The 288,358-nt window shown below is 36.6% G+C and overlaps 17 protein-coding genes, 3 long non-coding RNA genes and 1 pseudogene across 27 annotated transcripts; 12 read left to right on the forward strand and 9 right to left on the reverse strand.

Moving 5' to 3' along the window:
- The first annotated feature begins 7,337 nt into the window (after positions 1-7,337).
- Positions 7,338-18,152, forward strand: LOC124443003. The gene is made up of 3 exons (XR_006947453.1): positions 7,338-7,348; positions 14,721-14,726; positions 18,106-18,152. It is a non-coding gene; the product is annotated as an uncharacterized LOC124443003 (long non-coding RNA).
- Positions 12,273-14,843, reverse strand: LOC124442957 (phospholipase D1-like). The gene has a single exon (XM_046993482.1). The coding sequence runs from the start codon at positions 14,704-14,706 to the stop codon at positions 12,706-12,708; it is 2,001 nt and encodes a 666-aa protein (XP_046849438.1). The 5' UTR covers positions 14,707-14,843; the 3' UTR covers positions 12,273-12,705.
- LOC124442978 lies at positions 14,597-19,781 on the forward strand. The gene is made up of 8 exons (XM_046993504.1): positions 14,597-14,634; positions 15,083-15,241; positions 15,322-15,481; positions 15,924-16,089; positions 16,551-16,695; positions 17,002-17,060; positions 17,750-17,841; positions 19,180-19,781. Exons 3-7 carry the CDS (start codon positions 15,446-15,448, stop codon positions 17,809-17,811), a joined length of 468 nt encoding a protein of 155 aa, XP_046849460.1. The 5' UTR covers positions 14,597-14,634; positions 15,083-15,241; positions 15,322-15,445; the 3' UTR covers positions 17,812-17,841; positions 19,180-19,781.
- Positions 19,782-23,785: 4,004 nt separating this feature from the next.
- LOC124438803 (phospholipase D1-like) lies at positions 23,786-25,862 on the reverse strand. The gene has a single exon (XM_046989014.1). It carries the CDS (start codon positions 25,769-25,771, stop codon positions 23,786-23,788), a length of 1,986 nt encoding a protein of 661 aa, XP_046844970.1. The 5' UTR covers positions 25,772-25,862.
- An 857-nt stretch (positions 25,863-26,719) lies between these two features.
- On the forward strand, positions 26,720-31,417 carry LOC124442996. The gene is made up of 4 exons (XR_006947452.1): positions 26,720-26,881; positions 28,862-28,920; positions 29,613-29,704; positions 31,197-31,417. It is a non-coding gene; the product is annotated as an uncharacterized LOC124442996 (long non-coding RNA).
- Positions 31,418-32,791: 1,374 nt separating this feature from the next.
- On the reverse strand, positions 32,792-34,708 carry LOC124438811 (phospholipase D1-like). Its single transcript, XM_046989028.1, has one exon. The coding sequence runs from the start codon at positions 34,706-34,708 to the stop codon at positions 32,792-32,794; it is 1,917 nt and encodes a 638-aa protein (XP_046844984.1).
- An 802-nt stretch (positions 34,709-35,510) lies between these two features.
- LOC124438819 lies at positions 35,511-37,785 on the reverse strand (annotated as a pseudogene).
- Positions 37,786-38,138: 353 nt separating this feature from the next.
- Positions 38,139-43,555, forward strand: LOC124438830. The gene is made up of 6 exons (XM_046989047.1): positions 38,139-38,315; positions 38,395-38,555; positions 39,310-39,749; positions 40,211-40,355; positions 42,658-42,716; positions 43,411-43,555. The coding sequence occupies exons 1-6, from the start codon at positions 38,139-38,141 to the stop codon at positions 43,470-43,472; spliced, it is 1,044 nt and encodes a 347-aa protein (XP_046845003.1). The 3' UTR covers positions 43,473-43,555.
- Positions 43,556-47,643: 4,088 nt separating this feature from the next.
- On the forward strand, positions 47,644-86,306 carry LOC124444220 (collagen alpha-1(I) chain-like). Of its 2 annotated transcripts, none has more exons than XM_046994809.1 (62): positions 47,644-47,890; positions 52,422-52,556; positions 59,771-59,823; positions 60,553-60,606; positions 61,148-61,247; positions 61,926-61,973; positions 62,179-62,223; positions 62,603-62,656; positions 63,057-63,110; positions 63,319-63,372; positions 63,843-63,896; positions 64,404-64,457; positions 64,553-64,597; positions 65,539-65,592; positions 65,717-65,761; positions 66,128-66,325; positions 66,527-66,580; positions 66,909-66,953; positions 67,587-67,640; positions 67,923-67,976; positions 68,054-68,107; positions 68,513-68,566; positions 68,856-68,909; positions 69,070-69,114; positions 69,475-69,528; positions 69,642-69,740; positions 70,473-70,526; positions 70,598-70,651; positions 70,996-71,049; positions 71,183-71,236; positions 71,585-71,629; positions 71,796-71,840; positions 71,975-72,028; positions 72,408-72,515; positions 72,793-72,846; positions 72,988-73,041; positions 73,295-73,348; positions 74,077-74,130; positions 74,366-74,419; positions 74,924-74,977; positions 75,092-75,145; positions 76,092-76,145; positions 76,238-76,291; positions 77,093-77,200; positions 77,342-77,395; positions 77,523-77,576; positions 78,203-78,256; positions 78,648-78,701; positions 78,801-78,854; positions 79,260-79,367; positions 80,074-80,127; positions 80,671-80,778; positions 81,056-81,109; positions 81,411-81,464; positions 81,722-81,793; positions 82,165-82,200; positions 83,067-83,090; positions 83,391-83,444; positions 83,554-83,692; positions 84,251-84,357; positions 84,919-85,128; positions 85,794-86,306. In XM_046994809.1, exons 2-62 carry the CDS (start codon positions 52,503-52,505, stop codon positions 85,935-85,937), a joined length of 4,029 nt encoding a protein of 1,342 aa, XP_046850765.1. In that variant the 5' UTR covers positions 47,644-47,890; positions 52,422-52,502; the 3' UTR covers positions 85,938-86,306. The 2 variants fall into 2 exon arrangements, with proteins under 2 accessions (XP_046850765.1, XP_046850768.1); XM_046994812.1 differs by lacking the exons at positions 47,644-47,890; positions 52,422-52,556 and adding exons at positions 55,885-56,130; positions 57,671-57,805.
- Positions 86,307-87,309: 1,003 nt separating this feature from the next.
- LOC124440070 (probable glycosyltransferase STELLO2) lies at positions 87,310-92,923 on the forward strand. 3 transcript variants are annotated; one of them, XM_046990416.1, is made up of 4 exons: positions 87,310-87,464; positions 88,580-88,696; positions 90,429-90,811; positions 91,575-92,923. In XM_046990416.1, exons 3-4 carry the CDS (start codon positions 90,706-90,708, stop codon positions 92,480-92,482), a joined length of 1,014 nt encoding a protein of 337 aa, XP_046846372.1. In that variant the 5' UTR covers positions 87,310-87,464; positions 88,580-88,696; positions 90,429-90,705; the 3' UTR covers positions 92,483-92,923. The 3 variants fall into 3 exon arrangements, with proteins under 3 accessions (XP_046846372.1, XP_046846366.1, XP_046846358.1); XM_046990410.1 differs by lacking the exon at positions 88,580-88,696; XM_046990402.1 differs by lacking the exons at positions 87,310-87,464; positions 88,580-88,696 and having other exon boundaries at positions 90,315-90,811.
- Positions 92,924-94,277: 1,354 nt separating this feature from the next.
- On the forward strand, positions 94,278-149,531 carry LOC124434060 (unconventional myosin-X-like). 2 transcript variants are annotated; one of them, XM_046983964.1, is made up of 60 exons: positions 94,278-94,448; positions 94,589-94,687; positions 96,827-96,985; positions 98,858-99,045; positions 100,135-100,269; positions 100,580-100,704; positions 101,990-102,003; positions 102,615-102,699; positions 103,654-103,757; positions 104,600-104,729; positions 105,783-105,901; positions 106,250-106,396; positions 106,975-107,075; positions 108,172-108,238; positions 108,887-108,979; positions 110,198-110,266; positions 110,353-110,390; positions 111,198-111,242; positions 111,475-111,574; positions 112,730-112,810; positions 113,246-113,370; positions 113,776-113,890; positions 114,420-114,581; positions 115,112-115,171; positions 115,899-116,011; positions 120,934-120,994; positions 121,832-121,990; positions 122,499-122,536; positions 123,116-123,197; positions 123,891-124,014; positions 124,559-124,635; positions 125,066-125,124; positions 125,487-125,597; positions 126,052-126,147; positions 126,501-126,594; positions 127,450-127,505; positions 127,973-128,058; positions 128,527-128,629; positions 129,518-129,604; positions 130,214-130,260; positions 130,823-130,920; positions 131,443-131,502; positions 131,946-132,066; positions 132,425-132,528; positions 133,684-133,728; positions 134,489-134,563; positions 135,184-135,257; positions 135,558-135,638; positions 136,628-136,667; positions 137,988-138,077; positions 139,210-139,346; positions 140,484-140,607; positions 141,264-141,376; positions 142,692-142,800; positions 143,379-143,418; positions 146,651-146,754; positions 147,790-147,876; positions 148,101-148,210; positions 148,777-148,861; positions 149,127-149,531. In XM_046983964.1, exons 1-60 carry the CDS (start codon positions 94,428-94,430, stop codon positions 149,193-149,195), a joined length of 5,541 nt encoding a protein of 1,846 aa, XP_046839920.1. In that variant the 5' UTR covers positions 94,278-94,427; the 3' UTR covers positions 149,196-149,531. The 2 variants fall into 2 exon arrangements, with proteins under 2 accessions (XP_046839920.1, XP_046839992.1); XM_046984036.1 differs by lacking the exons at positions 141,264-141,376; positions 143,379-143,418; positions 146,651-146,754; ... (2 more) ...; positions 148,777-148,861; positions 149,127-149,531 and having other exon boundaries at positions 142,692-142,770.
- Positions 144,965-146,309, forward strand: LOC124434224. Its single transcript, XM_046984136.1, has 2 exons — positions 144,965-145,438; positions 145,692-146,309. Exons 1-2 carry the CDS (start codon positions 144,980-144,982, stop codon positions 145,977-145,979), a joined length of 747 nt encoding a protein of 248 aa, XP_046840092.1. The 5' UTR covers positions 144,965-144,979; the 3' UTR covers positions 145,980-146,309.
- A 1,636-nt stretch (positions 149,532-151,167) lies between the features above and the next one.
- LOC124438842 (ATP-binding cassette sub-family B member 6-like) lies at positions 151,168-181,299 on the forward strand. The gene is given in 25 exon segments (XM_046989057.1): positions 151,168-151,286; positions 153,079-153,499; positions 154,947-155,328; positions 155,467-155,497; positions 156,195-156,277; positions 157,211-157,302; positions 157,947-158,051; positions 158,759-158,861; positions 159,632-159,654; positions 159,657-159,720; positions 160,103-160,224; positions 161,294-161,403; positions 162,939-163,004; positions 164,978-165,103; positions 165,216-165,292; positions 165,952-166,015; positions 167,804-167,889; positions 168,760-168,817; positions 170,537-170,641; positions 171,547-171,620; positions 172,712-172,812; positions 175,070-175,182; positions 177,580-177,674; positions 178,222-178,290; positions 180,334-181,299. Coding segments are annotated over 24 exon segments (2,628 nt in total). The 5' UTR covers positions 151,168-151,286; positions 153,079-153,099; the 3' UTR covers positions 180,413-181,299.
- Positions 181,300-191,254: 9,955 nt separating this feature from the next.
- Positions 191,255-195,932, forward strand: LOC124441265 (growth/differentiation factor 8-like). The gene is made up of 2 exons (XM_046991720.1): positions 191,255-191,715; positions 194,343-195,932. Exons 1-2 carry the CDS (start codon positions 191,385-191,387, stop codon positions 195,026-195,028), a joined length of 1,017 nt encoding a protein of 338 aa, XP_046847676.1. The 5' UTR covers positions 191,255-191,384; the 3' UTR covers positions 195,029-195,932.
- Positions 195,933-203,451: 7,519 nt separating this feature from the next.
- On the reverse strand, positions 203,452-231,231 carry LOC124436285 (ribosome biogenesis protein BMS1 homolog). Of its 2 annotated transcripts, XM_046986204.1 has the most exons (25): positions 230,867-231,231; positions 229,784-229,863; positions 229,240-229,428; positions 226,326-226,468; positions 225,663-225,784; positions 224,889-225,034; positions 224,622-224,690; positions 223,956-224,054; positions 223,725-223,759; positions 222,427-222,685; positions 220,999-221,305; positions 220,007-220,108; positions 218,691-218,945; positions 217,376-217,544; positions 216,993-217,059; positions 216,837-216,923; positions 216,201-216,302; positions 215,416-215,596; positions 207,279-207,337; positions 206,679-206,801; positions 206,064-206,159; positions 205,933-205,984; positions 205,095-205,261; positions 204,627-204,785; positions 203,452-203,968 (listed from the first exon to the last, which is right to left on the reverse strand). In XM_046986204.1, the coding sequence occupies exons 1-25, from the start codon at positions 231,222-231,224 to the stop codon at positions 203,762-203,764; spliced, it is 3,633 nt and encodes a 1,210-aa protein (XP_046842160.1). In that variant the 5' UTR covers positions 231,225-231,231; the 3' UTR covers positions 203,452-203,761. The 2 variants fall into 2 exon arrangements, 1 of the variants encoding a protein (XP_046842160.1); XR_006945285.1 differs by lacking the exon at positions 205,933-205,984 and having other exon boundaries at positions 203,835-203,968.
- A 4,244-nt stretch (positions 231,232-235,475) lies between these two features.
- LOC124436181 lies at positions 235,476-237,132 on the reverse strand. Its single transcript, XM_046986131.1, has 2 exons — positions 236,948-237,132; positions 235,476-236,757 (listed from the first exon to the last, which is right to left on the reverse strand). The coding sequence occupies exons 1-2, from the start codon at positions 237,061-237,063 to the stop codon at positions 236,424-236,426; spliced, it is 450 nt and encodes a 149-aa protein (XP_046842087.1). The 5' UTR covers positions 237,064-237,132; the 3' UTR covers positions 235,476-236,423.
- Positions 237,133-237,778: 646 nt separating this feature from the next.
- LOC124436278 lies at positions 237,779-238,749 on the reverse strand. The gene is made up of 2 exons (XR_006945281.1): positions 238,272-238,749; positions 237,779-238,015 (listed from the first exon to the last, which is right to left on the reverse strand). It is a non-coding gene; the product is annotated as an uncharacterized LOC124436278 (long non-coding RNA).
- A 1,669-nt stretch (positions 238,750-240,418) lies between these two features.
- On the forward strand, positions 240,419-248,142 carry LOC124437452. Of its 2 annotated transcripts, none has more exons than XM_046987439.1 (5): positions 240,419-240,830; positions 240,960-241,352; positions 243,538-243,825; positions 244,244-244,510; positions 248,052-248,142. In XM_046987439.1, exons 1-5 carry the CDS (start codon positions 240,605-240,607, stop codon positions 248,126-248,128), a joined length of 1,251 nt encoding a protein of 416 aa, XP_046843395.1. In that variant the 5' UTR covers positions 240,419-240,604; the 3' UTR covers positions 248,129-248,142. The 2 variants fall into 2 exon arrangements, with proteins under 2 accessions (XP_046843395.1, XP_046843386.1); XM_046987430.1 differs by lacking the exon at positions 248,052-248,142 and adding an exon at positions 245,382-245,632 and having other exon boundaries at positions 240,424-240,830.
- Positions 247,570-252,223, reverse strand: LOC124437473 (uncharacterized protein C7orf31-like). 2 transcript variants are annotated; one of them, XM_046987446.1, is made up of 7 exons: positions 251,717-252,223; positions 250,633-250,815; positions 249,656-249,727; positions 249,514-249,576; positions 249,082-249,111; positions 248,693-248,975; positions 247,570-248,286 (listed from the first exon to the last, which is right to left on the reverse strand). In XM_046987446.1, exons 1-7 carry the CDS (start codon positions 251,851-251,853, stop codon positions 248,146-248,148), a joined length of 909 nt encoding a protein of 302 aa, XP_046843402.1. In that variant the 5' UTR covers positions 251,854-252,223; the 3' UTR covers positions 247,570-248,145. The 2 variants fall into 2 exon arrangements, with proteins under 2 accessions (XP_046843402.1, XP_046843406.1); XM_046987450.1 differs by lacking the exon at positions 249,514-249,576.
- A 4-nt stretch (positions 252,224-252,227) lies between these two features.
- Positions 252,228-257,041, forward strand: LOC124437463 (protein YIPF1-like). The gene is made up of 12 exons (XM_046987445.1): positions 252,228-252,451; positions 253,663-253,693; positions 253,974-254,045; positions 254,481-254,515; positions 254,636-254,716; positions 255,000-255,087; positions 255,342-255,452; positions 255,551-255,705; positions 255,856-255,922; positions 256,032-256,084; positions 256,159-256,221; positions 256,490-257,041. Exons 1-12 carry the CDS (start codon positions 252,419-252,421, stop codon positions 256,703-256,705), a joined length of 1,005 nt encoding a protein of 334 aa, XP_046843401.1. The 5' UTR covers positions 252,228-252,418; the 3' UTR covers positions 256,706-257,041.
- Positions 257,042-264,737: 7,696 nt separating this feature from the next.
- LOC124438360 (histone-arginine methyltransferase CARMER-like) lies at positions 264,738-281,987 on the reverse strand. The gene is made up of 17 exons (XM_046988457.1): positions 281,787-281,987; positions 281,545-281,667; positions 280,282-280,385; positions 279,219-279,257; positions 278,902-278,967; positions 277,667-277,694; positions 277,502-277,584; positions 276,781-276,843; positions 275,366-275,480; positions 274,136-274,226; positions 273,681-273,762; positions 273,252-273,337; positions 272,783-272,872; positions 271,332-271,386; positions 268,311-268,393; positions 266,352-266,638; positions 264,738-265,161 (listed from the first exon to the last, which is right to left on the reverse strand). Exons 1-17 carry the CDS (start codon positions 281,959-281,961, stop codon positions 265,079-265,081), a joined length of 1,653 nt encoding a protein of 550 aa, XP_046844413.1. The 5' UTR covers positions 281,962-281,987; the 3' UTR covers positions 264,738-265,078.
- Positions 281,988-288,358: the final 6,371 nt, after the last annotated feature.

A 288,358-nucleotide genomic window follows, 5' to 3' on the forward strand; every position in this document is an offset into this window, starting at 1 on the left:
ATATAGCTTTAACTTTACCAGTAATAACAATTCAGTCGTTATTTGGTACTGTATACGAATACAACGATATTGAATCTAAAGTTACAATTATAAAAGGAGCCTTTAACGAGCTAATATTTAATATATTAGATCAAAATGGCGCCCCTGCGAATGTGGGCAGTATTCTCCTTGAATGTTATCTTGAGTAAGTTAAATGGATGAAGACATTAAAATTGAGCAAAGTTTAAGAGATATTTATTATGATCCGAAAACAGGGTATCAATCAGCAGAACGGCTTTATCAGAAAGCATTAGAAGAAGGTATAGATGTTAGTAGAAAACAGGTTAAAAAATGGTTAATATCTCAAGATACATACACTAGATATAAACCTATTATTAGGAGACATAAATTCAGACAAACAAGGGTAAACTATCTTGGTGAACAAATACTGATGGATTTAGTTGATATGGGTTCTTATAAGTATAAAAACAATGGTTATTATTGGATATTAACAGCTATTGAAATATTAAGTAGATATGCATTTGCTATCCCTGTTTATAGGAAAGACACAAATAATATGACAAAAGCTGTTGCAAAACTATTAAGTCAATTTAAAGATAGATTTAATGATTACCCGAAACTAGCGCAATTTGATGATGGTAAAGAATTTTATAATGTAGGTGTCAAATCATTATTAGAGAAACATAAAATTAAGTACTTCTCTACTAAAAATGATAAAAAGGCTGCGATTGTTGAACGATTTAACACAACGCTAAAAACATCTATGTGGAAATATTTTTACAGTAAAGGAACATATAAATGGATTGATATATTGGATGATTTAGTATATAATTATAACAATACAAAACACAGTACAATCTTGATGAAGCCTAAAGATGTTAATAAAAATAATGAAGATGAAGTATGGAATACATTATACGGTTATGAAGTTGCTGATTTACCATTACCTAAGATTAAAATTGATGATATGGTTAGAATATCAAAGTATAAATCTATATTTACGAAAGGCTATGAAGCAAATTTTACAGAAGAGTTGTTTAAAGTGACTAAAGTTATTAGAGGAGATCCGAATTTATATGAGATAGAAGATGTAGAAGGAGAGCCTATAATCGGTAAATTTTATGAAGAGGAACTATCAATTATGAATAAAAAAGATGATGTTTATAGAGTTGAAAAGATATTAAAACGTAAGAAGGTTAAAGGTAAAAAGATGGTTTTAGTTAAATGGCTAGGTTATGATAATAAACATAACAGTTGGATTCCTGAAAGTGAAATACAAAATATAGAGTAATCTATATAATGGCTGAAGGTTTTGATTATATTGAATTAGAAGATAAGAAGCAAGAAGATAATAAGAAAGAAGATAATAACGATGATAATGAAAATCAAGAAGATTGGCAAAATTTTCAATTTATTGATGAAACACCATTTAATGATGATAATTTTGGTGTAACAATAAGAAGACCGACAAATAAAAATAATACTCTTCCTGATATTCCTACTTCTACTCCTGTTTATACAGATATTATTAGACCTGAAAATGAAGTTTCTTTTGCTGTTGAATCTTTTATTAAAAAAAATTATAAAAAAGAGTTTAGATTTAATCACCTAAAAGGTATGGCAGCTTCTGAAGGTATAGATTTTAGATTAAATTTATCTAAAACTAAGTCGAATCATATTACTTACAGACCATTAAATGCAAAAAATAATCGAGGTAATAGTATAATTGTTTTAAAACGTAATAGTAATGGAATACTACAATATAATAAAAATACAAATGCTAAAGAAGCTGTTAAACAATTTAAAAACGAAATTAAAAGAATTATTAATTTGCAATATGAATATATAAAAACTGAAGAGAGTATGCCTATGGTTGATTTAAATAATCAATATACAGAAAATTTCAATCAAATAACTAATGAAGAACTTAGAGAACATAAAGGTGTGAGGACTCCATCTGGAACTATTGATAAAAGAACACGCCCACAATTCATAGAAGCACAAATAAATCACTTTGCTGAAGAGTTAAACAAAACTATAGCTAGAATAGATGAAATAGAAAATGAAAATGGTATTGACAACAATATTGATGAATTAACTAATTTGCACGAAAGAGCTGCGGAATTAGAAATTATAATTAGAGAAGAAGAAGAGCAATTAGAGAAAGAGGATGTACGAGAGGAACAAGAAGAAGACATTACTAGATTACAGCGGTTTAAAGAATTTGTTAAGGAAAATATTCCAGGATTATCAGCTTTAGCTATATCTGTAGCTGGTATAATTACAACCATTGTCATTGGTGCAAGAAAAGCAATCCTACAAGGTGCTCAAGCTACTAGTAAATTTTCTAAGGCTTTAGCAAATATAGGTAAAAAATTATGGCCAGTATTAGGACCATTATTGAATATTATCGCTCAGGCTATATCTTGGGGAGCTAAAGGTCTAGCATGGGTAGCTTCTAATCTTTGGGTTTTAGCTATTGCTGCTGCTTTGTTAATATATGACCAGTATAAACAAAGAAAAAAATAAAAAAAGTTTTAATATATATATGAACAGATTACAAGAAGAGCTTTTACCCGGTTATAAAAGGAGTACTATGACAAAAATTAAAGGTAACCGTACTTTTTATAGTATAACCTTTAACCCTAATAATGTTAAACCGAATGAACAAATTTATGTTAATATACCAAAATTAAAACCAAATAGTTGTTTAGTCCCTGGTTCAGTTAATCTATCGTTTGATCTTAAAATCAGTAATACAAAAAGCCACTTTCTAAATAATCTCAGTCAGATTTTACAAAATAGACTACAAATTAAAGTTGCTGGTGAGACATTATACAACTGTAATAATCATGATATTATAAGTATATACAAAGACTTGTGGTTGCCGAAAAGTGATCGACAAAGTCTTATTGAATATGGTATAGCCAACCAAAATCTAAGAAAACTCATTTCCAAGGATGATAGTGGTGAAACAAGTGGAGATTCTCAAAAAGTGTCAGACAAATTAATGTATGATATTTATGGTACAAGACAGAAAATTAATATTGATAATATTATTAAGGATCATGGGCTTTATTGTCCTTTCAATATGAATAATAACCCTCAATACATAATTACATTACCCCCGAGTGATCAAGTTCTTATCGCTCAAAGCGGTCAAACTATCGGTGATTATGAATTAGAAAATATTCAGCTAGAATATGAAACTATTGAAAATCAAGAAATTGCTGATGAGGTGACAAATCTATATTCTATAGGAAGGAGTCTATTTTATGAAGATATAACCCTCTTAAAAAAGGAAAAATGGGATAAATCAAGTACATTACAGAATGTTAACGTCAATGTGCCTCGTAAAAGTATGAAAGGCATTGTACTACTATTTACAGAAAATTCAGTTAGTGATAGTGAAAAATTTCCTTACCCACTCATCGATGAAGTGAAAATAACGGTCGAGGGGGTGCCTAATGTGATTTTCGCCCAAGGTATGAATAAAAAACAATTTTATGAAGAAACAAGAAAATTTTTTGATAGAACTATTCCGATAGATTGCTTCATGACAATTGAAAAATTTTATAAGGATAAATTTTCACTGGTTATCGATCTACGCACCTTTCAAGAAAAAAATATTGCTGGTAACGGTAAACGAATCGTTAATACTCAAAATGGTGTTTTACTAGAGATTAAAAAAAGAGCATATACAAAAGATTTAAACTGTTACATCTATGTTGTTAGTGATGCTCTTGTTCAATTTGTTAATAATGATTTACAAAGTATTCAATACTAAAATAACCAGTAATATATAAATGAATACACCTTTTAATATGATTATTTTAGGCATGACAAATTGTGGTAAAAGTTATTACCTTCTCAAAATGTTAGAAGAAAACTTTAATAGACATTTTGATTATATTATTTTATTATGTCCAACGCTATCATATAATAAAACCTATCAAGAATGGAAATATATAAATGATTCTGATTTAATTAAGGTAGAATGTGACCAAGATCAGGTAGATATTGTTTTAAAATATGTTAGTGATGTATATAAAGGCACCAATAGTCTTATTATACTTGATGACTGTGCAAGTTGCTTAGATGTTAAAAATAGGACATCGCAATTAATAAAATTAGGGTTTAGTGCTCGTCATTATGGGCTTTCTACTATTGTGGTTACACAGCAATTGACTAGTATTTCTAAACCTTATCGCGAAAATATAAGTTATTTAGTTACATTTTATAATACAAACCGCAATGATATGAAAACCATATTTGATGATTATCTTTATGGTGTTGAAAAAGATGATATAGAAGAAATAATCAAAAAATTGAAAAATAATAAGTATGCATATTTAAAAGTTCAATGTGTATACCCATACCAATGGAAAATAGTTATTCCGCAATAAAACATGTGTTAATATATATATGCCAAAGCGTAAAGAGCCTGAAACAATTGATGATATAATTAATGAGATTGATTCCACAAATGATATTATCAAAGACGCGGTATGTGATGAAAATATACAAGATAAACCGCAAGAGGGTTTTAATAAAAGAGATCAACTACTTAAACTAGCTGAAGAGGGTGATTTAGACAAGTCAGTTGCTTACATTAAAAAAGCTAGTCAAAAAATTATTGATAAATTATACACTGAATACGAGAAAAACGATTACAAAAAGCTAATGAGTTTTAACTGATTTAGTTATATCAAAATTTTCAGATATATTAAAAGGGTTTGATGCTATTGAAGATCCTAAAGAATTAACAAAACAGCTTAAATCAGACGACCTTTTAAAACGAGATGTGTACAGTTTAGTAGAAAAGTATCACCATTATTACCCTTTTAGGGTTTTATCTGGTGGTATAACAACCGTTAAACATGTTTACGAACATAAAAATAATAAACAGGATATAAAATCTGAGGAATAATATAAATGAGCTTATTTTATGGGCATGATAAAACAGATATTAATTTAAATATACAAGGATTTGTAGATAAAACACATCTATCAGATAATTATTATACTAAAACTCAAGCTGATGGTAAATTTAATGACTACTATACTAAAACACAAGCTGATGGTAAGTATGCTTTGACTTCTAATTTACTAAAATATTATACTAAAATGCAAGCTGATAATAAATATGTTTTTGTTTCAAGATTAGCCAACTATTATACAAAGAATGAAACAAATGGTAAGTATGCTTTAAGTTCTAATTTAAATAAATATTATACAAAGAGTGAAACAGATGGTAAGTATGCTTTGACTTCTAATTTAAATAACTATTATACTAAAACACAAGCTGATGGTAAGTATGCTTTGACTTCTAATTTAAATAACTATTATACTAAAACACAAGCTGATGGTAAGTATGCTTTGACTTCTAATTTAAATAACTATTATACTAAAACACAAGCTGATGGTAAGTATGCTTTGACTTCTAATTTAACTAACTATTATACTAAAACACAAGCTGATGGTAAGTATGCTTTAACTTCTAATTTAACTAACTATTATACAAAGAATGAGATTGATAGCAGAGTAAATGGTAAAGTAGTATACCATAGCAATCAATTAAATTATACAAATTTTAATAGCCGACAAGATACTATCAGAATTATTTTTAATAATATTAAATTTATTGAATTTACACTTTTATTAATAAATCCGTCTGATAACTCTAAAACAATTGAATTAGATATGATGGCAGATAAGATTAAAAAAAAATTTATCATTAAACTAACAAATGATAATGAAAAAAAGATAGTTAATGCATTACTAGATTTATATCACGTATACTGTGTTGATGATGATTTAAACTATATTTATATTATTATTGAACCAAAAAAATCTACAGTTTCAATTGATTATGACGAATGGAAAAGAAAATGGCTGACAACATTAAATGGATTAACCAAAATGCAAGTTTATTCACAACATCAATCTACATTGATGTTAACATATAATGGTTTTTCACAAAATTTTAGGGCTACTATAGAAGATAATATTCTATCAACTAAAAAATTTGCAAATGATGAAATCGAAAAATTAAAAAAATTTATTAAAGACAACTATCAAGCTAAAACTTAAGATGAAGAATAATCCTCATGTTTGACTACATATCACATAACTGTTTGTAATAAGTAATTAATACAAAAGCGATATACAAAAAAATTCAAAATCCTTAAAACAATTAGTAAAAAACACTTTTAACAAAAATTATATAAAACATTATATTATTAAAATGCGCTGATGAAATGTACTAGCTCCATTAAGCAACCATTGTTAAACATGTACTAAGACACGCGCTTGACAGACAAATTAAAAAACATATAGATTCCATAGTTTTGTAAAACATTGTATTATTATACATGCGCTGATGAAATGTACTAGCTCCATTAAGCAACCATTGTTAAACATGTACTAAGACACGCGCTTGACAGACAAATTAAAACATATAGATTCCATAGTTTTGTAAAACATTGTATTATTATACATGCGCTGATGAAATGTACTAGCTCCATTAAGCAACCATTGTTAAACATGTACTAAGACACGCGCTTGACAGACAAATTAAAAACATATAGATTCCATAGTTTTGTAAAACATTGTATTATTATACATGCGCTGATGAAATGTACTAGCTCCATTAAGCAACCATTGTTAAACATGTACTAAGACACGCGCTTGACAGACAAATTAAAAAACATATAGATTCCATAGTTTTGTAAAACATTGTATTATTGTACATACGCTGATGAAATGTACTAGCTCCATTAAGCAACCATTGTTAAACATGTACTAAGACACGCGCTTGACGGAAAATTAATTTAAAACTATGCTTTATTAACAATTGATTTTAAAGAGCATATATTAAGCCTCTGTTATTCTCGAATTCATCGAATGCCACTTTAGACCCCGAATTTTCACTTCGTGAAAATTTTCCCCACCGGGGTCTTAGGATTCTCGGAAATTCCATTCCCCTGCTCGAGCATGGAGTAAATATTACTTCGTAATATTCACATCATGCTCTGTGCTGCCGAATTTCCTCCGAAACGATGCTTTCTTAACATTTATTTGTAAAGATAGTTTTTAAAACATATAGATTCCATATTTTGTAAAGAGCATATTTTATGTCTGTCGTCCTTCGGACACCATGGGGGCGAGCCGAAAATTCTAGCTAAAGCTAGAATTTTTTACCCACCAGGCTCGCACGATTCTCGGGGGCTCCATCCCCCTTCTCGAGGATCTGAGTAATATTACTACGTAATATTACATTATCCTCTGCGATGCCGAGCCCCCTCCGAACCGATGCTTTATTAACAAATGTTTGTAAAGACTGTTTGTAAAATTAAAACGCACCTATATATTTCAAAAACATATAGATTCCATATTTTTTAAACGATAGATTGTAAACTCTAGATTTGTACTCCCTTTAAAAACAATGACTTTTTGCGCAGTTTTGTTTACATGGCCTTTTGCGAGGGGACGCCTTTGAAAACACGGCCTTTTTCCCACTACTTTAAAACAATGACTTTTTTTGCACGGCTTTGTTAACATGACCTTTTGCGGGGGGACGCCTTTGAACCATGGTCTTATTTTGCGCCGATACCCCCATGTCTTATACTACTAAAACCATATTAAAACGTGAAATATTTAGTCACAAAGACTCACCTGTTTACGTCCGAAGCACACGGTAAAAAAGTAACATAAGCATCATGGGAAGGACGTAGCTTTAGCAATGGTACAAGATCATTTATTGCTTATTTGGTTTGCTCCACACAGAGGGTTTCCTGGTTTTGAAGCGTGGTCTGTAGCGCGGTAAAGCGAAGTCATACCACTGGTAATCTCACATATTTCTTCATTCGTTCACTCGTATGACCCCAGTTGTACCTGAGGTCATTAGCCTTTGTGTGATTGGAACATAAGAGCGCGATTTTAACTATGACTGCTTTACCAAACTTTGTATGAATGAAAAGTGCATGTATTGATCTCCTACGCCAGTGTTCTTAACCTATCGGAGAGGACCGAGGAAAAAAAGATCATTTGCCAAATCATCGTATGAACTTGCACTGTAACTTACGATGAAATCAGCCGTCCTTGTTTGCCACTAGGTTTTGTTCATAATCCTCGGGAGGACCGCGTTTTGGAAAAAGAAGGGTAAAAGTTTGATTTGATTTATTTAGGCAGGATGAATGTCGTTCAACAAGCCTGTTTGAGATGGTCATGAAGCTACTGGTCGAGATACGATATATCACTGGCGAGTCAGCCCGAGTTTTACTCCCGCTTTGAACAAGGCAATTTTTAAGCACGATTAAGAGAATCTAAGAGTATCTTTATATCTTTGTGCGGAGACAAGTTTCGGTAATTATTATTTTCGTTATTGATAAAAAACGTTGCATTGCGCGATATAATATAAAAAATCGGACTGTCTTTGCCACTTCTATACGTGCAAAAGCGCGGTTTAGTTAAAACTTGGTGTTGATCTTTCCAGTGCCGACCTTGATTTTCAATTTTCATAAAAAGCTATTTGGAACTGGAAGCGATCGTTTCCATTTGATGTATCTGGTTCGCCAGCATACTGTCAGAGTTTAAAATGGCATTCGTATCTTTTTCTGTAAAGAGAAGAGCGGAGTTTGGGCCGGACCATGATATTTTAGGATGCAGTTTGAACTCTGCCTTACTTGGGAAGAATTAGTGAGTGAATACATCACGGTTGATCTCCGTTTTCCGTATTTTATTTTACGATGATGAATTTACATTTTGAATTAAAAACCTTTCGACGTTTTGTCTTGTGTTGTTTTTAGATTTTGTAATCTTAAGAATGCTACAGCAGTAACCCCCTGTCCATTCCCCCTCCCCTCCCCCACTATACATTCGACCTCCCCACAACTTACTGGTTGGCTGGCTTAGGGGCTGTTCTCATGAGCCCGTACATAACAGCAACTATTTGTTGTGACGTACAATACTCAAGTGCAATTTCTTTTTTCAGTACTTTGTCTCGAATGAAATGATATTTTATGTCGATTTGTTTGATATTTTATGTCGTTCTTGGATGGTATTTCTGATTTTTCGACAAAATTATTGCTCCTTGATTATCCTCTTTTATGATAGTTGGTTCCTTTTGAGTGAAGTTTAAATCACGTAGTAATCGTCTTAACCATATTGCTTCTTGACATGCTTGTGAGTGTGCAACATACTCAGCTTCAGTAGATGAGAGAGCTAAAATACTTTGCTTTGCTTTTTGCTTGCCCAACTTACCAATCCACCACAAATCATGAATAGGTATTCTGAATGTGATTTTCGATTATTTGGATCACATCCCCAATCAGCATCAACAAATCCACTTAATTTGACTTCAGATTCCTTATGTCCATCAAAGCAAATGCCGTAGTTAATCGTACTTTAAATGTAACGTAAATACGTTTGGCAGCATTCCAATGGTCTTGGCTAGGGTTAGCAAAGAATTGATTAATTGTTGAAAGTGCTTGTGCATGTCTAGTCTTGTCGCTGTAACTGCATACGTTAATGCACCAGTTAATGCTTGATATTTGGTTGTGTTCATTGGATCCCCTTCATTATTCAAAAACTTGGTTCCTAGCTCAACGGGAGTTGCAACAGGTTTGCAGTCTTGCATTCCATATTTCTTCAATAAATTTGTCAAATACTTTGATTAATGAAGTCGCATCTCTTTCTTTTCCCTCTCTTGTTGAATTTGAATGCCAAGACAGAAATGAATTTCACCTCGATCTTTCATTTCAAAGCGTTTCTTTAAAATACCTTTCTCCTCTTCTAGCATTTTCTTGTTGTTACTTGAAAGAATCAAATCATCGACGTATAACGCTAAAAACATGATATTATCTCCCTTTCGTTTAATGTACAGGCACGGATCTGAATTGGATTGAACGTAACCGGATTTCTTTAAGAACTGGTCAATGGTATGGAAACAGCATCTCGAAGATAGCTTCAAGCCATATACATGCTTTTGTTTAATTTACAGACCTTCTGTTCTTGTCTTTTTTCTCATATCCTTCAGGTTGCTTAATATAAATTTCCTCTTTAAGTTCACCGTTCAGAAATGCCTTCGACACATCCATTTGGTGTACTTCCAAATCTAACTGATTAGCAATTGCCAAGAGAGAGCGAATTGTTGTATATTTTGCTACCAGAGAAAATGTTTCTTCATAATCTAAGCCATTTTCTTGTAAGTATCCTTTAGCAACTAATCGAGCTTTATGCCGTTCAATTGAGCCGTCTGCTTTGTACTTTACTTTGAATATCCATCGAGAATCTATGGCTTTACGATCTTTAGGTAAATCAACCAATGTCTACGTATTGTTTTTTATGTGGGAAGAATATTCACTGTCCATTGCTTGTTTCCATTTCGCCTTTTCTGGACTATCAAAAGCTTCATTAATATTGAGTGGTTCATCGTGACGGATAGATTCATCGTCAATGCTAGCCACATTGTTCTGCCACCAATTACCTGTGATCACCACACCATGTCTACGGGAGATTTGTGTATTCGTGCTGATCGTCGTGATTGTTGTTGTTCATCTATCTTATTGTTGTTGCAACTATCATCCATTTCTTCATTGAGTTCATGTTGATCATTGTCTTCTAATTGTTTATCATTCAGTTTTACGGTCACGGTATCTTCATTATTTCTATTTTTGACTATGGTAGATTTATTTCGTCGATCAAATGAGCTTTCGTCAAATAACACGTCTCTTGATATGTGAATTTTACCATTTGCAGCGTCGTAGAGTCGATAACCTTGACTTGATAACCTATACCTAACAAATGAGTATTTCTTGGTTTTGGGGTCACATTTCTTCCTTGTTTCCTTAGGAACGTGCATGTAAGCTGTGCAACCAAAAATTCCCAGATGCGAAACATTAGGTTTCTTAGAATGGAAACATTCGTAAGGTGTAACTCCATTTACGGATACAGTAGGATTTCGATTTCTTAAGATGACTGCAGTATGAACTGCTTCAGCCCAGAATTTCTTTTGTAGTTTTGCGTTGTTCAGCATAGATCGTGCAGCTTCTTGAATGCTTCTGTTCATTCTTTCAGAAACTCCATTCTGCTGTGGCGTTCTTAGAACACTAAGCTGATGCTGAATTCCCTTATCCTTTAGATATTTTTCAAACATGAGACAAGTGTACTCACCACCGTTGTCTGATCGAAGTACTTTAATTTTCTTGTTAGTGACATTGGTCACCATTGATGCCATATTTCTTCGCTAGTATCACTTATAGAAACATTCGCAAGATTTGAATCATCCTGTTCTTCTTTAACATCAAGAACATATAAGTTATTCATCATTCTTCCTGATCCAGATATAGTTCCGTTTTGATCAAGTATCAAGCAAGTGTGTTGATTTAATTCAACTGAGTATCGTCGTTTTGCCGTAGCACTAACTGAGAAGAGATTTTCCTAAATCTGGAACATATCAATCTTCCCATCAACCAATCTTCTTGGTTCATACTTCTTCTTAGACTTAATCTCAATGTGTACATTTCCTTTTCCCAGTACTTGAACTATTCTGTCATCTCCTAGCTTTACCTTTTCAGGGGATTTGAATGACATGAAATCAACCATGATGTCCTTATTGTATGACATATGAGATGATGCACCTGAATCAATGTACCATGCAGATTCTTTGTTATCTGTAAAAAATGATGAATTTTGAACTGTGGCTCCGTAGAATGCTTCTTCCCTTTTATTTCTATTGTCATTTTGCTGATTCTGTTTGGGTTTGAGACATTCTCTAGCCTAATGCCCGGGTAACCCACAGTTACGGCATTTACCTTTCCTTTTGAATTTGATATTCTTTACTTTGTCGTTCTTGGACTTTTGACATAATAGTGCTTTCTCACCAATATCCTTACTTTCGTTCGATTCCTTACGTTTCTGTTCTTCATAAAGAAGTCTAGCAGTAACGAATTCTAATGATAAGTCATCTGCTCTAGATTCCAATGCTGTTATTAAGCCATTGTATGACTTAACTACAAAGGGATGTCGCCACTTGATCTTCCTCAGAAACAGACGCACCCAATGCTTCTAATTGACTTGCAATATCCTTCATCTTGTTGAGATGTTCACTTAATGCTTCTAATTGACTTACAATATCCTTCATCTATTTACTAGAGATCCTTCTCTTCAATTATCATCTGCATCTTAAACTTCCAAAGGTGAAAGTTCTTGCCGTTGAACTTTTCCATCCTTGTAAACGCTTTAACATTTCCCAAAGGCCATATTCAATATTTCGCACTTATGTAAGTTATATTCTCATAAAATCGCAATATCTCATATACTTTCCTTATTTGCTATCATCAACAGAAAATCAAACGCTCCTGGGCCCATAATCTGTTAATTTATTCGTGATTCGGCAATAACATTCGGATTGTACGTGAAATTATTATGATTTTTTGTGGAACAAACAACAAGTTAAATATCGATATTACAATAACAATATCGTTGTTCGATATTGGACAACGATATATCGAACAACGATATTACAATAACAAGTACGAATATTATTTAATCTGACATATGTCATATCTATTTAATTATGCATGCAATGCTATGTTGCTTATGTCTTTTCGTTTGATGTTCATATCTTAACAGCTAGTGAATGTGCCAAGCCGGAATTGATCTGTTGTATTTTCGTGCATTTCGCTAATTTTACATGCACGTTTACTCAGCCGTTCTATAATATACTCCCGCCTTGTCAACTATTGAAGAGCTAAGTACATCTATTAAGAAAAGACCTGGGAACGTAACGATGTGTCCATGAATATTTTTCAGTTCTTCGTTAGCAAGCTTTTCATCATTGTGGACAAGACCTTTCTCCTGCATCCATTTTTTGAGGTCGTCCATATTCCTCACTTCATTTTTTGGCAATATTCTCCTGCCAAACACCTTCTCGTAAATTTCAGTGTTTGTATCAGCTTGTTGAGACATTTCTGTAATAAAAGATTGCAACAAAGGATCCTGTACTTTCTTCGAGCTATTTACTGAATTTTCCGTGTTCAAAAGCCCCAAATGCTCCTTAAGAAGACGACATCTTAAGGAATGTGAAAACTTTCCAACTTTCCATTCTTTATCCTTCATCTTTCCATCGACCATTTCTACATCCTCAACTATGACAGCCACCTCCGAATCTCGTCCACCAAGCATACTTCTGTCGTTGATGTTAGCGGAACCGATAATAGAAACTCGATCATCAACGATCATCAATTTGCTGTGCACATAAATGATTTCAGTTACCATATTCTTGCCCAGCAAGCCGTGTGTTCGTAATCCATAGATGCTAAAATAACTATTCACTGAAATATCTGGGTTCAACTCTTTCAGCCTATATGTTAATGAGTGCTTCCCCGTAAAAAGAGTGGCATAGTTCCAGTAACTTAGTCTTTTTAAACCATTTAATGGCCGGTTTGATTTCCAATCCTCGGGACCAAACTCTGGTTTCAAAGGCATAACTATCATCACGTGAAAATCCTCACCATTCTTGTAGGCACGATGAATGCGATTCGCCAAAGCCGATTGAATCTGATTCTCCACGTCTGGTTGCGATGAGATAAAAAACTGATTCTCGAGGTAAATGTATTTCTCTGCATTTTCAATTGCGTTAAGATAAGCGTTATAAATGGAGGCTTCGTGGGGTTGCCCAGCTGACCAATTGTCAACAGAACGAAGAACTTGAATGTTAACCTTTGTGAATAAGCTGTCATCAGTATCAAGCACTTTACTGTCCGATACATCAAGCTCTATTGGCAAATCTTGAAGACCCGATGTGCACCAACTGGGATTCAAAGCATAGTATCGTTGACGAAAATGCTTTACTACATCCGAGACCGCATCGCCGGTAAACGCACACGCTACATCATGCCATGGCATCCTAGGAATTTGACTTCTATTAATATATTCATAATCATCACTGGGCTTTTCCCAATTAATTTTACTTCCGTCTGACAAAAATTCGTTTTTATAATCTTTGCCAAGCCATCGGCGATATCGTTCATATGTGTTACCTGCTTTCATATCTTCACAATGTTCCTCAGTACATGGATGAAGCGGATAGTCGTCCATCAGCTCATGAGATGAAGTATCCCAACGACCATAGCAAAGATCAATACCGCCCACAAAAGCTATCTGCCTGTCAATAATAATAAGTTTTTCATGATGGCTCCATCGTATTGTAATATTGCCAATGTTTTTTAATACGTTGAAAAAGTTTGGATGACGATAAACCACTATATTGGGGTGTTTGTTTAAAGTTGAAATTGTATGATCACTGCCGAGATCAAGTGCTCGCGTCGTTTCCCAGTAAAGTAGAATATACACTTTAACGTCTTCGGTAGCTTTCCTCATCAACATCTTATCCAGTCGCCATTTAAGACTGTCGACGCCATTATCAGGCCTTTTCATAAAGATATAGGGATTCATTTGCCAATCAGTGATAAGTATTTCCTTGTGTGCAGCTTCAATGGCATCAGCAACGGCAGACATATAATCTTTGCCATCAACAAACCATCTCACTTTGCTGTCATTACGGAGTGGAGCGAATGAATTGAATCGATACCGATCAGACTCGTGATTTGTCCAATAATTCCACATCTGGTATGCAATTACGGCCATGAGCGGAATGATCAAACAGCTGAAGAATTGCTTATAAATAAATTTTGCTGGCATGGTTTTTCGGACAGTTGTTGGTTTGACAAGTACTTATAATGTGGTTTATCTGTTACAACAAACAAGCTAAATTTGTATATTTTTATCTGAGTTGGTGACTAACCTTTACTTGATTATGTCTGCAACTATTTAAAACTAACATGCATGAATAGCTTAAATTAGCATTTGCATGAATGTCGCTTTTGGTGGGCTGCATTCTTTTCATCTAATTGCCAGGTGTAATAATAATAATCTCATAATTCAGCTGACATATATTTCTATATATTAGGTTTAGAAATTGGAAGTTTCTCGCCCTAGTGAATCTCATAAAATGAGCCTTAAGTTTGTAATCGTTTCTACATGTTCGGCATGTTCGTAATGTTTCTTTTTTCAATAGACAAAGCTAAATCTCGAATCAAAGAACTTGAAGAGAAAGGTTTTTCGTCCAAAGCTGACCATTTCCTGTTAATGGAAAAGTACAGTTTGCTGGATGCGCAACTATAGCGCATGAAAGATGAGCAGCAGACAACAAATATTGACGCGGGAAAATGTCAAAGTATGGTCATAAATACTAAATCCTGTCATTAGTTCGCCTTCGTTTTTATCATACATGTTCAACTAATTTTTCGTTTGCAGAAATTCTGTAGGCATTTGCGTCCGACATTAGACAAGGCGCTTGAAAAGTTACTACAATCTTCTGAATTTCTCGACGAAGCCTACAAATCGGTGTCCCAATTCTTGCAAACAATTGATTGGAGAGATGGAGATAACCATCGAGTCTTCTCTCCGAAATACGGTACTTTCAATTTTTATTACCTTTAGTTAAATCGCATTTTTTGTGTGTGTAGTATATGGGTACCGAGTTATAAGCAAGCTCATTAATAGTGGACGGGACTATATTGAAACCTGGGGATAAATCCTACGCGGTTTGACTGAAGAGGGGTATTCTAGTTTGGATTAGCTTTAGGGGGCTACTGGTTTCTGCACCATGTCAGACTTCTTTCTCCTTCAATTCTGTTCCTTTTTTAGTACGGTAAGGAGATTTTGACGCGACTAACGTCTTAAGGTTATGCAATAGTGAAATAGCTTCGTCACACCAAGATGAAGTATACACCTGTTGCACCTCTACCCCTCTTGAAGGCTCATACGACCATCGTCGTACGATTTCGGAGCCTCTCTATACTTCATTGGCGGACGTAAGTTTTCATTTAATTTTTCACTCTCCGCCGGATAAATAGTCTGTCAGTTCCATGGACTTTTCTGGCGATACAAAAGAGACGGATATGGATGCAGATTGTTCTCTGCTCGATTCATACGACGTAAACCCGATCACAACCTCGCCAGATATCTCCGCCATCAAAGAAAAAGAATTCACCAAACATCGCTTGGAGTTAACACCAGAAGGTACACATGTGCAAAAGCATCAGGATTTAACATGCTGACACTTATAGCTGAGTTTAGTTTTATCCTCGTACTGCGTACGTTTGTTACTTTGGAACTTCACTCTGAAGATGACTACTGCTTAAGCTGTCGAAACGTCAGATACACCAATCAACACCAAGAACTCAGCAATACCAACATCAACACTAGCAGCCTTCTTGGGACCGAACTATAACTGAGCAATCAACGCTACTCCCACCGGGTTCAAAGCATTCGGCTTGCTACTTTATGTTAATCAAAAAAAATATCACAACTTACACTAAACTTTAAAGTTGTAGCCGACTTCTACAGCACCTGAAAATGTTATGATTGCCAAACTTGTCGCAGTTTTTTCTCGTGCAAACATACCTGTGTCGCGAAAGTGCGCTTAAATGTCGCATCGCAACCGTATCGAAATAAAAATCGTCGTATTGTCTTCTCTTTAGAGGGCGAAATCAAACGATTTGCGGCTGATTCTGCTGCCAGCAATACCAGTCCATCTTCTACTCTTCTGTCTGTTGGAAGGCGTACATCAAAAAGGAGAAGTACGATTGATGAATTTACCAGTTATAAAGAACAGTCAATCCACAAGTTTAAAAGTTCTCGTTCTTTATAAGAAAACATATTTATCAATTTTGCCGTATTTAAGTATATCATAAGATAAAGAAGTATTTTATTTCTGAGGAACAAGTCGCCAGAAGATTATAAATAAGTTTATCGATATACCAAATGAATATTTTTTGTTACCGTAGTGCTGCTGTGGATTCGGAGCAATATTTCCACTGTCTTCATTAAAATCGATAAAATTCATTTTGTTTCGCCTTGTTCCTTTTGATGACCACGTTATTTAATTTATTTGTATCTCTTGTTTTAAAGAATAGTTTTACTTTTTTTAAGAAAATTGAGACAAGGCGATCCATTCACCGACTGCAGTTTGTTTCAACCGTCACAGCATAGTAAGTAATTATAGTTCTAATTATTGATATGTTTTATTGACCGAGTATCTCAAACATTAGTGCTCAGTTAGCAATGGTTTCTTTTCTATTATTTTATTTATACCGACGTCTACTTCATCTGTGATTTTTTTTATGGTGGGTGGACTTAATATTGCTGCATGTAAAATCTGGGAAACTAAAATATTTGTGAAGGTGAGATCTAAGACATTAGACAGTAAGTTTTACATCGACATCTAAGAAACACTGACGTTGTTTGTCTGCATATTAAACTTTGTACATTAAACTTCTTCCTTGCATATTGAAAATCATGACATCATAGGGCGTGGCTCCTTTATCAATAGCGTGACCGAAAATTTTTTGATAGTTACTCCACTGGCTGTCCAACAGTCAACGATGTGTTTATCATTACGAAGAATTTAAGGCAAATGGTTTTCGGAAATTTATCGTAATTTGATGCTCGTCTACGTTTTAGACTAAGCTTAGCAAACTACATTTCATTTGAAAAACATCCCCTTAGGAGAAGCACAACCTATGAAGTTGATGAAAAAAAACCATTTTTAATTTTTAGCCAATCAGATCGAACGATGTCGAGAATTGTCTTGCAATTGCACGCAAACATGTATTGCTGGAGTTGTCAAACCTATAACATTACACTTGTTTTGATCACTTTATTTATTCATCTTTTACAGAATTAAACTTTGCGGGAAAACGAAAAAAAATTACGAAGAAAAATAATGGTTCATTAAAATAGGAAAATTTGACGCTGGAATTTCTTTCAAAGGTACATGTTATTTTTCTACTATAGACTTCGGAATATGGCTAATGGATTATCTAGTCCTGGTCTACTGTTGTGAGAGAGTTTTATGTCAGTCAACCCTTTCCGTGGATGTTTAGCAGATCTGCAACATTCACCTAATGAAATGGTAAACAACTTTTGAAAAAAATTCTTCACCCAAAGCATTAGAAAAACGAAGTAGTACCGAAAATATTTGTATAAGTAGTTCGTCCTGGTTAGTGCAGTTTTAACGAGGATTCTTGGTGTTAGTTTTGACTGATGTTTCGACAACCTCAGCGGTAGTTATCTTCGGAGTCTTCATGGTCCCAGTATTAGAAGGCTACCGCTACGGAAACTTCACTCAACATCAATACCAACAGTTTTTCTTGAGACTCTACTAACAAGGACGATCTACATCTACAAATGTGCAACGATAATCCCGGGCTCAAACCATTCACTAATTTATCGCTAGTGCCAAGTATTTGCCTAAACCAATAGTGCTTCACTTCTCTTCAAGACAGGTTCGTGACTTGCACTATTGATTGCTGCCAATTTTACTTTTTTTCGAATTTGTTTTTGGTGTAATGTTATGTCGTAACTCTAGTGTTGTGCATGGTGAATGCTATAATTTACATTGACTTTACATGTTATGGACGCTGATAGTTATGAACACATCATAAAAATGCTGGCATGCCGTTGATGGGATTATATTTCACGAACTCCGGTTGATATATATGAGATTACTACTAGCATGACTTCGTTTTTCTGTGCTTCGACAACCTGCAGAAAAAAACCATATGAAAACGTTAAATATTTAGTCACAAAGACTTACCTGTTTACGTCCGAAGCACACGGTAAAAAAGTCACATAAGAATCATGGGAAGGACGTAGCTTTAGCAATGGTACAAGATAATTTATTGCTTATTTGGTTTGCTCCACACAGAGGGTTTTCTGGTTTTAAAGCGTGGTCTGTAGCGCGGCAAAGCGAAGTCATACTACTGGTAATCTCACATATTTCTCCATTCGTTCACTCGTATGACCCCAGTTGTACCTGAGGTCATTAGCCCTTGTGTGATTGGAATATAAGAGCGCGATTTTAACTATGACTGCTTTACCAAACTTTGTATGAATGAAAAGTGCATGTATTCATCTCCTGCGCCAGTGTTCTTGACCTATCGGAGTGGACCGAGGAAAAAATGATCTTTTGCCAAATCATCGTATGAACTTGCACTGTAACTTACGATGAAATCAGCCGTCCTTGTTTGCCACTAGGTTTTGTTCATAATACTCGGGAGGACCGCGTTTTGGAAAAAGAAGGTAAAAGTTTGTTTTTGATTTATTTAGGCAGGATGAATGTCGTTCGCTAAGCCTGTTGAGATGGCCATGAAGCTATTGGTCGAGATACGATATATCACTGGCGAGGTCAGGCCGAGTTTTACTCCCGCTTTGAATGTGGCAATTTTTAAGCACGATTAAGAGAATCTAAGAGTATCTTTATATCTTTGTGCGGAGACAAGTTTCGGTAATTATTATTTTTGTTATTGATAAAAAAAGGTTGCATTGCACGATAAAATTGAAAAAATCGGATTGTCTTTGCCACTTCTATACGTGCAAAAGCGCGCTTGCGTTAAAACTCGGTGTTGATCTTTCCAGTGCCGACCTTGATTTTCAATTTTCATAAAAAGCTATTTGGAACTGGAAGCGATCGTTTCCATTTGATGTATCTGGTTCGCCAGCATACCGTCAGAGTTTAAAATGGCATTTGTATCTTCTTCTTCAAAGAGAAGAGCGGAGTTTGGGCCGGACCGTAATATTTAAGGATGCAGTTTGAACTCTGCCTTACTTGGGAAGAATTAGTGAGTGAATACATCACGGTTGATCTCCGTATTCCGTATTTTATTTTGCGATGATAATTTACATTTTGAATTAAAAACCTTTCGACGTTTTGTCTTGTGTTGTTTTTAGATTTTGTTATCTTAAGAATGCTACAGCAGTAACCCCTGTCCACTCCCCCTCCCCTCTCCCACTATACATTCGACCTCCCCACGACTTCAAGCTCTTTCAAACCGCGTTGGATCTATTCTTTGTTTCTATATGCTCCCGTCTATTATTGAGATTTGCCTAAAGGTAATAAAAATTACCCGTATTTCGGAGAAAAGTCTCTCAATACTTCATTGGCGGACGTAAGTTTTCATTTAATTCTTGACTCTCCGCCGGACAAACGATCTGTCAATTCCATGGACTTTTCTGGCGATACAAAGGAGACGGATATGGATGCAGATTGTTCTCTGCTTGATTCATACGACATAAACCCGATCACAACCTCGCCAGATTTCTCCGTCATCAAAGAAGAAAAATTCACCAAACATCGCTTGGAGTCAACACCAGAAGGTACGCATGAGCAAAAGCATCAGGATTTAACATGCTGATGACACTTATAGCTGAGTTTAGTTTTATCCTCGTACTGCGTACGTTTGTTACTTTGGAACTTCACTCTGAAGATGACTACTGCTTAAGCTGTCGAAACGTCAGATACACCAATTAACACCAAGAACTCAGCAATACCAACATCACCACCAACTGCCTTCTTGGGACCGAACTAAAACTGGGCAATCAACGCTACTTCCACCCGAGTTCAAAGCATTTGGCTTTTTACTTTGCGTTAATCAAAAAAATATCACAACTTACCCTCAACATTAAAGTTGTAGCCGACTTCTACAGCACCTAAAAATATTATGTTTGCCAAACTTGTCCCAGTGTTTTCTCGTGCAAACCAACCTGTGTCGCGAAAGTGCGCTTAAATGTCGCATCGCAACCGTGTCTAAATAAAAATCGTCGTATTATCTTCTCTTTACAGGGTGAAATCAAACGATTTGCGGCTGATTCTGCTGCCAGCAATACCTGTCCATCTGCCACTCTTCTGTGTGTTGGAAGACGTACATCAAAAAGGAGAAGCACGATTGATGAATTTACCAGTTATAAAGAACCGTCAATCTACAAGTATGTTTAAATTTCAGAAAAGGTGGTCATTTTAAGCATGTCATTGTAGGACTGCATCATTTGCATATTTGAACTCGTGTTTCTACAATACAACTTTGTCTTGCACCGGTCAGTGGTTTAGCCAGTCCGAAAATTTGGCCTTGCTATGTTAATTTTTCTGTGTTTACTTAATGTGAAAACAACAGATTTCTAAAGAAATGAATAATGTTAATGATCTAAAATTTACATACGAGGACCAAAACTTGCGGACTAGCTACGCCACTGGCACCGGTGATAAAATATTTCTCACTTTGAACGACATTCGACTAAATATTTTCTCCGCGTGACATCTCTACATCTCCACATGCTGATGACACTGAACTGAGATTTATGATTTATACATAAAATTTACTTGAGTTAAGGCTTCCTACAGTTCATCTGAAATTCGGGTGTTTCAGGTAGCCTTCACTTGCAACATTATTTTGTTCAAACACACTCAAACTTTAGAAATGTGACTGTGTGGGCATATCCAAGAATGCCAGTAAAGTCTATAGATCCTTAAATAGGATAACTGTTTGTGTTGTTATGGTAACCATATCTCATTTTCGTTTAGACTTTTATTGTCTAGTTTTAAAAGAATTGACCGTAGTTTTTTTACGTTTGGTGACTTTTGCGTGACAATTGTTATTCATTCAAGGAACAATATGCTTAACATTGAACGAATTCTATATATAATTTTTTCTGATATTTGAGAATTTCGGCTACATGAAATCTTATTTGTAGATTTTGGTATATTTTGCGTATGTTATAATATTTGTTGTAATGAACATCCACACAAACTTTTGACAAAATTTACTGAAGGAGAAACGAAAAAATCTTCAATAAAGTCAGCGCGGCCAGGCGTTTACGTAAAAAAATCCACTTGACATTAGCACAATATGCGCATGCGAAGCGTCACCAGTCCCCTTGCTTGGTAACTGTAGTTAGCCTCCTTAAAACCGCTTTTTATCAATAAAAACAGCATAAATTTATTTTAAAAGTTAGTAACACTTTCATTACACATATTGCGCGTTAAATTTATGAAACAATATCAATGACATACCTCCTATCAGACCTATAAATTCTTCAATCAATTCGTATAACTACAAATTAGCCAAATACCTCAGCTCTTTACTCCAACCCCTAATACCTAATGACCATTCTGCTAAAGATTCTTTTAGTTTTGTCGATGATTTTTTATCTTTTAATACTAACGCTCCACATGACAAATTCTTTATTTCTTTTGACGTTGAAAGCCTTTTTACCAATATACCACTGACCGAAACCATAGACATTGCTATGGATTTAATTTTTACCAACAACCCTACATTCAAAATGAACAGAACAGAACTAAAACTATTGTTTAACATCACTACGGCCGAGACTCATTTTTTATTTAACGGTAAGTACTACGACCAAATTGACGGGGTAAGTATGGGCTCACCCTTGGCACCCATTCTAGCCAACATTTTCATGGGTTTTCACGAACGAAACTGGTTAAATAACTACAGCAACAACAAACCTTTATTTTACCGCAGATACGTTGACGACATTTTTTGTATTTTTCATAACAAAGACGAAGCATTACTCTTTTACGAATACATCAACAAACAACATCAAAGCATAAACTTTACATACGAAACCGAACAAGACAATCAGTTACCCTTTCTTGACATCTTACTAAATCACATGAAAACTGTATGACCTCTACGTACCACAAACCAACATATACAGGACTACTGACTAACTTTTTTAGTTTCACACCATTAAATTACAAAATTGGACTGATACGAACACTGACCGACAGAGCGCGGAAACTTAACAACACAGACATCGGCTTTCAACGTGATTTAAAGAAACTAATATTCACTCTCCAACGTAATTCTTTTCCTTTTCATTTCATCAACAACACTATACAACACTATTTGGACAACAAGAAAAGCACTGACTCATCTAACTCCACAACTAACACTAACGATATACAACAACCTGACAATAAACGTTATTTCAAACTACCTTACATAGGTGATTACTCACGACACACACAACGCAAACTCACACAAATCATTAAACGCTACTGCACTGACATAGACGTTAAACTTATTTTCACACCTTTTAAAATAAAATCTTTATTTTCGTTTAAAGACCCACTTCCCGAACTTTCCAAATCTATGGTAGTTTATCAATTTTCATGTGCGGATATAATTCCCGCTATATTGGTGAAACTTCTCGCCAATTATCTACCAGGATAAAGGAACATACTCACACAGACAAAACTCCACTATCTACAAACATCTTCAAGCCTCTCCTTCATGTAAAACAAACTCTCACCTTCCTGTTTTAAAATCATCGACACTGATCAATCCACTTTCTCACTCAAAATCAAGGAAGCTCTACACATTAATAAAACTAATCCCGATTTAAATATCCAAGTTCACCACTACAACACTATATTTACTTTATAATAATATTTTTTTTTATAAGTTCTTAATACTTATTTTTCTTTTCCTTTTTTGTAAATATTTTATAATTTTATAACTAAATCATAATCCTATTCATTGTAATTAATTTATTCATATCATATTACGTATCATATTACTTAACATTAACCATTCTGCACTGAAGATGGCATTCTGATAATGTCGAAACATGTTTGCTTTCAAAAAAAATCGTCGTTTTTCTCAAGTACGTAATATCATTATGATTTTATTGTGGAACAAATAACAAGTTAAATATCAGCGAACAACGATATTACAAAAACAAGTACGAATATCATTTAATCTGACATGTGTCATATCTCCTTAATTATGCATGCAATGCTATGTTGTTTATGTCTTTTCGTTTGATGTTCATATCTTAACAGCTAGTGAATGTGCCAAGTCGGAATTGATGTGTTGAATTTTCGCGCATTTCGCTAATTTCACATGCACGTTTACTCAGCCGTTCTATATACTCTAGTCTTGTCAACTATTGAAGAGCTAAGTACATCTATTAAGAAAAGACCTGGGAACGTAACGATGTGTCCATGAATATTTTTCAGTTCTTCGTTAGCAAGCTTTTGATCAGTGTCGACGAAACCTTTCTCCTGCATCCATTTTTTGAGGTCGTCCATATTCCTTACTTCATTTTGTGGCAATATTCTCCTGCCAAACACCTTCTCGTAAATTTTATTGTTTTTATCAGCTTGTTGAGACATTTCTGTAATAAATGATTGCAACAAAGGATCTTGTACTTTCTTCGAGCTAGTTACTATATTTTCCGTGTTCAAAAGCCCCAAATGTTCCTTAAGAAGACGACATCTTAAGGAATGTGAAAACTTTCCAACTTTCCATTCTTTATCCTTCATCTTTCCCTCGACCATTTCTACATCCTCAACTATGACAGCCATCTCCGAATCTCGTCCACCAAGCATACTTCTGTCGTTGATGTTAGCTGAACCGATAATGGAAACTCTATCATCGACGATCATCAATTTGCTGTGTACATAAATGATTTCAGTTGCCATATTCTTGCCCAGCAAGCCGTGTGTTCGTAATCCATAGATGCTAAAATAACTATTCACTGAAATGTCTGGGTTCAACTCTTTCAGTCTATATGTTAATGAGTGCTTCCCCGTAAAAAGAGTGGCATAGTTCCAGTAACTTAGCCTTTTTAAACCATTTAATGGCCGGTTTGATTTCCAATCCTCGGGACCAAACTCTGTTTTCAAAGGCATAACTATCATTACGTGAAAATCCTCACCATTCTTGTAGGCACGATGAATGCGATCCGCCAAAGCCGATTGAATCTGATTCTCCACGTCTGGTTGGGATGAGATAAAAAACTGATTCTCGATGTAAATGTATTTCTCTGCATTTTCAATTGCGTTAAGATAAGCGTTATAAATGGAGGCTTCGTGGGGTTGCCCAGCTGACCAATTGTCAACAGAACGAAGAACTTGAATGTTAGCCTTTGTGAATAAGCTGTCATCAGTATCAAGCACTTTACTGTCCGATACATCAAGCTCTATTGGCAAATCTTGAAGACCCCACGTGCACCAACTGGGATTCAAAGCATAGTATCGTTGACGAAAATGCTTTACTGCATCCGAGACCGCATCGCCGGTAAACGCACACGCTACATCATGCCATGGCATTCTAGGAATTTGACTTCTATTAATATATTCATAATCATCATTGGGCTTTTCCCAATTAATTTTACTTCTGTCTGAAAGAAATTCATTTTTATAATCTTTGCCAACCCATCGACGATATCGTTCATATGTGTTACCTGCTTCCATATTTTCACAATGTTCCTCAGTACATGGATGAAGCGGATAGTCGTCCATCAGTTCATGAGATGGAGTATCCCAACGACCATTACAAAGATCAATCCCACCAACAAAAGCAATCCGCCTGTCAATAATAATAAGTTTTTCATGATGGCTCCATAGTATTTTCGTAAAAAAGTGTTTTAATACGTTGAAACGGTGTGGATGACGATAAACCACTATATTGTGGTGTTTGTTTAAAGTTGAAATTGTATGATCACTGCCGAGATCAAGTGCTACTTTCGTTTCCCAGTAAAGTAGAATATACACTTTAACGTCTTCGCTAGCTTTCCTTATCAACATCTTATCCAGTCGCCATTTCAGACTGTCGACGCCATTATCAGGCCTTTTCATAAAGATATTGGGATTCATTTGCCAATCAGTAATCAGTATTTCCTTGTGCGCAGCTTCAATGGCATCAGCAACGGCAGACATATAATCTTTGCCATCAACAAACCATTTCACTTTGCTGTCATTACGGAGTGGAGCGAATGAATTGAATCGATACCGATCAGACTCTTGATTTGTCCAATAATTCCACATCAAGACAGCCAAGAGCAAAAAGATCAAACCCCTGAAGAATTTCTTAAATAACGATTTTGCCTGCATGGTTTTTCGGACGATTGTTAGTTTGACAAGTACTTATAATGTGGTTTATCTGTTATAACAACAAGCTAGATTTGTTTATTTTTCTGCTGAGTAACCTTTACTTGATTATGTCTGCAACTATTTGAAACTAACATGCATGAATAGCTTAAATTAGCATTTGCATGAATGTCGCTTTTGGTGGGCTCCATTCTTTTCATCTAATTGCCGGGAGTAATAATAATGATCTCATAATTCAGCTGACATATATTTCTATATATTGGTTTTAGAAATTTGAAGTTCTCGCCCTAGTGAATCTCATAAAATGAGCCTTAAATTTGCAATCGTTTCTACATGTTCGTAATGTTTCTTTTTTCAATAGATAAAGACAAAAATATTTCTCACTTTGAACGATATTCAAATAAATATTTTTCTCCGCGTGACATCTCCACATCGTGAGCCTGTGTTCAGTTCAATATGTCCGCCTATTTTTGCCATGGTTATTGCTTTAACGACGCTTTCAAGCCCAATCTATGCTACTTGAACAACTAAACCGAAATGGAATTTTTATTTTCGTGCATGTTCACTGCACGATTCGAGCGAGAATCGACTGTACCAAAAAAGAATTTGGTGACCCCAGCATGTCAGCATACTTTCCAAGCAGAAGTTAAACATAAAAATTAAGCACTCTTCAGGAACACTTTTATTAGGGGGGAGCATCCCCCAGAATTTTCTAGTACCATCCAGAAAGATTTGAAAATGACATGACACTCTGAAGAGTATAATTATGAAACAATTTTAGGCTAGAAAATTGTACAGTAAGACTTTATACTACCTCATTTACATCTACCATGTGCGAAGAAAACTGTTAGTCTGTCATGTCAACTATGTTTGCCCTTTTCTGGTTTGTCTCGTCTGAACTGTTGTATTTCTGCATAATTTATGCTTTTTGGATTTTCCTGTTCTGATTGACTTCGTAATCGTTGCGTCGATGCCACAAAATTTGTCGTATTACAACACTGCCGAAAATTTTGCCGAAAAAATGGCAGTGGGGAAACATTTGCAAGTGGAGGGATGAAGTCCAAGTCTTAATACGACAAACTGCGAAATGAGTTTAACTGTTTAACTTGTTCTGTAAGTCTTGTTTCAATTTTCTTAGATGTTTGTCCTATGTATTGCTTTGAACAGTCTTTACATGGTATCATGTAGATCGCGTCAGAACACAAAAACGCCATAAAACGACGAGATCCGAACTCACTACCGGCAGAACATACCCACGGAAACAACCACACATTTGACTGGACAGAAACTAAAGTACTCGGACGCGCACAGACTAAACAGCACGCGAATTTAAAGAAGCTTGGTACAGTAAAGACAACGACACAATAAACAGACATATCGACAAACCCATCATATACTCACAACTAAAGAAAAAGGACAAAAAACTACAAACAACACCAAAACTAAAACACTACACTCTAATACTATTAACACCAATCATATTCACAATACACCAAAACCCATGGCAACGCATTTCACCCCATCCAATCACATTAATCTATCCACTAATCCAATTAGACGCTCTAAACGTCTCCAAGCTAAAAGCACGTGTTAATAAATATTCTCATTCTGATGAAGGCTCGAAGCAACAAGTCGAAAGCTCAATAAAAAATCACTTAAAATCCGGAGAAACTTTTATCTTTTATGTATTAAATGCCTGGATTACAAATTTTCAAACTTAATATATACAACGTACTTATTGCTAACTTTGTTATTATGAACCTTACAAAACTTTATTATTATTTATGTTTTATATAAAAGCTTTGTTCGTTAAAGTCCACTCCTGAAAATCCTCCTCTGATTTGTGATTTAAGATTTAGCATATGAATGACTTTGGCTTTGCGCAAAGAAGTATTTTACAGTTGTACAACTGACTGAACTGAGATTTATGGTTTATACATTAAATTTACTTGAGTTAAGCAGGCTTCCTACAGTTCATCTGAAATTCGGGTGTTTCAGGTAGCCTTCACTTGCAACATTATTTTGATCAAATACACTCAAACTTTAGAAATATGACTGTGTGAGAATATTCAAGAATACCAGTAAAGTCGATAGATCCTTAAATAGGATAACTATGGCAACCATATCTCATTTTCTTTTAGACTTTTATTGTGTAGTTTTAAAAGAATTGACCGTAGTTTTTTTTTCCTTTGGTGACTTTTTCTCATTATTTGCGTGACGATTTTTATTCATTCAAGGAATATGTTTCACATTGAAAGAATTCTATAAATATTTCTTTATGATATTTGAGAATTTCGGTTACATGAAAACTTATTTGTAGATTTTGTTCTATATTGCGTATGTTGTAATTTTTGTTGCAATGAACATCCACACGAACTTTTGACAAATTTTGCCGAAAGAAAAACGAAAAATCTTCAATAAAGTCAGCGCGGCCAGGCGTTTACGTAAAAAAATCCACTCGACATGAGCACAAAATGCGCATGCGAAGCGTCACCAGTCCCCTTGCTTCGCAACTGCAGTTAGCCACCTTAAAACGGCTTTTCATCAATAAAAACAATATAAATTTATTTTAAAAGTTAATAGCAGTTTCATTACACAAGGTTATCTCATCTTTAAGCCTAAAAATTTAAAATAGCTGGAGGTGCTATGCAACTTTAACCAGGGCACCGATGCACCCCCCTTTGAAAATTTGCACCCATCCTGTCAAATGTGCATCAACCCGCCCCTGATACTTCTCTGATTAATGGCGCTGACACCAAATTTTATTGTCGCCTAAATATATGTCATTTAAAAGTTCTCTTTTTTTATATAAGAAAACATATTTATCAATTTTGCCGTATTTAAGTATATGATTAGACAAAGAACTACTTTATTTCTGAGCAACAAGTCGCCAGAGGATTATAAATAAATTTATCGATATACCAAAGGGAGTATTTTTTGTTACCGTAGTTTTGTTGTGGATTCGGAGTAATATTTCCACTGCCTTCATTAAAATCGATAAAATTCATTTTGTTTCGTCTTGTTCCTTTTGATGACCACGTTATTTAATATTTTTGTATTTCTTGTTTTAAAGAATAGTTTTATTTTTTTAAGAAAATTGAGACAAGGCGATCCATTCACCGACTGCAGTTTGTTTCAACCGTCACAGCATAGTAAGTAATTGTAGTTCTAATTATCGATATGTTTTATTGACCGAGTTTCTCAAACATTAGTGCGCAGTTAGCAATGGTTTCTTTTATATTATTTTATTTATACCGACGTCTGCTTCATCTGTCATTTTTTTATGGTGGGTGGACTTAATATAACTGCATGTAAAATCTGGGAAACTAAAATATTTGTAAAGGTGAGATCTAAGACTAAGACAGTAAGTTTTACATCGACATCTAAGAAACATTGACGTTGTTTGTCTGCGTATTAAAGTTTGTACATTAAACTTCTTTGCATATTGAAAATCATGACGTCATAGGGCGTAGCTCCTATGACAATAGCGTGACCGAAAATTTTTTGATAGTTACTCCAGTGACTGTCCAACAGTCAACGATGTGTTTATCATTACGAAGAATTTAAGGCAAATGGTTTTCGGAAATTTATCGTAATTTGATGCTCGTCTACGTTTTAGACTAAGCTTAGCAAACTACATTTCATTTGAAAAACATCCCCTTATATTTTATTTAAGCAGGAACCTATGAAGTTGATGTGAAAAACCCATTTTTTAATTTTTAGCCAATCAGATCGAACGATGTCGAGAATTCTCTTGCAATTGCACGCAAACATGTATTGCTGCAGTCGCCAAACCTATAACATTACACTTGTTTTGATCACTTTATTTATTCATCTTTTGCAGAATTAAACTTTGCGGGAAAACGAAAAAAAATTACGAAGAAAAATAATGGTTCATTAAAATAGGAAAATTTGACGCTGGAATTTCTTTCAAAGGTACATGTTATTTTTCTACTATAGACTTCGGAATATAGCTAATGGATTATCTAGTCCGGGTCTACTGTTGTGAGAGAGTTTTATGTCAGTGAACCCTTTCCGTGGATGTTTAGCAGATCTGCAACATTCACCTAATGAAATGGTAAACAACTTTTGAAAAAAGTTCCTCGCCCAAAGAATTAGAAAAACGAAGTAGTACCGAAAATAATTGTATAAGTAGTTCGTCCTGGTTAGTGCAGTTTTAACAAAGATTGTTAGATTAAATGAAGATTGACTTTGTTGACAATTTAAGCAATTGTCTCATCCCGTTGAGTCACCTGAATTTTTCAGGTTCATGAGACAATTGCTTAAACTGTCCAGCAAAGTGCAAAGATCATATCTTCATTTAATTTCAAACACCGCACTGCATAAAACATTCTTCATAAGGATTGTTGGTGTTAGTTTTGACTGATGTTTTGACAACCTCAGCGGTAGTCATCTTCGGAGTCTTCATGGTCCCAGTTTTAGAAGGCTACCGCTACGGAAACCTCACTCAACATCAATACCAACAGTTTTTCTTGAGACTCTACTAACAAGGACGATCTACATCTACAAATGCGCAACGATAATCCCGGGCTCAAACCATTCGCTAATTTATCGCTGGTGCCAAGTATTTGCCTAAACCATTAGTGCTTCACTTCCCGTCAAGACAGGTTCGTGACTTGCACTATTGATTGCTGCCAATTTTACTTTTTTTCGAATTTGTTTTTGGTGCAATGTTATGTCGTAACTCTAGTGTTGTGCATGGTGAATGCTATAATTTACATTGGCTTTACATGTTATGGACGCTGATAGTTATGAACACATCATAATAATGCTGGCATGCTGTTGATGGGATTATATTTCAAGAACTCCGGTTGATATATATGAGATTACTACTAGCATGACTTCGTTTTTCTGTGCTTCGACAACCTGCAGAAAAAAACCATACAAAAACGTGAAATATTTAGTCACAAAGACTTACCTGTTTACGTCCGAAGCACACGGTAAAAAAGTCACGTAATTATTATGGGAAGGACGTAGCTTTAGCAATGGTACAAGCTCCACACAGAGGGTTTCCTGGTTTTAAAACGTGGTCTGTAGCGCGGTAAAGCGAAGTCATACCACTGGTAATCTCACATATTTCTCCATTCGTTCACTCGTATGACCCCAGTTGTACCTGAGGTCATTAGCCCTTGTGTGATTGGAATATAAGAGCGCGATTTTAACTATGACGGCTTTACGGAACTTTTGTATGAATGAAAAGTGCATGTATTCATCTCCTGCGCCAGTGTTCTTGACCTATCGGAGTGGACCGAGGAAAAAAAGATCATTTGCCAAATCATCGTATGAACTTGCACTGTAACTTACGATGAAATCAGCCGTCCTTGTTTGCCACTAGGTTTTGTTCATAATCCTCGGGAGGACCGCGTTTTGGAAAAAGAAGGTAAAAGTTTGTTTTTGATTTATTTAGGCAGGATGAATGTCGTTCGATAAGCCTGTTGAGATGGCCATGAAGCTACTGGTGGAGATACGATATATCACTGGCGAGGTCAGGCCGAGTTTTACTCCCGCTTTGAACAAGGCAATTTTTAAGCACGATTAAGAGAATCTAAGAGTATCTTTATATCTTTGTGCGGAGACAAGTTTCGGTAATTATTATTTTTGTTATTGATAAAAAAAGGTTGCATTGCACGATAAAATTGAAAAAATCGGATTGTCTTTGCCACTTCTATAGGTGCAAAAGCGCGGTTGCGTTAAAACTCGGTGTTGATCTTTCCAGTGCCGACCTTGATTTTCAATTTTCATAAAAAGCTATTTGGAACTGGAAGCGATCGTTTCCATTTGATGTATCTGGTTCGCCAGCATACCGTCAGAGTTTAAAATGGCATTTGTATCTTCTTCTTCAAAGAGAAGAGCAGAGTTTGGGCCGGACCGTAGTATTTTAGGATGCAGTTTGAACTCTGCCTTACTTGGGAAGAATTAGTAAGTGAATACATCACGGTTGATCTCCGTATTCTATATTTTATTTTACGATGATGAATTTACATTTTGAATTAAAAACCTTTCGACGTTTTGTATTGTGTTGTTTTTAGATTTTGTAATCTTAAGAATGCTACAGCAGTAACCCCTGTCCACTTCCCCTCCCCTCTCCCACTATACGTTCGACCTCCCCACGACTTCAAGCTCTTTCAAACCGCGTTGGATCTATTCCTTGTTTCTATATGCTCCCGTCTATTATTGAGATTTGCCTAAAGGTAATAAAAATACAAAGTACCCGTATTTCGGAGAAAAGTCTTAATGGTTATCTCCACCTCTCCAATCAATTGTTTGCAAGAATTGGGACACCGATTTGTTGGCTTCGTCGAGAAATTCGGAAGATTGCAGTAACTTTTCAAGCGCCTTGTCCAATGTCGGACGCAAATGAAGGAATTTCTGCAAACGAAAAGTTAGTTGAACATGTATGATAAAAACGAAGGCAAATTAATGACAGGATTTAGCCTTCATGACCATACTTTGAGGTTTATCACCATTAGGTTCTACCTCATCGCCGATAACTATTTGCCAGAGATCCTTCTCTTCAATTATCATCTGCATCTTAAACTTCCAAAGGTGAAAGTTCTTGCCGTTGATCTTTTCCATCCGTGTAAACGCTTCGTTATTTCCCAAAGTCCACATATTCAATATTTCGCACTTATGTATTCTTATAATATCGCGATATCTTATATACTTTCCTTATTTGCTATCATCAACAGAAACTCAAACGCTCCCGGGCCCATAACCTGTTAAATTATTCGTGATTCGGCAATAACATTCGGATTGTACGTGAAATTATTATGATTTTTTTGTGGAACAAACAACAAGTTAAATATCAGCGAACAACGATATTACAATAACAAGTACGAATATTATTTAATCTGACATGTGTCATATCTACTTAATTATGCATGCAATGCTATGTTGTTTATGACTTTTCGTTTGATGTTCATATCTTAACAGCTAGTGAATGTGCCAAGCCAGAATTGATCTGCTGAATTTTCGCGCATTTCGCTAATTTTACATGCACGTTTACTCAGCCGTTCTATATACTCCAGTCTTGTCAACTATTGAAGAGCTAAGTACATCTATTAAGAAAAGACCTGGGAACGTAACGATGTGTCCATGAATTTTTTTCAGTTCTTCGTTAGCAAGCTTTTCATCATTGTGGACAAGACCTTTCTCCTGCATCCATTTTTTGAGGTCGTCCATATTCCTCACTTCATTTTGTGGCAATATTCTCCTGCCAAACACCTTCTCGTAAATTTCAGTGTTTTTATCAGCTTGTTGAGACATTTCTGTAATAAAAGATTGCAACAAAGGATCCTGTACTTTCTTCGAGCTATTTACTATATTTTCCGTGTTCAAAAGCCCCAAATGTTCCTTGTGAAGACGACATCTTAAGGAATGTGAAAACTTTCCAACTTTCCATTCTTTATCCTTCATCTTTCCATCGACCATTTCTACATCCTCCACTATGACTGCCACCTCCGAATCTCGTCCACCAACCATACTTCTGTCGTTGATGTTAGCTGAACCGATAATAGAAACTCTATCATCGACGATCATCAGTTTGCTGTGCACATAAATAATTTCAGTTGCCATATTCTTGCCCAGCAAGCCGTGTGTACGTAATCCATAGATGCTAAAATAACTATTCACTGAAATGTCTGGGTTCAACTCTTTCAGTCTATATATTAATGAGTGCTTCCCCGTAAAAAGAGTGGCATAGTTCCAGTAACTTAGTCTTTTTAAACCATTTAATGGCCAGTTTGATTTCCAATCCTCGGGACCAAATTCTGGTTTCAAAGGCATAACTATCATCACGTGAAAATCCTCATCATTCTTGTAGGCACGATGAATGCGATTTGCCAAAGCCGATTGAATCTGATTCTCCACGTCTGGTTGGGATGAGATAAAAAACTGATTCTCGATGTAAATGTATTTCTCTGCATTTTCAATTGCGTTAAGATAAGCGTTATAAATGGAGGCTTCGTGGGGTTGCCCAGCTGACCAATTGTCGACAGAACGAAGAACTTGAATGTTAACCTTTGTAAATAAGCTGTCATCGATATCAAGCACTTTACTGTCCGATACATCAAGCTCTATTGGCAAATCTGGAAGACCCCATGTGCACCAACTGGGTTTAGCATAGTATCGTTGACGAAAATGCTTTACTGCATCCGAGACCGCATCGCCGGTAAACGCACACGCTACATCATGCCATGGCATTCTAGGAATTTGACTTCTATTAATATATTCATAATCATCACTGGGCTTTTCCCAATTAATTTTACTTCCGTCGGAAAAAAATTCGTTTTTATAATCTTTGCCAACCCATCGACGATATCGTTCATATGTGTTACCTGCTTCCATATCTTCACAATGTTCCTCAGTACATGGATGAAGCGGATAGTCGTCCATCAGCTCATGAGATGGAGTATCCCAACGACCATTACAAAGATCAATCCCACCAACAAAAGCTATCCGCCTGTCAATAATAATAAGTTTTTCATGATGGCTCCATAGTATTTTCGTAAAAAAGTGTTTTAATATGTTGAAACGGTGTGGATGACGATAAACCACTATATTGTGGTGTTTGTTTAAAGTTGAAATGGTATGATCACTGCCGACATCGAGTGCTACCTTCGTTTCCCAATACAGTAGAATATACACTTTAACGTCTTCGCTAGCTTTCCTCATCAACATCTTATCCAGTCGCCATTTCAGACTGTCGACGCCATTATCAGGCCTTTTCATAAAGATATAGGGATTCATTTGCCAATCAGTAATAAGTATTTCCTTGTGCGCAGCTTCAATGGCATCAGCAACGGCAGACATATAATCTTTGCCATCAACAAACCATTTTACTTTGCTGTCATTACGGAGTGGTGCGAATGAATCAAATCGATACCGATGAGGCTTTTGATATGTCCAAATACTCCGCATCGTGTATACAAGAATGGCTGCCAGGAGCGGCAAGACTAATGTCGTCAAGAACGGCAAGAACTGCTTTAAACATGATTGTACCAACATGGTTATACAGGCAAGTGTTATTTCGACCAGTATTTGACGTCAAGCAAATGCGGTGCATGTATCTAAAAGGTTATGGAATAAATCGTTCTGGCGACGTGGTGGCAAGTATTTATTTTGTTGTGTGTGCAAACATTTCGAACGAATGAAAAGCTTTTATTAGCATGTCTTTGTCGCTCTTGGTGGGCTCCGGTCTTTTTCAACTGCTCTGCAGGATCATGAGTAAAGACTAAAGAAGATGTGATTACTCAGCATATGAACAAAAGCTCTTTGCGATTCGTTTTATATTTTTTCCCTTTCGCCAATCGGATTTCAAGGGAGTGATACAAGTGTCCTCTGAGTTGTGGTTTTATTTTTCATTTATAGTGTCTTTGAAATTGTCACTCAAATAAAATAAGTAAGAGATCGAACTTGAATAACGTCCGTATTGTAAAAGCCTACTCACACTCACACTCACGTAGTGGTGCTTTAAAATCACCTCATAATTATTTAAAGGCGGCATTTTCATTCAATTGCTTGCTTAATTTGAAACATTTTAGAAAAACTCTAGCCTTGGTTGAAAAAAGGACTTTGCCAAAGTTTAGAGAGAGTGTGAGTTTTTTGTCGCACTCAGTGAGTGTGAGTGTGCTTTAATACAGGCATAGAAACCTTTGCAAGAAAACCAAATTACAAGACGTTACATAGGTTTGACCAAGCTAAGCCAATCAACCTCAAAATGTTTGCTTTTACCAAAAGTGTATGTGCATGAAGATTTATTTGTATTTTATAAAGCAAAGTATACGACATGCATATATTTATCATAATGTGATGATTTTTCTCCTGAGCTCCGGCCACTATATATATATATATGCTAGGGGGTAAGCTGTCTTAAAAAAAAACTCCGTAAAATCCTGGTAAAATTACATGTATTTCTTGTTTTACTTCTGCTCATATGTTTGCTGTAATTTGGATTCATTATTCCATCAAACATTTATTTCTTGATTGTTATTCGGAATTTTCCTCGTCTCTCCTTTGGTGGATACATACAGATTAAATATGTCAACAATTGATGAGTTCAGTTTATCTTTTAAAAAAAGACTTGGAAAAGTAACGATATTTCCACGAATAAATTGCAGCTCCTCCATGGCACCTTTTTGATCAATATCAATAAGACCCAGCATGTTTTTCCAGTTGTCTAGATCCTCGTAATTCCATACTTGATTGTTCGGTAATATTCTTTTACGAAATACATTCTCGTATGTTATCGTATTAAAACTAGCTTGTTCCATTATTCCTGTAATAAATGATTTCAACAAAGGATCCTTTACATTCTTCAAGCTGGTAACTTTATTTTCTGTATTCAAAAGCCCTAAATGTTCCTTGCGAAGACGACATCTTAAGGAATGTGAAAACTTTCCAACTTTCCATTTTTTATCATTCATCTTTCCCTCGACCATTTCTACATCCTCAACTATGACTGCCACCTCCGAATCTCGTTCACCAAGCATACTTCTGTCGTTGATGTTAGCTGAACCGATTATAGAAACTCGATCATCAACGATCATCAATTTGCTGTGCACATAAATAATTTCAGTTGTCATATTCTTGCCCAACAAGTCATATGTTCGCAAGCCATAGACACTAAAATAGCTATTCACCGAAATGTCTGGGTTCAATTCTTTCAGTTTATTTGCGAAAGAGTCCTTCCCTGAAAAAAGAGTAGCATAGTTTCAGTAACTTAGTCTTTTTAAACCATCTAATGGCCGGTTTGATTTCCAATCCTCGGGACCATATTCTGGTTTCAAAGGCATAACTATCATCACGTGAAAATCCTCACCCTTCTTGTAGGCACGATGAATGCGATCCGCCAAAGCCTATTGAATCTGATTCTTCACTGAATGTGGTTGGGATGAGATAAAAAACTGATTCTCGATGTAAATGTATTTCTCTGCATTTTCAATTGCGTTAAGATAAGCGTTATAAATGGAGGCTTCGTGGGGTTGCCCAGCTGACCAATTGTCAACAGAACGAAGAACTTGAATGTTAACCTTTGTGAATAAGCTGTCATCGATATCAAGCACTTTACTGTCCGATACATCAAGCTCTATTGGCAAATCTTGAAGACCCCACGTGAACCAACTGGGTTTAGCATAGTATCGTTGATGAAAATGCTTTACTGCATCCGAGACCGCATCGCCGGTAAACGCACACGCAACATCATGCCATGGCATTCTAGGAATGTTACTTCTATTAATATGTTCATAATCATCATTGGACTTTTCCCAATTAATTTTACTGTCGTTCGAATAAAAGTCGTTTTTATAATCTTTGCCAACCCATCGACGATATCGTTCATATGTGTTACCTGCTTCCATATTTTCACAATGTTCCTCAGTACATGGATGAAGCGGATAGTCGTCCATCAGTTCATGAGATGGAGTATCCCAACGACCATAGCAAAGATCAATCCCACCTACAAAAGCTATCCGCCTGTCAATAATGATAGGTTTTTCATGATGGCTCCATCGTATTGTAATATTGCCAATGTTTTTTAATACATTGAAAAAGTTTGGATGACGATAAACCACTATATTGGGGTGTTTGTTTAAAGTTGAAATTGTATGATCACTGCCGAGATCAAGTGCTACCTTCGTTTCCCATTAAAGTAGAATATACACTTTAACGTCTTCGCTAGCTTTCCTCATCAACATCTTATCCAGTCGCAATTTCAAACTGTTGACGCCATTATCAGACCTTTTCATAAAGATATAGGGATTCATTTGCCAATCAGTGATAAGTATTTCCTTGTGTGCAGCTTCAATGGCATCAGCAACGGCAGACATATAATCTTTGCCATCAACAAACCATTTCACTTTGCTGTCATTACGGAGTGGTGCGAATGAATTGAATCGATACCGATCAAACTCTTGATTTGTCGAATAATTCCACATCTGGTATGCAAGTACGGCCGCCGAGAGCGAAATGATCAAACCGCTAAAGAAGTGCGCTAGCATAGTTTTTTGAACAATTGCTGATTTGACAAGTACTTATAATGTGGTTTTTCTGCTATAACAAACAAGCTCAATTTGTATATTTTTCTGCTGAGTTGGTGACTAACCTTGTTTATATGTGCAACTATTTGAAACTAACATGCATGAACAGCTTAAATTAGCATTTGCATTAATGTTGCTTTTAGTGGGCTCCATTCTTTTCATCTAATTGCCAGGTGTGATGATAATTATCTCATAATTCAGCTGACATATATTACTATATATTAGGTTTAGAAATTTGAAGTTTCTCGCTCTAGTGAATCTCATAAAATGAGCCTTAAGTTTGCAATCGTTTCTACATGTTCGACATGTTCGTAATGTTTATTTTTTCAATAGACAAAGCTAAATCTCGAATCAAAGAGCTTGAAGAGAAAGGTTTTTCGTCCAAACCAGACCATTTCCTGTTAATGGAAAAGTACAGTTTGCTGGATGCGCAACTCCAGCGCATGAAAGATGAGCAGCAGACAACAAATATTGACGCGGGAAAACTCAAAGTATGGTCATAAAGGCTAAATCCTGTTATCGACTCGCCTTCGTTTTTATCATGTATGTTCAACTAATTTTTCGTTGCAGAAATTCTTCAGACATTTGCGTCCGACATTGGACAAGGCGCTTGAAAAGTTACTGCAATCTTCCGAATTTCTGGACGAAGCCTACAAATTGGTGTCCCAATTCTTGCAAACAATTGATTGGAGAGATGGAGATAACCATCGAGACTTCTCTCCGAAATACGGGTACTTTAAATTTTTATTACCTTTAGTTAAATCGCATTTTTTGTGTGTGTAGTATATGGGTACCGAGTTATAAGAAATCTCATTAATAGTGGACGGGACTATATTGAAACCGGGGGATAGATCCTACGAGGTTTTGACTGAAGAGGGGTATTCCAGTTTGGATTAGCTTTCGGGGGCTACTGGTTTCTGCACCATGTCAGACTTCTTTCTCGTTCAATTCTGTTCCTTTTTTAGTACGGTAAGGAGATTTTTGGAAGCGTGCTCCTTCAAAAACTAAGCACGACTGCTTTAATTTGCACTTTTGCTGAATTTTTGGTCAAAACCAAAATCAAACTGTCTGCAAAATCGAACTATCTTATACTGCATACTTCTCCAGGTTTGGTTCAATCTCTAGGTTTTAATCCGATTTAGAATTGAGTTTGTAGGGATTACAATGATCATATGTACTTCTTCCCTGTTTGTATACGTGCATGTGCTTGAAGTTTAAGCACGTGTGTAGATGAGAACAAACTCCTTGTTGTTTATTTAGCAGCTGATGACTATGCTCGAAGATTTTATTGTGCTCGAAGTGTATAAGACAATAAATTATGACCTTTAGTTGTTCATGTGCATGCATTGACCTTGAAGTAATTATCTTTAGATTCACTTTCGACATATCCGTTTTCGCGATGAACGCCATACCGCAAAAAGACTATAGTTCAATGTTCAAAAGTATCAAATCTTCTACTCCAAAATAAAGTTTTTTCTTATTAAGGGAGCCACTTAAAACACTTTGTGACAAAGACCAGTCCACGCAGTTGAGCAGGGAAGCAGCGCTATCTTTGACGCGACTAACGCCTTCACCTTCGTCGTCCTCATCATCAGACAATAGTGAAATGGCTTCGTCACACCATGATGAAGCATCCACCTGTTGCGCCTCTACCCCTCTTAAAGGCTCATACGACGATCGTCGTACGATTTCGGAGCCTCTTAATACTTCATTGGCGGACATAAGTTTTCATTTAGTTCTTGACTCTCCGCCGGACAAACGGTCTGTCAGTTCCATGGACTTTTCTGACGATACAAAGGAGACGGACATGGATGCAGATTGTTCTCTGTTCGATTCATACGACGTAAACCCGATCACAACCTCGCCAGATTTCTCCGCCATCAAAGAAGAATTCACTAAACATCGCTTGGAGTTAACACCAGAAGGTACGCATGTGCAAAAGCATCAGGATTTAACATGCTGATGACACTTATAGCTGAGTTTAGTTTTATCCTCGTACTGCGTACGTTTGTTACTTCGGAACTTCACTCTGAAGATGACTACTGCTTAAGGTGTCGATACGTCAGATACACCAATTAACACCGAGAACTCAGCAATACCAACATCAACACTAGCAGCCTTCTTGGGACCGAACTAAAACTGACAATCAACGCTACTCCCACCGGGTTCAAAGCATTTGTCTTTTACTTTACGTTAATCAAAAAAATATCACAACTTACACTCATTATTAAAGTTGTAGCCGACTTCTACAGCACCTGAAAATATTATGTTTGCCAAACTTGTCCCAGTGTTTTCTCGTGCAAACCAACCTGTGTCGCAAAAGTGTGCTTAAATGTTGCATCGCATCCGTGTCTAAATAAAAATCGTCGTATTGTCTTCTCTTTAGAGGGTGAAATCAAACGATTTGCGGCTGATTCTGCTGCCAGCAATACCAGTCCATCTTCTACTCTTCTGTGTGTTGGAAGACGTACATCAAAAAGGAGAAGTACGATTGATGAATTTACCAGTTATAAAGAACTGTCAATCCACAAGTATGTTTAAATTTCAGAAAAGGTGGTCATTTTAAGCATGACATTGTATGACTGCATTCATTTGCATATTTGAACTCGTGTTTCTATAATACAGCTTTGTTTTGCACTGGTCAGTGGTGTAGCCAGTTCGAAAATTTGGTCTTGCTATGTTAATTTTTCTGTGTTCACGCAATGAAAAATCAACAGATTTCTAAAGAAATGAATAATGTTAATGATCTAAAATATACATAGTAGGTCTTAAACTTGAGGGCTGGCTGCGTCACTGGCACCGGTGACAAAATATTTCTCACTTTCAACGACATTCGAATAAATACTTTCTCTGCGTGACATCTCCACATCGTGAGCCTGAATTCAGTTCAATATTTCCGCCTATTTTTCCCATGGTTATTGCTTTAACGACGCTTTCTAGCTCAATCTATGCTACTTGAACAACTAAACTGAAATGGGATTTTTCTTTTCGTGCATGTTCACTGCACGATTTGAGGAAGAATCGACTGTACCAAAAAAGAATTTGGTGACCCCAGCATGTCAACATACTTTCCAAGCAGAAGTTAGACATAAAAATTAAGCACTCTAGAGGAACACTTTCATTAGGGGGGTGCATCACCCAGAATTTTCTAGCACTATACAGAAAGATTTGAAAATGACATGGCACTCTGAAGAATATAATTATGAAACAATTATAGGCTAGAAAATTGTACAGTAAGACGTTATACTAATTCATTTGCATCTACCATGGGCAAAGAAAACTGTTAGTTTGTCATGTCAACTAAGTTTGCCCTTTTCTGGTTTGTCTCGTCTGAACTGTTGTATTTCTGCATAATTTATGCTTTTTGGATTTTCCTGTTCTGATTGACTTCGTAATCGTTGCGTCGATGCCAAAAATTTTGTCGTATTACAACACTGCCGAAAAATTTGCCGAAAAAACGGCAGTGGGGAAACATTTGCAATTGGAAGGATGAAGTCCAAGTCTTATAACGACAAACTGCGAAACGAGATTAACTGTACATAATATATACAACGTACTTATTGCTAAATTCGTTATTATGAACCTTAAAAAACTTTATTATTATTTATGTTTTATATAAAAGCTTTGTTCGTTAAAGTCCGCCCCTGAAAATCCTCCTCTGATTTGTGATTTAAGATTTAGCATATGAATGACTTTGGCTTTGCGCAAAGAAGTATTTTACAGTTGTACAACTGACTGAACTGAGATTTATAGTTTATACAATAAATTTGCTTGAATGTTTTATGAATGTTTTATGAATGGTCATATCTTCATTTAAGTTCATTTAAATTTGCTTGAGTTAATCAGGCTTCCTACAGTTCATCTGAAATTCGGGTGTTTCAGGTAGCCTTCACTTGCAACATTATTTTGATCAAATACACTCAAACTTTAGAAATATGACTATGCGGGAATATTCAAGAATGCCAGTAAAGTCTATAAATGCTTGAATAAGATAACTTTTTGTGTTGCTATGGTAACCACGTCTCATTTTCTTTTAGACTTTATTGTCTAGTTTTAAATGTATTGACCGTAGTTTTTTCCGTTTGGTGACTTTTTATCATTATTTGCGTGACGGTTTTTATTCATTAAAGGAACATTATGTTTAACATGGAAAGAATTCTATAAATATTTTTTTGTGATATTTGAGAATTTCGGTTACATGAAAACTTATTTGTAGATTTTGTTCTATGTTGCGTATGTTATAATTTTTGTTGTAATGAACATCCACACGAACTTCGCTTTTCATCAATAAAAACAACATAAATTTATTTTAAAAGTTAATAACAGTTTCATTACACAAGGTTAACTCATCTTAAAGCCTAAAAAAATACAATAACTGGAGGTGCTATCCAACTTTATCCAGGGCACCGATGCACCCCCCTTTGAAAATCTGCACCCATCCTGTCAAATGTGTATCAACCCGCCCCTGATACTTCTCTTATTAATGGCGTTGACACCAAATTTTATTCTCTCCTAAATATATGTCATTTACAAGTTGTCGTACTTTATAAGAAAACATATCTATCAATTTTGCCGTATTTAAGTATATCATTAGACAAAGAAGTACTTTATTTCTGAGCAACAAGTCACCAGAAGATTATAAATCAATTTATCGATATACAAAAGGGAATATTTTTTGTTACCCTAGTGCTGCTGTAGATTCGGAGCAATATTTCCACTGCCTTCATTAAAATCGATAAAATTCATTTTGTTTCATCTTGTTCCTCTTGATGACCACGTTATTTCATTTTTTTTGTGTCTCTAGTTTTAAAGAATAGCTTTACTTTTTTTCAGAAAATTGAGACAAGGCGATCCATTCACCGACGGCAGTTTGTTTCAACCGTCACAGCATAGTAAGTAATTTTAGCTCTAATTATGGATATGTTTTATTGACCGAGTTTCTCAAACATTAGTGCTCAGTTAGCAATGGTTTCTTTTCTATTATTTTATTGTTCCCGACGTCTGCTTCATCTGTGATTTTTCTATGGTGGGTGGACTTAATATAACTGCATTTAAAATCTAGGAAACTAAAATATTTGTGAAGGTGAGATCTAAGACTAAGACAGTAAGTTTTAAATCGACGTCTAAGAAACATTGACATAGTTTGTTTGCGCATTAAAGTTTGTAAGTTAAACTTCTTCCTTGCATATTGAAAATCATGACATCATAGGGCTTGGCTCCTTTGACAATAGTGTGACCAAAATTTTTTGATAGTTACTCCAATGGATGTTCAACAGTCAACGATGTGTTTATCATCACGAAGAATTTAAGGCAAATGGTTTTCGGAAGTTTATCGTAATTTGATGCTCGTCTACGTTTTAGACTAAGCTTAGCAAACTACATTTTATTTGAAAAACATCCCCTTATTTTTCATTTAAGCAGGGACCTAAGGAGTTGATGTAAAAAACCCATTTTTTAATTTTTAGCCAATCACATCGAACGATGTCGAGATTTCTTTTGCAATTCCACGCAAACATGTATAACTGGAGTTGTCAAACCTATAACATTACACTTGTTTTGATCACTTTATTCATTCATCTTTTGCAGAATTAAACTTTACGGGAAAGCGAAAAAAAATTACGAAGAAAAATAATGGTTCATTAAAATAGGAAAATTTGACGCTGGAATTTCTTTCAAAGGTACATGTTATTTTTCTACTATAGACTTCGGAATAAAGCTAATAGATTATCTAGTCCGGGTCTACTGTTGTGAGAGAGTTTTATGTCAGTCAACCCTTTCCGTGGATGTTTCGCAGATCTGCAACATTCACCTAATGAAATGGTAAACAACTTTTAAAAAAAATTCCTCACCCAAAGCATTAGAAAAACGAAGTAGTACCGAAAATGTTTGTATATGTAGTTTGTCCTGGTTAGTGCAGTTTTAACGAGGATCGTTGGTGTTTGTGTTGACTGATGTTTCGACAACCTCAGCGGTAGTCATCTTCGGAATCTTCATGATTCCAGTTTTAGAAGTCTACCGCTACGGAAACCTCACTCAACATCAATACCAACAGTTTTTCTCGAGACTCTACTAACAAGGACGATCTACAAATGTGCAACGATAATCCTGGGCTCAAACCATTCGCTAATTTATCGATAGTGCTAAGTATTTCCCTAAACAAATAGTGCTTTGCTTCCCAGTTATACCTGAGGTCATTAGCCCTTGTGTCATTGGAATATAAGAGCGCAATTTTAACTATGACGGCTTTACGGAACTTTTGTATGAATGAAAAGTGCATGTATTCATCTTCTGCGCCAGTGTTCTTAAACTATCGGAGAGGACCGAGGAAAAAAAGATCATTTACCAATGATCGTATGAACTGTCACTGTAACTAACGATGAAATTAGCCGTCCTTATTTGCCACTAGGTTTTGTTCATAATCCTCGGGAGGACCGCGTTTTGGAAAGAAGGTATAAGTTTGATTTGATTTATTTAGGCAGGATGAATGTCGTTCGACAAGCCTGTTTGAAAATGGTCATGAAGCTACTGGTCGAGATACGATATATCACTGGCGAAGTCAGCCCGAGTTTTACTCCCGCTTTGAACGTGGCAATTTTTAAGCACGATTAAGAGAATCTAAGAGTATCTTTAGAGACAAGTTTCGGTAATTATTATTTTCGTTATTGATAAAAAAGGTTGCAATAGACGATATAATTGAAAAAATCGGACTGTCTCTGCCACTTCTGTGCCAAAGCGCGGTTGCGTTAAGACTCGGTGTTGATCTTTCCAGTGCCGACCTTGATTTTCAATTTTAATAAAAAGCTATCTGGAATTGGAAGCGATCGTTTCCATTTGATGTATCTGATTCGCCATTATACCGTCAGAGTTTAAAATGGCATTCGTATCTTCTTCTTCAAAGAGAAGAGCGGAGTTTGGGCCGGACCGTAATATTTTAAGATGCAGTTTAAACTCTGCCTTACTTGGGAAGAATTAGTAAGTGAATACATCACGGTTGATCTCCGTATTCTATATTTTATTTTACGATGATGAATTTACATTTTGAATTAAAAACCTTTCGACGTTTTGCCTTGTGTTGTTTTTAGATTTTGTAATCTTAAGAATGCTACAGCAGTTACCCCCTGTCCACTCCCCTCCCCTCCCCCACTATACGTTCGACCTCCTCACGACTTCAAGCTTTTTCAAACCGCGTTGGATCTATTCCTTGTTTCTATATGGTCCCGTCCATTATTGACATTTGCCTTCAGGTAATAAAAATTTAAAGTACACGTATTTCGGAGAGAAGTCTCGATGGTTATCTCCACCTCTCCAATCAATTGTTTGCAAGAATTGGGACACCGATTTGTAGGCTTCGTCGAGAAATTCGGAAGATTGCAGTAACTTTTCAAGCTCCTTGTCCAATGTCGGACGCAAATGCTTACAGATATTCTGCAAGGAAAAATTAGTTGAACATGTATGATAAAAACGAAAGCGAATTAATAACAGGATTTAACCTTTATAACCATACTTTGAGCTCTCCCGCGTCAATATTTGTTGTCTTCTGGTCATCTCTCGTGCGCTGGAGTTGCGCATCCAGCAAACTGTACTTTTCCCTCAACAGGAAATGCTCAGCTTTGGACGAAAAACCTTTCTCTTCAAGTTCTTTGATTCGAGATTTAGCTTTGTCTATTGAAAAAAGAAACAATACGAACGTGCCGAACATGTAGAAACGATTGCAGACTTAAGGCTCATTTTATGAGATTCACTAGGACGAGAAACTTCAAATTTCTAAAACCAATACATAGAAATATATGTCAGCTGAATTACGGGATCACTATGTTTAATGTCTAAGCGTGATTGCACGAAAAATATAAATACCTTTTTTAATAGTTTGAAAGTTATTCTATCCAATGTTTAAAGCTATCCAGGCTTCGTGCGACCTGCCCCTTATCTTCAACAATTCGTCTTTTAAGCGTTTCGTGAAAAGTATGATAAGTCGTTCACACTCGACCGATAAATCGATAAGGTCAAAGCGCATTTTCAATTTCGCGTGGTAGACTTTCTTCTTTTCGTTCATGGCATTCAGTGAGCTTCCTTATATCCAATAGCCTTGCACGCTATTTGCCCAAATGCCTTTAAGCATCACGGACCGCGAAAGATGGGGAATGGGGGGGGGCTAATATTCATGTATGCATGCTATAATCAGTAGAAAACAATGGATTTTAAAGGAGCTTCAAACTGCATATCATGCATATATGAACATTAGCCCCCCCTTTTTTTGGTCGATTTTCCTGCTCAGTTCTTCCTGATTCCGAACTTGTTTTTTAGTAATTTGTTTTCCGCTTTGCTGTGTGCGTATATGAAGTTGATGTCAGCAGCGTTATCATCGTGCATCAATTCATTGCTCCCATATTCAAATCCTGCCCATCAATGCAGGTGTTCTTCTCGTTCTGCGCATGCTCTTGCCACCACCAGTACCAGCATACTGCATCCCGACAACATCCACTACATACTCTACATTCACATCACCCACTTGCCTAGCTACTATTGTTGTTTTTATGTAGGCAAAGCGAGGGACAGCGGGCACTAAGCGTCCAAGGTATGTATTTATGAGAATCGAGTGTTTATCGCGAGCATCAAATCTAATGATGTAATTTGCGGAGAAAACTTTTCGTGATTTACATGAAATAGATTGCACAAAATGACCACACGTTTTTGGCTTATGAAATTCTCAATCCTGCCCTATGTCGATTTTCTATCATTTCTGGAAGAGAGTTGTGCATTTTATCATGCTTACGTGAGGTAGCGAAATAATATAAGGCTTGCCAGTTATTAATTAGGGCAGGTTACTGGTTGGCTGACTTAGGGGCTGTTCTCATAAGCCCGGTAACTGGGATTCAGCGGGGCGTGAATTGATTTTGAGTCATTGATAGGAGTAAAAACTTTAATTTCAAAACTTACAACCTTTTCTTAAACGTCATAAATCATTTTAGTTGTAATTTTCAAATCAGGCTAAAGTATTTTTTCTTTTTAAAGGTTTTGTGAATTTGCAAAGTCAGAGCATAGAGAAATTGCTCAAATAAATTTTTTGTTGTGAAGTATTTCATTTTTTCCATTTGCCAAAAGGATTTAACGTTTCGCTGAATCCTGACTACCGCGCTCATGTGAACAACCCTTATAATAATCAAAAGGCAAGCTGCATAATAAAGTTAATGACGATATTAGATCGATCTATCTGTTGTTTTTTCCCTGTACTCGATATGTTGAGCGCGGATGAGCAGCTACGAACCTAAGGATAACTAAGAACTATAGGCTAACTCCATACTCCATAGTTCCAAAAAGTTACTCGCATTCATTTTGCGAAAGTAAGATGTCAATGTGATTTCCACCATCATGAATGAAAGTGAAATAATTATATTCGCGGAGTTATCGAATACACTTTTAGTAAAAAAACGAACATGTCGTTGTCACTCTTATTTTTGACTTTGTCTAACTACGTTGTGCTTGTACTCGGAAGTCGTTTTGCGTGTCAACTTAACCTACAGACAGAGGTCGACTTTCTCAAAGCGTGCATTATCTTCAAATCGCTGTCACTCGTATGTAATAAATGAGCCGACTGCTGTCTTCTCAACGCTATTCTTTTGAGGCACTCCTGGCACAAGCGTGAACGCGACGCCGGAATCATCGAAACTGCGGCTTGCGCGAAAAAGTAACATTTATCAATGGGTGCTTGTTTGCGTGGAACTTTCCTCGCGACGAATGTGTTTCGCTTTCTATTGATAGCCGATAATAAAGGTGTCTCTTATGACCGAACTGCCCCTCGACGTATCATGTTTCAGAGACGTTTATTATCCGAAAGAATGTACGAAATGCCAGTCACTGAATGCTGCCAGAGCAGTAATCAGGTCGGTTGTGCAAACTTATCGCGTTGGTTCAAATCTTTTATTCGCGTCTTCACTGGTATACAGCGTACTTGTATTTGACGTCTCGACTATAGAAGCGACGATGTTGACGCTTCGAAGATTGCTGAGCGTTCAATTGGTGCTTATTGGCTTCATGACTTTAAAAGTCAGTGGACAAGTTCAAAAACGTATGTATATTCGATTATATTTCGGTACAGCACTTCATTTTTAGTGAAGTGCGATAATTGCTCGGCAAAGTAAACATCGCGTCAAATAAGTTGTGCGGTAAACGCAAATTCTGTGACATGCGCGCGCCAATTCTCGTCATGTCGCTTGTCCATGGCATCAAACAAACGTTTTTTGTATATTAGTGAATTAAGCCACGTTTACACTGTACAGTTTTCGTTGCGTTCGCTTATTGTTCAAGAAATTCGTGCAGTTGATATGATTTTTCTACTCGTAAATCGAAAGGTTACGAAAGCGATCCTATGTAAACGACGTTTTGACGGAAAAATTTTGAAAGTTCAGTTATAGGCATTGCGGCTTAGATAGACGACGTGATGCAGCTTAGATAGTCGATGTGATTCACTGCATAGAGACAAAACAAAGACATGAAATACGTATTTGCTGAGGAAATTGGTCTCCAAGTTTGCTGATGACGCCCTTTCCAACAATGGTCCGCGTGCCTTTCTTGTTACATCTTATAGCCATGTTTTCGCTCGATTGTAAATTCCCATTCGCCAGGTCTCCTTTTTTTAGTATCGGGTACAATGAATAAAACCGAATGTGCAAAGTTTGCCTTACTTATTACACAAAAATACGCGATGTTTTCACATTGTTACGCCATCAATGGCTCATTGTTTTTCGCTGGTAGCTGCAAGTGATTGCGATTTGACACGGACTCGAACTCGACCTTTGCCTCGTAACGTTGATTTTACAATTTTCATTAACCCGGTTAGGATGTTCAGCTTTGGTATACAATGAAAGAAACCATTTATATAAGTGCCAAACGAGAGTGCCCCAGTGATAATAATTCTGTAAACTGGAATGCACAATTATTTTCATAGGAAGCCCAATCATTGCATGAAGCACGGTACTGTTGTTTTACCACCCACTGATCGGCAGAAACTGAAATGTCTATAGATTTCTACCAAAAGCTTGAAAACTGTTTGATTTCACGTTAAATACAAAGAATCTTGCCGAATAGGTTCGTCAAATTTTCTCGGATACTGTACTGAGGCCTTCGAAGATATAATTCAACTGTTCAATTTCTTAACAGACGATACGGTAGCGTAAGATTTTGTGGGAAAGAGTGAGCGCTCTGTATCTAATTTGTCTATACTGCAATTGTTTAAAAAATTCAATGGTTAAAAGTTCATCAGCCCGCGAGTTGAACCAACCCATCATGCTTTAAATCTCGTCGTTGCATTTTTGTGCACTTGCACGCGTGCAATTGTGAATTCTTTAAAATATCCTGATGAAGTTACAGGAGAGAAAATACATCAGCTCTTGTTAGCAAAGCTCGTGACAGCGGTAACATTTTTTATAGTATTTCGAGCATGCAAACTTAAAAAGCCTTTTTTCGAACGGAAATGTGACTAACGTAATAACGAAAGCTTTGATAAGTCTAACTATTTCAAAACGTTTGGTGACATTTGGCTCAGTTAAATCGTTCGATTGAACTGGTTGCAGATGTTTTGTATTGTTTGTCAAACAAAGCGGTGTTGTGAAACGAACTTTCTGTTTGTCCGATGTACTGTTTGAGTTGTACGCATATTGTGGCTCTGTCGTTACATTGAATATGTATGATTTTAACACTTTTTTTATGATATAATCTTAATTTAACTCGTATTGTTGAATTTTACATAGTAGTTCAGCCGTTAAAAAGCATTTGTAATAAGCATGTAATTTCACATTGTAAATTGATTACAGTACATGCTGTACTGTCAAATGTGAAATTATAGTGACTAAAGAATGAATTTTTAAACAGTTAATTTTAGCCTGTTTTGTTCAGGACCAGACAGAAATTTTCTGGCTTTATTTTTGATCGCATGAAAGTTTTCCAACGAGTGAGCTCGGAAAAAATATTACAAATAAGCTGTAACTTCGATTCATGATGTATTTCCATTTACTACAACTATGTTCCGAGAAAAAAAATCAACAACCAAACAACACGTTTACTTTTCATGAATTCTGAAAGCACACTCGCATTCACCGAGTTCGACAAGAATCGACATGGTTAAGAATTGTGCTCCCACTGAACAGTGACAAAGTCCAACGTGATTTCTCCATCATTAGCAAGATTGTTGCTAAAACATTTCATTTTAAGCAATCGATGGTGTGAAAATATCGTCTTCGAATAATCATGAGGGGATTTCGATTCGAATTTTTCCCTCGCCATGCAGTGAGGATGAGTGTGAGTTAGCTTTTAGAACACGGGCGTAAGACGTTTCTTATTAAACGAAGCGAAAAATAACACAAAATCTGTGATGCACAATGATTCAAAACACGCAATCAGAAATAGTTGGGAAATTTTTCCAAAAACATCGCTTTCACCCTGGAATATTATAGACAGAGCGATAACGCTGTTTTCGTTTTCGCTTCTGTTGAACTGCATTCAATTGAACGTGGCTCACACATCATGGAACGGCAGAATGCTAACAATTATAATGTCGTCTCTGGTGATATTTGTGTGCTTCTGCATGAAGTCGGACGAAAAAGTAGCCCTAGAGAAAATTACCGTCGATAGGTATGCAGCTCGTCAAACTTGGAGAAATGTTATGGAAACGAAAAGTCTAACGGTTGAAGAATAAGTTAAAGGGAAATGTAATTTTAACGATTAACAAGTTACACCTATATACTCTAACAGCTCACTGACACTCACTCGGCGAGGCTTCAAAATTCCCTTAAAAGTATACGAAGACGGTATTTTCACTCCAGTGATTGCTTGATATTTGAAATACGGGTGACGGAGAAAGGAGTGATGGAGAAATGAGTGATGGAGCGTGTTTCTTACGTCGACTCTGTGAGTTTGAATGTGAATGAACTTTTAGAGTACGGGCGATGACGCAATTAAAAGAATAAAACACCTTATAATAGCAGGGATGATGTTGAGTCATTCTGTTGTTGTTCAACAGGATTATGAATGACTGATTCAGCCTCTGTTCGTCTGCAAAATACAAACGTTTTCCTGCACGTATCCCAATGCTGTTGGTCAACATACAGTTCAAGAAAAGGATTAGTTTCTACTTTAAAATGCAGTTCAGGGAAAGGTTTTGTTTACTATTTTGTTAGCTATCTCATGGAATTTTAACAACTTTGCAACGACTAGAGATTTTTTCGACTTTCTTGTGTATCAGATAATCCGTTACTTCTTTCATTTGCTGGTTATTTTAATTTCATTTTTTGGTTGTCTATCTCTCGTTAAACCGGTTTGCTCTGCTCTTTTTTTAATAGTGTTCTAGACTGGTAACTAGCTACGTCACATCAACCTTTTTATTGGTTAATATGTATCAAAACATGTGAGTTGGTGATCAGTTCTGAAGGTTTTGGAGGCAAAGCGTCCCAAATTTTCGAGGATTATTTTGCCTGATCATGCTACAACTTTCGCATGCTTTTTCAAATTCCTAATTCATCTGTTTTCGAAGATTAATTCTTGGGAAATTGGGATTAATGGAGGCTGTTCTAGGGTGTATTTAACAACAAAAAGCTCGTATAAAGAAAGTAGGTTGAAGATAATTAAGTTTAGGTGTGAATTGGCCAATGAAATTGCTCACGCTGCAGAATTACCCCCACATTGTATAAATCATCACCCCAATATTGTATAGTCCAAACTAATTGCGTTGATTAGTTTGGGTGAGACTTTGCCGGGAATTCCAAGAATTGCATGAGTCGTTCCAGTGCTCCTTCCATTTGTTCTTTGCTTGTGGTCTTTCTTTCATAGTCTTTTCTTGCTTTTTTGGCCATTTCATTTTCTGTGATGTGCAAGTGCTAAAAATGCGTTGTTTCTTCCTAAAGCATGGCTCATATAGTTGTAATTGTTGTATTTCTATTGGCAATGAAGGTCTACAATACTTCAAATGTATGTGAGCCCCTTATAATGCTGTAATTTAATCGATACTTTAATATAAACGCTTAATCGGCGATCACAATTCATCTTTTTTTTCGATTTCTTTTATGATATATGATTCAAATTCTTTCACCGAACCTTTGCCATTGACAAACTTTTCACAACGCAAGCGAGTTTCATGAAATACTCGGCAATGAGAAGCCGCGCGTTCATTTGATACTGGTAAGCAAATGATATACGTCACGACCGGTGGGCTAGAAAACCCGCGCGCAAAGCATGTGGGTGCTCATACAATACTTTACGTCCTTGAAGAACCACTCAGCTTGTATGAAAAAAGGCATTTACCCTCTGGATAGGTTTTTGCTAAGTTGTTCTGTCTGCTACATTGAATGTATTTAGTAAAATTTGCATTTTTAGCAACACTATTTAAATATTGTTTTCGTGCTGGGCAGGTTACTTGTATATTTATTGCGTTTTTTATTTTCGATTGTAAAGTGGATGGTGTCTTTGCTTCTACCTATCTCCTTCTCTTTCGCCTGCCGATAGGGACGCACTTCACGAAAAAAGAAATTGGCGGGTGTCCTGTATTCTTGAAGTCGGGACCAACTTTTTTGTAATTATATTTGATAAAACGTTCTTCTTTCTTCTAGCTGGATTATGTCCAATTCCTCAAGTAAGGTCGGAATGCCCTGAAACGCAAGCGTCAACGTGTTCATTCGACACGGACTGTGATGGAAGCCAGAAGTGTTGCCCGGATGCATGTAACGAATTTTCGTGCCGAGCGGGTATGTGTGTAACATCGCTTGTTCATCACATAGTGTTGTTTTTGTTGTAGTAAAATTGTGGGTAAATAACGTTCATGTACTACAAAACTGTGATCATCAATAAATTGAAGATGCCAGCATCTACACTTTTTTTGAGCTAGACGGGTATCACTGTGCCACATCTAGCTATGTAGGCAACGAGGTTTACACGCATTGCCTCCAGCTACATTTAGCTCAGGTGGCAGCTAAATGTACGTGGCGATTGTCATCACTGTTCACGATTTGTACCTTGAACAAGCACTTGCCAGAGTCATTCAAATGACTTGCGTTTTAGCCACCGTACGTCTTGGTTGCCTATTTTATACCGGGACACGTATTACAGGCTTCACATATTTTGCTTACGAGATGATCTCTAGTAGAAATCAATTGGTGTCTCGCTGATTACCCACTTATCGCGCCTATTTTTTCCCTGCATGAAATTTTAATTCAAACTTGCCTGCTAAATGGAAGTTAGCAAAGAAAGGGAAGTCGCTTTTAAACACCAAAGTTTGACTGGGAAATGTCTTTATGTACAATTTTTTTCCAAAAATATCTTTGCCTGGCCCGGACGCACGATTATCTGTTCATATAGCTTGTCTTTTTTGGTGAGTGAGCCAAAGCTGGAAAGACATAAATACTTTTCACTCCTTTCTGAGTTTCCAACATGTCATTTATTTGCGACGAAAAAACAACTGAAAAAAATATTCAAAACATGGGATCAAAAGTACTTGTGTGTTTCAATCTTTGTGAACCTAAGACCTCGCTCATTGAGTCAGTCATGTTCATGTTTTGCGGGCTCGACCCTCACTTGTAAGCCTAAAGATCTTGGGAGTAAAATATTTACGGCTTCCCACTTCCCACAGGTATGGACGGAAGTTTTATTTTCAGCTCAAAAGCTCGGGTAATGTTCGTATTACAATCGTTCATTTCAAAATTGTCGAGCAAATTCGTATCGATCTCGTATCTTTTAAAGTACTTTTTTGAGCTCAAAAAAGCACGGTTAAAATTTGAAAAATCGCTTTCAGAAGAAAAGTTATTTTACAGTAATATGCTGCCGCCTAAGGTAATGACGGTACATGGCAGCTCAATTGTCTTCACAATATTTCAAATCGTTACCTTCGAGTCAAAGTAGACCAGCTGTGCAGGAGATGCAATTTGTCCCAGTCAGTGGTGTGCCTCCCGGCGAGAGTTGGTGTTGCTGCTGTTTCTTCTAATTTGCACCCATTCAACCCTAATTTTTCTATGGTGAATCATTGAACTTTCGTGTTTAACCCGTATCGACGTTGATTTACTGTGATGAAAGAACCCCAGAAATCTGCATGAAAGAATCACAAAACCAGCGGCGATATAAAGGGGTCATCGTGATATATCCTATATTATCCACTGCATATCAAGTCGAAAAAGCTGCGGACACAATAATCAAAGGCAAGTGCTTTTCTATGTCACTCACTTATGTAAACATTTAAGAAATCAACTTAATGTTTGATGACATTCTTGGAAATTAAGGTGTAAAGGCTCTTTTCCACTCATCGGAAAATGCTCTCGCTACGAGCTTGCGAGTCTGCTTGCGCGATCAACAAACTTTGTTCAAACAATTTAGCTATGCTGCAAGTCATGGAAAGCTCACTGCGAGTAACTCGCAGGCACTTGCAGCGAGCTTACTAGTACGTTTTGCGATGAGTGGAAAAGAGCCTTTAGACTATGCACTGATTTGTTTACACATAAATATTTGAAACTTTAAGGCGATAAATGTTCCAAAATGCTGTACATGTGAAGTGGCTATATGTCTTCAAAGGGCACTTTGACTTTGTTAGTCACTCTGGATTTGTATATATATTTGTTGCGAGAGTAAGCTCACATCTATATTTTTGCACTGGAAAACTCTAAATCGTCGTCGTCCGGTCGTTTATCGAGTTGTGTTTGTACTACGTCAGAGAACACTTGTACAAAAGCATTTCCGTTCATTTCGTTTTCATTTCGACGATGTATTTTTATGACGATGCCAATATTTTTTAAAAATGCTTTTTCGGTCGAATTTATTTTGCAATTTAAAAGAGTGCAGGCAATATTTCCTTGAAGAGTTTCTTGACAATTTTCCTTGTTCGTGCATCATTTTTTAAAGACTAATTATGCATTTGCTTGTATGTGGCCGTGTTATTCGACGTCTTTCATGAGAGATGTCACCAAGCTGCTGGCCGCTTTTAGAAATTTGTTTCAGATTGGTTTGTCGTGTTTTCATTGTTGTCTGTTGCATGCACGCAAAAGCTTGTGGTGGGCGAGGGGCGCGAAGAAAATGAAAGCTATCCGGGAAACTGTGCGGGCATTTAACTTTCTTTTTTTTAATTACAGAAAGCGAAAAAATCATCAGTAAGCCCTATCTATTTTTTATGTTTTGGCGTGATAATCAGTGAAAATTGCTTATATTCATCTTATGCATTGCATTACTTAGCTTTTAAGAAATAAAAAATGTTTTACTCGACTGTTCTCGCAAACGTCTCCGAGCTTTGCATAAGCCAGTGCTAACACAATTATTGTCACCGACGATTACTATCTGTGTTGAACGCGATTATTGGTATTTCTGTCGAAGTAAGTTTCAATTGCTTTTCGAAAAAGATTACCTTACACTTTGATTTGTTTAGTAGGCAAAATTGTTCAGGTTGTAACCACTGAACTCGAGCAACGTTTTGATATCGCGTGCGTTGAAGACCGACGCTCGAAGCTGTAAGATTTTCTTATTGCTTTCTTCCGCCAAAAAAGTCACATTTCTCTTGGTCGTTTAAGATTGATCACAGTTTTGAAAGACAGAAAGCTTTAGACAATTTTTCTTGAATGCTTGATTATAGATTATTTCCATCCGAACATCACCGATTTGTTTGCGTGCAAAACGTGTATTCATCTATTTATTAAATAATTATTTCGTGTCAATTTCTCACGCAAACCGTCGGTTACACGTGTTTTGAGACACGGTCGAAACACATTGCTCATATTATCACAGACATACACATGTTTCGTCAAGCCGTACATATAAATGATGTTCTGCGCAACACGAAAACTCTATAATAAAATCCCCATGTAAAATGCTCAAAATGTTTTAATTTTTAGCACCGCCCATTACAGCGTTGTATTGAAATAGATCAGACAACTGTGTATGGTTTTAAAATATAAACAATTAAGTTTAAATTTTCTAAAGCGTACGAACAGTACTGTCCCGCGCGCGCTGAAACTTGATCTCTCCTAGGTCATTTCCAGGTCATGCCAAAACATTCCTCAAAGAGGCTCATTGAAGGTTCGGGTGATCGTATATCAATCGTGGTCTTTGTTAATGAAGCTATTCACGAAATGCGCCGGAATCACAGACCCCTTGTGAACCCGTCTGCTCGCGACGTACACTGCTAGAATACATCATTACTTCTCTGATCAATACACGGGCGGACGGTGTGTAGTGCGTTTATACATTTTGCACCAAGTAGCTTCGCGTTGGTCATGGCTCGTCGCCTGTTGTTTAGTTTAGCTTTTCTTCTATATTTCTGCCACTTGGCTCTAGGACAAGCTAAACGTAAGTGCACTCGACATTTTCGTTTTTCCTTTGCTAGGCACGACCTCTGGTACAACTGTCAACTTTGAGGACGAAGCGCTATAAAGCATTGTCTTGTATGTAAAATGCGCAAATAAATGTTTCGGCAAGGTCAACACTCGTAGCTTGGTTTTTCGCACCTGTCGACTAATTTACGGGTACAATTTTCGCACTCTTTCTATTCAATCAAAACATGGGAGTTTTACGATTTCATTTGTTGGTAATAAGGCAATTGTTTCCAATTTTTTTATCCTCGTTCAGTCCGTGAAGAAGGGACATTTTTAATTTGTCGCAGGTTGCGCACGTAATGCAAAATAGATTCGACGATTTTTTTATTTATGTAAACGATCATCTATAATATTGAGTTATCAAAGTCGACCTAAACCAATCTCGAATTTTCTTACGTAATTAGCGCTGCGATTTAACGATATTTTTGTACATGAATACGACATTAAACTCATATTTAATTTTTGGAGAAATATTCCATAGAATGCGACTTGCAGAGAAGTGTGAGATGAGATTTTTTCACAAAAGTGGACGATGTTTTTTTAATGAAAGGAACGATTGTTCCCCGTCACTTCTGACACTCCGGTGTCAAGTGATTGTAAGAGAATATCTTGATTACAACGTACAAAGACGCAATGGATATGCGAACAATAGTTTATATGATTTGAAATAAAACGGAAAATTTTCTTGTCCAATTAAGGCTTGCTGCCGCAATTTCTATATTGAAAATCGCGACTCAAAAATCTATAGCTCAAACCGGAGAGCTGAACAAAGCAACCGATTATGTGTCGGCTAATTTAAATTCGCAACTTAAAGAGATAGTACTTGTTTGATACCGAACTGTTTCGTGCACTTTTAAAAGCTATTGACATTCTTTCGTTTATGTCTTCGGTCGTTTTACTATCCGCTCTTGCCAAATCTGAGCTGTTAAAATGACAAATCGTTGACAAATAAACTAAATATCGCTATTTGCTGGACCTAATTCTTTGTATGTGCCCGATACTATTTTGATAACAAATTGAAACTAGTGTGAACTGTATTTATACAATTGCCGAATGGCTACTCCAGTTCAAAAAGCGTATAGCTTAGCTATTTAGGTGGTATTTACTAACAGTTTGTATGCGGAAACATAAAGAAATTGATTTTTATTATTGTTCAAACCTTGCCGTCTTTAGTTCTACGAAAAGTTCTCAAACTTGAAACGAAAAAAATGATCATTGAGTTAACTTCATTGACCATATCAGCATAGGTTATCACAGAAAAACACGTGGAACAATATATAAAAAGAAAATTTATAGGAGTTTCTGGATACGAACGTAGAGAATGTACGTATTTTAAAATTAAATATATCGACAGACGATGGTATTAAAGAGTCTTCTTTTCGGATCAGTGTGTTGCTTTAATAAGTGCTACTGGGCAGGTGTGCAAATGTAATGTTACATTGTAACATTCGAGATGCCCCATTTTCTTTGTCCCTTTTATGTTCTCGTTACGATTTGAGCTTTGTTTTTGACAGCTGGAAGATGTACCGTTCTACCTGCGAGGTCAGAATGCTCTCCATCAGATGGTCTCTGTGCCGTTGATCTCGATTGTGCTGGTAACTTGAAATGCTGTGACGATGGCTGCGGCGGTCTTGAATGTAGAGCGCCAGGTACTACCTGGATTTATTGGACGCTCAACTTTGGTCTAAAGAAACGAGATATACGTGTCCGAAAGCGATTTTTTTAACTGTGCTTTTTGTGTTTGTCAATACCATGTGCGTATCCAACGGGATGCGGGGCAATCGGGCAGGGAGAGTGACAATACCCCCTGACCCGACTGTCGGGCAGAACACGTCAGTCGGGCAATGCTCGTTATAAAGTTGTGTGGATAAGTGAACACTTTCATGCGAGATTGAAAATGCATCTATTGCCCCTTTAAACATATTGACTGGTACGCCCATGATCAATACTCTAATTAATAAATGCAATAATTGCATTTTTTCAACGACAGAGAAAAAGGAATAAAATTTTATCGTTTGTTTGGAACCGTAGAGCTAAATACGTCCTCAAATGGTTACGTGGACATACCCAAAGCCCCAAATGTCTTATACGTTCTATCTCAAGCCATACACAGGGTGGGTGTGGGTCAAAGTAGGTGGGCCCCCGACTCAAATGGGATCTCAAATAAAACCAAAAAGGCAAAGAAAAATGCGTTTTCATGAATCACTGGAGAACAGCCACAGGAGTTGATCGTGTCTCAAGCGCATTAATTTCTCTGAACGGCTTTGATCACATAAACATTACTCAAAAGCTTTAGCTATAAAAACTTTTATCCCAAATCACGCACGCAAATCACATTATTGAACATTGTCGTGCGGATTATATTTCTATTTAGCACTGCGTTTCAGTTTGGTTTATGACCAGCTAATCGCATACTTATCATCCCTCCAGTGCCCCCTCCCCTAAAAAAATACTACAAGAACACGCGCGGCGCGTGTACGTCTACTATTTTTTAGTGTGGCAATGGTGGGATAAACCAGAGCCTGTATTAGGAGAGTAAAATTCCTTAGCGTCCGCTATTTTTGTTCCAAAACAAGCAAATATAAAGCATCAAATGGTGGAAAGACAGCTTTTCTGTTGTGTTTTCTTCGTCATGAATAGACAGCGATCCCTACCTTTGGAATTCAGTTGTTTATTGATGTCATGATAATAGAAAACCATTAGTTTGATGCAGTAGATGTAATTTATACGCCTTTAACACTGCTTTTGCCACAAGGGAGGGCGTGTGTTTCTATTCGTCATCGCTTTCATTGACACTATTATAACGCAACATAAAATCATTGAAAACATTTTTTATAATTTATCCCCTAGGTAAAAAATGGCTATAATTTGCGCTTTTTGAACAAAAATGGCGGCTAGATACCCACGTGACCATATTTACCCAATCACCATGATCATAATGCAAAATACAGAGAACAGTACGTGTCCCAACTCTTACAAATACAGGGCTCTGGGATAAACTACTCACGATACATCGAAAATACAGGGACGCTGGATCATCAATAATCGGGAGGGCTAATATTCATATATTCACGTTCTCTCTTATTAGCATCTATTGAAATCAATTGTGATTAAGGGTTATAAGATATGAATATATGATCCCCCACTCCGCTTGCCCTCAAATGCGTCACATCCATTTGAATTGTCGCGTAAATTATAAACTATAAAGCTGTAATTTTTCGAATTTTTCGAAAGTGAATTAATTTTATTAAAGCAGTATAATTTATGCGACAGCTTGAACGAAATCTGACGTATGCGGCGGCCAGCTTTTTTTCAATATTGCATGGGCCCCTGTGAACAGGAGTTCCAGCCGGCAACGACATATCATGGACCTTACTATTTTGAATCCGATAGTGTCGACATAACTTCGAAAGGAGTAGAGTCCGCTTTAATTAGCTTGAAGCGAATTGGACACGTCCATGATACATTCCGCAATAGCCAAATAAGTTCGCGATTCACGAAACGAGTTTTTATTAAAAATCCAACATGACTGTAAACGCTGTAGTGTGTTAGACATGATATTTGTTTGCTTCACTTTACGATGTGGTGTTTTACTTTGTTGTTTCTCCTTGCAGCTGTTCTGCCGCCGCCCCCCCAGCCGTCTGAGAAAGGTGAAAAAGGAGATCCGGTCAGTTGAGCTATTCTTATGAAATTTTTGATAGAAGGGAGGGAGATGAGGATGGACTTGGGAAAGTTGCATTAGCTTAGCTAGCCTAACTTCTTGCTTCCGCTATGCAGATATTTTCGTATTCACCGATTGTTAGAACAATAGATTTCTAAAGAAATCAAATTCACCATCAAAGATTGATGGTGATCAATCAATGATGGTGAATTTACAAAGCGGAAGTAAATTTGTATGCTGCTTGGATAGTGCATGGATAGTGCAGCATTTATGATAGTGCAGCATTTATGATACCCGAGTGATGTCTCCTCCTCATCAGGGAACCTGACTGCACGTTTTCTTCAATCGTATTTCGGCTTAGCTAGAAATCATGTCAAGTTTCGCTGCATCTTCTTTCATCGCAGTTTCAAAGACACTGCTTTTCAAAGTCATAACTCAACCTGCCTGCGCATATTTTGTTAGTTAGTATATTGGCGTCTGAGTTATGTAAACAAATGAAACATTTTTTCTGATGACCAGAACACTACTCTGGTGAAAGGCCAGATAAGGTATTTTCTACCATAAACCGCCCTTACATTAAATTCATAGATGATCGAGAATACGTTTTGAAATCAGAATATCATGCTTATAGTTACAAATTACAATCAAACTGGTCATTTAGCATGAACTGCATTTAAACCGCGCGAAAAACAATGAATTTTTCCTCTGCCATACTGACTGGAATTAATTTTTTAGGGTCCTCCCGGTAGCCCAGGTCCACAAGGACCTTCTGGTCCTAAGGGAAACATCGTAAGTACTCAAAAGAATAGGCACTTGTAGTAGTGATTATATAATATTTTGACAAGATATTATATCGTTTGTCGTAAACCAGAAGATGATTTACAAAAGATATGACATCTGTTGTCATGACGGAAGATGATTTACACAAGATGGCTATCATATATCGTGTGTCGTAAAACATTAAATGATTCACACGCAAAGTGTCCAAAATGCTTTTGTTGGGAAAATGAAACATTGATCTGCAAGTCCTTATTTACATCGAACGTAAAAAATTAGCCAAAGACAAACCAAAGTACTGAAATGTTTTTTTTTGTGCATGACGTGATATCTGTGTTCCCTTGACCACCGGTCGACCACATTTAACAGATGCACCCTGTATTCTTGTTTTATTATTCATTAATATTGTGAAAAAGTGTACATGTGTGGAAACGCACGACAACATGGTTTTGTTTAGAAAAAAGAAATTTGTCGGTCGAAAAACTTCAAATCATATTTGCCGATCATAAAAAGAGGAGAAATCCGCACTGAATTTTTTTATGTTCGTTTGCAGGGTGACCCTGGAAGTCAAGGTAATCCGGGACAACCGGAAATCGCGGTCCACGTGGTCCCCTGGACCACCTGCACCACCAGGTGGAGTACCCGGAGATGAAGTACGTAAACATGTCTTGTCCTCTCCTTTTAGTCAGGTGTTAGTTTGAGGTTTGCTCTTTAAAACTTGTGGAACTCAAGACGACCATAAAAACATAATGAAATACATTGCCATACATGGCTGAATTTAAATAAACCTTGAGAGAGTCATCCCTTTCAGCTACGAAACGGAATGAGTGGATTTTGCAAAACCTAAGTTACCCAAACACTTTTGCTCTAATGCTTTCCCCCTCGACATGCATACGGAATAGTCATTAGGTGTAATAGAGAACATTCTGATATTTTACTAAAGTATCGATAGCTAGTCGATATCTGGCATTATCATCAAAAGTATTGATAGAGCGGCCCACAACCACACAATGTGCGAATTATACTTCATCTACCCCCACCCCTCACCTCTGATATCAGAAAATGACATAAAAACAGTGACTCTCAATCAACACCATTTTTGTGAGAAAGCCGGATAATCATAAACATTAGTCGAAAATGCGCGAATTGTCTTAAAAATTTCCACTGTTGGTTTCATTTTTGCACCACGCAAATCATAAAATCGGGTATTTGACATCAGATGCCAAGAATTTTTCGTCACTAGCCCAGGCGTTCGTGTGAAGTGCATTATTAATACGCGCACTATTAAAAAGTCTTGTTGTTCATCTCTTCGTATCATCTTTATGTTTTAGAAAGGTCCTCCCAGTGGAGAGCCAAACGAAGTCATTCCTGGACCTCCTGTAAGTGTATGCACGAAGCGAAGTTTGACGAAAGAGTGCGTTTTTCGTGTGATGATACCTTACGTGTTTTGAAGTCGTATGAAATCAAGCTGAAAAGTTTCTTTCGTAACTAACAAGGCTAACATCATTGTTAATTGGTTTTGTTCAAGTGTCCTTTTAATGAAAAGTTTTCGTTGGTATAATATTTGTTGTGCACCGAATTTAGGGTCCACCCGGTCGCTATGGACGAAGAGGACCTCCAGGACAAGCTGTGAGTTTAATTGTCATGTCGACAAGGCTAATGCTTTTTTTTAAATGCGTTCGTGATGGTGTTTGTGATGTAGTTTCTCGTCACCAGTAAAGTTGTTGGGAACACCTTTGTAAGCTTAGTCAATGGCCAACACACTCACAGTTTGGAAATGTTTATTTGACGATGTCATACTCTCCAATGCTCTATATGTTTTATTTGTTAATGGTTCTTTCACATTGCTTTCTCCTATCTTAAATGCTCAAATTGAATAATAATGACTTGTGTCATTCGTCCGCAGTCTTTTTACAAAATTCACTTGACTTGACCAACGGCTAAACCATGAAAAATGCTAAATTTGATTCACGAGATTCCTCATGAAAAAGTCATCTTCTTTATTTAGGGAGAGAAAGGAGACCAAGGTCTAGCTGGTGCTGTTGGTCCTAAAGGTTATCCTGTAAGTATATGATGTCAGCGCCCCCTGCATGGAGAACATGCAAGACCCGGGGAGGGGCTTACTCGTGGCTCTATGACGTGACGGTTTTAAAATGAAAAATAAATAAAATTAACAACAAACAGTATCAATGTTGAGGATTGTCTTCATTTGGAGCCTTTGAGAAATGTTTCCTCTACTTCCCATTCTAAAAAGTTCAAATCGTCTCCATGCTAGATTACGAAGCACTTTTATAAATGATTTTTTTTGTTTGTTTGAATGAAATTGTCCACGTTTGTAATTGTGTCATGAAAAATAGCTTGCTCTCATCGTTTGAGTCATCCACTACGCAGATCATGTTTGTTTGTCGTTTGTACGTAAGCTGCAAAGTAAGATTCCTGAGCCATTAACTGTTGCATTTCAGGGTAGTGTTGGACCTCCAGGAGAGCCAGGTAGTCCTGGACAACCCGGAGCAGAGGTGAGAATTTCTTGTTTTACGCAGTCGAAGACGGTCCTTTTTCAATATAATTAAAGATCTTAGACCGACCCTGATCCCGACCAAAATGATACACAAATGATTTGCCGCTTTTTTCGACCTATTAAAGTTTATTTCGACATTGCGGCGTTCATTGTCAATGCCATGTAGAGGAATGTATGTTTGAAATTATCTGTGTTATTTAATCAAGGGTGAGCCCGGTGCACGCGGTGAAGAAGGTAGTCAAGGACCTATTGGACGACCTGTAAGTAAACTTAAGAACTTTATTATGTTATGGGGCAAGACCTGAACGTTTTTCCCCGTAAAACGTTAATGATCGATTAGGCATTGCGGTAGTTGTTTGAATCCTTTTACACGACTGCGGCGTTTATTTCAGTAAAGAGTTACACGTGCTTATTGTTACAGCATCAGAATGGGAGATGAATATTTACCTGACATTGTCTAAATCTTTAAAACATGTACGACAAAGTAACGCATCCATTTCGGTGCGGTGTAAATACTGGGTAACTATTAGCTTTCTCATTGGGTGAATCAGAAAATAGCCGTGATTACTACGTTATTCGCTCTTCGGATACATCATTTCTATTGGCTATAGTATTCTTATCATATAAAATAAATTTATTGGTATTTCTACAATGGGCAAATAACAATATAATTCCATTGATGTGATTTGCCATTCGTGTCTCTAACTCGTGTCTGCTACATTTCATTTAGGGTATTCCTGGTGAGGAAGGTGATCCTGGCGAGCCTGGACTATCTGGTAACGCAGTAAGTTTTCTCGCAGATATATTGGTCTTCCCCTTTGATTTTTGGCTTACCATTTACATTGCTGAGGAATGGGATGTGTACAGTTTCAATCCAAGATACCTGTTTCGGCGAATATCGGATTCGGAGAGAAAAGGCTTTTTTGTTGTAGTTATTTATTTCGAGCAACGCTAATTTTACCAACCGCAATCACAAAACCTTTTTCTTCTCGTGAAACTTTTTTCTGAAACAAAGCAAATTCGAAACGTCTGTCCTCCCAGCACCCCGCCTAAAATTTCACATTTGCCCAAAGTCGAGGGTTTGTACGACACCCGAAAATAGAATGCTTGACTTTTTCATGATGGTTATACAACAATTTATAAGTTAATTTTACGTATAAAACCCTACCAAAAGTCATTTCAATTTTTATTTCTCCAAACGATGCATATCAGCCTTTGTTTACGAAAACGAGCGTCAGTTTAAACCTTTCCCTTGCTCGCTGTGTTTTGAAATATTTTTCAATTTATCAAGGGTGCTGTCGGTCTGAAAGGTCCCGTAGGCCTACAAGGAGAGATAGGAGATAAGGTATGCCTCGAATAATATACACGCTTACGCCACTCCGTTACATGTTCATGCATATTTCACGTGATTCGTTTTCTCGGTTTTCTCGTTTTGTATAGGGTCAAAAAGGTGCAGCTGGAAGTAATGGCGCGGATGGAGCAGCGGTAAGTACATGCGTCCGTGCTTTTATATTTTTGTTGTACACTGCCTTGAGAAAATCGAATGTCGTGTAGTCTGATCGATCGAACAATAGTTGAACTTGATGCTACGTACGCACAAACAGTGGCGTAGTCAGCCCGCAAATTCGGTCATGCTATGTAAATTTTTCATCATTAACATTATTCATTTCATCAAACCATTATTTTTACAGTGAGTAAACACCAAAAGATGCATACAGCATGAACAAACTTGTGGGATGGCGACATCCCCGCGTACAGAGTTTAGCTATATGAGCCCTGTGTGATAACGTTTCTCACGTTTTCTTCGTTTCGATAAAAAGAACTGGCCGAATTCCAATTCAGTCGAACGCTTTTCGTATACTACTTGCAAACTTCTGAAGGGGGGAGTGGAATGTCGGGCTTATAGTCCAACAATATCCATAATGCCATTATTGCTCGTCATCTGCACATGGTTTACTCTACGCTTTGAGATTTTATTGATCGTCATGAAGGCATTTTTATTAAGTAGTTTAGGCAATCATTCGTCAACTGTGCGATTTGGGTTACGAAATTTGAAAAACCTGCACTTCGACCACAATGAGTTAACGTAAAAAAACAAATATCATAGTTTATTGGACTAATAACACATGAATAACACCCCCCCGGTTATCGATTGTACTACAGCTCAGGACTAAAATCTTCGAAGATCAAACATTTCTGTTGTTTGTTTGCTTAACAAGAAACGAACATTAAATTCTTTTCCAGTGACTACTCACTTTGTAATCTCAACTTATGCTTCAAACAATAGACCACATCGCTCTACTTTGCGACAATTCTATCGTAGTGTACTGCGCATGTGTGTAAGTGTACGTTTGACTTGCCGTGCGGCGTGCGCTATCTTACACTTATTCGACCATGCGTATTGACGTGTGTGGATGTTTTATCAGGGAAGTCCCGGAGCAACTGGTGAAAATGGTGCAGTTGGAGAGCCTGGTTTACCTGTAAGTTTAGAATTGAAAATAATAAATGGTAATCATGATTTTGCGTCCGGAGCGAATTCTTGCACCATTGTCCATCGGAATTGGAGAAATGTATTCGTCAGCCTGTTTCGCATTTTACGTGTAGGGACCGCCAGGTTTGACTGGAACTTCTGGACCACGTGGAGTGGGGGTATGTGTATATTTTCTGAATATTTCACCCTAAAATTTCATAGAAAATCTTCATACGAAATCGAAATAATTTCAAATGTGAAATCATTCCTGTTCATATGTAAAAAACCTACTGTATTTATGGGAATAATTTTATCTTTCATATTTCATACATGATAATTTTCATTTAATACATGAAATTTTACACGTGCAATTTTCGGAAGTAATTAAAGCGTTAGCTAATGTTACAGTTTCCCTCTGCGTATAAAATGATTTGATTAGCTGTACGTAGCTACTACACTTGATTTTGTCAGACATTTATCATCTTTTGAATCGGTTTTCGACAAACAGCACAACCAGCAATGATTTTTCTCGTGCAAACTCTTAGGGCAACGGTGGTGAACCTGGACCTTCTGGTGCTGAAGGTCCTTCTGGAGCAAAGGGTAAGCAAGGTGCACCTGGAAACGCTGGTCAAGCCGGTGCCAATGGCAGCCCGGGAGCCCCTGGTGAAACTGGCCGAAAGGGAGCTCCTGGTATTCGTGGAGATCAAGGACAACCCGGACCTCCAGGGCCCAAAGGGGATAAGGTGAGCGGTGAACGGAAAAGTAATTTTTGAGTTCTGGAACACGATCCTCGAGGGAAATGGAATGGATTGGAATGATGAGAACAACTTGATAGGATGTCAGACAGCATGTGTTTGATAAAAGATCACATTTTAGCCCAAAAACTTCTGTCGTTCATTTATTCATTTATTGTAAGTCTCTGACAAGGTGGTTTAACATTTCAGGGTCCTTCTGGAAAACGTGGTGAGCGTGGTTTTAAAGGTCCGCCTGGTATTCAGGTACAGGGAAATTATCGCACTAGGAAATTTAAAAAATCGAAGAAACACGGGTGCTGAATGCTCGAAAAACCCGTGTATCTATAATGCTATTGAAACACGGAAAATGTTTTCTGTTTTTTTAAATATCCCATTGAAAATAAACCAGATAAGCATACTTTCGTGAAGGTTTCGCGTAGCCTTTAGGCTAAAATGGATGTTAAAATGTGAAATTCACGTATAAAATACCTTTGAAAGATTTTTGGTTGGAATCCATGCATGGTTTTCGATCGAGCATTTATTTCTAATCTTAGGCGTCTTGTGTTCTAATTTCCCGACTCTTTTTATCTAGGGAGCACCTGGCAAGCCTGGCACGCCTGGTGAAGAGGGAAGAAAGGTGAGTACCATATTGCATTGTCAACTTTTAAGTTTGCGAGACAAACAACCAACAAACAACATCGTGCAATGATAAGATGGCGGTCTTTCGATTTTGACCCAGACGTTTCAGCACAAAGCCATACGTGCACAAGTATTAAAATGTGACTTGCGCCCTCATTTCTTTACACACGCATTCAATAATCTTTAAATAGAGACTATGCCATGTCTAATTGCGTCATGTCAGATACATGAACGTAACTCATACACTGAATTCCAAGATTGTATAATGTGTACATATTGTCGTAATTTTGATGTGTTTGTTCATCTGAATGAGTGTGCATGTTAAAAAAAGGTTCAATTTTTTTGCTCGTAATATCTTTCAAGACTGCGGAACGAGATGAATAATAATCTGGAGGAGCGGTAACATCATTGAACAATTTTTGTTTCACAAAAACACACCGTTAGCTCTGGATTCATTAAAGTTCTTGACTTTAATTTTTTATGATGTATTTGATGATTTCTCGCGTTGCTTGTGTTTTGCGTGCTATTTGCGTTCTTATTTTTCCATGAATTTTACACAACATGTCTTTGAAAGTCCTTGAAAAGTGTTTGAATGCATGCACTCCAGTGGCTAATTTATCGTCTTTTCCAGGGTTTAGACGGTGCTCCAGGACCAGCTGGTTTGCCAGGACAGAAAGGAGCTGCTGTAAGTATGACAACGGTTGAAGTTACCATTTAGTCTAGGTTTTGGATAAAAGTCAACTCACAAAACCGACTGTGGTGGTTTTTGTAGTTTTATCAGTAACTGCATATGGAATATTGCGGTTTAGAGGGGAAGAAATTACAGTCGGCATCACTTTTATAGCCTCTCCGTCGTTAAAATGTGAAAATCTTAATGTTTCAAGATTTCCTACGCGAAAATCTTAATCATTTATCGGAAACATGTTACAGTCTTATCTTCACGACATGTGCATTCTTTTCATTTCAGGGAATTCCTGGCCCTGCTGGCAAACAAGGCAGATCTGGTCAAGATGGTACAACTGTAAGTATAAAAGTATGAATAGCTATAGATAACGTTGTTCATCCTTTGAAAATGTCGTTTGTTGTGCTCACGTGTAGGGTAGACCCGGAGCAACAGGTGAACGAGGTCCACCTGGTCCAGCTGGATTAAGAGTGAGTCTTGTTGATTTTTCACAGTGGTTTGATCCTAATTTCTCGATTTCAAGAGATGTGATTATTGGTATGAAAATTTTCTCGTAAATGTCAGTTGCAGCTTATGCAACAGCGAGATGACGTCGATTTAGAAAAATTTTATAAATAATCACCATGCAATATTATATTGTACGGTCACGTTACGACAAATACCACAGCCGCATGCAGAAGAGCTTCTCTGTACGTGCCGCGGACAAAGATGAAGATCTCGTTCAAACTACAAACATAGCATTTACATAGCATGTACTCTCAAGTCATTATCACGCACGAACAATACTTCTCTCACAGTCATGTCAGGCTCTGTTGCTAGACGTCGCAGACTTGTGATATTCTGGCAACTCATGTAGCGTTATGTACTTTGTTTAGGGAGAGAAGGGTCCACCCGGTTTTGCTGGCCAGGCTGGTGATCCCGGTTACAAGGTAGAGTGTTGTCGTCTCATTTATCGTGCATTGCTTTTTACCTTCGTCTTTTATACGAGTAAAATTACAACCTGTTACCAATAAATCATCTGTTGGTGATATTTATTAAGTAGAGTATCAAAGTTTGAGGAAATATCGCTTTTTATATCGGAAGGGTTTCTCTCCATATTCAACTCGAACTATAGTCCGTTATTAGTGAAACCACTCGATTTATACAATAATGCTTTGACCAATCACAGACTAGGATACACGGACTGCATTGCGTCATCATTTGGATTCTTATTTGCAGGGTGCACAGGGTGAAATGGGCTTACGTGGTGCTCCAGGAAGAACTGGTGAAACTGTACGTATGAATTTATTTGCAGCAAGGCTCGTTTATCTCCAGACTAAATTTCGACTTTGTTTGTGGAAAAAGCAAAAACTGATTTGAAGTTGTGTCGTTTCCTTTTTTTATTGTGCATAAAAGTTTTCTATGATAGTCAATGAATCTTTTTACGTTTAAGGGGCGAGATGGTCGCGAAGGTTCACGAGGTGAAGCTGGTCCACAAGTAAGTAAAATTCGACTTTGTTCTTTAGTGATTATATATGTAGCCATTTGCGCGTTATTTTAAGTTTCATGTTTTGAATCTTCGACTGATGACGACAAGCGCTGAGACGGCGAACACGTAGGTTAAAGTCAACATCGTAGCGGGGAATATAGCATTTCACAGTTAGTCCTTCAAGTTCAGAACATGCAAATTTTCAACCGTTACCGATTTATTTAGTCGTAAATTTTGACGTCAATCCAGTGCATTTGAAATGCGTTCGAAAACGTATCCCAAAAACAAAGTTGCACATCAAAAACACGATGCTCGTGTTCATGCCAAGATGTACAAACAAACATCGTTTCAACTTTTCTATTCCTGCAGGGTTTACCAGGTTTGCCTGGCAAAGACGGTGCTGATGGTGCTGCCGGTGATCCTGTAAGTAACACTATTCAATATGTTTAGCTTGCTTGTCATAATTATGAATAAGTACGTGGAAAGGCATTTCATTTGCAGTGGGGAAGTACGATTTTCCACACCTTCCTTTTTAGGGTGTACCCGGTCGTGACGGCCCTCCTGGATCACCTGGTGAACGTGGAGAACCTGGTCCTGCTGGTGACATTGGTTATCCTGGTTTCGAAGGATTCAGAGTAAGTTCTGCGGTTGTATGATCAAGGTGTTCGTTGCTTTCATCTCCATCTCATTCTAGTTGCTGGCTCTTAAGCCTGATGTGACATGATATAGTTTTGACTGAGCACTTGAAATTGCAAACAATTATCGAAAGTAGTTTTTGTAAGGACTATTATGTAATTATTAAGTAACGACCCCATTTTTGATTTTTATTCGATTCTGTCTAATCTCGAAACATTGGTTAGCACCTTCTAAATTCTTTTTTACGTACAAAAAAACATTTCCGGAAACAATGCAGCTCAAAAACAAATCAAGGCACCCCAATTCCTTGATTCCAGGAATGCTCTTCCAACAACAACCTGGAAATTATTTTGTCAGTTGTCATACATTGTCATAGAGTTTTTACTGCAAAATATGCCTTGTTTATATATTGCAAAATAAACCTAAATAGTTTCCTCAAATGTATTCCTGGGTTCCAGTCTTCCAGGTCTCGCTGTTTTTTCAAAATCCGTATTTAAGCGCTAGTCTGTTTCAAATCTGTTAATTAGTTCTTGTGTATTTTGCCCAACAACTAATTCACAAGTTGTTAAATATATATCAGAATTAATAAAAACACAAAATGTGAACTTATGCACTTTAAGCAAAATATTTTCTAAAGCCTTTCAGCTCGAAGTTCAGCATTTTCGATGCTCTCGATAACAATTCCAGCATGGCGTCATGATACTCTCTAAAGTGTAATCCTCTTTTTTCAGGGTGAACAAGGTGAACAAGGTCCAGTTGGTGATCCTGGCGATCCAGGCCCAAAGGTAGGTGTCATTAGAACGAGGTCTGGCGACTACGTTTTCGCTACCATAATAACCGCCATACATATTCTTAGGGTTCTGTTGGTGACCCAGGCCCTCAAGGTGCCGATGGCGAGCCAGGACGTAATGTGAGTAATTCTGCATGATGTAGAGATTTTTCATGATGCTCTCGTTGATCCTTGAATGCTCCATGAAGTTCTCCGATGATCTTCGAATAGCGAGCCGGTGAATTTTAGTTTCTTACTCGCGAATCAAATCATACATTTTCTCAAACTTGGCTTTCAATCTAAATTAAAAAATAAAAATTCTGGTGGAATCAAATGCGCATGTGTGAGAAGTTCCAAATAATCGTCATGCTCTGTTATTGATGAAATGATCGAAAATGACAGGATGACGATATTGATCTCACAAGACCGATAAAAAAATGTATTCTTTTATCTATTATGCAAATTTTTGATGTGAAAAATTTTAGGGTAGACCAGGCCAGCGTGGACAACGTGGTGCTAGAGGTGAATCTGGTTTGAAGGTATCGTGTTTCATGCACGCATTTCCCAGCAATTTTAAGATTTTTCATTGTTATTGAAAAACAGCATTTGATTATTTTCTTGCCTCTCCCCCTTCGAAACTCTAATTCTCGATCATTTTTCTTCTTCACGTAGGGAGCTCGTGGTAGTAGAGGTCCACAAGGTCCTAAAGGATTACAAGGACCGCAGGTTAGAATTGCGGACGTCCATTGATTGATTTGAGAAAAAAGGAATTTCAAAATATTATAAGATATCGTTGAAGGTGCGAATGATAAATCAATACCGTATTTGCTCTTACGAGCGGTCTCATAGGAAAAGACAAAATTATAAATATCTTTCTACAGAAGCATTACAAAAGAAAAGCAAGGAGCTTAATTATTGTATGAATTACAATGCTTTGAGTTCGTGTTTTTTTCTACTTTGGCAATACGGTGCTACTGTTCGTTATGTAAATGGTCACTACATCTGTTGACATTTGCTTAAAGATTTTTTGAGTATAAAAAGGTATAGTTTTATTTAATAATTAACGTTTTTCAGGGAGCCATTGGTGTTCCTGGTGAAGATGGCAAAACTGGCCCAGTGGTAAGTCGAGCCATAAGTTACGCTTTTACCTCAAAAACATCGTCTTTTAACGTCTGTTGAGTACTTGGAATGAGCACCGAGTGCTTTAAGTTTGCTTTCAATCGAAGATCTTTTTGGATCGTATTTATTTCCCTTTCCAATGACATAATGATAATATTTGCTGTAGGGTGAACAAGGTGCACCTGGTATTCCAGGACCTCAAGGTCCGAGGGTGAGTTGCTTTGAAACCACTGCTTTATTTATTTATCGACCGCGTTTGACGTGTAGAGCAATAATAAGTATTTCATTACCTTCAATAAGTGTTTTGCTTTCACCGCGCCTTACTTCCATATTCAACGTCTACAGGGCAAAAACGGAAAGCAAGGCAGTAAGGGAGAGCGAGGACAAGATGGTGAACAGGTAAGACGATTTGATTACTAAACGTGACATTTCCCGTCAGCATTAACCTGTCCGTTAGCGGATCCACAGTAAGTTGAAAATGCATAACCATAAAGGATGTTCCAATTGAAAATACTTCACAGCTTAAATAACTTCCAACCAATAACGTTGTTCCAAAGTAGTGACAGGGGGTAAAATGTTCCTCAAAGAAGTGAAAAATTTATTTAGGGGGGGGGTGAAATCTGATGTTTGAGAGGGTATAACTCCCTTGCAGTAAATCCGTCCATGATATTTTCACCTCTAACCTACTGAGCAATTAATGTTTCACTGCTTCTTTAGGTCATTGTTTCATTTTGTTCTTTGAAACTGAGGAGTATGTGCATGATTTATTGTTTGTTAGGGTCCTGTCGGTGTTCCAGGTCCAGTAGGACCCCAGGGACCTCCAGGTCCGGTTGGCATCGCTGGTCGTGCTGGAGTTCCTGGTGCTTTAGGCAGGAAAGGTGAACAGGTACGAGAAAAAGATTTTATCGACGAAAAAAGGCAATGTACACATTCCATATCAGCCTTCGAGACGACAGCATTGTAGCCGAGTGTATTCATGTGTTCTAAAAATTATCATTTAAATCAAACACCAAATTTCAAACCGTCATCATTCATGGCGAATGAATGTCGGCGAATGCTTATCGTTATCATCTTACCATTTCGATGACAACGGCAGTACCAATTTGTATTTTGTATTTTCCCATTGTCAACAGCACAAAAAAGATTAACATCTGTTGTTGTAGGGTGCACGTGGTTATGACGGTGATAATGGTGCTGATGGGGAAGAGGGACAAAACGTAAGATATTGCTTTGATGTGCAATTTTCATCCGATAGTGGGTGTAATATATGAACATCCCCCCCTGTTGAGTACGTTCTCTTTTTATTGCGTTGTACGAAACGTTTTTAGTCATGTATGTTTTACGACATTTTCACGCAGGGTGTTGATGGTAATCCAGGTGCTGATGGACCGGCAGGTCCTCCGGGACCAAAGGTAATTGTGGAGGAAGACTGTTTGAATAATTTGTAAAAAAACAGATAAGGAGATGGTTGCGACATGTTTCGTCAAACCTATATATTTACAAACGCTCGTTGCATATCATCTTCACGTGACTGTACACAATCTTTCCGTTTGAATGATCCGAACATGGAGTTATTCTTTATCATGGAAATTGTTGTTGCGGTCACGAGCGAGTCTCGGTGCTCTCTCTTCTCGAAACTGATAATGGCGGCCTTCTTACGTTTAGGGTTACAAAGGTGCCGCTGGAGCCGCAGGAGATAACGGTGAACCAGGATTTCCGGTAAGCGCATACGCACGGTTTAGCATTGCACTTGTTTTGCAAAAATTGTTTGAAGCCAGAACTATTAAATTAGTTGATATGTCCCTACGTAAGTGCCTACGTTACGACAAATCTGCTTTGTCATGCTGTTGTTTTGTTGGGGTTTTTATAATATTTGAACTTTGCAGTTCGTTTCACGAATTCATTTATTTTTTTGATCAACACAAATATTACAAATTTCTTCTCCGTTGGTCCTTCGACGGCCACGACTGTACATCTCGTTGTTTCATGTACCGATATTTCCATATTTTAAATTTAAACTTGTCTTCATAACCTTGAATCTCTATTTTGATTGTGCACCGTAAGCTTTGACTGGATGTAAAAGTTGCTTGCAACCAACCATTATTGGCATTCATCAGTATTCACTGCTTGTGTTCACCAGGTTTAAAACACGGGTCGAATTTAGAGATCGGCAAAGGTTTCCAAACACTAAATTGTAACTGTCATAAATGTTCAAAGCTTTAAAAGCTTGTAAGCGTTGGAAAAGCGTCATAGTTCGTGATAAACAACGATGCGAACCCTGATGACAGTTAAAGGTTTCTGTATGGCGTCGAATACTTGTGATTTATTTTAACCACCAATTGTGCAAATATGTCTGCCGCTTCATTGCTTTGTTATTATTAGTAAATGATATTTTAGGTTAAATTTCAATGCGATGTACAGTTTTTAAGTTCAATATTATTTTAAAGGGTCCTGTCGGAGCGCAAGGACCTAAAGGACCTACAGGTGACCCAGGACAAGCTGTAAGTAGTTGGATCTTATGTTGGCTTGCTATGCTTAACAACGTCTTTCTAAGCTGATTACACCTCTGTGACGGCCTTGTCTCCCTATCTCACCTCATACTATTCATTCGCTCCATTTTTTTGCAAATACATTTTTCATTTAGCAAAGTGAATTTAATTCTTTACATCTTTCACTATTCGCAATTTGTTCTTATGAGTGCGTTCTTGTGATGCCATGATTCTTCTTTTCTTGCAGGGACCTGCCGGCTCACAAGGCCCCAAAGGTGCTCAGGGACCCGCTGGTGCTCAGGTAATTTTTCGTTCTTAGTGAGAATTTACGTCTCGATTCTCGGCGATTCGATAGAAAATCTACGTAGGACAGAGTAATCTCCCGAAGAGAATTCGCTACGGAGAAGCCTACATATAAAGCACTTACATATATATAATCTGCAAGTATATTTAGACCAGTAATGCTACGTATAAATATCGTAATAAATGTACATTATAAACGCTAAATATTTTATACTTTTGACTTTTTCCTTGCCAAACTGTGCAACAATCTCCGATTAATCTAGTGCTCTAATAAAGGGCTGCGAAAGGTTGATCATTGAAGAAAACGTTCGTATTCATATATTGATATGCTAGAATCCGTGATCATGATTGAATACACGAAAAACCAATATAAGAGAACATGCATATATACGAGTATTACCTATCCCCACCCTTTATTTTCAATATTTCTCTGCTTTTTTCTGTAATGGATCGAATGAAAGCCGTTTATTGCTCCGTTCACTTTATGTTTGTTATATTCCAGGGTGAACGTGGTCCTCGTGGTATTTCTGGGGATATTGGTGTCGGCGGATTAAAGGTAATGTCGTGGGACACAAAATCGATTGGACTCCGATTGGAAACGCGTGCATTTTTCTGGACTATCCAGTGCATCGACAGCAACGAAGAAATTTCTACACTTCTACTTTTCTAGGGCGCAAAAGGTAGAAAAGGAGAGAAAGGAGATAATGGCCAGAGTGGAGCGGCTGTAAGTTGTACAATGAATTTTTGCCGAAAATCTAAAGCATTTCTTGAAAAGAGCAGTTTTTGTCAAGAATACATCCTCCAAATGTGTTCGTTTTTGTTTCATTGGTGATGGTTAAACCATTAAAGTTTTCGGGCATTTTCATCCCATTACGGCTAACGGCAAACATCAACTATCCGCTTGCAGTTGAGGTTAACTGTTTTGAAAAAATTTGAGTTTTCTTTGACGTTTAGCATTTGTATTTTACAATTCGCATTGTCATGAGCTAAATTTGTCATGTTTTGTGAAAAATTTGTCGATGATATAGGCATATTCATGTTGTATACTCACATAAAATAATTACATTGGGCCACAAACGTCACTTTGTTGTATTAAAAAGCTTGCGGTACATCACCTACCGCAAGAAGGGCCTCTTGCAGTTAAAACCTGAACCGCAAACCAGCAACGGAAATTGAAAAGCCATGATCACGTGACTTTGGGCGGTTTGCCGTTAAAGCCGAACTAAAACTCTCCTTTATTGAAGCTGAACAAACGTCAATGTTGTTTAAAAGCAAGCTCCACTCGTTACAACGCATTCGTTTTAAGTCGTTTACGCTGAGTCAAATCTGTATGTGACTAGCGTATTGACGTCAAGAACAATAATCATTTTGCTCAAACGCAGTTAAAACAAGCAAGGGTTTCCTCAACACTAATATTGGATTGAATAGTTGATTGTCTAGACATTCATCAATAAAATTAGTCGGTAATGTTTTGCTTTTGAACTTCAGCTTTTACAACGCGAAAAGACAGAAATTCTACCAGTTTAATGTCTCATGTTCTTTATGCAGTGTGCAATCGACTTGCGCTTTTATTAGCGAATGTCACTAACTTATCACTGCGTTTGCTTAAAGAACCTACGCAAGACTTCCTGTTATTTAATCTTGAGCATTTGGAACTTTGTTTTTTCTAGGGTCCGCCAGGTAGATCAGGATCTCCTGGTGCTCCCGGATCTCCTGGTCCTGCAGTAAGTTTTCCGTTACTTGCCATCTGTTTGTTACGGTGGAGTAATTTGAAATAGACCTGGCATTCACTATGTAATGTTGATGATCATTTCAGGGACCAAGTGGCGACGATGGACCAAAGGGTCTTGCTGGTGGAAATGGAGCAAAGGTATTTTACTTAATTTTACAGTTTTTTATTCAACATTAACATTTGTTTAACTGCATGGTGACGACAATGTGAGCTTGTCGGTTGACATCATTTTCAAAGTTCAATACAAAGCATTTTTGACGACGATGGTTTTCCAATGATTTTATTGATACTACGAATAGCCGTGTGATCTTTGAATAAGAATTTTGAAAACCAATAGAAACTCAAAAGTTTTTAAACCCCCATAAAACTCATGAAATACATAGAAGTCCAGCTTTTTTGAGAACCTTTTGTTTTCTCCTGGGTTTTCTTCTAGATTTTCTCTTTGGTTTTTCTTTGTTTTCTCCTGTGCTTTCTCTTGGTTTTATCTTTTGATTTTTTTTTGTTTTCTTCTTAGTTTTCTCTTGGTTTTCTCCTGGGTTTTCTCTTGGCTTTCTCTTGGCTTTCTCCTGTGTTTTCTCTTGGTTTTCTCCTGGGTTTCTCTTTGATTTCTCCTGAGTTTTCTAGGTTTTCTTTGGTTTTTTTCTTTGTTTTCTCCTGGGTTTTTTGTTTTCTCCTGGGTTTTTCTTTGTTTTCTCCTAGGTTTTCACTTGGTTTTCTCCTGGGTTTTCTCTTGGTTTTCTCCTAGGTTTTCACTTGATCTTCTCCTAGGTTTTCACTTGGTTTTCTCCTAGGTTTTCACTTGGGTTTTTTCTTGGTTTTCTCCTGTGTCACTTGGTTTTCTCCTGGATTTTTTCTTTTTTTTTCTCCATGGTTTCTTGGTTAACGTTCAAATCATTACTTTGTGCAATTTTGTATTTTATCGGCAATGTATTTTCACAGGGTCCTGAGGGTCCTATTGGCTACCCTGGTGCTGATGGTGGAAGTGGTCCACCAGGACAGGATGGCTCACCTGGCAAAGATGGTCCACCTGGTAGAGATGGTGACAAGGTAATTTTTCATTGTACAACTTTGTTTATGTTGTTACATGTTATTTGCGCAGGCATTTCCGTTCGCATCCTCCCTACCTACTTTTCTATTTGGCTACACTTTATGAATTAGGTATTCCTAATTTTTCAACTGTATTTTCAGGGGGCTAAAGGTCTGCCCGGTCCGGCAGGCCCTCCAGGACCTACTGGTGAAAGGGTAAGTAGTATCATCTCGCGCTCTATTAAAGATACAGTCAATGGAAGGCGATCAGTAAATTTGTGCTTTTTCTCACGGATTTGACCACAACCATCAGCGTTTGACCACTTTACTTTATTTTTCATAGGGTATATTAGGTCCACAAGGATTGACTGGTGATATTGGCGAGCCTGGTCCTCAGGTACGTATACTTCGATGTGCAGTTTACGGAAGGAGTGTGCTCAGAGGCGTTACAAGAACGTTAACTAGGGGTGGTGTATTCATATATTCAGTTGTGCCCTACTGATTTCTTTTAAAATTCAATTCACTTTCAATTATGTTTATTCGAGCCCTACTTATTACATTACATTGTTGAAAAACACCACTTCTATCGGGAATTATATTTTTGTGAATTGCCACCTTCATAATAGCTGAAAATAACTAAGGCAAAATAGAACAGATGCGATGAGTTGTATGAGTTGTTACGGAGTATCTCCAATTACAAATGAGAAGGATGTGTGAGGGACGAGAGCTGCAATAGAAATGTTTTGAAAAAAGAAAACGTTTTATAGGACGATTGTAAGAGTATCAGTGAAGTTTATCAAGTTTAATATAAAAGGACATCATAGTGCGCATGTCAATGATGTCCTGCCATGGATTTGGTGAATGTTGCGTCCCGTAATCGGGAGCACACGCAACGAGTAACATACAGCAAATTATCATGTTGCAAACTAGTGCAGATACGGCATGCTACGATTACAGTGTAATTATTAGTTATTGTTCTCTTTCGTGACAAAAGAAGATCTTCATAGTTGTATCTATTAACAGGGTCCTAAAGGTTCTCCTGGTAAACCTGGCCAATCGGGTGCCCCAGGATTCAGGGTAAGAACGAACGACGAGAAAAATTCATACTTCCTTTCGCCCTCATGCGGTGACATGGTGTGCTTCGTTTTGTAATTTAATTGCTTATAATTGGGATCGTATGCTGAAATGTGCTGTTCTCAAGATTTGATTGTATCTTAGAGATTTGTGTCACGTTTTCACCGTTCAAAACTAAAGCATGTAAGCTCTGTACTTGTAAACGACAGATCTTTCAAATGGCAAATATAAAGAGTGTAAGATCAGTGTAGCCATTAAACTGGAACATCGTTCTAAAAGTCACGTGGGATATGACTCATGTTTATACCTCATATGCCATCAGATATTTGTTGACAACGCTTATGTTATCAGACACATGTTTACGTCTCACAAACAATTCCAATTTTCATCCCAGGGTGCTGATGGTGACAAAGGAGATACGGGAAGTCCTGGTCAGGATGGAAGTCCCGTATGTTATTCGTGAAGTTTTTTTATTCTCTTTGTCTTTTTTACCGTTGTGTGTCTTGTATATCGTGCTTTCTTAACCGATTTTCGATCATTTGCGCAGGGAACTGCCGGTACGCCAGGCGTTCGAGGGCTGCCCGGTGCCCCCGGCTCTGCGGTAAGTATGATAAAAGTTTCATATCATTTAAAAGTAAATTGCAAAAATTTGGTTGTTCTTACATTTATCCGCGATTCGAGCTAATTGTAACGAAAGATACTGTGGTACTGCATGGATATTCAAAATTGAAACTGTGTAAAGTCCATAGCAGGCCCAATGACATTACATTGCGCATATGGTCAAAGATGAAGGATGATAGAGGGAAACAAACAGTACAATTTAGAAAAACTTTTTTTCGTAACTGTCCCTCCGTGCATTTCATTGCTGTCACGTGATAGTTTATCGTGGTTTGCTGTTTAGTTTACATTACATTTATTTGCTTGACAAATTTTTTCCTAAACCGGGAAATGATCAATTTGCCAAATATGTCTTAGTGTGGTAAAATTGTGCTCTTCGCGTTTCAAGGGTCAACCTGGTACTCCAGGTCCAGCTGGTCCGCCTGGTGGCGAAGGAGGTGAAGGTAGCTCTGGCGAACCCGGTCCACAAGGACCACCCGGACCAAATGGAGCAGCGGTAAATTGTGGATTGTATTCGTTTTTCTTTTCAGGCTAACATAGAATGTCACAGGTTGAGGTTCCAAAGACATTAGCAGTAGGGTGGGCGACACTGTTGGCAGATTCGGTAATTTTCATAACCACATCCGCTCTGGTGATCTTAGAACGCCCCACCTGCTTTACATAATTGCAACATCAAAAACAGGGGGAAGCACTCAACACAGATCAATGCATTTTTGATAATAAATTATTCATAAATGTTAACACTGGTAAGCAACATGTTTTTAGAATGTAACTTTTTCAAAAAACGATTTCTCGCTTTTTTTTGTCGGAAAAGGGTAACACTTTTGCCATATGACATTTATTACAAACTTACTAAATCTTATCTGAAACAGAAAGCTTAGATGGAGAAATAGAATCACTCAACTCCATAATTTGCAAATATCGACACTTCAGCACACAGCACAGACAGATTAAAGTATGTTTATTTTCCTCCTGTGTCATACACTCTAGAAAATTCAGATTTTCTGAACCACATGGCCGAAGAGCTTAATGAAAAGAACGAACGAGTACAAAACTCGTGGGCTTCGACTTTCTTTAACCAAGGGGAAAATTTCGTTTTGAGATTTTGTTGGCTGTTGTTGTATCCCTGAAATATTCTTACCTCTACATCATTGCACTATTTAATTCGTCCGATTCACCTCAGCTTTTTATTTTATTCACAGGGTAACCCCGGACCACCCGGAAACCCCGGTCCAGTTGGCAACCCTGGAATTAAGGTGAGGTTTTTTCATGTTTTCATCAGGCATTTGTTTTGCCGGATTTAAGAAAAATCATAGGATTCCGAAAACTTATGCAAAAAATTTTCGATGGCGGTTGGGTAACTCTAGTATAAAATACAACAGTGTTTCACCGCGAAAAAAGTCCCCGTATTTTTGATGTGACTGTATTATCTGGGTGACCGTTAGGCGGTGCTTATATCAATCTAAATTTGTTGTTTATTTTTTTGATGTAGTTACGTAGATGATGATAAAATTTTGAAAGCCACGTATTCTCATTTTCGTTCTATGAACGTATGGAACTTAATTCTAGACACTGAATCTTTGGCTAAAAATGGGCCAAACCACATGTATATGATAATGTTTCCCCAATTTTATGCACCTGTCGTCTTATTGGGTGTGATTTTCATAGCATAACTTACGTTCTTTATGCCGCCAGCATTTTTTAAATTTCCTGAATGATATCTGAATAAAAAAATAGCATATCACTCGTCACTTAAAGTGCTTCATTTTTTTACAAGAACGTATTCTGTTCTCGTTCAGGGTGAAGTTGGTGAGCCAGGCGGTCCTGGACCGACCGGAAATCATGGACCTGATGGTGCAAAGGGTGACGTAGGTTTCCCGGGACTGCAAGGTGCAACTGGACCACAGGTAACTCTAATCACGTCGAAGCCTATTTCTGATGTTTGTATTCTTCTCAATCACTAATTCATAGATCAGATGAATATTCGTTGTCTTCACAGCCGAATGATTCTTTGCAAATATGTTTTACTACAAGAAATACAATAGATTAGAGTAACGGGGAAACGTCAAACTTTTGTAAATGCATTGGTGAAGCTCTTTTAAAACATCCCTACCTGATGGGAAATGTGAGAATGTTCTAACTGCAGTCGATGGACCGTACTGACCTTGCTTGTTTTTGAAATAGGGTCCAGTAGGAGAACCCGGACGTGATGGTGAACCAGGACAATCTGGAGAGCCGGTATGAAACTCATCTCCTATACATTGTATAAAACAATAAAAAATACTTACATAAATTAAAAAAAACTGAACCAAATATCGACCAATACCTTAAAAATGATTATCAAAACAATATACCCTACCGCTCTATCTATCGAAGATATTATTAGAAGGAAAATCGTCTTTACAATAGTTTTAATATTATCTGCGCTAATGACACGCACATAGGTATCTACCAGAAGGAATCTTGGCATCTAAAGCCCGTCAACCTAAATGAGCTCGATTACGGATTGTTCTTAATCTCTTTTTTATTTCCATTAAAGGGCGACCCAGGTCCTGTTGGTGATGATGGTCCGCCAGGTGTACAAGGTCGACAGGTATATGCGCTATTTTTATAACAAACCAAAAAACTCATGCTTTGAATTGCTCGAATTATACATTCCAGATATTTTTTTGAAAAAACTGTTCATTGGAAATTTTTAAGAAGTTCAAATGCTTTGTCGAACGCCCTATATAATTTAAATATGTCCTGACAGTGCTTTAAACAAGTCAAGAAATAATCTAGTGTTCCCAAGCGTCTTTTCCTTTAGAGTTGTGTCACGTTAGCCAACTGTCTTAAACATTTTATTCACAGGGTGGAGTTGGACAAGTTGGCGCACAGGGTCCACAAGGATCGCCTGGACGAGATGGACGACCCGGTCCACAGGTATGTGTGAGAAGATGAAATACTGAAAAGATCAATGTTTTCCCTTCTCAAGTCTATCATAAACATAATGACTTGTCGTTGGTCAAAGTGACCTGGTTGGTATCTGTCTGAAGTGCATGTTTTAATGTAAATGCTTTTTTTGCTGTTTGGTGTTGTGTCTGACGAGACAAGAAGTTTTTGCAGGATTTGATCATGTGAATGCTCCTCTTCATCCGACTCCCTTTAAAGTAGTTTGTTTCCCCGATATATGTTAAAACAGTTTGTTTACCGGATATATATTTGCAGTTGTGAGTTTCATGTAATGGTATGAAAATAAAAATGTACACCACAGTCCCACCCTTTTTCTAATGCTTACATGTTCTTGTTTGTAGGGACCCATTGGACCACCAGGACCCCCGGGACCACCAGTAAGTTGGAAATTAATTCCACGTACTTAGCTAAAAGTATATTTGTCTTTACAAACGAGATAAATTTTTTCATCGCGTCATTTCATCTTCTTCGAATTTATAAGTTTGAAATTTCTTGAATGCATTCGCTCAAAAAAGCGACGGCTATTTATGTTGTAAAAATTTACCGGTTGATTATCAAGTCTCCCCTCGGTACGCCCCTGAAAAACAAAACGTCCCTAATAGTACACATTGCAACGCCAGAGACTGTGCATGATCCAATAAGTTCGTATTTACGGCATGTTTACAGAAAGTTTTCTGCATGTCTTTGAGGTATATTATGCATTAAATGTTTGCTCCCGAGGTAAATACTACGTTTTGTTTCCCTTGAGTCAATCCCAATTTCTCCCGAGACGACGTCGAACCTCTTCAAAAAAACGTTTTTCGGGAGAGATTTTCCGCGAAATTTCGTTGCAAAATGCTTTAAGGATAACCACAGCATTTAATCGGCTAATTCTGAGTGTTTTCTGAATTCTTTTATTTGTATTAAAAGTTGAATTTTGTCGGTTTTTAGTTTTCGGCTCCATAGCTGTTTCGTTTGTTTTTACATGAAAATGATTTGGCAACAATTTTCCACTTGTTTCTTCCCTGGTGGTAAACATTAAGTTTATTTTAAGACGTGTGACCGCGAGTGAACCAATCACAGTTAACATCCACAGCACCTATATATCAAAAAAGTTATTTCTGTGTGGCGTGAACGATGTCATCATTATATCGCCCATTTGCCGATATAGTTAAAATTCGTCATAAACATTTTCGAGTGTTGGCTATATCTATTTTTTCGTTGTTGAAAGTTGTATTAACTTTTTTATAAATGAATTTTATAGGGTCCTCCTGGACAAAACCTTGTGGTAAGTGGTGCTTATTGATGCACTTAAAATGTTTAAACTTAAAAAAACAATCAAAGGAAATTCATCCATTTTCGATAATGCAAACTAAAAGTCAAATCTATAGGAAATATTTTGCTCTTTAAAAAAAGGGGAAATCCTTGAAATGATGCAAAAACATGACAGCCTTTTGCAAGTCATTCCTACAACTTTATCACGTATTCACTGTGCTCCTTTTCTCTATTTTTTTTATTTTCTTTCACTTGCTTTTGACGAAAATTCGATAAAAGGGAAAAGTACACGAAGCGCTTCTTTTCAATTTAGATCTTCCCCAACTCACGAAAAGGACCGAGATATTACCGTGGAACACAAGTAGAGGTACGAGAGTCAAATATTTGGTTTTATCTTATCACCGTTGAAGTATAGACTTTGGAGCTATTTAATAACAAACTTTTTTACATGAAGCAACCTCTTCGTATTTCAATAGGGCGCAGAAGAGGAAGAAGGCAGCCTCGTTGGCTTCGTACACAATCGTTTCTTAAAGAATTGGAAACCGACTGGTACCCGAGAGAATCCCGCAAGATGTTGTAAAGATTTGATACTAGACCATCCTGAGCTAACCAGTGGTATGTATTACGATGAAAATGTGCATTTCTGAATATATGAATACCCTCCCTAGTTATTGAAATGGCTACGGCCCTGGTTTGTTTTTGAAGATGTGGTGATTGGAAGACTCCTCATTTGTAGAAAGCTCGGTTGCAAATCGGAAGTGTACTGATATGTATATTTTCATGCAAGGCTTTCTGCAACGCATTTTGTGTTGTATGAACTGCTGCAGTTTGAGAGCTTGTCACGCATTAAAATAAGTGTGTTTTCTACGCACTCTATGTCGTTGTAGATGGGAAATGGGTGCTTGTAAATGAAAATATTTGTCCTTTAAAAATAAACAAACTATATTCTATTTTATCGCATGATGGCAGAATGCCAAACTGAAATTCATTGGGAAAAATTTAAGGGGTTAATGTGAGTTTCCGTGAAAAAATTCTTGTTATTATCCTTTTAATCCTCATCCTAAAGCGTATTATCATTTTTTTATATTTTGATATTTTATATTTTATGTATTGTAATATTTTCGTGTTTTCGTTTGAGTGAACTTTGTGTTTTGTATTTTTGCGTTCGAACAGATTTCTACTGGATTGATCCTGACATGGGCTGTCACCAGAACGCTTTCCTTGCCAAATGTGACTTCGTCAACAAACAAACATGCGTTCACTCCGTACAAAACCAACCGGTATGTATATAAACTTTATGCAACTTTTCTAGATCAGTCTTAATGTACGGCAGTTGTATATATCGTGGGTGATATAATCTCAGGCTGTTATTTGCCAGTAAGCTCTAGCCGATGTTTTGCAGATTTCACCGGGTGAGCTTATGCACTCTCCCTGTTCTAAAATTTGCAACTATATAAAGCAGGGGGGGCGTCTAAGCTCTTCAGACTAAATTTAGTAAAACAATCGCACCCTTTCTTGATAAAACTTGTGTTAACGAGACAGTGCGTTTGGTCTTTTTCGGAAAGAATTGTGCATTTGCTGCAGTTAAATTTTTAAGTAGAACTGGAGAAAATTTGAATTCTTATATACGACTGAAGTACAGTTGAATTTTTACTCGCACACCCTAACCCTCCCTTTGCATTGGCCGCAGCTTCTACCGCACTGTAACTATCACTTAGTCCTAGCTCGACCCAACGATACCTTATTTCCGTCCATTGAAATTATAAATTTAACCTTGTGCTCCGTTAACAAACATTCGTTCTTCAACTTGCCGTTAAGCTTTGCGTTTGTCTCCGTTTCAGTTCACGTACAAGTTCAGTCATCCTCAACTCATGAATCTGAGATTGTTGAGTAAACGTGTCGAGCAGAACATCACCTATCTGTGTAAGAACTCACCTGCGTGGAACGAAGATACGAAACAGTCACTCAACTTGATCGGCCATGACGGAGAAATGATAAACATTGCGAGCTCGAAGTTCTATAAACCAAGAGTATTTGAAAACGAATGTAACGTAAGTACATAACAGTTGATAATTAAGAAAGGAAAAATGTTTACTGCGTTTGCTCAGGCTTATGCTAACCGAGGAGATCTTTGGGAGAACTCGAGAGCAGATCAGTGCAAGTTCGAGACCAAAGGTCGAGAGGTCTCACAAACGTCTCCGAGCTTTGCATATTATAAGCCAGTGTAAACGAGAAACCATATTTTAATTCTTTTATAAAATAACAATGATGCAGAACAGAAAAATTTAAAAACAAACGCTTACATTTTTCTTGTAAAATGTATTCGTGATTGAATTTTAAATTTTCTTTGATTGATAGATTGATTTAATTGGTTGAGCTCACATTTGTTTTGCACAGGCTAATGCAAACACTGCTATAGACCAATCAGGGCACGCTTTATTTTGTTTAAATTGTCGAATGTCGAACCACCTCTTACGGAAGATTTTCTCAACTTTCTTGCTTCAAAGACTCTCAATTCTCGAGAGTTTCTGCGAAGGATCAACTGCAAATTTTAAAAAATTCTATGATAATTTTAGTAACGATCATAATTTTTGGAATATCGATAAAGAAGCAATAGTTCATACGAGTTACAATTCACAAAACCAGAAATTAACGAGACATTTATCCGACATGCGTTTTTGAATGGTCTGAATTTGTTTTTGTTATATTTTTGCAGAATATGGACGGGGAATGGCACAAAACGCAATTGGGAATAACAACCAAACGAAAGCTTCGCCTTCCGATCACCGGCGTTAATCCAATCTCCTTGGAATCCGGCGAATTCAACATCGAAGACGGCCCAATATGCTTTCATCACTAGCTGACTTTTGTCCGGGCCACAAATTCCGCGATATTAAGACGGGAATAAAATAACGAATTATCATAAGGTTTTGGATAACATTCTCTTTAGTCTGCAAAGCGATGGTCCTGAAATTTAGGATGGTAGAAAATTTTTTGAATTTTAATTATTGATACGTACCGTAGCCAACCGTGCATTAATATAGTAACATGTATTTTGTATGATCGTAATTCTTGTATTGGCTCTGACGAAAATCCTTGTCTTATTAAATAGTATAAACAGCTAGTAGACGGTTTGCATATTTTGTTCTTGTTTCAACACAGGCATCATCGTGGAGGCCGATGAAGAGTTGTGTAAATTATGCAATAAATAAATAGTTTACTTTTCCAATTATACAGTATACATTCATATTTTGAAATTTTTGTCAAGGATACAGCTGAACACGTTGTTTTGTGATATCAAGTGTCGTCATCGTCATGGGTGCCCGTCCGCCCCAAAAGAACTGGGAAGTGGGGTGTATTCCAGGACCGTCATTTGTAGCTATCGTGTTTATGTTTTAGGAAAGTCCACAATTTTTCCGAACCGACTTTTTTCGTCCTCAATCAAATTCTATACCGACTTTTTTTGTCGTATAGAACGTTAACTTGGGGAGGGGGTGTGAATATTCATATATTCGGCACTGCCCGACTGATTTTGTTTTTTAGCGATTTTAATTTCAAAAAAAATTAGCCGTACAGAGCTGCATACACGAATATTCACCCCCCCCAATTAACCTTCTATAGTTTCAGCACTGTCCCGGCCAGCGTTAAATTGTTCACCCTAACCATGTCTCTGATCATGATCGTCTAGTAATTAACTTGACTTCTTGTTTTTACTTGTTTTTTCAAACATTCAACATAAAGCGCAATATGGCAATATTTCATTCGATCCACCATTCGACAAATGCAACGATACTTTCACTAATATCACAAACTACAAAACATTGTATGGGAGGTCGGCAAGCATATTTAAGGTATTTGAGCAAGTAAACAGAAATCAAAGCGAAAAGCTGACAATCAATAAGAAACCACGTTTACCACCCCAGGAATTGCATCTCTAGACCATGGAAAGCTAAATTATATGTAAATCAAGACCCTCTCTGTCGCTGTGAACAATCAACACAAAATTAACACACTTCGCATTTGACATTTGTTGTGAAATTTTGCATTCGACAGAAGCGAAATCAAAACTAATTTTAGGTGCCTACGAATCGATTTCAAACAGGATTTCAAAATGAGTTCAGTGTGCTTCTTGACAGATTGTCACCATGAAATCTTGCTATGTAAAAGTTACATTGACAGTGGTGCAAGTACGAATATTAATATTGCTAATTAACCTCTTGAGTCTTGACCATGGTCTTGACACGATGACGCTGCAGATATGAGCAATCAACATCGCTAGCGCGATCGTACGATGGTTCACGTATTTGTAAATAAAGGCGGTGCGCGTGTTATCCTATCACCAAATCGATGAATGTTCTCAACGCAAAACAAAAAGGAGAGCTCAAAGGTAAGTTTCTACGTATGATCTATAACGTTGAGGTTTTTTCTGCCAACCAATATTGTCATAGCAAAGAGCACAGAAGAGTGCGGCGCCCAACGCCAAGAAAGCGTTTTCTTATGTTTCATGCGGCTCGACTCGAAAACCTGACATTTATCTGACATAAAAACCAATTTTAGATAAATGAAGAGCGGAGAACGGCGCCTATAATAAGACAGCTTGTTAGCAAACGATTTATATGACGATCCAATAGTATTTGGTTTACACAATAAAATTTCCGTGATACGTCGCTTTCACAATTATGTATGTTTTTTTCGATTAAAATTCAACACAATCCGAGTTCAGTGTCCATTTTGGGCGTTCGTGCTTTGAATGAACTAAGTGCCCACTATAAACTATTGCCTTCTACTCCAGTGACATATTTCATTCCTACAATATTATTTATTCTTGGAGACGAGCTTTAACGTCTCAATTAGTCGTTGCTCCTTATTAATGTCTATTTGTCCAGGAGGACTTACTTGAAAGAAAAAATTTGACAAACGTCTTAAAAACGAAGCAATGTAGCAGTCACTGGCGAAGACAACTCTGTCATAGTGTTAAATTTAGTTGAATTTTGATTTAACATGCATTTAGCCATAATATAGTACGTTCCGTTCGCATCACCGTAAATTAGAGTTTTGATGCGAACTTAGTTGCAGTAAAAAATAGAAGATTCTATTGATCATTTGATTTCGTATATGCTCGATTGAAAATTTATGAATAAAGAGTCGCCGTGATAGATGTGTCTGATACAAAGGCATAAATAAAGAAGGGAAATTAATTCGCTGCATGAACGTCTTTACGAACGCACGAAGTTCATCGCTCCTTTAATCCTTAAACAAAACCTCATTGACTCAAAATGCCTCACATCAGAATTTTCTCCGTTTTTTTTTAAAACCTGTACTTACGCCAACGCGCAAGTGCAACACACGCTTATGACAACTTTACTGTAAAAGGCAAAGAACATTTCTTCAATTGCTCCACAAAGCGAGGGTAATGAGGCATGTCTTTATTTATATTACTTCAGCGTCGAAACAATATGTTCACATGAGGCAGTATATGATTTTCATATTTTAACGCCATAGGGGGGAGAGAGGAGGAGTTTCATTCTCATACTGACAATTGACAAAAGTGTACATCATGAATAGATTGTGTTGTATGTAGCGAAAACTGCAACGAATGAAAACGTGGCGACCGGCGAGGTGAAAGAAATTTGCCAATATATTTTGATGCAGGAAATACTTATGATTGTTCACTTAAAGAAACAAGTGACTTCGTACACGCGCGTTAAGTATTAGTTGCTAATTACCCTTAAATATGTAGAAAAAGCTATAGAATATAGTACATTTTGCTCATCCTGTTGAAACACAGTGTTAATGAAAATTCGTCCAACTAAAGGTGATATCGTGTTGGTGTGAAGGTACTATGTTGTGCAATAGATCAACTAGGCCATTTAGGGGTCATCTTGAGGCCACTCTCTAAAGGGCTGATTACATGAGCTCGGGTAGCCGGGATTCAGCCAAACGTTAAATGGTTTTGGCAAATGGAAATGATTCAATACTTATCATCAGATAAATCTTCTCGAGCAATTTCACAATATTCTGATTTAATAACTACGCAAAACATTTAAAATTACAATAGCCAATTTGGCCTAATTCGAGAATTACAACAGGAATGAATTGCGGCATTTAACAAACAGTTCTAATTTTAACCTTGAAGTTTTGCCTCCTATCAATGCCTCGAAATCATTTCACGCCTCACTGAAACTTGGTTAGCCGGGATCATGTAAACAGCCCTTAAAATGAGCAGTTCTAGTCAAAAAATGGATGGCTCTATAACCTAATATGGATGGTTCCAAAATTGAGTTAAGGAGAAAATATGTTGGGTTGGGTTACACTAACAAAAAATTGCTAAACCATTCAGTATTTATTATCTTGTTTATCAATAAAACAAGCTCGAGAAATTTAAAAGGCTTGATGTTTATATAAATATATAATCGCAGTATTTAAAGTTTTAGGTTGTTTTCCCCTCAGACAAAACAAAAAACCATGAATTCTAATGTTTTCGTCTTTTTTCCAGTGTTTGGCATAGTTGTATTATGCAGGAGGTAAGGGGGAGCAGGAATTTTTAAACTGCTGATGAAACATGGCCAGTCGGGAATTGCGGCCATGTCGGTAGAGTAGAAAATAGGATTTATATATTATACATAGCTGGTGTCACGTGCTGCATGATGTTTGACATGGTACATGATCTATAAAAACGAAAAAAAAATGTAAACGTGTTCAAGATAAACGTATATGGAGAAAGAGAGTAAGGGATCGGCTGGGATAAAGATGAGAGAAAATGTGTGCGAAACATACCTTAACACTGTAATATTTATCTATCCAGTAAAACGCATGATCTTCGCTTTCAAGTTCGCAGTTTCTGAATGCAACCTAATCATGGTTTATCTGGTGTTTTTTAATGATGCTGAGATTACCCTCATGAAGGTGGCGATGTTGAAAGCTTAACTTCAGAAATAGCATTTACGATGATTCTTTATTAACATTACTGATATGCAATAAATCTTGGCGAGTGTTACGAAACATTGAATTATAGCAGTACCAGCCTACCAGGCTTAGACATATTGAATAGCAGTATTGTGCGGAAACCAATTTGCTCAAGATGGTGATGGGAAGAAATTAAAATCGAAAATTCTACCTGGAAACAATCTTTCCTAGCTCTACGCATTGGTCATATTTCTTTCTCCGAGCATTTCCAAAACATACCACTTGTGGTAGTTGAATGAAATTTGAAATAATTTCTAATAAAATTTTTTAAAGGTTTGTTGATTGATCACAGGTCTCACTTGTTTGCGTGTGTATCTTGTTTCAGTAGTCCCAGGACATGTTGATAGTACCTTGATATAATAAAAATACCTCTCTGATATTATAGATCGCTGTCCCATGGTTAAAGACGAATCCATGAAAGAAAGCGAGATGGCTCACATTAATTTTAATGAAATCATTTTTGTCCAAATAATATGACTTCATCGACAACAACATTTGCATGGGAATAGTGAAGACATATCTGACATTCTTTAGCATCGCGTACGACAAACATTGTGCGAGATATTGCGTTGAATTTTGTTATCGCTCGTTGTCGCTTTTACCCAGAACGACGTAGTTTTCTTTGCCCAAATTCATCGCGTGGTGGACTTGTAGGCTAGAAAATGACGACTTACCGAATAGTCTGGATATTAATAATGTGTGTTGTTGTTGCGATGGCGCTGTCGTGGATATCGTACGTCAGTATTTACCAAAGGAAAGAATTTCCTGGTATGTGAAATTTTTACCCAAACCAATCCGTAGAGGCGTTGTTTCATTCCCCTCGGCTAAACAGCTACAGGAAAGTTAGCTAACTTATATTTGGGCACGCTTTTTTGTGTGTGACCTTTGAATAACTCAGAACTGTTGTTCTATAGTTGCTTATGATTGCCGGCTTGGAAAAGTGGAATAACAGTCAGTTTCAAAGAAAGAGGGGCGCGCATTGGGAGATTTTGAACCCCCCAGCTTTTGTGAAATTTGCGAAAAGTCTGTTCAGAAAAACTGATAAAGGACCTAACGTCGGTCTACCTAAAAATATATCTATGCACTAGCTATATCTGTATTTCATACCTAAAAATTTGAAAAAAAGTATTTTAGTGAAAAGGTTAGAAAAAGATAATTGGATGATATATATTTGTTGTAGAGATTATGGGTTAGGAGTAGAATAGCTACAACACTGCATATGAATAGAGATTATTTACGTAAGACCAGATGCATGTATGTATAATGCACTTATTGCTAATTATAAAATCGTCCTTGTCGTATATTGACAGAGGCGTAACGACTAGAGCTCAGACTTTTCAAACCTAGACCATCTCTGACCCGAGGCTCCCCCCCATTTTCGGATCATACTGTAGAAAAATTGCACAAAGGTCTTTATCGTAAAAAAGGAATTCAAATGTTTGGGGCCCCAATAATGTTTACAGATTTGATATTAGTTTGTCTTAACTTATCATGTTTATTTACTATTTAATCTAAACACATTCTTTCATAGGAAAGTACAAAAACTTTGCGGACACCAGGGGTGGAAAATGTTTTAAAGAGTACTTTCAAGACGTCCTTCTGGTTATTGTTTATCACTATCCCTTCTACCAAACCCTTCCTTTCATACTATCTCAGTACAAAGACGCTTTCCCACACATCTTGGTTTGTGGACCGAAACCGAGTGCCGAATTTAAAATTTTTACTGTCGACATGGGGCCTGGTGGCTACTACAGTTACGAATGCATCGGTCGTGCCATTCGAGTTCATCCTGGCTATCGTGGATATTTGTACGTCAACGACGACATGGTTGTTAATTGGTGGAATTTCGCAAAGTTGGACAAGGAGAAGATTTGGAAAGGTGCCGAGATTGCTGTGAGTGTAGCTCACGTGATCAACCATCGGCCAATAAGAGACGATTGGATGTGGTGGAAGTTAGAAAGTGGATTGCAAAGTTGTGAAAGGGCTTTCGAAAAACTTTCAAAGTTGTCGGGCAGCCCATCAACAACGACTCGTGTGAATTACAAAAATATGTTGGCAACTCATTTCTTGAATTGCGGAAATCGGACATTGTGCTTGCGGACGTGGTCCGATTTTGCGTACATTCCGGGAAGACTGAGTCGTAACTTTGAAGTTCTTTCAAGCATATTCTACAAAAATAAAGTTTTTTTAGAAATAGCACTGCCCACAAGCTTAAGTCTTCTGGAAGACTGGAGACATTGGGAGGACGCAAAGGGCGTTTATCTCCCGGATGTAGTCGGCTTTCGTGATTTTTTTAACATAAAGAATGTTTGGCCGAGCTTTTCTGGCGATGCAACGTTTTTACATCCTGTTAAATTTTTTGGAAATCGAGGATATCACAATCGAAGGATATTCAAATTAAGAGTTTTACCCTACATTGAAGAGTATACTTCCTGCTGACTATAGAAATGGTACAAACGAAGGAGAAGTTCTGGGAGTCTAAATTGTGTTGCAACTTAATACATTAAAAATACATTTCAACTATCAAGTGCTTGAGAGTTGAAAAGCCACGAATGTCTTGATGTCCGGACACCCACAATTTTCGGAGTGCTTCATAACTAAACTAGAACTATTGTGCGTGATCACATAGTTAGCAAGGAATACCTTCAACTTTTAAAAGATTCCAAAATCCTCGAAAGTTGTAATTAGTCATCAGACAAATGAAGGGGATGAAGATATTTTTATTATCACATAGAGGGACAAATTTAAATCACAGGCGATAGACCGACTAGTGATGTAAATTCTCAAATGTTCTTTCTGTAAAAATCCTACATTGTTCAAGATAGTTAACAGTTTGTTCAGCATTGCTTTATGTATAAATTACATTTAGAAATCAAGCAATTCGATTGGTATTATTAAGGCCCGTTCACACGATTCAATTTGTCGGATCCGATTATTTCGGTTCCGACTTTTGGTTGCATGTTCAGGAGGTCCGATAATTTTGTATGTTCAAATTTATATTTATTTACACATTTATAGTCGTCGCAGCAGACATATTTATGCTATCCAGTACATTTATTGATATATTTTGCTTATTTTTGTTCCTGAATGTTTCCAAGTCTTTCACATCTAAAGTTTTGCGCCAAATGAAATTTGGAAAGTATTAAGAGTGAGAGGTCCGGGACCAGCCGGCTTTCTTTGATCTTTTTGGATGAAAATAGAGCAAGTTCTATTTCCATCCAATTTTTTAGACTGACGGATCCGACTGTCGAAAGCTCACTTTATATGTATTCACACGATCCGTTTTTTTGGATCCGACAAAATCGGATCCGATAAATCTGATCGTGTAAACGGGCCTATACATCACCGAAGCATATTGTCAAATGAAAACATTGTTACATTGGCGTAACTTTTTCGGAATATTTATCTAAGATTGAGTCATATAAAACTTCGAAAAAGATTCAACTTCGCGAACAGTTATAATGCAAGTTTGTAATGCAATAAAAACTACAAACGCCGTTTTATGATCACAATAGACTTTGCCGTTTTCTTTTTGGAAATAGACACGCCTTACGAAGTCATATGTTGTATGAACATGAAGTACACAGAACGTTTTTCGTGGAATTGACAAAATTATTAAATTTAAATTTTAAGAACGAGGAATTCATTAAAGCATAAACGAAATCATACGGGTATTTTCAAATTTCAATACCGTAAAAGATCATTTGAAGCAACAAAATCGTATAGTATTGGTCAATTCAGCGCCGGGGGTATGCTGGAACATCAAGAAGAACAACAAATTAGCAACATTTTTGAGGCCAGATTGCAACATTAAAACCAACACAAACTCCATATAAGTTGCTGCAGTAAAATTTTGTATATTTATTAATAAATTTAAAGCTTTTAAAATTCTTATTTATCGTAGGGAGGGCGTTAAATAGAAACGAGGCGTTTGTATGATTTACATCACTTCACTATCAAAAAAAAACGAAATCTATACGGTTTCCGTGAGCTCAATCGATAACTCACTCTAGTAGAGAAGAAGCGTTTATTAGAGAGTGGCATCTAGTCAACCTTCAGGTGAGGCGTTTATTTGATTTGAGGTGTTTATAACTGGAGTTTAATTCATAGAGAGTAGAGACGGGAGCTGAGTGATTAATTGTCATTTGTGGTATAGGTGTTGTTTCATTGTGGTATGCAGAATGACGTTTACATCTCCTTTCCGGCAAGTGTATATTCCGGAAGTGCATACGTACCCCGAACCACTGATCCGAACGTCCCGCGTCAAGGAAAGGAGCGAAAAGGAATATTTCGCTATTGATAGCAGCAGCATGTTTTGAGTATTGTTATGCCATTGGTGGAAGTGTTCGTCCATTATCGTTGAAATTGTTTGTTTGCAACCAACATGGAATCGTTTTTTGAAACGGTATGATGCTTTTGAAAATTTCTTCGCAAAAACATTGACAAATATCGCTCTAACTCTTGAATGTAAACAGTGATATTTGTCGCCGTTTTAACGCATAAATTTCATTGCTTGCCGTATCAACACGTTCGTTGCTGTTATAGGGAAATAGAGTTTGGCTCTTAGATGATAAGGAATGGTCTCCCTCGGTAGTCGAAGCAGTTCAGGACGGCAAAGTGACATTTCGTACGGAGTACGGAAAGGTGCGTATATTGAATTCCTCGTGTTTTCATTTTGACATTCGAGAAGGCGTTCAAATCACGTATAATCGTTTTAAATTATCGTTTTTTTAAATATTAACTGGGCTTGTCTAACATTAAGAAATTTGTCGATAGTGCCTACTTTCTAATTGCTGTACACAATTTTTAATGTGTTTCAAAATTAATTGACGAAGACAATGGCGTGTGTGAATCGGCCTGTACTTGTTTGTACGCGTTGATGCTTTATGAAGTTGTTTTGCATACAATAAAAAACGCGAGTCTGAACAATCACATTGTTTCAAATATGCGCATTCCCCCGGAGTAATTAGATCGATGTATTAAGTTAGGTCAATAAAATCCTTTTTTCTTCAAAAAATTCCCCGACTTAAACTTAAAAGCACATTAACTCGACTTTAGCACTAGCGCAGTTTAATTCTATGAATTAATTTTTAATATGACGACAAAGTACGTTGCAGTATAAGGCTATAAGGTCTAAGAAAATTTGTTGCTTTAAATTATGCGGCAATTTTTGAAATAGTGTACTTCTAAAGTTACATATTTTTATATAGCAAGTAATGTGTGGTTGTTGTCTGTGAAAAAGCCACAACCCACAAGTTTGCTTGTACTTTATAAATATTCCATTGTTCACTCACTTTAAAAACAATAGATTTCTAAAAAAATTAACAATGCCAATTCCTATCTGGTCATACATAGCATGACCAAATTTGCCTGACCAAATTTGCCTGGCTGGTTATAACACTGATTGTTGTCATTTTTAGAAAGTTACCAACTTTGTTCTTGATTACTTTGGGGATTATGTTGCTTATGCTCAGCAACTTTTCATTCTCCCCTTTCTCAATAGGAAATTTTATTGTGAACTTGTTATGTCTTCATCATGTGACTTAATGGCATTTCCTGACTAATTTGTTAACATAAGACCAGTCCACATCTGTTTTAGTAATAAGCACAACATGTTTATTTGTGTTAAATCGAGGAAAGTAAAAGCAACTTGTAAATCTTAACAAAACCCAGACATAGGATCACTAGACCCAATAAGTGATTATATGACCCTAGTAAAGCTCATTATAGCTTAGTTTACTTTAATGCATCATAATGCTGATGAATCAGTGTCATAAATTGTGAAATGATGTTACATGGTTTGCTTTACTAAACTGGTCTTTATTACCAGCAATAAATGAGCAATGCACCATCAGTATTTGGCTGCTATTATTTGTGTATCTGTCGGGCACATTAGTGAGGTTGTGTTGAAGTTGTAATGTAAGTTACGTTAGTGAGGTTGTGTTGAAGTTGTAATGTAAGTTATGTTAGTGAGGTTGTATTGAAGTTGTAATGTAAGTTACGTTAGTGAGGTTGTATTGAAGTTGTAATGTAAGTTACGTTAGTGAGTTGTAATGTAAGTTACATTAGTCAGGCTGTGTTGAAGTTGTAATGCAAGTTATGTTAGTCAGGCTGTATTGAAGTTGTAACGTAATATACGTTAGTCGGGTTGTGCGGAAGTTGTATTGTATGATGTTGACATAGAACTGTGCTCTTTGTTAAAGAGGCACAACAACGGGTTTACATTCGATGTTCCATGTCGAAACATTGTAAGAATCCTATGTATTTGCCTTATGGTAATAAATGAAATATCTGACATTTGTGGAATGCGATTGACTTCATTCAAATCTTCAATTTCGAAGTAAATGTCAAGGTCACGAAGCTCGAAGTTTTGAACCTGTCCTTTACACTTATTGACATCAGACATTCAATTGTCATTCTGAAGCATACTTTTAATATTCTCAAATGCATAAATCATATTCACCAACAGCATCTGGAACTGAAATTAGCGGTTTGAACTCTTCTCGTAGTCTTTCCAAGAAAGTCATGCGAAAGCCTCGTCAGCAGTTATGTAAAATGATTAAATCGTGCCTGTCCGTTCAATGTTTGCATTTAGTTTCATTCATGAGCACTGAACATCTTTCCTCCTTCCTTGTTGATTCTTTCCATTTCATAACCAGACAGGTGAAAGCGGGGGAGACTTTGTTTTCTATTTTTTTACACTTCAGTAAACACCATTGCATTCGACGAGTATCCGAAATTGCGTCCACTTGTCTTAACATTGTGTTCGCGTATCCTTTACAGGTTATCGCTCGAGATCAAAAATCCTTGTCCAGAGAGAATGTGTCGATCATGCACAACAGTTCTGTGGAAGGTGTCGAGGACATGGCGCACCTCGAGGATCTTCACGAAGCCGGAATATTGCATAATCTTCACGTCAGATATAAAAAGGATCTAATATACGTAAGACACGATTTAAGGGGGGCTGTTATCATGATCCCAGCTAACAGGGATTCACTGAATCATGAGAGGATATCGAGGGATGGAAAGACCTAACGGGGAACTGTTTGTTAAGCGCCACAAGTCATTCCTGTTGTAATTCTGAAATTATGCCAATTTGGTTGTGTTTATGTTGAATGATTTGCGTATTTATAAAGTCAGCAAAACTCAATACAATCGGCACTCCGTATAAAGTAAACATTATTTGTTGTTATCGTTACGACAAGTGTTACATGTCATCATCAGTTGAAAATATGAACTTTTCTAAAATTACAAACTGTAAATGAGATCGTGGTTAACCGTTCATTCACTTCAAAGTAATTAAAAATGTATAATTTAAAATTAATTTTGATTTTCACTAATTTATTTGATAATTATTTATTTTTAATTATCAATTATAAATTAATTTTTGATTTGTAATTTATAATTTTTGATTTTTGGTTTATTTTTATTTTTAATTATAATTTATAATTTTTGTTTTATCATTTGTAATTTTTGAAAAGTTCACGTTTTCTACTAACGATGACGTGTAACACTTGTTGAAACGTTTAGAATAAAATTGTTTTGCGTTTCACAAAATAGTTTTTGGCAGTCGTAATTTTATAAAGTCAGAATATTGTAAAATTGCTCAAGAAGATTTTCTGATGATAAGTAGCCAAGTAGAATCGCTTCCATTTACAAAATCGTTTAACGCCTTGTTGAATCCCGGTTACTCGGGCTTATGTAATCAGCGGTCTTCTGCACCAGTCCGTAATGCATAAGAATGTAATGCATTGTATTCCAAACAGTCAATGGCAAACAAGCGTCCTATCGTTTGTTACCTGTCTGTTAACCGCTGTACATATCCGCACTTCTCTGTAATTGGCTAAAAACTGACATGCAACATCGATCTATCGAAAAAACATCGATGGTCGATTTTTCGATATTTTTTGCTGTATTTAACAGAATGACTAAAACGACCAATTCAACTATATCAAATACATCGGACGTCAAATGATGTAGTCCTAATTGTACAAACAATAGTTTATCTAATTGCAGAAGTTCAGTGTTGATTTACTGCTTAAGGGGCTGTTTACATGATCCCGGCTAACCAGGATTCAGTGAGGCGAGAAATGATTTCGAGGTATTAAATGGGGTTAAACTTCAAGCGTGAAAATTAAAACTGTTTGTAAGCGCCACAAGTCACTCCTGTTGTTAATTTTAAATATTTTGCGTTATTATTAAATCAGAATATTCTAAAATTGCTTGAGAAGATTTATCTGATGATGAGTATTGAATCGTTTCCATTTGCCAAATTCATTTATCGCTTGGCTGAATCGCGGCTACCCGAGCTCATGTAATCAGCCCCTAAGTAGATCAGTATTAGTCGATAGTCATACAGTTACATTGCGAGTAATTGATATAAAAGAATGTCGTCCTTGTTATCATCAATGAAAAATAGAATAGAGGGGGCAATGGTTATTTTTTCTCCTATTTTTCATGTAGGGATTATTAGAGGGAGTGGGTTGAACTGAGGCTGTGAGGTAACATGTCTATTTCAGCACGTCGCTCAGTTTGTTTACCGTATTTCCGTCTTTTATCAAAAGCCATTCTATTATAATGGGATTATTAACGATGTTAGAGCATTTGAACACAGGAAAAAAACCGAAGTATGCGACATAACTCTTACCATGAACGAAGGGAATGAAGGAAACCGACCGCGAAATTGATGTATCAAACTTGGGAGACTTAGAGAAAACCCCGCAGAAAGTTTGCCAAGTCTTTGACAGCCTTAAAGTTATGCAGGGCTCGTTTGTCATCATTTATATAAGAAAATTGATCATGTTATCATTTTAGACGTACATTGGCTCCATATTGGCCGCAGTGAACCCTTATCGAACGATCGAGGATTTTTACACGAAGGAAATCATGACTGAATACAGCAAGTGTCATTTGGGGGAAAAGCCGCCACATATTTTTGCCATTGCAAACGAATGCTATTATTCGATGATCAAGAGAGGACAAAGCCAATGTGTGCTGATAAGGTGATTACTGATTACTCTATTGCTAGCTGAATATTCTATGGTAATGAGTAGCGGGCGTTGGGGAGGAGAGCAAGGTTGGGCTTGAGACCCCAATAACTTCGAAAGATTAAAAATCGCACCAAATTCCTCAAATCACACCTATATAACATAATTGTGATGGTAAATAACTAATAAATAGACGTCTGTACTTTTAACGGACCAGCAGTTGCATTCTTGTTAGTTTAGGAATATGTGCACGCAGGAATCCTTTAGTGAAATTTCCGGAGATCAAATTTTAAAAATACCTATAGGCATGCTCAGGGACCTTCCTAGAAATTTCATTCCTTGAACACAAGCCCCACCAATATTTCATGAAGTGTCCTCCACTAATCGTAATTTTTTGAGTGAAAGTCATTTTAGACGAACTTTCAAATCAAAAACAAATCATGTAAAACGAAACCGGGAAATATTTAAATCTAGTGAAATTCCATGTGGTGCTTCCAACAGCCTAAGAATCTTTTCAAGAAGTTGGTATGGTTTGTATATTATGGATAACCCTCCCCCCCCCCAAAAAAAAGCGACTTTCCGGCGTTACTGAAAGCAGTACATTTCTTGTCACAGGCATCAAACGACTTACGACTGGTATTGATCTTTTCCATACTCAGAAATTTATATCATTTGGGAAAGGCGCAGTTAGCAAAGTTTCACTTCCACAAATCTCTGATTGCTCTTTGCAACTGAAAAGGCCAATTTCGAATTTTTTTTTTTGATGTGTTTAAAGTTCATTAACAGTCATTACGCAGCCTTGAACGAAATTTCCTGTTTCAATGGGAGTTGCATTTGGATGAGATCTGTTTCTTTATAGTGTACAAAATTTGTTGGTCAGACTTCTGAAGTCGAGTGAAACTTAATTATTTGTGTCGAAAGTCTTCGAATTTGTTATGGTTTTGAACTCAAAATTGATATATGTATGAGTCGTTTGTTTGTGCGAACCATGTCATGCTTCGACATTTCGTAGCCACGCAACCGGCGCTATTAATTTCAAAACGTTTTTCCTTGGAGGATTCGCTCATTAAATCATTTCTTGAGACATTTGTTGTTTTCATGCAGCGGTGAATCTGGTGCAGGAAAGACGGAATCAACGAAATTTATGCTGAATTTCTTATCACACCTGAGTTCCTCAATACAAGCATCAGGAGAAAAGGACAGTGTTTTGAACGTGGAAGATGCGATACTCAAAAGCAGGTATGAATCTGACTCAAAGTAAAGTGAATTAAATCTGCCGGAAAGTGTTCTACCGCTGTCGAGGTGCAAGCATTGATTTATTGGGGAAACCTAAAAGAATATATGCGACAGGAAATTTTTACAGGCATCAATGCACCTTTAAAAACATGGCATGGAAAATTAGTCTTTGAGAAACAACGGCTCTGTATTTTTAACTTCAATATAAACATGATGTGCTCACGGCGCTGCCGTTGTCGTATTACCTTTTCCAGGTGTTTGGTTCGTTCTGAAAGAAATCTAATTAGTGACTTGATCATTTTCTGTTTTTCAGTCCAATTCTCGAGGCGTTTGGAAATGCCAAGACTGTGTACAACAACAATTCAAGTCGATTTGGAAAATTTATTCAGTTATTTTTTAACGAAAGAGGGAGAATTGTTGGTGGCAAAATCTCAGACTGTATCCTTGAAAATGATTTTTTGTAGCTGTTTTCCACTTTTCAATTTAGTCTAATAGTACTTCACACATTCTTCATGCGTTTAGCACCACAGATTAATCTCTTCTCGAATGCTATGGGAACACACTATAGTTCAACACCACAGCAACACACCATAGTTCAGCACTGCAATTTCTCAACACCACAGCAATACACCATAGTTCAGCACTGCAATTTCTCAATACCACAGCAATACACCATAGTTCAGCACTGCAATTTCTCAACACCACAGTAATACACCTCAGTGATACACCATAGTTCAGCACTGCAATTTCTCAACACCTCAGTGATACACCATAGCTCAGCACTGCAATTTCTCAACACCACAGTAATACACCATAGTTCAGCACTGCAATTTCTCAACACTTCTGTGATACACCATAGTTCAGCACTGCAATTTCTCAACACCTCAGTGATACACCATAGCTCAGCACTGCAATTTCTCAACACCACAGTAATACACCATAGTTCAGCACTGCAATTTCTCAACACAGTAATACACCATAGTTCAGCACTGCAATTTCTCAGTAATACACCATAGTTCAGCACGCAGTGATACACCATAGTTCAGCACTGCAATTTCTCAACACCTCACACCATTCAGCACTGCAATTTCTCAACACCACAGTAATACACCATAGTTACTGCAATTTCTCAGCATACTCAGCACTGCAATTTCTCAACACCGCAGTAATACACCATAGTTCAGCACTGCAATTTCTCAACACCGCAGTAATACACCATAGTTCAGCACCACAGTTCCTTATCATCACAGCAACGCACACACTGTATTTCAAGACCACAGTTCCTGAGCACCACACAACACACCATCGTTCAGCACCACAGATTAATCTCTCCTCGAAAGCCATAGGAACACACCATTGTTCAGCACCACATATTATAATCTTTCCTGGAATGGTTTGAGCCCGGGAGTATCGTTGCATGTTTGTAGATATAACTCTTACAGTTTTGCAGAGTCTTGAGAGTGAGAAAGACTGTTGGTGTTGATGTTAAAAAACGTTTCGACAACGTTATTTGTATTTGTAAATCATCACACAATAGTATGTCTCGCTTTTCTCTCACTGCTTGCCTCGTTTTGATCCACTTGATTATTTTGCTACCTTTGCGTCAGCATTAGTAATAAAATAATTCCATCGGGAATCTAATGCTATGTAAGCTGAGTAAAGCATTTTTTGCAAAGTTTTTTTCTTTCAAAAGTCATTTCTTAACAAATTTGTCAACCCACAGTTCTTTTGGAGAAGGTAGGCTCTTGCTGCATGAACATACGTTGTATTCAACTTATGTTAAATACCCAGTTTTACCGTTGAAACGAAAAATGTGAACATGAAAAATTCAAATATTTAATCTTTCAAGAATTCACTTTTCCGTCGGCAAGTCGCCAAAGTGTTTTGAATTTTGAATTTTTTTTGAAAATTCAAATAGTTTAATGTCGGTCAACTCGTTCCAATATTGCATACTTAGTTTTGAGTGTGGTGTATGAAAAAATATAGCATCGTTGAAGTGCTTATGCCAAGAAAATTTTACTTTATAATTTATAGTCCTACCAATGGTAGTATACTTTCTACAACAATTTGTGGATATCACCTTTCATTCTTGAGAATAACAAGAGATACTCATAAACTGTTTTAGAAAGTCCACAATCAATTCGAAAGTTCTACTGAATAAAACTATAATTTGAAAAGCAAAATTTGCACTTCATAAACACTTTAGCTAAGACACGAACTTCGGAATCCTTTCTCATGGAAAATGTCAACATGTTTGTTGAAAACATCGATTGCAATACTTTACGGAAATGTCAAAAGTATGTTGGTTGAAGTTCATAATCCCAAATTAAATCTTTTTTTTTATTTAGAATCGCCTTGCTAGACAAAATCCCGACGAACGAAACTACCATATCTTTTACGCTTTGGTTGCTGGAGTTACGGAAAACGAAAAAAGTAGGTGTATTTTTGCAGTACGTCAAAGTAAGAGCACAGAACAAGTAATATAAAGTAGGTTCACTCTTGGACCTTTTTGCCGCGCATATCTTAATACGCATGTGATCATACCATAAAGGCATTTTTTGATCAATAGGAATAATGAATGACTAACCGAAAGCCGAAGTGAGCCTTCTGCATATTGCACAGCGAAGTGAGCCTTCTGCATATTGCTTATTATATGTTAAAAGGGTGGGCAGTTGTATAACTATGCACTATCACCTATCAGTACTAACAAATAATAATCCATTAGAGTTGGTCACCCAAGCGAGTATAGTTCACACAATAGTTTGGCATCATAGCAATACACCATAGTTCAGCACCACAGTTCATTAGCGACACAGCAACATAACATATTGACTCATAGCAACTCCCGCTATGCAAAGATTTTAGCGTTAACTGTATGTCTGTTAGAACAGTAGATTTCTAAAGAAATGCGAACTGTAGACTGGGCTACTCCGCTGTAGTGAAACTTTTAGAAGTATTCGCAACATCTTTTTATAGTTTTTCGACATGTTTAACACCAACACCATAAATAGCAGTACATTTAATCTCTTGTACGCTTGTACCTCATCCAAAACCTTGGGAAGTGTCAACCTTATGTAAACTGATTTTCCAATTTTTTTAAATGAGACATTGATGTGTTTTTATGCGACATTTAAGCGATCATGTTCGTAGGTAGGTTACTTTAAAGGGTCGATGCTCAACCAAATCAACACAAATTCAGTTAACAACATAAATATCTGCTTTTTCGGTCTTTGCTAATTATACTAATTATCCTAATCATCAGCTCTTTTCGTTTATATTTATTGAACTAATTATTCTGATTATCTGCTTTCGTCTACAAGCATAAACCCTGATCATATCGATAAAAACATGCCCAACGGAAATGCATTTTCTTCTGTGTATTTTCAGACGAGCTTCGATTGTTGCAGGCGGAAAAATATCACTATCTTAACCAAAGCGGCTGTATCTCGGACTCATCGATCAACGACAAGCAGGATTTCTTCAACGTTTTGGTGAGTACATGCGTACAATATCATGCTTTGCATCGATTAATGATGAGGTAAAAAAAACACACTTGGACTGAATTGGGATGTGGATTGTTTTCTTTTTCTTCAGAAGCTTTTCGTTCAGATATAGTTAGACGCACGTTTGAAATACAAACTCTTGAATCGAGATTAGGTGTGTTTCAGGAAAGTCATTTTTGGAACAATTCGATCCTTAGCTTTGTCGTTTCAATTCATTTCTGCTTGTCAAAGCCATGTTGATCTCTTCGCTTGTTGCGATTTCAACATTTCAAAATGCGTGCTAACTGGATACATGTGGTTTGGCGAGTAAGCTAAAGCCGTTGATAGTTTCCATTCACCATAGAGTGTTGTAGATATAATAAATAAAGTACCAGTATAACTTTATTTATGTATATACTACATATATATTTCTAAATACTATTGACATACTACAGTGAGCCTCAACTTCTACTCATTGATGTTGTCGAGAGACGGACAGATTCCAGACCCTGTGCTATTATTATGTGGCTATATAGTAACCAAAATTTAAAAGAATGCATTATCTTAAACTTAATGAAAATAATTTCAATATAACAGATTATACTGACTCATACAATGATTGTGCGTGATACCTACAAAGTGTGATATACTTCACTCAAAGTGTGATATACTTCATACAAGATTTCGACATTCGAATTTCAGAGAACATTTTCAGCACTCGACCCAAGTTCCCTGAAAAAAAAACTTAACTGGGAACAATGACACCAATTGTCACGTGAATACAATTGTCTCTTGCCCGTTTTCGCATGTCGTGCTCGTGATGTTGAGTGGCGTTTTTTTGTTGACTGTAGGAAGCAATGCGCGTTATGCGTTTTAAAGAGGAGCATATCTCCGATGTTCTTCATGTCCTGGCGGGAATCCTCAACTTGGGAAACGTCACGTTTATCACGGGAAACGGTGCACAAATAAATGAAAAGTTTGGTAAGTGCACATATATTCGACTTCGCTCGTATGATATTTTACGAGTACGTAGAGTATCATACGAGACTTTTCTTATAGGTAATTGTATAGTTTTAAGGGCAATTACAGATAAACGAGTCCAAAGGAATAGCGCTATTTGTTGTCTTAAAAAAACTCACAAGTGCATGTTTAGCTGCAATTACACAAGAAACTGTACTATTACTTTGTAATGCTATGCTTTGAGTTTGACTCTGCCGTCTAACTTTGTCTCGCTTCGTTGCTCTCTATCGCTTCAGCAAAGCCTCGTTGCGCGGCCTAACTGTTAAAAACAAAATTCTATAGTTACGAGTGAGGCAAGCCGCCATCTTGAAAGGTGGCAAAACTTTCGATATTTACAACTAAAATCTTCTTCATAGCTATACTGTTGCAGAGTTGATAGTCTAGGTTTAGTTTTTAAAAGGTTTGATGAGATCGGGTTTTTAAACTTTCTTTCAGCTTATTTTTGGTCGAGAGTTTTGCCTTTTGCTACATTTCAAGATGGCGTCCTTCCCTCACCTTCACACGGGTGTTAGACATCTAGAGGCTTGGGCTCTAAATCATTGGGTCGCATGGGTATTAGCTATTATGTACCGTGTGTAAGCTGTCCCATCTGATATCCAAATAAACTCTTATTAGCGCAAGTTAGAAAGTATGCCTGCATAAAAGTGGATTTTGTTTCGCATTATTTCATTGTTTCTAACCCACTGTTCGGCTTTTATTATGAACTAAAAATGATAAACTTATTTTCCTGCAACGTACATTAGTCATTTATTTTAAATTGCACTCTATGACAAAAACATAAGAACAATTTTAATGTTTAGTTCATTCACGAATGTGGTGTCAATAGTTTCTGCATTTAATTCAAATTTCCAACGATTTGCAAATTTTAACGGACGATCTTTTGATATCGATTATTTCGTCGTGTGTGCTTTCTAATTTTTCCGTCTTTTGCTTTGAATTTTGCGTGAATTTAAATCTCGTGTTCGATTAAGTTTGTCCGATGTAATGGTTTTGTTGTTTGTGTTGTTTAACTAGTGTTGGAGGATATTGCAGAGCTGTTGCAAGTCGATATTTATGACCTGGAGGATGTTCTTACGCAGAGGTCGATGGTATTGAGAGGCGAGGAGATCAAATCACCGTTGACAATACCGCAGGTTTGTGGATTTGAAGACTATTTCAAAAATGATAGAGATAAACTCGTGCAAATCTCTCTTCATCACTCGGCTATGGAGGAAAGAGCTAGTTTGTTACCTTGTTGATTTTCCTGTCATGTAAAAAGTTTGCAAAAAAAAAACACACGCTTGATTTGCCCGAGACCCTTTTGCTTATTGAAATCTACGCACAATTTCTTCTACTCTTTTGCATCAGTGTGGCTGTCAAATGATTGTGCATCAACTTCGTCAAACTAACCGTAACGTTAGATTTTAGCTCCACTTAGAGCAATAAATCTTTGTGGAGATACATCTGTGCTCGAATGAAGTTTTTGTCTGTGTATTTTGTAGGCTGAAGATTCTAGAGACTCTATGTCAATGGCCCTGTACGCTTGTACCTTCAAGTGGATCATACAACGCATCAACGCTCGTATCAAAGGAACCCCAAGTCAAGTATCGATTGGTATTCTGGATATATTTGGTTTTGAGAACTTCGAGGTACGCGTGTATATCATATCCAATTGATGTAAACAGCAATCTTCCGTTGAAAACATATGTTATTGCGATCTAGGACGATTTGTTGGTAATTTGTAAGTTTCAACTATTGCCCCTTATGAAACTAGTGAAATCATATTTGCTACGATACACGACCACCTTCGCTACGATGCAATGCTGCCTGGAGGTGGTGGGTGGGGAAAAACAATTTGCTCTGTTCCCAAATTTTTTCAATGATTGTTTCGTATGCAACATATTTTCATCCACCAACAATGCCTCGTTTATGAAATCACTTTTATTTTATGCTTGTCGTATAGTTCTTCCATTGCTCAATATGATAGACTAGAGATTGCATTGATGACGTTTCAAGTGAACAAACTGAATAACTGTATCGGTGGGGGTGGGGAGAATTAATCACACATGAGGATATGCAAAGATATTGCTTTTATTATGCAATATCCTTTCGTTTAGTACATCCGGGTCTCATTTCCATACAACACGAACGTTGAATTTGTTAAAGTTTTATATCCGAGCTCCGCCATATGGTTCTGCCTGTCTCATGTTTGCTTTATTTCTTGCAGACTAATCGGTTTGAACAGTTTAACATCAACTATGCAAATGAAAAACTACAACAATTCTTCAACAAGCATATCTTCTCACTCGAGCAACATGAATACAACAGGTAATCTTCGTTTTACCTTCAAAAAGCGCAATTGCCATGGTGAATGGCCTTAAACCAACGAAAAACCAATAAACCCAAGAGAAAACTGAGAAAAACTCTAAGAGAAACCCAGAGTTCTGAAAAGAAATGTTTTAGCGATTTAAGACATTATGCATTCCAGCAGAGAACTCGTCAGGTCTAGTTGTTTTGATGGTGAATCAACACATATAAATACAAGTTTATTCACCCTTAACAGATAGCAGACATTAACATCTGACGAGTCGTCTGCTGAATTGCGCAGTGTCAAACGGTTCTTTTCAGAACTCTTTAGTTTCTCTTCGTTTTCTCGTGAGTTTTTCTAGGTTTTCTCATGAATTTTCTCGGTTTTCTGATGAGTTTTTCTTCGTTTTCTCATGAGTTTTTCTCGGTTTTCTCATGAGTTTTTCTCGGTTTTCTCATGAGTTTTTCTCGGTTTTCTCATGGGTTTTTCTCGGTTTTCTCATGGGTTCTTGGTTTTTCTTGGGTTTCAGGCCATTCACCACGGCAATTGCGTTTTTCAAAGCAATACTCAAATTTGTCACCACGACAAAGTCTCTGTTTATTTTTCTTTTGTTTATTTGGCTTCGATAGCACTTCGTTTAACTTCCACAAAGTCTTTCATGATTGTGGAGCAGTAGAATAGCAATGTGGCGGCCACTAATGCTCGTACCGTTAGCAGACATAGAAATAGTGAATACCTTTGTGCGTATTTTAAGAGCTCACTCACACTCACTAAGTGCTGCAAAGAAATTGCGTTCCCACCAATCGCTACAGCAAACTCATTTCTCCTTCAATGACAAGATTTTTGTTTGAAAATATTTCTAACAAAGCAATCAGTGGAGTGAAAATACCGTCCTCGTTTTGAGTGAGTACAGGTGTGAGTCAGCATTTAGTATACATGCATTTGTCTAATTTTTTTTACCTGTCATGCAAATTTCTTGTTTTCTTCACTCTTGGTGTTACATTATGTTCACACTGTAAAATGGCAACTGTACTAAAAAGCTTGAATTTTCGACTTGCAAAATTTACGTTCTTTCAGAAAACGCTTTTATTTTAATGGATGTGTTAATTCTTGTAGAGAGGGTCTAGAATGGGCTGACATCGATTGGGTTGATAATGGAGAGTGTCTTGACTTAATCGAAAAGGTAATTATCTGTTCCATTCTACGCTTAAAAAGGGAAAGAATAAATTGCGTCATGTTAGGACAGCGGGTAAATTCAAAAGTTTGCGTCAACATTTATGAGCTAAATTTTTCCAAAGAGACTTCAAGAATATTACACTTCATTTTATTAATCAACGAAAAGTAATTTCAGCGATTGCAGTGGAGCGCGAGCAAAGAAGCGCGTGCAAAATAGAGTGAGCAAAGGTGCACAAGCTAAGGAACGTGAGCAAAAGATAGTTAGCAAAGGAGTGTGAGGAAGGAGCACGAGCGAAGGAGCGTGGGCAATAGAGCGTGAGCAAAGAAGCGTGCATGAGCAAAAGAGAGGTTAGCGAAGGAGCACGAGCTAAAGAACGTGAGCAAAAGAGAGTGAAAAGGAGCGTGAGCAATAGTGGAGCAAGGGAGTGAGCAATGGAGAATGAGCAGGAGCGGAGAAAGAGGAGTGAGCAAGGGAGTGAGGGCATGAGCACGAGAAAAGGAGGAGTGGCGCAGGAGCATGTGCCAAAAAACTAACCTTGAGCGTGAGAAAAAGAACGTGTGCGATGGAGCACAAGCAAGGGAGTGTGAACATAATTGTAAAAGCTTCGAGCAGTTTGGATGGAAATAATATAATTGTTTTTTTATTTTCTTATAGAAAGTAGGCGTGCTGTCGTTATTTGACGAGGAAAGTCGTTTTCCGAAAGGAACTGACGCATCATTATTGGAAAAGTTACACGCAAGTCACGAGGTTAGAACATGACATCTGTTTCTGTCATATTTTCAATTTATCGTATGCAGTATACAAAATTTTGATGGTGAAGCTCGTTGGAATTTCATACTTCGTGTATGATGCTTTGTATGATGCTTAGTACGTTAGTCCGACCAGAAATAAATTATCATGAAGGCGCCTACGTTTTCTTGCATTATTTTCTCTGGTCACGCGCGAGCGTTTTTTGCGAGTTTTTCGTTGCAATGACCTTGCTCATGAAGGTTAGTGTCTGCTTTTCAACAATGATTGTCGTTCATTTTTGGAGGAAAAATGTTATCAAATCGTGCGAGTGCACTATCGCAATAGAAACTTCTCAAGAAAATTGGCTATCAATGTGGGATTCATGCTCATGAAAATGAAAAGTGTATGCCGCTTTTTATATATTACAAATTTTTTATCTGATTATTCCAATATTGCTCAACTTTTGCCTTTTGCAGTTGTAACAAACTACTTATCTGGTTAAATGTCCGTCATGTGCAGTTGTAACAAACTACTTATCTGGTTAAATATCCGTCCGTACCTGGTTAAATGTCCGTCAGCAGTTGTAACAAACTTCTTATCTGGTTAAATGTCCGTCATGTGCAGTTGTAACAAACTACTTATCAAGTTAAATGTCCGTCATGTGCAGGTGTAACAAACTACTTATCTGGTTAAATGTCCGTCATGTGCAGTTGTAACAAACTACTTATCTGGTTAAATGTCCGTCATGTGCAGTTTTAATTCGTTATTGCTTGATGTTTAAATCTGTAGATGATTCTCGATTCAAAATGAGAATGCCCGTCGTATACACATCAAGCTTGCATACTCTGTGCTTTTCGGCTTTCACGTTTATTAAGCACGTGACGAATTGCAAGAATTCTAAATTATTCAAGATTATTGAATTCACGTATATTACACTAAATACTTCGTTCAACTTTTACACCGGAGCAACACTGAATAATTCATCAAAATTTTACACCACAGCTACTCTTCATGTCAACATGGGTTCTCCATCACAGTATGTGCCATAGCAAAGCAATATTTAACCTTAAACCTTTACAATGCGATGTTTGTAAAATTCCAAAAAATTAAATTTCACGAGTTAATCTACTTTAGAAGAGAAATCCTCAAATGTCGATAAATCCAAGAGCGAGCTGTTTTAGATCCGCCAGCGCTCAATCTGGCTGTTCAAGTTTGCAAATATTTCCTAATTTCTAGGGCAACAAATTTTATCTGAAGCCGAAAGTTGCAAACAAGAAATTTGGAATCAAGCACTACGCTGGCGACGTAAGTCTTTATGTTCACCGTGAGGTGTCGTGACCATGGCATATTACAATTTTCACGCGACATAAAATCTCACGTGATATTTTCAGGTTTATTATACGACAACTGGCTTCCTGGAAAAGAACAGGTTAGCTAAATCTACACGTTGTGTCTGTTAACTTGGTTATTATAATGTTTCTTGGAATAGAGGGGTACAGTCTAAACTTCGTAGATAGGCAGTCGTAACGTCGTGTGAGGAGGTAGGATATTACCGTGAGATTGTGAAAGCCGTCTATTTTTATATCTGTATGTGGAGGCGATAGGTTAGCACTAGTTGTGATGGGTATAAGGTATTCTTCTCGTCTCTGCCGCATTTGCTTAGTCTATAGAGGCTTCAGAGGCTTCTGAGCAATGATATCTTGTTGTTGATGTCATTGTTGGGTAAACCTTTTTATTCTTATTAAAGCCTTTTTTACGTTCTAATGCAAACCATTGCTCAAAATTATTTAATTCACGTAAATGTTACATTAAATCTGTTTTAACTTTTACACCTTTCTTACGCTTTAATATAAACCATTTCTCAAGATTATTTAATTTACGTAAATGTTACAATAAATGTGTTCCACGTTTTTCACCGAAGAAACATCGCTCTAAAAAATGTGTTTTTTTGCCATGAAATCAATTGATGTTTTACCTTATGATACATGAATCAAAATTAAAGGAGAGTTCATGGAGAAGTGAAGTAAATTTTTTATAGCTAGTTGCTTTAATTTACAAGTAAAAAGGCAGTGTTTTTTAAACCTTGCACTATCCTTGGATTACTTAGTAATTTGGCTTACACGACGTTTATGGTAATGATAGTAGAAATGAGAAGAACTCTTTTGCTTCAGAGATGTTCTGTGCATTCAACTTATTGCTTTGCACGTGCTGTAAATGAAATCTGTTTCTTTTTCAGAGATACGTTTAGAGACGATCTTCTGAACCTTCTTCAAAACAGCAGGTTGGTATCAATTTTCTCTTGTGATCTTTCTCGCGAGTTGTTATGCTCCAGCGATTTTTAAAATTTCTGTGGATTATTGCGTCCGCGCTGGACGAATTTAACTAATCTAGCGCATGAGCCAACGGAAATGGGGTGCTCAGTTAGCTGCTAGTAGCTTTGCCTATTGCGAACGTAACGAGCATGGAATGCAGAGTATTGTGTTTTAGAAGAAAAGGCATTTTCATTTTTCCAGGTCTGATTTTGTCTACGATCTGTTTGAGCATATGAAACCGACGCCCGGAGCCAACAGCAAGTCATCCAAAAGAAGACCAACCGTTGGCTCTCAGTTTAGAGTAAGTTCTCATTCACATTTTTTAAACCCACGAAGTCTTGCACATAAAGCGGGTGTTGAATAAGATCATAACAGACGTTAAAAAGTATTCCCAAACGAGTGAAATCACGTTTTCTCATATTTTTTGTCTGTATCTTTCTGTTGAGCGCTATTTCCAAGGAGACGTACCCTCTACGTGATCTCACATTGGGTTGGGTTGGTGTGTGTGTGAAAATGTAAGGGAAATAAGGTGGCTTTTGAAAGGTTTAGGTGCATCTGGATTTTAAATCATGTAGCTTGATTTTAACGGGGCTGAGTGAAATAGTACATTTGCTAAAAATATGTCGCTGGAATTTTCATTTTCTTTTCTGAAAAGCGAAGAAATGTCGAATCAAAGTATCAACATTTCTTCTTCGAATGTTATTACGATTTCCTACGGAGTGACTGCACGATTTCAATATGGTGTAATAATATGTTAGTGGTCCTTTTCTTTCCGAGTCGTTAGCGAGATGCGCCAAGATGCAGTGGCCATTTCACACGAATACGATTCCATTCACTGCTATATTTGTTTGAAAGAGATGTGAAATACTCGGCTTTATATACCCTTTGGTTGCTGGAAATTTTCAAAACGATTGGCTTTCCTATCTAACAGGAACACAGCGAAATCAGTCTCAGATTTTTTGACACACTTCCTCTATCGCCCTCCTAATTTTTGCTATTGCAAGCCTTGTACAAATCTGGAAGGCGTCATGCTATTTTATTTACATTGCTTAAGAAATAAAAGATGTTTACTGTGTTTGCACAGGCTTATGCTAACCGAGGTGACCTTTGGGAGAACTCGAGACCTGATCAGGGCATGCTCGAGACTGAAGGTCGAGGGTTTCACATGCTCGAAAGTTCTCACAAACGTCTCCGAGGTTTGCATAAGCCAGTGCAAAACGAAAAACATCTTTTATTTCTTTTATAAAATAACAATGATGCGAAAAAGACACACATTTTAATTTTTGCTCTATAATGTATTCATGATCGATTTGCAAATTCTCTTTGACTGATTAAGTGATTTGATTGGTTGAGCTAAGATCTATTTGCCCCATTCTAATGCAAACACTGCTATTGAGCAATTACTGCAAGCGTTTTTTTGCTTTTATAATTAAATAGTTATTATTTATAATTCTAGACATCGCTGACGTCATTAATGACAACTCTTAGTCAGGCACATCCGTACTTTGTTCGATGTATTAAACCCAATGGATCGAAGGTATGTAATATACATGCGTTCCCGTAATTGGCCAGCGGTCCCTTGAACGTTGATTTTACGAAAAAAAGAAAGCCAGTTTTCCAAAAGCAAACATGCATGTAGTAAAACGTCAAACGCTACTTATTTGAAAACCATGTAATCATTCGACTCCGAGGAAGAACTTCCTGAAAGTGAGTTATTGTATGTATCACGCTTGTAGTAAGCTATTCATAGAACAATATAATACATGTCATTTTTTCAAATACTAATTTTTCATACCAAACAACACACTTTTTATTAGCCAAGCTAGCTCGGTGTGCCGAGAAACATCGAACCTTTTACTGGCTCCATATTTGCAAGAAGAACTCGGTCCGATGTTTGTCGGTAAAGAACTAGCGTTTGGTTGATAAGAGCTGATTAATGGCCTTCATAAAGTCCACATTACGTTTTGTTTAGATGGCAGAAAAGTTTGATCCAAAGATTGTTTTGGACCAGTTGAGGTACTCCGGCATGTTAGAGACCGTACGCATCAGAAGAGCTGGATTTCCTGTTCGTATCGTTTATGCAGATTTCGCTTTCAGGTATGCTTCCATGTTTGTTTATGTAAAGACGAAGAAAGCTTGGAACCACGAATATGACGTAGTGGACGTATTCTTGTCGTTTCGGTGTCAAATGCTTGTCTTCTTTAACAATAATCCAGATTCCAAGTAGTGGTCAATCAGAGCCCGTTCAGAACATTCCAATTCTACTATTTGTCTTCAAATGCGAGCGTTAATTAGTCGAGATTTTATCGTCGAACTTTGCCGTTAGTAAAATTTGATTGTAATGATAGTAAATACTTGCTATTGGATAGAATAAAAGTCATGAACACCGCTCACCGTTGATAAATCAACACGAATTTTAAATATGCATTTCAGAGGCTGAGAACCTTAGGATTCGAGCTCAATGAAATTCTTAACTCCTCTTTCAAATCTTGTTTTGTATAGCTACAAAGTGCTGCTGAGAGGAAAGGCGATAAGTGGCGATCCTATGGAAGACGGTGCTTTATTGCTCGACGAAATCGAACCAACCAGGAAGAGATGGAAAATAGGAAAAACCAAGGTAGGCCAACTGACTGTAGAAATTGTTGTGTTTTCGTTTGTCGTCTCAAACTTCAAGAGCAAGAGTTTTCATAAGACTTTGAAAGCTCTTGACGAGCCTCACAGTTCTTAACTGACACTGACCAACAGCAATTGACTTGTAGATACCTGCCGGGGTATTGATTTCCGCCATGCACTTTGGGAATAAGTTAAAGTCAGTGAATTGTAATATTATCTGGAACGCTAGGTCCAATATTAGGGACTGGAGTACATTTTTTAGCCTGCCATGATGCCTTTTTATCTGCGTTTTTGGGCGTATCACCTAATATCGTGAGGTAAAATTTATCATGGTCCTTTGTGCTACTGTATTTTATGTATATAGTTGATCATTTTTTAAGATAATATCACGGCACTTCTAAAAACGCAGAAAAACTAGCATAAGTGTTGCCTTCAAAGATGGCGTCGCAGTTAGCGTTCCAGTTAATATTACAGCTCACTGGTTAAGGTTCGCGGTCTTGCGTCTACATGACAATTTCATTTGCACAATATAGATGTTTTTGAAAGACGAACTGGAGGTTCTGTTGGACAAAATGCGGGATAAGGCTCTGAAGGAAGTTGCAAAAGTGATCAAACGCTGCATCGTTGGATATCTTGCTCGCAAACGTTTCTTGAAACAGCGAGCGGCGATTTTGCTCATACAGAAGGTCTACAGGGTACGGATTATTGCTTTTGCTATGTTGCATCATGGTATATTGTTATTGTTGCTCGTATAGTTAATAACTTTCAACACATCATCGCATGAAATGATCTGCGGTAGAAAATACATTACGTATTGCTGAAAAGAGTTTTTCACACGAAATCCGTGTAAAAAACATTACCTATCGCTGAAAAGAGTTTTTCACACGAAATCCGTGTGCAAAACATTACTTATCGCTGAGAAGAATTTTTCACACGAAATGCGTGTGCAAAACATTACGTATCGCTGAAAAGAATTTTTCACACGAAATCCGTGTGCAAAACATTACGTATCGCTGAAAAGTGTTTTTCACACGAAATCCTCGGGCAAATCACCCGCAACGGTGTTTTCGGACTATGTGATAGAAAGCATTCAAAGTATTTATATCGCCTTAGGCTTGTAGTTACCTTACTCCCAATAACTAATCATCGATCCCTCTCCATGGTAACAGGCGTGTACTTTACTCTGCTGCATTAATGCATAGGTTTTGTCCGTTCGTTTTCACAGGCTCATTTCTACCGTAATAAGTTCTTGAAAAAGCGACAGGCTGCAATCGTGCTACAAAAGGTAAGACATATTAGATTCATTACTGTGTATGTAGAATGGATCTCGCATCCCGTGTTAAATTTGAAGCCCGAAACGACAATAGGCGCCATATTGAATTGTGCCCTTTTGCCAAGCTGTCCCAATGAATATGTTGAATTAATATGGTGAAATAGTTTTGGAGGCGCTTGTTATTCTCTTACGGAACTGTTAAGTCTTAGTGTCACGAGGACAAGCGTAGAAAACACTTTGTTTCTGCATGAAAACGTGCGCTTGTTTCAAACTGTGCTGGTTTGCACATGGTCACTGAAGATCGAAGGTCGTTGTTCTGGACTTGAGAGTAAGATTCTCGTTCTCATTCTCTCTAAAATTCATGGCCACCGTTGCATACAACATGTCTTTACGACAAATTTCTCATTCGAGTGGGAGTGTTCAAGACATAGTGTTACATCCAATTGGTTGTCTTTAAATTTTATCTTTCCTCCTACCAAATATGCGCGATCCGTGTAATTTACATATCAATGATTAGAGGGTTAAGATTGTGTGCATGGGGAAGGGTGTGGTGTGGTGGAAGGGAAGCAATTTTGTAGGGAGGGGTAGCAAAGCTCACATCATTACGTGTTGGATTGTTTGCATTGTGTATTTCCTGTCGTATAAATGTCAATCTTCTCGTCCCAGTTCTATCCTGTGAAATCATATAAAAACATTCAATCGTGTAGTTCTCACGCGTGTGTCCTGTATTTCATCACAGTACGAACGTCGTCGAGCGGCGCGAAAGTTGCTGCTGAAATTACTCGAAGAAAAGCGAATTGAAGAAGAAAGAATACGCGAAGAACAGAGACGAAAGGAAGAGGAACGAAGGAGGTAGGTGAAAACTGATAGTCTTTGCGATTTTGGAGTGATACACGTCTTTTTAACTTGCTTTTGTTTCTTCATTTCTGTTACGTTTTTTCTCGACTGCGCGAGTTGCTTTTCGCCATTTCCCCCTCATAGCTACCGTAAAAAACGCGAATATTCACCATAATGTCTTGTTTTCGTTTGAATAAACAATTTCAAGAAACACGAAGTTCATAGTGAAGTGCGATTTCTTCTTTCTTCGATAAGGGATTTTTGTCCTTTGCCCAGAGCCAGACGGTTTTGTGATCGTTATTACTTCGATTAAGTTCTTATCAAACGAGTTTGTGCATGTTTTCGATCTTGGGCTGAGAAAAAATGAGAACGGAGGTCATCGTATTTGTTACCCTATTAATTTTTCAAAGCACGAAAGTTTTATCGTTTTAATGGTAGGAAAAACAAAACCGTTATTTGTTTTTATCTCACCCTGTTTGCGTCATTGAATGTTATATGTATCTTAGATTATCCGTAAATTGAAACGTAAATGAGTTCTCGGTTTTCGTATGACCATTTACGTTTGCCGAACGACTCATCTCGTAGAAATGAAGACACACGAGCATATTTCGTCTGCATGCCGTGTGAACATTGTTCATCCCGCACCATGCTTTCGTACATAGTAATAGCACGAGTACAACATGCAAACGTATTGCAACATCATAAATTTGATTGGGTAGTTACGCGGGCAGTTTTAATTGGCTACAAACGTGGACGATTTTTTGCTTTGCGAATTTAAATTGCATATCTGTTGAGAAGAAAAACTGAAAATTTCGCGAGGTGAAATGTTCTAAGCGACGCAGATAGGCTTGCCCCCAACCAATTATAGTTTTGGCTACATGCTATACTTGTATAGTTTCTAAGATGATTTAACAAGTTTGTTTAAGGTTGATAGTCCAGGTTAGTGCAGTCCTAAGAAGGCTGTTTGTGCTAGTGTTGATTGACGTTTTGACATCTTAAGCGGGAGGCATCTTCAGAATAAAGTCACTTTTGATCAACTCTACCTACCGCTGAGTATGTCGAAACGTCATTCAGCATCGACAGACACAAACATAAGCAGTCCTTCTCAGGACTACACCAACCTTGGCGTTAAACATCTTCAAACGTGTTACCGTATTCTCTCGGGCTCAAACTTCAAACCATTCACCACAATTGACCAAATCGTCGACCTTAAGTATTATATATTTTGATAAAATTGGGGAGAGATTTACCATTTCAGTGTATTCATGGGAAAAGCAGTAAATGACCTTCGGATTACCGTGGAATCATGTTTGTGCATCGAACTTTGTTTTCTAAAAATATGGGTTAATATCGAGCCATTGACGTAGGTAAAAGTGATAGGGAAACGATTTGGAATGAAATATTAGAACTTGAATATTTAATTTCCGACATTGTGTGAATCGATATATATAATAGCAGCTACTTGTTGCTTCTAGCAACTTCAACATAAGCATGCAATACTGAATTCTGTGCAGCTTCCACACTAGGAGACATAATAAACAAATTGGATGAGGTTGAGCATGACATCGAGAATTATTCAGACCAAGGTCAATGTTATCTTCCAAAGCGAAGCTGAGAAACTGTTGCGAACATCGCTATCATTTGATTTTTTTCAAGACCTACATTTTTTGTATATGAGGCGTCATGTTTACAGACATCGAGAATTATTTGCTGGCAGTTGACCAATCAAAACCGGCATTGTTTGCATAGTGAATAATAATGACTCCTTGACGAGGCTTGTGTGAAGTTGCAATTGTTATCGTGTGAAGACCTTAATTTACGTATCTCGAAGAGTTAGACGGAACCACTGTTCAGCGAACCTCCCGTGTTTCTCTCAACATAACTTGTCTGAAAATGTTTCTCAAAAGCAGCTTCACTTTTACCACATTGTGTTTCTGCGTGAGTCCTGTAACAGTCATCATAGTATATCACTAACTACTTAATGTTTGTAAATATAGATCGTCCGGGTTGGTATAGTCCTGAGAAGGACTGTTTTTGTTGTTGTTGACTGACGTTTCGACAAACTTAGCGGTAATCATCTTTAGAGTAAAAAAAAAACAAAAAAAACTTTTTTCCCTTTTTTTGTTGAGCATGATTTCAAAAATTTTGACTCTGAAGATGACTACCGCTAAGGTTGTCCAAACGTCAGTCAACAACAACAAAAACAGTCCTCAGGACTATACCAACCTGGACGATCTACGTTTACAAACATGTATCGATACTCCCGGGTTCAAACCATTTACTTTACTAACTACTTAAAGTCAACAGTATGCCAAGAAGACGTTAAGGTCATCGATGCATTTGTTAAATTTAAGTAGCCAGCTGTGGATTTGTACTCCTGACTGAAACCTTATTTCCTGTTACAGCACTAAAGTTGGTGTTGACGATACTGTTTATTTCATTGTTCATTGAAATTATCAACATTCCCGATCGTGTCTGATATGAGGTTTCATATTAGGCTTTTGCTTCGTTCTGGCGTTAACACGTCCAAAATTATACGTCATAGCCACCCAAAGCATGCTGTGTTTCATAATTGCCTGTGCTCAATTTCTTCCAGCGTTTAATGGCGACTTACAGAGTTAGAGAGCGATTTATACATTGTACTGATAAGTTCGGGCCAAGCTGGGGATTTCATGAATATTGTGTCAGTTGAATGTCGTACACCTAATTCATGCTGAATTTCAATCATTTTGGCTAGTCAACGAAACCCCCCAGCAGCCATGGAATTCAAGATTTAAGGCGTGATGTCTTCTTTTTTGTTCGTTGACCGATGCGTCACAAAATATCTTTAATAGCTATATAAGCGTTGGCGGTCGTAATGAAGATGAGGGTATGGTATGCCAGTTATTGGTGACGTATAAAAGAATCGGATGAAATCAACACGCTTGCATGTTGTTTTTACAGTCAATCAAGTACTCTGACTGCCACTGAATTTCTCGCTACATACAAGTAATCGCGAACTTTACTAGCTTTAATGTGACTGTGCTCGAGAATGTATATTGCTTGTGTAGCAATCAACTTGATTTACTTGCACTTTTTCAAAGGTTCTTTTGAGAAAGAAATCTAACAAAAAGTAGCTAACGTAGGAGTCCATCCGTATTTTCGATTGGTACTATCATATTAAATGTCTAATATCATAGCCGTGCTTTGTTCTTTCGACAGAGTTCTTTCTTATCGCCGTGTGTAAAAAAGGGCTTTTCTTAATTTAAAACACTCAATTTGGTCTTGTGAGAATCCATAAAAACTCTGGTCGATTTCATATGCATCAAAGGACTTGCGATATTCGCTCTCTTCCAATTTAAATGGACATTTTAAGCGTTGTCAAGTGCGACGGTTTTATGCGGTCATAATGACATGCTCGTAGCGCTGTGCTTATATTGTCGTGCAAGCTGTCGAAGATATTTTTTCCAGCGTGTATCTCGCCAAATCGTTTTACGAGGATATCATTATGCCAGCAAGTTTTCACAAAATTTTCTAAGGTATCTTTAATCGTATATAGGCACACATGTTAAGCTTAACATGCTATCTGGAGGTTTCTCTATAATTTCTGTTATTTATTTGCACAAATAGTTGTCCGCATTTTTGTGCTGTAACCATAGATATTAAGATAAAATACGATACGAATATAAATGGTGTTTACAGCTCAGCGTCTCCTTAATTGTAACTTAACTTGTCTTTTAATTGCAGATCAAATTTGCGATGTCATTTTCGCGCAAGTACAGTCACTGCATGCTATCGCGATTCAAACTCGCTTCATAGTTCATACATGTGTTGTTTAACCTCCTTCATTGTAGAGGCAGAGTTTTCAGCTCAATCTTAGGCTTAGAGCAACTGTCATAGGCAGCACGCGGTTTGCTTCGGAAGACCAATTGCATTGTTGAGTTTTTAATTATGAGTCGCATGTTATTGGGAGCATTTGCTCGTGGGAATTTCTCGGGAACGAACAATTTTCGTACCGCGCAATACATAAAGGAACTTCTGTCTTCTTTGTATTTAAATTCAAAACAAGTTTATTTCGTAAATGTTTATCGTACAAATAAAGGATTTTTGACAAACAACACTGGGAAATTTGAATGGTCGTAGCTATTTGCTTCCATTCAAATATGAGACGTTTTCAACAAATGGCTATTCTACCATTAAAGCGTTCGCTCAATATCATTAAGACTTATATTGAAGTATTTTCCATTTGTCAATTATGATATGTCCTCGGTGTTCTTTTATCAAAATTTTCGATCAACACAATGACTGCTTCGTAAAGAAAATTTTGGCGTTGCTGAAACTCGGCTAAGAATAGTGAACGCACTAAATCGTTTCAAAAACGCGTGTTTAATATTTCATCATCGCAGTCAAGCCATTTGACGTTGGCTGTCTTGAATGAAGATATTCGTCGTAACTTCGAACGAGTGACTAGTGCCTGCGTTGGATGTTTTCGAAAGATTGTGTCATGGTCACGTGATATTGTTGTCTACCACTAAACGATGTTTCGCCGTATGAATCTCCTGTTTCTCAAGTCTAGATCGAACTTCATACTTCACATGAACCAATCCTATAATTAAGTTCAGTTATGTGAAGTTGGACGTTTGAACTAGGTCGAGTCTCCTTTTTTCCAAAGGTGAACTTCCAACTGACGATTTTTTATGATTGTACGGAAAATTTTCTGCTCCACATGTGCAGACAATACAAAAATCTCTGGAGTATGTATTATTTTATGTGCGATAAAATGATTATTTTTATCATCGTGCCCATGAGGCTGATTGTCTTAAGTATTCATCCCGATTCTTCCAAATGTCTCCATTCGTCATATATGTATCTTCCATTTCCGTTGCATGTTTAGTAATTGCGACCCGTAATTGTGTCCTCGACTTTTCTGTAAAGTCATATCTTCATTTCGTCTTTAGAGAGATGGAAAGGCTGGAACAACAAAGGCGAATGGAAGAATTGGAGGAACTGAAGAGAAAGGTTGGTGACTGGCTAAAATCGTCAAAACATTCGCTTGAAATTCTTTCTACTTCAAAAGTGTCGTATCTCGTTACTCGTAAATGTTGCCGAGCTTATTGATGCATCGTAACCAAGTTTATCGAATTCAGTTTGTTTTATTTCAATGATTTACCGGATTTCGCCATTTTCGCGTCGTTCCTTCCACATGTAAGCATGAATTGGTATGATGCGCAGTGCCTACGAAACAAAATTTTACTTCTTATATTGTATTTTCATTCAACACAACTTTTAAAAATGATAGTGTACGTACTAATACAGTTGAAGAATACGTCTTTTCTCTCAAGATATTAAAGTTTTTGTAATGCTCGAGTTACACAATTGTGACGTCATTTGGCATAATTAGTCGCTGCGAAGTTTCGTACATCCTCGAGTTTCCTTGCGACTATTGATTGAAATGATCCGGTAATCTTTTATACAATCAACTCTTCACAATGAAGGGAACTCTGCTCTGGTTGAATTATTACTCAGCAAATTAACTTAACCGATGATTAAAATTCTCAATATGCCATGTGACGTCACAAGCTTTTTAGATCGCACATTACTTAAACTTCTGTAACTGGAGGATGAAAAGTGATAGGAGTAAACTGTTTTACAAAGCGCATTGTAATTTTGAAAGATGTGTTCGATGAAAATAATTTATTTAGCCCAGTTTTCGTTTCACAAGCACTTTAACATAACGTGCGAGACAGGAAACGATTGTCTTTGTTATTGACATTACAAGTTACTGACATCGACGCATCCGCTGGTTTCATAACCAGATTTCTTATAACACGCAATATCGTTTTCACCTGCGTACAGGCAGAGGAAGAGGCGCGACGAAAACGAGAGGAGGAAGAGGAACGATTGCGAAAGGAAGAGCTGCAGAAACAGGCCATGTTAGCGAAGGCTAGGGAGATCGAAGAGGCAAGACGTATCGAGGAGGCAAGAAAAGCAGAAGAGGAAGCCAAACGTAGACAGGTTTGTAATTGTCGATAGAATAAAACCGACCTGTATCCGTACTAACAGATAGAAGACAAATTCCAAGTCAGCGACGGACACCAGCCAACCCTCCCCCTCGCCCTCAATAACGTTGAAAGTCTAAAACTCTAGCGCCCGTTACCGCACATCACACCCATATAACTCCTTTGTCATATTAAGTAATAACTATTTGATAGACATCTGCACTGTACAAGTCGCAGAATAAGCATTAAACTTTCATGTCTCTATGTTTTGGGTAAGATATCTTTTTCTATGTGGATGCCCACCCCCTCCCCCCCTACCAATATTTCGTGAGGTATCGACCACTGATCAGAGTTGGCTATGTTTTTTTCATGTAAGGCAACTGTCCCCCGAATTGTATGATTCACTGTCTTACGAAGTGAATTCAAAATAGGTGCTCACGACGAACGGTTGCATATAGTCGATTGTTATTTTCATTATTTAAAAGTTATAATTTAAACCCACGACGTATTTCCTATGTTTAAAGGAAGAAGAAGAACGTCGTAGAATCGAGGAAGAAGAAAGGTAAAGTTCGACATGAGTATACATCCTAGAAATATTCGCGAAACTTAATGAAGGCGGAAGGACTGCACTGTGGAACGTGTTTACCGTATTTGCTATGTCTATGGGATTTTCGCACCATAATCTTCGTGACGCAAAACAGCATCGAATGTTTTGCAACTTTGAATTTGCTTTGAAATATGTGTCAAACAAAACACTGTCGACGTGTGATGATATTTTGTCATTTTTAAAAGAACGTGCAAAACTTGGACCTGCAAATAAATGTATATCAGGTCCTCTTTGAAGACGAAGCCAAGTTAAAACTTTTTCTCAAACAATGAAACTCTGTGCATTAATTGCAGTGTATACGTAGCTATATGTTTTTCATTCAGAATATTTAGGTCCACCTCAAGCTTCTTTCACGGGAATTTACTTTTTCAACCATAACACAAGCGGTTCTTTTTCAATAATTTATAATGTTCCATCCTCGATTTTAGTGTTTCTAAGGCTAGTTCTAGTTCTCATCAATTTTTCAATATTTAAGTGAAACCTTTTTATAATTTGCATTGTAAAGAGAACTCAAAGTTCGTCGCAATCTTTCAGGCTCAAAGCTGAGGAAGACGAAAGACGTCGGCAAGAAGAAGCCGAAGAAGACGCTATTTCACTACTTGACAACGCATTAAAGGTATGGCTCGTACAACACGGTTATGATCAGTCAAAACATGTAATAGCTTGTTAAAATGCAAAATTTTAGGCGGATTTTCAGTTGAGTTGTATGGCGTTTGAAGACTTTGAAAATCTGCCCTTATAACATTACATTGCAGCAAATATACTATTATGCTGTATATTTTTGTGTTCAATGATGGCAGGTTTTTTATAGCAATTTTTCTGATAAAAAAAAAATTGTTAATTTTGTTATGTTGAAATAGAAATTATTTTGTGGGTGACTATTTTTATTGTGGTTCAATACTGTTTGAAAAACCAATGTTACAATGGGTCTCGTTATGTACATCAACCCCCACAGGAGTGAAAAGAATTCCATTGATCCACTGAAAAATATTATAAAATTTAAAGACAAAAGTTTTTTTTGTCTGAAAATTTAGTTTATTAAGAAAATCGTTCGATTTTACACGACACAAGAGGAGGTGATTGCTTTGGGAGGACGGAGGTGGCTTGATTTTAAAAATATAAATTCTTGACTGAAGAACGTAAACGTTTCTGCGAAACCATTTTGAAAAACTGTTGTTGGTTATTGATTGACGTTATGTTGAGTTTGAGATTGACTTTCCTTGAAAAAATGATTTTTATTATAAGATCGTTATTTTACCGTCTTGAATGCATGGCCCTTCGTGTTAAACGTCCGATAATTCCATTTTAGCAAACGGAAGAAGCAAGCGATGACGAAGAAGAGGACGATGAAGCGTTTATAGAACGTTCGCCCAGTATCATCGATAAATCTCTCGAATTACCGTACAAAGAAAGTTATCTGACGATGAAAGAAGGTCGGTTAAAGACGAGTTGTGATTTTTGTGTCTTGTTGAATCTACACGTCATCGGTCAACTGACAAGGGTGGTGTTAAATGTTGTTTGCCTTGAACATCGTTTGTGATGTATAAATCACCTGCACGTGATTTGATTGTGACTGACGTTTTATCGGGTGTCAAGTGGCCGCAGTGTTTAGGTTTTATGAGAACATATATTCGTCAAGATAAAAAAGTTGATAATTCAGAATTTCCATAAAATAAGAACTTCCGTAAAGCATAAGTTTCTTTGAAGCACTGGACTTTTGTAACTCATGAATTTCCATACGAAAAAAAGTAAGAAGGTCCGTGAATCGTCCATTTTCTCGAAGCATTTCCAAAAAATAAGAACTTGCATGAATGAAGATTTTCCACGAAGTAAGAGCATGGTGATGAATTTCTGTTAAGTAAGAAATGCCATGAATTGGTAATTTCCATAAAGCGAAGAAATGTTTTCAATCATGCTATTGAATAAAGCGTGTACCTTCATTGGCATTAGTTTACATGTAGTATAAATTTACTTTAGGGGGTATTTTGAATCAATGGAAAAGATATTGGTGCATATTACGAGACGAAACACTCATGTGGTTCCGCGGTAAATTGGTAAGCCGAGCGTCAAGCATGTAATGACTACAAATGTCTTGTCTCGTATAACAAGAAAACAGACACATACGTGTTCATGACTGAAAATGTCTGATCAGACAAGTTTTTCTTGAAAGGTTATAGTGTGACTCTTCTATTTGTGTTCAGCCTTGCCTTCGCTTTTTCCATACCCTTATACATCTAGGAGTAGTGTTATGTCTGTCTCTTCATCCTTCTTATTGTCATATTCTTTCATACGCTTGAACTATATGTATAATATTCATTTGTCAATATGTCAGCCGTATATTAGTGCACATTTATCAACTACGACCTGTTGGTTTGAATTTAAAATGAAACCACGTTGCAATGGCGAGGAAATAACGTAGAACATTGCTCGAAAACGATCAAGAAAAACGTATACGCAATTGGGAGATGATTTTTGATCATTTAGGAAGCGTTGAAAGCAGGATGGCTTCAAAAGAAAGGCGGTGGGACTGGAACATTATCCAGGTTCGACATAGTTTGCCGTCTCCTTTATTACACACCAAAGCAGGAAGCAATTCAACTGATAAATACTCATATTCAAAACGAGTTGCTATTATTGTTTTGCTATATCGCTGAATTAAGTAGTTAATCGTTAATTTGTTGAACGTCGGTGGAAGAACCCCTTTGATCGCATCCTCTAGTGAACAAATATGTTAATGTCTGCGCAAAAGAATGAAATTGTGCGCATGTTAACCCGTTCTAAAACTTACGCCAATTTTTTTTGGGTAGTCATACTATAAAGATGTTTGATTTATGGAATTACGGCAACTGAAACGTTAAAAAATTCTTTTCTAGCTTGCACATCATTTTTATTATAATATTTTTAGGCGAAATTGGAAGCGAAGATGGTTTGTCTTGAAGGATACAATACTGTCGTATTACGAAAACGATGCCGAAGGAGCGAAAGCGTTGGGCAGTATTGATATTAAAAATTGCCAGTAAGTGTGAAATATCTCGAGAATAACTCTTGCTGTCTTTCTTAGATTAGTGAAATTGGTCGTCGTTTTTTTCGAATTAAAATATGTTTTTATTACGTCGTTTGCGATAACCATTCTTCCGTCAAATTGTTGGACAACTGGCGTTCTTGTTCCACCATATTTTACATCACTGACCTATGTGTATAGATATCCCGACTGAGCATGTTACCTCAATCACTGTGATTGGTTTGTTGTCAAAAGCATACATGCCAACAGTCTGGTTTCTACCGCAAGCTCCTTCCTACTTTTGAGTAGTAGTTTAGGAATCAGTTCTTTGCGTGCACAAGAAGCAAAACTTTGAAAAAATATCAATGAAAAGAATTGCTTAAAATATGAAATAGTTCTGTCGTTTTTTAATTAACATCAATGGGAGGTTTTGTTCGCGCCTTTTTAAATTTGTGTCTTTAAATCTTAGGCGGATTGTGGACAGTGGTGAAAAAGAGAATGCTTTCAGTATCGTGACTGATGGTAGAACGTATCACGTGATTGCTGAGTCTGCGCATGACTGGAAGTAAGTTGCATATGAGTCAGTCTTTCAAATGTTTCATAGATAGAGATCCCTTTCAATTTCTTTGCTTTGTGGAGACTTTATACCTCCCTGCTCTGCTATCGTACAACTAGCCTCAACTGGATAGTTATGCAAAGCAACACAAAATCAGAAACACGAAGGAACGGATATTTTTAGTATCTTTCAATTGTATGTTTTGAAGATTAACATGCAGTAAAACTCATGATAAAACAGCAGAAGAGGTGAAAAATTTGTTTGAGGGAAATATATATTCATCGAAACTTGTGAACACACATTCTTTGATGTAGTTGGTCGTCCGACTTTTTGTGAGCGATTCCTTTGCTATTTCCTTTTAGTCAATGGTTTAACGTCTTGAACAGAGTACATCGAGCTTCGGAGCTCGAGCTTCGTGATATGAAGGAGGAATCTGCCAACATCAAACACGCACTTGTAAGTTTAAACATCCCACAGCACAACAACAACAGAGCCTCTTAAAGGGACACAATTAGTTGGCAATTTGCATGGTGAAGTCATAATATACTACTTAAGTTCAAAATTAACGAGGCCGCTTGCTTGTACGTGTACAACGTTTTACCGATTTATTTATTTCACATTTTTTATTGATTCTTTATTAATATACCTGGAGCATTGAGATATTTCTCGACTGCGATCGGTTGATTGCAGTGCAGTTTGTCTGTAATTGCACTGTTGCACTGTAAAAATGTTTAATTGCACCGTTAAAAGGCTGTAGTTGCATTGTAGAAAGTGTACTTGTACTGTAAATACTGTAACCTGATAGGCTGAAAAGTAGTGAAAGCCACAAAGCCTCTTTTAAATTAAAAACATGGCGGCAATTGTAAATAAACAAAGATTTCCACCATTGCAATCGTTTGAAATTCAAGAGTTACAAAAGAATGCAAAGAATAGAAACAAAACAGCAAGTTTACTGTTTTTTTGGTGAATGTTTTTAACAGTTAGGTCGCGTTACGAGGTTTTTTCTAAAGCGATAGAGAGTATCGAAACCAGACAGAGTTGTACTGTATAGTCAAGAAATATCTCAAAGTATACTATTATTAAGTAATAGTATAGTGTCTCGTGCAATTACGGCTAAACATACCCTCGTGAGTTTTTAAAGACTGCAAATAGCGCTCGTCCTTTCAATCATAGTAAGATAAATTTTAATCGTGCATCGGGTGTCGTTGGCTCAACCAACAGCTCATTTTCCGAGCATGTCAACAATCAAAAATCGACGATCACTACATCACTAATCATTTATGAGATATACGTATGCATTCTACCTTTCAGGGAACCATTGATGTTCCACTCATCGAATCGTGTTCTCGTGGTGGAGTTCCAGGAAAGTAAGTATGTTTCAAAAACATGTGCAAATGAACAGTCGTATTTCATTGATTAGTTCACTTTTTTATGTAACCCCTGATGTGATCGTGAAGTTTTAGTCAGAAAAAGTTATTGCCTGAAAATTGATTTGTTTGCAAAAATACTCCGCTGGTTACATTCACCCCAACCTGTCATCGATCATCACAGAGAACTCATTTATGCACATTTCACTTTAAAACACGTTTCTAGAAAGTACATCTTTTGTCCTTCCTCGAACCTCGATGACAACGGCGAGGGATACATTGACGTTGTCTCAAGTCTCATACCATATATCCCTCGTTTTCAATGTGCCAATTGTATTTGCAGTTTTCTTTATTATTAAGTTTTGTAATCATCAGTACTAACATTGGTTTTTCCTAACACAACCTTTTTGAATAACATTGATTGTTATATTGATAAATCAATCAACCAAAGATGCGTTTTTGTGTAGGCCAAACTCCTTCACGATCATAACTGCAAATCGTCTACTGAGTTTCTCTTCTGATTCAGCAGAAGACGCGGACAGCTGGGTCAGCGGTAATACGTTTGTTTTTTTTATTTATTTAATTGTATTGTATCTAGTTTGTTCTTGATTAACCATTGAACACACTTAAGTGTTGTTGCAAGAACAACAAGTGAATTTCGACTGTCAGGAAGCGTTTTGCTTTCAATAAGGAAACAGATATTGATGACCAAAGCGTTCCACTTAGAGATGAGATATGCACTTGACTAAGGCGCTTTAGCAAAACCATTTTATAACACTATTGTTGCATTGTTATTATTTTGTCATTTCGTCTGGTAGCTGATCCAGAGTTATGAAAAATAAATTACAGCTTCTACTTTGAACTATAAAATTTAACAAATCTTCCCATCGATCGGCTGTCGTATGTTATTTTGCCTAACGCTGGATCCATCTCTTTTCCATGTTTTTACTGTGATTCTCCAACGCTTAAGCGTACGAAAGGAATGTTATTAACCTGGGGCTACATTCTGTAATGTTTTTAGCTATTCTCAAGACGAAGGAGCGAGAAGCAGAAGAAGGATTCTCTGACGTCCTCGAGCAAGGATGGCTCATCAAAGAAGGACCGAATGAATCGCGAAGAAAGAGGTGTGTAGGTCTATTATATGACTACGCTAACATCCTCCTACTTATTGCTTTCAAGCAATTCAATAGGAGAGGTGTGCTTGCTGTAACTTTAGCGTGTTAATTTAGCCATCCTGCAAGTTTTTGTCCTGCTGTGTAAATATGTGCATCAATTGAAATCTTATATATGTTTATTCTACTGAAAAATTAATATCCCATATCATATATATTGCCACACATGCAGTAAATGTTGAGTTGATTTCCCCCCGGTGAATCTTTCCCAATTAGGACTATTACGACATTAGTTTGAATTGATTGGATGAATTGCGTTCCTAACTATGTGTTTTCTCGTTGCAATTAACTATTTAACAGTACCATATCGCTAATAAATCAAAAATTATGTTCATTCGTTCATGCTTAAAGACGACCTTGACCGTTGGGGTGTATTTTCATCATTAATTTCACATTTTAATATTATGTATTTTCCATGCAAACATTCTAAATCTCAGTGCTTTTATAACCGCAAATCATAGAAGAAAACACTTTTGCCAAACATCCATATTCGTTTTTGACGTATGTTATGACCAACCAATGTACTAGGTATTTGACTCCGCCAGAGTTCTATAGTGACGAGTGAGGCAAGCCGCCATCTTGAAAGGTGGCGAAACTGGCGGTATATACGACTAATCCTGAATTCATGTGCAGTTGCAAATTGAATAGTCTAGGTTTGACTTTTAAAATTTTTGATAGGATTGGTTTTTGAAACTGTCTTTTAAGTTATTTTTCATTTCAATTTTTTTTTGCCACCTTTAATGATGGCGTTCTTTCCTCACCTTGAAACGGTTGTTAAATATCCAGAGGATTGGGTTCTTAATCGTTGAGAGCAACCTTCTCTCGTCGTTGCTTTTTTAGATGGTTTGTTCTTACGGGAAACTCATTGGATTATTACAAGTCGTATGCTAAAGGCAGTCCACGATTTGGGTCCATCTTATTAAACAGGTGAGCTCTTTACGGTCGTGTGCGAGATTTCATCTCCTATGAAACGGCCAGTAAAATGACATAAGGCAGTCGGGGTCTAACAATCTGACGGTTGCCATGTCGTTTTTGACTATTTGGTCTGGCCAACTGAGATCTGAAAAAGTTCTGATTGCAAAATGACGCAAATTTTACCGTAGCTACTGATCGCTGGATGCGTGACATAAGGCAAAGGAAAAAAATAAAGAATCTAGTAGATCGGCCGGATATTGGGAACTATGTTTCAAACGTGCTGATCACACAACAGAAGTTGAACTGATTGAATGAAAAACCGAAATTTTACAATCGAACTATTATTGAGTAAAATAGGCAATGATACGAAAGGATGGCAGCAAAATTTAAAATGACCAAAGAAGGACAAATCAGAGTTATTTCTTCTAAATTGAAGTTTGCTGTCCATTTTTTCTACATTTTGGTTTCTCGAGCCTTGCGCTGAATGTGGGGTGTGAGACTCTCGTTGTTTGTTAATGAGTTATCAAAATCAATGTAATGCAAGATATTTGAAAAATATCGAGTTGAGAAACAATGGAAGAATTTGAAATGATTGTATGCAATATTTTGTTGTTTTTTTAGCCTCTGTTCAGTTATTCCACCAAGCTCTCAGGAAGACGCAAAGGAAGGTTTGTTGATTTAAATTGAAAATCATGAAAAACCTACTGTATTGCTAGCGTAAGGAACTACCATATTGTTTGATAAGTGAGATAAGAACAGTTGTGAGGATTTTGCTGTTTTGCCTGATATTGATTTGTTTAAAAAAAAGTAGACAGTTTGCTCTGAATTTAGCGAAATATCTCATACATTTGTGCTAGTATATATGGGTACTTCAGTATCCTCAGTTCAATTTAACAGACCAACACTAAAAATTAGCTAAGAGAAAATTTGACCTCAAAACAACGTGTTTCATGGTTAACAGAAACCGTATTTTGAATAGTTCGTGCAAGCATGAATGAGATGTTGAAAATTCATTCTGATTTTTTGGGATGAAGGTTTGGGTCTTGGTTTACAAAATATGGAAAGGATAAAGAGTCAGTCCCATACCATTCCAAATCCATCAGATGTTCATGGCTAAATTCATAGTCTTCTAAGCCTTTGAAAATTGTTTACTTCTTTTCATACACCTTGTGAATTATTGGGTTTTACCTTAGAGCCCAATTGTCTAGCATTGATTTTCATCATTTTCAGGCGACTATGTTTTTGATGTGAATGGAAGAAAGCGTACGTACATTCTTCATGCCAAGAATGAGGAAGAAGGCACCAAATGGACTTCAGCAATACAAGACGTAAGTTTGTTGCGGTTTACCGCGTTATACAACGTCAATTGTTTTTGGTTGGAAGGTTTTGGCCAAGCGATATACTGTGTAACCTTAAGCTACACCGTATTAAGCGATTACCCTTTGTCAGGTAGTCATGGCCAATGTTCCAAAAAAAATCCACGAATACACGAAAAACATTTTTTTTCGAATCAACCTCATAAGAGTATCAATTATATGCACGCAACTTTATAGCGCGGTTAAGTTATCAGTATACATAATCAAGTAAAACGTACGGTGCATGCAATGAATAAGTGTATACAATAAACGATGATATGCGTGGCCTGTTGGTGAACCTGATTTTTTCACAGCTGTATGTAGTTGAATATTTTTGGTGTAAGACCATTCGCTCGAGTTCGTCAGTGTTTCTTCACGTAATAATTGTTAATGAAACAATTATGTATACTGCGGCAAAATATAACGATTTCCAAATGCCGATACTGACAGATGTACGTATCTTTCTTCACGAAGACTTTTTCCCTTCGATTTTAGGTGATCGAATCCAAACCTACAATTGAAACTCCATTCTCGAAATTGATAACCGAAGTGAAGGTATTTTTGCTTTTCTTTTTCATGCATGTATATATATGGTTTCGTCGAACATAAACATAAAACATGCACGTTCAAAATAACGGCCGAAATGTGTCGGCCCAAGATAACAGACCGGTCGTTGTTCGTCGACAGGTCGTTATTCGTCGACAGGTCGTTGTTCGTCGACAGGCCGTTATTTTGAGCCCTGGCGTGTGTGTGTGTCGGTGACTGTGTACATTCTTGTCTGCAAAAGAAATGTGAGCATGCTCCAACTATTGATTCTTGAAGGCGCGAGTGTGGTTCGCACCAGCCTAGGTATTGTTTTATATGTACGAGGGAAATCTAGTATAAGAGTAAAGTGACAATTTGACGTCTTTAATGTCCAAACGACACCGAGTTTCCCGTCTATGTCGTTGTGAATACTTATGATATTTATGCTCGTTGTTGTTATAAATATTTTATAGAACGCCCATGATAATGAGGAGGTAGACAAGTTGTACCAGAGAAATCCGATTTTACGATACACGAAGTTGGCCTTACGTGTACCACTTCTGGCGTTGCCCTACGGTTATTCACAATCCATGAGTACGTGATGTTATACATTTTAAAATGTTTATCAGAGATATGATTAAATATACGTGAAAGACTTTTTTCGAACTGTGATTTTTGGTTTCTTATTTATGTAATGACTTGTTTACTCTCGGTCCTGAAGTGCATTCGACGCATCCCGAGCGCATTTCCGGACGGATTGTGAAATTTCCTGTCATGTGATTGGTTTCTGCTTTTTTCGTCCACCTTCCTGAATAAAAAATATATGGGTTCACATAATCCTGGAATAAAACTTCATTGAACAAATTGGCATATTACTGGATGAAATTCTTAGAGAATTTGTATACTTTTTATTAAGTTATGCTCGAAAACGTTTCGTTTTGCTTTTCTTTAGGAGCAAAAGACAAAGGCTATGGAACATTCCACGAGGAAGCGATTCGAATCTTCTCTTCACTACAAGAACAAGAATCTATTGCCGACCCAATTCCAGTTATACAGGTATACACAGTGGAATGCATGCGTTTATCGTACGGTGTTAACTAGTGAGGTGTTCGATAATATTTAAAGTGTTGCACGTTCTCCAATTTTCACAGTTAGAAACGTGTAGTGTACTCGCCTTGATATTGTGAACGTTTAGCTATACATGCATATGCTAGGTAAAATACGGCAAAGTTGAACATGAATATGTTTGTTGTTTTGGAAAAGCATACTCCTCCATATCTGTCTCAGTTGAAGAAATAAGACATCTTTACATCTCCTGAAACATTGAAATGCAGCGCAGTTGTTTCCAAATCTTGACATAAAAAAATATTAACTTAAGATAAGATGCTTATATATAATAAAACAAAACATTAGTGGAATGAAGGATTTGAACTCGAGAGTGTCGTCACATGTTTGTAGATGATGATCGTCTAAGATAGTCCGATCCTTAGAAAGACTCTCGAGTGGCTTGACTTTGAAGATGACGACTGTTAAGTATGTCGAAATGTCACTTAAAACTTGCATCAAAACAGTTCGTCTTTGTACTACACTAAGCCAAATGATCAACATCTACGCACATGAAATAAAGCAAATTAGACCATTTGTGTAACTCTCTAAGTTTATATCTATGCATGTCATTTGTACATTCCTGCATTAGTATAACCCTGTACAGGTTAAGACATGTTTTATGTATTGTCGGGGCTCGAAATTTATAGTGAAAATCTAGTGTACCAAACTAAAATTTCGTATCCCAAATTTTGATATCGTAGTGTATATTTCATAGGCAATGTGAAGGTAATGAAAATCATTACAGGACACTTGTGCTATTTAAATACACTGTACATTGAAAATACGTGGCCAATATTGGTTGTTTGAATTGGTAAAAAAAGGGTGAAGTTTACATATTCTTGGAAAACCATATTCGAATTTCATTGTGGCATTACGTTTGCGATTTCATGCGACAAACAAGGAAAGTTATTTTGACAAGTATTTCGCCAAGATTCGATCTTTTAATCTCGGAAAATACTTCGATTTTTCAGTATCCCATCTGGTGATATTTATTATCGAAAATTGAAATCTGGTATTATGTGGATATCGTGATACCACAAATTTGAGACCTGAATGTAATTTGTAAATAAATGCACTTGTCGAGCACATCATTTTTCATTTCAGGGAATATTGCAGACGTGTCATGATTTGAAACCGTTGCGGGATGAGGTAAGTTCACTTTCCAAAAGTCAAAAAATGTGTATGTCTTAGCTGAAATCTTTTACGGAGTCGTACCTGGACTCACACAGGTAGTTGTGCAAGGGAAAAAATCAAAATATTGAATGTTTCGTGCTGAAATAAACTTGGGGTGTAGTAGGCGCTGATCCCTGCAAAGCGCCCTTTGGTACGACCCTCTTTTAATGATGTTAAATTCTCTTTTAAACTCACAATGTACCATTGTCCATTCGGATTGAGCGTAAAAACGAAGTTATATTTCGGATTTTTCTTTCATATGTCCGAGGTGTAAAGTCTGAAATACTTACAGGACAAATAACTCATGAAAGGGAATTGTGACAACTGTTTCATTCTATAGCTATTTGATGATAAAGGAATCATTGATGGTTTCCCGCGTGTTAGAGAAACTGTAAACGTTGAGACTTTTGTGGCAGTGGATTCTGTGGTGAACTTTCCTTGAAATAAGAGAAAATATCAATCGTGAAAGTTCCTTATACCCTAGCGTCTGACTTTGATTTTAAATGCTCTTCAATTTTTTTAAAAATTGCGAAACTCGAGTGTTTGAAGTAATTTAAAATATGAATTGGTCTATTTTAGGTAAATATGTAGACGTGCGTTCTGTGGTATTCTCTGAACACTGATTTTTAGATTTTACGCACTTCATTTTCGAAGAACAATTCCCGACAAAGCACTTTTAGCTTGCTTCGTTCTTTTATTGCCAACATGTTATATGTGTTACTTGTACTTAATGTAGGTATTCTGTCAACTAATAAAGCAAACCACAAGTGTCCCGAACATCGACTCCATTGGTAATCTAAAGAACTGGCAGGTGAGTTCTTAAAGCACAACTTTTTCCTTGTATCAACTTACGTCGAATCTGTCATTATACAATGCCATCTATGCTTGTAGTGTTAAAAACTGCTAAATTAAAACGAGTAAAATAATTTCCAGCACAATTCATGCATGCTCTTACGTACAACTCCTACCATTAACTGCAGGCTGACTGTATCGAGATTGAACTTGTGAATTTTACTTCATCGACACTGAGAATTTTTGATAGCTGACAATTTATGCAAATGATGTTTGAAAAAAATACGAGAAATTTTCAAAACTACAAGTCTGCAGTATTTGGTCATGGTATCAAAGCTTGTCGACTGGCTAGCTACATCGGTATTGCAAAAGCATGAAGATCACGGCAGTCGAGTCGTTTCTAACTCAAAGTCGAAATATTCACGATAGCTCATCAAGGAAATTTATAACATATCTCCAAGAGTTGAGACTGCCCGAGAGTATTTTGAACAAAACACAAAACGATAGACACTCTATGAGTTCCATCCATCCACCACCCCCTTCCCTATTAGTAGAAAGTCCCGACTCTTTATATCTTACATATATTCGAGAGTAGGTAATCTCCCCCCTCCTGAAATGTGTTTTCGTTATTTCCTTAAGGTTCTGGTTTGCATGTGTTGTACGTTTATACCTTCGAGAAAAATCCTTCGATATCTACGATCTCATTTGCGACGGTAAGTGGCTAATTTTATTTGTACTTTGGTTTACGTTCTATCCACACTTGCCTGCTGTTAGTAGCAAACCCAACCCGTTTTTTTACTCTATCCACGTAAATATTTTTGTGTTCAATCCCTGGGAAGACAACGAATTGAATTAATTTTCTAAAGAAACGACTTCTGAATTCGGCTGAAAAATTTTCAATGTTGGAATAAAAGATCAGGCTGGCTTCACCACTGCCTGCTGCTTTTTTCCCGTCTTTTTCTAACCATTAATTTTTGCGTCTCTTTCTATCCATTATTTTTTTTGTTGTTCAGAAGCCGCGATCAATATCATGAAACCGAAATGGCCAAGTTCGCGATATTTTGCTTGGAATGCATCAAACGAACGCGTCCAAGGTACGTTCACGTCGACGTTTTAACGTTATATTTTTATAATTATGGCATCAGGAAAACATGCATCGACATTTAGAAAGGAAAATTGGGTGTTTACTTCAAAACCATGCACACTTCGTTGTTACAGAGTATGATTTGAGAGTGAGAAGGGGAGGGAGGGGCTTATTTGAGAGGTGGACGCTAAATAGAGTGAGGATACGGTATAGGTAAAGCAATCCTTTTGGGGAGAAATCATTTACGTTTGAAAACGAAGAATCGCATATTCCTAGTCCTTATCACAAGCTTTAAGTTGACACTAAAAATCGTATTTCGTCTTACTTATTTACTGGTCTTGTGCACGGAACATAGTAAAAACCAATGATTTAGAACCCAATCTCCTAGATGTCTAACTACCCTGTCAAGGTGAGGCAATGACGCCGTCTTGAAAGGTGGCAAAAAGAAAAACTCAAATTGAAAAATTAGTTGAAAAAAATTTTAAAAACCAAACCTGGACTATCAACTATGCAACTGTACATAACTCAGCAAAAGCAGATATTTGTCGTAAATATCGTCAGTTTTGCCACCTTTCAAGATATCGGCTTGCCTCACTTGTAACTATAGAATTTCCGTTGAGTGAGATAAATAGTAGATTGGGATCTCGCTCAATGGTAAAAACCTTTTTTGAGAAAGAGCTGAAACGAGTCTGCGATCAATCACCTGACATTCTGTCCTACAATGACATAAACAAGGCAAGTTCCATGAATCATAACGTGCTGTCTCTTTCGACTTTCGAGGCTACTATTTTACATGTTTTATGCGCTTTATTTGCTCGATCATCACCCGAAACATTGTGTAACTTGCTTGGTTTTTGTTTTTATCATTTGCTGAAGAAACAGAATACATTAAACAGTTATTTTAATAGTCCATTAAAAACCTGACTTTCAACTTCTATCGATATTAGACTGTCCACTGGTAGCAGGATAGCTTTTTTGAAGGTAATTTGTTTGTTGTAGGGAATTTCCGCCTTCGAGAGCGGAGATCATTGCTTGTTTGGTAAGTAATGAACAAGTGGCCTTGTAAAATCTGTTTCCGACTTTTTACCATAAAATATTTTAAATTGTCTTACGAACCGTTCAGGATATCGTCTTTTTGTTTTTCACTGAGGGTTTCATATGTATTCTGAGACATGGTCAAAAATGTAATTGTGATATAATCCTTTCTTAAGAACATATTGTTTCTTGGTAGATACTATGCTTTACTTCCTGTCGATGACTTACCATCTACACATATAGACTTCTTACTTCTTAAGAAAACTTACCATCTGTATAGATACTACTTACTTCCTCAGAGAACTTACGATCTATATAGATACTACTTTCTTCCTAAGAAAACTTACCATCTATATATAGATACTACTTCCTAAGAAAACTTACGATCTTTATAGATACTACTTCCTAAGAAAACGTACGATCTATATAGATACTGCTTACTTCTTAAGAGAACTTACGATATATATAGATACTACTTTCTTCCTAAGAATACTTACCATCTATATAGATACTACTTCCTAAGAAAACGTACGATCTATATAGATACTACTTACTTCCTAAGAGAACTTACGATCTATATAGATACTACTTTCTTCCTAAGAATACTTACCATCTATAGATACTACTTCCCTCTATATAGATGCTTCCTAAATCTTACCATCTATGGATACTACTTCCTAAGAAAACTTACGATCTATATAGATACTACTTCCTAAGAAAACTTACCATCTATATAGATACTACTTGCTTCCTAAGAAAACTTACCATCTATATAGACACTACTTGCTTCCTAAGAAAACTTACCATCTATATAGATACTACTTGCTTCCTATGAAAACTTACCATTTAATATAGATACTACTTGCTTCCTACCATCTATATAGATACTTACTCAGAATACTTACCATCTATATAGATACTACTTACTTCCTATGAAAACTTACCATTTAATATAGATACTACTTGCTTCCCAAGAAAATTTACCATCTATATAGATACTACTTACTTCCTAACGATACTTACCATCTATATAGATACTACTTACTTCCTAAGAAAACTTACCATCTACATAGATACTACTTACTTCTTAAGAATACTTACCATCTGTATAGATACTACTTACTTCCTAAGAAAACTTACCATCTATATACATACTACTTACTTCTTAAGAAAACTTACCATCTATATAGATACTACTTACTTCCTAAGAAAACTTGCTATCTATATAGATACTACTTACTTCCTATGAAATCCCACTTACTTCTCATCGCAAACTTGATTGTCATCTCCGTTTTGAAAGCATTCCTGCGTTGGTTTTGTACAGGGTCGTCGTGATCTTGCCACAACTGTTTACACTTTCGGCGAAGGAGCCCATTGTAAAATTGAAATCAATTCTGCAACGACAGCTGGAGCGGTAAGCATCGAAATTTTTGTTTGTTCAAAGCAACATCGTATATAGCTGGTCAACTGCTCTGTTTTAAAATAAGATTAAGCAAACTATGTTTTAACCATTCTCGAGTACCGCAGGCTCATGTCATCGCGCAGCCATTTCAGTAATGTTAGACATATAAATTTTTAGAACGCCTTAGGTGCTTATTTTCGAATTCAAAATGTGCATTTAGAACAAAACACTCTTGGTAGTGAATTTCTAAAGAATAGAATCTTTCTATTGAGCACAATGCCCCTAACGCGTATGTTTGCAGGTAAATGTATCCAAGAATGAGCTACAGTAATTTATTTTTACGCACTCCAGCTAGATCTGCGACTGAACTCTATCTCCTGCTGTCTGCATTCTTCAGCTCGAAGAACACTTTGAGATTCATGAGCACCAAGACACTTGATATTTGTTATAAATAAGTCATCCTAAACTTAAGTTGCCTTTTAAAGACTGAAAATAATGTTCATGCCTCTTTCTTTATTATTCTTCTGAAGCGAGGTGATTTTGGTGACTTGTAATTAGTTTTCCAGAATGCAATAGCGCACAGCCAGTAAAACAGGGCTTGTACAAAACTCGAATGTCCTTGAATTTAAATAGAAAAATTCAATGCCTTAAATGTACTTGAATTTATTAAGATGTGCTTGCTTGAAAGTGCTCGAATGATTTTTTTGTCGAATTTTTGGAAACATGTCATCACTGTAATTTCCGTACAAATTCGGAGTTGAAATTTTATCATTGCGCAATGTATTGGACGATAAAGAAGCCGAATCAAATTCATGTAAAATAATAAGTCGTCTTACTTCACGAGAATAATACTACAAAGTTGTTCGCATGGCCTCAGCAATTTGGTTGAATAATCTATTTTCCTACGTGCGATTTCTGATAAAGTAATCTCACCACCACGCGCCCAAAGAACAAGTTTAAGATAGCAATGTGTATCATTTTAAAGGCGACGGCAAGACTTAAAAAATCATCCAAAACATTGTGTCTCTGGCTTGCTGCCAGCGACTTATATGTTGGCGTTCCGGGCTGGACTTGTCATTTGTTGCGCATGCGTTTTGAGCGTAGAAGTTGATTGATATTAATGGAACTCCAACATCATTTGCAGGTCGTGCATCGTTTATGCAAGGGTCTCAACATCACACAGCATGATAATCTTTTTGGCCTCTTCGAGAAGTGCGGTAGCGTGGAGAAGCACATTGAAGGAAGGACAGTTGTGGCCGATGTTCTTGCAAAGTTTGAAAGGTATGTCGTCATTTATATATGCTTGAATGCTTTTTGCCCCTCAATGACGTACGCGCACAGACAAGCATGCAGCGATTGAGTTGTTGGTGAAGCCGTGACAATGCATCGCTCTCTATTTGTGACTCTTTTATTTTGCGATATACGAGGTGTATAAACGTCGCTAAGTTCATCATTTGGTGGAAATAGGTAGCTGGACTTCCAATCGTTTATGCGACAGTGAAATTTTCGCAAATAGTAAAAATTTTTAGAGTGAGAATTGTGTTACAAAAAAGCACTTTTGAAACAGCTTGCGCACTAAATTGAAACAGCTAAAAGGCAATTGGAAAACATGGCACATGTTTCTCAAGGCAACAAAGTTTTAGCCTAATCGTGGATTATTTTAAATTTTTCGTTTTTACGTGTAATTTTGTTATAATTCTCACCAATTATGCATAGGTTTGAGCTTTGACTAATGCAAACACGAATAATTGATGCAGTTTAAGTTGCATTTAAAGGGGAAAACGCACAATAATCCGAAATTTGGATGCTTATTGTTCGTGTACGGTGTGGCACTTTGTCGGTAACTCAATTCTCCGAAAATGGTTATTTGCGGAAATTTTTGCTGTCGGATGAACCATTGAAAGTCCAACTACGTATTCTACCAAATGTTTTTGCAGATCTTGCGCACTGATGACTTTAGCGACGTTTTCATAACTGTTCAGTTTTTGTTTGTTTGTTTTTATACAGCCTATGTAATTTATACGTGATATTCACATACTTTGGGTGCTAAACATGAAACGTTGTTGGGAAAAAGCTACTTGATCTTTTTAAGAACAGACGTCTACAAATTATTCAGTAGTTTTTATTTTTTAACATGTGTGAAAAGTAGCTACGCTTATCACGTGGCGATTTTCGCTGTAGCTAAAGTACATCAAGTTGCCCGATAAGATTGATTTGTTAAATGGTCTGGGCAGGCGACATGCAGTCTGTAAGTAAGCTCGTTTCCGTTTGTCAGATTGCGAATCACTGCATGTACTTTTCGCCTGTACTTATAGTTTATTGCAACTTTATGTGTTTCGGTGAGAACGAGCAGTTCAAGGGAAAAAAACAACCTCTATTTCATAATCACTGTAATGTATACAACGTGTTTTTCAAAAGGTACAAAGCTCTTCGATTGAGCGGGAAAGGTCAAAAATGGCAGCTGTTTTTCAAGATATTTTGCTTCCTCAATCCTTCTGCTGTACAAGTGGACTCCGTGGAAGGACTGTTCTTGTTCGAACAGGTGAGTGAAGTCGGTTTCGTTCTTGTAACATGCGTTTGTTGAACTATGGACGTATACTTTAAAAATAAACTTTGGGCAAATCTTGCTTTCTGGAGTGATTTTTCATTAGAAGTTTTTAAGTACAGCATTAACTCCCAATGTTCAAACAATCTCTTCCCATTCTTTCATAAAGTCACAGTATAGTGAGAGTATACAGTAGAGCCACTCCATTGCATTTTTCTTGCCACGCATATCTTATTACGCATGTCATTACCATAGTTGCAGTTTGTCAAATGACCAATAGTATGAATAATGAAATGACTGACAGCAGCCAATAATCGAATCAAATATACAGGAACCAGTTGCACAGGAAAGTAGACATACTTTATGTTCCCTATACACACTACTTGTCACTTCTGCACTTTGGCTTAAGAACGTATACGTTTGAGGAAATCTAGTGGAATCACCACACGCTTAGAAAAGCCTACCCGATTCGCGAAAATTGAGATGCCTGATGATCGTTTGCGCGTAAAACCATGCGTAAAACACGGTGTAGGAATTCCATAATTCAGTTGTAATTATCGCACGACAGTTTTCAACGAACGTCACATTACATGGCAGGGCACGTCATTATAGTCCATTTGATTTCCTCTCAGTTCTTTTGGAAATAATTTCAGTACTGTGAAAACGTAGCACAAGGTCGATTCCCAGCGGCGGAAAACATTCTATGTCGTCTGGCTTCGTTGCGATTGCAGTATACGAAAGGTGACTTCCAGCCTGGTGCTTGGGTGTAAGTATTTTTTGCAGTTGTTTTACCGCTTCATGGAGTAACACAAATCGTCTGCTCCCAAAGAGTTGACGTGTTTCTACTTTCCAAGAACTACGCTCCCATTACATTATAATAACTGTTCGTGTGAAATAAGAGGGTTCTTTTATCTTGAAAGGAGCTCCGTGTTTTATCGTTAATAAATAAGAGTGCTCGATGCTTTACTAGCGCGAGTAGTTGTTTATTTATCCGAAATATTGCAATTCTTTTCAATGTTACAACTTAAAGTTTCATGCCAAGTGCGGTCATCCGAGTTACATGAAGGAATGTACTGCTGGCTCAGTTGACATTCTGTCGTCATGCAACTGCACATACAGTATAGCTGCGTCATTGTTTTATAATTTAGCAAACTATTTTCATATGCTTTAACAGAGCGTGAAGAGCGTGAATTGAACTGCAGCAGTAGACTTTTGCAAAAAAAATTATAGCTTTGCTGAAAATAAATATTTTCAAGTCAATCTTTATGTTTGTGTTTTTCTTCAACATGTTTGAGATGTTTGATAATGGGAAAGAAATGTTTAAGATTTTTCATCGTCGGACTGAGAATATTTTTTGTTTTTCGCCCACCATCACATTTATTCTACGATCATCAATCGTGCATGGGCGACCTGTATTAATCAGCCATTTTACGACGAAAGACACAAAATTAGCTTTATCAATTAATATGTTTACTATGTGTAAAAGAGAGCAATTAAATAAGAAAGAGATAAAAAAAACACATTCATTTGAAAATATAATTTACCTTTTATAATCACAAGAGTTTGCAAATTTGATCTACACCGTCAAAAATAGTGTAGCTAAGTTTCGAATTGTTCATAGTTTCAAACTGCAAATTCTGCCATTCTGAAATTTCTTAAAGCAGGTCACCAAAACGTGTGGCCATTCGTTTTACCTCCTTACAGAAGTTACATAATTTCATACTCAATGGAGAAAGAACAGATTAAAGTACATAACGATGTACTGTGATCTTTGCTGACATCAGTACGGTTCATTGAATTTGTAGAAGAAGTGAATAACTATTGCTTCGTAAGAAGTCAAGAGCTACGCGTAACAAAATTTATTGATTTTTTCCCCATTGAGCATTGTATGATTTGTGAAAGAATTTTTTCACGAAAAGACGGGCATGGAAAAATCCAGGAAAATATCGATTTGCAATGCATATTCTCTGAATAACGTTTTTATGTACTGTAGGCCAGGTTACCAATCACGTCACGTGACTACCAACCAAATTACACAATAGTTAGATACTCACATTGTACACTGTTGTTTCATTTCTAAGTGACAATATGGCCGCGGTGTTTCCAGTGGAAAAGATCAAAAGACTCCGAGATAGAAGTGCTTCGAAAGCCAGTCATCTTGCACGCGAAAAGTTATCGGGAACACTCATGGTAGGGAATCTTTGCGATTATACGTTTAGTTGTATGATGAGAACTATACTTTTATTGAAATGATGGAATTAACGAAGAGAAGAAATAGTTCGCATGCAGCCAGTAGGTAGCGTCTAGCCAGCCCGTACGTTTTAGTGCAACTATATAAATGTCGGAACATTGTCATTATTGATCTCCTTAGAAATGCATTGTTTCTTCAATGAGCGAACTGCGAAAAATTTGCACCGCAGGACTAAATTTGCGAGCTGGCTACGCCATGGTTCGCAGCTATTTCTCGTTAACACATCTCGCGTATGACAGAGAAAGGATTTACTGTTAGCTATGAGCAAGTTTTAATTCCAAGAGTTTGAAAAATGTGTCGCACACCAGAGTATCGACGATTTGATGTATAAAATGGTCAAAATATTGCTCATATATAATGAAAAAGAGTTAGACCAACAACGACGTAAATGAACGAAAGCTGCCTCGTCTGCCTCTTTAATATGCTGAAATAAGATTTCTGATTTCTAGTTTTCTGCGAAACTTGTATCGCTATTCTTGACATGATATATAATAGCTATTACCGCTATTTTGTTTAGGGCTCAATCAGGAAAGTTGTGTCACCACTTGTTAGTCGAGGTAACTTAGTTATTTAAATGTGTTTTTTAAACTCGTTTGAAACGTAGATAATCGTCAACTTCATCTGTGTTTTTTGAGTCTGAAGATGACTACCGCTAAGGTTGTCGAAACGTCAGTCAACAACAACAAAAACAGTCCTTCTCAGGACTATACCAACCTGGACGATCTACATTTACAAACATGTAACGATACTCCCGGGCTCAAACCATTTACTTTGTTTCGACAAACCTTAGCGCTAAGTCAGCTTCAGAGTCAAGTGACAGATCAACACCAACACCGACAGTCCTTCTCGTGTAGGACTGCACTAACCTAGATGGTATACATCAACAAACATGTGTTTCTGTTCAATCCAGCGCAAATGAAAACTTGGCGAATGTTGCCTTTTTTTGGGAATGTAATTGTCAAAGCTTCACAATTACTTAGCGGGTTTTTTTTTGTAAGAAACGATTGTTTTGATTAGCTAGCATGGTTTCTTGCGAAACTTGTGATTACCGATTATCGATGCCGGATTGCTGACAATAGTCCTGGCGTTCTGTAAACAGTTCTTTGAAAAATTGAATTATCGCTGAAAGAGAGAATAATTACGTTATACCTCTTTCATTTTGCTTTATTTGGGCGAACGACGTTGTGAGGCTGACGTAGGGCAGTAATGATCTAGCATATAATGTGCATTTAATATAGACGACGAGTTTTTTGAGAATAGACATGTTTCGGCATCTCATGATGCCATCTTCAGTATATGTGAACACATACTGAAGATGGCATCACATATACTGAAGATGGCATCACATATACTGAAGATGGCATCACATATACTGAAGATCAGATATACTGAAGATGGCATCATGAGATGCCGAAACATGTCTATTTTCAAAAAACTTGTCGTCTATATTAAACGCACATTAGCAATAGTGCTTCTGCAAAATAATGATCTAGCTATCATTACTGCCCTATAAGTCTCATTCATCAGGATCTCAAGCTTGTGCGTAGCGCTGCAATTGATGGCGATTAGGTAATTAGTTTACGCAATAATTAATGCACTGCTCCAATGAAATCGTTCGTTTTCGACATGGCGAAAGAACGACGACACGAAAGCAAGGTTGATGGTGAAACACCAAGCAGGTTAGTTCAATGTCCATATTTTCCCTTTTTTTCTGCAAAAATATCCACAAGCTCATACCAGGGCGCTTATTTTTTATGTTCTATGTTTTTGGTGTGAGGCCGCTTTGCTTCGTATTCTTCGTTTTTGGTTATTCGCTTTGGTTATTTGGTTTGGAATGATTTGTCATGATTTTGTCTTGTTCTCTGCTGCATGCAATGATTTGATTAGCTACTGTACATTACGTTGATTTTGATGATTTTGATGATCTGAAGAGACGCGTTGATCTCTTGGTCACTAGCACAAGTCTATACAGCATTGTGTGTGTGTATTAATCTATCTGTTGTTGAAACCAACTGTATAAATAGCTACTTGAGCATGCGCGATTTGGACGCATCGCTTGCAATTCCTAACAGTCGATAATTTATCTTCATTCTTAACCAGGCATTTTCAACGAACTGCATGATCTCGTTTTCCACGGATTTCATGGTGGCTTTTTCGCGTGCATTTGTTTATCTACTCTTGGGACTGGGAATGGCTCCGTTTGTCTTGGTGATTTTGTCGTGTGTCGCATTTAGCTTCGTCATTTTTGCATTATGTCTACCGTTCACAATTTTTCCGTTGATATTATCTTGCTGCGTAGCGTACATAATCTTTATGGATCAATCCGCTCGAAAATCCGTTCGTATCTATTTGAAATGGGCATATGCAAGTGCCATGAACTGGTTTAATCCGAACATGGAGAATATTTCCTCCTTGTCATCAATTCGTACCTTCATTGGATCATCGCTGTTGACAAATATCGAGCATGACGACATTTTATCGAGTCATCGAGAAAGGGTTTTGTTTGAGAAATTTCCGTTTGAAAACGAGGATTCAGATGGGACTGTAGACAACGGCGGACACACAAATGTTCGGAGAGTAAGTGCAATTAGTCAACTTTGTTGCCTTGTTACGATGGTAATGCATGCTTTAAATTTGAATTGTCTTAACTGGATTGCATTACCATGCAAATTTCATTAGATATATTTCTGGGTTTTACTACTAGGTCAGTTATTTCAAAATTTGAATCTTTCTTCGGTCTTTTCTCTTTCTCAAAGTTTATTTTTGTAAGCTAGAAAAAATCCTTTTTTTCATCCAGAAATGGGCTGAACCTTTCTTGTTCTTATTACAGCTCATGCGCATTGTTCGTCCGAGATTCTTCGCCATAGACGACTTGGAGATGAGCGAGCCGAGGAACGTCGAGAACGATGTTGTGAGCTTGCGTCAGCGTTTTTCTTTGCGAGGAAGCATCGACGAAGATGGAGAGGAAAATGCATCATTATGCGAGAACAGTGTCATCCGGTCATTTGACAAATCTGGAATGTTGGAAAAGATGGAAGAAATGCGAAAGCTGATGACATCAATACGTCGTCGCGTTAACGTTCAAAATCTAAGCAATCCCACAGCAAATGCGCAATGATTATTACGATACATAATAAAGAACGGAACTAAGCAAATTTGTCTTTATATTTCGATATAAGTTTATTTATTTTTGTCGTGTTTACTTTACTTACTGTGCCGCGTTTACCTTTCACTTTGACTGCATGCTTGTAAAATGCGTTTTTTTATAAGTATAACCTTGGTAGTGAGGTTATACTTAGCGATTAAATGTCCTCGTAAGCCGAGAGAGGTTGAGTAGCCCATTTGCCATGGTGTTATTTTGTAATACTACGTTTACTAATATTTTAGTCAGTGCTTCACGCACTGTCGACGATTGAGTAAATTAGATGTTTTTTTGTTTTCGGGAATACTTCAGTTTATCCGTAATTGCACTGTTGAAAAGCTTTACTTGCACTGTAGAAGAGTGTAATTGCCATGTTAATACTTTTTCTTAACTGGTTGTCACGAAGCTATCACAAAGTAATTGTAACTTTGTATGCTCCATTGAAAGAAGTCAAACGTTAGTTTCATAGTATTTTTCCAACTATAATCCACTTTACTTTTTCAAAAACGCACAGTCAAATGCATAGGCGTTTTCCCAAAAAGATCGCGAGGAAGACGTCTTTAATGCACGAAGAAGACATGTTTCAGATGAAGATATAAAAGCCCGTAAAATCATGCAGGACTTAATGTGTGTGAGTATGTTTTCAGGCTTGAGCGATGAGGCGGAAGAAAAGGAAATCGAGGAAGCAGAGCAAAAAGCAGAGTCGTCCTATATTAAAAGCTCCATATGTGATTACTGGAAAGGAAATAAAGTAAGAGTATATTGTGTGGGGATAAGTAGAGATAGCTAAGCATGAAGTAAAACATTCGCTATGTGTCGTCTTGCTGTTATTTTTATGCATCACATCAGTAAATTTTCAAGCAATAATTTGATAGCAAAATGATATGGAATGGAAAGCTCAACCGCGGTGTTTTTGTGTAGACTAAGCACCTACGGCTAGGTTTTGTATTTAAAGCCCCTCCGATACTTCTCTGTGAAGTCCACGAAAGCGAGGCTTATGAAAGACTTATTATAAGGCGTTATTTTACCCGAAACAAAATCTTTCTTTCTTTTGTCGTCCTCGCCATATTGCAATGGTTGGCTTTCAGTTTTTATTTCTATTTTTCGTCATTGAATAATAAATCCTTTCAAATTGTGTCAACTGGTTAATAAAACTCATATTTCGGGTGTTTTTCCTTCGATCACATTTCATGATGAACAATTCTTTGATGACATGCTCAACATCATCGAATAATTGTTGATTGCTTGTAACTATTAATAAGCACATTTATTGGAAGATGAACGATGTATTTTTCCAAACAACCCCATTTATGCTATGGCCTAGAACCCAATCTACTAGTTATCTGGCTCCGCCAATACGTCATATCGTTACGAGTTGCGAGTGACGAAAGCCGCCATCTTGAAAGGTGGCAAAACTGATGATACTTACAACTAATATCTGCTTTTCATGATTTCATGTACATTTGTAAAGCTAGGTTTGATTTATAAAATATTCGATACGATTGGTTTTTTCTTTTAACTTATTTTTTATTTTAAGATTTGCGTCCTCGCCTCGCCTTGACCAACGATGACACGGTAGTTAGACATCTAGGGGATTGGTTTCTGAATAATTTTGTATAACTCATTACTATCTTTAAAAAATAAGTACGCGATGCGTACATGTCGGTAGCCTTGAATATGACTCCATGGCTTCAACATAAATTGATCAAAACACACATCTCGAACCATTGTTATTAATCCGTGGCATGTCCCATGATTTAAAAGTTCTTCAATAACTATTTTCTAGGGAATGACATGCGAGGAAGCGCAAAGCCAGTATGTAGAGATCTTAGAAAAATGGCCCGGCTATACCTCGACGTTATTTGACGTTAAGGTCAGTTGAAACAACATATTTTTTTCATACAAATCTTTTACGGAAATTGGTTCGAGTGCACGTATATATGAATCCTCCTGGCAGGAATGTTTTGTAACTTTGTTATGGTCATTTATTTCTTCTTTTCAAATTACAATATTTTTCTTCGTTGAAGCCTGGATTTCTGTGTGTCATTGTTAACAACTGTTTAGTTTGCAATAATAGCTTGCCAGTGTTTCTTTTAGTCCACCAACGCGAATTTCCCACCCGAATTGTGGCTTGGTGTCAGTCTACATGGAGTTGCTGTCTACAAAAGATACGAATCGAGAGCAATTATGACCTGCGAATATGAATAGTAAGACGATCGCTCTTCAAGTTGTGCAATGTGTGCTGTATATATTGGCTAGCTTGGTTTTGATAACTGCATGTGTCCGTCTTGCATTCATGTTATTTGTGCAGCTGTCGAGTATGTGCTGTATCTATTGGCTAGCTGGCTTTTGATGACTGTGTTTGTCTTGCATTCAAGTTATTTGTACAGTTGTGAAGTATGTGCTGTATCTATTGGCAAGCTTGGTTTTGATAACTTTGTTTGTCTTGCATTCAAGTTATTTGTACACTTATGAAGTATGTGCTGAACCTATAGACTAGCTGGCTTTCGATGACTTTGTTTGTGTTGCATTCATGTTATTTGTACAGTTTTTGCTGGCAAAAGCTAGTCGTTCCTCGAGTCTTTCAATCTGATAGTGTCACGTGTAGCCTATATAAGTGACACGTATAGCCTGTGTAGTCAATTTGCGCAAATAAACATCTTTCATTTCTTAAATGTGACAGGGTTTTTTCTGGACATTTTTATCTTCGTTCCAAGGGAAGATTTGGGTCGAGGTCTTAGTTGATAAAAAATTTCTTCATTACTTTTTGTAGCATCTTGTCGTTTGGTGCACCTAAAAGCAACGTTTACAAAATTATTGTCGAAGACCGCGGGGAAATGATTTTCGAGACGTCACAGGTACAATACGTTAAATTAATAATAAAACGACGCACGAAGATACTTTTCTAATACCTTCAAAGAAAAGAAAGTGCTCGCATTTCTTTCTAGGAATGTCGATGATTTTCGCTACCTCTGATTTTTGCGTTTAAGATTTGACTTTCACGTGACATAAATATCCATCAAAGTGTGAATTCTAATTGTCGTTTTGAATTTCCGAGGATAAAATTGCCTGTCAGGTCCTTCACGAATTTCCCAATGATTGACTTTCTTTTGTCCTCTGTAGGTGGTCGAAATAGCCAAACTGATGAAAGCTTACATTAACGAAATTGTTCGCAGACGTACAAGGCAGTAAATGTTGTTTTCCAAACTACTCTTTATTCATTTTGTTAAATAATCGATTCAATGCATGTGCTACAAATATTCGTGGTTTTGCGACTTTTTACAAGTTTATTAATGCCAACATTTGTACGCTGCCAACCACTAAACACATCAACAACAGGGATACGATAATGAATGAATTTGAGTAACTACAGTTGTCTGACACTTTTTTTAGAATTTTCTTTTCATTTTATTTTCGATAGTAACGATGAATTTATATCATATTGCTCGTACTTTTGTTTACATGACATTGTCAAATTATTAAATGAAATTATGACGAAATAAATATTTGATTTTTATGGTTCTTGCAGACATGCATCGGTTCTCATGTTTTTGTGATACGCCTTATAAAACTTGTTTGATAAATTGTACTTCTCTGTACATCCGTTGAAATTTTATAAATGTATATGATTTGTATGTTACGTCATGGCTACGTCACTTCCGCCATGTTTGAAGTCGAACAGAAAAGACTATTTTTATTAACCTTTAGAAATTAACCTGCTGTGATAATTCAATGCTTGGTCACTATGCTAATTCCACTGTATGTATCCGTGGGATTATGGTGGGATTAGCATAAGGCATTGATATCATCATAATTCGTCATTTCCTAAAGGTCTTTATTTCGATACACGGTGTTTTGCATTTCGCCTGACGTCATAATGAGGCTTTATTGTTTTGAGCGCCCATGTGGCTGCTTCCTCCACTTTCAAGTTTATCTCTGTAGAATGATTGAGAACGGTTTACTTATGGCAAAAAAGAATTCATAAAAGTGAAGATTGAACGCACGAGTTGTTCATCTAATGAAACTTTTTAGTTGTCGTGTTGACTTGCAGAGACGGTGATATAGTGGACGTGTACTTTCATCCTTATCAGTTACGCCGGAACATCGCTAATGTAAGGGGACGTGCAATTCTTGACTTGCAATTCAGCCTTGTTGGTCGTGTGATACAAAAGAATATTTTATCAGAGTTATTGTTGGCACCAGCCGACGTGGGCGTGTTATATTGTTTGGTAAATCTCAAGAGAATGGTTGCAAGTCAAGAATTCATATAATCATATGTTATAATCCCTAATGACAATTTATTTCAATAGAAAATAATAAAGTATAACGTGCATTTATGAATATTATCCTCACCCCCACCCCCCCAATTAGCGTTATTCTGGCGTCACTGGTTATTCTCTACCTTACCAACCCAGGCAATCTCACAAAACGCCGCTTAAAAATGTTTCTCCAAATTTTATTGTGATATATAATCAAAGTAAGTGAATACCAGATATTTAAACAAAGCACTAAGCAGACTTTTGTTAACTTGCTAACTGCCATATGAAGAGCGAGGTCACTCGTGCTTTACTAAAGGGGTATAGTCATTTGAATTAAAAAATACCCAATTTCAAAATTGGAATTAAAATGGCATCGTTAGTTTCGCTTACTATGAAGCAACGTTACTCGTTGGCAATCACAATTGGCTCATAGAGGCAGTTCGGGATTTTTCATTTAGCACTTATCAAAAACTATCTCGAGGGAAAACGTTTTATGTGTGGTGCTTATATCAAAGCTCTCGCCACTTTAAAGTTTTTACCGTTTCAAAATGGTCTACTTTTTGCTACATCCTTTAGAAGGATGAACAGTGCCATAACTGACTCAACTTATTTAGTCCAGCTATGTATTTTTTCTGTGCTCACTATCTATTAAAAAATATATTTCTGACCAGATGAGTCACGATAATGTTCCGATTCTAAGAGGGCAGGACTAAAATTTGGCCTGGGGCTACCCAGTTGTTGCATCCATATGAGCATTCTTCCTCAGAAAATTTAGTTATTCTTTTTAATTTCGCTTTCATTTTTCAAGATAGACTTTAAATATATCTTTTCGTAAAATCCCAGTATGAAGTAGCCGCTGACGTTTGGCAATTAAACGTGGGCGCGCATTTTACAAAACCACTAAAAATTTAAATTTTGACGAGTGGAATGTTTACGGTTTATGCTCTGGGTGGTCAATTAAATGGTTTGAGTCTGACAGTGTTTGTGTGCATGAATCTATTTCTATTTGTTTGAATCATTGAAGGTATGTATGTTTATAAATTTGGGTTTAATTATGATTTATAAATTATAATTGTGCTTGTATATTTACAAATAGTGATGTGTATGAATAAGTCAATAGACAGCATGCACCGGCTTGCACGGACCTTTCAGCGCTATCATGTTGGCTGTGTTACCCCGTGAAATCTGTTTCCCCAGGGAAAATGGTCCGTAAATATGAGCAAATAGATCGGCATTTCCCTTCGTGTAGACCAATGTCTGTTAAGTAAAAAGTATGTTCTCATTTGAATTTATACATATTCATCTCAAGGGCTATTTACTAGTTTTCATATTACGTAATCTGCTGTGTTCAATGCGTCCATGTATCTACTACACAAATTACCCGAAAGTTATTATTGAGTGAGGAATTTTGAGTGTGCTGTGCTTTAAAATTCTTTTGAATTGTGAGCTGTATCTGTCATGTCGAAAAATGCCACTTGCTCGAATTTTATTGCGCTGTTACACCATTATTTCACTGTTGTGAAAGAGCCAGTACCTTGATATTTTCATTGTAGCAGAGGTTGCTACTGAATCCACGGTGGTCACATTGTGCTTGGCTGCCATCTTGTTATTACACTAAAAAATGCAGCATTATATTTCATTGTTCATGTTAACAAGTTTGCCATTGGACAACACATACTGATTTTTTCCTTTTGAATGTGAACAAGTGAACAAATGTTTTTGTTTTTAGTCTACATGGGCATTGCATTATGAAAGCATATTTTTTGTACAATTATGACGATTAAGTTGACAATCTTTCATCACACTTCTTGTCAATGATACATACACCCTCTGCTATAAAAAATTGTCAGAAACTATAGGATTTCAATAAGTAGCAGCATAGAGATCACAATTGGGTGGACCTACAATTTTTTAGATATTATAATTTTTGAAATTATGCAATGCCCAGTGAGAAATAAGTACAGCAAAGCCAATCATTGACATTTTTAACAATTGGTTGAAAAGTAAAATTATTACTTGTACAGGGGGGACTATTGCAGGTATAGACATCCTTAATTATTATCTGCATTATGGACACTATTTCTTGATTGCCATTTTGTTACAAAGGTGACATGCATCATAATGTATGTATTGTGCCATTTCAACCTGCATCTATACTGTTTAATGAGGCTTTGTGCAGAGCACAGAGCAACAGCACTTTGCAAACTCACTCGCAATGATTAACATTCCATAGGAATTATAAATAAAACTTTTACAACTGATAGAACTGTTAATGGTGCAGCACATCTAAAAGGAATAGTTGACTCTTTATAATGTGAATCATAATTATGTTAGTGAATACTTTTAAAAGTCAATACACTGCATTTATTTATGAAATGAAGTGAATTGCTTATCATGGATGGTATTGTACTATTATAGCTCTATGATTTGTGACTTCATTTTATCTAAGATAACACATTGTACGGTTGTAATAAACTTGAAATTCTTAACCGTAGAGCATCATATTGCCCAGTCAGTTGTCCTGAGTATCTGTGACTTTAGTCTTGTATTTTGCTATTGCATCATAAAACTCCGATGGGAAAACATTTATCAACCTCAAAAGAATATATTCTCCTTCAAGGAAAAATTGATTCTTTGTCAATGACAGGCAATGAGCCACGTGAGATACCCACAGCAAAAGCAGAGACCGCACAATTAATCTTTTTGTTATGTGCTTAGTCTGACCTCCATAGACTATTCGTCTTCTTTCCTTTTCCTTTGCGAACGTCTACAATTCCTTACAGTACTTATAATTATCATGATGTTCGCTCATTAAGGTGTGCCACGTGTATTGAATCATGGCTTTCACAAGTTTTTGCGAGAACGGCAAGCGTTTGGACGAAGATGTCGCGTACAATCACGGTCTACCAAGATGTTTGTTTGAAACTGTTTCTTCGGTTTTGTTGCTCCTTGTCGTCGTTTTCGCCTGTCTACCACAACTCGTCCGGATGGCTTACTCGCGACAAATGAAAAGAAGACGCTATGGGAACATTCAAGATTTTGAACAATCAGTGGAGTCCCCGGCTAACGATCTTTTGTTCAATACGGACAAGACAAATTCGGACTCAGTGACGTTTGTCGATGATCCCGCTAGTTTTATTTACGGCGAGAATTATCGAACATCATTTTGGTATACGTGCCAGCTGTTTTTTCATATTTGTCAAATTTTGTTGCCCTTGGTGGATCTCATCGCGACAGGTGAGAGGATTTTCACCGTGTGCAACATTTCTTTCGTTTCCTAAAACGTCATTAAAAGTGTCAGCCAAATTTCATATTTTCTACAGGAGCAGTGCTAAAAAATTTTCGGGGGAAGGAGGGGAGTGAAGCAGTATAGATGTGGCGTAGGAAAAGGTTAAGGAGTAAGGATTATTGAGGTGGTCGTTGAGTGAAGTCACGAAAGGTAGTGTAGAGAGTTTAAACATTGTCCAGAAAATCTCTGTTCGCCTGTACTACTGATTTGTTTTGCTCAAAATCGGGGATATAAAAATACCTCTTAGTTTAATGAACAATTTATTTGTGGAAGGGGGGTGAATTCTGTAAGTTGGGGCGGCATCACCCTCGACCCCTAGAAAATCCGTCCTGGGTAAAAATCTTTGAATCGTGGTAAATTTTCAATTTTTCACGCTGTGTGACCCATAGCACCATATATTGAATGCTTATTGCTTTTGGGTACGATTACATCAACTGTACGATATAACTGTAGTTTCGAATAGGAATGGATTCACGATGGTTATGAGGTGATATGGGGGATGCTCTTCTTTGAATTAGATTTCTATGGCTACCTGTTGCTGTGCATGTCGCCGTTTCTTTTTTTAGTTCCGTTACCTTTTTATGATCATTGGGAGACTTTAGGAAGTGCGCTCCATTAAGCATTAATCGCAATTTCTTTTGCTTAATTATTTGGTACACAAGTGTTTTGTTGGGAAATTCGCACATCTCCAGCACCCTTCTATTTTGTTTCACCGATCTCGATAAAAAAAATGCTAGTACAACGCGCTTTAATATACTCTGTTATGTTTGTTTTTCCATGCCTCCTCCCCCCCCCTTCCCGTTGAGTGCCACACATTTTTATTCTGTCGAGATGCAGGCAACGAGTTTCTTTCGAATTAAGTATATTCAATATTAACGTACATATTATGTTTCATCCAGTTGTGAAATACATTGCAATACTATTGAGTTAGTTTTCATCCATCGACAAATCACGAACAAGAACAAACTTTGAATATATATTATGCAATTACAACAATATATCGCGTGTGCTGATTGGTTGATATCTGAGTTTGCATTAGCCTGTAAAACCGATCTGAGCTCAATGAGAGGAATCTTTTAAAGAGGATTTTCCTCGCCAATTTATGTTAGAGGAAAAATTAACGCGTTTCTTTTAAATTCACCTGCAAAACTAAAAACAATTTTTACTTCCTAAATAAAGTTCGCTGTTTTTTTGGCATCCAAATAAGACGTCATTCGTAGGTTATAGTTGCATGTACTCTACTCGTGACTACTGTACTTTTCCGTTTTGATAATGGAACTGTCTAACGGTTCCTAACATTGCCCCAGCTGTAGTTTTTGATTTTAGGAACGAGAACATTTAGTAAAGCTAGTACGGGCATCTTTATATAAAGTTAATACCAATGTTTGATTGCAGGCTCAGTGGATTCATCTCGTCTACAAGGTGTGACATTGCTCTGTGACATCCTGTCATCACTGACTTGGTTTATGGCATATTTCGACATAATGTTCGAAACGCAATCTCGAAACGTTGCTCAAATCTCTAGATATTCTACGCCATTGCTTCTGTACTGGTCGTTGATGTTCTTTAAGAACAATCTCGTGCTGTTGTCGTGGAACAACGACGATTGGTGGTTTCAAAGACATAACACGGTTGACCTAACGCAGTTCATTTTGTTTTGGATTCGTTATTCGCTCTCGGGTTTTCTTTTTCTTCTCGGCATCAAAGCGCCCGGATTGTACCATAAGCCGCCCCATTTGGTGCCGGCCGATGACGATATCCTTAGAGGCACCCAACGGTAAGGCCTGTTTTATCTGTTTTTTATTGTTTTGTTAACGGTAGTTCAGTACCGAATCATGTATTTAGTTATAATACTTATGCTCGCACAAGTTAGATACCAGACTTGCTAATCTTAAGATGCTCCTTTTTTATTAAGAATTTTGTCAAAAAACGAAGCATTAGACAGCGTATCCCAAAAAAAACGGGCCTGCATAAATTGATTATGAATTCACTGAAATGATTATGCACACCAATATCAGTAGCCATTCAAACAGTTTAAGGATTTTAACAGTTTTGGGACTCAGGGACTTTATAGGGTTTGTAAATTACGTATATGAAGCAAAATTAGTTAAAAGTACCGTATGCGGTAGCGGATTCAGCGTTAGTTAAAATAAATTATGGCTACTGAATTTTAAATGTAAAGTACTTTCAGAAAAACACTATTGGTTTTGAACTTCTAAAGAATATAATTTCACCAATGGATATGCCTCTGAGGTGCTTAGAAATGTAAATATATGGCAAAATGTGCTTCAGTAATTTATTTTGACGTACCATAAAGATCCGCCACTGACTGCATGCACTGATTCCCATCTCAAATTTATTACGCAAAAGCATTGTAATATCAAAGCGACTTTAACTGACTTAGAAAGGCTACAAAACTGACATCATATTTTCCATAAGTTGCTGCTAACATGGACAAGCGTGTAACTAAATTAACCAGACGGAACATATAGCGATTGCAGTAATAATTATCCTGTGTGGATTTCATATTAATGCATACATAGTTATTTGTACGGGTTCCGTTTTTGGAGGAGACACCCTGTATACCACTATGTGCATTTATGCTATAGTCACGCTAACCCCCTATCACCCCTATTCTTTCAGGCAGAGGAAGGTCAAACATCCACATTCAAAGGTTTCTGGAAGAAGGTGAAGCTGATCTGGCCATTCCTGTGGCCAAATCGTCGGTATGTGTTTCATAAGGTTTTCTCATCCTCCAAGCGTTCGACAAACGAAACAGTTATAATGGTTGTACGTAATCTTTCCTACTCCTGTATACTGGGGCCGATAGCGCTATCCATTGGATAGCAAAAAATTTCAAACTTGTAAAAATGATGTTTATATTTTTTTACGACAAAGAAATTTTGTAATCCTCGAAATCAGTATTTTATTTCAGTGATTGCACAGCTCAAATCGTATATTTTTCTCTTATAAGAGATTTTTTAAACGTTCGGAAAAATTTGTCATCCAGTGGACAGCGCTATTTGGCCTTCGTGCAACCGGCCTCAGCGGAGTATAAACTGCTTTAGAAATGTGTTTGGCAAGTTCCTATGAAATATATTTATTATCGATTGATAAACAATGTATTAGCGGCGAAGTTGCACATATTTACTTTTGAAAAGAAAAAATTGCGAGTGGTTATGAGGGCTTTACTTTTTTTCTATTTTTGAAAATTCAAACCTGCAACAATTCACTAAGTTTTTAACAAGCACATCACACGTGTACGCATCAATTGTATCATGGGAAATCAGCCTTGATTTAAAAGGTGTTTCTTTTGAGCAACGATGAAATTCAATTCAGGTATTTTTAAAACACATGTATTTTCCAAACACTTGCTTATGATCTTCTATCTGACAACTTGTACGCAAAACAGCCGCTAATATATTGAAAGCTATAAGCGATAAGCCATAAGATAATCTTTGGCGAAGTAACGCAATACCTGTTTAGGTATTGAAACTCAATTGAGAGTCACTTGTCACTAGGTATTACAATAATGGATTGAACATACCTTAAACTTACCTATCATCTTTTTACGTGCACTTACTTTGAGGAACATTTTTCCCCAATGGCGATTGTGACCCCCGATAATGGACTAAAACGTTTGTGTGGTGTTTTTCTAGGCTTCTTCAGATTCGAGTTTTAGTGTGTTTTACCCTATTGGCTGGTGGACGGGTCATCAATCTTTTTATCCCAATCATATACCGTGAAATAGGTAACGTATGTGGCTTAAGTGTCATCAGTCAAATCTTCCACTGTATACGAGAGCTTGTATTTATGACATGTCCAAAAAATCTGTTAGAAAGAGATACTCCATCCAGTTTGGATGATGAATAAGATGCTCTCGTCCAGACTAGGGAATTCTGATGTTTTTACAGGGAGTGCATAGGATTGCTCTAGTTTGGATGAGATTTTGGTGATTACTTGATGCCGTAGCATGTCCGCTCGCGTACTGCTTCCCACCTTTACCCTTATTCTATTCCTTCTGTTAGACAGGCTGAAGCGTTTAACTATTTCATATTTTGGCATAGCCCTGTGTCTCAGTGATAGGGTGATAGGTTTTACAATTTCGTTTGCGATAAGTCAACCACTGCAACAGCTATTATCCTTTAAATTATATCTCTGGGTTTGATTGCATGCGATACGACACAATCGATCCTGTTTGATCAGAATTGCTTGCAAATTTTAAGGCTCTCAGACCGTACTTTCACCTTATTCTTCATTTCAATTATCCTTTTCAAACAGTATTTTTAACTTAAAAGTTCCATCACATAAACGAAATTTTGAGACGTTTCAAGATCGTCTGCCTTTTCCCATTCACCCTTTTTCACTGTTGTTTCTACCGTTGCGGTTTTCTAGTTAACTACCTGACTCCGGGCAAAGATGGTTTGGAAGGAAAATCAAATCCCATTCATTTAATTGTTCTCTACATATCTTTAAGATTCTTACAAGGAGGTGGAACAGGTGAGTTGAAAGCTCTTCTTGATTTCATGCATGTATTTCTGTTTGACGATTGTTGTATCTGCACTACCACATATTGGAAATGCACATTAGAGTTTCGGTAAGGCATCGTCAGCATTGCTTTATCACACACCTTTTGTTTGAAATATTTGATTGGTCAAAACATTTCAGTTTTATTTTCCACTCCAAATGCCTTCATACATGTTTTAAGAAATAAATATGCAGCCTTGCGCTCCCGGGTATCATCCATTTAGTACCCACTCAAACTTTGCAAGTAAGCGTACCTTTTTTACTGATAGAACACCCCTCCCCCTTTATACACGAACATACAGTTTCTCCCTATCTATGTGTACAAAAGCATTAACATATCTCTCATATTATCTTTTCTATATAAAACCAATGCTAAATGCACTTTAGCCAATACTTTTATGCATTTTAATACTAAAATCTCATTTCATAACAAAACGACAGCTTAGCACCCCGTATTCCTCCTGTATGAAAGTGTACGCATTAATCATTCACGCTCTCCCTCTTTAAGTTGCGTACTTACTAAGTATACGACTCCCCCCCCCCCGGAATCACTTCACGGCTTTTGCTTAACGTTCTTATACTTACACTCGACCGCCTTCATGAAATCTCTCTACCGCCATGTTGACATTTGATTTGTTGAACAAACAAAGCGTGTGTCAATTTGTTTGAATTTTTCATAGGTGCCTTGGGAATGATTACAAATTTGCGATCGTTTATTTGGATCAGAGTGCAACAGTATACGAGTCGTGCTGTTCAAGTAAGATTGTTTGCACACTTGCACAGGTAAATAGCATTCGTCGTAAAGTCGTTCTTCGGACTCGTGCTATTTCGCTGCAGTCTTGGAAAAACTCACTCGTGCATATTTATCCATGATTGCACACGAAACTACGCTATTACCTGAAGTGAAGTTGAAGAAAAGAATAGAAAAAGTATAAGTTAAACGACCTCATGCTAATATGAGCAGCATGTCCGAATAAGTCGGTTTATTTTTTGATAGTTATGATCACAATTGTAGCTACTACTGCCTTAAAAATTCCATTGGTCCGTTATAATTGCCAAATCATCAAGGTAGAACTTTGCCCATTACAACCAATTTTCATTGTGACACGACCGTTTTATCTAAAGCAATAATAATTAAAAGTTCTGTGCACACTGATTTTCATCTTAAATTTATTACGCAAAAGCTTTGCAACATCAAAGGAACAGTAACTGAGTTTTTACGGCCAGAAAAACTTAATCATATTTTCCGTAAGTTGCTACGAATATGGACAAACATTTTGACTAAATTAACCAGACGGAACAAATAGCTATTGCGGACTAAATTATCTTATGCGGATTTCATTTTATACGTATATACTTCTTGTGCGAGTTCTGTTTAGCTTAGATTTTTTTAAAGAGGGACACCCTTTAGTCCAGTTAAGACAACAATCTCTATCACATGCTAATATTAGCTGTATAAACCATGCCAAAATGTGCATGTTGATGTTAAATCATGTTATGCAGAAATGACAGGGAAATCACTGTCTTATCTGATGTGTTTGTTTCACTTGTAGTTTGTCGTTACGGTGGCATTTGGGTAGAAAACAGGCGAGGTTATAAGAATCGTGGACCGTGGAAATACTAGTATCAATGCGTTATTAAGGTAATGGTCATTGAAAATGCATTCATATTACATACCATGGAAGGATTTGTATTTATACAGGGGTGGCACCAGTTTTTTATATACGTCCACAAAAGATGCATAGAATATCCACGGATTACAAACTTATACAACGTTTGTGTATTTATTCAACCAAGAAAATGGGCGCGAAGATCAATTGATCGCGCGTTGCATTGTGGTTGACAATGATTCTTTAATGCAGGACTGTACTAACTTTGATGATCTGCAGCTACAAACATTTAACATACAATGAACAATGCGATGACATCAATGATTACAAGTTTCTCTACACCAATTCAAAAAGTGTCCATCCTGTTCATGTTTTATACGTTTGACGATTTTAGCATTTTATCATTTTTTTCAGTTATTTGTTGTTCAACATCCTTCCCGTATTTGTTGACATAGCAATCGCCATAGTTTTTTTCATTTTGGCCTTCAACATATATTTCGGATTGGTCGTTTTGGTCACGATGGGATTATACCTAGGTAAGTCATAAACTTCACTTTGCCTTCGAAGATTGTGTTGGAGATTCATCGGGATGAGTGTACACGCATGGATTTAGGGAAGGGTGCATGGAGGTTTGTACGCATCCTAGCCGTGGCTAGAGGAGGTACAGGAGGTTCATTACAACCATTTGCAACCTGCTGTTAACACTGTGCATTCTTATCAAAGTTACAATTGGCGTGTTTGTCATCCGAAAGTTATTACTTTGAGCTGTCAAGCTTGTCACTTTTGAAGGCGTAACTTGTTGCTTTGTGTGCGTAAGTGGGATATATTTTATTTGAAATTGTCGAATTTCTGAGATTATTTGAAAAATACGACCCTTGATTGATACATTCAGACACGCTTGCTAACTTTGTAACCAATAATTATGCATCTTCCTCTCGTTTAAGGTATATCATGAAATGTTTTGTCGCCAAAGGACGAGTTGTATCGTCAAAACCTTAAGTTACGCTCCCAAAACTACTAGCTATGCCTTCCGAAGTGATAATTTTGACAGCTCAAAGTAGCTTTTCGAAACTTTGATTAGAATGCACTGTTAACGGTTGCTTGCTGATGGTTGTAGTATCCCTATAGAATAAAAATATACTAAACAATTAAAGTATCCCTATACTAAACAATTAAAGTATCCCTAGAGAAGAAAACTCGCCTCATTTCAAAAAATATGGTTTTTCTGCTTTCAAAAGCTGCTGTTTCGATCGTAATTTAACGTCTACATTGCACAAAATATAAAGAAAAATTTATTTAGCACAAAATAAAAAGGAAATTATTTATTTTATTGACATGAAGAAGATATCATGCATATATTATGCATCTTCTAATATTTAGGTAAATTTGAATGCAAAAACTCGCAAGTTTAGGCTAAATTGCTCCAATACTAAACCATCAATACACACAAGACATCTATCTAAAATCTAAGTTTGTTTATAACGAAAGAATGACATGCATTCATACACGAATAAACAAGAATCCAGAAAACTAACAAGGAACTTGATTGCCGTTTAATGGCTTCGAAAATGAATTTCGTTTACCGATTCTTTTTGTCTTTTTCAGGTTTGACGATTGCAATCACTGAATGGCGTACAAAATACAGAAGACAGATGAATCTCAAGGATAATTTGACAAAAGCAAAGGCAGTTGATTCATTGCTAAACTTTGAAACGGTAATTATCGCTGCGTTTCTTTTTTGACATTCAATCTCTTATTTAGCTTCCATATTGCCATTCATCATATGACTATTACCTTGATGAATGCAGGGGGGGTGGCTATTTATGTTGTTCTTAGTCGGCTACGCATTTGAGGTTGCGTAGAATTATTCCTTTGTGAATTATAATATGATTAAAATGTGAAATTTTCCTGCCTACAATTTAAGGAAATATAATAAAACACACACTCCAAAAAGCATCATCTTGTAAACTCAAGAGTCGAGTTATATTAACGAGAGATTTATAAGGAATATTTCGACTTTATTTAAGTCATTATCAAGCCAAGAGATTATTTGTAAGCAAGCGTGATCTTGAATAGTCGTTACAAACAAATGACGTAAGAAAATACAAGAAAGTTTGAAAGTGTTGCTATTTGTAAATGGATTAATGGATTAGGAAAAGTGAGAAGTTTTCCAGAAGCTTTCAAACCAGCAAGGGCTTTTTGAAAATCTGCACAAATCCCCTTTTTTCAAAAAATATATAAATCGCAAACGATTAGAATTGTTATAATGAAAACTGCGTAAAGTAGTAGCGTTATTAAGAGTATAATCGGGAGTAGAAAATTGACGTGGTGAGTGTATGTCATTAATTTTGTCGTATAGGTTGGAAATGTCGGTTGTGTGTTGTGCATCACGACAGTCTGTCACGCAGATAATCACAAGTAGAGCTTTTAGTATTATAGTATTATAGTGTCGTCGGATTTTGCGTGTTTGTTAATTGTTGATAGAGTTTTGTCAGCTTTATCTCTGTGCGATTTGAAACAGCTGGTTCCAGCAATTCGAACAAACATATTTTTGGTTAAATGGTGAATGTCTTCCTCGTTAATGGCACGAAATTTGTTAAATTTTTCAATAGTTTACGTCCTCGTGCAAACCGAGGAGACGTCAGGGAGAATTCGAAAGCAGATCAGTAGAAACGCCAGACCGAAGGTCGAGAGTTCTCACAAAAATATTCGTGGTCCCAAGAAGTAAATGGAACCTTTAGCCCTTTTATATTTCGAAAATATTCGTTTGTGTTGCATAATCTTGTTGATGAAAGCACGTTATTAAGACAGAAATATCCTTCTTACCCCTAAATTGTCAGGCAGGAGATCATTAATAATGAATTGTGTAACAAAAACACGACTCTCGAAATCGCGTTTTAAGAAAATCTAATGCATTCATTGGCAAATCATAATCGATAGCATTGTCACGAACGCCATTGTAGGCAATCATCCTATAATTTGACTCACCCGTTGGCAATTATTCGCGGATAATGACCTCCATTTCAGCCAATAATTGTAACCTAAAAACTCACTTTTCGTCCTGTCCTGACCTAATTATCGATTGTCTTATTGGTTTACTTGTTATTCGGTGGAAATCCTCTTCCTGGTATTGTACATTTTATGCCAGAGTAATTACATTATTTGGCTTATTTGTCGCCTCGGAGATTATAACTGTGCACTTTAATCTACTTGTTGATTATAAGATACTATTTATCTTTTGTCTATAAAGGTGAAATACTATAATGCCGAGGATTATGAAGTTGATCGTTATAATTCTGCCATCGAAGATTATCAGGTATTTACCTAGTGTCAATTTTTTGAATGAGAAAGTTTAATCGGTCCGAACTCGCGAAAAAATAATGAGCAAGTGTGACGTCATTTAAAGTTTCACATTTTTGCAGGTAGCCACGCGCATGCGTGCTGTACTGGATATATCATGAACAACTTGTTTTCAATGAATACTCGAAAGCTAAATGTATTTTTCTTTCGAGTTTTTATGGTATAATGTTGCTGTTGGCTCAACAGAACATCAATTACGTCAATCCGTTTAAACAATCCATTTAAACACATGATGTGAGTCAAACTATGGGCATTAAATACAATGACATATTTGTTATTTCCAATGCCTCTGCATGAAAAGATAAAACTTAAGTTCCGATCGGAACTGAGTAGTCGGAAAGAAAGTCTTGTCACAATGTTATTTAGACAACACGGGCCACCGTACGCCCTAAAATAATACATGTGTTAAATACGGATGAGACAAGTATATGACATACGAGTAGTGGCTTCTGGGGTGGGGGGACTCCAAATATTCTAGTGTCCTGTACAAACGCAGCACTTATACTAAGTTATGAAAACTTTATCATTTAGTTGTACTTCCTTACAATATACACGTAGTACAATTTATGCAAAAGGGAAGTATATATAATACAATCAATATATTACACAAAACAAAGAATTCGACTAATAACCAGAACGTTTGGTGGTGCTCACTGCAAGCTACGTATTCTTGTACGATGTCAGTAAGACTAAGACGATCTGTCTGAGTTTTGTGCGCATGTATTATGGCAACGCGGTGAACGCTTTTGCTCCACGGTGTTATGAAGGTATGCGTTTTTACTTTCTGAGGACTTCAAAATGGGACTACGTCAGTGGCACTCTGAAATTGATGTAAAGAAACTACATATTGTGTTGAATGTAAAAACTTGAACATTGAGGTCAGGGTTAGTTTTGTTGATTTGGAGTGCTTTGATTTTAAGGGAGAATGAGGTGTCTGCGGTGTCGATGATTTTAAAGCAATAGGGTGAATAGTTGGTTTTACATGAATGGGACTTAAGAAGGGGTCGGTAGATATGAGAGTTTTTTTTTACCCCAACAGAAAAAGCCCTAACACAATCTCTGCTATTAGTCTGAATGTCTCGAGTCAAGATGAAACGTTGCGTGCTTTTTTAAATATAAATAATTATATACAAATAAATTCTTACGGCTTTTTTGAGGACGATTTGCTGCGGTCTGATCTTTATGTTGACAATATTTTATTTTCAATATTGTCTGTAAACATACGCACGATTTCTCGCGAGTGAACGACCTATGATACCCTACTGAGACGAACATATAGCGTTCATTTCACAAAATACTTTCGTTCAAAAATACAATAAACTTAAATTTTTTGAAATTTCTTTGGGAGCTACTGCACCACCTGCGGACGTAAACACACGAACGACGAGGCTACACATGTACGTTGTCGCGTACCTTCTTTTAATGATGGAGCTCGTGTCGCAAAAGTCTTTCGAAATACGCATGAAAACATTCCAAAAGCTCAACACTTTTACGTCAGAACAAACGTAAGCCTTAAAGTTGTTCTTTATTTGCACAATTCTTTCAAACTTTTACACGCGCGGGAGTGCGATTACTGTATTACGATACAGTAATCGCACTCCCTCAAATCAATAGCAAACTCGTTTGTTCATCCATGGCAAAAGTTGCGTTAAAATATTTCAAATCAAGCAATCAGTGAAGTAAAAATAACACCCTTAAATAGTTATAAGATGATATCGGAAGACCAATTCAGTGCGTGTAAGGTTGAGCTTTAATAGAATACAGACGTCAATTTTGTTGAACTGCAGGTGTTGTCTACATCGGCCTTCGCCTTCTTATTCGAACCAAACAGCGACCTCTGTTGCTTATCACTGTTCTTCGGAACATCGACTGTCGTTCGGATAATTTTTATTTTCGCCGTCATAATGTAATTTCTGTGGATATTTTTAGACATGTGAATGGGAATCGCTAGCGAGTCTTAATGTTCTCAATATCGTCCAGAATCTCATTGTTACTGCAGGACTTTTGACCGGAACTATTTATTGTGGTCACTTGGTCATTAATGGAACATTTCAGGTATCAGTTTCTATTAGTTATTCTGTCGCACTTGGAAAAAATATTTTTCGATCGGGACCTCCCAGCCGGTAAATAACATACACATATGTATTTGTATGTATTTGTTTTCAAGGTTGGAGATTTCGTTCTCTTTATCACCTATATAGTTCAACTTTATCAGCCACTGAACTTTTTTGGCACCTACTACAGGTATGATTAAATGCAATTTGCGAAGCTGTGCTTATGTTATGAGGAATTGAGTGCACAGTGTTAAAGTGCCCCTGTCAGCAAAAACTTTTATTTGCGATATCGAAACTAGGTCTAACGTAGCGGTGTAAAAAAATTTTAATTTTTTGTCTTCTTGTTATGAAGGTTTAAAGCTGCTTTTTAACAGACCTTGTCCGTCGTTACATGAAGTCTGGGTCAAACCAGATTCTTACGTCATCAAAGGTACTTGGTATATGTATCTTGTATTACGGAATTCCTTGCCTGACATCACGAAGTAAGTCGTTCCAGCCTTTTCAAACGACGGACAAGTTCCTTTAAAAGGAGCATTTTTGCCAACTTTAAATAGCCATAAAAATGAAAAGATTCGACAAACTTAAAAACTGTATTCTCTGATACGTTAACACCTAAATTTAATATTGCAATTAAAAATTTTCGCTCTGCAAGGTGTACGTTAAATCCCGGCCGGAATGTAATTTTCCCATTATTTAAAATAATGCTTCTCCTAGCGCTTTGTACATTTTCAATCATCGCAAAAGTGAACAATTTAGACAAACACCACAAGTATCGAATGATATGTTTTTTTATGTTCAGTGTCTTTAACGTTTGTGATGCGAATGTTTTCCCTGTTTTTATTTGTTAAGATTCATACAACAGGCGTTCATCGACATGGAAAACGTATTTGATTTAATGAAAGAACATGCAGAAGTAAGATGTGATGAGATTTTACTTTTTATACTGTCTGAGTTGCATCCACCAGAAACTATTTCTTACACGTGACACAAGCAATTCCATTTTCATAGATGTTTCCCATAATGCTTTGTGTTGTAATTCCGCTAATAAACGACCGGTGTTGTGAAAGTGCTGTTAGAGCAACTTGTTTTTGTATTGGAATAGCTATATTATCTAATGTCTCAATTCGATATGAATTTGCTGCTTGTACTTTAGGTCGTAAAACTTATATCTTTCATAATTCATTTCAGACAAATTATTTAGAGATTTAGCTATTAATAAGACAAATTTCGGAAAAGAAAAAAAGAAAGAAGATATTGCTTTTGTACTTGTTTTTCTTCTCGTCTTAAAGGGCTACTAAAATGAAACTTTGCTACGTAAATTCTATTTTCATTGAAGAGAACTCTTCAAATGACAGTGTTAACATATTGTTGCTTTTGTAATGTCCGATTTACACAACCAGTGACGTCGCATTACATTGTGAATCGCTGCAAGTTTATAAATATCATTCAATTTGCCGACAACTTTTTGGATGAAATACTCGTGCAGAATATTATACCATTACGACTTTGCGACGAAGGTACCTCTGTCAAGTTGCATGTAACATGTCAATAACTATACGTGGTAAATCAATATTCAATATTTATTATATGGCATGCATCACTTCCTGGAAAATGGCGCGTATTCACTGTCTCGGAAACATTTTTGCCGGTCCATTATTTGCCCGTAATTGAGCACGCTCCAATTCCTGTAATTTTTTGACAAAATGTAAACAAACTTCGTTATGCAAGCAGCTAAACGAAAAAAAACAGAACAAAAAACCATGGAAAAATGTGAGTCGAAGAAAAAATACTCGGAAAGTGAGTTTAGCTATCCAGACAACAAAATTTCAAACGGTTTATGTTTTACTGACAAAAATAGAGAAGTGAAAGCCGACCTGTACAAAACAGCGATGACGAGAAGAAAAGAAGGCTTCATTTCAGGTCAAATAATGCCATATAATAAACCTTCTGTTTTCCTTGCTTTGTCGGTCTTTACTGAGAAATATAGAAATATCGGTCTTTTTGTACAAACCTCGTCCTACAGGCTCGGTCTGTACAAAAAATCTTCGGTCCGGTATTTCTCTGTAAGGACATCGCGCTCGGTTGATAGTGGCTTAGTAATGTGGCGTAAGTAGTTGTGTTTTTTTACAAAACTATCGATATTATAACTTGTAAGAATGAAACAAGACTCCTGCACAGGCGTACACATGTGCTCTGGTGATGAAACAGTTTCCTTCTGTATGACCTGATCCGAACATGAGGGAATGCTGCGAAACGTGATTTTTACGGTTTTCGTAACTCGAGCAACTTTCCAAAGTGTTTGGATCGGGCCATCTAATTGATCAAAACATTTGAAAAAGATGAAGTAGTTTTATGGTGCAGCTAAGGTTTGTGTTTTGCGCGTTAGATTTAGCATCATTCGTGCCGTTTGTAAAAGGATGGCTTCGTCGAAGACTTACATTTTGTCACTCCTTGCGGTCGCCATGTTTTATACGCAATGTATTCTGTGTCAACAAAGTCGATTTCTCTACTTACACAAGTCGAAACCTCTACTCGTGTTCTGGAGGGGCACGAGTAGCGAGATATGAATTAACTGTTTTAGAAAGTCCGCTGTCCTTTTAAGAGTTCTATTCAATGAATCTCTTCGTTTGACTGGTCCTTTCGAACACTTGCGCCTATTTATGAATTCTATTACAAATAGTCTTTACCGTACTATGTTTAGATACAAGATGTACCGAATGCTCCTCCTCTCCTAGTGGACGGTGGTGAAATTAAATTTGAGAATGTTCATTTCTCTTACCAAACTGGGTAAGACAAATGGAAATTATAAGATATTAAAACTGTCATAATGTACAAGATAATAATTTCTTCCGACTAAAAGAATCTAAACTTTACTAAACTGAACTTGATGTGAGGCTGCAACCAGTGGTTTTACGCATGAATTCCAGTCCAACTTCTTCTATTCTCTACTCAAAATTTTTCAGCACATTATGATGAAACTGTTATTTTCTTACTTTTCTACAATCCTTGCCTCAAAAGCATCCTCTCATTATCATTGAACACAATATCGGGATTCATCACATTTCAACATACTTGATATTTAATTCAACCAACGGAATACTGTGGTATTTTCATTTATTGCATCATTTGCATGTACATGTTTTTTTCGCTTTAAGTCATGTTTCTCCCACTCTTTCTCATGCATGATTCTCAATACTTGATGTTTTCTTTTTGTATCAAAAGTGTAGCGTATATGTATCGAGTACTGTGCTCGATCGTTTTGCTATTTATTTTTGCTCGTGCGACTTTGAATTTTGACGAAAAGTTTTTCTTTGTGCTTTTACTGACTAAAACACTGTCTGTTTCTTCGGTGATGCTTTCTTCTGGAAGTCGTATGTTCTACATCCTCTTGCTACCTCTGTTCCTAAATCAAACTGACCAGAATAGTTTCTTCGCTTTTGCGCGTTTTCTTTCACTTTTTTAGACTATAAAATTGCTCTTTCTGTGTTGCTTTCGATAATCTCTCTTCGCTTCATGCCTTCGGTTTACATTATTGAGTAAATGCAATATGCTACCTTTTATGTCATCCGAGTCTTTGAATCAGCCCTTTTCTTCCTAAAAATCTTTTTCGTTAAACCATTTGCATCATATTCATTGCATATGTCTTAATTTATTTAGAAAAGAAATTTTGAAGGGTGTGTCATTTCTTGTTAAACCTGGCGAAACACTTGCGTTGGTAAGTTAACTTTTCAACAGTGCAGTATATAACCATAGCCTCCTTTCTTTCAAACACTTCTTTAAATTAGTTTATTTGCTTTGAACATGTGAAATTATATTCTAGATGTGTTTCACTTAAGAAACAAAAAGAATATTTGCTGTGTTTGCAAGCTTATGCAAACTTAGGAGACTTTTGAAAGAACTCGAAAGCTGATCAGTTGAAGTCCGAAGGTCGAGGGTTGCACCTACCCGAGAGCTCTCACAAACATCTCCGAGGCTTGCATAAGCAAAGTGCAAACACCAAAAGCATGTTTTATTTCTTTTATAAAATAACAATAATGCGAAACAGATAAACTTCAGACAAACGTTTTAAACTTTCGTCTAAATTGTATTCATGATTGATTGATTGATTGATTGATTGATTGATTGATTGATTGATTGATTGATTGATTGGTCGAGCTGAGATTGGTTTGCACATGCCAATGCCAACACGGCAATTGACCTATCACCACAAGCGTTTTATTGTGTTTTGTTTTATACTATGTTTTTCTCGCTCATGTCTTTTGTTAACTCTGTCTTACTCATGTCTTTTGTTAACTCTGACTCACCGTGTCTTTTGTTAAACCTGTCTCACTCATGTCTTTTGTTAACTCTGACTCTCCCATGTCTTTTGTTACCTCTGACTCACTCATGTCTTTGGTTAACTCTGACTCACCCATGTCTTTAGTTAACTCTGTCTCACTCATGTCTTTTGTTAACTCTGTCTCACCCATGTCTTTTGTTAACTCTGACTCACCCATGTCTTTTGTTAACTCTGTCTCACTCATGTCTTTTGTTAACTCTGACTCTCCCAAGTCTTTTGTTAACTCTGTCTCACTCATGTCTTTTGTTAACTCTGACTCACCCATGTCTTTTGTTAACTCTAACTCTCTCATGTCCCCGTTAACTCTGACTCACCCATATCTTTTGTTAACTCTGACTCACCCATGTCTTTTGTTAACTCTGACTCACCCATGTCTTTTGTTAACTCTGTCTCACTCATGTCTTTTGTTAACTCTGACTCACCCATGTCTTTTGTTAACTCTGACTCACCCATGTCTTTTGTTAACTCTGTCTCACTCATGTCTTTTGTTAACTCTGACTCACTCATGTCTTTTGTTAACTCTGACTCACCCATGTCTTTTGTTAACTCTGACTCACTCATGTCTTTTGTTAACTCTGTCTCACTCATGTCTATTGTTCACTATGACTCACCCATATCTTTTGTTAACTCTGACTCACCCATGTCTTTTGTTAACTCTGACTCACCCATGTCTTTTGTTAACTCTGTCTCACCCATGTCTTTTGTTAACTCTGACTCACCCATGTCTTTTGTTAACTCTAACTCTCTCATGTCTTCCGTTAACTCTGACTCACCCATGTCTTTTGTTAACTCTGTCTCACCCATATCTTTTGTTAACTCTGACTCACCCATGTCTTTTGTTAATTCTGTCTCTCTCATGTCTTTTGTTAACTCTGACTCACCCATGTCTTTTGTTAATTCTGTCTCTCTCATGTCTTTTGTTAACTCTGTCTCACTTATGTCTTTTGTTAACTCTGACTCTCCCATGTCTTTTGTTAACTCTGACTCTCACATGTCTTTTGTTAACTCTGACTCTCCCATGTCTTTTGTTAACTCTGACTCTCACATGTCTTTTGTTAACTCTAACTCATGTATCTTTCTCTTGTTATATTCCAGGTTGGCCCGTCAGGCAGTGGCAAAAGTACCATTATTAGACTGCTCTTTCGATTCTACGATGTTGATTCGGGTTCCATAAGCATTGACGATCAGGACATCAGCAAGGTGCGAATCTCTAGATCTTCTTGGCTTACAATCTTCAAAAGAGTGTATTTGCTTATTGTTCTGAGGAAAAAAGCGTACACAATGTAGGGGTTTTTTAGCGTGCAGTTCTACACAAAGTACGATGTTCCAAGTCCATAAGAGACTAAAAGACCACACCTATGGCCAAACTTTTATTGTTTACACTTACATTTTGCCAAACTTATTGTTTACACTAACCCATGGCAAAATTTATTGTTTACACTTACCTTTTGCCAAACTTATTGTTTACACTTATCTATGGACAAACTTATTGTTTACACTTACCTTTGGCCAAACTTATTGTTTACGCTAACCCATGGCAAAACTTATTGTTCACACTAACCCATGGCCAAACTTATTGTTTACAATAACCTATATGTCAAAACTTGTTGTTTACACTAATCTATGGACAAACTTATTGTTTACACTAACCTATGGCAAAACTTATTGTTCACACTAACCCATGGCCAAACTTATTGTTTACAACAACCTATATGGCAAAACTTGTTGTTTACACTAATCTATGGACAAACCTATTGTTTACACTAACCTATGGGCAAACTCATTGTTTACATTTACCTATGGCCAAACTTAAACTAACGTACGAGCAAACTGTTTCTTGCTGTTTAAGAGCAAATTACGCGTGTTAACGCTCAGAACTATGTTTTTTTGTTTGCATGTTTGTTTGTATGTTTTTTGAGTGTATGTTTGTTTGTTTTTTGTATGTTTGTTTGTATGTTTGTTTGTTTGTATGTTTGTATGTATGTATTTTTGTAGTTATAGAGCACAAGTCGTAAATATTATCGACTTTTACGCGTACGTTTCTCCATGAGTGCTCATTTTAAATTTTTGTTCCAAATACATTTTCACATTTCTCTCTCCTATAGGTGTCCCAGAATTCTTTGCGTCAACACATTGGGGTTGTTCCGCAAGACACGGTCTTGTTCAATGATGATATACGGTAAGAGATGCTATTTTTATTGTATAGAGCTGCTCTTAAACGTTCTCCAGTAGTTGAGAAAACTGACTTGTAATAATTATATAAAATTTACTCTGTTATTACAATGTTTTTCTTTGTTGATCGATGTAAAATCATTGCCGAAATTCCTTGTTTTTTTAAACTCCGGGAGAAATGAAGTTTCCTCTTTCTCTATGTCGGCTTTTGGAGTCGATTCTTCGATAAAAGAATTTATTTATGGGAGAACTCCGAAAGTTGCTCAATGAAGAATATTATGTACACTTATTGTATGCTCCTGAGGGAAAAAATGAGTTTTGTTTTCCAAGAGTCTCAATGTTTGCCGGGACGAAGTCCAGGAAGATTTGTCCGGCGAAATTTTGTTCCTACAGCATTTTTTCAACTAAGTCCGATTGTTTTTTGAATTTTTTGTATTAAAAGTTGAATTTCGTCGCTTATTCAGCTCAAGAAATTTTTTTAGTTTTTTGCTGTTTTATTTGTTATGTTATTAAAATGAGCGAGCAGCCATTTTTCACTTGTTTCCCAGGTGGGAAAACATTGCATTTATTTTAGTCATTAGATCACGATACGAATGAACCAATCACATTTAACATACGCAACACCTATATGACAAAGAGAATTATTTTTTATTGGCAAATTTTTTCCTGCGTAGTAGCGGACAAAATTTTACGATGTCTAATCGCTGTCCGGAATTGTACAGTCAAATACTTGAGCGCAGAGCTGTTCTGTTTTGTTTTGTTGCACAATGTAAATTATTAACCATTTGTTATATTATATACTATTAGTGAATTTTTAGTTTACAAAATGAAATGAATTAACAAAGTGTTTACTTTTATTGTTTTTTCAATCCAAGTTCAAAATTCGATACGACTGTTTCCTTGGAAAAAGCTATATAAGTTTACTGTTCATTCGGGACAGAAATATTCACTCAGTCTCAAAAATAGTTTCTCAGTTTGCGAACTCGTGCTCTTTAAGCCCTTGTATAATTTTCATACCCGGACCATGCACCCGGAAAATGACACGTATTTTTTCTACATCAACGTTTACTTAGCTTCTTTCATTTGTATATGCTTCAGATACAACATACGTTACGGCAGAGTCGATGCAGGAGACCTAGAGGTTGAAGAGGCCGCTGATTCTGCCGACATCCACCAACGTATTCTGACATTTCCGAACCGTAAGTTGAGATTAACCCATATTCACAAATGACAGATGTGTGGGACAGGAGGCAGTGGCGGATCCAGTGCTTGTCAAAATAAATTATAGCTAGCTCTTCAATTTTAAATCGAAAGTACTTTCAGAAAAACACTATTGCATTGTTTTGAATTTCTTAACAATATAAATTTACCAATGGATTTGCTTCTAAGCTGCTTAGAAATGTAAATATATACCAAAATGTGGTGCAGTATTTTATTTTGACGTACCCGAGATCCGCCTAAGCTGGAGGGCAAATTATGCAACTGCCTCACCCCACCCCCCAACAAAGTTTGAAGACTGAAAAGTCAAGTAATTTTTCACCATTAGTCGGGCAAAAATAGGGGAGAAGGAAATTATGACGTGTATTTTTAAGTTAAGAAGTCCGGTATTGCATTGCGAGTTGGGGAAAATATTTACTGCTTATGCAGAAATAATATCTTTTGTACGTCTATGTGTATCCATGGTAGAATGCGGATTGTGCTGGTCTTTAGCGCTGCTGGATTTTTTTGTTGGATGCAAGGCCATAGCTATAGCTCGATAATTGGTTTGGATGATATTCTGATTTAAGTTCCTTTGAAATCAACTGTTTTCTGCGGATTATAACATGCAAGTATGAATATTGCCACTCTACCCTCCCCCCTTTGTCGAGGCTAGCCGACGCACTGGTTGGATGTAGAAATTAACGACATCTATAACAGATATACAATAGGAAAAATGTAATGATGTGTAAAACAATGTCGAATTACAATATGTGTAAAAAATCTCGATATTTAATTAGTCGGAGAGAATTTTAGTTCTTCTACTCTGTAAATCACGCTGTTCATTTATCACATCCAAGATCACAAAAAGGAGAAACTTAAACCAGAAATCGGATATTTTTGGGACTTTTGGTGATAGCTAAGCAGGCCACATTTATTTAACACTTCATCTGTATTTGTTATACTTGATTTGATGTCATAATGTGTTGCGGAAATGTTTCTGGTGATTAACTGAGGATGTATACAATGATCAAGACTTCTTTTTGCTTAGCTAAAATACTGTACCTTAACTGTTACTCTAAGAGGTGACTGCCCAAACTTGATCTTCTCAGTAGAGAACGAATGACACGTCATTTACGAGTATAATTTTTCAAATCGGACTATTTCTTTGATTTTGCTTTTTTTCATTTTACTGTTGCTATATTTTACTGTGTCATGTGGTTTTGCGAACTCTGCTTTCATACATGTACGCATTGTTACCTTTTTTCATCATTCTTTTAAGTTTTTTTGTTGTTGCTCGTTTCGTAATGAGATTGAGCAACAAAAAGGGGTCACCGAGGTCTCCCATTCATCAACTGACATCCACGGTCTACATTAACAAACTTGCATTTAACGATACTCCGGATACTGCCATAGTACTTTTTCAGAAAGATGTAAAAATGCGGTCGGTCAAAATGACCGGCAAGATAAAAAACTGGCCAGTCAAAAAGCTTTCTTCATTTTCTGTTGACTGGCCGTTATTTTGAGTCCTGTGTAAGAATGTGGGAATGCCTGGAATGTCAGAATAAAGGAAATGCCCGTAAATCGACGGAATACGTAGTAATCAGAGCGTGCAGGCAGCTCAACGTTTTCCTAGGAGGACCTCTGGAAACAAGTTCATGTTTTCCGCGAAATCATCTGCGTGAGACTGCGCCCATACAAAATTTGTTAGTATCAGCTAAATCCAGAGCCCTGCATGCAAAAGTTGGGACACCGGGAGTAAAATTGCCTAGCGTCCGCCATTTTTGTTGCAAAAACCAGCAAATATAGACATTAAATGTGGGAAGACAAATTTTCTGTTTTGTTTTCTTTGTCATGAATTGACAGCGATCGCTACCTTTATAGTTCAGTTGTTTTTTGATGTCATAAAAATAGAAAAGCATTAGTTTGATGCAGTAGATGTAATTTATACGCCTTTAACACTGCTTTTGCCACAAGGGAGGGCGTGTGTTTCTGTTCGTCATCGCTTTCATTGACACTATTATAACGCAACATAAAATCATTGAAAACTTTTTATATAATTTATCTCCTAGGTAAAAAAATGGCTATAATTTCTGCTTTTAGAACAAAAATGGCGGCTAGATACCCACTTGACCATATTTACCCAATCACCATGAAAATAATGCGAAAGGCAGAGAACGATACGTATCGCAACTATTGAAAATACAGGGCTTTGGATAAATCCACGAACAAGTCAAACTCTTATCAACTGTCTTATAGGTTATGACACTTTGGTTGGCGAGCGAGGTTTGAAAATAAGCGGTGGAGAAAAACAGCGCGTTGCCATTGCCCGAACTTTGTTGAAAAATCCACCTCTCGTACTTTTGGATGAGGTATGTTTTTGTTGGAGCTACGTCTCTTCATTCTCCAGTATATTTGGTTTAATTTTTTCGAAATTTGTCCTCAGCAACGTTGAAATGAACACGCTGACGCATTCGTGTGTCTTGACCCAGAACCCGATCTACTAGATACATGACTTTGCCGAGATTCTTTAGATACGAGTGAGGCACGACACCATTTTGAAAGATGGCAAAACTGACCGATATGTACGATTAAAATCCATTACCAGCAGATTAATTTTATGAAGTATAATAAGAAACATACTCGGAATAAAAAACTCTCTTGTTTTTTTTTCTCAAACGTTGTGTTAAACATGGACCTTTATTTGTAGTATGTTTCTTATTATGTGTAACTAAAATTCGCTTCTTCTGAATTAATTGATATACATTTGCAGAGTTTATCGTCTAGGCTTCGTTGTAAAATGTTTGATAGTATTGGTTTTTTCAACTTTCTTTCAACTTATTTTTGATTGTGAATTTTGATTTTTTCCACTTTTCAAGATGGCGTCCTTCCCTCACGGTGACTGGGTTTCCATATCATTGAGTCCTACCAGCACCATAGCCTGCTTTACTCAAATTGGCCGAAAAGAAACGCGTTATTTTTAATTTACTGGGTGAAACAGTTAGCTATTTCGCCAGAATTCAATGAACAGCACACGCTGTAAAAATCATATAGCCGCGAATATTGTCAGTATTGCGCTTAACTTACATAGATCACCAAGTTCAAGTGTGTCACGTGTTTAGTATAGAAATATTAACATTGAAAAATGCGGCAGACTTGCTTAAAATCAAGCCGACAATATCCTGTTTTTACGTCAACCTGCCAAAACTAAGCTTTGACTAGAGACATGCAAACATTAAATATAATTATAATCAAGCACAGTGTATTTTGTCAACAGTAAAATCTTATTTACATTGTTTGTAGACTATTTTGTAATTTTTTTCATGTTTTTTATAATAATCGACAGCTACCGAAATCAGCCAATTAGTTGTAATAATCGCCTTACGGATAATCGGCTCGGTAATCGGCAATTTTCCTTATCGGCTCATCCCTAATTGTGTGAACATGTTTGTGTTGTAAGTAGCTTTCTGCGATTTCTGTCTAAGCTTTTTGTTCGTGATTGCCAAGTTTGCTATACGAGAGATCAATTAATATGATGCGAATATCCTCACTTACGGCGTTGTCTAATTTCTCGTCTGTCATTTTGGCTAGATAAGTTGCGCGTAGCTGACATGATCAAAAGTATGTTGGATGGAATCTTTTGGAATGAATTTTTCTCTTCGAATTAGCTACAACCAGACAAGATCACGTGAATTTTTTCACCTGTTCTCAAATGAACTCTATATGCACCCAGCGGTCGCTTCGCATTCCTTATAGCCTTCGCTTGAGGGGTGCGTGGCTACTGGCTTATACTGGTGCCAATCTCCAGGCGAAATATTATAATATGGCAAATATTTAGGCGAAAGCAATTGTGATTAGTGTTTAACGCAGAACACTTCCAATTGTTGTAAAAACTTAACAGAACTTAATCCGTTGCTAGCAATGCCTTTCAAAGAAACTTAGTTTGGCATATCATCCATCTTCGGACGGCTTTGATGTTACGACGTCAAGTAGCCCCTGAAATCTAATGAAAAATAGACCGCACACACACACACACACACACACCACACACACACACCACAAAATCATCTTGATTTATCCCCGTATGCAACAATACATTCATGTGCTTATAATTTCATTTCTTTGACAAATTCTAAAATTAGTTGGGCCCGTTTTATCATGCGCAGCTTAGTTGTGTTTTATGCAATGCGTCATGGTATATTTTATCTAATTCTGTTTTAATATTTCAAACTTTAACTTTGTTGATATATATGTTTATTATACTGGTAAAATTCATATTTGCTGCTATGCGATTTCAGATTAGATAATAAATCCATCTATCTACATGGTAATGTCGGTTCCTTCCCGTCATAGCCTGCGCGCAGCAACCTGGGGCGTGCCTCCCTTTCAATAATTTGCTAATAAACTATAATTTTCGGATCGCCAAACGCCCTCAATATCAGCTTACCCCACCCCGACCTCCAATCAAAAATGTTTCGTACGGACCTGTATAAATATCAACGCGAATGTCACATATTCGATAAACTCTAGGTTTGTTTTTTTTGCTTGAAACAATCCAATGAACAAGGTCGTAGCTAGAAAGGTTGGGGGGGAGAGGGTGTGTATTCATATATTGAGTAGTGCCCGCCTGATTTTTTTAAAGAGCCAAATGGCTTTTAAAGGAAGTGAATCGGGCACAACTGAATATATGAATATACACCCCTCCCCATTTAATGTTCTAGCTACGGCCCTGCCAATGAATGCGATCGTGAAAGTCTTCAACTTTTTAGGCTACCTCAGCGTTGGATACACAAACCGAGAGGAATATACAAGCATCGTTGAATAATGTCACTTCAAATCGTACCACAATTGTTGTTGCTCACAGGTAAGCCATTTATGTGGAGCGTGTAAAAGATATCGTAGCTAAAAAACATTATCGACAGAACTACTGTTCGAACCTGTGAAGTTCTAGCTATGTATGTATGTCCCAAAAGTCTACAGTGTAGACTTTCCTTGTAGCTTTTTTGCAATCTTTCAATTGCATGGTTGGGAAAAAGTTTTTAAAGATGTTTCACGTCTTGTTGTACAGTTCTCAATCACTGTTTGGGAAATTTGCTCTCGAACGGTGGCGTGCTACAAGAGTGGCCCTGAGGGCCTTGCCTTTCCCCGCAGCTGTTTATTTGGGGAGACCACTAAGGGACGTTGGATTTTGAATTTGAGTTGGAGAAACGGATTTGAATTTTTACAGTTAGTTTTATTTCACCCTTCAACGTCCAGGATTTTAGGGCTTCTTATTCCAAAAATTTCCTCGTTTCTAAAGTGTTATGTCTTTGAGGTGCGCTTTTATTGGATAGCGGCTGCGGAAAAATTGTTCCTAGCACGCCATTGCTCTGAAACATGTCATCTTCTATAATAACGTTTGTCTTTTATAGGCTGTCCACTATTGTTAATGCTGATCTCATTTTGGTGTTGAAAGATGGAGAAGTAGTAGAGAGAGGAAAGTAAGTTCACTTAATGAAAATATAGAGGCTTATCTTTAAGTTGGAGTAGCCATTTACGAGCTGACACTCGCGCGAAATGCGGCTGAAACTAACTACTCCAAGATCTCTTTCAATTTTATATCTCTCGAGTTCATGACGCGCATGACGCTTGCAAAAAATTGCATAAATCGAACGAACGTTTTTAGCGAAGTGATATGCATACATCATATACTCACTAAGCGATGCCGTTTCAGTGGAAAATTTTTCGATTGTACGGAATGTGTGATTTCATTTTTACTCCCAGAAATCTTTTAGCTTTCACAAAGTTGCATGTATTTTGCGACTTCCGTATACTCGTTATGACGTAATTTATGGAAACATGGCGCCCAAAAACCTTTGGGGTTTAAATTTGGCAACTTTCACACCAAATATTGTGGTCATTTACGTATGAAAATCGGTTGCGAACAACTAATAATTTTTTAAACCGGTAAAATGATTTCCGAAAACATCGCTTTTCATAAAATAACTGATTTACGGGTTCCAGTCGATTTAGACGTACAACGTAAACGAATGTTCGGGCTATTGGTCAGTACGAAACTCCTTTTTTACGGCCATTTCATTTCACATTGTCAATTTTGGCAAAAATTATCATGTTTAGATGAAAAATATTATATTGGCTGGTTAAACGAGTTATGTTTTCAAAAAAGCGCTTTACCCACGCCTGTGTAAAAGCGGGATATTTTGTTTTTTGCCACACCGATAAATTCATGTATACAAAAACACGAGTTTTCAATTATGTTTTTGAAACATCCCACCACAAGCGTAATTAAATTTTCTCAAGAAAAATATGTTGTTCCCAGCTCCTCAAAGCTATTTACAATCTTTTCGGGGTAATTCGATTGTTTGTGCATAGCCTATCCCATGGTAGCCCTTAGTTTGGACTGTATATGACGGATGAGTCGATTTGGTTTGTACTATTTTTGAAGTGTTGACATACAAGTTTTCGGCGTGAATGAAAATTTTTAAAACGCCGTTTTTTGGTTGTGTTGAAATACGTCATATGCAGCACGCTCGTCTTTATTTGCCGAAAAACAATCAATTTCGAAAAAATAATAGCAAAGTTGTTGAAGTTGACGTTTGCGAGACATGCATGTCCGCCTTGTTCTAAAAGCGCACTCGCTATCATCGAGTGGATGTTCAAAATCACCTCATAATTCCTCGATGACGGCATTTTCACTCGACTTATTGCTTGATTAGCAATATTGTATAGCAAAACGCTTGCCGCCAAATGTCTTTGTCCATGATTAAAGAGGGCATGATTTTTATGTCAAACTCGAGGAGTGTGAGTGTGAGTGTGAGTGTAAGTGTGAGTGTGACTGTGAGTGTGAGTGTGAGTGTGAGTGAGCTTTTACAATACGCGGGCTATATACTAATCATCTGCTATGCTATTATTAATCGATCCCACATGACTGCTTGTACACACCCATCGACTATATGCCTCGTGAAATCCAATTATTGATGCAATTTGATGTCAAAGCATTTTGCCGAATTTAACCCACATGTGATTAAACGTAGTGGATTTAACTTTAGCATATGACGAGTTGGTTTAAGCAAAGTTTCGTGTAACAGTTCAGGCTCTAATAATATTTTTCTTTGATATTTCGAAGTTTTTCTTTTTCTTTTTGCGTACAGCCCGAATTGTAATGCATTGAAAATTTCTTTGTTTACAACTCGATCTTCGTGCGAACTGTTGATTATTTAAATAATTTCAAGTTTGTTACGCAAGACTTCCAGTCTATTGATTGCGGCTTTTTTCTCTTTCATAGATAACTTTGTTTTTATAACGCTTCCTGCTTTTCTTAAGGTTGTGCTCGTATAATGGGCCGTCTTACATTACCCGTGATGTAGCTTGTTTACTCTTGCTCTATACACAAAATTCATTGGAATTTCTATAAATCGTTTCATTCTCCCACATTCCCCTTTCAATGTTGTGAAAATGTAGAAAAATGTAGTCAAAGAAGAAAAAAATAGCAAGATTAACAATACTTGTGTTATTTTTATCAGACACCAGGAACTGCTTGACCATCAAGGCGTATATGCGAACATGTGGCAGCAACAGGCGGCGGAGATCGAAGATGAATAGAGTTCGCTGACGCGGCTCCTATTTTGTGTGTTTCTTTTTCGTAAATTGTATTTGGAGGTGGATTTATAATTGTACAGGACTTACGGCTGGGTATAACTCATGTTTTTTACGGTATAGAATCCATGCGTCCAAATGCTTTAACAAATTGATAAAGAATAGCGGTTGTTTTTGTGCTTGATTTTTTTACGAGCAACCGTTCGATGGGTCGTGCCAGGCCTCTAAGTGACGAGTGCCAGGCAGCTAAGTCACGAATTTTTTACTGTTTATTTTTTTCTAAGTTTTTTGCAAAAATAATTCGCCGCAATATATTACAAGCTCGCAATATATTTAAACCGCTCCAAAACGAAAGAAAAAGAAATAATTTGCCTTTATTTTATTTTGTTTTAACTTGTTTTGTTTTATTTTATTTTATTTTATTGAGCAAAAGCTTTTAAAGAGCTACGTGGCCGCATGAAAACGGCCTACGTTCGTTAAACTGAAGGAGGTCTCAAAATGAGGAAATAAACAAGCAGGTGTACAGTTCAGGAATGGTTAACTGGCGAATGTAACGTAGTTGCATTACCTTTTCATGAAATATTTTGCGGTTACTCTTTTGCTACTTAAATGCTTAATTAAATGGTTGCCTAAATTTTCGTCCCCAAGACAACTGACGTAGACAATTGAGTTTTATATCGCACACAGCGTTGTTTTATTAATGCTGAATGAAACAGCTTTGATTGTCTTGTACAACTGTCTTTGAGAACTGTTTAGATGAAATCTATGGGCTTTTATTTTGCTTTGAGTATGGTCAAGTGTCATCTTGGGATGGGGTTTTTCGCGAAAACTCCAAGTTTTCCATTAGAAATGAAATGAAATGAAACAAAATAAAATTATTTCAAAGACTTTTATCATACTGTCAACTTGAACTTCTTTGCAAAAATCACCCACATACAATATAATATTATGCTACGTCCAGGTATCCGATAAGATCAGCGTCATGTAGTTTGTCCTTGCGACGGTTATAAATGGTTCATAAGAAGCGATTTTGTTTGATGAGCTTAGACTCTAACTCCTGCTTTACTTTATGGCAAAATTCAGAACAGGGAGAGTGTTTGACATTTGCCACGAACTAATATGAAATGGCAGTGAAATAAACATGTACTCCGATATAGACTGACTTTTCGATGGAGTTTACGCACAAGCACTAAGCAGCCCTCCAAATAAGAGTGTATGTAATGCCATGTTGTGTGCAAACATACCTCCTACTCACTCTAATCATCGAATGTCAATACTAACAATATTTCATTCAAACGTGTGAGTTAACACCTCGGCGATAAACCCCCATGCATGAAGAAAACACTTTGTTCGAAGCGCAACAATTAAAATGCTATTAGGTTCTCGCCTTGCTAACGCGGTACATCACAGCTAGATGAATTGTCCACCCTGTGCGCGCGCATGTGTATGTTTACTTTGAGTTGTCAATGCATGCGTGCATGTCCTCACAATGCTCGCGTCCCATACCATTGCCGAATCTCCCACAACGATATGATTGTTGATTTGAAACAATAAAACTGTTTACACTCGAGTGGTTGGACTCCAGTGTGTAATTACAAGATGAGCCGAATTATAAATGGACGATATGTTGACGTTGCGATTGTATCGAAATCAAAGCCGTGCGGCAGCAAATTAAAAATCATGCTCGAACCGTATGTTTGTCACTGCGAGAGCGCCTCATTAGCTGCATAGCCAGCTATATTTGCCCCTCGAAAAATTTACACTTGAACGTTAAAACTCTACGGTTATTAAGAGCACGTAGGACATGTAACTTAAGTTGCGCTTGCCCCTATCTAGCGAAGCAGATGTTTTGGCAACGGAGCTCGCATGATGAAACGGACATCAAAAACAATGTCCGAAACAACAGCAGGCAACGACAAGAAAGATAAACAACAGCATTTTTAGCGATAAACTCGAAAACTGGGCGTAGTTATATGTATCGTAAACTCGTTTTAGATTTCTTTCGTGAGAATTTAACTGCGATTCCAATAATAGCTATGTTACTACGAGGTGAAGAAAGCTCGTTTGAGCGGGAACAACGGAACGTTTTTATCGCCTTTTGCCGACATCTTTCATTTGTGATTACGATACATAGCTAAAAAATAAGGAAATCCAAATGAAACTGGTAAAATTGCTTGAGCTCTGAAATCCGTTCTGCATTAGCCTAATCATGTTCTCCTTACTATCCGTACTCGTGTTGCCTTCAAAATGTTATCGTAGGACCCATAAAAGTATATTGAACTGAAGCAAATCGTGTGCGTATTCCAATAGTTTCGACGGAAACTCGTCATTGCAACTTTGCCGTAATTACTGCAATATGTCATTGCGGTGAAGCATTTGGTGTTACGTTGATGACTAACGTTGCATGTAGAGTACAAGTGTAGAACGGTAGGTAAACGAAACATCTTTCACCACATGTGCAAATTGAAGATCATAAACATTGTATATTTCTCTACAAATGTACTGTTTTTACTGTGAAAGAACACAGAAATATTTACATCGGCACGACAAAACTTAAATGTTTTTGACCAGTGGCCAAGCAACTGACGCCAGCCCGAACTTGTAGTCCTACAATGCAAATTTTTCCGCAACAGTGTTATTTATGTTCGTGGAACATTAATTCCATTCGTTGTTTTTTCACTGAATGAATACAAAAATATTTGCGTTGTAGTAGAGTAAGAAAAACGGACTGAATTTGCTGCCACTCAATTCATCGCAGGAATGAAAGCGTATCAGTTGATTGACAGCAATGTATTTATCGCTTACGATTAAAATAGCTGCGCTCGACGTATTTGCGCTAAATATGTACACTGTCTTGTCAAAATGGTAAATTTTCTATTTTAAAAACACGTGAGAACGTTCGTACATTGTTTATGTTGTTTATTGGTCTATTGTGGGCGGACAAATGTGTGGATGCTTAACAAGATATACGGCTTAAGTTGTTTTGTTTGGCGCTTTCACATTTGATGAGACCTCTTTTTGTATTTGTGCACATGTTTAGCTAAGTTGAACTCCAGCAGTTATATAAGCAATCTTCAACTTACTTTGAAAATGACAATCTTTGCATTGCGTTGCATTTGTGTCCGGCGCGAAAATATAAACACGTTCAACAAGGTTTTGCGCACATGCAATTTAGTGCGTTCATTTAGTTTTGTATCTCCGTGGAAGAACTTTTGAACAGCATTGTCATGTCTACTTATGCTTTCAATGATTCGCCATTTTCCTAGCTTTCTCTCATTTTTAGCAACCGTGCAAGCTTTATATATGCTGCGGCACTCGACAATTTCCTTCTAATAAAATGCAAACGTCTTCCTATGAACTCGATCGCAATGTCAGGCTGTCAGCGACTGCGAACATTACTACAATACTTCAAAAAATAACAGCGACATAGTCACTAAAAGCAATCTTTTTCTTGTCTCAACGATTTGTTCAAATATGGTCGAATTTTTTTAATGACATGTTGCAATGCGGCATATCAAACTCTGATGATGTCGCTTTCTTTTATTTCGCTATGTTGAGAAGGATGTTATTCTCAGTGCGCGGTTAATGTGAACCGGAATCACTAGATCTAGCATTTTTTACCGTTCGAGATTTATTGTAACTGCAAACAGAACCGTAGTAATATCATTCGCTAGGAAAACTATGTTGTGATGAAAACGTGAAACGCGCGCGGATCATTAATAACCTGTTAAGTTTCTGTTTGTACGAAAAGTTTCTGCAACTGGAAAGAGATACGGTGCGTACATAGGATAGTAGGATTATGCATGATTGATTGATGAACCGCGCGTATACAGGCATTTTATCAAATCCAATAAGATTTAGTTCAAGAAGTCTGTCGTTTTTGTATCATAAGTTTGACGATATTCTGCCTGCGTTTGTATTGAAGCTGAAAACCACATTTGTTAAAGTAGAATAATACACCGCCATGTCATATAGCTTAGTTCACGCTGCAGAAACAAGCATTAAGATAACTGAAGTATAACCATGCACCTTTTAATCGTTTTAATTAATGCTTCGAATGATTTGGGTCTTGCCGAAATTTACATGATTTGCGCATATTCTAAAGGTGACATATGAGCAATGCACAAACATCGGCTTTAGCGTAAGCACAACAAGTGAAATGTTTTTTTTCTTGTGTATACGTTTTGTGCTTATGCTTCTTTCGTTTGTTTAAACCAGGCCTAAGTTGATTTCGACCATCAATTTGTACTGTATGGGAAGTGGACGTCAATTCAATCAAACCGTTTCTCGTCAACTGTCCATGTAACATTATATACTTGCAGTGCAACATACATTTCTTATAGTTAGCGTGATGTTTAGTTGTTCTTGGATTTAAAATTTTACTATTCAACATAGCTCCGTCGATTTGCGAACCATTGTGTAGCTGTCTTTTACCAATTAAGGTCTACGGATCGTTGTTTACGAGATTGGTATCAAGGAAGTATTCTGTCGCTTCCACTTGTTGATGCAGTATTTTTTACTTACAGACCGTGAAAAACGCGGCGAATGACTAAACATTTCAAAAGTACAGTTAGCTATCTTGCTTCATCAGAACGTCGTTTCTTGCCGGAAATTTAGCCGAGATTAGCTATCACACATGCATGTTCATTCTGTCAAGCACTGCATGTATATGACGAACCTATATCATCGGGAACTAATGGGTAACTTCATCAGTGTTTAGTTCATTGTTCCATTCATTGCAAACATAATTTATCATTTGTATTTTCATTGAGCTATATTTTTATCCATGTTCGACTCCTAAACTCTGCGATTATTCGAAGCGTGTAGTTACATGCAGTACAACATAAATTCAGTACATATCCAAATTAGTGAGCACACGGCCATCGTGACTAAAAAACTGTGTAGTAATTGGTTATGTTTTACAAACACATGCGATGCCTTCCGCGCTTAAATTCTATGGAATTTGAGGGGTATTTGCGTACTTTTTCCATTTCGCTTCGGATAAAACACTTGAACAAGTGCTTAAAGTGCAACTCCCGCGAAATTTGACCCCCTCTTTTTTCGCCAAATACAAAGTACACATTAAAAGAAACTTTTTGGTGTTTATTTGAGCATTTTCTATAACCTATCAAAATCATACGCCAAAGATCGGCACCGGATGCGAATTTTTACAAATGCGCTGTGACGTCATAAGATGTACGTCTCTCTTGTGTAATACGGCTTTATATACAAATTGCAAGACGGACGATCTCTTTTATCAAGTTCCGAGCCAAAAAATGGGTTAAAATCCACGAAATCTTACAAAAGTATTAAAAAGACAATTATCTCAACAACAATGAGCAAAAAAATTTTGGAGTACGCAATTTTTTTAGAAAATTTATCAACAGACTGCCTGACACGGATGACAGCCATGTTGATGTAATGTTGAATTGTGATGTTTGCGGCTCTATTTCTTTCGACTGTGTGCCAAACATGGATTATTTTGGTTTTGTTAACTAGCACTAAGCACAACCTGAGGAAAATGCCGTAATTCCCGACAGTACAGGTCGAACGCTATCGGTAAATTTTGAGTATTAACGAAACAATCATAAAAATGTCATATTACTATGACGATTTGCCCAAAGACAGTCAGCATTCCGACACTTGGCTTTTTACAAAACTTGACCCAGTTAGTACATCAACGGTTAAAGATAAATTCTACCTAACGAACGCTGAAAGCTATTGTACTTGAGTGCCGCATTGAGTTGGGTAAACACCAATGGTAACTAACAGAATCAGCATGTGTGTTTATATAATTTTTATGATTGCATAAGAATAAAATATCAAACACAAAGCACAATTGCCTATGCTTTAGCCGAATAAAGGTCTTAGTGTTTATTTTTGAACAATACACGCTTTTTCCATAAAATACTCGAAAAAATATTTCATCACAAAATTGCGTGAAGCCGACCATGTGTTTATACATATTCTCATATATAATTGCAGCATTGATATATAATTTTAGCACAACAAGATTGGCATTGTTATTCATGATAATTATGGAAGGCAATGAGACAGGTACTTGAAGGGCAGCAGGAATCTAAATAACACCCAAAAAATTTAAAAATTAACCATAGAATTTGAAAACATCAATGAGATGGAAAGTGGAACATCACCTTGTCAATCAAATAGCCACAATCAGAGTAATCCTGAAACCACAATCCAGGTTCTATACGTATATGGGACTAGAATTAATCCATTTTCTTCACCTTTGAGCATCTGTTCCCTCTTTAGGAAACTTATGCATACATATTCCTTGTACATGAGAATCGTTTGTGCAACTAAGTTAGGACCACCACCAACATAATATTTACCTCCACATTCGCTTTTTTCGCTATTAAAATTATAGGCCCATGATAAGAAAATGTACATCTTATGACGTCACAAGGCAATGTAAAAAGTCGCACAGGAAGTGCCAAAAATCGCAAATTTGGAGAGCTGTAAAATCGGTTTGAAAAAGTTAAATGAAATTCTGTTTTCAGATTCGTATTCAGCGCCGCGACTTCAATTAGATTCGCTCAAAAAGAGGGGGTCAAATTTCGCGGGAGTTGCACTTTAATAGAAATGTCAAAGCTTTTGGATGCCGTCTTCTTGCCACAAACCTTTTTACAGCTGCAATCAAAAGATGCTTGGGAGCAAGATCCATGTTGGAGATTATCAACTACATAGCTGTATGGCTCCTGCGATTAAATGTCAGGGCTATTTTTACCATATAAACACCAAGGCATTTCTTAATTGCAGCTACCTATGTAGCCTGTATTAAATATACTTTTGAGGCTACCCATTCGTTTGTTTTGATTTGCATGTATCTTTTCGGAAATTCACAGAATTGGGTTTCGTTAATATTGTAACTTCTTTGCTTGTACAATTGAGCGTTTCGCGTATTGCATGTTTATTGAAATATTTGCTCTCACAAACATCTGTTCGCTTTGATAAGCATTTCTGAAAATTTTTATGCCCTTATTCATAACTTATATTGCGCGCAAGTAATAAGGGTTGATTAGAATTTGTGTGCATTGGCCATAAATCATGCCTAGAGTGACACATTGCTTAGATAACTGTTGCAATGTCTTGCATTAAATGTCAAGTTCTCTGACGTATCGATGCATGTGCACAGTTCAATAACAACTTGTTTACATGCTCCAAGGGCTAATGAAACACGCAACGGCTTGCAAAATAAGAACGGTGAATATTTGCTTGTTCGACATTCCGGCACCTTCCAACAGGTCGTATCAAATCGTAATTCATGTGCCAATCTTATACAAAAAGTCCTTAATTAATAACATTTGGCGTGATATAGCTGAAGTACATTGCACGTTTAATTGCCACTCATTGTGGAAGTCGCACAATACATAAAATGTTTCATTTCATCAAGCGAGAAATACTCCTAGTGATGCATCAAATATAAGGCCCTTATAAGACACAAGAGAGGACGAGGATTTTAGATACGACTTGTGTACTGACAGAAAGTTTCGAGTATAATTTATCCAGAAAAAATTGTATGGATAGCTTTGTGCAGGCAATTGCATGCAGCTGCGCCGAACGCTATGACATGTTGCAGTGCTTACAAGTATTTTAGTTGGTCTTAACACGACAAAAGCAGTTTTAGAAACGAATTCAACAAACTGGCCTGTCTATTTTTAAAGCGCCAATAACAAAACGACCTTATACATATGAATAAGTACATTTTTACTTTCTTTATCAAAGAGTAAAGGGAAAACCGATAACGACGATTTTCACGGTAAAGACAATTGCCGTGTTTTCAAAATTGTAAAAGTACGAAAAAGGCTTCGACAATGTAAGAGACAATGTTGTGGAACATGGTATTTTAGGGGAAACATTGGTGACAAAGATTTTTGCAATATTGGAAGCGATAAAATGTCAATGTACTTTCATATCCCCGTAATGTTCTTACTTGTGATTAAAAACAGCTTATCCTATAGTGTTGACGTATTCTCGATACATCTTGCTATTGTTGATTTTCGAAAGTGTTATGTCCGATCTATTTGCCCGTACAACTTTCGTTTCCGGTGATAAACAAGTGAACATTTGACAAAATATTGCGATATTCATAATATAAAAGTTTGCAAATGTTTCCGCAACACTATGCTTCCTATGTTACCATGGGCATTTCATTATTCCTTAAGGTGATGAATTGTAGAAATTCCGCGCAACCTCTACAAGTCGCATACAGTTAGTCAGTTTCTTTGTTTTATTTTCGTGCTCACAAACATGCAGTCATTTGGATTACTTAACCACATGCATACATTATAACATTTTATAGACATTTTTACATCCTCAGTATTGATTTGCAGATTCATGTGTGCCTTAGGTTAAAACCATATTAAATCTAAAGGATAAGATGTTCTCGGCATTCATGACGAGTCAAATTCAAGTCACTCTCATATTAACCAACAAGTTTTACTTTCAGAGATTGTTCCGCTTTACACCGCACAAATTTTGTTCCTTCAAGTGACAACTAATTTCTCCGGTTGGTCATCGTTATTAATCAATTCTTATTTGTTCATTGATTATATTGAGGCCAAATTTCATTGAAAGCAGAAGATGCTTCCGTATTAGAAATGAGCATGCTTAAATAAAGTTGAACTGTGCACTACGTACTACATCACATACAAAAATTCCTGAGATAATGAGTATTGCTCGTGAAGAAGCCACGTGATTAACGAGTGCTCCAGAATTGTTCCGACTCCAGGGAGCTCTTTGACAATTATTGATTGCGGTTGACCATGCGTCGTGAAAGAACCTCCTTGGTGATGTTCAAACGTTCTTGTCAGTCATTAAAACATTTTAGCATCATCGGGTCACAGAATATTTCTAGCGGACGAACATATATGCGAAAGGTTAAAACTACCGAAGTTATCGTTGTGCTAAGATGATGAATCAAGAAGTTCTCTGACTGGCGTCGTTTCACAATAAACCTTTCATAATTGACTTGCTTTCCTGATTCATACTACAGTCCCATATATAGCTATAATTGTCCTTTGTCATGTTCACATGCCATTCGCAATTTGCTTCTGCCGAAAGATTCGGCTAAATGACGGTAATGGCTTTTAAAGATGCTCAGTCTGCAGTTGTATTTTCCGAAAAAGTTATGCAATGCTTATGCAAAAAAATGTCTTATTGAAAATCCAGTGCAAAATTAACTCACGAAGATTAGTTGAAAACCGTTGTGCTCTCAGTGAGTAGTCAACGAATAACATTGTGGAAAATTGTTTTGCAACTTTTTGATAAGCATTAGAATTTTTTTGAAAATCATTTTTAGGAACAGACCTTGAGGGTATGTGTGAACCCACAAAAATTATTGCCCTAACCTTTGCAAAAAGTGCAGCGATTGAGATTGTAAGATTTTAACGATTGTGGCTTGATTACGATAAGGTCAAGATATTTGCTGAATGTATAGTTCAATCAATGTCGTTTTTACGCCCCTCTTCTTTCTTTCTCGATGTTCACCCAGTCAGAAAATCATGTTATTTAACTGTCGATTAGATGCAATAATTCTTTTGTTAACGACCTACACAAATTGCTCTGTGGCTGCTTGTTACGGAAATAGGAAGCGCCTGGTTACATTTTCTGCCTTAGCTGTATTGACTTTTCATGATAAAGTGTTCATAGTTCAAGTTTTTCTATTTACTTTCAAAGCTGATGTAATAAATTAAATGAGGAAGATCGCCGGGAACTCAGTTACTATTTTAGCTTGCAACGCGATCATATTTGCATGATTGATTGGATTTCATTATGAAGTTTTGGAGCGTTTGTCATTCGCTCTGAGAAAATGGCATAATAGCTAAATCTCATGATGTGTATGCCCATGAGGTTTTTTGCCACGCCGAACATCTGAAAGCGTTTTATTTTGAAACTGGCACCATTGTGTATCGATCTTTTGCTGATAATAGGATGTTTTTTTCTCGCGAATTCTTCAGTGTTTTTTAAGATGCAAGTGTCAATAATGATCATCCCTTATTTGGTTTTATTGATAGAGCTTGTCCTGAACGTTTTTTAAACTATTCATTGCTACATGAGAAGACAATTGGGAAGTGATACGACTGCATTGTGTCCATTCCACTGATGAGAGCGCAAATAACTACTTATGTTTGATCTGGAATAATCGCTTACTGCCAAGAATTAACGGGCCTCATGAATAATGACAGAGTGTCACTTAACCCCTAATAAACCTTTCAAAGTCTTTGCAATCGATCTCAATTGACGTAGTCCGAGCATCGCTTGCGTTGCTGCAATTGATGTGTTTAAAATGGAAAATACCAAATTTTTGTTCGACAAAAAAATAACCACGGCCCGCAAGATAACAGTTCCGGGCTTGCCGACCTTATTACAACGTGACGCTCTTTATGCAAATATGCCTCACTGAATGCAAACTTTTATAATATGTTTGGAGTGTAACCAACGCTGCTGCTGTTAATAATAGCCTTATCGCTTCATCGGGTAGTTGCTTAAAATTCGCGCATCGAATTCCTCTTTGAAAAATAAAAAAGTGGTGGCTTTTTATAGCGCCTTATCATCACCAATGTGTGTGGATGTGCAGCATATTTTCACGACAGCTTGAATTGATTTCGCAACGATTTCAGATAGCACTTTATCACGCTCAACCCATACAGTCCAGGAATATTCGCAATTTAATCGCATGTCGATCGCACGAACGCGATACGGCTGCTCGCATCGGGACAAAATTCTCTTGCGCTTGATGGAATCCGCACTAATTAAAAGTTTCTCTGGCGCGTGGCTGTTTTCCGTTAATTTATAAAGATTGCAAATTCCTCTGATCGATGGACCACATGTTAAACTCGATTGACAGCCAGCCCGAGCCTATAAAACACCGCGTTAAAGTGGTGTGCGATCATTCTAGCTCGAGTGGACCTTAAGTGGTTTTTGGAAAACATTTCAAAGCGCGATAAACATCGACATGAGTGCGGGACGTTCGATTCAAGCGATCACGGCCACTCTACATCTGCTTCTTCTGCTTGCTGTGGCGACGTGTGGTGTCAGCGCAATTTGTTGGAGCTGCCTGCCAGAGAATTTGACCGACGACGAAATCGACAGGATACTTGCCGAGGACTTCAAGAAACGAGTGCTTGAAACAATGGGCCTGACGACGGAACCCGTTCTACCACCAAATCTCAACCAACCACCACAGGAACTTCTTGAAGAGATGTATCCCCAAGAGAGCGACAACATGGACGACGTAGAAAGCAATCTGGAGTCGGAAACAGTTCTGCTAAAACCCCGAAATAATGGTAGGTTGGGTTTTGTCGTTTTCTCTGAAAGTTGACGCGTTTGTACTTTACAAAAAACTCTGTACATGATAAGTGTAGCCTGCTATATCTCCGCCGATTTTACAAAATCGTCGTGCGTTGGACCGTTCACCATAAAAATATTGTTGTGCATGTTATGCGCGCACTCGTTGAACAAATTAAAACAGTGAACGCATGACTGACATAAGCAACTGCTTCTCGGACAACATAACGTTTGCTTGTTATCATTGGTCGCGCAACTTGCGGGCCACGAGTGGAAGCTTCAGCTCTCTTTCCTATAGCTGTAATTAAAGTTGTACAGGTTGCATGAAACATAAACTAATCAAGTCATACAGATTTCAGCGACATGTCATTTCTCGTTAGCGACAAGCCACAGCAATAAACACCTACGTACATAATCAGTTGTTAGTGCCCGTAATCTCTGTGTGCGTCAAAGTCTGGCGTCATTTCAGACATATCGCGCGACATGTGTTTGGTCATAAATCAATTCTTGTGAGCTTGCCGTTTTCAAATTCATGCTCGCTGTTCGTTAGCCAAACTAGCCCCCTTGCCGAACATAACCATGCTCGAAGTAGACCGTACGTTTTCGCAATTAATAATCGCGAGCTTAAAATGCTCGTGCAATTCTAAGTCGTTAAAAATCTCATAAAAATATGTTTTGACGTACTTGACATAATCCACCAAAAACATTGAGATGATAATCAGAAACATGAAAAAGTTACTTGATTGTACTTATCCCTCGTATAGTAAACGAGCCACACCCCACAAAGAGGTGGGTGAAGGGAAGAGTAGTGGTGTAAAGATAACTCAACAACATATACAATCATAACAATACTCTTTGACGTTCTTTCCCCTTCTTAACTACCATGACCAAGGAACATAAGTTCTATTCGCAATGCATGTTGCATTGTTTTCATATTTGGGTTTGCTCATATTATATTTCGTGATTGTTAAGCTAATCAGCTGGGAGAAATAGCGCGAATAGTTTGTTTCTAAATTTGCAATAAATCATTATTTTGGGTGCAGCATTAAAAAACTTGCATCGCAATGAGCAAACGATAATCTGATATGTTTGTGTATATTATTAGCTTGAGAATTTAGTATTTGCTGAAGGATAAAATGGCTACTGGGTGTATCTGAGCGTTTTTTATCAGCTGAAAAAACATTCAACTTCACGTCACGAGATGAAATGACTGATATAAATCCATGTGTGACCCGAAAGACGCGATGTCTCGCAATTCGATTTCGTGTCACTTTTTTCAGTCTTCAAATTCAGAATGCGCTGATAATTTGGGTGATTTATTAAAGCTCGTGCTTAATTTGCATTTTGGGCGTCACTTTTTTATCAACTTTAGTTTTCTTGGTCACTTTGTTGTTAAGAATTGATACGTTGAATTTGAGAAGGTTTTGTAGCATTCAACGTGAAGGAAAGGGCTTTCTACTTACAGAGACGAAATTGAGTGTTTTAGGGACTGCCATCACACATTTGCCTGCTAACTAAGACGAGTGACGTCGTGTATGCTGTAAAAAATGTAATAACGATTCAAGCAACGTCTATAAACCAAGGCAAATAATATGACTGATTTCAAAGCTCTAGTGTTTTCAATTAAAATAAAGCTGCCTTTAGTTCTAATGGCTGGAAACTGTGGCTTTGTCGATAATTCGACGCTTGTACTGTTTATGTCAAAACAATAATTTTGGTTTGTGTATGCGAAAATAACAACATTGTCTTCGCGGCCATTCCCTCCTCGAGCTGCGCCAACCAGTTTCGATCACGTGGTTTTGTATCGTTCACTGAACGCATTGTGTGGTATTTTTTTGTAAAGGCCCAACGTCATCATGCCAGGTCTTACCTTCAGTTTCCTTTCGTAAATTTTCATATCTGACAATCAGCACTGCATGACAGTCTTCTGCTGGTGCCACCCAGGCATTTCTCAGCTTATATTTTGGAGATCTAATCGGTCACCTCTTCAACTCCCACGCATATAATGCGCTCCTTGCCATAAATAACCTCTATCTATCTCGCAGGAGTGAAACTTGTTTCAAGGCTTTTCATAATGTGTGCCGTTTTCCCACTCCTCACGTTAGGACATGTACAGTTTTTAAAGAAATTGAGTAGGGGGTCAAGCGCCATTTCATCGACGCGATGCCAGATTTGGTTGTGACACATGACAACACACGAGTAACACAACTGTGTAAAATCAGTGCGGGCCCACATTTATGGTGTGAGCGATAAAAATCGCTTTAGCTTGCAATCTTTGACTCATTGCCCATAAACATGCTCACTTTCTGTTACAAATAGCGATTTAATAATAGGGGTGGGGATAAGTTATTCCCTTAAGATCATAACTGAACGAAATTGTGTTTGAATGAATTGTCGACGAGGAATCCCGAAACCACTTCGATTTGATATCATGCGGGATTTTTAAAATGATAGCAAAATTTTTGTCACTAAAATGAAACCTCGTTGTCTTTGAGGAACACTTTTCTGCATTCATTACTCTGTTTAAACCTTAAAGTATCTTTAAAAAGAAAACATCGTCCAATGGGAACACCTGATCAATTAAAAAAATGATAAATACTGCAACATAAAAATCTGCATTTTTTAGACACAAGTGTTGGAGAGAACATTTCGTTTTTCGAATACATCATGAAGGACAAAATCGACGGTTATCGTGTTGAGCATGCGTCGTTGTGGCTGCACCTGGACAAAGCGACTGAACATTACGATGTTTACGAAAAGATCTCCAACCTTCCGCGACGTCTTATTTATGCGTTAAAATACTCGCGAGAGACCGATGGAAAATGGCGAAAACTTATTTTCCAACCAAGTGAAATATGGCGTGATCATCCGTGGAGGAAAATGCGTATCGAATTGGAAGGAGTGAAGACGCCAGTTGTCGAGAAGCCGTTTTTACAAGTCAGCCTTAAAAAGAAATCAAAGCGCATCCAAAAACGATCGCAATCATCCGATACCACAACTTTAGACTGTCTTCCAAGCGATAAAAGCCTCTGCTGCAAGCATAAGCGAACCATACAAATCGCAAAAGTCTGGACTTGGGTTGTCTATCCCAAAGTGTATCAGGCGTTCACGTGCTCTGGTACATGCACTCCACTGCATCGCAACAACCACACGTGGACACACGTATCGCAGCAGGCGAACCCACCGCGTGCGCCGTGTTGTGTGCCCACTGCATTCACAGCCGTCAACGTTTTGACGCCTTCAAAGGACGGCACTGGCTTTGAAAATAGGCTCATTAAAGATTTGCAAGTAAGTAAATGCGGGTGTAGTTAATGTCGATGTGGAATATGAGTTATGTCCTGCGGACGTGTGGTCTGTTAATCAACGCATTAATAGATATGACGTATACTTTATAAGTTTTCTTGTTGGATTGGTAGAAATTAGAACGTTGTTCTACAGTATTTGAACAATTTAGAGCGATTTTCTTTGATTGGAACGATTTTGACGCGGACATAAATATCTTTTTTTTTGGCCGCCTAAGACAATTCACCCATGAAACGCGATGGTTGAAATACACTTTTATTTGCATAAGACTGTGCTGATAAAAAATATTGGATCCGCGACTTCTGGCTGTATTGGCCATTTTTTGTGTCGTGCCTTGAAGAGCTTGTGGAAACAACAAAATTTGTTTAGAATTGTTTGAAATTCAAAGCAACAAGTTCTTCTGTTTCCTTCTCTGAGTATAGTTGTAAATAAAAAAGTCTCTTTAAAATGCAGCATTATTGCGAATGGCAATAGCCAGCAAGACCACGATCAACAGTATTGTTTTTACCATCGCTGATTTTCTTCAATGTGGTGAATTTTTCATCGGGGGAGAAAGAGATATTTATGCTCCATAATTTCTGTCGACGCGTGAGACTAAAATAACGCTTTTATAGATATTTAGTTGTAGTCTACAACTACCTGAATTCTTTGGATGATATTTTCTCGTGTAAGATTTATAAAAAATTTATACGGTTAAACCGTGAATGATTTCAAAAGATGTGGATGATAATTACAAAGAGTGTGCATGAAATATTTCTTGACGAATACATACATGTGAGAATAATAAATAATTGTTTCGGCGTTCGTTCGCATGGAATCTTATGAATTGTAAATGCTATCAATATATCTATACATATAAATGTAATATGAATGTAGAAATGTGAACACTTCTTAATAAATTCGCTGTCCTATATGCTATGTCGTCTTATGACTGTTAGAGCCGGTACGTGACGACACAAACTTGTAAGCCGAAAATTTGAAAATGTTCCCAAACGAGTATTTTGAGTGATTATCAAAGTATCGTCAACCTAATGATCAATTAGAAGGCTAAGAATTGAATAAAACTGAACATTTTACATTGCCTAAGCTATTGGAATTAGACGAAATGACCTTTTCTCCTCCTCCACACTTAAAAACACTTTTGGTAATCTATGCCTCGTTAACAATTCAAGTCTGGAAGTCTGGTTACGACCTTGTTAGCAAATACTTCATTTAAAACAAATCCAACATGGCTGGAGCGAAAATGGTTATCAAGTACAAAACTGCATTGGTAGTACCTAAAAATCTGCAAGGAAATTGTGGGCTGTGGACCGATGTACGGCTCTGGGTTTTCGATAAGAGATATCGAATGGAATGCCAAGTTCTTCGATAATTTGTCAAAATCTCATTTTTAGTAGAAAGAACGTTTTTCATCAGTCATCAATAAAGTTCTGCTTACCTGTCACAAATCAAAGGATAATCTCTCCCTAGCTATACATGTGTTGCCAACTATTATAGTTTAACGATCTAAAAATTTTGTGCGTCATTGATATCCTCATTTTGACGATCAAAATTGTTTTAATCATTTGACCACTTGAGTACATTGTGTTTGTAGAATTAACGGTCGCTTCGAACTTTGGGTGATTTCGTTACGTTTATAGTTATTTATTCAAACGATAAAGTATTGCAAATGTTCAATCCCATGTGAATGCTTGTGTTGTAAACGGTGAGATTCACAAAATTTGTCGAAAATACTCAGCCTCGATCATTTAATCACCACGCATGCAGTGGCGAAGCAAAAACACAGCACTTTCATGATCACCTTGATGATGAACTTATTTCAAAGCGAGTCGCGAAATGTAACGAAACAAACAGGCCATGGCTTGCCTATCAGACGAAAAGCATGTAGGGTAAGAAACCGTTGTTAGGGTAAGAAACAAACAATAAATGTTGGTATATTTTCAATCAAGAATATTTGGAACTCTTGTGTTCTTCGATAACAGGTAGTAATATTATGAGCAGAAAATCAATGGAATAAGTTCGTCTCTTATTTCCGTGTGTAGACTTAGGAATGGAATTCGCATCCTTCAAGGGTCAGTGTGTTGGCATCACTGGTTGGCATTGCAGTTCTTTGCATTAGCTTGCCAAGGAAACTGACTTAATGAAAGCCGTAAACGTCGGATTGTGAAATAAGTGAAATTATTGAAGATCATAGTATACACAACGTGTGCAATCGTGGCAACTCTTGTCTTAGTTCCCTAGTTTTTCGAGAAGCAAATGCGACTCTGTATAATTTCGGAAGAAAAACTCGTTCTTCCAATAGGCAAAAGGTAAGGAAAGAAAGTAAGTGTTTTTATCAAATTTAGCTACGGCTCCATACGATTGCAGGGAGTCATATTTTTATTCATCGAAGGCTGTTTCTTTTTTGGACTATTTCTCTGTTTATTTCAAGATTGAATCGAAAGAAAACGAGTTTTTCTTAAAAATCTTAGATTGAGAGGTTGTAATTACCGAAGATATGGATGCGATATTCGCTATTAAACAATTGCTGCACAAACTGACAACTACACCACTCAGCCAGACGAGAAATTTGCAACTCCGATGAATGCTGAATGATGTCTTTCAATCGTATATAAATTTGATAATGTATAGAATATTGTAGATTACTTTGTAGCCGTCGCTGCAAAAGAGAAAATATACCATTTAAAGAAAAGACCTAACTTTGCTTTTCTCTTGAAGATGCTAATGAAGCATATCTTGTATTCCAATAATTCTAAAAACACTAAACTCAATAGTTTAAAACCAGAACACTGATTCTGTAGTTCTGGGTAAGTGTTTTAAACAGTTCTTTTAGAACTAGTACGTTATTATTTTGACCAATCACCATGGTATTTGCTTTTTTCAAAACAATGTGTAAACAAAAAGATTGACCTAAAGATAAACACAGAGGTAGACAAAAAATGGACAGAAAGGTAGATACTAAGATAGACACAAAAGTAAACACACAAAAGTAGACGCAAAGATGGCACACAAGTGGACAAAAAGGTAGACATAAAGATGTATACAAAACTGTGCACAAAGATGAACACAAAGGTCGACGTAAAAAATAGACACAAAAGTGAACACAAAAGAAGACAAAAAGATAGGCATTAAGGTATACAATAAGATAGGTAAAAAGGAAAGAAAAAAAATTGACACACAAGAACGTTACAAAGAGAGCTTCTATATGCAATGCTTTTTCTAATGTCAACGATTATGAAAAATTCAGGTAAACACGAGAGTAAACAAAAAGGTTGACAAAAAGGTTGACTAAATGATAGACACAAAGCTGGACAAAAATGAAGACTCAAAGAGGCACAAAAGGTGACAAAGGGTGACAAAGGAGACAAAAGGACTATAAGGGGACAGTTCAAAATGGTGACTCTTGTAAAATTATGACTTTTAAAAATGTCCTCGCCTATAAAATGACGAGTTTTTCGAATGTGAACGATTATAGAAAAACAAAACTTTGACAAAAACCATCGACAAAAAAGTAAACAAAAATGTAGACACAAACAAAGGTGGACACAAAGGCAGACATAAAAGTACACACAAAGGTGGACAAATAGGTGAACACATAGGTGTACACAAAAGTAGAAAACTAGGTATAGACAAAAATGTAGACATATAGATAGTCACAAAAGTAGATCGTCATGAAGGTAGACAAAAAGGTGGACATAAAGAAGACACACAAAGGTGGACATAAAAGAAGATATACAAAGATGGACACAAAAGAAGACACAAAGATGGACACAAAAGAAGACACACAAAGATGGACACAAAAGAAGGTGCAAAGGTAGACATACATAAGGGTAGACATTAAGTGACAACTATAGACAAAAAGATGAATTTTTTAAATGTTCTCTCCTATGAGTTGACTACTTTTTAATATGTCGTCTTCTATGAAATGAAAACTTTATTAAAAGGTCGTCTTTTATGAGATTACGACTTTTCTTAATTGTCGTCTCCATAAATGACGACTGTTTTAAAAGTCGTCTTTTATGAAATAGACATAAAAACAAAATATAAGCCATACAAAAAGTTAGATAGTCACAAACGAAAACAGTCACGAAGGTAGACACAAAGGTAGACGCAAAAGAGTAGACAAAACGGTGGGCACAAAGGCAGACATAAAGTAGACACAAAGGTAGGCATAAAAATAGACATAATATAGACACAAAAGTAGGCACAAAGATAGACATAAAGTAGACACAAACGTAGGCACAAAGATAGACATAAAGTAGACCCAAAAGTAGGCACAAAGATAGACATAAAGTGGACACAAAAGTAGGCACAAAGATAGACATAAAGTAGACACAAAAGTAAGCACAAATACCGCACTGATATCGAGTTGCACATTGAAGTGGACTTTGTTTATATTCCATGTACTTTTGACGTTTTTATTCCATGTACTGTTGACCTTTTTGAAATATCGTTCATGTCATCTTTTTGAAATATCGTTCATGTCATCTTTTTGAAATGTCGTTCATGTCATCTTTTTGAAATGTCGTTCATGTCATCTTTTTGAAATGTCGTTCATGTCATCTTTTTGAAATGTCGCTCATGTCGTCTTTTTGAAATATCGTTCATGTCATCTTTTTGAAATATCGTTCATGTCATCTTTTTGAAATGTCGTTCATGTCATCTTTTTGAAATGTCGTTCATGTCATCTATTTGAAATATCGCTCATAATGTCTGTTTTTAATGCTGTTCATGTTAGTTGCTTTTAAATTTCAGTTTTCTGAGGTGGAGACGTAATTGTTAATGGTGTAATTATCATCAACAACCCACTAAAGCCGGCAATTAACAAAGGTTAACATAAAGGTAAACACAAAGGTAGACATTAAAGGTGGAAATAAAGGTAGACATAAAGATAGACACAAAATTAGACATAAAGGTAGACACAAAGGTGGACACAAAGGTAGACTTAAAGTAGACACAAAGGTAGACACAAAGGTAGACTTAAAGTAGACATAAAGGTAGACATAAAGGTAGACTTAAAGTAGACACAAAGGTAGACATAAAGATAGACACAAAATTAGACATAAAGGTAGACACAAAGGTGGACACAAAGGTAGACTTAAAGTAGACACAAAGGTAGACACAAAGGTAGACTTAAAGTAGACATAAAGGTAGACTTAAAGGTGGAAATAAAGTTGGACATAAAAGTAGACATAAAGGTAGACTTAAAATAGACATAAAGGTAGACACAAAATTAAACATAAAGGTAGACATAAAGTAGACATAATGGACTCCGTCGATTTCGACGTATGAGGGTTCCACAAAGTGGAACATCCTGGTTACTTAAATTATAGTGAAGGCAGCTGACCAGACTACAATCACTCGTACCTTTCACGCAACTACAACGCTGATATCAGCGTGACACACAGTGTGACAAGGCTGCAACATTGCAGATGCAGATACAGTCCATCCGAGGACATAGTTTCCTCTACCAAATTTCCCTCACATGGCTTTGGTCAACCCGGGCTAGGTTTACAGACACATTGCCAGATGTGCCACGAGCCGGGATTGAACACGCGCCGTCTGGCTTACAGCTCACGCAATTAACCATTCAGCCACCCGCCCCGTCCAAAGTAGACATAAAGGTAGACACAAAGATAGACATAAAGGTAGACATAAAGGTAGACACAAAGATAGACATAAAGGTAGACATAAAGGTAGACATAAAGGTAGACACAATGTTAAACATAAAGGTAGACATAATGGTAGACACAAATTTAGACATAAAGATTGGTACAAAGGTAAATATAAAGGTAAAAATAAAGGTAGCGAATTTTTCATAGTCGTTCATATTTGAAAATCTCGTCATTTTATATGACAGGGCATTTCAAAAGTCGTCTTTTGATAAGACTCACCATTCTCAACTCGCTATTAGAGTTTTTGTCTATACTATTTCGTCTCCTCTTGTTTACACCTATTTGTCTACCTTAGTGTGTACTTTTATGCAGGGGCGAATCCACCGATGGGCAAAGTAAATTACCTCAACACATTAATTGGTTGATTTTTATTTATAAGCAATGAGTTTGTTATTAAGGTATTTTAAATTTAAAATTATCAGTAATAATTTATTTTGCCTAACCCTAAATCCGCTACTGCTTTTATGTTTACCTTTTGTTCACCTTTATGTCCTCTTTTGTGTTAATCTTTTTCTCTATCTTTTGGTCATCCGTTTAGTTTATCTTTTTGTTTATTCTTGTTTTTACCTTTTTGTCAAATTTTTTCATTATCGTTAACATTTAAAAGTCATCATTTTAGGGGATAGGCATTTCAAAAGTCGTCATTTTCAACACATTATTACATATAGAGGTTTTGTTTCTAACGTTCTTTGTACACTCTCTTGGACTACCTTTGTGTGTCATACTTTTTTCTCCCTTTTTGTCTTTTTGTTAACTTTCATGCCAATCTTTTTATCTCGCGTTGTGCTATTTTAGCGACCTTTTTGTCTACCTTTCTGTTTACCTCTGTGTTTATAACTTTTTTTCTATCTTTGAGTTCATCTATATGTGTTTACCTATTTTGTCTAACTTTGTGTATACTTTTATGTCTCTCTTAGTGTCACATCTGTTTGTGTGTACCTTTTTGTCTACCTATTTGCCCATGTTTTTCTCCATTATTTGTTTACCTGGTAGCCTAAAGTATTCATAATCGCTCACATTTGAAATCGGTTTTCATAATCGCTCACATTTGAAAACTCGTCATTGTATAGGAGAGGATATTTCAAAAATCGTCATTATATTAGTCACCGTTTTCAACTCGTCAGTACATGTAGAAGTCGTCTTTCTAGCGTTCTTTGTGCACTCTTCTAGGCTACCTTCGGTTAAATTTTTCAACTAATTTTGCATACCCTTTGTTTATTACTGTTGTCTATCATTGTGTCTATCTTTGTATTAACCTTTTTGTTTACTATCTTTTTGTACACCTTTGTAACTGTCTTCCTTTGTGACTATTTACCTTTTTGTCTAGCTTTATCTCTATATTTTTTGTCTACTTTTTTGTATAAACCTAGGTGTTTACCTATTTGTCAACTTTTGTGTACACTTTTATATCCACCTTTTTGTCTACCTAAGCGTCGATGCTTTTGTCGTTTTTATTTACCCTTGTGTTTACCTCTTTATCTAAATTTTCTTAATCGTTCACGTTTGAAAAACATGTCATTTTTTAGAGTCACCATTTCAACTCATCATCTGTAAAAGTTTTTGTCTGCTCTTTTTTGTCTACCTTTTGTGTACTCTTGTGTCTTTCTTTGTGTCTACCTTTTTGTGTACTCTTGTGTCTCTCTTTGTGTCTACCTTTTTGTGTACTCTTGCGTCTAACTTTTTGTGTACCATTGTGTATTCTTTTGTGTCTAACTTTTTTCCTACCTTAGTGTCAACCTTTTTGTCTATATATCTTGTGTACACTTCTTTCTACTTTTGTGTCTATCTTTTTGCCTTCCTTTGTACTATTCGTCTGTTTTTTGCTTATGTTTTTGTCAACCTTTTTGTTTACATAAGGGTGAACTTTTGTTTTTCCCTTTTAATTTACATTTTTGTCTAACCTTATCTCACGCTCAAAAAATATCAGGAAACAAACGAATCGCAGCACTACACTGATCAAAATACAGTAGCCACGTTTTAAAAAAGTTACAATAGTTTAGAAAACGTGTAAGTGGCAGCCATGTATCTTTAACAAAATACTAATAACGAACAGGCAATCCTAACATGTTCAACAGCATGATCAGCTTGTATTAAAATGCATATGTCAGCACTGTTTGACTATACCTACGAAAGAACGAAAAGATCAAGGAATAATTGTTACCATCCTTAAGAAAAATATTTTAACGCGCAGTATACATTGCACGCTCTACAGCAGGATTATTACACATGCGGTGATGGTAAGGAAACTCGGACAAATGTTGCTCGCACTAAACGTTTGAGGTAATTTTTACACAAATTTTGCACCATTTCTATTTGGAGATCTTCGTATACAGATTTGTGGTCTAATAGTTATTTCATAGTACTTAAGACACGGGAAGTACTTTTCTCTTAATGAGCCATTTTGATATCAAATACATGAGCATTCAGATCAGACATGGTTCAGGATAGTTTGTAGGAGAGGGAGGGGTAGTTGATGCTCTACTTCGCATAAGACGTCGTTTAGTCAGTCTAATTTGGATTTGATGACAACGGCTCATTTAAGGGTGTTTTTATGTGATTTTAGCCAAAGTACTGTGTGTGGGGAAGGGGTGGGTGGTTGTACACCTCCAGCTTTCTTCCCCTAAATCCATCCCCAATTTAGATGATTTTCCCAAGTAGCGTTCCCATGAAACCCATGAGTGACGTAAAACTTAAGCGTACGTAAACGGATTTCACAATTGAGAAAGAGATCGTCAGAAAGACAAAGAGAAAGAGAAATGTTGTTAGGGCTTCATACTCTTCCAAACATATTATTCACATTGTATAATCTGTATGATGAAGTTCCAAAACCAAAATTTTTAAATTTTTGAAAGGTTGACGCACTCCGCACTTTGCGCGCTCTCAAATAATCGTGTCGAAATGAACTAAACAAATGTTTGCAAAATAGATTGCTTGTTGAGCGATCAATAATGGATCGGAAAAGAGGGACACAAGGAGTTCTGGCGTAAGCAAATCCTCTTTCTTACGCTTTCTATGCTTGCTTGAACAAGATTTCTGCCTCTCCTTTCACAGCTTGCTGGACGGGTATTTACGTTTTGGCCCTTTGCTTTCTTTTCTCGGCTCGACCGAGCATACGGAAGACTTTTTTTCTGTTCTCTTTGAGTCGTGCACTTCTCTTGTTTTCCTCGTTCATTTTCTTCTTCGTGTAAACTGCTTTCTTTTTCGTCATTTTCTCTTTACGCTTGCGAAGTTTTTCCTTGTTGGCTGTGTACAGTTGCTGCATCAAAGTGTACGCCTGCAATTGTAAAAATACAACAATGAAAACTGTTTACAATGATAAGGGAACAATGCAAAGATTTATGAAATCATATGCAAGTTAATTTCATTGAAAATTTAATAAAATTGACACATCCTAACGCTATGATATTACAACAAATTTCACATACAACAGAAACAGCTTGGGTAAAGTGATCGAAAGATCTTTTTGTTTCCGACGATATTTGTGTGAAAAGGCAATAAAAAATAAAATATTGACAAATGCGATTTCAAACACAGCTTATACACAAACAAATGTTATTACTTGTGATTTTACACAAGAACTAATGTTATTACTTGTGATTTTATACATGAACCAATGTTACTACTGTAAAGTGGGATTTTCGGCATGAAGGTAACAGAACGACTTTACGCTATAAACGTTGAAGGTGGATTTTTTAACCACTCACATTGGAAGATAAAATTTATTAATGTTCAAATATATTTAATGCTTTTTTGGGAAGCAATAACAGCCGTTTACATCTACAAGTCAATACATGTTGTGATAAACGAGGCTTTCTATTCTGCAGACTAAATCCAAAAATTTGACGTGTCAGCTAACACAGTGGTTAGCTTGTGAACAGGCTAACCACAACACAATAAGGCCGCAAAATGTCATGACAATACAAAGCACTTACTCGTTTCTCGTCTGGTTCCAAAACAACGGCTCTTCTGCTTTCCAGAGTTTGTTTACTCCGCTTCGTTTGTAATTTTGGCTTCGACTTGAAAGGCAATTCTTTTTGGAGAGTCTTTGGTATCACCAATGGTGCGAACCGTTTCTGCATTCTCTCGATCGGCTGCCAATAAATATTTTATTAGAGAATGACACGGTTTTTCGTCTCAAAGTAGTTTCGACATACTGCGCGCATTCTCAGAGAAATCGAAATGGGGAAGCCAACTCGTTAGAAAAATGCTCGTTACGGACAAGTTTTCAGTAATAGCCATAAAAAGTACAGGAGGCGAGTTTGATAAGTCAAGTTTAGAGAACCTGCGATCTTGGAAACATTATTTTTAGAAATTATGCGAGTGCTTCAAGATAGGCAGAAAAGCTTCTATACCACAGAACATCTAGAACTACCAAGTAATAAATGCAAAGCTTTACATACCTTATACAAGGAATCCTTATTGACAGGAATTTCCAGACCGCTATCCCGGCGTATTTCCGAGACTGTACGCATTCCTTTCCAGCTCATGTCGGACATAAGTAATGATGTCACTGGATTGTAGTATTTGGGCACAAAAACTGGGTACCAACAGCGAATGAAGACGATATCTAAGTGAAAAGTGGTGGAAAATCCGTACCTTATAAAAATTTTTTAGCAAGGCTATCCCAATCAGATGGATGATGTTAGGTTTCAGAGATAAACATGTTTTTCGGCTAAGCGTAATGCAATCTCACTTTTACTTTGAGCCGCAAACGCTTCCGTTGACACTTTAGGCAAAGTCTTCAAGGACCAATGATTTAGAACCCAATCCCGTGGATGTCTCTAACTACCGTTTAAAGGGGAGGCAAGGACGCCTTCTTGAAAGGCGGGAAAAAACAAAACTCTTCGTCAAAAAAAGTATAAAAAAAAACACTCATGTCAAAAACCAAACCTAGAGTATCACCTCTGCAACTACATATTAAACTTAGAAGAAGCAGATTTTAGTAGTGAATATCGTCAATTTCGACGCCTTCGAAAATAACGGTTTAATGCCTCACTCGCACCTATAGAAGTTTGGGGATGTCAGATTTCTAGAACATTGGGCTGCTCTATCTGAAAAGATTATAAATAGCCTTATGTGCGCGCTGTGGCATCATGGAAATATTCAGCAACGCTCTGTTAAAAACATGAAAATAAAATATAGTGAAGAGCAGAAACGATCGCCGTTCGCAAAAAAAAGTTTCAACACGAAAAAGCCACCATGTAGCTTTAAAAAGATAGCAAGAAAAAATGATCGTACCACTCATCAAAATTTTATCTTCAAACGTCGCTCGAAATGCTCCTTCGGGCGCCTTAACAAACATGAAAAAGTAAATAACTCTTACTGTAAGCATGCTAAATGTTTAACAAACAGTTTTAACAAAATCCAACCTTTATCGCTTTCTTTACTTGGCCTCTAATACCGCTGACCGTACGCACGTTGGCACCTTCGAATTTCGCGACTTCTAACGAAGAGTTGAACATACCCTGAGAAACAGACAACATAGTTAAAATGTCATATCTAGGAACACTGAACACTTCACTGAAAGTTCCGCAAATCATACGACGCGCCAAGATACGGTGGAGTAAGCAACATTTCTACTATTTCTATATGTTAAAGTACGAAAGGTTTTCCAAACTTAAACTAAATAAAATGAATGGGAATACCATGGCAAACCATAAAACTGCGTTTTTATTGTAAACTACTTGGAATAATGATTGACTTGTTTGTACATAAATAAAACGAAATTTTCAGCACTACGGAAAAAATACCCCTAAAGAACTGGGACCAAGGTGATCACTTGTACGAGTGCAATTTCCAGTCATTTACATCAAGTTTCATCAAAAATCACATTTTTGCTGCTTGTCCATTAAAGTCCAGCACTGTCATTTAAAATAGGTTGAAAACTTAGGTGCTCGATACACGTTTTAAAATAGCGCAGTAGGTACGTATATTTCGCTGCTGAACAGGCAGTGAAGTAATAGAGAAGAGAACGGAATACTCACCTTTATAAACGCAGTATTCCTGTGAACTTTAAGTGGAACACCAGTTAGTTTTAACTTCTTCACGATGTCAACCGATTTATCCAGATCTAAGATCACTCCAGTTGCAGCGATTCGAAAATGTGTCTGGAACAGAAATCAATCAATAATTTATCGAAGCAAATAAAAGAGCAAATTTGCAGGAAAGCGTTCGAATGTTTTGAAATGTTTTGGAAATTTCAACAACTTATCCTCAAGTTATTAAGCATATTACATGACTACCCAAAACATCTAATTATCAATATTGCGGAATGTAACATGATCTATTATGTATAATGTAACATTATCTACATATGTTATACAGTAAGTCTTCAACATCGTCAATAATTGTACAACACTACATCATCTATACTTAAGAATGCAACGTCATGTGTTATGTAAAATGTAACAATATATACGTTGTACACTGTAACATCAGCAATATTGTAGAACACTACATCATCTACATTGGAAAATGCAATACTATTTATTACGTAGAATGAAAAGTGAATACATATGGTTTAACGGAAGTAAGCATAAAACACGAGCATCACTATATCTGAAATAAAATAAACGAATTCTTACCGAAACATCTGAAACGGACTGTACAGCCAAGACTCCAGTGGCTGGCGGGACGACCGGTCCTAAAAATTGAAATAGTGAGCCGCTTATTTGAAACTAAATATAATGTTCTTGTTTAAATCATCAGCGACTTTCAAGTATTCTGTATCTGGGCTCCTCATTTGTTTTCTATTCTGTAGAAGATGTATGTTCTATCGTTTCCAAACAATCACTTCGCATTGTGATGGATGAGTCTGTACACAAATTTGTTTACGTTGACGCAAAACAGTATTTTCTTATTGCTTGCTGACGGTTTTTAAAATATCTAATTATGGAAATGGTAAGAGGGGATAAAAACAACGGAAGCAAAATAAAGAACAGAACGTTTTCACTCTTTTGAAGCGCTTCCACTACCTTGCAGCGGTCGTAAAAGAAAACATACTCCGAAGAAAAAGTCTATCTTCAGTTCAATATTTGAGAAATTAGAGAGAAAGCTCTTTTCAAGAATGAATTGGCGATGAATACGACATTGTAAAATTTGAAAATCGACGAGTCTTTATTTTCTCGAAAGTAAAGTTGAAAATCAAGGCTCAAATTAACGGCCGTAATGTGCCCAGTGAATATAACCTATCAACTTCATTTTTGCTCGATCCATTGACCGGTCACTGTGCTTACGTCATCACCACACATTGTCTCACAAAAGTGAGGGTGGAAAAATCCCCGTAAGACGAAATTGGCTAAAGCACAACAAAGAAAAATTCAGCTGTTGACGGATGAGCCAAACGATCCAGTCAGAATACTTTTATCAAAACAGAATAAAACCATTCGATCCAAGTTCATCCAGCTCATAATTACAAAAGCAAACGCAGGTTTTTTGTATTAAAATTCATGTTCGAAGAACATTGAAAAGAAAATTGACTAACAATTGTTGTGGAAGACCTGGAAATGTGGACGGTGAAAATGACCGGCAAGGCAACATGAATCCTGCAACATGAATGTTGAGCCCTGCAACATGAATCTATTTCTTCGGAGTATGTCACCTTTTAAACTTCATAAAATTGTCGTCTGGTAGTGATAATGGAGTCTAATGTATGTTATTATTACCATGCATTTACAAGCGATCGTACAAACTATGTTTTGCGTTGTTTTCCGGCTTAAACGTCATGTTTTGCCCGTCAAACATACACAGGAGAGTTTTGTAAAGTTAATAGTTCGAACTTGTGACATTGCATGCCTAATTATATTTATATGCTGTAATGACGTAGGTAATTCCTACGATCATAAACCATTTGCTTATAAACCGGTATAAACCATTGAATTGTTCCTTTTGAAACAAAGGGCAAAGAGGACACAAAGCAAGAAGATGAATCTTATAAGGAATCAGAAAAAATATCAAATGGTAATGATGGTTTATATATGAAATTGAGTTCAAACCAATGTGAGGAAGTAAATATGGAGACATTAGCTGAGACAGAGAGTGTTGGTAATATGCAATTTGAAGTAGTGCTTCAACAGAGTACTGATCAAAATGATAATGAGGAACCCAAAGGATCTAATAAGGATATTGGAGATGTTGAAAAATCAAGCAAAGATAATGTGCAATCAAGAGAAAATCAAAACACGATTTTGGTTGAAGAAAAGAATAATCATGATCAATTGGCTGCAAAGGTAACGGTAAAAGAAATTTCTGTTAAAGAAAAAAATGACAATGTCAATGTTGAAACAGATCATAAGCTCTTAGAGCAGATTTTCAAGAAGCCCCTTCATCAATCTCCATTGAGACTTCAGAAAATGTTGCTGAAACTTCAAAAGTACAGTTTGAAAGTCTCTTTAAGAAAGGAGCAGAACTTTATCTCGCGGACCAATTAAGTCGAGCGTATATCCAAGAAGAATCAGATGATCACTTAGAAGATTTTGAGATAAATGTTGTCTTGCCAGTAAGTGAAGAGAAAATGAACCAATTGAAGGAAGAGACAAAGAAAGATAAAGTAATGAAAATGCTACGACAGTACGTAGAAAATGGATGGCCAGATCTACGCAGTAAAGTCGATTTGGATGTTTTGAATTACTGGGACTTTAGAGAGACTCTTTCAGTACAAGATGACCTACTGTTTAAAGGAGATCGAGTAATAATTCCCGAGTCATTAAGAACTGATATGTTGAAAGCTATACATCAAGGACATTTTGGATCTGAATCATGCAAACGTAGGGCTCGAGAGTGTTTATATTGGCCAAAGATGAGCTTAGAAATAGAAGCAGAAGTTAGAAAGTGTGAAATCTGCAATGCCCATAAGAGTCATCAACAAAAGGAGCCTCTACAATCATATACTGTACCACATCGACCGTGGAGTAAAGTTGGAGCAGACCTGTTTGAATTGAATGGTAGAACCTATCTTCTTGTGGTAGATTACTACAGTGGATTCTTTGAAATTGATTACTTGTTAAATACAACATCAAAAACAGTTATCACAAAGATGAAATCTCAAATTGCGAGATACGGAATTTTCGAAGATCTTATAACAGATAATGGTCCACAATTCAGGAGTAAAGAATTTCGTGCATTCTCGTTACAGTATGGATTTAAACATACAACAAGTTCACCTGGATATCCAAAAAGTAACGGCATGTCAGAACCTGCTGTGCAGACAGCAAAAGCAATCATAAAGAAAGCAAAATATGATAACACCGATCCTTATTTAGGACTCCTTAATTATAGAAATACAAGACTTATTACATAGAAACAGAAAGAACAGTAAAGACTTTAAACAGCTTTTATCCCCAGGTTGATGAAATTCAATACCAAATAGTATTTCATGATGTAAATGTGCAAAAGAAGCTACTTGTAAAAGACAGCTTAGACGACAAAAAATGTGTTGTGATTGAGGGTCCAGCAGATAAAATTCGGAAAAAATGGCAAAAATTTACAAATGAACATTTGGGAGAACTTTTTTGTCGGGTTATCAAAATTCAGCCAAACACATTTTGTATAATAGCAAGATGCAAGACGGAGGACTCAGTTCTACCTAAGGACTTACATCAAATTCTTAAGAAGTTTTTAACAGAAGACAAAAAAAGCTTATATCCTCTCCAAGCTCTTTAGTTAGAACCTCCAACAGGTTCATTCCATTAGTGGACAAGTCAATATCAATCGCTTGTGTTTTTGAATTGTTCCTTTTCGTAAAGATCTGGCTTTTATGAACAAGAAGAGACCCGTTTCTCCTTGTAGCAAACTGTGTGCCATCACTTTTCTTTTGTGGCATTAGCAAACCATCATTACAATTTTGCATGTTGTGAGCTGCTTTGAGACTGGCCATTAGACACGTAATTTTTTTAAATCTGTGAAGAATTTTTCTTTGTGAAATCTGTTGCCAAGCATTTTTCTCTTGCTCATACCATTCTTTCGATGCTCAGGCTTTGCAACAACAAAGTGGAAAAATCTTGAAGAACGATGAAGCGATCACATTTAGAATATGACTACAGTTGTCTTGGGGTGCTTTTTGGCACAAAACGTAATTCATCCCGAACATAAAGGAAAATGGAGGAAAAACTTTCATGATTGTATTGGAAATATTGAAGATCGCAGGAGATTATGTGATAAAATTCGCGAGCTGATAACACTCTTTTACGGTGAGGATTACAGAACATTGGTTGACATTGAATTGGAAATTTCTGTTTTAAACAACAGAATCAAGATTGAAACGATCGATAAAGAGAAAAATCCAGAAGAAATTGAACGATTAGTAAAAGCGATTTTCGATCCAAATACAAGTAAAACGATGACAGACAAGCAAATGGAATTCTGGTTGCGGTATAGTCGATACCAGAAACACGTTCCGAAATTGACAGAAGTCCAAAAGCATGTCAAGACTTGGCTAAAAAAGAGGGGGGGAAATGGTGACGTATCACCAGTTGCTAAATTCTATGACTACGTCGTACATGTCTTGAAAGCCATGCAAGACCCTAACGATGTTCAAAAGCAAGAAAAAGCAGAAGAGCGATTGAAACTACAAGATAATAGAAAGAGGTCAAATCGAAAAGAAGACTCTTTACTTCCTATCGAATGGCTGTGTCCACAAAACAAACACATTAACTCCTTGGACAGTTTAATGCACCATGAAGATTTAGTGAAAGAAACACGTGAGAAAAGTGGTGTCAAACACGATGGTCAGCGTGCACTTATTGAAGGGGGTGCTATTTCTGATATTGCCACTCTTTTGTTGCCTTTCTTCTTTTTTTTCTTATTTTTATATAAGAACCATTGTATGTAATTGAATTGTTCCTTTGCTTATAAACCATTATTATGAGTACTAAATACTTATGAGTAATGTATATAAGAACCTGTACTTATGTAAGTTTCAGCAACATTTTCTGGAGTCTCAATGGAGATTGATGAAGGGGCTTCTTGAAAATCTGCTCTAAGGGCTTATGATCTGTTTCAACATTGACATCTCTGCCATAGATGTAATCATGAAATTTTTCACATCCAAATACAATTGCAAGTAATTCTTTTTCAATTTGTGCATATTTATTTTGGCATTCAGTTAAAGCTCTCGATGCATAAGCAACTGGTTTGCCATTTTGAAGACAAACTGCTCCTAAACCTGACATACTTGCATCTACGGACAATGTCACATCTTTTGATACATCGTAGAATTGCAATACAGGATGCTCTCCACAGGATTTCTTGATTCTGTCATACACTATTTGATGTTGATCTAACCAGCACCAATCATTTTCCTTCTTTAACATATCTCTGAGGGGACTTGCCATTTCTGAAAGATAAGGAATAAACTTGGCCAAATATTGAATCATTCCAAGAAATCTTTGAAGATCTTTCTTATCTTTAGGAATTGGCATGTTTAATATTGCTTTAATCTTTTCAGGATCGGATTGAAGACCATCTGACGTTATTTTGTGTCCCATGTAATCTACATTTGTTACTTTAACTTTTGTTTTTTCTTTTTTAATTTGAGATTGATTTCACGAGCTCTATTCAGCACATTGATAATTCTTTCATCATGCTCTTTCTCTGTTGTTCCCCATACTAAGATATCATCCATTATAATTTCACAACCGTCTATTCTGTCAAACAGCTGGCGCATAGCTTTTTGCAACACTTCAGGTGCTGAGGATATACCAAATGGGAGACGATTGAATTTGTATCTGCCAAAAGGCGTATTGAATGTTGTAAGATAACTGGAATCTTCATCTAGAGGTATCTGCCAAAATCCAGAGACTGCATCGAATACGGAGAAAATTTTAGCTCCAGGTAGTCTTGATACGACTTCTTCTATTGTTAAGAGAGGGTAATGCTCTCGCTGAATGGCTTCATTAAGATGTCTAGGATCAATACATATTTGTAACTTGTTTGGTTTTTCCACTGTTATCATTGACGAAACCCATTCCGTTGGTCTTCCTACAGGATCGATGACACCCATCTGTTGCATTCGTTCTAACTCTTCTTTTATTTTCGTTCTCATAGCTACTGGAACGCGTCGAGGAGGATGAATTGTAGGTTTTACATTTGGATTGACACTGATATGATGTTTAATGGGTAAACATCCCAGTTTGCCATCGATGAGATCTGCATATTCATTGAGAATACCGTCGCTAGTGAAAATAGGTTTGACATCTAGAATTCTTTTCACCATACTCAAACGCTCAAAATCAGGTAAACCAAGAATAGGCTTTACATCGTGTGTCGCTATATAGAAAAGAAGATTGTATCGTTTGTCTTTGTAAGAACACGTCATCACTGCTTGTCCCAAGGTTTGAACTGAATCTCCACTATACGACATTAGCTTTGTATTTGTTTTGGTAACTTGTTGCTCAGCTTCTGTGACTTTGTCGAACAATTTTTTAGAAAGCACATTACATTTTGCGCCTGTATCCACCTTCATGTTCACCAAATGTCTGCCAAACTTCAGTTCAGAATACCACTCGTCATTGCTTTTTTCTACAGCTTCAATATTCATTCGATAGTCGACTTTCGAGCTTGTGCGTTGTTGCGTAGGTTTGATTGCATTAACAGCACCAATAAACACTTCTTCATCACTAACTTCATGAACTGTTCTTTTTGACTTTTGTGTAGACGTTAGACACACCCGAGCAAAGTGGTTTTTCTTATGACATTTGTGGAAAATTTTTCCAAAAGCTGGGCATTGCTTTGGAAGATATTTTCCTCCACAGTTTCTGCAATTGTTCTTTAATACGAACCTTTGTCCTCGATGTTTATCTTCTTTTGTTTGACTTAGGTTTGTGTAACTTCCTCTTGAGGTTTTCAAATTCTTCCTAGCCTTCAGTTCATCGACATCTTGATAATTAGTAAGATCTTTTACTTGTTGTTCCGACAATTCGTTTGCACTGCATATGTTTAGAGCCTTGTCTAAAGTTAAACTTGTTTCGCGAAGGAGAATCTTTCTTACTGCATCACTGTTAATCCCTCACACAATACGATCTTTAATAAGTTCTCTCTCGAGGTCACCAAACTCGCACTTTCGACCAATGTTTTTCAAATCTGTAACAAAGGAACTAATCGACTCTGACGGACTTTGCTTCCTTGTATGAAATAAATGTCTTTCGAATGTTAAATTCTTAAGCGGCAGACAAATTTTTTCAAATTTCTTCACTAGAATTTCTGGATCATCTTTGTCTTCCTCTTCGTTGTAGGTAAAAGAATTATATCTTTCAACCGCATCTTCGCCAGCTAGATTTAAGAGGATGCATGACTTTTCTTTCTTTGATTTCCGACTATGTCCTGCAGCAACAATGTATATTTCATAGTTCTGTTTGAAGCGACGCCAATTCTCAGCAACGTTGCCTTCAAACGAGAGTCGTGTTGGCCTAGAAAATCCTTCTGCCATTCGATAAGAACCAACTTTTCCTAATCGCTACCACCATGTAATAAGTCTTGTATTTAATTCTCAAACTTACATAAGTACAGGTTCTCATATACATTATAATACCATTGAATTGTTCCTTTGACCATTTTATGGTCATTTTATGATCATACGGTTCATTTAAGAACCATTGTATGAAAAGGAACAATTCAAAAACACAAGCCATTGATATTGACTTCCACTAATGGAATGAAATTGTTGGCAGTCCAGCTCAACGACTAATGGGACGAAGAACTAGGACATTACTACCAATATCAGAGACGTTACTTGAATTTCAACCATTAAACCCTGTTAATGTTTAAGAAAAGTTGAAAATGTATCACAAGAAACAAAAAGAGATTTATGATCGCAATGCAAAACCACTTCCACCATTAAAAGAAGGAGATAAGGTACGTATAAAAACAGAAAAAGGCTTCCAAAAGAAAGGAATCGTGGAAAAATCGTCACTTGAGCCAAGATCTTATTTGGTTACGTCTGATGGTACCTACTATAGAAGGAATAGAAATCATTTATTAAAGATTAATGAAGAATCGAGAAGTCAAAATACAGATAAGTCTTATAGTGAGAACAATAGATCTTATAAAAATTGCAATGAAAGTACTAACAACAGTAATATAAGAACTCGGTATGGACGTCTCATCAAAAAACCTAATAGATATTCTTATTAGATAAAAATAAGTTAAAAAAAATTTATAGTGTGAAATTATTTAAAAAAAACCGAAGAAAAAGAGATGTGACATTGCATGCCTAATTATATTTATATGCTGTAATGACGTAGGTAATTCCTTATTTATTATGCATGAGTAATGTATATAAGAACCTGTACTTATGTAAGTTTGAGAATTAAATACAAGACTTATTACAGAACTGTAAGATGATAACGTTTGACAGACCTCGTCTGTATGTTCGACATAAATGTGTGCACGTTTTAGCTTAGGATTTTCATGTTTTGTCAAAAAAAGTCATTCGGAAACTGCAACTGGCGAGATTAGTGACGATTAAGAAACATTTGTTACCATCACTGACGAAAATGTCATAAAGGATGCAGTTTAGCATGAAGACGAGACATTTCAAACGTTATCCTCTCAAAGTCCAAACTATTAACTTTACAATCTTATCGTATATGTATATTTGACGTTTAAGCCGGAAAACAACGCGTAAAACAGTTGGTGCGAAACGGTCGCTTGCAAATGGTATAGTAACTATTTATTAATTTATATTCCAAAAGCGTCAATTTGCGAGTCACGGGCGCTTTTACTTACCGTAAGCGCAAGCAATGCAATGCAAGTGTTCCGGTGTGTATTTTAGCAATCTATAGCGTCCATTGTGATCTTGTGTAGAGTACATCGAGATTGTTTGAAATCTGCGCCATCCAATCGACATTATAAGAGGATCCCGAGTTTTCAAGATACGCTGATACCAACGATGTTTCTTGAGTCGAACCTGAAGAAAGACATTGTCTTATTAAGCTAACTTGCATTTATTCACATAAACAGAACTGAGTTTCGAGCGTTCTTTTTGACAAACATCATTGGTAAAGATGTTTGAAAGAGATTAAATTAGGGAAAAATCCTTTCCAATTTTAACTACTTTTTATCTTTGCTTTGAAAGCAAGTACGAGATTTTGGAAAAACTTTACCCATACAAAATATTGGTAAATGTTATTTTTCGAAATGTTATTCTTCAACTGGAAGCATACTTCTTTTGATCTGTTTAAAATTTGCGAACGTCTCCTGCGCAGAAAACTTTAAAACGCCTACATATCAGGGTCTTAGAAAGTTTAACCGATTTTAAGAACATGTTTGATAGGCCGAAAATTTTAACTTCATTGGCTTTTTGGACCTAGATCTAGGTGACTTTCCACCGGAAGTGACGTGAAAGGAAGAAAACGCAGTTCATCCCCCCCAAAATAAATATTAGCGTTCAAGTTTCACCCTAGCATGCTTATATCTAGAGAAGAATTTTTAATACAAAAGCTTTGCTTTACCATTTATGTGCGTATGTAAATAAGCACTAAACAGTTTCAGTCTATATAAAAGCTACTCACTCTGATGAAGCCGATGTTATCTTCGTTGGCAAGAAGTCCACCAATAACAACAGGATAAGCAGGATCGAAATTATTGATGAATTCGCATGGAATATTCTTGATCTGGAAAATAAGTTTTTTGATCAAATACTACATAAAATCTCAGCAACGTACACAGAATGGTAAAAAACATAAAGGGCAACGAAAATTCTTCACAATAAGCGATAAAGTGATGTTGAAAACAGGTAATCCATTTTGATAACATGTCTGATTTTAACGATGAAATGAGTAATTGAAAATGACAAAATGTTTGAAAACATTAGCCATTTCGTCACGATCGCATAACTGCTGAGCATGAATGGTGTAGAGTCATTTGAAAAAAAAACCCCATAAATTTCTTCAAATGCCCAAAATCACTACAGTATTTCATCTGCAGTTGTAAAAAAGATGTCAAACCATGAATGCTCTTTCCCGCGCATTTTCATTCAAAATTTTGCATACGCGGCGAAATCGATATTTTCGGTCACAAACCACGCACGAAGAAATGCTAAACACGAAGAAAATGCTAAGAAATGCAGTAATATATCATAGACATGGCAACCGGATTAATGGCTGCTCACGTAGATCAGTTGTTTGAATCTGAGATCAATGACGCACCTCAATACGCGTGTACATTCCGGCTCGATACCCCTCGTATTGTATTCTTGTCTCGTCGTCCATACCTTCAAACTCTTCTAGGTTTAACTGAAATCAACAGATGGCAACGCTGATATCCTGACAGCGATAAACCTTAGAAAGAGAATGAAAAAATACCCTAGTTTGTTCCGTCATTTGCGCCTTTAGGTCGTCAAAATAACTGCTCTCTTCTTTATCGTCATATCTTTAGCGAAGGTCAAGGCATGAACAGGCTTGCTGCTAGTTTTAAAAACTTTTACTAAATTCTGTAACCAAACATTTGCATTAGAAAATCAGATCCCAAATTGCAAATTTCATTTCATTTCGCAAGGTCAGCTCTTTATATACAGAGCCCTCAGATGCATTGCAATACAAAAATAGAAACTTTTGCGTAACGGTTTAAATGATACTTTTGAGTTTTGACAAACAAAAATCAGGTCAAAATTTGCACTTCATAATCCGTAAAAAGAAAACTTCGCATGATAAATCGAAGCTGGAGACAATCAAAAATGAAAGGATACTCAGAATCAAAAGCCGCCTTTAATTTTTTCTTTTTCTCCATTCTTTCTTCCGTTTCAAGTTGTACGTTTTCCTCAACGAACTCAGGTGTATCATTCCGAGCTTTTTCGTTCTCCGCGCCGTGATGTACTTCTCCCGCTTCAAGATCTTCGAAATCTCCAAATATTTCATCTACAGCGATCCGACACATCAATATATTTTTCAGTGTTAATGATAAAATAAACACGATAAAACGCGTGTGCTGATTGGTCAATAGCTGCTTCTGCATTAGCCTGTGTAAAACAAATCTTAGCTCAACCAATTAAATCAATCAATCAATCAAAGAGAAATTGCAATCATTCATGAATACATGTTAGAGAAGAAAATAAAACATTTGTTTTAAATTTATCTCCTTCGCATTGTTGTTATTTTATAAAAGAAATAAATTCGGTCTCGGGCTTGCACCGATCTGCTCTCGAGATAATCTACATTGCCGAAGAGCGGAATCTCGATAGTAGCCTCCCCTAAAAGTAACCGCCCCTTTGAAAGTATCCGCTTTTTTGACACTAACATAAGAACCGCAAAAGTATCCGTTCTCTCTCTTAAGAAAACACCCCTTTTGTATAACTTTTAAGAAATTACAACGCTTACACTTTCATTCAAACAAAACGTTCTTGTACATTGGTGTCAACTACCGTAACTCTGCACAAGTTTAAACATATCGAAAAAACGGCTTATGAAGAAACATATATCACAAGTAATAATTAAAACCAATCCTTCTAATGGGCAACAAGAGTCATTCTATCAGGTTATCAAAATTCACTAAAGCGGCATGCGTAGAGGGCCTGCTGGGGTGAATGCGCAGGAGTTTTACAGTTGAAAAATGCCCTGATCATAAACGCATTGTTTCGAGACTCTGGAGTAGCCAAAATGAAGCTACCGGAACGCGAAAATTTCGTGAATTTCAATTTGGTGGTTTCAAAATGAATAATGAAGACCAATAAATAGCAAAAATTTTGTGTATACGATATTTTTCCCATTCAACAACACATACTGGAATATTTTCAAGAAACTTCGTACTAAACTTACTCGTTTGAGTTTACAGTCTATTGAACGTTCGAGATTGAAAAACGTAAATGCTTGCCTTGTAAAAAAATTGATTTACTGGGATACGTCAAGAAATTGCGTGCCTTATGTTGTTGTGTTCTAGCGATCTCCTTCAAACTAACAACAATGAAAGACGTCAAGAAAGTGGAAAACTGACTGAATTTCATTTGCAATTTTCAGCTACGCATTTTCATATGAAATCAGGACAAGTAATAATAACACATCACTAACCGTCATCTTCCTCGTTTCGTAACAACGCCTCCGCATCTTCTGACTCATTCCACTTTCCGGTGACGAAGCAATCCTTAACCTCTGCAATCAAATCAACTGCATCCATCCCAAGCTCCGTAGAAGCCTTGGAGGAATCGCACTCGTGGAAGACTCTTTTGTTCGCACGTTTGATGTTCGTTTTTAGTTTAAAAATGCCGCCGACATCATCATGCGAGGAATCATCACCATCATCTTCGACAAGAACGTTCATGGAATCTTGAAAAAGTAAAAATTTCATACAGCTTAAACAACAATGAGCTTAAACGTTGCTCACCAAGCAACCATTTTGACTTATCTATGTATTTGCAACTTTCTTTGAATATTTGTGCAAATCGATTTAGCACGTAGCATTAGTAAGAATCATACTAGTATCCTACTGCAAATGCTTTAATTTGATTGGTTACGTCACTCGCCATCTATTTTTCAACAGAGAGCGACTAGCAAAGCAATAGATGGCGAATAGAGAACAAACATGGCTACCGACCCTGTCTCGCGTTTTGCTTAGGTTTCTGACGACAAACTAGAATTGTTTACTTCAGCAAACAATTCTAGAGAAGACTAAAATTGTTACTAAATACAATGATAAGATATTTAATTATAAAATAAACAAAAATTCAATTAAAACAACTAAACATGCATTGAACAAGAATCGTCGCTTTTTAATAAGCACTACGTCAACAGCAACAAATGCATAAAAAATTAAGGAAAACTATTACGACCCTTTTCTTTATGAATACGATAGTATTCCGCTACTAAAACAATTAGATTACTCGCTCTCGATTTCTATGATGAGATAGTTGATCTGCCCTCATCAGCTATCACCTCATGACAGTAGAAATCTCGATTTCGTAATCTAATTGTTAAATAGTATAGTTTCGAGTGCAATTACAGATAAACATGAACGAGTGAGTTTTTTAAAGACTGCGACGGAATTCCAAGGACAAGCACCTTTTGGAGTCTTCAAAAAAGCTCTCGAGTGAATGTCTTGCCGTAATTGTTTACACTTTTTTTGGCAGTGTAAGTACTGATGCACTGCAATCAACCAATCCCAGTCGGGAAATATCTCAAAGTAGCTGTTTCTATAGAGAAACCGATGGAAAAACCGCTTTGGAAGACGGTCAACACATCAAAAAAGCACATGCACGATGAACAGCCTTCTGTTTTGAATATTTGTTTATACATTTAATCTAAGTATCTATCAATCTTACACAAATAATGGCGTAAACGATTTTGCTTCGCAATTATAAAAAATTAAAAAACTCAAAAGAAGATCATACCTGGATTGTATATGAGCTTTTTTAGAGTGCGCGTATTGTTCTGGTGGCCTACGAAAGCATCTCGGGCTTTTTGCATAGAGTTAGTTGTCCTCAGTTTGTACCCTACAGTAGAAAATGAAAAAATGATTAGTATACGGCTGGTCTGATCCACCTGAAAATCGGTTCAACGACAGTTTTTGCTCAGAGAAGATTAGGTGACGTAGATTTGTTTTAAAAATATCATATGCAAGTATAGTACTTCATAAATTTTTTTCTTATTATTATTAGTGTCATTGTGATATTGTTCATTGCTCATTGGAATACATCATCGTGCAATATGTATTTAACATTATAAAATTAGAATCGACGAGAGGTCAATGGAAACTCAAAGATTTTTTTCGCGCCATATTGTCATGAAAGTTGATGAATAGTGCACGAATTTTATGATGACGAGCAAGCAGAGCTGAAGTGAAACTTCAAAACGTTACAACAGACACAAGCGTAGGGCTCAAAATAACGGACGAATCGTCTTCAACCCGGATGACCGCCCAACTTCGTTTTATGTCGGCAAAGGTAAGTTTTTCATCTGTTATTAATACACATAAATCACGTTTTTGTATACGTAGACCGTCCTAGTTAGTTGAGTCTTTAAAAGGACTGTTAGTGTTGGTGTTGACAGACATTTCGATAACATGACGCTCATCATCTTCAGAATAAAATAAGGAGTAGCTTGTACTTGCAGCCCTCGCTTAACTGTGAAGATGACAACTGCTAAACATGCATCCTTATCCTACTGCATAATTGTGTAAATTGCGTAAGCAAGTAATAAATATAGCTACTAGACTTAAAATCGAAAATTTCTCCTTGGGCAGTTGCATACTTAATCCAACGACGCACTCATGTTGGAACTAGAGTCCGTTGCACTTACTCTATTATTTATTAGCTATGCCGAAATGTCTACGTCATGTAAGTATATTTGGCATAGAGCGATAGTGGTTTCTCGTTGTACATACCTTGCTGTGATATCGTATCGTGATTGGAATCAACAACAGCACTTTTATTGATCATGTCAACATCGCTTAACTTCATGAGTCGCTTTCGTTTGGTGGTACGAGAATAATCACTCAATTGATTGAATGAGTTCGAATTTTTTCTTTTTTTGTTCGGTTTAGCGCTTTTGGCTAAAACACCAACCGATTTGCAATCTGCAACGCCATCAGAGACGTCGCTCAGGTCGACATTGTTATCTTTTTGCGCACTGCCCTCGCTTTCTTCGCCTGAAGAACTTTCGCTCTCTTCGTACGCCAGCATCTCGCCTTCCTTTAAAAACACAATACGCTCTTTATAAACATATAATTAACAATTATTTGATGAGGTTGAGCATGATACGAAGAATTATTCAGACCGACGTCAATGATATCTACCGAAGCAAAGCTGAAATGGTTAACTTTGATTGAAGTCTAAATAGTTCTTGATATCATGAGAAAAACGAATTCAATAATTGATTTCTCATTGTGTTAAAAATACAGAAGCCTTACAAATTATTCAGTACGGTAACCATAAAGTTTTCCATGCTCCGACATGAAATAATATTAGCGGTTCGCTTTCGTGTTTTCCACGTAAAAACTCGTTAAAAAGTATCCAGACTGACGGTGTAGCTCTATTCGTGTTTCTCGAGTCTTTATTCTCAAAAATTCGAGCCAAATACGTTTGTGAAAGTCTTGAGTCGCAGCACTTTTTGTGCTTACAGTTGTCATAAATAAAAATTACGTCGCGTAACGATAATTTTCAATGTTGTGTAGATGGCAAAACATTGAAAATTATCTCTAGGCTCTTAGCAAATCAGAATCGTGATTGCATCTTTATTGTACAAAAACACATTTTTTTGTACAAATAAGAAAAACATTGTGCAACGACTATGAATTTACAGATGCAATCATGTATTTTCACTTGTATTCAAATAGCCGTCCTGGTTTAACTGAACAACGCCTTGGGATAGATTTAAAGAACGAGTCTCACAATAACCCTTTGTGCGCACAGCTAGGCATAGATAGCTATTTCGGAGCACGCAAAAATGGCAGCATATTAGGTTGTTATTGCAGCAATATGTCTTCTTATACTACAAAGTCTGACCCATTGACATCAAAGCACGGTTGGCCAAGAAATGAAGAAGAAACAACGAGAGTTGTGTCTTCTACCATATATATGTAGTTTATAGGAGTTGTGTTCCGGCTAACCTAATCTAAAATGACATCGTTCTTTAACTCAACTCTCGTCGTTTCCTCTTCATTTCTTGGGCAACCGTGCTTTGATGTCAATGGGTCAGATATCGCTGAGATTCACCACAAGAAATAAAAACAAGCGCGCAAAGCATTACCGTGATACTTATTCTGTAAAACATGATAAAGCGTCATGATGTAAAATTATTTCTATTTTCTCACTTTCAAATCGCCACCTTCATCTTCTGAAACATCACCATCCTGAATGTCCGCACCATTTCCAGTTTTTATTAAATCGCCATCTTCGACGTCTGATAAATTCCCATCATCAACGCTTGATAAATCACCATCTTCGACGTTCGATAAAACACCATTCACTCTTTTTAACATATCTACATCTGGCTCCTTCCCATCACATGACCTCTCCTCGTATTCTATTGGTGCACGTCGCCGACCATGACCATTTTCATCCTTGTCAAAACTGTTTCCAGAAAGAAAAAACTTAGGGTTAAGAAATCTTTCTTAAACAAAGAAGTTCATCCTTAACCTAATCAAAAGCGGATAGTACGGCCCATTACTGCCGACAAATTTAATCGGTGCTGCCGATTTATAACAATAATCAATGATAGTTATCATGATGGTCAATAAATGTTTAGAGTTTCTTCAACAAAAGTAGGATGACTTTTATATTTTTGCTTCACTTTTCGCGCCCATGTTGACCATTGCCTAGGGGGTCGGCATCCCTGTTGACCATTGCTCAGGGGGTCGGCATCCCTGTTGACCATTGCCCAGGGGGTGGGCATCCCTGTTGACCACTGCTCATGGGGTGGGCATCCATGTTGACTATTGCCCAGGGGGGAGATATCCCTGTTGACTATTTCCCAGGGGGTGGGCATCCCTGTTAACCTTTGCCTAGGGGATGGCATCCCTATTGACTATTGCTCATGGGGTGGGCATCCCTGTTGACTATTGCCCAGGGGGTAGGCATCCCTGTTGACCATTTTCCAGGTGGTGGGCATCCCTGTTGACAATTGCCAAGGGAGTGGGCATCCCTGTTGACTATTGTCCAGGGGATGGGAATCCCTGTTGACCATTGCCAAGGGAGTGGGCATCCATGTTGACCATTGCCTAGGGTCTGTGCACTCTCCTACAATTCAACCACTAATAGTAACAATGGTGGACAATATGAAATATTTAGGGGGAGGGGTCGTCCTCAAGGCACGACACTTCTAGGGAGATCCAGGGGTATAGAAATTTTATGTGAAATAATATTACGCATAACAAAAGTCGAAAAGATTTAATGCGTATCCAGTACAGACGTTTATAAAATAGTCATTATTTAACATGACAGTTGTGCGCTATATGGATGTGATTTGTGAGATATGGTGCAAGATTTTTAATCTTTTAAATTTATTTCAAAGGTTCGATCCCTCCCCCTCCTCCCCCCCCCCCAGTTTCTCCAATGACTATCAAGCACCACACAAGCAACATGCAAAAGTATTTGCGATGAAAATACTAACCTGTCCAATTCACCATGTCCTAGCAATACCGAATCCTAAACCATAAATAAAATATCGACTATTTTTGAAGCACGCATTGACAAAAAGTAGCTGAACCAAATCGGGGATGTTCAAGGAATATAACCACAAAACAAATCACTTAAAGTAGTAAATCTTTCACTAGCATAGATCTTCTGACGACTAAACATATTCTACTAGCGTAAACACGTTCAATCTTTCAATTGAATGTACCTTAAAAAGAGACATCTGACTGGAGGCCATTTTTGCATCAACGGTTTGTTGCATATCAGAAAGTGACGAAATTATGTCGTTACCAGGTCCCAGCTCCATCTAAGATGAATTATATGACTTAAATCGGCATGTTTGACTGACTAAAAAACAAGGAAAATTGCTGACCAATTAACAGCAATCTCCAATGGCGTCGCCAGGGAAGGAACTGACGGGGGCGTGTCCCCCCAGTTACTGAAAAGACCAATTTTGAGATTTTGAAAAACATGAAAAGAAAAGGAGTGGGCAATGAATCCAAATTCAAACAGAAATAGAAGTAATTGCTTCCTGTATAAACAGTTATATAGCAAATTTAGTATAATAAACAGCAACTTTCAAGCATCGTTGTTTGTACGATTGCTTGAGAACACTTGTTGACACAGCTAATGGAAAGATGCCCTTCTAAAAACGTGTGGATTTTAGACTATTACAAAATCAGCCAAAAAGAAATAGCTCCATAGAGAACATACAATCAAACAATATTGTAAGGGGCATGCCTTAAAACCCCCATTTATTTAAGTCTCACAGTTTTATCGTCGTCTCCAGTCTGAACAACCTTGGTACGCCCCTGGCAATCCCATGTTAACAAAATCTCAGCCCAGGGTGTCAAATATCATGTAAAAAGATCACCTTATCTTCCAGCAATCCATCTTGACTTTTGTTATGATGACTTCCACCGAGATCAATGTACACCGCATCCTATGCAGAAGACGGAATAAACAAAAGTCAGAATTTCACAGCACAAACTTACTGACGATCATCGTCACAAATATGTATTTCAACAGCAAGTTTTTGTACTTTTTAGCTAAGAGTTTCTCAACTCTTCGTGAAAATAAAATGGTTGAGTACGAGCGCTGTTGAAGTCGAAATTTATTTGCTCAACTTGCAAAACTTTACCTTGTCGTACATCACTCCACCGACTCCACACATTGGGGCGTACAATAACTTTTCTTTTTCATTCAAAGATCGTTTCTTCTCTTTTTCGGGCAACGGGCAAGGATCGGGGAGTTGACTGATGTCCTTCACTGCAAAATCACCGACTCCTGGTAAAAATACGAAACAAGTAAAGTACGTTTTTCATGTCAAACCAAACAAGTAAAAATACACACGTTGCCAGGAAACAATACTTCACTGCGTATATCTAGTATGTTGAGACCGAGTCAAATGTGCCTTGATAATCATTTTTGTGGTATATTGGATAAGTAATTTTGATTTAGGTTTATCATAGAAGATCATAAAAATATTACACAAAATCGATGATTATCAATATTATCAATAAAACCGACATTTTTGATATAGATGAATCGAAATTTTTCAATAAATTAAGAGCCTGTTTGAGTTCAACCTGCACCCTAACATCGTCACCTCAATTTGCAATAAAACAGTTTATAAACCAAAGATGAATTTTTCCGGACTAGGTTAACAAACAGGGCATATGAAAGCATTTCGAAGACTTGCAAAGCTATGCAAACAGTAAAAAGTTCGCTTCCCTTTATTCTATCCTTTTAACAACACACGTGGCTAGTCCTTTATACCATTTACACAAAATCAGCTGCAACAATCAAGCCTCTCTTTGAAAGTTTATCATCAAACGGAAAAAAAAATTCTAAAAACCCTACGAAGCACGACGCTGTACATGTTATAGCAACTTGCATTTTCTACGGGACGTACCCAACAAATGAATCTTGCAGTGCGACTTAATATTGGAACCACGAACGTAACCATAAAAGGAAACATGACGATCGCATTTCGGGTTTTTACGCAATTCTTCCGCATCCGTGAGGTCCTCAATTCTAAGTGTAAAATGGTAAATTATCACACAAAAATAAACACGTCAAAATTACATTGCATTTCGAGAACAATCAGTTATACAACAAGAAAACAACTGCCCGATCAACATCTCTGGGAGAATGATTATGATCTAGTTTGCTAACTTCAGTGCTTTCAATGGCTATAAATGTTTCCATGCATGCAAAGGCAACATTGCACAACCATAATGTAGTTCTTCAACGCCGTATATCTTCGCACTTCGCAAAAAATTTATTTGATTTTCAAAGACAAAAACAATAAAGACGAAAACGTTCTTTGAAAAATCTAATTTTTTGGTCACATCATGAAATATGGGACGGTGGACTTGCCGATCTTATGACGAGAAAACCGCGCTTTTATGCGTACACTTGTATTCAAAATTTATAATAACTGAAAGCATGTTAAAAGACTATAGCAGTTCAACCTCAGCATCAGTCACTATTTTAATGGTTCAAATTTCACGTCTCGCAAGAGCAAACATAAATATGACCACGAAAAGGCCTTTATCATGGCATAAAAGCATACCTGTCGACAAGGACATAGGGATGTGACGCTCGCCACGAAAGCGGTCTAAATTTCGCAACCGATATAAATCTTCCCAAATTATGGATTTCGGTCTTTGGATAGTAGCCATGGGAGATTCCGGAAATGTAAAACAGCTTTGCGCCCTATAAATGTGCAAATTAAACCACAAGGAAATTAGTTTGGCATAGATGATGTAACTTCTACAGAAAAAGATGATGTAACTTCTACAGAGAAAGATGATTTAACTTCTACAGAGAAAGATGATGCTGTAAAAATGAAAACAGCCAGGCACACACGTTGGACAACTGCAACTACGTACATATATAGATTTGAGGGGCAAGTCAACTTTAAAAGACATCCGAAACATGTGGTTCAATTTTTCAAGGTTCGAACGAAAATCTAAGAGTAAGACTGAAATTTACCATATCTACTACATGTATAAACAAAAAATAAATATCCCTTGCTTACTAACTTTTGTCTTTTTCATTTCGGCGATAAATTTATTGCGAAAAAGCTTTTGATACTGTATATGAGAATGGTTAGAATTTTTGATTCTTTTATGACAATGGTTGTAAATTATGGAGAGATAAAGTGGAATCGAAAATGAATCAGTGAGCTTTATCACAACTAACCAAGGCAACAATTGAGAACATCTTTCTGTAAGGGGAGTTCGTTGTGTTGGAGGAAGATAACAACAGACTTTGAAGTCATCAAAATCAGAAAAGTTGTTTCTGATTTATAATGAGCGAATACAAAGAATACGATGGGACTGGATGACGGTTTCTTTGTTTAGGAAGGAATTCAAAAATGTTCTACATATAGTATAATACTGCAAATGACGTTGAAAAACGTATGTGTGATACGAAACATAGTCGACAACTGAATATGTAAAAACACTACATCTCTGAAATTTAGGAACTATATCTTGGCAAAGAAAAACCGACGAAATGCATGAAGATGAGCGAAATACAAATAAATTATTAAGGTTGCTGATAGCAGCATTAGCTACATGGTCGGGTGATTTGGGCAGGAATCCGAAGAGAATGTGAGCTACGTATGTGAGAGAATGTGAGAATGTGAGATTCTGAAGAGAATGAAGAGATTGTGAGGACAGTGTTGAGAAGTGGCTTTAGATTCGAAAACTTTGTCGAAAAAACGTCAAACAAGATAATCAAATTGAAAGATCTGGGAAGGAAGTCATTCAAATTACTGTGAACAATTTATTGACAAGTCAACTTAAGAATAAAAAATTACGACGCAATTTTTCGGAGGTAAGAGCTGAGTTTGAAATTTGATGAATGAACAAAAAACTAAAGAACGTTAATTTGTTCGTAAGAAATACCATGAAGATGGAAATTAGTAAAGAGATCAGAGAAAGTGGGTTTTGAGAAAAATGACGTGGACTCATGCATCCATACGTAAACGTACAAATGACGTGGACTCATGCATCCATACGTAAACGTAAAAATGACGTGACTCATGCATCCATACGTAAACGTAAAAATGACATGGACTCATGCATCCATACGTAAACGTAAACATTGTCACATTCATGCGAAGGATAAAGCTTAGTCCCAGACCTAACGCTGAGAACAGTTCAACGTCAATAAATCTTATCTAACTCCACTCTGACTCTCAAACCCCACATTACGACTTAAAGTGCCAAAATTCCAACTCATTATCATAAAAATATCTTTCATAACTTGTAATTTTTCATAGGTATTCACATTTCCTATTAAACTGCAATCTTCTGTTTAAAAGACGAGACGTTACACGATAATATCCTTAAACATCACATAATAAATGGTTTTGTTAAAAGTTTTATATTCGGGAGTTGTGTAGTGTTAAAGCGTCTGTATCATGCAGGGTGAGGGAAATGGCTTCTTTAAATAGTTAAATCAATTTTAAGAACATTTGCAATTGCAATACATCTGATAGGTCGAATAATTTATCTTCGTGGGTTTTTTGCCACCAAGTTCTATATATTGAGTTGTATTGGGGGCAATTCCGTGTTAAAATGCATTTGATGTTAGTTTTGAAAATTGATTTTAAGAAACCAAATACAATCCTTCAAAATTCAAATATTCAATTTCTTAAAAATGCAACTTATGTAAAAGCTTACTGGAGGATTATTAGTAACTTTTTATCTTTTTGAACATAGCTACGTACATAATATTGTAGTTAAAGTAGCTGCGTCATAATGTATATAGTTCAAAATGCCTATTTTATGTCTTCTAATTATATTTAGTCACTAATTTGCAGTTTTCATTGTAAAAAGTGAAGAAAGCGAATCAAAACAAATTTTGCATCAATATTACAAATATTAATTGCTTATTTGACAAATGCATGTGTAATGTCCGTTACGGCAACTATGTAATTTCCATTACCAAGGAAACAGTGATTTATTGAAGGAAACAGAATATTTATGCGAGTTTTGCTCCAAATTATTAATCCTGAATATTCAAAATGTTCTAAACAAAATAATTCGTGATGCATGGTAGTTTAGAGGAAACAAAAATCATGAGCAAAACAATCGCATTTTACTACATGTCTAATTTGGTAAAATGCCCGTTACGTTCATAAATTTGTTAATTCTTGAAAACTGAGTAAACTCCTGAATATCGCACATATATGGCTGCATTTAGGGGGCCTTGGCGAGTCATGCTTGTCAAATTTCAAATTATTTTAAATAAAAATCGCCCAGTCATTGAAACGTTTATATGGATGATCGGCAGACAGCAGAACCACCAACTTTTACTCCAAAAAAGCCCGTGAAAATGAAATTTTCGTCATATCGAATAAATAGCAAATGCTCTTAAAATCGATTTAATTTTCTAGCTAATGACGATATTTATCTAACCCCGACATGCGTAAGCACTTTGTCTTAAATTACCGGTGAAATAATTTGCAATACCTGGTATACTTCAGTCCAAAATCTGTTCTTCAACCTTTTCTTCGTTTTCTTGAGAGACTTGTTGTCTTTGAGAAGGTCAAGATGCGTCAGCACACCCATAATCTTTGGAAATCCATGGACTTGACAAATGTTGAGGAATTCGAAAATTTCCATCTCAAAACCAAAACTTGCATCAATAAGAAGTAATGCCTGCACGAAGCAAAAATCCTACATGTCAAGTTACGAACATGATTTCCTATGTATATACATCAAGAAAAAATCAGTTTCATTTTACCAAAGCAATCATTGTGTTTTCAAATGGTAAGAAACATCACATGCTAGTTTCAAAGTGGTAAATATGTTCTATTTCACTTTCTCCTCTTATTCATACGTAGAGAGCTTTTAGAATAAACTGCTAAAAGTACTTCATTTCATCAGTCTTACAAAAAAAAACACTTGCTCAATGGGCAAAATACGTAACTGATAAACAGACAAATAACCACTAATAACTAAGAAAAAGTTAGGTTTGATGAACTGCATGAATTGCATGTATTGAAAGTCATACCAAGTCTGCCACTTTTGCAATGTCAATCATCATATTCATGTCATTTCCACATTCAATTATTGTCAGACGTCTTTTCTTTCCTGTTCAATGAAAAGTAAACTATACTTAACCCTTTCTGTGGCAATTTCACAGGTCTGCAACAATTACCGAACGAAATTGCAAGTAATGAGCTATAGTACAGTAGCATAGTGAGCTCATTTCAGAATAATATAATCATTAATTTCTTTAGTCTAATGTTGTATAAGTGAGTTAACAAAGAAAAACTTGCAAATAAGGATGTCAACCACACTGCTCGATTACATCATTTCATTTGAAATTTCTATACTACCATGAAAATAGATAAATTAAACCAAAAAGGATTTTTAATGTGTTACAATGTTAAGGTTAATACACTCTAAATTAAACTACACATTATTGGAAAATCTGCTTCATGCTCAGAGCTTCAAACAATGTCTAGTTTAACCAGCATCAAAACAACACCTTTCATTTTATAATAAATTAACTAGTACATTCCTGTTGGAAACCAAAGTCTCAGGTGAGCAACCTTCTGAAATAGTATGGTTTGTCACATATTTAAGATGTAATCTTAACAAGTGTATTCATCCTAAAATCAATTGATAAATGAATACAGCTTTTCCATAATTGTTTTGCTTCTTATGACACAATTCTCATACATCAATTGCAGGGAAATTCTCAAAATATTTCAAAACTATCTGTACAATGCGTTATAGGTGTTAATACGTCTATTACAGTTCAATTTAGGATTATTTTGTAGTAATCCATGTAGTTTTCACTAATTTGCGAACTGAGAGTTCATAAAGTTTAGCACTTGTTAAAAGAACTGAGCAAACTTCTATTTTTGTGGGTTGAACATTTGCATTTTCTGAGCGACTGAGAAGGAGAGTAAAAATCTATGACAGTATTTCAGGTAAAGTTACCACAAAAGTCTGAGACACAATAAATATCATATGTATGCATTGGATTTGTGTGGAGCTGACAGTAAATAGTTCCATATCATGATAACGTAAATGAAGTGACACACTCTCTCTAAATACCTTTAAACAAAAATTAAATAATACACACCTGAGACAATGGTCATTGGGCCTTTGATGGTTGTGAGATTCTGCCGTGTAAAGTTCTTCAAAATAGACTTTATCAAAGTACTTTTTCCAACATTTGGAGGACCTATTACGGCAACAACTATTGGTGGAGGTTCCAAAGGAGTTCTATCAACAAGTGGAACGTGGTGCTTCTTCGATTGAACATCGAGTTTCCTTTTCGCTTGGCGAGCAGCTCGCACATTCGATTGAAATGTGAACGCCTTTGGATTCCTATTCTTTCCATCTAAATTTCGACTTTCGTTTCGTTTTTTCTTCTTTTCAGCTTTTGGACCAGACTTACGTTCTCGGTGAGCTTTGGATTTCACATCCTCGGCATCCATGTTGTATATTGGCTCGTGGCGATCCGAGTCTGCATTATACACAAGTCAGCCGTATCCCACTGAATTATCCCACGGTTGAAATAAATGCGACTAATGAAAGGTGGCTCAAAACTTAAATTTTCAGATTATAAAAAACTAGATTAGCATTTTGTGCGCGATTTCTTCAAAACTTAAAAAGTCATGGTGCTCATGTGCTGGACCAACTCTCTTCTTATCCAAGCCTAGTAGCCTACTCAGCTCACCACGCACAGTATTTGCAGATCACTCGAAGATCTAGGGAGGATCTAGGGATTAAGGGGAAATGGTTCCGTGTCATTTTGATTAATTTTAAGATGTTGGTACACGCGTTCAGACTGGTCGTTTAATCTTGTCATTACGATAATACGATTCGAGTCATTTGAGCCAATGATCTCGTTTGAGTGTAAAGGCCTGTTCCGTTTAAACAAATAGTTATTGCCTTCAGGCAATGCTTTAGCGGAGATTAGCCAATGAGGAGGTGGGTCAACCTATATTAGGCTGCGTTTACACGGTACCGGATAAGTTTTAATCCGGATTAAATTTGTGACGGATTCGTTCTGTTTACACGGAACCTGTACATTTCATTGAGTTCTATAATAACTGGAGCGGCTATCTTTACTGGGGCGAGGTCGCCAAAAAAATGGCGGCCAACGGACGTATTTCCGCTGAAATGATCGCTTTGCAGAAAAATAATATTCTCGACCTCCCCCTGGTGTATATAGTAAATTATAAAGAATTTTTCAAAAACCAACACGATATCGTTAGTTCCATATTCTGTGACGATATCTTTTTTGGCATTTCTTTTATAATGCCAACACTTCAATCGTTCAATTGTTGGATGTCGTAGTTTCCACAAAAAGGAACATATCGCTTCTCACAGGTGAGATAGTTGCTTAGTTTTTTAGTCCGTCAACGATTGAAAACTGAAAAGCAATTATACATGCACTTTAAAAGCCATAAAAATACATATTAAAGATCGTATTTTTTAAGACTGACTTGAACGCCAAATATACTGATGTTTTCCTGTTTTTGTTTATAAAATTCTGCATACTTTTCTAAAGTCTGCATGAAGTCGTAAATTTACCCATCTATTTGCAAAATAGTTTCCCTAAAGCAAAAAAGACCCTGCACACATTTTGCTCTGTGAGTAAGTATCAAAACGAAATGATCAGCCCCAAGAGTACCCATGATTTGGAGCAGAGCTTGTTATGTTCTATTTGCTGACAACATGCAGGGAAGACCAAGGAGTAAAGATGACTGGAAGATGTTATTGACCAGGCAGAGTCTTAAAAAATTATAATGCTGTAAAGATAATTGATTTATCGTCTGCCCTATCCAGAGTTATTTAATTTGATCATGGTCAAATTCTAGGGATGGAGACAATGGATTCACTAAGGATGCCTTGAATGCTTTGAAGTTAAAGTTCATGAACCAAAGAAAGATGGCAAGGTTGTGTGTGTTTTGATGCTTAATGAAATGTCAATTCACAAAGATATAAAATGGGAAAGCCATAAAGTCTATGTAAACATTTGTACTGAGATTGATGACTTGATGCAGATGTGAAGCATCAAACTGTATAAGCCATTGGGTTTTATATAACTTATGTTTAAATCAAGTCATATCTTTATCAAAACATTTTAGTTGAGTGTTGTATAAATGTTACTAATATCTAATGCACTACACTGAAGCATTAAAGATTCAGTGATGAAACTTTCAAAGTTACTGTACTGTATATTTCTTCATTATTTTTTGTTTCAAGAAACAGTTTGAGCTTATTTACCTAGTAAAGTACAGAATGGAGATTTATCATATGCATTATTGCTACTTTTTTAAAGAAAAGTTTTTCACTTTTCAAAGCTTTCCTACAAATTTTTTGCTTCTTATTTCTTTTCATGAGATTGATGATATATGGTTAATATAATCCAATAACTTTATAATTTCTAAAAGCTTTTAAGCTTCTAGCATAAAAGTACGCTATAGGTATTTGATTCATTTGGTTATATTGCCTTGCTATGACATATCTACTTGCACTTCATCATTCTTGTATGAACAAAACACCAGATGTGGATACTCAGAGAACAAAATGCACTACCAACTGCTTATGAAATTTATTATTTAGGTGAAAACTGTGTTAATCATTCAAATTGTGTACTTATTTGCAAATATAGGAAAAACAAAACAAAGTGAAAAAGAAGGGTAGAAGTATTAAAACTACAAATGAATTATAAACACCATTGGAAGCACAAGTGTTTTGATGATTATTTGCATTTTGCCCAATTCATGTATCAATACAACAAAATCAAAATGTGCTACAACTTTACAAGTATTTGATGCAGTTGCACTTCAGAACATCACAAAAAGGTTACTTAAAGTACTTTCTATACAATATTGTTTGTTTTGATTTACCAAACCTATGCAGACTTGAGTCTTTTGAAATTTAATATGAAACTCAATTACAGAAAATCCGTAAATATCCAGAGATTTAATATTTACTTTTAAAGAAACAAGTAAAAATCCAACAATTGTGGCGAAAAGCCATTGCCCATTGCATCATGAAAAGAAGCAAAATAGCAATGATAACAAATAAGCTAACTTCTCTCTCGTGAACCGTGGAGATGAACTATGATATACTTTTTTGTATAGACTAAAGAGTTTAATCGATCAAACAAGTTCGACGTTGGTAAAAAAACGACGCACATCTGCATTCATACATGTGTAGCCGACATATAGCTCTTTCGTCGATAGTTATAAATGCATCCTCGTAGTAGCACATAACTGACAACCACAGTTGACTCGCTGTTATGAATTTGAGGTTTTTACCTTGATTTTCATCAAAAAATTGCTTGACGAATCCCAAATACACACATACATTTTCTTCTCTCTTTCCTCAGGAGGGAGTGGGAAATTGTGAAATTTTCGGAAAAGCGATCAATTTCGGTAAATCTCAGCGGCAACGGACGAAATCCGCCATTTTTTTGGCGTCAGATATCTAAGGCCGCGCTTGAGATAGCCGCTCCAGTTATTATTGAACTCAATGGTACATTTATGAGAGAAATAAAGTTTCGAGTACCGCGCATGTGCAATGATAGCATGAAAGAAAAATGGCTACCGTTGCTAAAAGGAAAAAATCGTCCGAGTCAGAAGAAACGAATTTTACTTGGTCGGACAAGGAGATGGCTCTTCTTCTTGATGTGATTGCTGCCTATAAGGTGGATAAAGAAAATGAAGGTGTAGACTGGGAGTCTGTTAAATCGAAATACGATGAAATTCGCGAAAGATACCTCGAGCGTTATCCCATAGAAAATTCAGAAGGATTTCCACATGTAAATGATACGATATCAAGCGTTTTTACCAAAAGTCGAATAATAGCTAAAACCAAAAGAATTAAACTTTGTTTTCGAAAAGCAGTTGATTCTGGAAGACGCAGCGGAGGCGGTAGAGTTGTAGCTGTTTTATACGATGAATGTGCTAGTATTTGGTGTGGGAGCCCAGCAGTAGAAGCAATATCGAATGCTCGAGAAAGCATACCAAGCACATCCGAAACTGTCAGTGATTCCGAAGACTCTTTCTGAGTATCAAATAAATCGTGTGTTCAGCTTTGTGATGTAAGCAGTGAAACACTCGACAATTCTGCTCAACAAGAGATTTTAAATACTGATGCAATAAGTAGGGTAAGTGAAGCTAGAAGGAATCTCATCTCAAAAGTACAACAAAAGAAAAATTCAAAGTTAAATAAGAAAATACCTGCTGAGAAACAGATGATAGCCATGGCGAAGGAAGATTTAAGTCTTAAGAACAGGATTGTGGAACAAATGGAAAAAGCTGAACAGAAGCACCAAGAAAACATGACTGCGTTTGCCAAAGGAATTTCATCACTTAATGATACACTAAGTCATGGGTTTGCATTGCTTGCATCACTTCAACAGCAACCAAATCAATTTAACTTTCCAAATTTTCAACAACCATGGAGATACCAACAAGCAGCTATGTCAACTAATAACAATGGCGAGTCTAGCCATAGTAATGCCAATGATAATTTTATACCGTTTTCAAAGTCATAGAACCAGGATTTCTATTCTTTTAATAGGTATACTTCAACGTACATTTGTTAGTGTTTGGGTTGCCATTGTTTAATCTAATGTAGTACATTGCTTAAATATTGCACAAAAACTATTGTTATGAATATACTTTTTAGACAAAGTACTTATATAATTTAAACAGTTTTAAATTGCCTTTTTTTGTCATGTTTTATTCCAATAATTTTATTACTTAAAATGCAACTAATGGATTATTGTATGTACAAGAACAATTAAATCATCTTTGTACAAGTATATTATTATCAGTAAAGTCTGTTCAATAAGGTGTTTGTAGATATAATCTCTAATCAAAATACTGCACAAAAATGTCTCTTACTGCCTTTGCTGAAGCCTCACATCCTTGATTCCGTACACTTGAAGATGCAGGTTGAACTTCTCTGTCATAAGTTATTGCATTATCTACTCTTTCATTAGCTATTATCTCACCATTCATTTCACAATAATTGTGCAATACAAAACAGCTGTAAATAACATTTGGCAAATCAGCAAGGTTTATGTCCATTTCACGCTTCAGACACCCAAATCTACTCTTCAGGCATCCAAAGGCACATTCAATAATCATTCTGGCTGAACAAAGTCGATACCCAAAAAATTGTTCCCGTGCAGTCTTGCCCCCACCAGGAAATTCCTTCATCAAATAAGGGAGTAAAGGATATGCCGGATCTCCAAGAATGCAAATTCCAACAGGTTCAGTGCCTGGCAATAAGACTCTTGGCAAACTGGGAATTGAACCTTCTTTTAACATCTCATTTACTTTTGAGTTACAAAATATCCTTGAATCATGCACACTCCCCGGCCATTTGACCACAACATCTAGAAAACAATACTTGTAGTCTGCAATAGCTTGCACATTCAGTGAATATCTATGCTTCCTATTGATAAAATCACTTGCATTGTTGGCTGGTTGTTTAATGAAGATATGAGTGCCATCTACAGCACCAATACATTGTGGAAAGCCATGTTTTTCATAAAAATTTGAGACAGCTTCAAATACATCATGTTCTGTTTGAGGTAATCTGATGTACTCAGGACCTAATACGGTGGAAATTACAAAACATACTCTTCTAATAGCCAATGATACAGTTTATCTGGAAACGCCAAATGCATTTGCAACTTTTCGTAATCTTCCTTCATCAGCAAGATAGTATAAAGTCATAGCAACTTGCTTCTCAACAGATGTAGGAACACGCATATTCGTGACTTTCTTTTGAAGTGGGATTCTGATTTTGTTGCACAGTTTCATGAAATTGTCTTGTGACATCCTAAAGTTCTCTCTCCATTCATGACCTACTACAGCACCGGATAAGAAATTTTCCCACCACAGAGATGTTCTCCCAGGCCTCACCCAACATCCTTTTGCCTTTCTTTTACTTTTCTTCCCTCCAACGATGGACGACTGTGTCGGCAATGTAGCATACCTTAAAAAGAGAATTGAACGTCCTTTTGAAAATAAAGGAAGCAAACTTTTGAGTGAATAAGCCAGTAAGTTTTGTCATAATATGTGTGGATTACAATACTGCGTTATTTATTTTCTGCCGTAAATCCAAAACTTATGCTGTATTTTAGATGCAAAGAACGACATATTTCCGTTTGTCATCAAGCGTTTACCTTTGTCTTTGCCTTCGATAATTTATCAAATTTACCAACGCTAGTTCATAAACAACGTTCAACGTCGCCACAGCACCAAAAATAAATGCAAAAATGCTCATAAGAATCTGTCTCATGTTGGAAAATGCAGTATTAAAAAAATATTGACTGACCACTGACTCACTGTTTTGTCGAATACCAGTGAAAACGGTTAAAAACTTACCTGGTTAAACCGTTCACACGGTAACTGATATAGAATGGAACAGTACCGGCACAGAATTGTACCTCGATTTTTCAGGTACAAAGTTGTACCGCTTAGCCGACACAAAACTTGCACGGATCAGAGCGGATCCGTGTAAACGCAGGGCCTATCCGTCACAAATTTAATCCGGATTAAAACTTATCCGGTATCGTGTAAACGCAGCCTTACTTAGCCAAGTTTTTTTTGACGGCCGCCTGCCTACTTCAAATAATTTTGAAACTCCTAAAATGAGTTATCTCAATTCTGCATTGCTAAATTTCATCACCAAACTTTACTAAGATTGTCTGTAATCATATTGCCTATGCCTTGGAATGCCTGACTTTTGACTCATTCTTCAGCCACAATTTTTAAGAACTTGACTAATGCATTTACACAACTAGTCAACTACTTACGCAAATCGAGGAAACTGAAGCAAAAATATAGTTTGACATTGTCACTGACATGGAAACGATGTTGCAACCAATTGCTCAGAACAAACACTTCCAGCGTTCAACTTGCCAGACTGATGCATATGTTGGCGTCGGTTGGCGTGCTAAGAAACTATCTCAGGATCTTGCAGTACATGTATATAAATAATTTATATATAATTCTTTGATTTCTTTCTTTTATTAGAAATCGAAACGTGAATATATCAATAAACTACATTTATGGTCATCAAACACTTCAGAGGTTAACAAAAATGCAAACAAGACACTGTTTGTAAGATCAAGAACAGCAAACCCCAACACCATCGCAAAATTCACATTCGGTAAGTCCTGGCGGACAGGCGCTACTGTAACAAATTCCACTAACTTTGCCACCCTGACACCAACACTTTGTGCTTTCTCCTGAATAATTCAAAAATTATCACTGATATAAATCAATATGCACTCGATGGGATGCTAAAATTTCAAGCAAGAAGTTCTTGAATTCATTTTATGTATGTAAAGCATGCAGCTCAGTGCTAATATTGAAGTAGATAATTATTTTTACTTTTCGCTTTGTGATCACGCTGCAATAATGCAAACGATAATACAATTATTAGCATAGATCTACCTTCTTCCTCTTGCATGATTTTACAAAAACATACAAGTTACATCATACCTTCACCTGCAAACATGTCCGCGTTGTTTGAAAGGCGATATCGTGCATTGACGACAACAATCAGAAACACTAGAAAAAATGCTGCTTTCGGGACCGTCATGTTTACCATCAAAGTTAGAAAACACTGGATATATTTGAATTCAACAGCCAAGGATTACTAGGTGTACCGCCGTATAGCAATTTGGTTTGACTATTCTTTCCCTGTACTGTACGTGTATCTTCTTTACTGTCAGTGGCTTAATTAATTATCCAGTCACGCGGTGAAGCGGGTCCAGTTTATAACGCTTTTTAAATTCAAAATATTATAACAACAATATTCTGTTGGATATTGGATACCATTGGATACCAGTTCGATGATTTCAGAGGAGCAAGTTCCGGCCATTTGTCTTTGTTGCTGTCATGCAGTACCAATATCTTTTGGTTTTTCGAAATGTTAAACTTATGAATAAGTTGCGAAGTATTTTGAATTGAAACTATGTTTCTGATCTACCCTGGATCTGCCATCGTTGTAAAATTGTTTAGTTTAGTTGCTGAAAATAAGTGGATTTGTCACGCAGATGGTAAAAATTTTACAGCATTAATACACCGCAGACTATGGAGATTATTGCATCATTCTTCGTCTGTCATTTATATTCATTGGTTAGTGGTTTTGTGAAGGTCATTTGCCTTCGATCCACGTCCTTTGAAATGTATCTTGTTTCGCTTCTCTTTTGATTTATGTTTGTCTACCAGATACATGCGTGTAGGTTCTTTGGAATTTGGATGGTTTGATTCGTCAACCTGCACAAAATTTATACTTCCGTATTCTATGGTATTCGACTTATACTCCTTTTTCATAATTCTCTGTTGCCTCTTCATTGGCAAGCCGAACGAGAACAGGTTTGGGGAGTAAACTCTAATGTTTTTATCCATTAGGAGTCATTTCAACCAAAGCATTGCTCTAAGCATTGGTCGATTATTCGCTCTCTTTTTAGTGAGTCTTTCACTGTTTATTGAAAGTGAATGCTTTGAACCAGGGAGTGTCAATACATGTTTGTAGATGTAGATCGTCTAGGTTAATAAAGTCCTGAGAAGGACTGCATGTTGATGTTGACGTTGACTGTATGACTGATATCTCAATGTTCTTACAGCTCACTCCACTTTTCCATCGAAATTCTACATCTAGTACGGAAGTGATGCTGCTGTTGATGTTGATGACTGATGCTAATTTTAATGACTACTGCTGTTGATGTTGACATTGACTGTATGACCAATTTTTCACTGTTCTTACAGCACACTCCTCTTTGCCATTGAATTGGGAATTTATTCAGATTTTTTGCAGGCCTAATGTAGTTCTTTTTATATGCCGGAAAACTGGACTTGGCACTTGTCTGGCTGGCGATGATTTCGAACTGGGCTGTGGATCGTTTGTACATCTTTCTTTATGCACAAAAAATTTCTTAGAGACGTAGACGTAAAAAATTTGCAATGTAGCTGTCAAAGCTGGGCTAAACGTAAGACAATTTTCATTTCGACAAACATTTTTGGCAATGTTTATCAGTAAACATTAATTTCAATCTTATATCCGTATCATCGACCACAAGCGGTTTTGTAGCTACGTGTCGTATTTTTCTTTATAGGTGGCTACACTGATAAAATCAAAGCGAACAATATTTATCTTGTTAAAAATATTACAATCAACTTTGACGATATTTCCTGGCTGTCGGATTGCACGTTCAAAGGTGGCTACACAAAAGATTTTCAACTTTTTTGTTGCTGATTTCGAAAAATCGCTTTGAAAATCGCTCGTGTGGACACGGCTTAACAGAATTACCGAAAAAACAGAAATTTCTAACAAATCGCCGATTTTATGGAAGTTAGGAGGATGGGAGAATTCCCAAAGAATTCCCAGACTTACATCACTGATAAAAAAGAGCGAGTTTGTATTTGACTTTTTTAAAAAATGTTCCTATTCATCTTAGTCCTCCCCGTTCTTCTGATTGAAATTTTTTAAACCTACATGAATGCTAACCATGATTTGCGTCTATTAATTGTTGAACACATAAATGTTTTATAAACTTTTTCAGGTATCCAAAAAACTTGTTGTGAAAATTTTCAATACTGTATTCTTCATCATTCGTAAAGCTAGAACTGGAAGTAACTAAACCATACCGGTTGTCAAGTCTGGGTTTTTTAATCAAATCAAACAAAACGAAAGCTTGTATGAAATCAAATTATTTTTTATTGGCTTTACATTACAGATGCCTCTTTACCCAACAACGTTTCATCCAGTATATTTACTCACATCGAAATAGTTCAAGCCGTGCGGTCCTTGAAACATTCATGCAGTAATTATGATAGAAAATCAACAAAAGTGTAATTATTTTCAAGCAATTTCAATTACTGTGCAAGTTGGCGTAGCATTCATTATTCATTTCACGGAGACCAGCAAATTCAAGGAAGTATTTGCATTACAGAAAATCACACACACACAAAAATTTAGTTTCTGCCAAAAAATGGATGGGGTCAGTTATTGGCGTTTTTTGATGTTTTTTTGTGTGCTGTCCGCTAAAGTCGAAGGTAGCTAGCTACGTTTTAATTTAGAACATTTTTTGGTTTGTGAAATCAAAATCTAATGAAAATCTCAGCTTATTTCCTTTACTAGATTGAACTACTGGGAAATGCCATAGATGTCTTACATATTTATAGGTCTCAACACCAAAGACTCGAGATTTGTTAAATTTATATCGACGCCCGACAAAGTCACAAATGTCTTGGACGGAAGAAATGCAAAATTGGAATGGGTATTTCAATTAACCTCGAACAACTCGATAAAGATAATGCTGTTCACTTACGATAGACCAGAGGCCACGAAAAAATGGATTGCCCGGAAAACGTTTCCACAGCGTGGCACCATAACACATCGCGAAGAATTCTCCTCATACAAAAGCACGATTTCAATTGATCAAAATGGCAATGGACATGCCTCCATTTTAGTCCCAGAAGTAAAATCACCTCTCCTGTATGACAGTTATGGATTAAAGTTCGAGTCGTCTGTAATTGAAACGGCGGTGGAAGATTCTGTTGGTATACGCATTGTGGGTGAGTGCTAATCATTCGTAAAAGAAATCTTTATGTCCTGTGCAAAAACACACGAAATAATGAAAGCATATGTAAATCTAGCTAAATCATAATGCAGATTAATTACGGTAAAATTTTCAGTCTTTCCTAAACTGTTTGTATACAGTTTGTCTCATAAAGTTTATTTCTTCTCGTAATATAGTCATACACCATATATGCAGTGTGATGCGCATATGTGCTCTTTTTAAATGCGTGTGCATTTCAATGTTCGCCAGCAGTAAGCTTCCGTAAAAAAAATGAACGTTTGTGGTGTTGCTGACAGTCTAAAAAAATTAGCTCTACAATGTACTTTGCAAACGTCAGCGCCATGCTGAGTCACATAAATTACACTCATATATTATGAAAAACTGTTTGGCACTGTTGACTTTAACGAATCAGAGCTTAAACACGGTTCTTTTTACGGAACATTTTTTACATGTTGTTAGTTAATCGAAAAACAAACATGAGGTCATGAAGAAGAATTTTCAACAATATAGGCAACTACAAAAAGTTCCAAAGCTGCTCAATGTATGTCTATAATTAAAGTTTACAGCTGCTTGCAGTACGGATTTTGAAGTTGACACTAGATGCATGCATGTATTCTAGCAACTGAAAACACTTGTGTTGAGAGAGTTTGCTTGAAATTTTTTGAAATGGTCGTACTTGAGTTTTCATGTTATTCTATTTGATATGAATCAGTACTGTGACCAACATATGATCTCTATCATGGCTATTCTTCTCCTTATATCTGTGGTTAACGACATAATTTTGATAACAAACAACTAACAACAATATATTTGCAAATCGGTAGTGGTGTAAAAGATTGCTCGAACGCCACAGTTCAATCAGTGCGTCATGAACAAATAACATTTTAAAATATTGGACATTTTTGACACCTTAGATGCTGCATGTCAATGACTGCGAACAATGAATTTATGAGAACAGGAGCCCACACCATATGTCTGCCATAAATATTTGCAAAAACGTTTGCTTCGTTGTATGTATGAGATAGCTAGGATAAAAACCGCACTGCAAATAGAAAATTCAACACAGTTTAGATAGCTTAGTGATAATACCAAAAAGTAAATAAAGATGTACGATTATACTGAGGACAGTCTAGTTTGAGTTTTCATTCGCAATTCATAATAAATGTTTAGTGAATATAACTAATTACTTTTGTATGATTTATCCTTTAATTTCTATTGAATTATAAATAAATTTTGACCAGAATTTTACTCAAACCCAAACAGCAATATATTTCGCAGTGGGTCGCATTTCATTGCATAATTAAATGAGTCGTAAAACCCTACGGAAAACATTAATTATTTTATCTTAACCGACTAGTATAATGTATTGGCTTATTTTTACGATCTTCCAAACAAACGTTTCTTATAACTTATCACTAATGTGTTCGCCAAAATCATAATGATTCATGCCTTCAAAATTATACTTCAAACATATGCCGAATTTATTTATGATGTCTGTGGGGTTGAAATTGTTATTGGTATTTTTTTTACTTTATTACTTCGCATAGCAATGTCCAAAACGATCATCACATCAGTGTATTCTCACTCTTACCCCGTAAATATGAATTCGTAAAGAACATATACACTGTTTATCAAGTTTGTCGTACATGTAAACATCGAAAATGTTATAGCGGCAGAAATATTTCTAGTTTTTGATCTCTTAATATACAACAATACCACACTTTCCTCGACACTTTCTGGGTGGAGGAAAATAGAAAACATAAAATAAAAGGAGGTTATTTTTGTCGTTTACCTGATAATATTTTAGGTGGATAAGCGACGTTCCTCCACACGACAATCTATATCTTTTTTCCAGAGTGGTAAAAATATTTAAAATTAAATCTTCTTCTTGGTAAGATTTCCGGTGCTTTCACCTTCTTCAAAAAGACATCTTGTCACTCACATTAGCTGTGTGAATCGTGCAGTCTAGCTCTCTATGCACGTGCTTATAGTTGAAATACTCGACTATCTTGCTCAAAAACTTCAAGGGAAACGGGTAGTAGCAGTGTACGCTAGTGTATGGAAGTGTTTATTTTGTTCATTTAATGCATGGAAGTGTTTTTTGAAACATTGTGAAAAAATATTTTCAGTGCATGTCGAAAATTGTCAACCAATTTATCTCTTCCCCTGTTCTGCTCTAGATATGGTTGCTGGTCGCGACAGTAAGCAGCCTCAGATCATTACAAGGTGGTATGGTCAACAAGTTAACTTGAAGTGTGACGTTCATCATGACAAGAAAGTCGTGCCAACTTTCCAATGGTATAAACGGCTGCCGAGAACGCACGAGAAAGAAAAATATCTTGGTGAAACGGTTTGGAACACGCTAACTCTCATTATAGTAAATGACACATGTTTTGGCGCATATTTTTGTAAGGCTATATCGAATATGCGAGAGGTGGTTGAGCTGAAATTCCAAATTCATAAATTAGGTAGGTTTTCACTTTTTTGCTTCGTTTTTATGTGATCCGCTCCAACGACTGCATCATTGAAAAACGTTTGAATGAAAAAAATATCACTAGACTACATTTATATCCATCTATATGTGAAAACTGAAAACTCATAAGGGTGCATAAAGGTAAGGTCAATCTAATCGAAACCAAAGCCATTGCATGGTAAATAATGCAACTTTGTTTTAGGACAAAATAGAAAGGAACTTTATTTTCATAAAGTATCAAGTGTTCTATTGAGAAACATTGGTGTACAATTTTTAAATTGACTTAGGCAAGTTATTTCTCAAAATCATTGCGTAGAAAAGTAAATCAAACCGATTGAAATATTAAGTCGAACTTAATTCTGCATAGTTAGAAAGATGGCATACTATATAATGTCCGCATGTATTATGTGCAGGTTACCCTGGTTCCCCAAGCAAGGTCATATTCAAACGCTATTCTGACAAAGGAAAGCATGTATTACACTGGGAGAAGCCATTGAACAGCAACAAAAATTGGGTGAAAGAGTACGCTGTGGAAAAGTTGGACGGAAAAAAAGGCATATGGATCGAAAAACACAGAACAAAACGGTTTCTTGTCACCGTTAACGATGTTCAAGCGGGAAAATATCGGGTTTGTTCGGTGAACGAGGCTGGCTATAACTGCTCAACGCCTGTGTCATTACGTAAGTTTTCATGATTGCACCTCCACTCCACGATACCCTCTTATCATCATATTATTTTTTACTTATTTTTTACTAAAATAGTCATAATACTTAATTATATTCATAACACTGACATCAAATATGCATCAATAATTTATTTCTAGTCGACTTAAATAGCTAACTATTTATTATATAAAAGCGTCACTTCCGGTAAAATGGCACACTTTGATTGCCTCAGAAAGATTTTTGCCGGTCTACTGCTTTCGCGTAGTGGACCGGCGGTGAAGTACGCGTAACCGTACGAACGAATATAAACAAACTTTGTGAAGTATTGTAAACCGGGGAAAAAACGAAAAAAAATCATGTGCAAAAGTGAATCGAAGAAAGAGAACTCGGAAAGTGAGTTTTTTTATTGAGAAATATCAGACTCTGTTTTTTCAATAAACCTCTCCCTACGGTCCGATATTTTTCCGTGAAGACCTTACTCTCGGTTGATAAGGGTTTATAGATTTCCCAGTAGAAGTATGCCTTCAACTGATCAAGCTTTTGTTTTGAAAACAAATAAACGCTAGCGAAAGCAAGACTTCCCATCAAGTTCACTTTGGCCGAGGTTTTCTTCGCGTCTTAACATGCATAAATGGGAATGGCCTGGGAAATCTTCCAATACCTTATTCTAAATACCATTCCTTGTCAGTCCAGATCAGTTTTTCGGTCTTCATTTTACTACGCGACATAACATGAATTTCAACTTACAAACGCATGTCGATCGGTAAACATTACTTTTTGCTAGTAACTTCTAGCAAATAAGGTATTTTGGATTAAAAATTATGTGCTGGTGACTCACAAATATTTTATGAGATTTGCTAATTATTGTTTTGCATCATTCATGTAGCAATGCAACAAATACCAGAGGGAAAGTCAAGTTGTTTCTTGCCAGATTTCTGTACCATATTTATGACTATCGTGGCATGTACTGTCATGCAATACGAATAAAAACTTGTAGAAAATGCAATACGAATAAAAACTTTTAAATCATTGTAACTAGATTTTTTCACTCTTTCGAGAAAAAAAACCAATTTGCTTTGAATATGAACGATAATGTTTCAAGAATAAATTACAACACTTAAATTAACTGTAATATTATATAATTAGGTCAGTTTTCTTTGATGTTTCCGGGCTGTATCCAAGCATACATCTGGATACAACTCGCTACTGTAGGGCTCGACCACAGTATAGGATATATACAGTAGGTGCACTTAGCTGTGCAACTGGATGCTGTATTTTTTGTGAGATTGCTGGATGCCGTTAGCCATTTCATATTTTCATTATTCCTACTGGTCAAAAAAGCAATTGACTGGCTGCCACAATAGTAATCGCATGCATAATAAGAAATGCGTTGCACAAAAAAGTTCAATGGAGTGACTCTACTGTGTATACATCAAATATATATCACTCTTTAAACCTGTACCATTTTATATTCATGTTTCACTCACGTATTAAATACAATCATATTCCTGAGTTCCACAACAAAATATATTTTACATAATCCACCTGCTTTTCAGGGTTCTTCTACTTAGGGGCTGTTCACATGAGCCAGGTAACAGCGGGATTCAGCGAGGTGTGAAATGATTTTGAGATATTGAAAGGAGTAAAAACTTTAAGCGCAAAACTTACAACCTTTTCTTAACCGTCATTCTAGTTGTAATTTTCAAATCAGGCTAAATTATTTGTTTTCATTTTAAAGGTTTTGTGAATTTGCAAAGTCCGAGCATAGAGAAATTGCTCAAATAGGTTTTTTGTTGAGAAGCATTTATTCTTTTTCATTTGCCGAAATGATTTAACGCTTCGCTGAATCCCGACTACCAGGCTCATGTGAAGAGCCCCTTACTGCTTCCAATGTCTACTGACTGAACCTCGGATTACTGTGCTCTTGACCATTCTTTCCCAGTGGAAACACCATACATAGTATTTAACGACCCTCAAGCAACTTTCAACCTTAGACTTCGTCTTCATCATCCACGGTGAATTGTTTAGCTTTCTTCAAATTTGAATCGACATCTCGTGTTGTAGCGCTTCATCGTGCACAGAAATGTTTAAAGTGTACGTTTCCAAAAAAATTCAAACCTGTCTGACTATTATTTCTCGGATATATCAACACAAGCGCATGGAAGCAAAGCTGGCATAAAAAAGTCGTGAAAAAGATGTGAATTTTAAATAAAGCCGAATGCCAAACACCTTTGGGATTCACCTCACTCTTTTTACGCATACACGCACTGATGGCCACTTCTTGATTGTTTATTTTAAAATAAAAAGTATAAAACAAATGCGCTGATTGGTCCAGAGCCACGTTTGCATTAGCCTGTGCAAAAGAGATCTGGGACCGGTTGCACGAAGGCCGAATAGCGCTATCCACTGAATAGCAAATTTTTTTGAAAGTTCAAAAAATCTCTTATGAAGGGAAGTTATATGATTTTACTGTGCAATCAGTGAAATAAAAAATTGTTTCGAAGATTACAAAATTTCTTTTTCTCAAGAAAAATATAAACACCATTTCTATAAGTTTGAAAATTTTTGCTATCCAATGGATAACGCCATCCTGGCTTTATGCAACCGTCCCCAGAGCTCAACCAATCAAATCAATCAATCAAAGAGACTTTGCAAATCGATCATGAAGACATTTTAGAAGAAAATTAAAACGTTCCTTTTAGGTTTTCCTGTTTTGCAATAAGGTTATTTTATAAAAGAAATAAAACATGTTTTTCGTGTTTGGATAGGCTTATGCAAACTTTAGCGGGCGTTTGCGACAAATTTTTAGGTCCATCCTTCGACTTTTGGTCTTGTGCCTGTACTGATCATCAGCACTCGAGTTCTCCCGAAGTTCTTCTCGGTTTGCATAAGCCTGTGCAAACACAGCAAACATATGTTATTACTTAATGCATGCACGTTTTCGCCCTTTATAAATATAATTAATTTTGTTACACACAAATTTCTACACAATCTGGTTATGGTGACTGCAGAAGAAAGGAATGCAGCTGAAAAACACAAAGTTTCTCTGATGAAAACAAGTCGGTCGCACGATATAAGTTATGGAGTTGTTACCAAAATATCTAATATATCAATAAAATTGAATTACTAGATTTAGTTGTTTGAACGATAGTTAGCTTAAGCGGTCGATAGGTCAATGACTTCACAACTGGAATAGCAAAACAAGAATACAAGTCTTCTAAAATGAAGAAATCTAAACATGCAAAGCGAACAAAGCTTGAAACAAATTTTATAAAATGAAAACAATATAACGCGTGCGGTGATTGGTTTATAGCTGTGCAAACCGATCTGAATTAAATCAATCAAAGAGAATTTGCAAATCAATTATGAACATACATGTCAGAAGAAAACTTAATACATTTGCTTTAAAGTTATCTGTTTCGCATTATTACTATTTTACAGCAAAAATAAACGATGTTTTCCGTGTTTGCACTGATCAGCTCTCGAACTCTTCTGAAGGTCTCCTCGGTTTGCAAAATCCAATGAAACTCACTAACATCTTCTATTTCTTAAATAGCTAATACAAGAAAAACTCATTTTCGCTTTGACGCCGTTTTGGAAAGCAGACCGCAAAAAACCCCAAATAAGTCCTAGCAAATAAGACCGACAGATCAAGGGGTACTAGTGCAATGGGCCAGCCATCTTGGTTGTTTCTTCTTCTGGATATTCAAGTCCAATCTTGGAATCATCGTTGGATATTGCCTATTGAACTCTGTCATGATTTCATGTCGCGAAAAATACGGGCTGTCAACCTGCATGATAAAGATTCGTGACAATATTCAAAAAGTAACGTTTCAGAAATGGTAAAAATTTCTTGTCTCTGTACTTTATCCATTTAGTAAATCAAAAAAATTGCTTGTAGTTTGGACTATTCCCCCAATTACCCAGTAGAATAAAATAATCAATATATGCTCTGAGGCGGATCCAGAGTACGTCAAAATAAATTACTGCAGCACATTTTGGCGTATATTTACATTTCTAAACACCTTAGAGGCTTATCTATTGGTAAAATTATATTCTTTAGAAATTAAAAACCAATAGTGTTTTTCAGAATGTAATTTGAATTTAAAATTGAGGATCTTTAATTTATTTTGTAGACAATTTTAAACGAGGAAAGAAGAAAAATGGCAGCTACGTATGTCGAAGCGACAGTTTTACCTTTAAACATCCAGTTTTGCTTTGACAAACTGCACGAGGTTTCAAATGAGATACAGACATTCTGGGAGTATAGATCTCACGACGGGCAGAATTTCCCATGATCTTTTTCACAACGAACGTGTCATTTTTTGAAGAAACGTAGCTCCTCATTGGTTGAGGATCTTCCTCGTGACTTAGAGGGTCTACCACATCAGATGCGTCCGACTTCGGAAAGATTTCATGCCGACACATGTGGGAGCTCAATGGATGTTCTTGGGGAAACTCGATTTTTATTTGTTTTTCACTGAAAAATGTTGACCCTGCATTCATGTGATGTATTTGATAAGTTATTCGTGCTTAAAATATGACTATGAAAAAGATACGTATCACACATAATAAATTCAACTTACTGCAGCTGAGTTGTGGAAGGTCGAGGAATTCTGAAATGCACATAACAAATATTTTAATGTTCAATAATCACATGCAAGAAGCCGAGAACTTCAGAAAATATAATACAAAACAAATTCCAAAAGTATTTATTTCGCTCTCGTGATGCTCAAAATAAAAACGACAAAGGAAGAATGGTATTGTTATGAACTTTCAAGTTCAATCCAGAAGAATGAAGCGAATCATATATAGTTTAATGCAATCACATACAGAATGCATCTTTTCATAGAAAAAACTCTTTATATAGGTGTATGGAGAAGAGTCTCTGGGGTGGGTGGGCGGTGGGGCAGTAAACATTTTCCTCATCTCACAATGGTAGACGAGACTTCGTGACTTTAAATTAGCATAATTAGCTAATTTTGTTTTGCGCTAATAACGAGGAAACATTTTCTGACTTTTCAATCTTTTTCTTGTAGGTGGGGCTGTCCCTTGCTCTCCATTTCATTGCAACTGTAGCTCTTAAAAAGGATTTGATGACTGTCATTGTTTTGGTCAACAGCTTTTGCTTCGACGGAGATAACCGATGTAGCTACTTACAATTCATCGTTACTTCTCAGATCACTTTTCTTTAATGATGTAAGTTCGTAACATTGATGAAAAGGATGGCCTCTAGGAATAAATTTATTTTGTAATTACAATTAATAAAACTTTAAATTGCCGACGGGTTTAGTGTATTTACGATATGAGTCCAAAGGTTTATTAGATTGAACAGACAAAAATGCTTGACTTTCCTGCGCATTACCGCATTTATATGGCTCCTTGAAATGAGTCTCACCCTCTCAAGAGCTTTAATCTCATACTTTACTATTTTCCACAGCTTTGTAATAAATCAGTAGCAAACAGTTTTGATAGAAAAAGTGGCTATGTTAGCTTGTTGTGAGAGAAGTACAACGTAAACATTTAATGAGTATATTCTATTAAGTATATATGCATGCATGTCACTGAGGATATTAATGAAAGCAAATTTAAATGATACGCCGGAATCGTACTCGCTGAATTTTATTTCGAATATGAAAATATCCATACTAAGTATCTTTATTCCTACTGAACTCGTAAAAGACGTAAAAGACCACTCAAGACCTAAAAGATCAGAGTTTCGTTTTGCTTTTTCTTCATATCATGCGAAAATAGGATTTTAATTCACGAAATTTCTATTCTTTGCTTTCAAGTAATCTTTAAAAATTTCTCTACAAACTTTTGTTGAAGAAGCCATGGTGTGACGCTGTTGATATCATCGTCATTGGTGTGATGTCGTAACGTGATAAAGCACTGTTCATCACACGTTATGACGTAATAGCGTGCAAGAGAAAAAGTTGTACTACACGTTATGACGTAATTTTTTTTTGCGATCGATTTTATTCAACAACAAATTTGTTAACCAATCATGTCTGTGAACACTTCTAAGCTAATGGTAAATGTTGAATACACTAAAATAAAGCGAACCAAGATCAATGAGAGCCTCCATGTCCAGAAAATACAACGAAAATTTTGTAAAGCGTATTGTATTAGCTCACCTTGGATAGGGAAACAGACCACTACCAAAATGCCGATGTGTTCTTTGGAGGACAAGTGGGGGCTCGCCTTTTGGTCTATGATTGGTCGGCAAATATACCGGTCCGTCTCCGGCATAACTTCGTGATCGTCCCCATGGCGTTTTTACGCGCTCTTCGCAATGATTATCTTCTAAAGTATCTATTCTATAAACACAATCAACGAAAAGGAATATAATGAAAGTATATCAAAAACTGTACAAACTGAACGGTTAGAGTGAATTTGGACAAAACCCAACTTGTCTTTATCTACTTTTTCTTGCAATGTTCACACGTGCAATCGTTTCAAACGTTTTAATGGAGAAGGAAAGGAAGATAAAAATGAATTATTTCTATATTTCCGAAACAGTTCATCTTCACGCACCACCGTCTAAGATGTGACCAATTCAGATCTTTTTACTGTGTAGAGTTGTGAGAGATTATATCCTATACTTCATACTGTTTATATGCATTTGTATATACCCTCCCTCCCCTATATATGGTGCAGCAATATCTTCAACATTTCCATATTATTGCAGTCTTTGCAGACTTGAAAATTCAAAACACCATTCATTTATCAGAAACACCAAACACGCAAGAGATTATGTTCATGTAAATTAGAAGCAAATGAAGACACACCAGCTTTGAAATGACTAGAAAATCCTTATACACTCATCTAGTGTATATGTTTTTTGAGGCAGTGTAGCTTAAAAACGAATTCACTGCCCCAAACCTCGCCAAGGCTACGAATTCTGCTTGAACAAAAAAGAACACAACATATATATCACCAGCCAAACGCCTAAACCAATTGCTTTTTGTTTGTCAGTTTGCTTTTCATCTCATTTTGAGAATAATTTAGTTATATTTAACTAAATTGTTAAACTAAATTATAAAAAACAGTTTGTTAAAATTTGAAAGTTGGTGCAAAAGTAGCTGTAAACTAAACTGTTGACATTTGAAAGTTGTACAACTTGTCAACTTAGCCTGCGACATGAAATGAAAGTCTGCTCTGAAAGGATCATGACGGTGTTAGTCAGATTCATTCGTAACGATTTTGACTCTCACTTACTTTGACGGCGAAATTGTTCGGTTGCTTTGAAAAATTTCATCTCCTTGAAATATATTCGAATGGAAAGTTCGCGAAGATGGATCCATGCAAACATTCTCTTTGTAGAGTGTTTGTTGATATGGTGTCAAAAATTCCATTTCCAGCAGTATGAAAAAAACTGGGATAAGATAAAATAGCTACCACGCGTCGAGCTTATTGTCGGATAATATCATTGATGATTAAAGGATTACAGCGCTTAGTAAGTGATAAGAATTTTAATTCCCAAATATTACGGCGAAACAGCAATGAAATTGGTTACTTTCGTCCAGCTATGTCTCGATTTCGAACAGCTCTAAGATTTGCGTGTTGACAGAAATACTTGCGTTACCCAACAAACAATAATTACCAACGTTACCAGTTACTAAGTAAGATGATATTTATTACCAAGTAGAGTATTGTTTATATTAATAACTACTGAACCGGTTAAAATAATTTATCATGCCCCTTACCCCTGGCCACTGGCCTATGTTATGTTTTGTGGGTTGTAGTTTGGTTGAAATATTCGTATTAAATGGGCTCGTTCAATAGAACAGACGACCGACTTTTCTTCCTACGATAAGTAGATATTTTTCTTCAACTGCGACGGCATTAATTAATTGTAGTTGTAGTTGTACATAATTTTTACATGAAGTAAGGTCTTGCCTCTTAGAAAAACAATTAAAAATGGCGGATGAAACCAAACTTGTGACGGTGAAGGTACGTAGCCAACGTATGCCGTTTTTTGTTCATTTCATTTTACATTATTTTAAAATACTTTTCATTGGTATCCGCGTATTGATATTATTTCTTCTGAAATTTGTTAAAATGCGAGTAAAATCGACATAATCTCATTATGTATAACGTGGAGTGGAGTACTCCCAGTCCGAGTCTTTGTTCTTGACGACGTGGCGGAGTTGGGGCCAGTGTATTTTAGCATCAATTCAGGTTTTTCTAGTGGCTATAATAGTACTCAAAACATTATTGGACAGCAATAATGACCATTCATATAAATAATCAGATAAATGCTCATTCATATAAAATGCGCTATTTTTACATTTTGATAATAGAAAAAGTTTTCAAACAATGCATTGACATAATAAAGCGATAAATGTTCTATGGTTTTCTATAGTTACACGTCATCAATATTATGTATTTCATTAACACTTTCCCTCTATCTCTCTCATAGTAACCACACATCTTTTATGTTTTGTGACTGACACTGTTTTACAATCCAGAACATGTTTTAAATATTGTTGTCATTTTATACATAGCTGTATTAGCTGCATTAACATCACCTGAAAACAAGTGGTAAATTCCTAGGCCCGTTCATCTTTCTTTTTAGATTCATTTTTATCAGAGCACATTTCAAGTATTTATCTTTTTTTTGGCATCAAATAATTTTCCAAAGAATAGCAGTTGTCATCATGAGCAGTGCCTTATTCAATTTGTTGGTCAAAACTGTTTTTTCTTGTCATCATTTGATTTTCTTATTTTACTTCTTTCTCATTTTAATTTCCAGTTGTCTGAACTTGTGTAGGTTTAATTATGATGAGTAGAGATAAATTAGGTAATCTGAGTTTGCTGACTAGACTATATAAGAATCGATTATATCTGAGCCAGGGATATTGGGTGACAAACGTGATTTGAATAAGAATTCATGACACAATGATGCACTTTCTGCAGTTAAAAAAGATAAATTGTCCTTGAAGATGCACAATTTTTACTTTTATGCCTGTTTTCTTGCCCTCTTTGAATTTAAAGATTCTGATGAACAGAAAAAACTATTTGAATATAGTTAGGTTTTAAATAACTAGCTCTACGAAACACTTTCATACGTACATCATCCATCAACTTATTTGCACAGATGTGATTTAATGATGCTCCCCAATTTGAATTGCTGTAATGTCTTAGAGCATTTTTCCTTTTAGATTGATGATGACATAGATCCTGAAAACTTTGGTATTAATATGTATTTCATTTTTCTTTGAACATTTCATTGTAATATATCTTCTAAATGTTTACAAATGTTGTCCATCATGCCTCCCATGCAAAGACCTTAGTGTGCAAAATTACATATTATTACATGAGTAAAGACCTTAATATGCAAAATATGGAGTCACCCCTTGGTTGCCATTGCCTCTTTTAGGCTTTGATTAATAATGTTTACCTCTCTTGCCTCCCATGGTTACCCAACTTCACAACACACATAAAGTAAAAGCTTCAACTTTTCACTTCTAAGATTATCGAGAAAAAAGTGACGACGAAAAAAATGTCGATGTATCTGGATTAATCAGTGACGACGACTTCCAAGGTATAAAATTACGACGAGAAATTAAACATTTCAATTGGTCCAGAGCAAAGATATAAAAGAAATCGTTAAGAATGATGTCAATTGATAATCGGCTGTGCTTTTATATACAGAAATATGTAGAAACAAATAGTGCAAGTATTTAGAGTTTTGACTGATATAGAATTTACCATTGAATGAGAGCAATGAAACTTTGAAGAATATTTAGTGTCAATACTTATAGTATTCGCGACTGTTTTTACACGAAAAACTTTCTTCAACACTTAATAACTACTGCAATGACCTGCATTACTGACCAAACTGTTATGATAATTTTGTGTGTTGATGTTGGCGAATTTACTAATGTTTTTTCGTTAATAAAAAAGTAATTTACTTAATTTCACACAGTTTTAACTGATCGTGATTATTAGCTACAAAACCAATTTGTACGTTATTCAGGTGATCCAGACGATGACGATAGCGACACAGCCGAGGTAATTGTTGCCTTTACTGTACTCACAAAGCTTCATCCGAATCGTACGCCAATCAAATAGCCTAGATTCAATTGAGTTCATGACTTCTGATGTTTTCCTTACTGTTGCTCCTCACCGTAGCTTTTGTCGGGAAAAAAGAAGACGCCGCCATTTTGGACGTTTGAATACTACCAAACATTTTTCGACATTGATACTTCGCAGGTAGCTAATCATTATTTATAAGTAGTTTTTTTTTGTTTTGTGCGCTGCAGAATTACCGTTAAGTGCTGCTGAAAATGCACAACTTTTTCAGTACAAAAGCAGAATTTTTAAAGAAATTTCAATGGCAGCTTTATGGGCAAAAATGATTGACTTAAATAGAAACTACCTTAAATTGAGAGAAACGACGACCAGTCGCTATCGGCCGAGTGGCTTAGGCAATGAAATGAAAGTCAACAACTGCAACTTTGTTTCATCAATAACTCCCTTAAAATTTCATCGTTAGGTTTTAAAACGAATCCTGGGCTCGATGGTGCCCGTGAAAAAGAGAAATTTTCTCACCACGCAAATACGTTCAAATCCGGATCTTTATGGTAAGTTAATCTTGTTCTTCTGTTAAACTGTGTTTCTTATCAGGAGAAATAATACAATCTGTAAGCATATTCGAGTATTTTGCTTCTTCAACCGCATTTGGCATATAAGTGTATTATCAATAGTCAAATCAAGCGGGTCTTCAATCTTCTCTCAACTTAATATTTCATTTTGGCTGCATCAACTTTTGACATTTTAGCATTGCAAGGCAGAAAAATCTTTTGTTTTCGCATCGGTATATTTTTTCCCGTCATAGGACCATTTTGGATATGTGTCACGTTAGTCGTGACCATAGCAATAACCGGAAACCTTGCAAGCTATCTCGTCCATGTTGGCGAACACAAATGGTCGTACAATTTCCACAAAAGTAAGCTTCGTATATAAACTGTAGGACAGCAATATTTTGCATTGATATCAATTTGCGTCGCTTGCTTGATTGCTTACGTTGCTTTTGTTATTTTTTAGTAACTTTGGCTGCTGTTGCCGTCTTTGGCTATGCATGGCTTGTGCCCATTTTTGTTTGGGCTGTTTTGACTTGGCGAGGAAACACAGCAGCCTACTCGTTTCTCGAAATAATATGCGTCTATGGTTATTCTTTGTCTATTTTTGTACCCATTTCGGTGAGTGTATAAATATGTACACAGCTCACCCTGTACAACAATGCAGGTATAAAACTCTCCTAATGGCAAGTTTCTATGGAATTTGACTGGCTTTCAAAACTACGAGACAGGGGCAACAGTATAGAACGATTAAAAAAATTTTCTCTCTAGATTTTATGGGTGATTCCTTTGGAATTGGTTCGATGGATTTTGGTGGTGGTTGGTCTTTGTCTATCAGGTAAAATAACGATACTAGAGGTTGTGTAGTGCACATATTTAGATTCACTTCATGATTTACGACATACGCTTTCAAATCATTTACTGAATGTGGGAGAATTACATTTCAGGCGCCGTTCTCGTTTTGACATTTTGGTCAGCTGTCAGGGATGACGACAAAAAGGTGAAAAGTTACGTTGAATGAGCTTGTGCGTTGCATGAAAAACCGAATTTATTGGGGATTTTTTTTCATTCTAGGTCGCATTCATTATATTGTTGATCATATTTCTTCTTCACGCCAGTCTCGCTGTTGGATTCAAGGTTTGAAAACGTAAAAATGTTGTACAACATTAGAAAACAGGCTGCATTCTCCCATATTTTTTTGCAGCGGTACTATAAAATTCATTCTACACGATACACCATAAGAATGCTATCATTTTCATTTGCATTAGACATTGTGATTTTCTTCTATTAAAAATTGAACTGGTCACTTTTGGTGAATATCTATGTTTAGGCATTCAATTATTGACAAAAAAATACTTAGTAAACATGGAATCGTTCCTAATGCTTGTGTTGTTATTTATTTCAGCTGTACTTTTTTCACTCACCTCCCAGCATTCCAAAAACAAGCAACCAAAAGTCCACGGCAAAACCATTTATGAGTCATACTGTTGCAAAATCATCTATTCTTACCGATGTTACAAAGCGCCCTCGCAAAGACATAAATAAAAAACGAAATGCACCACCAAGACCCAGAGTGACATCGACACCGTTACGGAATCACGCGCATACATTGAAACCCTGAAATATTTAAATATGTCAATTGTCAATACAGGCAAAACTATTGGTCATACTGGTTTGTTGTTTTGTCAGCATTGTACATGGGAAACATTCATAAATACATGTTACATGTTTTCGACATTTGTTGTAAACTCATTCGCAGAGTACAAAGAAAAGTACCTATAGTGATAGAAAGTACTTTTTTTGACATTACTTGAAATCCAACACGACTTGCGTTTAAGGATACCGTCTTCATGTAGGTATAGTTGAAAGCAGATTAATGTTAACAATGTCATGTTTCATGATCTCAATATGTACTCGAATTGTATTTTGAATTAATAAAATTCAATCAATATAGGAACATTGATATGGGCATGGTATTGGTATGATCGCCGCATTTGTCTTTGACTTCTGGATTTCAGAAATAATAAAATAGAGACTTTGTCGTGGTGGCAAATCTGAAAATAGTTCTAAATATCGCAAATACCATAGTGAATGTTAAAAGTAATATAATAAGTTGATAGTTCTTAAAAGAACTGTTTTAAGTAAAGAGCACTAACCCGATAGTTCTAAATTAAATGACACGATGCATTTCGGCAGACTACTCCTCAGGTGTCAACGTCTGCTAAATGAAAATTTACAATCTACCGATATTTATAATACCAAGAAAGAGTGTACGTCTCCTCCAAAAGAGGAGATGACGCTCAAAACAGGGATAAATGAAAAACATAATCCTTTTGTCGGTAGAGGACGGGATGGGTTAACTTAATTAAAACAGCTTCCATGACGCGTAACTGAAAGAATGAACGGCATTTTTTAATGATTCTAAAATTGTGGTTCTGAATAAGAATCAGCACAATATATCTTCAGAGAAATATCTTTTTCAATGAGTTGAGATCACCCTCAATGAACTCCTCTGATGACAGTCTAAGCGTACGCTTTATTAAGTTCGCTGTACTTCAAGAGGTTCAGAAGAGGAGGTTCCTGTGGTACAAACGTTACGTTGACGACACCTTTTCCCTTTTTCGTAACGACAAAAATCGCCAATTATTTTTGCATAAATTCTGTTCTCTTCATCCTTCTTTCAATTAAACGTCTGAACATGAATCAAATTGTCAGCGTCTTGCACTGGCCACAGAAGCCCTGCAGACCACTTTGGGTTATTAAATGATCTTTACAATGAGATTGGAAATTGATTTGGTAGGAAATTAGTGAAAATAATCCATCTTCAAAAGCATCAAAGTGTAAGACATCACTATTCTTTCCAAAATGGTGTTCAAAATAATCCATTTGAAAAGTTCGAAGTACCAATGCTCACCTAACGATATTTCAAGAAGGATCAGATTGGAAATCTAACTAGTCATCTGTATCACTGCCGAATATGTCAATTTCGTGTCCATCTTCCTCGTTTTGAATAAAGTTTGTGCATGCACTACAATTGCAGATGTCAGTACATTTAAGTCCATTTGCCACACATATGCACATATTGTTTTGACATCGTGACTTCTTGCAACCACAGGCTAAAAATTCGAGTATGGAGTCCGGTGGTGGTTTCTGGCTCATCCAATGACTTCCTAATGTCTCATTCACAAACATCCATCCACCGCCTTCTGGCGTTGGGGACAATTCATTACATGATAATGCTGATTTCCAGATACAAGTCACGTAATTTGCCCGTTTACAATGCTATAGCAATTCATCTTTTGTTGGTGAAAGTTTATGCGGTTCTGGGATCTTACTCTTGGTGCAGAATTTTCTGCAGCGCGCTTCGTTAATATTTAACACCATATAGTACAGATCTGACAAGATTTAACACCATATAGTTCAGATCTGACAAGATTTAACACCATATAGTTCAGATCTGACAAGATTTAACACCATATAGTTCAGATCTGACAAGATTTAACACCATATAGTTCAGCAACCATTTCTTGAACTGTCGGAAAAAGCTTTTCATCAAAGTCAAAAACCTCACCAATTTTCTTTAATGCTTTTTGGTATCGATCTGAACCCTCGACGATTTTGTAAGCCTTTTGTTTTCCAACTCCAAAGAACGCACTTGTTGAATCACAACCAGTAACTGCATGAAGAGCCGGCAAAACGTTAGACATTGCTTCACCAAGACTTTCGTAAATTTTTGAAACAGAAAAGATTCTCTTCTTTCCTTTTAATCCAATCTCAACATATAAATTACAGCAAATTCGCTCTTTGTAGTAGACAGCCAAGATTGCAGCATCGCTGTCAACAGTTGAGATGCATATACTAGGATTTATATTGGTTTGGGTAGCATGCAGGCAACAAAGAAACATTTTAGTGTCTGCTTCTTCTTGGTTGGAGCAAAGGCTAACTTCTTTTCTTGACACTACTTTGTTATTTACTAGTTCTAGTTGATAACATTTACTTTCAATGGTTACAAATACAGTTCGTTCTGAGATGGTGCCTTTGAAGAGCTCGGGATCCGACCAATCTTGTAGAAAAAAATTCACAAGATCAACTTTGTTATTGATATCAATTAGGTATTCTTTGAATTGCTTCGGTCGTTTCTGGTCCCTTCTTGACAGCTGAATTCGAATGATTTCTGAATTTTCACGTCATTTGCGTTCACTACCTTTTAAAGATTCGTCAAAATATTGGTCGGTGACAAAATATATGATTTTACCAGAATTAGAGGTGATATGTTTCAAGACATATTCGGACATTTCGCCAAATGTTGTTAAACTAATAGAGGCCAGCTGCTGAATGATGACCATACCATCAAATACTCTTTCACAATCAACTGGAAGGGAATCTACCATGGGATCTTCTACATCTTTCTCCACACTGTCCAGCAGCTTAGATTTAACAGCTTTTACATAACTTCCATCAGCAGTGGCTAAAGACCAAAGAAGAGGATCAAGAGAATAGGTGAGCACTTCTCTCAACGAAACATCGCGCTTGCCACATATGACTAATAATCGGGCAAATAAATCACGACCCGCTTTTAATGTTAAGCTTTTATCTCTAATGACGCGTGATTTTTTAATTTTCATCGCTGCAAACGTCTTTGGCTTCATGTTTTGAATTGGTGCAAACAGATCTTCGTCGTTTGATTCAATTCGTTTCGCCAAGAAGTTGCGAAGTGCTTCTTTCCCTTTTTCTTCCGTATTAATCATGTCGTTCTTAATATCATCGCTGCATTGTAGTCCAGAACTCAGATGTACGAGGCAAGTAATTTCTTTAAACGGTGTCCCCCACTCCATAAGAAGATCATAGCAGCGAAGAACGTAATTTTCGTCGTGCAGCATTCACTTTCTTCCAAGATCTTTTGTCACGGATTTAGCCTCGGACATTCCTAGGAACTCCTCCATCCCTTTTTGACACTTTGCAGCAGAATGACTGGTTAATACCCATCTTTGAGCTGTTCCTTTTGATGTACTATGGCCAACAATTCCACCTGCACATTTTTGCTCTTTGTTGATTGTTTGCTCTATAGCTTCATCTCATGGTATCTTGTTAAATCTTCCTGGTTGTCTTCTGACAGAAAAATAACCTGCTTCAAAGTTTTGGATGTGTTTCTGGAAGCTTTTTCAGGGTTACCAGGTAGTCTGTCAGAAAGCGTGCGTAGTTGGGACGATCATAGCCAAACATCCAGGGAAGCATGTTTTCTGTCGATTGCAGTTGCAATTTCCATTTCTCGAGCTTGATTGATCTTGAAAAATCGAGTAATGTCTGCACCATACTTAAAAATGACGACCATACGGATGCTGTTAGACCAAGAGAACCATTTATGACAGAATCTTCATAATTTTGTAATTCATCGAGAAGATTGGCGCGATGTCGGCTATGGTTTTCTAAGAGTTGTTTTTTTGGAGAGGAAAGGAATTTTTCTAACTCAACTGAGTTGACTAATCTTTCATAAAGCTCATTCGCCTGCTCTGTTTGGTCGTTTTTTGAATGTTTAAAACTATCAATCATATGTCTTTGGAAAGCCTCGTACAGGTATTCGCATTGCGTTGTTATAATGCTTTCCTTTAAGCATTTGGTCAACGGAAGATTCATCAAGAAGATTTGCCTCGATTACGATGTCGCGAAGACCAGCATCAGCAAACCTCTTTCCGATAACAGCAATGAATATACACATTGTATGAAACCCGCCAAGCCGCAAAACAACGAACTGCTTAAGATCTTGTACCTTGGATTCTTCATAACTTCCACAACCTTAGCGTATATTGCCATATCTAGCACCACATCTGTTTCGATCAAACCAAGTTTTTCTGTCTTCACCTTTGATTGACGGAGGAGTTCCAGAACAGTATCATGGGACGTTGGAGATTTGGTAATCGACGGCAGGTATCCAATTTCATGGTAGCTGTTGCTTTTGTTGTCGCACACCAAATAATTAAAGCCTGTCCAACTAGGTATCTGCTGCTGGAAATTTGTTTGATTGACTTGAGTTCTGGCGATGATCCAAAGCGTATCAAAAATGTATGAAAGTTTTACTTCGTCTTTGTGCATGCATAGCTGAATGCTAGTCGTGGCTTCTGTATTTTTTCGCTTGACCTGAACGTACGAAGGTATCTCTGTTAGAAGAGGTTGGAACTTTTTCATTTTTTGTTTCATGCATGACTGTGGAGACACTAAGGCATCTTCGGAAGAGGGCTGGGGCTCATTTATTACAACATCTGATGGCTGGATGGCAATGCCATTCGTACAGTGCAAACTAAGCCCTTTGAGACTTTCGGGATTGATGTCGTCATTATCCCAAACAAAAGTGACGAATTTAGATGGCTGAATAATGGCTGGAGAGAAGGACCTGTGAAATTGGTCTTTTGAATGTTCCATTGCCAGAGAAGTTTCAACAATAAGCACATCATCATAAGACATCTCGTGGCCAAACTTTTGTGTCCAGTTGATAACTTTTTTGGAGCCAGTCTTTCTTTTGATACAGAAAGGAAAGGTTGTATGCTTTAACGTTTTTTTCCGACTATTGTTGGCGTGGTAGATCAGATCTTGTCCAATTGAAGACGCTAAACGCATCACCTCTGCGGATTTCGTTGATTTATTAGTGAGGACTCCTTCCAAAAAACATGTTGTCAACATTGGAATTTCTGTTTCTTTGGACAGAAGCTCGTGCTTTAGTGGTGACCAACTTCTAAAAGTATTGGGAGTTTCCAATAATTCTTTACGTATTTCATGGGCAACTTGCATCGCTTTCTCCTCCAGCGATAAGTCGTTCCATTGATAGTTCAATAACTTTGCCTTAACAGCTGCTTCAACTAACTGCCTCTTTTCAACATTGTTATTAAACAAATACTCACTGCCATACTTTGGACTTCAAAACCCAACTTTTGAACCAAATGATTTCTGGATCTTATCTTTAAGCCTTTGTATTTTTGGTGAGCTAAGCTGATGTTCATCACCAAATAAACGTTATGCAATTTCTAAATTTTTAGTTAAATCAACCATCCGCAAAACTTCACACTCAAGGAATACCTTCTCTTCGATGACTGCAGATAGCTCCTGAAAAACGGTTTCAGCATTGCTTGAAGCCACTGGTTTTATCTTGCGCTTTTTGCAGATTTCCCTATAACACGATCTGTGGTAAAAATATTCCTTTGCTAATATCGTCTGCCATTCTGAATTCCCAAGAATCGAATGATAGAGCAGCATCGTGCAAAGATCGTGCACCATTCTCAGTCTCGCATTTTTCCACTCGCACCACTTCAACGTTTTGCTGTTTTTTTCTTCCACACAAACAACACTCGTGATCTTCCAATATCTTACCTACATATATTTACATAAGTTACTTAATCAAATGTAAGTTTTAATTAAAATTAACGTCTTGTTGATAAAGAGACATTCGCGAATTATACCTCTTCGATCTGTTTTTCTTGTTGACTCTCACTGTCGCTCACGTATAGGCTTTTTGACTTTTAACTTGCCGTGAGTATATTTTTTATAACATTTTCGATGATACCCGTACTCTGGCGAGGGAAGATCTTTCCCAAAAGAATCGATTATTTCAATAACTTTCTTATCCTCACGTTGCTTTGCAGCTTTGTAAATAGATTTTTTGGACGTGTCACTGAACCTAATAATCGATTCACGTGGACTCTTTTCACTGCACTGAAGAATGCACCCGATAAATGTTTTATTTGATGTAGAGTTTTTTTGTGCTTTTGACGGTGAAATGCTCACATCAACTTCAAACGGTATATTTTTTCGTTTTCTAGACATGATTTGTCAGACAATACATGCCAGGCGAACATAGAATTTTTAGGTAGTTTTTATGAAGTATGATAAAGTGCCGCTGATCAAATTAGCCAAGTCTCACTTCTTCTATCAAAAATATTCAAAAATCATGGCGCTTCTCAAAACAAACCAAACACTGTCAGTAAAAGTTATAAGTCGGCCTTCTCAAGAACATTTTTCAGATGGTTTTTAAAGGTGTTAACTACAATTCTAGCATAACAAGAAATTGCCCCTAGGTATGGTAAGTTTTTACTCAATTTTCTTCACTTATCTGCCTGACTAATAGGATCAAACAGCATGTACCAACTTCAATCAGAAATGGAACGGTCCTCTCAAGACAACAACCAAAACGTGATTGTAAGAAAAGTAATTTAGTTTCATGTGACTCCGCGATAGGTAAACATCTCTCGAATAACTTCCACTGCGCCGATTCTTATTCAGAACCACAGTTTTAGAATCATTAAAAAATGCCGTTCATTCTTTCAGTTACGCGTCATGGAAGCTGTTTTAATTAAGTTAACCAATCCCGTTCTTTGCCGACAAAAGGATTATGTTTTTAATTCATCCCTGTTTTGAGCGTCATCTCCCCTTTTGGAGATGAGGTACACTCTTTCTTGGGGCATTATAAATATCGTTAGGTTGTCAATTTTCATTTAGCAGACGTTGACACCTGAGGAGTAGTCTGCCGAAATGCATCGTGTCGTTTAATTTAGAACTATCGGGTTACTGCTCTTTACTTAAAACAGTTCTTTTAAGAACTATCAACTTATTATATTACTTTTACCATTCACTATGATATTTGCGATATTTAGAACTATTTTCAGATTTCAGAAATAAGAACTTACAGCTAACCCCTCCTTTTTTAAATTTCGTAAGAACTTACACCTAACCCCGCCATTTTCAAAATTCATTTAAAATGTAAAAATGCATGGGGTAAATGTTTACGATTGAAACCTTGTTCTCTAAGTCGTTATATTCAGCTATTTTTACGTACATCAAGCCTCCTCAATTTATAAGAAACTCAATTTATCGTTTAATTACGCGAATAAGCTCCGACGTCAGGGAAGGCCTTTGGCAAACAGAAATCGTTTTGATTTAGGTTTTGGCTTCCGTTATAAAAGACAAACCGGGTGCCATTTAGCCTAAATCACCACTTTTTACGAGTTTTGGAAGCTAGGCGTTAACGTCCACATGCAGTTTCTATCGTCAGAGACTTGTCTATAAAGTGACCTTTCTAGACAGTAGGCTGCCTTTAGCACTGATTTCGAATTCAATTTAATGGCTTGTAGATTTTAGATTTACTTCTAATTGGGTGTGAATAACACGTGCCTGTAGTTCGTTCTTTCGCTACACTGTTTGTCCTTGCTCTTCTGTCAATTGTAAGCAAGCTGAGAATATCGATTTTCTTACAATCGATTCTTCATAAAACAGCTACATTGCACCTTTTAATCAGTTTACCAATAGTCTGCTGCAGGTTCGTCAAATTTACCATTTCGTTGATGATGTTATCAGTAGCGTAGCCAGCCCGCATGTTTTGGCGTTGCTATGTAAATTCCACATTATTATAATAATTCATTTCTATAGAAATCTTTAGGTTTTGAAGTGTGTGAGTGAAGAACAAAAAAAATTTGCACAGCAGGATCAAATTGCATGCTAGCTACGCCACCGGATGTGATTTGAAACTATTGCTTTCGGAACTGTTCTGAAACTACAAATGAATCCGAAAAAATCTATCCTAAAGACTTTTTCTCTTTTAAGATCAACTTATGTAATCACGGATACGCCAAAAAAATCTCAGCCATATTCATCATTTCTTGTATTACACATTGAAAAAAGATCCAGAGCTTTTTTATTTAGAATGCTGCGATGTTTGTTACGAAGAAAATATTACAAATGTTTATTTGACCAGCAAGCGTATTATATATCCTACATTCAATATAAACTATAGGATTCAGACAGACTGGAGGGATAAAAAAATCGCAATAATGCGAGTTCAGAGCTATTGTGGATTTATACGTTCGCGCATGACATAAAGTAGGATTTTAAAACTACACTGCCTTCTCGTAACTGTCATATATTTTCGGGTTATTTTCGGAGCCCGTGCTAGATGATCCATGATAATTGCAGGTTTTTTACTTCATCGTAAAATGATGTGTTGATTTCCCTTTCATCCGTTAGTTCCATGCATTGCGTACGCACCATGATTGCCAACGATGTACCCACCTTGCATACCATTCACCAGAACTTGTCCTAAAAAAGATTGAAACGCGTAATTTTCCGTGTACAAATAGCTATGGTAATTGTTTCTCAAAACCACATTACATGGCCATCAACTATATTTTGGAACAGTAACAGTATTTTACAAGTTACATGTTTGTAGATCTAGATCGTCCTGGTTTGAAGAGTCATGAAGACTGTCGGTGTTGATGTTGACTGACGTTTCTACAACCTTAGAGGTAGTCATCTTCAGAGTCAAGTGACAAGTGTAGTGGATTACTCAAAAGTGCTGTGCTTATTTGTTGTTTTTTCTTAGGTTGTGAGTAAGTTTTTACAGCTTAGATATACATAACTAGTTTAGAACTATCTTGCAAGTTCTCGACTGTCTTGTTGGACCTTCTGCTTAATTTAGATAGCATTTCGTAATCATTACACTTTTCGTAAGGATATCCATTTCTAAACGAGATCGTGAATGAGCAGACGTAGATACTGCGTTACTAAAACCAATAACACGACACTACTATATGTCAAAATCGCTAACATTGGTTTGAATGTCAAACATATTGTTAGGACTTCGTCAAGATGGCACACTAAAGCAAACTAACTAAAACTATTTTAAAATACAAAAAAGCGAAACATGAACCTGTATCTTTGATGTCCCAAGGTCACACTGAAAATAGCCAAGTATGGCGGCAAAATTAACTTAATTCCACTTAATAAATAACATTGATTTGTACTACTTAATGCTTGAAAAAAGCAAACTTTTCATTGACGTAAAAGTTCAAAATTATGTGTAAAAATACTTTAAGTTAGATCGAAAGTGGGAGGCAATACGCCCGAAATGGTATTAATGCAATGCTTTTTTTGTCTTGTCTTTGAGTTTCACTTTTAATGAAATTTAACAAATTGGTTGCAGCTATAAAAAAGTACTATTAAACAAATAAAGCCCAAGTAAAGAAGCGTTTTCAGCATGGACGTGCGATAGTTCACCTCCAAACGCTTTCTCATGTGATACACATAGCGAAACACACCTATATAGTAAATGTGTATCGCACTTACCAAAAAGGAGTTAAAAAAATCGAACTCTTTGTCCGTTGGGGCGGCCATTTGAATAATAATAATACATCGTCTATAATATCGTCGCTTAAATTGCACGACGCAAACTAGCTTTCAAAAAAAGTTGCCTCGAACGATCAAATAACAGTTACAGTTTACAAGAGTACCTTGAAGTCCCAATGTGTTCACTCCAAAAGTGGCATTGGATGGTACGACTCCGTTCGTCATCACGCCACCAGCGGAGAAGTCGTGATTTACAAGGCCCAAAGACGTTCCCACGTTATTAGGGATACTAGACCAGTATGTTTCGGTTGGTGATGTCGTATTATTTCCCGTAGGCGGATTGCTTTGTGTACCAGTGTATCGGAAGTAAGGATTCTTCAAGTCCAGTACATTTCGAGAAATGACATTTGAACCGTCAACCGTCACCTCAATCTCGACATCATAGCTTTGCCTGGAGATTTATGATGAAAAAAAATTAAATGGAAATTACATAGGAAAAAAACACGTTTTGCCAAACTGATCACACCAATCGTCATATTTTACTATACTTTTTATATATTTACTCGTGCTTAAGATATACTTTTTATATTACTAAATTACACAATTTGGGGTTGCGTAAAGAAAAAGCAATCGTCGTAAAATAAAGGCAAACTCATAAATTGCTAAAAAGAGCAACATAGATGATGTTGTGTGAAAAGATTCTGGTAGGTCCCGTTTGAGACAATAGAAAACAACTTAAAAGAGCATGTTGGAAAAAGTAACAGGGGTTATTAGTTAGTCTTGGAGTTGGCAGAAGAAATGTTGATCGGCGGCCTATAGAGGATATTGTGGAGAGAATGGACTTGGCAGTCAGTAACACTTTTTTCCAAATGAAGATGGAGTGTCGGATTACATACTACAGTGGACGTAAATATAGTGTAAAATACGGAAGTGGATAATAACTTAGTGAGAAGGGAAAAGTGGAATGAAGTTAAGAACTTTAAGGTTAAGGAAGGTAAAGGACTGAGTCGAACACTGTAAGTGAGAAGGAGACTAAGCAAGACAGAGAGCGAAGTGAAGACTGTAAATGTGTGTGAAACAAAGAAAATCAGGAAATCCTGAGCGAAGATTTACATGATGGAAAAAAATAAAAGAAGATGGAGCTAGCAAAAGAAAAACAAGTTTAGTTTTTGATGAGCTGTATAAGCAGCTTGAGGGGAAAAGAAGCTGTTTAAGTTGACAAAACATATGGACAAGTATAGGAAACAGAAGAGGAAAATGTTTAAAGAGGGTGGAAAGTGACAAAGGAGGTGGTGAAAAATTTCCAGAAGAGGTTGCGACAGCAACAAAAAGGATGAAAAACTGAAGACATTTGGTGCGGATGGTATTTCAGAAGAAGCTTGTTTATCCATTGGCAAAGTTTTTAACGAAGATGTTCGACAGGCCGCTTCCAAAAAAGCCAAAGCTAGGAGAATGAAAAAGGTGTGTGTAACTGCCAGTTTGTAATGGGGGTTTTGAAAACTGCAAAACTCGCCAAGGAATAAAACTGACAAAACAAGAGTTAAGAGACAGCGAAGTGTTGTGTGATAAGAAAACATCAGCTAAAATAAAAGAGGAGAGTTATATGAGTGTTGCTAGACCAGCAATGATGTATTGTACGGAAACGGTGGCAGTGAAAGTGAAACAAGTGGAAAGGCTTTAAGTAGGAAAGAATGGTCAGTTGGACGCTTCGAATGACTAGAAACTAAAGAATCAGGAATGAGTACATTCGAAGAACTACAAAAATCACGATGATTGAAGGAAACGAGGTTGTAGTGGTTTGAAACGTAATATTGAAAAGTAAAGGAGGGATGATGTGGGAATAGAGATGTGAAAGATGGTAGTGCGAGGGCAGTGAAGAAAAGGAAGACAGTGTTAGAGGTGGATGGAAGGGGGGAGGGATTATACGAGGAACATGGGTGAGAAAGAAAAGGATGTCATGGAAAATCATGTTGAATGGTGTTGTACAACAGCGCATGGAAAACCTCACCCCTAATAAAGAAGCTGGGAAAGGAGAAGTAGTATGTTACTTATTATATACTTAGTATACTATACACATCAATGTTTTTTTCCGATTTGAGCCACGACCTTTGTGCAACACTCACTTTTTGTTTGCTAGCAACAAGACTTGACCACGTAATATTTGACCAGTTCGAACGTGGACAGGATGTGGCAGTAGACACCGAACCTGTAGAGAGGAAAACATAGATTAAGAAGAATATTGTAAGTTATGAAGGAAATTTCAAAAGCCTGCGAGGAGTGCACTTCTAATGGATAGAAATGTTAAATCGTGAGAAACACAACCACGACTATTGGAAAACAGGTTCATTATGAATGCAAGCTTTCATACTGGATTTTTTTGTCGAAAATTACCGGATTCGTCTTTGGTAAGTCAAAGTAAGTTTGTTGAAATTTTGAATTTTTCAGTCATAAAGAACAATTATACACGTTGTACAAGTATCTCATTAGCTTTCGGCATATCAATTTTAGCAGTAAGATGGCAAAAAAATTGTACATCGAGGTAATCTGGTTATAAAAAGTATGATGGAAATAATTAGATACTTTTTATTTCCAATCAGTGAACTAAGTTTCATTCAAATTTTAGATAAACTTAACTCTCAAGAGAAGATACATTTTTAGAGTTTCAATAATCAGTTCGGATCTCCGCCTACTTGAGGAATCATAAGCTGAGCAATCATTTCGCAAAAGCGCAGGCAAGCAATTTTAGCCAAGTGTGTCGTAGGCGATGAACATGTTGACAAATTATGCACGACCCTCCGCAAGGAAGATATAACAAATTGCTCTGCTTCTATAGGATGAGATCTGAATAGATTGCAAGACAAATTTACCGTAAAACAATCTTTTAATCAAAAACAGCATTGCATAGTTCTATACTTTTAACAATAATGTAAAAGATAGGTTTAAGCAATGTAGCTACAGTATGATTTACACTATTACGCGTGCGCACCTGGACAAAATTAAAAAACAGAAAGTGGCGTTCGATTTGCACTGATCTTACAAATTCATTGGAACTCCTACACAGTGTGAAAAGTCGTGCGCACAGAGAGCTTATTTTTCTGGGTTGGTTAGGGCTCTTAACTTAATCACAGGGTTGAGAATATACAGTAGTTCCAATTCGTGTGCAACTGGCTGCTGTATATTTAATTAGATTACTAGCTGCCGTCAACCATTTCATCATTCCTATTGGTCAAAAAAGCAATTCACTGGCTGCCACTATAGTAATAACATGTGTAATAAGATATGCATGGCACGAAAAAATTTTAATAGAGTGGCTCTACTGTATATTCACTATACTGTGACTTAACCTTTCTTAACCATCGTTCCCTTTCATTGGATGATTTACCATACCCAGGCAAATGTTGAAATTTGATTATAGTTACTTGTCATTTATTTCCAATTCCGTCTGAAGGTTTTCCGAGAAATTTTCTGTAAATTTACACTTTATCTTTTATTCAATTAACTAGATTACTCGTTTCCAGTCCTTATCAGGCACTTGTTGCGTTCTGGCTTTATCAATTGCTTAGATACACCAAGATCCAATAGAAATCTCAAGCGAGTTGTCAGAAAGATGAACATAAAAACTACGAATTCCTTACCACATGGAGGGGAGAAATCATCAGACACAAATCGAACAAAATAAAAACTTACATATAATACGAAAACTTACAGTCTGCACACAAATGACATGTTTTTTTTATTTAAATAACTCATGCTTTCCGAATTTTAGCGACAATTAAAACACACATCTTTCAACACAACAAAATTGTCATTTCCTCAACAATACTTGGGCCGTATCTACAGTCAAACATGTATTAAGCGGCCCTGCACTAAGCGACTACTCCATTAAGAGGACACTCCAATAAGTGCCGAAATTAATGTCATATTATTAGTAATGAAACCTTCATAACATTTTATCGTATCTAATGAAACCTCTTGATTTATATATTTTCGTTATCTCCTAACGAGGAGAGGCATGGTGAAGAGAACCTTTGATACGACACCTGCATTTAGCAGAGAGCGGACGCTGCATACAGGTTTGACTGTATATGAACTCATAAACAGACAGTTGGCCGCTACAAGTTCGAACTTTATCATGCTAAGGCGAATAGACCACTTTCAAAACAAAGATAGCAAAGAAACATCACTTTTCTTCAACATCTCTGCTCAGTTAAAGCATTGTTCAATCCTCTGTTTAACACTAAATAAAGTTATAATTCCTTATTGTACAAAGCGCAAATTTGATCCCTTTATTTGGCCCTTTGTGTTTGTCAATTCTCATGTTGGTGATTGGCATTCCAAATCACAAAATCATTTCATACCAATATCTTTCACCTTTTCATTGATTCGCTAGGACCAAACAGAGTCAGAGTCAAATGGCAAAATAAACATATTGGAGTATAAATTTTCAGTGAATGTTAATGGCGAGCACCATGCCCCATGATAATAAAAAGGATTAGTGATCAATTTAAATCAAAACAACTCGTACTCTGCAGAATCTTCGGAACGCGTACGATGGTGGGAAATTGTTCGTAAATAATTCGATTCAACTATTAAACGAACAAACCACCGAGGACAAATTAAACAACAGCAAAGTGTTTACCACAATCATTCCAAACAAGACACCCATCGGGCGTTCAACCGGGGCGACTCGAGAACAGTGTTTGGTGGACATATTTGCGTATTATAAATGGTTAGCAAATAGCACAACGAAATTCACGGAATGTAGTCTCACATGTGGCATTGTATGAGAACAGTCATGTTTCATTACACGTGTCATAAGTAACATACACGACTAAAAATAAACATTGAAAATTTTTCATTATCGTCCTCATGGGCAAAATTTTTACAAAAAGATTACGTTCTAGCAACAAAAGTTTTCCCTCAATTGAATAGATAGTTGGCGTTCGTAGTCCCTTCTCTCTAATTAATAAGCCACCAGAAAAATTGTTTCGTCCATTTTTCTCGAAAACTCTCTGATTTTGTATTATCGTTTAACTCCCCTCCCCCCAACGAGCAATAAGACAACTTTAAACAGAGGGAATACGTCAATACCTTATTGTGAGAGTGGTCTATACACCTTTAATAAAAAATGGCTACTGAAATACCTGGTACCAGTGAGTAAGAGGCTCTTGCGGTGCCGTGGAAAGCCACACGGATCGCCTGAAAATGTCAGCTCTGTTAGTTCTTAACCACTTACACGTGGTATATCTCTACTTATTGTAAAATGAAATTAATGCTCGCCACGTGAGCATCATACTTCGATCATGTGTGATCATTTACGAACGCTTGAGTCGAATCCCTAATGCCAAAGTAAGCTACTTTGTACTTTGAAGAAGGTATTGTCATGAAAGTGCTTCATAGTATCTGAAAGGCTTTAGTTTGTTTCACGGAATACACAATACAAATTTGTTTTATTTTACAGCTCAAAAGTAAGTTTGGACGATTACACAGAGTTGAATAGCAGGTAGACATTATTTTTTGATATAAAGTTTCATTCTGAAAAAACGCTATCGACAATAGCCGAATCAAAAAGATTTTTTTCATATCGACAAAAATAAGAAATCCTTGCGATGTAATTTAAACGGTATTGATGGCAAGTTTTTACTTTGTTCAATTTGATACTTCGGATTTTACCGACCAAAATAATTGCATAAGTTTGTAATAATTTATAACAGATGCATTATTTTGTGTAGATACGTCATCTTAATGTGGCGAAACGTAAAATTTTATGCTTCAAACATTGCTATCGTAACTTATCAGAAAACGCTCTGAAACTTCAAACTTTTACAAAAATCTCATCCCTCCCCCCCACAGGGGATGCGTTGATAATTTCAACAATAGTTGACGCGTGTACATATAAAACCATTGTAAAAGAGGTGGCGAACTTTCTAAAGTTTACTTAATTATTTGTGTTTAAAAATTCCGAAATTAAGAATTTCTATGACAAGTTTTCCGTTCGATTTTTTTTACCACTGCGTAACAAAATTAAAAGCGAAATGTAGCTAAAAACGATCTTTTACGTAAGCCTCAAATCCAACATTCAGTGCCATAACCGAAATGTTACTCAAAACACGTCCTATTATTAAACACGCCGTTCGATCCTTCAACGATGTAGTACGTTTAGTAAATCCCACAAAGCCACGCGCGTGTGAGAAAACAAATCTCCTGGGAGGGCTAATGACACATATCATTTTTTTGGTACACAGCGGAGGAACATGTTGTCAATCAACACATGCTTCCTCGAGAATTATTAAAAAACTATGTTTACCAGTGCTCGAAAATGCAATGCTTTTTGGCGAAACATCGTAAGAGAGAATTTAAGAGAGAAATGAATCGCTGTAAAGGAGGTAAACATTCTTCAAGCATCCATCATTGATTTGGTCGATGGTGGTGGGTGGCTGTTATCAGTCAGAAATCACAAAAAACAGAGTACATCCAGCCACTAGTTATCACATTTTTACAAGAATGATGGATAATTGATTCGAAATCTCTCAAAATCCCACGACCACCCCTGCAACTGCACATGAAGAAACAACGCAGCATTTCAAAGACTTACGTGCTTCCATGAAAAGCGACATCGAACCAGAAGGCCAAACCGTGAACATTACCAGCAGTCAACGCTGTAAAGTTCAGTGGAATGACAATCCTAAAATAACGACAACAGAAAGCAAATTTCAGTACAAAGAAACAAAATTTTACGTTCACGATAGTGAGTCTTCTTCTCCACCGGGAGGGGTATGGCACTAAAATTTACAACAATCGTTACTTCACGAATATTTAATCCGAAACTGTACTAATACAATACAGTATACCCGGAAATGTCTAAAAAAGGACACTGAATCCCTTGTTGTGTTTAACAGCACTTAAAGAATCGATGTCAACCAATACGAACTTTTTTGACACACATTTTTTTAAGGAAAATGTGACGTGTTTTGTGTTATGCTGTTTTTGACATTCTCAAACATAACCGAGACGAAAAAAAATTTACGTCACATCTTTTTTACATGACTTTATACGTTAACTACCTGTGCAAATCTTCTTCTGAACTGGTTAAAAAGTTTATTACATGGGTTATGGGTTTTGCTAGCAGAATTTGAACATCGAAGGTATCCTGAAAAGTAGAAAATATTACATGAAACATTGCCACAAACTTTTGTGTACAGAGTTTCAGAACGAATTGATATCATCTTAAGCAGCGGATCTAGCGTTCGTCAAAATAAATTATAGCACTCAATTTTAAATTCAAAATTTAGAAAGATTTCATTGGTTTTGAATTTCTAAAGAATATAATTCCACCAATAGATTTGCCTCTAAGGAGCTTAGTAATGTAAATATATACAAAAACGTGCGGCAGTTGTTTATTTTGACGGATCCTAGATTCAAAACACAAGTAAGAATGCAGACACATGCACAAAATTCCATAAAATTGCAATCACACAGAAATTCCGACTTACAACAATAGGCTGTTTAAAGTATTCTTCGATGGCTTTCTCCCTTAGCTGAGTAAGATTGACTCCATAAAACGATGGCTGAAACCTGCGCATAAAGAAGGATCGAATACAGTTATGAACGACCAGAGGGGAAAATAGAAAACATTTCCTCGAGCATTGACACCGTAAGATAAAGTATAAAAAAGTACGATCAGCAACGGCAGTTGGAAAAAAGTGAATCCATGTTGTTCTAGAAGCGAGGCAAATTTATAAAAGTTTGAAACATTAAGTATGCCTCAATTTTGAAAAATTCGCAAGATATTTTTTCGAATCATATTTCACGAGCAACAACTTCGCATAATAATTATGATCTTTCGAAAGGTAAAATTAAAGGGCTTTTAAAACACCAGCTTACGTACGTAATCTCCAAACAGCATTGATTAAAGTTGAAAAGTACAAAGAACTCCATGCTATATTACCAAAAGTTCGCTTTAGAGTAATGTTCCATGTAAAGCGCATCATCCATAAATGGTGCAACGTACATATTGCCTTGACTGGGAAACATTTTTCCTAAATAAAATCGCTAGAAATTAATATCTTCGCATACTTTGCTACACATACGCCTCATAAAGGAAGATTGACAACGGCGAGAGAATTTAAAAGACATGCTACTTAGATTATATTTTTATTGAGCAAAACTTTGAAAATCACAGTCTTTCTCTTAAAATGTTAATTCCTATCTCTTTTCATTTTCAAGATATTTTAGCTTATGTAATGGACGCTTAGCACAACTTGTGAAGTCACATTGGAAAATGAGAATTTGAAAGAGCAGGTGTATTTGCTGACATGTTACTTCAACCGAGCAGAGTTCCTTTTATATTGAAGAGTTAAAGGTACAAAAAATTGCCAGATCATTTCAAGCAAAAGTTGCCAGGACACCAGAAAACTTTGTAGCGACTCATTATGCAAAATGACGTCAAAAGTTGTGTAAGCCGCACTTTACAAAAACTTCAATATCTTGGGAATGAAAATCCATACGCTTAAACTGTTTTAAAAAACATGCTGTCATATTAAAAGTTCTGTCAAATGAAAATAATTGAAGTAGTAAAATTTACGAATCATATGCCCTATGCGACTTTTAAAGAAAATATGAAAATGTCGAAAGTCTGAAACTAAAAAGAAACAACGTTTAATAAAACTCTAAGCTATGGCTGTTCGTAAAATCACGCAAGCTTTGCCATTTTATATACTTGCAAGATATAGATGTTATTTACCGACTAGGAGATCCAGATAGAAAAATATTTTCCTTTGGCTTGCGGCCTCGGGCCCTTTTTGAGAACGAGCGGAAATATTTTTTCCATAGAAAAGTATCAGGTCGAAAAAGTATTAAGCCATTTAAGCCGGTCCTCACTGAAAGTAATTTCACTTGGCCTTCGGCCTCAGGCCACTTTTGAAAGGCCGAGAAAACCTTTTTTTAGTATGGACCTCACAATACGGACCTCACTTAATTAATAAAAATATTTTATCCATCGACTTGACCTATATGTAAGTAACTTTGAGTCTTTGACAAGTCATTTCATACGTAGGAAGAAACGTGCAAAGGCATTGAACCTGGATGGTGTCGTTACAAGAAATGCCTCTTAAGCTCATTATATATAAGCTTATACAGCTACGTGTATGTACAGCTAAATGAAAAAGTAATCACAAACCTTCGGGCTTTAACCATTTTTTCGCGTGTAGAAAACTTTCGAGCATGCGTTCGTTAACAAGCATGTATCCCATCGGTTCCGATATGATCATATCAATTTTCTCAGGAATTTCAATCTACAAAAAATACACTGACGCATTTGGAGGTTGAATGAATGAAGTACTTTTGCTTTAGCGAAAGGTAATATGTAAAATTTTCGATGTCGTGCGCTTTTCAATCTGGCTAATTTGAACAACTAGCTTCTATTAATCAGTCTATAAGATATACTCGGTTGAATATACAGATATTAAGATATATCGGGTAAATGATACGCATTTGAAGTGCAAATATATCTCAGGATATTCCTCACTAAAGCGCCAGGCAAATCGGAAAATAAGACAAGCTTTAATGAACTCAAGATGGTTGGAGACAGACAGTTTCTCAATCGGCTTTCTCTTCGTTCTCTATCGGTTTATGGACCAAATATTTAAACATACTTCACAAAAGCTTGGGGGCATCACATCCCTTAATGCGCGCCCCTGCTGACAGCTCTCCTCCCAAGACAAAATGACAAGAGTGACCAGACATTGTGTGTGGCAATTTTTGCTAATTCTTTTAACTTAGTATTGTTATTCAAATGAGCAATAGGAAAATAAGACAAATTCTAATCAACTCAAGATGGTTGGAGAGAGCCTGTTTCTCATTCGGCTTTCCCTAAACATAATAACAGCGTAATGATGGGCGTGTATTATTTCATCAACTTAAAACGTTTAATAAATATTCGGACAATCGGCCACTAACACACGCTGGCAGCCATGCTTCATGACAACAGGGTTGCTGAACAGTGAACGCATCTTTCCTTTACAAGTACGTATGCGAGATGATGAAAATCGCTTTTTTCATTGTCGCTAAAACAATTATACGTAGCTATGCTGCAACTTTTATGATTTTCTCAAGTTCGCAGTTGTCCGTAGCAAAACGTCTGCATGTACAACAATGATCCCAATGACTATGGCATGTTGATGAAATTGAAGCAATTAAATGATCTCTTCAATCAATTGACTGACGTCATGCTCTCTCAGGCGTAATCGCAGCGTTTATCCGAAGTCCTGTATTTATAAGACTTGGACACGTATCGTTCTCTGCATTTCGCATGAAGAACATGGTGATTGGGTAAATATGGTCACGTGGGTATCTAGCCGCCATTTTTGGTCAAAAAGCGCAAATCATAACCATTTTTTCATACGAGATAAATTATTAAAAAAATGTTGACAACGAATTTATGTTGCGTTTTAATAGTGCCAATTAAAGCAATGAAGAATAAAAATGTACGCGCTCCCCTTGTGGCAAAAACAGTGTTAAAGACGTATAAATTACATCCACTGCATTATGCGTTTATCAACTCTACTAACAACAAAAATAACATGATATAGTTACCTCTTCTAGTTTTCCCGCAATTACGTGCATTTTATCTTTCAATCCGTTGGCTTTCGTCAAAGTCTGCAACAAAGATACACATGGTATTTATCATCAGGGTAAAACATGCGAAACAGCCACAAAACGAGAATATTTGAATCTTCGAACGAAATTAACGAGATTAGCAGCAAAAGTTAAAAACGTTAAAGCGTTTGAATACAAGTATAGCATATGACCAACTGAACGAGAAAGACCTGCTCACGAAGCTAAAAATCATTGCAGAAAAAAAACTAATGAAAACTTGAGGTTTTCGCGTATGTTATAACGAGTTATTGGTTTTATAACTTTGATTTTAGATAAAATGAGTATTTTTAAAATCATAATGTTATTAGGAGAACAACATCACATATAAAGTTATAACGTTCATATTTTGTAATAAAAGCAATTAACATTTGGGGACTGGAACCCAGGAACACGTCAGTGGAACTCATTTAAGTTTATTTTACGAGATGCTTTTCTTGTACCTGCGCAGTGCTTGAGTAGTTATGAATAAGACATATTTCGTAAAAACACTTTATGACAACGCATCATTTACAAAATAACTAGTCATTTTGACTAGGTGTTTGTGATATATTTGCCAGAATGAACAAAAACCTGACCTAAATGTGGTCACGAGCACTTTGAGTAATCACAAACTATCCTCAATAATCGTTAGCCATCTACGATAACGATGAAACATTACCTCACAATGAACTGCCATGGTACTCGCTTCAACAGCATAAACTTTCTTGGCTCCGGATTGGATGGCAAAAAACGATAAAATACCTAAACAATATTCACTTAATGTATGCAATAGCTACGTATACGTTGTCAAAAAGATGCCGGACTTCATTACGTGTAACCTTACCAGTTCCTGCACCAACATCAAGTACTACCTGTATAAACAGAATATAGTTACTATCAATAACAATGAGTTGATAAAGGTGAGCGAGTTGCAAAACAACACGTTTTTCACCGAACAATATTGAAAATTGACTTTCATGAAAATTACTTCATTCCATCACGTCAATAGACAAATTATGTGGCCATATGGAATTGCAAAACAAGTTTCGATCTATCATTACAGTCATTAAAGAGCAACCATACATAAATTTATATTGAAATAGAGCCTTGCACCAGTGATACTCCTGGTTCTCTTCAATTTTAATAGGTCGAGAAAAATTAGAATTTTAACGTTTCAATTGTCAAGGCAGTCCGCCTTAAAAACGCTCTATATTCTTCGTCGAAGGGCACCGAGTGTAGAAAATGCAAATCTGGCCAATCGTGTTTTTAATAAAGTGGTTTGAATCCGGGAGTATAGTTACATGCTATGTGGAGTATCAATATATAAATCGTACAGGTGAGTAGAGTCCTGAGAAGGACTGTTGATGTTGATGTTGACTGACGTTTCGACAACCTTACCGTATGTCATCCTCAGAGTCAAGCATCCACAAACATCTATATTTTCAAATTTCAACTTTGAAATGCTTACTTTTGATGCAAAAACACATCCGCACAGTTTGCTTAATCCTCACTCATTTCCAACAAAAAACACAACACAAGAGGCTAAAAGTTGAACGACTTTTTGAGGAGATTGTTAGACATACGTTTGTTTGACAAACCCACTTCGCTGTGTTAATGTGAAACTTACGGCTTCTGATATTATGTCGGTAAGATTATATGTTACTATCTAGGTAAAATATATTCTCTAAAGCACTAAAGACAAAATTTTCATTATGTAAACACCATTTCCACTATAAAAAAAGTAATTTGATATAGTCGAGCATGAATAATACATATTTTACCATAAAAGTAAAAAAAAGTAATATTTAATAAGTTTACTAAAGAAACACAACGGAACATATGGCATTGATCTGAACATTCTCATTTGACGATCAGACAGGATTTCTCAAAGAGAAAGTTTGAATAACGTTCACACTAAACAAACAACGAGTCTAAATAAAAAATATGTGGTACTAGTAATGCTGTATACGTACAAACATTTATCAATAATATGTCCTGTAGTCAAAATGAAAAAAATGAAAGGCTACTCACTGGACGTTCGAGCAGACAGGGAAAACGTAAAACAGATTAATAGCTAACCTTATCTTTAAAATCAACTTCGTTTTGTAGCATCGCTTTTTGATATGTAGACGTTCGAATATAATCCTACAAGCATTAAAAATAAGAAAATGAGTTCTTACTGCATAAATGCAAGAATGCAAAAAAAATTGGGAAAGAGAAAATCACATTATTAGTCAGAGAAATGACCAAAACGATGGCAAAGAGAAAGTGAGGGGGAACGAAGGATAATATGAGTTTTATCATTTATGCACATGGGAATCATTTCAAGAAGGAATTTTAAACATGCAAATGAAAATCTAGAGCGTAAACATGCATGAAAAAGTTAGTAGACACACCTGCATCATGTTTTGTTGTTGAGAAAGATATCCATAGAACTATAAATGAAATCATAGTTGAGTATATAGTTGTTGAGTGTATCGAGAATTGGGTAAGGCGCCAGCGTTTGAGGTGGTTTGGGCATGTGGAAAGGAGGGAAGAAAGTGCTGAAATTCGTAGAACGTTGCATATGAATGTTGATGGAGTCTGCAAACGAGGTAGACCGAGAAAGAGATGGATGGATGCTGTGAACAGTGATATGAAGGCGATGGGTATAACGAGAGATATGGCGAGAGATAGAGGCATTTGGCGTAGAAAAGTTCATGGACCGGTCAACCCCCCTGGCGGGGATTAATACTGGCCGGAATACAAATGTTGTTTGTTTGTTTGTATAAATGAAATCATACTTGCTTAACGAGTCGATAAATCACCAAAATAATTAACAAGTTAACTTTAAGCACTAACATTTCTTCAAGAAGTCATTTGTATTTCCAATGCATATAAATCTAAAGCCAAGATTGCACCCCCAAAAAAAACTTGGACAGCTTTATGTTCTGGGACTGACTCTTAAAAAGTGTCTTTATCTCATAGAAAAGTCTAGCCCAAAATTCTAGAGAGACCAACTTTCTTTGTTCTCTATCGGTTTATGGACCAAAATTTTAAACATACTTCACAAAAGCTTGAGGGCATCACATCCCTTAATGTGCACCCCTGCTGACAGCTCTCATCCCAAGACAAAATGACAACAGTGACCAGACAATGTGTTTGGCAATTTTTTGTTAATCATTTTAACTTAGTATTGTTATTCAAATGCGCAGATTTAGTCAATCCATATTTGCTACACAATCAACATCTTTCACAGATATCAATTTCTTCAAAAATTAAGGCTTTTAGCTTTCAACATTTTGAAATCCCTCAACTATGCCTATATGTAAGCAAATATAGCAAGGGTGGATTGTGTCTTGACCAATCAAATTATAAATACTTTACTTATAAGATAAATTGTCTCTCTTTGACAGTTTACAATGATCAAATGTTCATTAAGAAAATAATTAGAAAGCTAATGATGGCACTAATTCTAACCTGGAAATATTGTACAGCCGAACTATCCTCGGTCCTCTCAGTGAAAACTGATTCTTTACTGGTGCCAGTACAGTCACTTATTACACGTTTGAGATAAATCACATCTGAAAAACAAAAGCTCACTATTTTCATCCAAACACACAAATTGGTTATGCAAACAGCACTTGCAAATGTGTTTGCTATTACTGCTCACATATAGTCATATAATGCAACATTACTGTAAAATTTATGGAGCAACCTTGTAACCAATTTATCACTCAACAAAAAATTAGTTTTGTAAGAAAATTGGTTGTTTAAATTTTGAAATAGTAGCTTTTTGTCTACTACACACAAAACATAAATACTACAGGGAATTATATGCATGAGTTTGCAAAATTTTCTGTTAAAATATGTATAAAAGTACGCAATGACATGATTTCAAGTGCCAATTTGGAAAATTGTAAACAAAGAGTTTTTCAAAAACTTTTCAAAATTGTCAATGACTCCATGTTTTCCAAATTGCACAAGAAACTATGCTATTACATGTAAATACTGTACATGAAAAATTCTCATATGAACATGTCACTCGGCAAGTTAAAATTCAATGGTTCAAATCTTTTAATTCTGTTACATAATTTTTCACAACAGCAAAATTCCCACACACACATAGGAAAAACAAGGTACTTTGGGCATTGATTATATTTTAACAAATGTCTTGCAAATGCTAAAATGTAGATTCCACCACCAAACGAAAATTTTTTGATCTATATTAGTATGTATTAATCTTGTGGCTTGCTTTACTTGTATCAATGGGTTATTTTTCATATTGATCTGACAATTTTTTTGGTTTTGGTCAACTATGTATCATTTTAAGAATAGCTCCTTCGAGCTGAATAAGAGAGCAAAAATTTAGAGTTCAAGAATGGTCATACCATGTAGCTCCAGTTTTCTTCTTCCATCATGCTGAGGTGATGGAATAAGCAGACCAGATGGTAGACTGGTAGTTACAAAAGAATCAAATGGGAAGTTAAATTAAACACAGTCAGACAGTCACAGACTGTGTAAAGGGAGAGTTGAGGTTGTATACTAATCGAAATATAGATGCTATATTCGTATAAAGATTACGAAGAGGAAACGGCCGGCTTAATTTTATTCATGCACAATGTCAACATTTTACGGAACGTGTCACTCTCGTAAAAACTTCCGTTGGGTGAAAACTTAACGCTTTAACCGCAGAAGGAAACCGTGGCTACTTGTTCTGCAGAATGGCAACGGTCTATCTACCTTGCTGTTTAGGAAAACACATCATAGGAGAGCAGTCTTTCAAGCTGACGATATAAAACAGTTCTCCTGCCTGATAATGTCCCGTTTCTTTCGTCACAGTAAAGGATAACACGCTCTCACCGCCTATAAATATAAATAAAAGAAAAACAATCCCATATCAAAATTTACAAGGAGCGATCGAGGCAAAACGAGTTATAACGCCAAATAATACATAAAAAAGGTATTTCCAAATGATTGATTACCGCGAACAATATCCACCAAACATTGCTCATTGTCTATGGACCACACCACAACTTCAAGTGGTTTGTTGTGGACAACAGAAAAATCGCCGTCTTTGTTAATAACTTTCACACAATTCGCTTGAATCGAGCAAAGTTTTTGGCTTGGTGGATGACCGTCGCTCAACGTTTCCTCCATTTTGTAAATGAACCCTGTAGCTCGTCTCAAATTCTCAAGTCAAAACGCGTGTTTCTTTCGTGGGAGCACGTGCTCCCCCCTCGCGGACATAATGGTCTGCAAAATGTCTGCACCACTCTGCACCTCTGCACCTGTTTTCTACATAGTGCACCACTGAACTGCACTTGTTCCGTGATTTCTATAATTGTTAGATGCTATTACTAAATTGTGTCGGTTTTTCTCATTATACATGTATCTGCAAAATAGTTTTTAGAAAGTACTTCGAAACACTTCCGAAGAAAATCAGTTTGCAAAGCAAAATCTATCCATTTACGTTTTCTTTTTAGTAGCTAGCTATAAGATTACTTAAGCATAAATAATAAGCGTTCTTTGATGCAAATATTCTTTTTAACATTGCGTGGGTATTATCACCATCATAACCATACGAAAATTTCAAAAATGCTACAACTTCTTTAAATAGATGGGTTTTTTTTTTACCTAGTTTGAAGAAATGAATTTCCATTCCTATTCCATTACATTGAACGCTTATTTATTGCTTTATTTAAATACAAGAATTTCGTTGCTAGACAAGAAAGAGGAGTTTTGGGCAAGAAAAAGAGAATCTGCATGTGAGTGGCTAGAAGAAAAAAATCAAACACGTTGTGGCCACGAAAGAGCATGTCTTTTACTTCTGGTCTCGTTAGTTGTTATAACCTTTCATATACATCGTTGAAAAGCTATAAAATGTCTCTACCTATACACTGCAGTGATTGGAATATATCTTTTTAATTTGACGTGACAGTCGACTTTTTACGACTTAGTATTAGCTTTTGCCATTGCACTTTGCAATATCTTCCCCAGAACATGTTTCGGTTAATTATATCGCACAACATTGACATGCAGTTTCACACACGATATCTGTAAAAAAAGATATGCCTGGTGTAAAACAAATTCATATAGAATAAATTTGGATCGCCCTGACGCGAAAAGATATGATGATGATGATGAATTCATGCTACTAACATACAACATTCTTTAGTTTACTGTCTCATTTACCGAACTGTCAATTTCTGACTACCCTTACCCGCCTCTGGCGCAACCCCTGTCAAGAAGTGTTGCGCATTATTTTAAAAGATAATGTACGTGTGTCTAAATTGAAACACAAACAAGCTACATTTTAGTGTGTGAGCTTCTCCCGTACCAAGTGTGTGTCCAGGGGTCGGTTGCACGAAGCCTGGATAGCGTTATCCACTGGATAGCAAATTTTTCTCAACGCTCATAAAATATCTTATAGGAGAAAAGTATACAATTTGAACTGTGCAATCAATGAAATAAATATTGTTTCGAAGATTAAAAAATTTCTTTGTCATAAGAAAAATATAAACACCTTTTTAGAAGTTTGAAAATCTTTGCTATCCAATGGATAACGCTATCCAGGCTTCGTGCAACCGGCCTTAGACCTATAGCATTACTTTTGTATCATAATTGCACTGCACTGCCGTAGTCCTATGCATGTTGCAGTTAGTCTGGTTAATTTCATAAACTTCGATATCTACGGAAGCTGATTCTCCTCAACCCTGATTATTGTGAATGTTCGTGTTTTACCTAATTATTAAAATTTATCTAATATATGATTTAAAATATTCCGTAAACCAATTTGAAGGCAGGTATTTGCAGAAACAGTGTTGCTGCAGAGAATTTCAGACGCTCGAAAAGCTACGATTATCATAGGCGGCACAGAAAATCACTTACACAATTAGCTAGCCATATAGTTTAAACAAACGATAACGCTCCCCATTCCATCGTAACAGACCGTGCGCCGCAAACTTTGTATTAATTGATTGTATATAATTAACAAACAGAAAACATTTAACCGTTGTCTATACAGTTATAGATACACGGGTATGACGTCAATAATGATAAAAACAAAGTGGCCACGAGCCGAGTTTTACAACGCACACAAAAATGTACCGGGCTACAGCTCCCCCCCCCCGTCGGGGAATCCTAGCTCCCCCCATCGGGGAAAATTTGACGATTTGTCGGGGAATGAATAACGAAAAAATGTAATTTCCGATGTCGATTATTGTCGTTCTATTCGTTTAAAGTAATGTGAGCACTCAGCATCGGCAATAATCTTCATACACGTCAGCTATCCTACGTGCTGGATCTCTAAAGTGGATGGTTTGAGCCCGGGAGTATCGTTAGATGTTTGTAGATGCTGTTCGTCCAGCTTTGTTGAGTCCTGAGAAAGACTGTTGATGTTGATGATGACTGACGTTTTGACAATCTTAGCACTAGTCATTTTCGGAGTCAATGCGTCCCTTGTTACGAAAATTATTGTTGTGTTTGTAATGTATATTCGACTGTAAGCGTCATTTAACTAATAACATTCTCTGCTGACAAAAGAATGAACTTTAAAACAGTTCTTTGAGAATTAATGTTTAGTGTTCTGCTTTCAAACAGTTTTTTAAAACACCACGGTCTTTGGGATTTTTAAAACAATTTTTCTATTTATTACCATGAGAAAAAGTCTCTATTTTATTATTTAGTTTCATGTGTCCACACATGTGTGTACACAAATGTTTTATGGAGCCATTGACGTTCCTGATGTCACTAAAATGCGTTCCTCGTCACGCATGCTTGTGTTTGAAGGCTAATTTTCATGGAGCTACAATTTGCGCTGTAGCGCAAAATGCTCGCACGTTCATTAAATTTCGCATGCGCAACTTTGTCAAGTTCAAAAGGTCAATATCACTCGTGTGCTCGCGATTAGCTCAATGCAACGCGACAAACTTGAATTCATTGAACTTTTGAGTGCGTTGTTTTGCTCGCAAGTTCAAAACATTTCATAGGCTTTTCGCGAAATAGCTTTCTTATCCAAGTAGGAATCCTAATCTACGACGAATCAAATAGATAGCAATTAGGGTGTTTTTAAGATTGAAGAAGTAACTGAGAAGCCTTCACAATTGAGAGCAACACGCGCCCGAGCATTTTCCTCTATACGTAAAACTCAGCTCCATGGAAATAGCCTTAAAATAGCTATACATATGCCACAATGATATTTTTTTTATTAGTAGCATTTTATATAGAACCCTCATAGTCTGGTGGCACTATCCTAGAACAGCTATATTTTTCACCTTCGATGGACATTTATAGTAGAAGCAGGAAACAGAGCTTAATTAAAATAACCGTCTTGTGATACTTTTTAAGAATATCGCTGTTTCAAGCTCCAAATATAACCTTTATACGTGTAAAGGAGGTTTTGATTGTGGCATTTCGTATGCTCAACGTGATAACGAGACCGAGTTAAAAAAAAACTTTTATCGTCGATTTCAGTTAACTTTTCAAAAGGCGGTTGCCAAGTTACTTTCCAATGTTGCCAACTACATTTCCAAATATGGAATATTCGTTATGAACTTGTCAACTTGAATTGTAAGTTGTGTAACTTGAGTACTGAAGTTGTGAACTTGAGTACTGAAGTTGGGAACTTGAGTACTGAAGTTGTGAACTAAAGTTGCGAAGTAGTGGCAAACGCGAAAGGTCTTTGTACCCTGTAGACATTTGGCAATGAATCCGTTCAGTAAGCAAGGAAAAGCTTTACCAATAGAAGTAAGAAATGAAATACTTGAAAGGTGGTTAAATAACGAGCGTTTGACAAACATTTCGAAACAACTAAACCTACCGTATAAGACTATATCAAATATAATAGATCTATGGGTAGATCGAGGAATTTGACTTATCTTGTAAGAGTAACCAAGATCTTTAGTCAAAATTCTACTAATGGATGAGCTGCTAGGTATGTTTGCTGGAAGGCAAACTTTGTTATTTTCTAGGTGTTGCTGAATCTCTTTTGCGTAAATAGATGGTTTATTAATTTTTAGATATTCAGTGTATGCAATAACGTCATCTGTACGCGCGGTTCGAACATCACGTTCGCTCTGGCGAGGTGATCTATTATATTTGATATAGTCTTATACGGTAGGTTTAGTTGTTTCGAAATGTTTGTCAAACGCTCGTTATTTAACCACCTTTCAAGTATTTCATTTCTTACTTCTATTGGTAAAGCTTTTCCTTGCTTACTGAACGGATTCATTGCCAAATGTCTACAGGGTACAAAGACCTTTCGCGTTTGCCACTACTTCGCAACTTTAGTTCACAACTTCAGTACTCAAGTTCCCAACTTCAGTACTCAAGTTCACAACTTCAGTACTCAAGTTACACAACTTCACAATTCAAGTTGACAAGTTCATAACGAATATTCCATATTTGGAAATGTAGTTGGCAACATTGGAAAGTAACTTGGCAACCGCCTTTTGAAAAGTTAACTGAAATCGACGATAAAAGCCTAGAAATGAAGGATTTCAGCCTGTGTAAGTGCAATTATAACTATTCAGAGTATGAAAGTATTTATATCTGCCATATGAAAGTTACAGGTTTTTCAATTTGTTTGAAGGATTGATCACGTGACTATGAAAAACTTGCTCGATACTTGCTTTTCTTTGCCAAGTTTTACGTTCTGAAATCAATTCTTAATTTAAAATAATCCTATATTACTCACAAAGAGTTCAAAAGTACAAGAAAAAATGTGTATTTAGACTTTTTTGTGATGGAAGTAAATTGTCTATGCAAAATAAAATTAATTTGTAGCAGAGGCACCTGTCTGTCGTTGCTAAACACAATTATATTCTTAAAGCTAGTTTGTACTTTAAAATACATTCGTAAGTAAACTTAGATGTTATTAGATGTAGATCGTCCAGGTTGGTAAGTGAAAAACTTTCTTTCCAAGCTTTTAAAACGTTTTTTCAACTCAGCCTTGTTATCACGTTGAAGAAACGAAATGCCAGAATCAAAGCCTCATTAACACGTATAAAAATAATTTTTGAAGCTTGAAACAGTGATATTCGTTAAGTCGGTCATTTTCAGCTCTGTTTCCTGCTGCTACTATAAATCTCCATCAAACATGTTTTTGTTTAAGAACGGTCTCCAGACTATATCATTTGTTGCACGGAAGGACATGATTTGACTGTGACCTTGTCCACACGCATATGGATTTTTGAATATACGGAGATATTTTCCTCCGTTTCTGAAAAAATTTGCGTCCAACGCATTTGAATCGTTTTTGCCTGTCCACACGTATACACTGAAACGGAAGAAATTTAATAGTTATCACTACAGAGCATGCGTATTAGTCAGTAGTTTTAGTAATAAGAGATCCTTCAAGCCTTTGCAGGATCGAAAGGCACTTGCATGATTTTGCGCTATTTTATAAAATCATCTCTTTTGTGGAGAGACACATTTTTGATTGATTATAATGAGTTTACAAGAGTTAAAAAGGCCAAATCAGTTGAAGACACAACTAAATCTACAAGGAAAAGGCAAAATTTTAAATCGTTTTTTCGGACAGATCATGTGGTCGAGCTTCTCCTTAAAATTATGAAGTATGCAATAAAACAAATCATCGATAATGTTGAAATAATTTCAAGTATAAGCAAGCATTTCAGATCCTCCATTTTCAAATGCGGTCAATCGACTTATCACTTATCATTGGACTGGGCTCGATGGATTACGTCATCGTTTTTAAAAAACTCCGTTTTCATCTGTCCACAGTCCACACGTAAACGCAAGACCAAGGTTTTCAAAAATTTTAACTCTGGTGACCGTCTTCGAAAACCTCCCTTTATGGTTACCAAAAACGCCGCTTACGTGAGGAAGCAAGGCCAAAAACGGAGGAAAACACCTCCGTTTTCAAAAATATCCGTTTACGTGTGGACGGACCTAAATTTATACTATTTTCACCTCTTGGAAGTCATCGAGCACGAATTTTATGGCGTAAATATGGCGTCAATAAACCATTTATGGGCGGATTCAATTGTCTCGGTTCCGACTTTTGGTTGCTTGTTTAGACGGTTAGATAATTTTGTTGACGCAGTATTTTAGGAGATATTTATAGTCGTAAGAGCAGTCATTTGTGTTATCCAGCACATTTATCGATATACTTTGCGTATTTTTGTTCTTTTCTCCACGTCTTTTCGAATTTAATTTTTGGCACCAAATCTAATTTGGGAAGTGTCGAGAGTGAGAAGCCTGGGGCTAGTCGGCTTCCTATGATCTGAATTTTCAATTGCTTTTTTCTTATTGACGGATCCAACACTCGGGACTTACTTTATGTGTTCAAACAATAATTTTTTTAGGATCCGACAAATCTAATCGTGTAAACAGGCATTTACCCCCTTTAGTTCAGTCAAAAGATGCATACCTCATGGTGCTACGGCGCTAATGAAGTTTGACAAAAATTCTAATAGAAGTAGAAAATAAGGCAAATCTTATAATTTAGGAGTAATAACGCCTCTCCATTTTTCATCACATTAAACTTTACCCTCTAGTGCCCCAAGTGACAAAACATGGGCTACCACTAGAA

Source organism: Xenia sp. Carnegie-2017, unplaced genomic scaffold (genome assembly GCF_021976095.1).
Source record: "Xenia sp. Carnegie-2017 unplaced genomic scaffold, XeniaSp_v1 HiC_scaffold_1, whole genome shotgun sequence".
Taxonomy (NCBI): Eukaryota; Metazoa; Cnidaria; class Anthozoa; order Malacalcyonacea; family Xeniidae; genus Xenia; species Xenia sp. Carnegie-2017.

Excerpts from the sequence above, each read along its gene's own strand:
- LOC124442957 (XM_046993482.1), bottom strand. The coding sequence starts at position 14,706 with ATGCCAGCAAAATTTATTTATAAGCAATTCTTCAGCTGTTTGATCATT.
- LOC124442978 (XM_046993504.1), top strand. The coding sequence starts at position 15,446 with ATGGAGATAACCATCGAGTCTTCTCTCCGAAATACG. Across the intron at positions 15,482-15,923 it reads AGTCTTCTCTCCGAAATACG|TCTGTCAGTTCCATGGACTT; the intron begins GTACTTTCAATT and ends CCGGATAAATAG. Across the intron at positions 17,061-17,749 it reads GTTTCAACCGTCACAGCATA|AATTAAACTTTGCGGGAAAA; the intron begins GTAAGTAATTAT and ends CATCTTTTACAG.
- LOC124438803 (XM_046989014.1), bottom strand. The coding sequence starts at position 25,771 with ATGCAGGCAAAATCGTTATTTAAGAAATTCTTCAGGGGTTTGATCTTT.
- LOC124438811 (XM_046989028.1), bottom strand. The coding sequence starts at position 34,708 with ATGCGGAGTATTTGGACATATCAAAAGCCTCATCGGTATCGATTTGAT.
- LOC124438830 (XM_046989047.1), top strand. The coding sequence starts at position 38,139 with ATGTTTATTTTTTCAATAGACAAAGCTAAATCTCGAATCAAAGAGCTT. Across the intron at positions 38,556-39,309 it reads GACTTCTCTCCGAAATACGG|GGAGCCACTTAAAACACTTT; the intron begins GTACTTTAAATT and ends TTTCTTATTAAG. Across the intron at positions 40,356-42,657 it reads AAAGAACTGTCAATCCACAA|AAAATTGAGACAAGGCGATC; the intron begins GTATGTTTAAAT and ends ACTTTTTTTCAG.
- LOC124444220 (XM_046994809.1), top strand. The coding sequence starts at position 52,503 with ATGGAAGCCAGAAGTGTTGCCCGGATGCATGTAACGAATTTTCGTGCC. Across the intron at positions 62,657-63,056 it reads TTGGTCCTAAAGGTTATCCT|GGTAGTGTTGGACCTCCAGG; the intron begins GTAAGTATATGA and ends GTTGCATTTCAG. Across the intron at positions 65,762-66,127 it reads CTGGACCACGTGGAGTGGGG|GGCAACGGTGGTGAACCTGG; the intron begins GTATGTGTATAT and ends GCAAACTCTTAG.
- LOC124440070 (XM_046990416.1), top strand. The coding sequence starts at position 90,706 with ATGACGACTTACCGAATAGTCTGGATATTAATAATGTGTGTTGTTGTT. Across the intron at positions 90,812-91,574 it reads CCAAAGGAAAGAATTTCCTG|GAAAGTACAAAAACTTTGCG; the intron begins GTATGTGAAATT and ends ATTCTTTCATAG.
- LOC124434060 (XM_046983964.1), top strand. The coding sequence starts at position 94,428 with ATGGAATCGTTTTTTGAAACG. Across the intron at positions 108,239-108,886 it reads GTCTTGACTTAATCGAAAAG|AAAGTAGGCGTGCTGTCGTT; the intron begins GTAATTATCTGT and ends ATTTTCTTATAG. Across the intron at positions 113,371-113,775 it reads TATGCAGATTTCGCTTTCAG|CTACAAAGTGCTGCTGAGAG; the intron begins GTATGCTTCCAT and ends TGTTTTGTATAG.
- LOC124434224 (XM_046984136.1), top strand. The coding sequence starts at position 144,980 with ATGATCTCGTTTTCCACGGATTTCATGGTGGCTTTTTCGCGTGCATTT. Across the intron at positions 145,439-145,691 it reads GACACACAAATGTTCGGAGA|CTCATGCGCATTGTTCGTCC; the intron begins GTAAGTGCAATT and ends TTCTTATTACAG.
- LOC124441265 (XM_046991720.1), top strand. The coding sequence starts at position 191,385 with ATGAGTGCGGGACGTTCGATTCAAGCGATCACGGCCACTCTACATCTG. Across the intron at positions 191,716-194,342 it reads GCTAAAACCCCGAAATAATG|ACACAAGTGTTGGAGAGAAC; the intron begins GTAGGTTGGGTT and ends TGCATTTTTTAG.
- LOC124436285 (XM_046986204.1), bottom strand. The coding sequence starts at position 231,224 with ATGGATGCCGAGGATGTGAAATCCAAAGCTCACCGAGAACGTAAGTCT. Across the intron at positions 223,760-223,955 it reads GTCAGATGTCTCTTTTTAAG|GATTCGGTATTGCTAGGACA; the intron begins GTACATTCAATT and ends TTTATGGTTTAG. Across the intron at positions 220,109-220,998 it reads CGATACGATATCACAGCAAG|GGTACAAACTGAGGACAACT; the intron begins GTATGTACAACG and ends TTTCTACTGTAG.
- LOC124436181 (XM_046986131.1), bottom strand. The coding sequence starts at position 237,063 with ATGAGACAGATTCTTATGAGCATTTTTGCATTTATTTTTGGTGCTGTG. Across the intron at positions 236,758-236,947 it reads TATCGAAGGCAAAGACAAAG|GTATGCTACATTGCCGACAC; the intron begins GTAAACGCTTGA and ends TCTCTTTTTAAG.
- LOC124437452 (XM_046987430.1), top strand. The coding sequence starts at position 240,605 with ATGATAGAAAATCAACAAAAGTGTAATTATTTTCAAGCAATTTCAATT. Across the intron at positions 240,831-240,959 it reads GCTGTCCGCTAAAGTCGAAG|GTCTCAACACCAAAGACTCG; the intron begins GTAGCTAGCTAC and ends ACATATTTATAG. Across the intron at positions 243,826-244,243 it reads ATTCCAAATTCATAAATTAG|GTTACCCTGGTTCCCCAAGC; the intron begins GTAGGTTTTCAC and ends TATTATGTGCAG.
- LOC124437473 (XM_046987446.1), bottom strand. The coding sequence starts at position 251,853 with ATGGAATTTTTGACACCATATCAACAAACACTCTACAAAGAGAATGTT. Across the intron at positions 250,816-251,716 it reads CGAACAATTTCGCCGTCAAA|AATAGATACTTTAGAAGATA; the intron begins GTAAGTGAGAGT and ends TTGTGTTTATAG. Across the intron at positions 249,577-249,655 it reads CTGAGAAGTAACGATGAATT|AGCTACAGTTGCAATGAAAT; the intron begins GTAAGTAGCTAC and ends ATCCTTTTTAAG.
- LOC124437463 (XM_046987445.1), top strand. The coding sequence starts at position 252,419 with ATGGCGGATGAAACCAAACTTGTGACGGTGAAG. Across the intron at positions 254,717-254,999 it reads TCGACATTGATACTTCGCAG|GTTTTAAAACGAATCCTGGG; the intron begins GTAGCTAATCAT and ends TTTCATCGTTAG. Across the intron at positions 255,088-255,341 it reads TTCAAATCCGGATCTTTATG|GACCATTTTGGATATGTGTC; the intron begins GTAAGTTAATCT and ends TTCCCGTCATAG.
- LOC124438360 (XM_046988457.1), bottom strand. The coding sequence starts at position 281,961 with ATGGAGGAAACGTTGAGCGACGGTCATCCACCAAGCCAAAAACTTTGC. Across the intron at positions 274,227-275,365 it reads AAAATGGTTAAAGCCCGAAG|GAAAAATGTTTCCCAGTCAA; the intron begins GTTTGTGATTAC and ends GATTTTATTTAG. Across the intron at positions 273,763-274,135 it reads TACTCTAAAGCGAACTTTTG|GTTTCAGCCATCGTTTTATG; the intron begins GTAATATAGCAT and ends CTTTATGCGCAG.